Source organism: Temnothorax americanus, unplaced genomic scaffold, assembly GCF_048541705.1.
Source record: "Temnothorax americanus isolate GAGA-0224 unplaced genomic scaffold, ASM4854170v1 Scaffold15, whole genome shotgun sequence".
NCBI lineage: Eukaryota > Metazoa > Arthropoda > Insecta > Hymenoptera > Formicidae > Temnothorax > Temnothorax americanus.
This window is the reverse complement of record NW_027509286.1, coordinates 2449915-2690485: the sequence shown is the minus strand read 5'-3', so window position 1 is coordinate 2690485 and position 240571 is coordinate 2449915. Positions and strand designations below refer to the sequence as shown.

At 42.1% G+C, this 240571-nt stretch overlaps 29 protein-coding genes, 2 long non-coding RNA genes and 1 pseudogene across 68 annotated transcripts in view; 14 read left to right on the top strand and 18 right to left on the bottom strand.

Moving 5' to 3' along the window:
- Positions 1-18772: 18772 nt before the first annotated feature.
- Smu1 (Smu1 spliceosomal factor) lies at positions 18773-21479 on the bottom strand. The gene is made up of 8 exons (XM_077401688.1): positions 21192-21479; positions 21043-21109; positions 20822-20965; positions 20507-20621; positions 19770-20412; positions 19576-19677; positions 19161-19497; positions 18773-19091 (listed from the first exon to the last, which is right to left on the bottom strand). The coding sequence occupies exons 1-8, from the start codon at positions 21215-21217 to the stop codon at positions 18993-18995; spliced, it is 1533 nt and encodes a 510-aa protein (XP_077257814.1). The 5' UTR covers positions 21218-21479; the 3' UTR covers positions 18773-18992.
- A 66-nt stretch (positions 21480-21545) lies between these two features.
- On the top strand, positions 21546-28163 carry Remo (Remoulade). 2 transcript variants are annotated; one of them, XM_077401686.1, is made up of 13 exons: positions 21546-21691; positions 22011-22219; positions 22300-22443; positions 22523-22594; positions 22692-22763; positions 22890-22961; positions 23038-23121; positions 23199-23528; positions 23614-23750; positions 23808-24665; positions 24742-24988; positions 25072-25365; positions 25551-28163. In XM_077401686.1, the coding sequence occupies exons 2-13, from the start codon at positions 22035-22037 to the stop codon at positions 27904-27906; spliced, it is 4851 nt and encodes a 1616-aa protein (XP_077257812.1). In that variant the 5' UTR covers positions 21546-21691; positions 22011-22034; the 3' UTR covers positions 27907-28163. The 2 variants fall into 2 exon arrangements, with proteins under 2 accessions (XP_077257812.1, XP_077257813.1); XM_077401687.1 differs by lacking the exon at positions 22692-22763.
- Positions 28164-29190: 1027 nt separating this feature from the next.
- On the bottom strand, positions 29191-31240 carry Coprox (oxygen-dependent coproporphyrinogen-III oxidase). The gene is made up of 2 exons (XM_077401689.1): positions 31082-31240; positions 29191-30877 (listed from the first exon to the last, which is right to left on the bottom strand). The coding sequence occupies exon 2, from the start codon at positions 30866-30868 to the stop codon at positions 29690-29692; it is 1179 nt and encodes a 392-aa protein (XP_077257815.1). The 5' UTR covers positions 30869-30877; positions 31082-31240; the 3' UTR covers positions 29191-29689.
- Positions 31241-39369: 8129 nt separating this feature from the next.
- Cand1 (Cullin-associated and neddylation-dissociated 1) lies at positions 39370-46659 on the top strand. Of its 2 annotated transcripts, XM_077401722.1 has the most exons (18): positions 39370-39543; positions 39648-39802; positions 40846-41015; positions 41251-41464; positions 41554-41846; positions 41928-42090; positions 42165-42438; positions 42562-43068; positions 43154-43437; positions 43517-43648; positions 43730-43898; positions 43981-44278; positions 44358-44556; positions 44644-44901; positions 45218-45406; positions 45520-45763; positions 45867-46013; positions 46327-46659. In XM_077401722.1, exons 2-18 carry the CDS (start codon positions 39761-39763, stop codon positions 46458-46460), a joined length of 3717 nt encoding a protein of 1238 aa, XP_077257848.1. In that variant the 5' UTR covers positions 39370-39543; positions 39648-39760; the 3' UTR covers positions 46461-46659. The 2 variants fall into 2 exon arrangements, with proteins under 2 accessions (XP_077257848.1, XP_077257847.1); XM_077401721.1 differs by lacking the exon at positions 39370-39543 and having other exon boundaries at positions 39611-39802.
- Positions 46161-49249, bottom strand: LOC143895008 (uncharacterized). Its single transcript, XR_013256217.1, has 2 exons — positions 47325-49249; positions 46161-47236 (listed from the first exon to the last, which is right to left on the bottom strand). It is a non-coding gene; the product is annotated as an uncharacterized LOC143895008 (long non-coding RNA).
- A 936-nt stretch (positions 49250-50185) lies between these two features.
- Positions 50186-53044, top strand: Nac (GDP-fucose transporter nac). Of its 4 annotated transcripts, XR_013256216.1 has the most exons (6): positions 50186-50786; positions 51012-51216; positions 51523-51661; positions 51738-52333; positions 52433-52509; positions 52610-53044. XR_013256216.1 is itself a non-coding variant. In XM_077401755.1 (5 exons), the coding sequence occupies exons 1-4, from the start codon at positions 50722-50724 to the stop codon at positions 52325-52327; spliced, it is 999 nt and encodes a 332-aa protein (XP_077257881.1). In that variant the 5' UTR covers positions 50186-50721; the 3' UTR covers positions 52328-52333; positions 52433-53044. The 4 variants fall into 4 exon arrangements, 2 of the variants coding, with proteins under 2 accessions (XP_077257881.1, XP_077257879.1); XR_013256215.1 differs by having other exon boundaries at positions 51738-52509; XM_077401755.1 differs by having other exon boundaries at positions 52433-53044.
- On the bottom strand, positions 52795-55628 carry LOC143894997 (glutathione hydrolase 7). Of its 2 annotated transcripts, none has more exons than XM_077401742.1 (9): positions 55490-55628; positions 54739-54905; positions 54504-54664; positions 54363-54442; positions 54000-54275; positions 53559-53849; positions 53401-53470; positions 53087-53314; positions 52795-53005 (listed from the first exon to the last, which is right to left on the bottom strand). In XM_077401742.1, exons 1-9 carry the CDS (start codon positions 55527-55529, stop codon positions 52795-52797), a joined length of 1524 nt encoding a protein of 507 aa, XP_077257868.1. In that variant the 5' UTR covers positions 55530-55628. The 2 variants fall into 2 exon arrangements, with proteins under 2 accessions (XP_077257868.1, XP_077257869.1); XM_077401743.1 differs by lacking the exon at positions 55490-55628 and adding an exon at positions 55180-55319.
- Positions 55446-56988, bottom strand: LOC143895002 (tRNA-dihydrouridine(20a/20b) synthase [NAD(P)+]-like). The gene is made up of 3 exons (XM_077401751.1): positions 56700-56988; positions 56424-56621; positions 55446-56323 (listed from the first exon to the last, which is right to left on the bottom strand). The coding sequence occupies exons 1-3, from the start codon at positions 56774-56776 to the stop codon at positions 55546-55548; spliced, it is 1053 nt and encodes a 350-aa protein (XP_077257877.1). The 5' UTR covers positions 56777-56988; the 3' UTR covers positions 55446-55545.
- A 128-nt stretch (positions 56989-57116) lies between these two features.
- On the top strand, positions 57117-62248 carry Rpii140 (RNA polymerase II subunit RpII140). The gene is made up of 7 exons (XM_077401723.1): positions 57117-57296; positions 58057-59992; positions 60093-60315; positions 60401-60862; positions 60958-61300; positions 61377-61635; positions 61723-62248. Exons 1-7 carry the CDS (start codon positions 57269-57271, stop codon positions 62006-62008), a joined length of 3537 nt encoding a protein of 1178 aa, XP_077257849.1. The 5' UTR covers positions 57117-57268; the 3' UTR covers positions 62009-62248.
- Positions 62249-62370: 122 nt separating this feature from the next.
- On the bottom strand, positions 62371-65252 carry LOC143895000 (E3 ubiquitin-protein ligase TM129). 2 transcript variants are annotated; one of them, XM_077401749.1, is made up of 8 exons: positions 65127-65252; positions 64176-64671; positions 63827-64088; positions 63478-63727; positions 63189-63378; positions 62905-63114; positions 62673-62818; positions 62371-62570 (listed from the first exon to the last, which is right to left on the bottom strand). In XM_077401749.1, the coding sequence occupies exons 3-8, from the start codon at positions 64026-64028 to the stop codon at positions 62447-62449; spliced, it is 1122 nt and encodes a 373-aa protein (XP_077257875.1). In that variant the 5' UTR covers positions 64029-64088; positions 64176-64671; positions 65127-65252; the 3' UTR covers positions 62371-62446. The 2 variants fall into 2 exon arrangements, with proteins under 2 accessions (XP_077257875.1, XP_077257876.1); XM_077401750.1 differs by having other exon boundaries at positions 62920-63114; positions 65127-65245.
- A 647-nt stretch (positions 65253-65899) lies between these two features.
- On the top strand, positions 65900-74331 carry Spz4 (Spaetzle domain-containing protein 4). Of its 12 annotated transcripts, none has more exons than XM_077401734.1 (9): positions 65900-66289; positions 66396-66532; positions 66701-66776; positions 67128-67306; positions 68839-69032; positions 70179-70334; positions 70603-71481; positions 71847-71969; positions 72198-74331. In XM_077401734.1, the coding sequence occupies exons 4-9, from the start codon at positions 67136-67138 to the stop codon at positions 72448-72450; spliced, it is 1776 nt and encodes a 591-aa protein (XP_077257860.1). In that variant the 5' UTR covers positions 65900-66289; positions 66396-66532; positions 66701-66776; positions 67128-67135; the 3' UTR covers positions 72451-74331. The 12 variants fall into 12 exon arrangements, with proteins under 12 accessions (XP_077257860.1, XP_077257859.1, XP_077257857.1 ...); XM_077401733.1 differs by having other exon boundaries at positions 66396-66646; XM_077401731.1 differs by having other exon boundaries at positions 66701-67306.
- Positions 74317-91797, bottom strand: Dlg5 (MAGUK family member discs large 5). 3 transcript variants are annotated; one of them, XM_077401720.1, is made up of 13 exons: positions 90771-91797; positions 90199-90421; positions 89378-89395; positions 88849-88996; positions 88282-88633; positions 87747-88166; positions 86125-87186; positions 83868-85947; positions 82659-83598; positions 82297-82550; positions 81942-82171; positions 81554-81773; positions 74317-81259 (listed from the first exon to the last, which is right to left on the bottom strand). In XM_077401720.1, the coding sequence occupies exons 2-13, from the start codon at positions 90239-90241 to the stop codon at positions 81153-81155; spliced, it is 5874 nt and encodes a 1957-aa protein (XP_077257846.1). In that variant the 5' UTR covers positions 90242-90421; positions 90771-91797; the 3' UTR covers positions 74317-81152. The 3 variants fall into 3 exon arrangements, with proteins under 3 accessions (XP_077257846.1, XP_077257844.1, XP_077257845.1); XM_077401718.1 differs by lacking the exons at positions 88282-88633; positions 88849-88996; positions 89378-89395; positions 90199-90421; positions 90771-91797 and having other exon boundaries at positions 83868-85166; positions 85323-85947; positions 87747-88241; XM_077401719.1 differs by lacking the exons at positions 88282-88633; positions 88849-88996; positions 89378-89395; positions 90199-90421; positions 90771-91797 and having other exon boundaries at positions 83868-85163; positions 85323-85947; positions 87747-88241.
- Positions 91798-92175: 378 nt separating this feature from the next.
- LOC143895003 (uncharacterized) lies at positions 92176-94479 on the bottom strand. Its single transcript, XM_077401752.1, has 4 exons — positions 94135-94479; positions 93891-94043; positions 93090-93803; positions 92176-92806 (listed from the first exon to the last, which is right to left on the bottom strand). Exons 1-3 carry the CDS (start codon positions 94285-94287, stop codon positions 93108-93110), a joined length of 1002 nt encoding a protein of 333 aa, XP_077257878.1. The 5' UTR covers positions 94288-94479; the 3' UTR covers positions 92176-92806; positions 93090-93107.
- A 366-nt stretch (positions 94480-94845) lies between these two features.
- On the top strand, positions 94846-100007 carry LOC143894993 (uncharacterized). Of its 3 annotated transcripts, none has more exons than XM_077401725.1 (10): positions 94846-95204; positions 95659-96004; positions 96292-96524; positions 96676-97018; positions 97290-97502; positions 97577-97985; positions 98097-98246; positions 98806-99246; positions 99346-99536; positions 99623-100007. In XM_077401725.1, exons 2-10 carry the CDS (start codon positions 95666-95668, stop codon positions 99869-99871), a joined length of 2568 nt encoding a protein of 855 aa, XP_077257851.1. In that variant the 5' UTR covers positions 94846-95204; positions 95659-95665; the 3' UTR covers positions 99872-100007. The 3 variants fall into 3 exon arrangements, with proteins under 3 accessions (XP_077257851.1, XP_077257850.1, XP_077257852.1); XM_077401724.1 differs by having other exon boundaries at positions 94847-95204; positions 98785-99246; XM_077401726.1 differs by lacking the exon at positions 94846-95204 and having other exon boundaries at positions 95865-96004; positions 96332-96524; positions 98785-99246.
- A 139-nt stretch (positions 100008-100146) lies between these two features.
- On the top strand, positions 100147-102910 carry Dnaaf3 (Dynein axonemal assembly factor 3). Of its 4 annotated transcripts, none has more exons than XM_077401748.1 (7): positions 100147-100313; positions 100503-100652; positions 100726-100915; positions 101158-101328; positions 101478-101657; positions 101741-101975; positions 102039-102910. In XM_077401748.1, the coding sequence occupies exons 1-7, from the start codon at positions 100307-100309 to the stop codon at positions 102336-102338; spliced, it is 1233 nt and encodes a 410-aa protein (XP_077257874.1). In that variant the 5' UTR covers positions 100147-100306; the 3' UTR covers positions 102339-102910. The 4 variants fall into 4 exon arrangements, with proteins under 4 accessions (XP_077257874.1, XP_077257872.1, XP_077257873.1 ...); XM_077401746.1 differs by having other exon boundaries at positions 100391-100652; XM_077401747.1 differs by having other exon boundaries at positions 100147-100652; positions 100765-100915.
- Positions 102749-103971, bottom strand: LOC143895005 (18S rRNA aminocarboxypropyltransferase-like). Of its 2 annotated transcripts, none has more exons than XM_077401756.1 (4): positions 103835-103971; positions 103569-103744; positions 103093-103483; positions 102749-103007 (listed from the first exon to the last, which is right to left on the bottom strand). In XM_077401756.1, the coding sequence occupies exons 1-4, from the start codon at positions 103968-103970 to the stop codon at positions 102898-102900; spliced, it is 813 nt and encodes a 270-aa protein (XP_077257882.1). In that variant the 5' UTR covers position 103971; the 3' UTR covers positions 102749-102897. The 2 variants fall into 2 exon arrangements, with proteins under 2 accessions (XP_077257882.1, XP_077257883.1); XM_077401757.1 differs by having other exon boundaries at positions 102749-102989.
- Positions 103972-104417: 446 nt separating this feature from the next.
- On the top strand, positions 104418-105186 carry LOC143895007 (uncharacterized). The gene is made up of 2 exons (XM_077401759.1): positions 104418-104553; positions 104669-105186. The coding sequence occupies exons 1-2, from the start codon at positions 104428-104430 to the stop codon at positions 105035-105037; spliced, it is 495 nt and encodes a 164-aa protein (XP_077257885.1). The 5' UTR covers positions 104418-104427; the 3' UTR covers positions 105038-105186.
- Positions 105126-107513, bottom strand: Rpt2 (26S proteasome regulatory subunit Rpt2). The gene is made up of 5 exons (XM_077401744.1): positions 107371-107513; positions 106525-107086; positions 105793-106179; positions 105478-105713; positions 105126-105355 (listed from the first exon to the last, which is right to left on the bottom strand). Exons 1-5 carry the CDS (start codon positions 107371-107373, stop codon positions 105221-105223), a joined length of 1323 nt encoding a protein of 440 aa, XP_077257870.1. The 5' UTR covers positions 107374-107513; the 3' UTR covers positions 105126-105220.
- Positions 107514-108810: 1297 nt separating this feature from the next.
- LOC143894996 (dihydrolipoyllysine-residue succinyltransferase component of 2-oxoglutarate dehydrogenase complex, mitochondrial) lies at positions 108811-112385 on the bottom strand. Its single transcript, XM_077401740.1, has 9 exons — positions 112172-112385; positions 111625-111649; positions 111432-111483; positions 111151-111221; positions 110960-111087; positions 110516-110857; positions 110277-110452; positions 109680-110130; positions 108811-109492 (listed from the first exon to the last, which is right to left on the bottom strand). Exons 1-9 carry the CDS (start codon positions 112244-112246, stop codon positions 109358-109360), a joined length of 1455 nt encoding a protein of 484 aa, XP_077257866.1. The 5' UTR covers positions 112247-112385; the 3' UTR covers positions 108811-109357.
- Positions 112386-112733: 348 nt separating this feature from the next.
- LOC143895006 (uncharacterized) lies at positions 112734-114493 on the bottom strand. The gene is made up of 4 exons (XM_077401758.1): positions 114253-114493; positions 113738-113920; positions 113434-113648; positions 112734-113120 (listed from the first exon to the last, which is right to left on the bottom strand). Exons 1-4 carry the CDS (start codon positions 114359-114361, stop codon positions 112833-112835), a joined length of 795 nt encoding a protein of 264 aa, XP_077257884.1. The 5' UTR covers positions 114362-114493; the 3' UTR covers positions 112734-112832.
- Positions 114494-115387: 894 nt separating this feature from the next.
- On the bottom strand, positions 115388-130148 carry LOC143895138 (F-box only protein 32). Its single transcript, XM_077402009.1, has 7 exons — positions 129799-130148; positions 119775-119821; positions 119423-119472; positions 119023-119209; positions 118695-118870; positions 118345-118595; positions 115388-118254 (listed from the first exon to the last, which is right to left on the bottom strand). The coding sequence occupies exons 1-7, from the start codon at positions 130146-130148 to the stop codon at positions 118056-118058; spliced, it is 1260 nt and encodes a 419-aa protein (XP_077258135.1). The 3' UTR covers positions 115388-118055.
- Positions 119203-125935, top strand: LOC143895142 (uncharacterized). Its single transcript, XR_013256235.1, has 7 exons — positions 119203-119295; positions 120095-120359; positions 120607-120859; positions 120917-121108; positions 122700-123182; positions 123792-123953; positions 125127-125935. It is a non-coding gene; the product is annotated as an uncharacterized LOC143895142 (long non-coding RNA).
- Positions 130149-130307: 159 nt separating the features above from the next.
- Olf186-m (Ki-ras-induced actin-interacting protein-IP3R-interacting domain olf186-M) lies at positions 130308-136563 on the top strand. 7 transcript variants are annotated; one of them, XM_077401999.1, is made up of 7 exons: positions 130308-130448; positions 130528-131339; positions 131545-131557; positions 132325-132628; positions 132712-133010; positions 134102-134329; positions 134433-136563. In XM_077401999.1, the coding sequence occupies exons 3-7, from the start codon at positions 131548-131550 to the stop codon at positions 135494-135496; spliced, it is 1905 nt and encodes a 634-aa protein (XP_077258125.1). In that variant the 5' UTR covers positions 130308-130448; positions 130528-131339; positions 131545-131547; the 3' UTR covers positions 135497-136563. The 7 variants fall into 7 exon arrangements, with proteins under 7 accessions (XP_077258125.1, XP_077258124.1, XP_077258123.1 ...); XM_077401998.1 differs by having other exon boundaries at positions 130318-130457; XM_077401997.1 differs by lacking the exon at positions 130308-130448 and having other exon boundaries at positions 130551-130763; positions 131015-131339.
- A 659-nt stretch (positions 136564-137222) lies between these two features.
- LOC143895139 (uncharacterized) lies at positions 137223-141598 on the bottom strand. The gene is made up of 5 exons (XM_077402010.1): positions 141331-141598; positions 139629-139883; positions 139351-139545; positions 139079-139203; positions 137223-138990 (listed from the first exon to the last, which is right to left on the bottom strand). The coding sequence occupies exons 1-5, from the start codon at positions 141442-141444 to the stop codon at positions 138972-138974; spliced, it is 708 nt and encodes a 235-aa protein (XP_077258136.1). The 5' UTR covers positions 141445-141598; the 3' UTR covers positions 137223-138971.
- A 376-nt stretch (positions 141599-141974) lies between these two features.
- LOC143895136 (dipeptidase 1) lies at positions 141975-149959 on the top strand. The gene is made up of 10 exons (XM_077402006.1): positions 141975-142130; positions 142236-142329; positions 143656-143984; positions 145145-145271; positions 147000-147171; positions 147389-147826; positions 148206-148464; positions 148782-148866; positions 148975-149050; positions 149579-149959. The coding sequence occupies exons 3-10, from the start codon at positions 143898-143900 to the stop codon at positions 149811-149813; spliced, it is 1479 nt and encodes a 492-aa protein (XP_077258132.1). The 5' UTR covers positions 141975-142130; positions 142236-142329; positions 143656-143897; the 3' UTR covers positions 149814-149959.
- A 2203-nt stretch (positions 149960-152162) lies between these two features.
- Positions 152163-176849, top strand: LOC143895132 (neprilysin-11). The gene is made up of 19 exons (XM_077401995.1): positions 152163-152303; positions 153104-153668; positions 154074-154545; positions 158667-158752; positions 168453-168520; positions 169151-169329; positions 169486-169731; positions 170499-170704; positions 171129-171305; positions 171654-171752; positions 172214-172358; positions 173356-173570; positions 174279-174455; positions 174552-174714; positions 174849-174897; positions 175241-175308; positions 175441-175577; positions 175704-175868; positions 176415-176849. The coding sequence occupies exons 4-19, from the start codon at positions 158741-158743 to the stop codon at positions 176589-176591; spliced, it is 2283 nt and encodes a 760-aa protein (XP_077258121.1). The 5' UTR covers positions 152163-152303; positions 153104-153668; positions 154074-154545; positions 158667-158740; the 3' UTR covers positions 176592-176849.
- On the bottom strand, positions 176100-178854 carry LOC143895135 (p21-activated protein kinase-interacting protein 1-like). 2 transcript variants are annotated; one of them, XM_077402005.1, is made up of 4 exons: positions 178659-178854; positions 178199-178361; positions 176837-178105; positions 176100-176705 (listed from the first exon to the last, which is right to left on the bottom strand). In XM_077402005.1, the coding sequence occupies exons 1-3, from the start codon at positions 178755-178757 to the stop codon at positions 176874-176876; spliced, it is 1494 nt and encodes a 497-aa protein (XP_077258131.1). In that variant the 5' UTR covers positions 178758-178854; the 3' UTR covers positions 176100-176705; positions 176837-176873. The 2 variants fall into 2 exon arrangements, with proteins under 2 accessions (XP_077258131.1, XP_077258129.1); XM_077402003.1 differs by having other exon boundaries at positions 176100-178105.
- Positions 178855-180507: 1653 nt separating this feature from the next.
- On the top strand, positions 180508-182789 carry LOC143895137 (mitochondrial enolase superfamily member 1-like). 2 transcript variants are annotated; one of them, XM_077402008.1, is made up of 6 exons: positions 180508-180717; positions 181013-181118; positions 181189-181304; positions 181388-181542; positions 181626-182209; positions 182352-182789. In XM_077402008.1, exons 1-6 carry the CDS (start codon positions 180598-180600, stop codon positions 182645-182647), a joined length of 1377 nt encoding a protein of 458 aa, XP_077258134.1. In that variant the 5' UTR covers positions 180508-180597; the 3' UTR covers positions 182648-182789. The 2 variants fall into 2 exon arrangements, with proteins under 2 accessions (XP_077258134.1, XP_077258133.1); XM_077402007.1 differs by having other exon boundaries at positions 180509-180765.
- On the bottom strand, positions 182320-184238 carry LOC143895140 (adenosine 5'-monophosphoramidase HINT3). Of its 2 annotated transcripts, XM_077402012.1 has the most exons (5): positions 183953-184238; positions 183723-183882; positions 183479-183596; positions 183035-183228; positions 182320-182944 (listed from the first exon to the last, which is right to left on the bottom strand). In XM_077402012.1, exons 2-5 carry the CDS (start codon positions 183795-183797, stop codon positions 182903-182905), a joined length of 429 nt encoding a protein of 142 aa, XP_077258138.1. In that variant the 5' UTR covers positions 183798-183882; positions 183953-184238; the 3' UTR covers positions 182320-182902. The 2 variants fall into 2 exon arrangements, with proteins under 2 accessions (XP_077258138.1, XP_077258137.1); XM_077402011.1 differs by having other exon boundaries at positions 183723-184238.
- A 5145-nt stretch (positions 184239-189383) lies between these two features.
- Positions 189384-193218, top strand: LOC143895172 (mitochondrial enolase superfamily member 1-like). 2 transcript variants are annotated; one of them, XM_077402126.1, is made up of 6 exons: positions 189384-189996; positions 190655-190847; positions 190908-191026; positions 191108-191262; positions 191400-191989; positions 192118-193218. In XM_077402126.1, the coding sequence occupies exons 1-6, from the start codon at positions 189790-189792 to the stop codon at positions 192459-192461; spliced, it is 1608 nt and encodes a 535-aa protein (XP_077258252.1). In that variant the 5' UTR covers positions 189384-189789; the 3' UTR covers positions 192462-193218. The 2 variants fall into 2 exon arrangements, with proteins under 2 accessions (XP_077258252.1, XP_077258251.1); XM_077402125.1 differs by having other exon boundaries at positions 190655-191026.
- Positions 193219-193403: 185 nt separating this feature from the next.
- The window catches only part of Psq (pipsqueak), a 53289-nt gene continuing 6121 nt past the window's right edge, over positions 193404-240571 (bottom strand). The window contains exons 1-9 of one of the 2 annotated variants that reach the window (XM_077402123.1): positions 225644-225693; positions 225258-225402; positions 224378-224542; positions 198012-198284; positions 197290-197419; positions 196784-196936; positions 195419-195757; positions 194696-195146; positions 193404-194370 (exon numbers count right to left, since the gene is read on the bottom strand). In XM_077402123.1, coding sequence (XP_077258249.1) covers positions 194166-194370; positions 194696-195146; positions 195419-195757; positions 196784-196936; positions 197290-197419; positions 198012-198284; positions 224378-224542; positions 225258-225402; positions 225644-225678 — 1896 coding nt within the window. In that variant the 5' untranslated portion in view covers positions 225679-225693 and the 3' untranslated portion in view covers positions 193404-194165. Of the gene's footprint in view, positions 194371-194695; positions 195147-195418; positions 195758-196783; positions 196937-197289; positions 197420-198011; positions 198285-224377; positions 224543-225257; positions 225403-225643; positions 225694-240571 lie in introns of those variants that run through there. The other variant, XM_077402124.1, reaches the window with a different exon arrangement.
- On the bottom strand, positions 210039-213801 carry LOC143895177 (uncharacterized; annotated as a pseudogene).

The window sequence follows — 240571 nt, the reverse complement described above, 5'->3', positions numbered from 1 at the left end:
TATGGTCGGAAAAGCGAGATCACGGCAGGTGTCACTATGCGCGCACAATCTGGGTGGCACGCCTGTGCGCGGTGAAGGTGGCAACACGCTAGCACCGGCTTAGTTTGCTCGAAAGGTGGCACACATGCGCGCGTACAGGTGCAAATGTGAGGCGCAGAAGGAGCAGACAGGCAGGAGCGTGCGCAACGAGAAGTAGTAGAGCATGTATAGAAAGGCAGGCGCATGCGCAGCAGGGCAAACGCTCGGCACGGTAGATTCCAAGAATTCCTCGATGATTCCAGGAATGAGGTTAGGATGAACAAAGGATCTTGTCACGAAATTTCTCGGAATTGAGTGGCCAACTCCAAGTAGAAGAATATGACTCGTGACAAGCAACAAAAGATTCGCTCAATTCTGTAACAAAAACGCCCGGAGGCAGCCTGCGGCAGCGAAAGAGTTTACTAATGCAGGAGCAAAGCACAAAGACAACCGCCGATACTCACAGAGAGAGAGAGAGAGAGAGAGAGAGACAGAGAGAGAGAGAGAGAGAGAGAGAGAGAGAGAGAGAGAGAGAGAGTCGGAGAGCGCGCTGACAACACGGCCAGGATAAATGATGTAACATCCTTCGTTCTCCACAAGTGCATCGAGATAATCTCTCCCGAGGAGAGCGGATCCATACGTCACGTGCGCGCGCGGCCGCGTCCGCACATATGTAAAAATGCCTAATAGCGGGAACGGAGACGCGCCAAAGTTTGGAGCTTACCTGATTTCTTTTGGACGGTAGTTTGGCGGGCGCGGGTAGATTAAACCCTCGAAAGAGGGAAGCGGGTGCGGAGAGCCTGCTGCTCGCCGTATGCTCTCCATATGGCCCTGTCGAGGGAGGACGACAGGGCCAACCCGTGCAGGATCGCGCACGCCTCGTCCTCTCACCCCCTCTTTTATATTGTATATCTCTATATACATATATATGTTGTATATATGTTGGCCTTTACCTTAATTCTCACTACCCTCGGAGACGACGGGGTTCGGGGGCCCGAGGGCCCGAGGGCCCGCGATATATGCACCCGTGCTTTGAAGAAATCGTGCCGAATCATGACGCCGGAAATCATCTCGCGACGACAGTCGGTGCCGAGATGAACGGAAAAGGGATGCGTTTCTTTTTATTCCGAGATGCCCCCTTTTGTATACGACGTTGATTCGAGGTGAGGATGAAGAATTTCGCAGCTGACTGTTTTATATTTCCAGCGATATTACAATAGCGCGATGCTATTACAGAGAGTGTGTGTGTGTCCAGTTTCCGCTGAATTCTGTCTCAAGTAAAATTTTGTGGATTCGCGGTGAAGAACTCGTTTAACGTATTCGTGAAAATTAAAGCCCTCAAGATATCGCGTCGAGTTTCTTTCGAGTGAGGGCGGAAAGACGTCAACGTCCCGTTTCACGTTTCTCGCGCGAGAAACGCGTTAGCGGGGCGATGCTTTCGTCTTCAACACCGCCGATGAAGCAGCACCGCCGTTCTCGTTGTATTATCTGAAATTGGACGGACGGACGGGTCGTGAGATTTATGAGAGCGGTCCAATTTGGGACGGGGGGGCCCCCCGAGATCCGCGCGCGGGATAAACGTGCGAATTAACGATTTTATAAACCGGTAAAACCAACAAACGCCTTACACGAGGCGATCCGGAGGCGATGGCGCCGCCGCCGCCTCCCCCGATGCCTCCGGATGTGGGCGGCGACGGTGGGTTTTCGATAGCCCGACCGGACGTTTTATCGCGCGGCCCTCGTGAGAACCCGTTCAAATTTTCGTGAAACTTGCATGTCGGCGTTACGTAAAACCCGTCGACGCACCCTTGCATTTCATTTCGGAGCCAATATCTTTTTTCGATAAATGATTCTTTTCTTTAGGCGCTGAAGATAAATCCTGAAAAGATGTTATAAGGAGCAATCGCGTAGAAATTTTGCGCAAGTGGAAAAATAGCGAGGAAGAAACTCGGAAAATTATATTAAATAATTTAAATTAGTAATTTGTTTTTAATGTCATAGCTGACATCAGTTGCGGTGCAATCGAAAGATTACCAGAAGAAACTAAAGAAGGAACTGCAAAAATATACGGGGTGTCGAATATCAAACCCCGCACTTTGCAACTTTCCCAGGTTCGAGGAAGGTTTTTCGGAAAGCAACGCGATAACTCGATCCCGATCGTTTCGCCGTGTCTTGTGTTTCCCGAGGCGACAAATAGCTCGAGATCTGGATCGCCGAGTGTACGCCGGAGGACGAAAACAGCGAGGCTCGTGAGGTAGCAGAATTTCTCGTTTGGGAGACAAATACCCGGCTGATTCGATCCGCGATAAAGTCCGCGCGTTGAAATAGGTGCGAAGAGAGGAACCCTGGGACCCTTCCGCCGAAGATCGTGTCGTCTCTACGCCGTCCTTCGATCTTTTCGTTTCCTCTCACTTCGATCCTCTCGCGTTGCTCTCCTCTCTCTCTTTCTCTCTCGGGTTTTCGCCAGTATCATCAGAGGGTACGATCAGATTACGATATTCCCCCGCAGTAACTTCGAAACTCGGAAGGGCGGAAAGAGAAATTTACAAGGCTAGCACTTTCTTCACTTTAAATATCTAGCGAAGTTTTCCCGATCTTCCCGAAATGCATAGTTAATGAGTGGAACGAAATACGCGTTTGAAAGATCCGAAGACAGCGGGGTCCCTTTTCGCCGGTTGTCCGTCATTAACAAATGCTGGCGTCCGGCCAGGTCGCGAAAAGAAAGGTCTCGGTGAAATACGATTAGTAGATAACACCGTACAGATTACGCGTCATTCTCTTCGAAACACAACGCTTAGATCGAACCGATTGTTAAAGGCGCTCGCATCCCATGAAGGATTTACTAGGTATTGTAAGTTCTTATTTCTCGAATTATTAAAAAAACATTCGATTATAAAGGCTCTCCTGAATAAATCAAATCAAGGTTAACAAAAATGCCAATGAGAGCCATTAGTGCGATGATACATATTTTATAATTTCTATAATTTTATATTTACAATAAAATATATACGTGCCCCACACAATTACTGCTCTTATTGCCATTTTTGTTAACGGTGATTTGATTAAAACACGTGTTTACATTAGTATAATATTTAACAGAAATGCTATTACTTAACAAAATGCTTAATTAAATCTATATGTTTTTTTTTAACTTTTCGATACAAATGTTTCCTCTTTTTCAAATATAATGCAAAATTGAACTTTTATGATTTAGTTCATTTATAGGGACCAAATTGTCATTGATAATTCGTTTGATGGGTTGACGATGCGAAGAAAGCAATTTACTGTACAGGATCAACAGCAAGGAGATTTGTCCGAGATAACGACAACGGCGCAACGCGTCACGTCGCGTCGTTCTTTATTTGACGATCAAGACGATGACGATGATCGGTGATGCCACCGATTTTTCTGTGTACGAACAACCGCTTACAAGTGTCGAACATTCCCAATGGGATATCGGACACCGCGGGATCGTGTCGAACCTCTCGCCCTTCGGGCGTGTCACTCCGAATAGCCCGGGTGGTCCAGACGGGCTTGTTTCGGGCCCTATCCGTACACGATCTCTCGGTTCGACGACGATCGAAGGTTACTGGCGCTTATTTAAACGGAGTCCGTGGAAGCGGAGCGAACGACGACGGCGGTGAAATCGGCCGCGTGTAACGTCGAGAAATTACATACGCTCGTATACGCTTCGGAGCGCGCTCGTTAGTGCCGAAAAACGCGCGTTAGTCGTCTTATTTCTTAGGTAGAGTTCCTATGGGAACTCTAGTTCTTATACAGGAACTCCCATAGGATCTTAGAAAGAAATCAGCGACACACAACGCGTTCTATAGATTGTCTACGAAAATCAAAAGAAATACATTCTGTGAATAAAGCAAGGTATACTAATGTGTGTTATCATCATCTTAACGTATATATATATCGCAGGATTCTCTATTGTCTTCTCGAAAGGACTCCGGTTTCGGAGACATCAATCCCAATGGACAATGGGCATGTCGTGTCACCCACACGTATCGGGTTTCTTGTCCTCCCCCCTCCCGCAACAATCATACGCTAAATCTTTACCGAAAGCTTCGAACATATCTTTCCAGCATCAATAAAAATAAAAAATCAAACAAAACTGCATTTTGCGAATAAAGAAGAGCTACAGATACGTGTGTTCATCTGGTTCTAAACACAAACGGTTCTCTTTCTTAGTTTTAAAATTAACTTTTGCGAATAAATCAGTGATATAAAAATGCCTATTATCTTTGAAATTATTTCGATTCACGTATCGCAACGAGAATGCAGCTCACTGCTACTCGAGATCAAGTAGATCTCAAGGATCGTCCGCGCTGCTTGATCGGCGTACTCTCGTCACATTCGCTAAAGTAGATACGATTAAATACGTATTTACGGCTAGGAAATAACGGTGGAGGAAGTCCGTTAGCGTTAATAGTGGAAATATATCTTTCGGATGGGTGTCAGTTCGTTGTCTTGGCGGGGAAGAACGAGCGAGCGGCAGCATCTGTGCCGGCTCTCTTTCTGGCGATCTGAGCACGAAACGACAGGTGCCTAAAGACTTTTATCGCGCTGCGGCCTCGCGCGTTACGGCTTCGTACGGCTTCGTCCGTCTCTGCATTCGCGCTCTTTGCTCGACACTCGCGCGCGCGTGAGTCCCTTTCTTTACGATCGTATTAAAAACGACTCCGTCTCTTTAGCAGGTAGCCCGAGGAAGAAGCCTGTCCTCGCGATGATCGGCGACGGAAATGCGTCTTCTTGCAAGCAATAGATACTCCAACGACGCGCGCGCGCGGAAAGTTCTTTGACATTTTTATTGCCACCGCGCCAGCGGGATTCTTGTATGCAACATTAAATCAATAAAGCCTTTGCCAGTAAAAAATTATTAAGGTAATTAGAGAGCAGTAATTATGATATCAAAATATAAAAATGTGCTTTAAAATTGATCCGAGATATATCTTGATAGCGATGGGCGCTTTACCTACTTTGTGCAACTTTGATTTGAATATTTTTGGATTACGCGAAAATTTAAAAGTGTTCTTTACATCCCTGTTGCAAATTCATTCTCCTTGATATTGTTCACGTGTGATTTGAGCAATAATTAAGAAATTCGTTCCGGCGATAAGCAAACGATTTGTCTGCTCCCGTTCAACGGAAGCTCATTTGCGGTCTGTGCGAGAGAGATATTCTTTAGGTACAACCTGTAACGCGGCTCGCGATGCAGTTACATCCGTTGCGCGGTTTAGTGTTGCGAAGCCGCGGCTTTCGTGCGCGATCACACGCGCGCGCATTGAGCCATCAAGGCAGGATATATTGAGGAAGAGGCGGTTCGCTTATTACAGACGTACTCGGCTCTTCCTCGGCTCCTCCGGCCACAAATCAAATAACACTTTACCTTGACCGATAGCCAGAACACCTCGGCGGAAATAAAAGAGCGGCCGAGGAGGCGCAGCTTACGCGTAAATGACACGCGTAAGGTGTGTCTCGCGTATAACGCGCAACGCGCGCGAAGCTTTTACGAGACGCGCTCGCGAAACTGCTCCGCCCTTCTCGTATGGGAACGTACATTTTTTTTTAACGATCCGTGCGAGCGAAGATATACACTGCCGTGTCCGTCAAAACTTGACAAAATTAGAAATTATTATTATAGAGAATATAGAATAATTTGAATTGTCTAGTCCAGAAAATTAAAAATTGGCACATTAGAATATTTACGTGCCAAATAACACAATAAATTACCTCTCGCGATGTTTTTACATTGGGAATTGAAAGAGGAGAGATTTCGATTTGTAAGGATCTCTCCTTCGCTTATCAATATCTCAAACTGGAAATAAATCGGTACCTCTCTTTAATGCGTGATAATAATCGCGTTGAGCCACGATGAGCGGGTTTCTGGAACGTGAACGCGGGATCCGAACGCGTGTTGCTGAAAACTTACGTGATAAATAAGCCGAAAATATATCCTCTCGGCCTCACGGAACCATCATACCGAGCCGCCGTATCCCAGGGGGCGATATAAAGGCGCGCGCGAATTATACGCGGAACGAAGGGAGGAGGGATAAGCTGCGAGGGAGAAAATTATCCCGTCAAGATATAAGGCGAAACGACGGCGTCTCACGCACCGACCACGTCCGCCCACACCTCGCAACTCGTTAAGGGGATCCCCTCAAAGGGGACCCCGCGATAAGCGGGGGTGACCCTGTCAGCGTTTTACCACCTTTAGCATCTTTACATTGTAATCCGGTAATTGCCGACCCCGGGAGGAGGTTGTCATAACGTTAACCAGGTTGGATCCTAACGAGATCTCGTTTCTCACCTCATCGCGCGAAATAGCGAATGCCCCGAAAAAAAAAGCCCCGCGAGTCGGAGCGGAGTTGTCGTGTCGGCGAACACCCTACTCCGTCCCCCCCCCCTTCCTCGTCTGTCAGTCATGCTCGCACCTCTTTTGTAGTAAAAAACGTAATCGTGCATCGCACCGGCTCGGCTCAACGTTAATTGCTCGACTCTCTCGTTTCCCCATACAGTCGTATACGGTCAGTTATCGGTCGGCCTCAGCCAGAATGCATGTTACGCTTACGAGATTCGTTATTTGTTTTCTAAATAATCTCCGCTTGTGTTTCCGAAATTTTTAACGTTTGAATGGCACGTTCATTTACCCACGTTTTGCATAAGACATGACTAGAAAAAAAAAGAAGAGATATTCTGTTTCTCTTTATTATTCATCACCCTCGATCAATCATACTTCGCGGCAAGCTTTCCATGTGTTCCGGAGAGCTTTCTTCGCGATATATACGACACATGTTTTGTTCCTGTTTATCTAGCGGGTGAGCGCACAAGATCATTTATCACGAGAAGTATAGGGAACACGCGCTTGTGATAATGAAAATTGCTCGCAGCATCTGCGTATAGGTAACGGTATGCGACGCGATATTGCATATACGAGGATTACATCTCGAGTTTCTCGCGGCTAATCGCCGCCGCGATAGCGCTCTCTCTTTCTCTCTCTCTCTCTCTCTCTCTCTCTTTCTCTCTCTCGCGCGCGCGCGCGCGCGCGCGGAGCGGGCTCGCGGGGATTAAAAGCGGGCCACGTGCCATTTATCGCGTAACTACGAGCGGAGCGCGCGGGCACACGCGCGCGAAACGCGGCGGCACGTGCATTGCGGGTAAACGCAGCTGCGTGTGTGGACCGCGCGATGCCGCGCGGTCCACTTCATTTTCTCGACCGACCGTTACCCTATTCATCCTATTATGATAAGTACTTAAGAAAGAGAAAGGACGTGCCGCGTGCGCGTCATATTATTTTAATCTAATATACACGCGCGGATCGTACCTATGTGCTTATTTTAGAACGAGCTGCCTGCCAAAGTGAGCATTCTTTCTTCTGCTTTTTCCCATGTAACGAGGAAATTAAAACATCCTGTACGTATCTAAGATTGATTAATTGAAACGGCACGTACATCGATACATTCAGGAATAAACGATATACATTTCGCTAATGATCACACTTGACTCAGATTCGGCAATTAACATATAATAACAGTCAATTTGCAAAAACGTTGACATTATTCTTCTCCTCACACGGCCGTGTCTGCACGAGCTCGGTACATCCGATCGGACGTCGATCTGGCCCTAAATTCGCCGCTCGGGGCCCATCAATGTTCGAAAAACAAACAGCTCCTCCCCTTCGTTATTTATATACGCGCCCGAGCTCGATAATCAAATAACGTCGATTCGATCGAGCGCAGGATCCACATAATTAAAGAGTATACGTAATTACGGCCTTCTTTCAGGCCGGAGTGTATTAAGTTATTATTAGTTATTAGTTGCTTTATTAGATTAAATAAAAGCGTAGTGAAATAATAACTCGTGTATATATAGAGTAAACTTTCCTCGTGAACGGTCGCCTCGCAGAAACCCTGTTTTTCAGAGAAATTGATATTCGGAGGGGTTTCGCTCTATCTTACGGAATACATTTGAGCTCTTTATCGTGAACTAAAATAAAAATTTGAAATCATTCGTTCCCAATTATTCTTGTCGTACGCGTGCCCATCTTTTTTTTCCTGGCCAGCTACGTCGACTCTCGCTTTGTAAACTTCTCGCGCAAATTTCAAAGGGTCAATATTATTTCGTCCAAGCCTCACGGCTCATGTGTTTCACGAGAAAACGCAGCCGGGCGTACCGTAAAAAGATCCTAACGTCGGTAGCGCACGGCGCGGCGTTCGGAATTCTATCCGGAATCCTTGCGATGCCTTTCCCGCGCGCGGCAGGAGAAAAGACGATTGTCGGATATCGACGGCAAGGGCCCCCTTAAAAAAAGAAAGAAAAAAGGAAAATAAACGGTGCCTCCACGCCTTCCCGGCGCGTCGACCGGACCGAAAGGAGGGGGGAAGGGAGGCAGTAGAGAGCTGCGAGATCGAGACGAAGGGTGCCCGCGCTCGAATCGATCCGATCCGCGCGATCCATCCCCGAAGCGGATCGCGGTGGTGATGCCTCCTCGATTGTTACGAATTGTCTTGTGAAGGAGGGCCCCTATAACGTGTATAAAGATCGCCCTTCGCCTCCTCCTCCTCCTCCTCTTCCTCCTCCAACACCACCTCTTTTCATCCCCCTCCTTTCTTTTTCCGAGCGTGCCGTGGCTCGCCGTGACTCGAAGCACAACACTCGAGCGTCACGACGGAACGACCGAGCGGAGTTCGATCGATTCTCCTTCGGGAATCTCTAGCGTGCCTATATATTTAGCATATCCCCCATAACTGACAGCATGTTATTTCACCAACAAATAATACGCAAGAACCATTGTGGATCCGGGGCAGGAGAGCACTCGAGCACTGGAGAGCGCCCTTAAACGCTTTTAAATACGCGCGGGTTGCAGCGGGCGACCGCGCGGGTGACCGGGAGAGGAAGGGCCCGTCGAGCGAACAAGCGAGCGAGGGGGGGTCCGGGTGGGAAGGGCTCGTGAGATAGGGCGACCGGTGATCCCCGACCGCGAGAGACCACGACCTGGGGCCTTTGGCTACCTGCTAAATTACTACGACCGACTGCAACGAAGAGAGGGACGACGATCTCAAACCCGAGACGTTAGGAATACTTCTCTCCTGAGCCACCAATTATCGCGCGTCGATGGGGTCCGGTCTTGTACGCGTGGCCCGCCGCCACGGTCATGTCCTCCTCTTTCTCCTTGGTAAAAACGTCTCTATTGTATTTAACGGCAAATTATCTGGGAACGGGGTGTCGGTTCTTAAATGTAAACTCTCGCGTCGTAATAAAAACTCGCTTGCCACGGCTGCCGTTCAAGAGAAACGTGACTCCTAGAAACGCACGCGGGAAATATACCTTCTTAATTGAAATATATGTAGCAAGAATCAATACGATAATTCTTTTTATGAAAACTTGTCGAACCTTTGCGAAACTTGTACCACTCTCTCTCTCTCTCTCTCGTTTGGCGACGGTATTTAATAAATAATAAGTATATAAAGACAACAGTTCTTAATTAAAACAACATTTTATGAGAATTATTTTAATCATTTGAGTGTAAAGGAAAAACGTTGTAAAACGTTTACGAGCCATAAGCGTAAAATTAATATCGTCATATAATAATAATAATCCTAAGCTACCTCCGCGAGATCCACTCATCAGTTCCGCAAAAGATCCCGAAGAGAGTAGGTGATAAAAAAAATTTACTTTGTGTATTAACTGCGTTTATGCGGAGCGAGATTACGCCTCGCAGATCAAAAGAGTTGCAAGTTATCGATAAGCGGCGAACGGTAAGTGTTTTGGTACGTGTCGCCCCGTCGAAACCCTCTTCGTCGACGAGCGGAGAGTTTACACGGCCGGTGCAATAAGACCTCAAACAATATAACGCTTTGATCGAGCCCATAATACTGGAAGTACCATTGACGCACTTCAGCAGCACAACGGATCGTTATAGCGTCCGCGTTTCTGGTACTCTGGGCTGTAAAGAGGAAGAGGGACAGGGACAGGGACAGGGACAGGGACAGAGAGAGAGAGAGAGAGAGAGAGAGAGAGAGAGAGAGAGAGAGAAATTCGGGGCTCCACGTTTACCCCCCCCCTGTTCGTTTCCTTCTCTTCTCCATGTATCCTTCCCTCCGTCCATTTCTCCACCTCGAAATCCGTCGAGGTCCGTCCTTCCTTCCTTCCTCCTTCTACTCTTCGCAGCCTCTCGTCCTTCTCTCCCTTCACGCCGGTTCCCACGATCTCCGACGCGAGGTAAAGCACCACCGACGCACACGTGCGCGCGCTCCTATAATCGTAATTATACGAGAGTAGAGAAAACAACGGGGCCGTGCGTTTATGGTCCCGCGTATACTCGCTTCTCATCACGGTGCACGTGAACAACCGCTTTCGCGTGTCAAACATTACTTAATCCGTCAATTGCAACGTGTTTCGATCGCGATCGCGTTGTACAATCATCGGGCCATTCGACTTTTATACAAGAAAGAAAATCAGTCAAATCTCCCGTTTCTTTTTCTCTCTGTTGGAATTGATATGAAGTATATTAGATGGATTTTTATCAGCAAAAAGAAAAACCAACTTAACATTCTATATAAATAAAATTCCGTTTTCCCGAACGGAATTTATTCTATTATTTATAAGAACGTATCCTTAGCGCGGCTTGGGATCTACTTGAACGAGGGATTACAATGTCCGGACTAATGTAAAATGTTAAGTAACAGCTGGATATAGATCGAGTTGGACGTATATATGAAACGCGTATTGTGACGTCCTGCCGCGAACGGTCACACTTCCAAAATGAATCACTCAGTGTGAGATGACGGCGGGATGCGTGCGCGTTTAATCGCAAGAAGCGGCCGCGGTGGCACGAGTATAATTAATAACTAGGACGCGGGTGTGTAATAGACCGGTTTGAACCCCCATGGTTCACGACGTCTACCGGCGAAGCGAGACGAGACGAGACGAAACGAAACAAGACTGACGGGCTTTCGATGAAGTCGTCGGCATTTATTACCGAGCAGTATACTTTGACGATGTACGACAGACACTGAAGTGTCTGACTAGAGAGATAGAAATCTTTTGCTCATATTAAAATCTTACTGAAGTTCATCTTAGAACCATCTACAATTGTCAGAAATTGTTTCTAAATAATATTAGAAAATAATATATATATATTGTATATATGCATGTATATTATACATCTAATATAATGTTATATATTCTTTATTACATATATTAGATATATTATAAAATAAAATATATCTAATGTGCAATATATATTGGAGAGATCGAGAGAGCTATCCCCTTACTCGCACTGTAAATCATCCTTCTATTCGTGATATTTATTTACTAACAATAAGTAACAAATTTTTAGCTATAATTACATGAATATGAATAGACTTAAATTTTAATTTATCTCTTTCTCTCTTCCATAACTTGTCTTATACTTATATCTCGTATTACGGATAATATATATGTATAAAGCAAATATAATAGAGCTCTTATATTTCAACACCTTGTAGACTGTAGAGATATCGTCTTCCGAATCGTCCCCTTCACCTACTAGGCGAAGAAGTCGTCCTTTCTGCTCGTAATCCGTACAAGTAGGACGATACGACGCGCTTAAAGTATCGTGTCACAATGAATAGGATTACTATTAGCGCCATTTAGCAAGCGTCACTCTTTGAATATCTCGACCACGGTGTGTTTTATGTAATCCGACACGTTTCTATCTATCTATCTATCTCTCTCTCTCTCTTTCTTGGTTCGTTATACTTTGCGCGTATATTTCACGAGATTAGAATTGTCAAAGCGCGCCTAATTCGCGCCGCCGCCGCGCCGCGTTTTTCGCTTCGCACGCTCTCTTCGGCCGACGAAGGAAAGAAAGGAAGAGAGAGCCTCTCGAGATCGGCCCTTCTCGCGTGTTCGATCGCGTTAACTGCGAACACGCGTAAGCCGATTATACGCGTACTCACGGTTGAGTGTATAATCGAATGATGAAATAGAGAACTCCCGGCAAAACTTCCCGTCGAGTCACCGACACCCTCACGCCGCGCCCCGGCTCGCACATTAATCGCCGATTAAAGTTGCTCACCGGTGTCTAAATCTAAATTCGTGTGTCACAAGTGCATGTTTATAAACCTTAGTATTTTGTATATACTCGCTACCTAAAATAATAAGTATATGCAAATGAAGAGAATATCAGTCTTTTTTTCTTCACACGCATCTGTGTTGCTACACAATTCTATAATAATATTAGTTCAATATTATCCCCGCTGATAGAATAGTATCGCCGATTAGGCGGGCGAAACGCATGCGAGAGATGACGTCTAGTCCGGTGATACCTAAATATTTGTTCTCCTGTCGTTACCCATTGCCGCTCGCCTGAGAAAACCGGTGCCGAGTCACGTCCTCTCTAGAGAGATTAACACCTAGACGAATGACCCTCGAGAGAGAGACGATTGCAGTAGCCGAAAGACTCTGAAAATTGCAATGGTCGGTAGAAACGGGGAGCAACAGCGACGATTAAGGCTTCCGAAGACCGAAGTCGTCGCTCTCTTCCTTTCTCTCTCGTTCTCTCTCTTTCTCTCTTTCTCTCTCCGTCCGGACCTACGTCGAAGACGGAAAAATTCCGCTTAATTGACGCCCCGGAGGAAAAAAATTGATTTTCGGAACTTTCGAGGGGCCGCCTCGGTTGAGAAAGGACTCGGAATCGTGGTGGCCCTTCGGGGGCCATTTCGGTGATTTGTAATGCGGCTTGAGAAAACCGCTGGCCTCGTTTGTGCGCGACTATCTGCCAAAGGAAAATAAATGAGGGGAAAATCTATCCGAGAAAGAGAGAGAGAGAGAGAGAAAGATCGTAATAAAGAAGGTCAGTCTCGGTATCTGTTAGGAAAGTTACTAATTGAGGAATTGGAACTGGAATTTCCAGACAAGTCGAGACAACGCTCCTCGAAATGGACCGAAACTGTGAATGAATCTTTCCTCGGTTGTCTTCAATGTCGCGTCGGATACAGGTAACGCCGGAAGGGGAGGACGAGGATCGAGACGGGGTGCAGTTGTGCGACGCGAGAATTTTCCCAAGCACGGCATCGTAAAATGAACACGCAGCGTTCCTCGAAGCGTCGGTAGCCTAGTGATTAAGGCCGAGGGAGCGTCCTTCGAAACGAGGGGGTGGTGCCCGTGATTGAATCAGAGTTTTCCAGCCGGAGTACGAGACAGTTACGAATGCTCTCGTTCGAAAAAACTGACGAGTTTCACACGGTGCCGCGCGACACGCCTAGGAAACGCGATGAACAATGAGTCCACTTATCTAAAGCGCCGATATAAAATTTTCTCTCTGAAAAAGTAGACTTGCAATTGTACGGGGTGTTCCAGTTCTATCGTTGTTATTTATTGAATTTATAAAATTATTGTCCAAAATTTTTGGAAGCCCGTCAGTTTGAGGGATTCGTCAGAATTACGCGATTTAGTTTTACAGCCTCGGTGCCGCGGACTTTTTGAGATTCCTCTAAACTGACGCCGGTGATTTTCGTAAATCGTCGTCGGCGCCCGGTGAATGCCGGCAGATTAGCCGGCGCCGAGAAGAATAGGCTCAAAGAAGAGTGAAACAATCGCGCGCCCTATTTGGTGATTCGTGCATTGAAATCGACGGTACAATGAACAGTTGTTCGGCAGCCCGCGAGACAATGAGGTCCGCGCGAATGAGGGAGACGAAAATGAAGGTGAAAATGTGAAGGCTATAAACGTAACAATGCGGCACCCTCCTGCGCGACCGAGTGGCCCCTTCGATCGAGAGCAAAGTTTTCTCGAGTCCGCGGCTACCAATCGCTCGATCGATTTCCTCCGCTCGATCGAAACAGACAGGGCACGTTACGCAACGTCAAATTATTACCGACGTTTCACCACGAATCTTGGAAGATGAAGTTTTACGAGGAAGGATGTGCCGGCTCCACAGTCTCTTCCTTTTCTTATTCCATAACGTTCGATCTTTTTCCAAGTGGCCAAGATACGCGAAAGAATTAAATTTCAACTCGGAGACTTCAGAGTACCAAAGTAGACGTTAATTAACTTGAGTATTGAGGTCGAAAGTGGGATAAAAATTTCGACTCGGGAAAATAGATAAGGCCGATTGATATCTCCCGGATCGGAACCCATCGAAAGGAAGCGAGGTCGCCCGTTAAACTCGCCATTAGAGCAAACGGTGCGTGCGTACGTAACGTGCAAGGTAAATTACACGATGCACCGCCCTCGATCGGCCGCCCCACATTCCCTGATGCTCGACCGGCGAATTTCGGCGTTCGGCCCGGTCAGCCGGTTCCCAATGATTATCCACTTAAATCGTGAAGTCGCGAATTATGTGGGGGTGCGAGGGTTAATTCGATAATTGCGTTATATTCCGTTCCGCGAGTAATTGCCACCTTTCCGCGAATGCAAATCCCTCCCCGCCGCGGCAGTACCATCGAAACTTACCCATCGCCCGGCTCAACTACACACGACGATACCCCATTTAACCATTTTACTGTCTCGCCCGCTGAAGTCTCGCTGATTGCACGGCAATTAACGAAAAATCTGTCACTAATTTACTTTAACATGAATAATTATAATTTTTATTCGCCGATCCTCGGTCGATCTGAGATCGACTTTCGATCGAGCGACTGCGAACTGCGACTGTCACTTCAATTGAAAATAACTCTGTAAAAAAATTGAAATTTTACAAAAATAAAAAATTATTTAAAGTAATTCATGATTGAGTAAAGAACAAGATCGTCTGTTGCACGTCTGCTTTATAAAGATCTTCAGATTTTTATTAGACTATTCAATTGATTCAACTTTCTTTTCTTCCGTGTCTAATTCTTTTCACGCGTAATATTACGTTATAATCCGATTACCCTATGACTTCATATGCCATTTCTTTACATGTTTGCGAATCAATATCTGCGAATAGGAATTCCGCGCGCGCGTCAAATTTCGGCGAGAACGTTCGGAGGCGCGCTCAGAGAACCGAGAGCGAACGGAAGAGAAAAATGCGGGGCGAAAGAAGCGGAGGAAGACGACGACGATGAAGAAGAAGAAGAAGAAGAAGAAGAAGAAGAAGAGAGGAGCGAGTCGAATCGAGCGCGTTCGGCTGCAAGCGAAGGTTAAAAGAGGGGAGAAGCACGCGTCCGCCACGCTCCCCGTGCACACACCTGGGGCCAGTTGGCCAGCGAGAGGAAGGCCCTTCCACCATTGGGCCCACAACCAAAATGTCCAATTATTAACAAATTATGATCGCAAAATTGGAGAGTCTTCCGGAAATACGGAAACGAGAAACTATACGAAAAGGATCGAGCAAGATCCGCGAGGTCCGTATCGCTAATATCATCGACAGGCAACCCCCCGAATGATTCGTCTTCTCCGAAAGATTCGCTTCGAGTTATTAAGATCCGTAATACGTCTCGGCAAAGACTCTTAAGTGGCGCCTAATTGCCGATAGACACAAGAATAAAATAAATGTTATATAGCTTCTAAAAAAAGAAATTAATTCTTATGTCTTCTCCGTCGCCGCGTCGTCGCCGAGCGTCGTATTTTGGTCTCAGACCGTAAATTACTGCGGAGTGTCTCGAGAATAATGAAAAATGAAAAGAACGAAAAAAAATTAAAAATTAGTTTTGGCCGCTTTGATAAGTCTAGTGTTAATCGACTTATGTGAAAACTACGAAACCATCTGCAAAGTCTACAAAGTTGCCCAGCGGCTCAAAAAACATTGGTACCAAGATCGAAAACCTCAATAATCTATCGACTATAAGACTATTGACATTTTCGATCTTGGTACCAATGTTTTTTGAACCGCTTCCTTTCACCCCACAGGCAACAGCTATAATTAAAAGTCCAGTTGATCTGTGTCACTGGTTTGTGTCCTTTCTTGGCAAGACCTACTCTCTGTGGTTTGCCATTGCCTTCCGAGAGGAGAACAAGCGAATATAATTTTTCTAGCTCTACCGGGAATCGAACCCGTGACCTTTGGCTCAATAGGCTAGTGCGCTGTCTACTAGCCCACGCTCGTCATTATAGACGGACGGATGATCTTACTGTTAAAAGAACAGTGAGCGTAGGGGTAAAAGGAGCGCGCCGCTCTCTTTAGATTGATCCGATAACGTTTGAAGGCACTCGTACGATATCACGTCGGAAGAAGCGAAATTAGTGAAGCGAATTTCCTTCCCCGAAGACCAACCGTTCGTAGTTCCTCCCTCGCGATGGGTATTCGCCTTTTACGAAACTTTACGGGGCAGGTCTGTCTCCCCGTCGCTCCCTCGAGCTGCATTTCGTTACGCAATCGCGTCGCACCTGATTCCCCGTCCAAGGAAACGAACGCGTTAACGAGGAAAGGAAAGGCGTGATTTTTCATGGAAAAATCGTCGATAACGCTGAAGCATTCGATGTAACGCGTTCTCCGCGAGCAATAATAGACATTACACGCTCGCCTGTATCTGATCGTGCGAACCTAATCGTTATAACGTCGCCGACGTTAGTCGAGGCAGGTAGATAGGATACGGGGTGGGTGGTTGGTCGGGACTCGTTCGGGACTAAGTGCACCCCTCCTTCCCGTACCTATCCCCCTACGCGTCGTCACGTAGCGCGGGCCCCTTAGCCGGCGCGCGCTTGAACGTAATTGGGCCCGAGCAAATAAGCAATCACTATATTTCGGCTCGGCAAATATTATAATAACAGACTGGTGGGGTTAACCGGGTTATCGGTCGTACGATCGGTGGTCGGCTCAGGCGTCTTAGACAGCGCCAAAACCAGCACCGACCTGCTGCTCCTTTTTGCGCGCGTCCGCTTACGGCTTATGTGGCCGCTTACCGAAAACGACCCTTCGTTAATATCTTCATAAAACCCTATGCGCGAAAATGTATCCGGCCGAGAGAGCCGGCGATTAATCAAACCGATGCGCGCAGAACGTGGGTCTAATCGAAGAGCAATCTTACTCCAAGATCCTTGGCTTCTGGTCGATGACATAAGATCCCTCTCTTAGTCTTTGCTCCTTTTTGTCTTATCGTTGCATTCCGTTTCACGCATGACGCGCATAATGCATCGTTTATCCTTGTTGTTAAACCGAATGTTAAACAAGGATAAATGATGCATCATGCGTGAAACGGAATGCGTTCTAAGTAAACAATTCTATATAATTTCAGTTCAACTTGAAATTTTTTTTTAAATACATAAAGTCTGATGTGTGAAATTAATCGAAAGAAATAGGAGTTAATGTTGATATAAATCTCTAAAGCTTAAACTCATATAATACAAGACTTTTATTTTTTAATATCAAATATTTTCTCGAGTGAAACTTTCTTGGATATGTTTAATAGAAGAAAAATTGTCTATGTCTTAAACGCTTGTTCCTATAATTTAAAATGCGTTTCTTTATTGGAATATGCGTTTCATTGTCTTTTAACGATACAGAACCCGTCATTTATGATGACACAAGTATGCGAGATCGACGGGATTTTCTCACAAAGCGGGATTGGAAGACCGCGTGAAAGTTCACTGTCGGTCCTTTTGGCATGTAATCCACACGTGGAAACAAATGGACCGGAAAGTCGTTCCGCGCTTCCTTCCCAGTCCCGGCTAATGCGACTTTAATGTCATTGGAAGTTTTTCACTTTACTTCAGTATCCTGTCGGTGCAGTTGGACCAAGTTGGTCCAATTATCGGTTGGACTCTTGGTCTCACCGCCGATCTCTCTTCCTTGTAGTTATACCCGGCACCGCCGACAATCTTTGCGTGATTTTGGACTACTCTTTGATGCTACTTATGAGTTGCTAGACGAAGTGCAATCATTGGTAATGGGAACAAGTGCAATATAATTTTGGCAGCAATAACAATTATCGAGTTCTCGCAGTTGCGTTCTACTTACCGGTCTTTCAATCGTGAATTTAAGCTTACTAGCGGAAGGAAATTCTTGCAATATACACACATATAAATATCGCCGCGCAAACGCGTTCATAACAACTTATAATATATATCTTTTTAAAAAATGAGGATAAAGGGAAAAAGTAAATTGATTCATTAAATCATTTACACATCTCAACAAAAGTTATGGAAAATCTCAAGAAATGCATCTTTAAATTTAAAAGTAATAAAAAAAAATTAAAAATTAGTTTTCACCGCTTTGATAAGTCTAGTGTTAATTGACTTATGTGAAAACTAAATTAGCTTTGAGACGAGTAAATTAAAGGGACGAATTTGAACTAATCTACGAACCGTTTTACTTTTCTCACGCTTTTATATTTTATCCAATTGATATCCGATATACTCCCGATGTTATAAGAGCACAAAGAAAACTGTTCGAAGATCGAAAGAGGCTTTCTGTGCTGGGAGATAATAAACGATTTCGTGTATCTGTGTCTGTGACCTACCGCGGGGATGCACGCTCGAGACGATTAGGCGCAACGCGCCGTGTGCCTGCGGGACTGTTTTGTGTCCGAATGAAATGCGTGTAATCATATTCCAGCGTGCGGTAAAGGATTTTCGAGCGGTCGAATTAACTGTAATACACGGCCGTTACACGCAAAACCAGATGCCACTCTTAGCGTTACCGGTACCGTAACCGGCGCCGTCCCGCGATCGCTACCGCTGCTCGGAGAGACGGCTGAGCTTGCATTACAAGCGCACGTGACAATCGCGCCGATTACGGATTGACGATGATAATCGGTTCGAAACGTGGGCGAAAAGGAAATCGAGAAGCGGAATCGCGTGAAAAGTGTTAAAGGGAGCTGCAAAGCCTCGCCACGCGAGAAAATATAATCAGACTTATTTTATTTTTATTTAAGTGCTGAAATGATGCATATATGTATGCGTGCTTGTATTGCGATGAAAGAACAAATGAATTAATAATCGCATAACTGAGAGACAAACTTGTAATACCACAGTAAAAAATGCTGTATTGCATGCCGGTACATGAAGAAATTCTCCTTACTTTCTGCACTTAAATATACAAGGAAATGAGTTTTCTTATTTATTTACGGCTTCCACAGTTTCAGCAGACCGTCCTCGCTGTAAGAACATAATAAATTTTGATGGGGATGATGCGCCAAGCCGATCACGTCCTTCTCGTGTATCTAAAAAGGCCGGAACGCTGTAAATCAGGATAAACGGAATATCACGATGAAACGTGAAGCTATACTCACATTGAGCGTCCTTTCGAGCTTCCCCGACGACGTGGAAAAACAGTAGAGCACGAGATCCTCACCGATGCAATAGATAAATTCGCCACGCGGACTCACCACTGTAGTTACAAAATCACCACCCTCTCGTTTACCGCTGGAGAACGATCTCACTATTTGCCCTTGCATATTCATAATTACTACCGTGTTGGAACGATTGCACACAACGAAATGCTCCGGGTTTCGTGGAAGAGCATGTACGCTGTTCACCGTGAGATCAGCGGCGCCCAATGATTTGTAAGTGCCTATGCATTCGGTGGTCTTCAAACTCCAAATTTTCACGGTTCCATCCGACGACGCGCTACAAAGTAATGGCACTCATTTGCAAAAACAAAAATTATTATTTCCGGTTTACAATATAATACCTCGTAATAAATACCTGATTATATTGTGGCCATCTGGGGAGAAAATAACTTCGTTGACAAACGAAGAGTGACCGCGGAATTCCTTAAGAGTTTTCCCCGACTTAAGGCCATGTATCCTATAAAATTGATTCATGTTCTGTTAACAATGTTATATTTATTGCTGAAGTATATTTGAAGTGTAACTCTTTTTAGTCACTATACTAAGTACCTTATAGTAGTATCGAACGAAGCCGACAATATTTGACTGTTATCTCTGCTAAACTGTAGGCAAGTCACGCCTTTCAAATGTGCTTTCTCGAACCTTCTTAAGCACTGTCCGCTCTGCACCCTCCATACTTTAATTTTACCATCCTGACCACCGCCCGCCAACATCTCGCTGTCGCGACTGAACGCCATCGACAGGACCGCTTGCTCCATCATCATAAAGTTGTCCTGCGCCTGGTACTTCAAGTCCTTCCTAATTTTGCCGGTCGTGAAGTTCCACACTTCGATAAAACCATCCACCGAGCCGGTCACCAGGTATTGGCCATCGGGCGAGAAACGCGCGCACTCTACGTGTGATTTCTGGCCGAATTTGATTTGCTTCGACAATTGCGTCGGGTATTTCTCGTCCTCTTGATCGCGAACCGCCGCTTTTCCTCGGAACAAATCTATCGTGGTGCCAGGAGGCAGCAGACCCTGATGCTGCTGCCATTTTAATGCCTGTCCCAATAGAGCGAGCAATCTGCTAGATGGTACTACCGACACTTCGCCAGCGAGAGCAGTGGCTATGTACGCTCTACGTTTTTCCTTCGTGCTTCCGTCGGGGTACGCCTCGCGTGGATCGAAATATGAGCGTGCGAGTAAATTCTCTGCAAAGCAACGTACATATATCGTATAAGCACCATTGTACAATAGTTAAAAAGTAAAAAAAGAAATTTGATCAAACGAGATATAGATATATACCTAAGTGAATGTATCTCTCGGGTTCTTGTTGCTTCATCATGATCATTGGATCAGTCTGTCTCAGCAAGGAACGTGCCGCGCCTAATTCTCGCAGTTCAATTAGTTCTAAAACAACCTAAAGAATGGTAAAATATATAAATATTGTTTTATAAAAGTACAACAGCGCAATCAATTATATATCTTTGATTCAGATCTACGAAATATTTAGAAAAACATCTGTGTATTACAGAAACTAAAATACTAAGAGAACAAAATAGTATACTAAAAAGACTGTTATATTACTTTTAAGATATAATTCAAATGTAACGTATCTACCTGCTCGTACAAGTCTATGAGTTTCTTGTCAGGTAGCTTTAATGACTGTATAGCTTTCAGAACCGTGTCCCAATGGCCATTATTTATATCGGCAACAAATCCGTCCACGCTGTCCACAGTATTCAGCGACACCCCCGTCTCCTCCTGTGCACGAAAACACATTGGCAAGCGAGCAACGAAAAAAAGCCTGCGTTAAAACCAGTTAAATGAAAGTTAAATACCTGCAAGGTTTGCAGCGTCTTCACAAGATTCGACTCCTTCAGATACTGCTGTATCAACCGAATTACACTGCAAAACAATAAAGTACACGATAGCAGCTTGTCGACAATTCTGCATATTCGTCGAAACAAATCGAAATCCTTTTACTCACTCGGCAGATTCTATTTCGATCGACATCTCCGGGTATTTTGCAGTTCAGCAGGCAGGCAGAGCGAACGGTTCGACGCTCAAAGGTTATGTGTCCTAAGCAACCTCCAGTGTCCGGCGACGAGATTTACCGTACGTCCGCATCGTTCGCGGACACGGCGCAAAAACGAAAACGGTTGTGGCCGCCTGATCGTAATTACTAATTAAATATCGTCCTCTCCCGGACTCCCGGTCCTCCGACCTCCGACAGAAACAAACTCCCGCAACCCGCAAAAAGTTGGTCGGTCCTCCGCCGCGCCAGCGAACAGCCGCCAAGAGTTACCGGCCGCTCTCGTCAGATAGCGTCGCGACGGACGTCGTCGGGTCGGACAGGTTTATCTCTGACCTAGTCCACCCTGGTCCGCAGCGTCAATAACACACGGGCACGGGGGCTACACAAATAAAATGCGGCTATTTAAAATCCGCTCGTCGACAATGTGAGAGCCGCCGATCTTTAACTGGGCCGTGAGTATCTCGGGACGCCCGTCTTTCGCCCCCCCCCCCCGCGCCCCCCGTTAATTCTCGCGGCCGTGAAAAATCGGCTCCGACGACCCGCAGGGTTCTCGCGTACGTACACATCTGTCAGAAAGCGATGGCAAAGTATATATTTTTTCTTCGCTTTGTTTCTCTCTTATTCGTGCCCGTTATTTTGCTGAGAACATCCTATATTGCCTCGATTGCCTGTCGTTTCAGTTCGGAGACACTTAAGAATTGTGGAGTATCTCGAACGCGTGTGGGTTTGTGTAACGCTATAAGTAAGTGCACGTTTTTGTGTGCCTCTCAGATCAACGGCCACTTCCCTCCAATCATGAAGGCCAGCCTTCTGTTTGCTCTTCTGCTTCCAACGTGGGCCAGCGCGGTCGTGTGCCCGCAGCACTGCTCGTGCAAGTCGGTCGGTGCTCAGGCCGAATGGCTGCGTCTCAAATGTGGCGACGACTTGGCGGAGATCAAGGACGTGGATGTCAACAAAGTCAGCGTGGAACTTATACAGCTGTGAGGCAGTGTGCTTTGTACTTTCTGTATATAATTTTGGTTTGTGGGCGATGGTGCGATAATAGCCCAATCGATTGCAGGGACTTGAGCAAAAATGTCATTCGCGTCATTCAAGCGGATGCGTTTGCGAATCTGACGAATCTCAGGCGACTCGACTTATCGAAAAACAAGATTACTTCTGTGGGCGAGGACTGTTTCAATGGCTTGGAAAACTTGGAGCGATTGTAAGAACTCGTACATAAGTGAAAACTCACCGGTAAATTTGCTTCAGTCTCTATAATCTCATAAAACTCGTGATTTCAGAGATCTGAGCCAGAATCAGATATCAACAATAGACAGCTATGCGTTCAAGAAATTATCGAACCTCAAAAGGCTGTAAGTGTTAGAGTGAAAGAGCTGATAAGAGCATATAAATATTTTCTTATAAAGATATTTCCTTTTGTCTTATGCATTCTTTGCTTTGTTGCTCTAGCGATTTGTCTGGAAATAAAATTGCTACGCTGGCGCCATCCTTATTTCATGATTTGTTGGCCTTAGATCGTTTGTAAGTTAATGCAAGATTTATTTACGCTAGCAGATATTAATTTTACTAGCTTTCTATGTATGTATATTATGTATATACATAGAAATGTACTTTGTGTTACACAAATTCGGGTCTTTATGTTTTTAGGAGATTAAACGGAAACAGTTTGACTACTTTGAAAGAGGGAACGTTTCACGGGCTCAAGATGTTAAAACAACTGTGAGTAAAAACCGATTTGCATTTATTTCTCAATAATATATCTGTATAAAATTTATAACACTTGTGCGTGTTTCAGAGACTTGTCGAACAATCCTTGGAAATGTGATTGCGACCTATATTGGTTCAGTAATTGGATCTACAATTCTTCAATTAAATTAAAGTAACGTATATCGTATCTCTGATATCAATTGCGATTATGTACATTGATAATCTTTCACGTTTGATTTAATATTTCAGCCCAACGCCCAAGTGCGCGTCGCCAATAGTTGCCAAAGGGCAGTCATTGAAGAAATTGAGATTCTTGGAGGATCTTCAATGTCAATGGATATCGCCGGCAATTGAAATTCGTCCGGTTCAAAATCAAGTGGTCTTCGCTGGAGACTCGATTACCTTGAAGTGCAGAGCGCCCAGTATCACGGTAGACAAAAGCGCCAAGTTGAATTGGTTGTGGTATCCTAATGTTACCGCCGAAATCGTGGATTTAAATGCTTACAAGGATCCGCGAAAGAATTTACCCAACATTAAGGTTGACAATAGGTACCTTTCGGATAGCGGCATCGTGGACAGGTAATATATAAAAAGTTCCTCGAATTACTTGAATAATATTATATATTAAATAATCATTGTATCTTTTTTTCGTATTGTCTCTCAGTGCTCTTAGTATAGTCCCAATCAAGGAAGAGCATAACGGACAATGGAATTGTTTACTGGTTTCCGTAAACGGCAACAAGTCGAAGGCAATCAGCGTTATTGTGATATCCGAGCATACGCGTTATTGTCCTCTAGCAGGTAAGAAATCGAATCTTGCAACGTTAATGAACCGCTAATCACGTAATCTCCTTTCAGTAACAAGAAACAACAAGGGCATTTACACGTGGCCGAGAACGATAGTGGGATGGAAAGCAGAGTTGCCGTGCGAAGGCAGTCGTCTGTCGGGCTTGATGCAAGCGCCCTTGAAAGCTTTTTATCGCTGTAACACGAGCGGTCAGTGGGAACATCTAAATACGGAATCGTGTCCATACATATCTCATACAACGAAAATCTTGGAGCAATTTTCGAAAGTTAATCTATCCTTGACGAAAAGCAGTCTGCTAGAGACGGCTAAGAGATTCAAAAATTACACGGGAAATGGCTCGGTGAAGTTAACAGATCAGGTCGAAGTCCACTTCATTGTACGAACCATAGAGAATTACTTGAGCTTCTTGATAGACGAGAAGGAACTCGGAATCATGTTGGTCGACATCGTCAATTCGATGATGAGATTGCCGAAAGAGATGTTGAAGAGAGCGGAAATAAATTTTAAAGCCTGCACGAGACTGATTAAAGCGATTGAGCATATTATAGAATTTACACCGTCCATACAGTCGCATAAAAAATATATGGCGCTCGAGGAGTTTCGTGTTAAGCGCGACAGTTTTGGCGGATTGACATGTACGTGGTACACAAATATCGCTGCGAATACCGATTCGGACGCGAGATTTCTGCACTGCACAACGATTAACAGGACGACGCCGATCAATACGAAGGATAAGGCGATAGAGGCTTCCATTCAGTTACCCGCTTCTTTGCTGCATCACGGTGCGCAAGACGGTGTAAGAGCTCAACAGCTTATGATATCTATGTACAGCGACAGCAGATTTTTTCCTAAGACGATTGCAAACAATAGCATGGACATATCAACGTGTATCGTCGGCAGTAAATTAAGTAAGTCGAAAATCGTAGCACATAGAATCTACTTTCCACGATTTCTTTAAATAAGTTGCGTCATTTTCTTTTGCAGTTGGTACGTCAATGCGAAATTTGTCCGAACCGGTTTATGTCATGTTGAAGGCACCGTTGTATCATTATAACGGGAAAAGGCCGAGACCAGTGGTGTGGGACGAAACGTTGAATAACGTGGGAGGATGGACCAGTGATGGATGCCATTTAACCAATCTATTGAATAATCTGATAGTTTTTCATTGCGATAGATTAGGATATTACGGACTTCTGCAGGAAGTTTCGCATCTTGATATGGATGGAAATAGGTATGAAGCCTTCTTATACGTATATTTTCTTCGAGTTTTCCTTTCGATTGCCATTCTATTGTTATCGCGTGTGACTTTTGCAGTTTGCACGGAGCGAAATTTAGGTACTCGCATCCCGCGATATATATCGGAAGTTTTGTGACGATAACTTGCTTGATGATCATGTCCGTGACGTATATTATCTCTTATACGTCTATCACGATGCCTAAGAAGGCGAAACACTCGGTTATCAACACTTGGTTCGCCATGGCGCTGTTAGCGTTCCTATACAGCATCGGCATCCAGCAAACGGAACACATCGAGATTTGCCAGGGTGTTGGTCTTGCTTTACATTATCTGTCATTGTGTTGCCTTCTGTGGATGGCAGTATCTGCCAGGTGACTATAGGCTTGTACTTTTTTTTAGCTGAATCTCTTGCACGGTTCATCTTTCCTGTTTCTCTTTTCACGTTGGAGAGAAAAAGAAAGATGAACTGTGCAAGAATTCAGTTAAAATACAACAGATCTTTTATTGCATGCTTATCAAAGAAAATGAAGCATTAATCGAGGTCCTTCTGTTTCAGCAATATGTATAAAAAACTAACGAAACCAGGCCTCGATGTAATACCTGACGACGAGCTTCCAGATCAGCCTATACCCAAGCCCTTGTTAGGACTCTACCTAGTCGGATGGGGCGTGGCCTTGATAATCTGCGGAATATCCGGCGCGATAAATCTGCGCGAGTACGCCGGTTACTCTCATTGCTTCCTCACGTCTGGGCCGGCGCTCGCTGCGCTTTTTATACCGTCCGGAATCTTAATCGGGTACCTGCTAATCTTCCTCTTCCTCATCAGACGCGCGATTCAAAACGTCGACACGAATACGCAATTGTCCGAGGGTACTCAGGCTACGGAGAACATGGATCTGGAGTTGTTGGAGCCGAACGCGAATCCCTCCGCGGACAGGAACAGCATGCGTAGCACGCAAACGGTGTCCTCCGATATTGAGGACCCGGAACACTCGCAGTTCACGCAGTGGAAGGGTCAAGTCATAATGTTGCTGTTGTATTTGATGTCCTGGGGTGGCGCGGTCGCGGTAACGATCAAGCCGTTCGATTCCATGCCGTTCGAGGAGACCGTGTTTGCCGTGGCGTACGCCATCACCACGAGTTCGCTGGGTGTATTTGTACTGTTCTTTTACGGGATCGCTCGTAACGACGTCCGGAGCCAGTGGCTGAAGATGCGATGCTGGCTGGAGAAGCGCAAGAATCGTTGCTGCCGCACTAGGAGCGTGTGCGACGCGAACGTCGCGATTCCGACGCAGCCGCTGGTGCAAAATTTTGTCCCGCCGTTGTCGAATTCGCAGGTCACCCAAGCGATATCCGACACGAACTCTGTCGCTTCGTCGAGGAACACCAACCAGTCGCAACAAATCTACAACAGCTCGAAGCTCGCGGACTTGGCGGTCAATCGAGAGAGCATGCCCGCCGTTTCCGTGAACACGAAAGCGGCGAACCTAATAGTAATGCATCGCCATCAGTATCGCTCTAACAACTCCGTCACCACGTATACTGAGCCGTCGTCGGCCTGCGTCGAGATGTTCTACAATCCGCATCAGAGCGGCGTCGCCCGGAAGTTCTTCAAGAAACAACGTAGACACGCGACCGCGAAGAAGAACAATCTCGGCCCGAGGAAGCAGGGCGACGGCGGGGCTACTAGTGACGGGGGCAGTTGTATTTCCATACCTCGGCCTACCGCGAAGATCAACAACAGTCTGGAACGCAGCATCCTCAGCAGCAGTGCTAAAGTGAACAATACCAATATACACGTCGAGCTGAACCCCATAAACGACATCAAAAACGTGAATATATTGTCCGATAGCGGCGGTAGTATCTCCGAAGAGAGAAACATCCCGATACGCTTCGTCATCGGCCAGGAGAATCTGATGCATAGTATCAAGAAGATCAACAACAGCGCGCAACAGGACAGCCCGCACGTTAACGTCGTAATGTCCAATACAACGAGAGAAACGCCGCAGTCGAGGAGAATGGCACACGACTCGGACGCGGACGTTTCGAAGACGGACGAGGAGCGGCACTTGCGGAACGTCTCCCAGCAGTGCAGCTTAGAGTACAGCTCTGAGATGGATACCGTCACGCAGATGACTAGCGAGCGGAGCGATCACAATCTGCCGGAAATCTGCGAGAATATGGAAACGACGCAAGAGGAGCGTTTCTCGAGGTGTCCCAGCGTGGACGAGGTCGAGGTCATCGCCGAGGAGGAATGCGCGTCGAGAGACGTGGGACGGTTATATCTCTCCAATAGCATGTACTGCCTACCGTTGGAGCACGAGAAACCGCTGATGAACAGCTATTGCAATTCCCTGAACGACATCACGTCGCTGATGAGCACAAAGTATCGCGAGTACTCGAAACCGTCGCTGATAGATGTACAAAGCACAACCAGCTCGAATTTATGCGGGCAAGAAGTTCCTGAGTCCCGAGAATCGTTCGATCGTTCGGAACGTTCGCTCTTCGAGATAAATAGCTTGACTAGTGATAATCCGTGTACGTTGACGCCGCACGCGGAGACCCCCTACGCCTGTTCCCTATCGAATATCTATTGTACCTCCGACAAAAGTTTGGAGGAGAACAACTCTCGCGAGGAATCGCAACTGCCAAATGTGATTTTGGATCACAATGTGTTTAACGCACCCGAGTCGAAAGATCTTTTGCTGGAGAAGAACTTTAATTCTCTCGCTGATATTCCGTCAATTAGTAGGTCTAGTTCGCGCGATATAAATAATCTCAATTTAATCGACGAAATGAACGCGTGTGCGGAACCTGCCAAGTCGAGTGATATACAACAATTCGAGGCTAATGAGATCTATATAGATGAGCCGGTGAGCCATTTGCCAGTTAAGAAAGAAACGAGCGTTTAATATATAATTCCATATTATGTAATTTATATATAAATTATACATAATTTATATATATAAACTATGTATATGCAGCATTATATATATATGTATATGATTTATATTTATATATACATATATATATAATAATACTTTGTTCGTCAACTACAGCGATGTATTTATTTTTATGCATAATTTCATAGACTGCGCAATATGGAGACTAGCACATTTTGTAATTTGTATTTTACGATTTTTAGATTAATCTTTATTAGAATCGTGAGTTCAATGCGCCCTATATTAAATGCTCATGACTCTTTGCTATTTATGTCGCGTTTAGAGACGCGATTATTTAAAGATTTTGTACATAATGAAAATTTCTCGCCTATGAAATAAGTCTTCAACTTCAGAACTTAGTAGTTCATTTTAACTAGTATATTATATGACTAAGAAAAAAGCTTTGAAACGACTTCGATCAATTGAAGAAGTTAGATTCAACAGATTTGAATAATCTTTACAATATTGTCACAGTCCGAGTATCGGGTACTTGCTGTGGCATACATATAGACAAAACACACTGATTGCAAAAGAGGAACAATACTTAAACTAACACAACGAAACACAATCACAATCGGAAAATCTTTAAGAACATCTTTCAGTTCATTAAGACATGCCAATCCGACACGCCGATTCCAGTGGGATTTCCTTTTTAAAATTAAACGGCTTGTCATGGAGATCGGTCTTCAACGTTGAAAACTTAATATTGATATTTCTTAGCTAACTCAATTTCGCATTATTATTCATCGTATCCTGAATAAATACTCTTCAATATATGGGGACATGATTGTAAAATCATTTTGGCTGTGAAATATTTCTCCCTAATTTCATCGAGAAATTTACTTAATAATTATCACATTTTGATTTTATAGCATCGCAATATTATCGTTTATGTAATTTTGTACAAGTTTAGAAATATTTTGCCGCATGTATATGATCTCTAAAGTGAATATGGTAGTGCGTTTTATTTTAGCAAGGTGATACTTGCTTCGTATAACTGCCTAATACGAATTTAGAGATAAGAATGGGATTTCTGTAAACCGAAGACTGAATATTAATCTAAATTTATGAAACTGAATATTACCACCGACTTCCACATAAGTATATATACGTATATATCTTAATGACAAACCTCGTTTTTAGTAACGATGCCTAGTATTATATTGTAAATAATGTTCACTTAAGTTTTTAAGATGAATGTAGTTTGTATTGAGCGCGTTAAAGCAGGTTGAGAGATTTTATATACCACATTACTTTTGTCTTATTATTATGTTTACTTTTATATATTAATTTCTTCAAGAAATATAAATTTCAATGTATGTACGATTGTATACAAGATCGGTTATTAATTAATACATGTATATTGTACAAAATTTGTGCCTATTTCTTTATACAATCATTTACGACATAGTTCTATGGCTGCAGTCCATTTGATACCGCAAATGCTTTGTGAAGCGTTCTTCTTCTTCTTTCTTCATTAAGAGAAAGGAGGAGAAGAAGAATACTTCGCAGCATTTGTAGCGTTAAGTGGACCGCAGCTAATATCTGGCACTTCAAGCATTACTCCAGCTGATGTTAAATACATCATCAACGAAATACTACAAGTTTCATACATTTGTAAACCGACTCTCAAAATATCGATCTGTAGATTTCTACCATTTCCAGAGATCCCGTTTATAATCTATATTGCAATAATACCTAGCACCCTCCTGTAATTTTTCGCAATTGAAAGTCACTTGGAGATTATCACGAACTACGCTCGCGCATTGTCCGACTTCGCTTCGCCCAGCCAATCTCTCGGATTTTTCAGCACCTCCAGAAGCCGCGACTCCCTCGAACCGGCTTCAGGTTCGTGCATGTATTCCCATTTGGCGTTCAATGGCAGAGACATGAGTATGCTCTCGTATCGCGCACCGGGCGTATACAGGCCGAACTTGGTGCCGCGATCGTAGATCAAATTAAACTCGACGTATCTACCCCGTCGCAATAGTTGCCATTGCCTCTCGCGATACCCGTAGCCGTCGTTTTTATGCTTCTCCACCAAGGGAATGTATGACGGAATGACCGCTTCGGCGCAAGAGGTAACGAACTGAAACGCCTCGTTCTGACTTGGAGTGTCGAGGTCGTCGAAAAATATCCCGCCCACGCCGCGCCGTTCTCCACGGTGCACGATATTGAAGTAATTGTCGCACCATTCCTTAAACTTCGCGTAGTAGGAGGGATCGTGCTTGTCGCACGCGGTTTTCAGCGCTCTGTGAAAGTGTTTGGCATCTTCCTCGTCCAAGTAGTACGGGGTGAGATCCGTCCCGCCTCCGAACCACCACTGTGTAGTGCCATCCGGGTTGGTCACCTCGAAGTAGCGGTAATTAAAATGAATCGTCGGGATCATGGGATTGCGGGGATGAATCACGGCGCTGACTCCGGCCGCGAAGAACGGTACCGAGTCTTCCATCTTCTTGCCGCGTGCCCTCATCTGCTGGACAGCGCTCGGCGGTAACACGCCGGTTACGACGGAAACGTTGACGCCAGCTTTCTCAAATACCTCTCCATCTTGCAACACGCAGGTGACACCGCCGCCACCCTCCTTCCTGGTCCAACGATCCACCTTGAAAGACTTGTCGGTCTCCAGCGCTTTGAGGGCTCTGCAAAAATCTGCCTGGGTCTTCATCACCAGCAGTTCCATTCTCGTTTTCATGTCATTCTGGCTTTTCTGCAATTTTTCAACGGCTGTGATAGGCTCCGCCATAAAGTTTTTAATACAACTATGCAGATCATTCTGCGCCGCCAGAACTGTAACTTTAGATACACTGTACGCCGCGAGCCCTGTTAGAATTCCTGCTCCGACATGCTTCAGGTTTTTCGATCTGTTCCATGTGTAGCAGTAAACGCCAATGGAACGTAGGCCTCTCCGCACCATAAAGCTCGTAGCCATGCTTCTTTCCTAATTATTATTATTTTTTTTTTTTTTTTTTTTTGAAAAAAATTTAAAGCCTTATTTCCGAGTACGTTTGTCACAAAATAGTCTTGCAATTGTATAATCAAGAGATATTTTCTGATTAGATATCAGATTTATTAGATTAGAATGATTAAATTGATAAGTACTTAATATTTATCACTAACAAAATGTAGAGAGTTCCTTGAGTACCTTGTACAATAGCTTCTTATTGCCGTTCGTGTCCGGATCTATTCACATTGTTATTGCGAATGTTTTTGCTGCTTCAGAATTTAAATGCAAAAGAAAAAATTTTAAAGCATCTCTCGACAAGGTTAATGAATCAGCTGACGGAGCCGGGAGCACTGACAACGTTGTGCTAGAAAAACCACCATAAAAACTCGCCCACTTCCGCGAAACAGAAGCGCTTTTGATTGGTCGGCTACGCGCGACAGTTGCCCAGCTTGTTTCACTTGGAAAAAATTTACCAAGAAATAATGATATAAAATTAATTTATAAATAATTTATAAATTATATTTTTATAATAAAATATATAATAACTTAAAAATAATACCTATAAGTTTATTTTTTATTTAAAAATAATATATAAAAATATTAAATTAAATAATATATTAATTGATACTAATGTATAAATTAAATTTTATATTAGTATTAATTAATATTAATTTACAAAAATTGCCTCTTTAATCAAGAAAGAGGAATTTTCATGCGTACTCCAATGTGCGTGTGTATTTTAATATAGATATATATATATTTGAAGTTTATATAAATTTCTCTCGCAATATACGGTACACAAAATTATAAACAGAACTCTATCCCAAATTCCGCCACGAAATTCTATACATATCTGTACTAAAATTTAAGCAACTTTAACGAAAGATTTTGTACGAAATATATATCGCGGCAAAAAATGATGGTTAGAATTGTACGTTCCATTCCTCGATTCCCGCGCGAATATGCATGTATATGAAATATATATTAAAATTTATACATATATTGGAAATACGTATGTAAAATTATAGATAAAACTCTTTTATATTTGTACAATTACAATATTATATTTCTTAAATATAGATAAATCGCGCAAAAATATCTGTTCCGATTAAACAGCCACCGTCGCGTCGCACCGAGACAGAACGTAGAATACAGCCAGTTAAACCTGTGAAAGTTAACGAAAAATTCGGCATACGTTGATCTCTTATCGTTCGTTGAAAGTTTTCGGTATTTTTTAACCGGCCGCGGCCGCGCGCGTCGTGCCGCGTAGGAGGGGAGGCCGTGACGTCATACGCCGGCGCGGCGCGGCGGATCGATACGGCGTAGGCACCGCGGCACCGCGCAGTCCGTACCAACCCGTACTAGCGGCGCGACCGTTGAACTCGAAAGCTCCGTACCTCGAAGATCGGCGCGTTTTCGACGTTGTTTTTGACGACGAGCGGACTTGTCACTCGTTTCCGTCAACGCTCGGAGTAGCGTTACCTGCGCGAGTGACTCAGTTATTATCATTCTCCCGAGGACGTTCGCACAGGTAGGAAATGTTTGTGCTCCCTCCGCGCGCGCTCGTCACCGACGTCACTGTGCTTATTCGTGCTGTTTTCCGAACGCGCTCGTTTCGGTGATTGGCATTCCTGCTTCCTCGTTCCGCGGGCCGCGAGCCGCGGGAATACGCGCTACGCGAGTACGCGTTGTGCGTGTTCAACAATTTACAAGTGTGCATATCAAGTGTTCGTCGAAATGAACGCGTCGCGCGACGTGCTCGCTCGAGACGTCGAGGCGAAGGTATGTACGGCAATTGTGAACGACGCAGTTTCGCTGTGATATTCGCGGGTGATAATCGCTCGTCCCGCCATATCTGGGACTCGCGCGAATCGCGAATGTGTATCTCGTGTCGCGCTTTGAACGCTGTGCCGGAATTTGTCGCGTCGACCGTCGTGTGATTTGTCCCCGATATGATTCTCTTCGTAGGGAAAAAGAGAGCTGAGTGTAGTGAGCGATAGTGTCCGTATCGAGTGATTCGAGCAACGGAACGCCGTGATACATCGCGCCCGTTCGTGAGTGCCCTTAACGCTCGGCAGTCACGATTCTTCGTCGTCATACATATCGATAACGCAGTTTTGCTTTCGCGAGATTTTGTGCGTGCAATATTTAATTTCAATAGCGTATGTATCTTCGATTAGCCAAGTGCGTGTCTTTATTAACCGTCCGCTCGACGTAGTATCGCGTCAAGTTGCCGACACCTCGGAACATTTCGTGTCGCATTAACGTAACGCGCCGCGCGGCGATGAATACGCGGTACGACGCGGAGCACGCGGCCGCGGCGTCGCGAATCCTTCAAATTTGCACGAAAAATTGTTACCTAGCCTGCTTTCATATTACAAAGTAAAGTATACTTCCTTCCCATGGGTACGACCTTGGCGAGGTGGGAATGCTCAGTACCCAGTACGAGGATTTTACCCAAGCAAAACACTTGTTCCGCTTGGATAAAAATCTAAAGACGGGGAAGCTAACGTACCCTCGCGTCCGCCGATTTGATTGAATAAACGAACCGCAGCCGGTTCGTCGAGTTTGCTTCGGGAGTGCCGAACGGTACGCGGACTAAAGGACTTTTCTAAACGGGAGTGCCGTAAAAGTATCGCGCGAGAAAGGCTTTTATTGATACGTAGTCCGCGCGCGCGTGTAGTTTATTATCCGCGAGTGTTTCTCGCGAGTGTCCTGTGCGTTGAGAGGAGAAGGAGGAAAGGAAAGAGAAAGCCTGACGTCCTGAGAGGAGGAGGAAGCCTGAGAGAGGCATCGGGCACCGGCGGAGCAACCTTGGGGTAAGTATCATCTTTTAGCTACATAAAATTAATGTGTTTCCATTTAATCGACGTGTTTAATTTAATGTTAAAAGTATTTCAGTTAAAAGTAAAATTAAAGAAAGAGAATTTGTTATCTAAAATTTTATTCCCGTAAAGATCTGTTTCGATAAACAGATAATTGTATTGCTAAATATTTTATTGAACGACGAATTTAGAGACGCGTAAGAATTAACTTTTCAAATGTTAATAATTTTGAGCGCTTTTTTAATTTAAATCTTTCGTTTGTATGTTATAGTATTGCCGTAGCTACGTGGCTGCATAACTCCGCCCGTTGCGCATCGAATCGGTGAGTCAATGAGACATTTTTTTTATTGAGGTAACGAATCTACAAATAATTAAATATAAAGCAAAAATATATCTCGGTACGTGTCAACGTACATACAATAATTTATAGTGTGAAAATATTACATTTCGTAGATTCATTGCCTTAAAATGGACGGGCTAAAACTGATTATGGCATATATTTAATCTTGGTATCATTTTTGTTTATCGTTGTATTTACTGATTGTTATTGATTTATTGTGCCAGTGTGCTTGCGGAAATACTCGCACACTTCGCCCGCACCGAGCTCGCGAAGAGCTCGTCAAATTATGTTAACAAAACTGTCTTCTATATAAATGACTTTTAAATAAAATTGTTTAAATAAAATTTACATAATAAATTAAATTTTGGAAATTTCAGTATATTGATATCAATTTTACTTAAAACTAGAATTAGTAATATTTTAGACACAAAAGAAAAAGTAAAATAATATTCTAATAATATATAAAAGTAATGATTTTTTAAATACAAAATTTTTTTTAGATTTTTTTAAAGAATTATTTTCGTAACACTTTTTCATATAAAAGAGATAAGAATAAGTAAAATATTGTGTTAGATGTTACAAGAAAGAAATATTTGTAGATAGGAACAAATTACGAGTTATAGTTTTAGGATGTGTTTTATTTTTATATATATCCATTTATATATATTATATATATATATATATATATATATATATATATATATATATATTATATATATTCCTTTCCATACCTATATATTTAACCAAGATCAAATATTATGTAAATCGATGCAAAGAAGCAATATATATAGATATCTTTAGAATTTATTTGATACTCTCTAAATTTCTTGGAGTGGGAATACTGCCACTCCAGTGAGATTTCACTCTTTTAGAGTAAGATTTCACTCCAAAGGAGTGAAATCTCACTGGAGTGGCAGTATTTCTACTCCAAGAAATTTAGAGAGTAGAAAATGTGACAATTATTTATTACTAAAATTTACTTGAACATAACATCGATTATACCCTAATTTTTTGTAGCCTATCCATCTATTTTTTATTGAAAAATTTATGCTAGATAAAGTCAAGTAGCATGACGTGAGATTCTAAATATTCTGTCGAGAAACGTTAAAAATTTTTAAATTATTTTAGAATTGATATGATATAGTACACTTATTCAGTTTTGCAATAATATATGACTACATTATATATTATTAATATATATAATGTATCAAAATAATTTTGATAGAAAGTGAAAAATATAACGAGATACATTTATATTGATAATCGTAAAATAAAGATTTGCATATATTATTTAATTATAACAATGCGGTTATTGATTAATTATAATATTTAATTATAATAATAATTGTACGGGAAGTTTCTTTTTCTCGGATCTCACGTCATTTTATTCTGTATCTTACTTGATATATTTTCGAGATGCGTACCGCATGAACAACATGCATAATAACGCATCTTTGTGTTTTCGCGGTCGGTTTTTTGAGAAAATTGTCATTATTCATTTTTTAATTTCGTCTACATTATAAATTTTAATTTTTTGCGAGATATCATTGAGATATTTATATGTATAACGCAATATTCATAGAACGCAAAATAAAATTTTTTTACAAACTTTTTACACGCTTGTCGTATTAAATATCGCGCGGAAATTGTCTTTCCGTAGCGATGTATAATTTTCGAACGATAATTGTCTTATAACAGCGGCGCCTCATGTACGTGCATTCGGTAATCATTTCTTGATTACCGAAAAATACACGGCCTTTGCCATGATATAAAATCCTCTCCCACTGGGTACGACCTTGCCGATGGTGGAAAGGTTCAGTACCTCGAGGTGTTAAGGGTACATATTATGGAACTTTTCAAAATGAATTCTGATCGGAATTCATTCCGAAAAGTTTCATAATAAGAACTCTGCACTCTGACGACGGGGAAGCCAAAGGGAACCCATTGCACTTCGCTGCCGATCGTATAAAAACGGCTTGTCGCGTCGCGCTTTCGAAAGTGCCGTTCAAAATCGTAGTGTTTTCGAGAATACCTTCTTTTTTTTTTTAAATAAAAAAGTTAGGCGTTTAAAAAATCGCGTCGCGTTGTCTCTTCGGAACGGGACACACCGCACCGCGATAGAAAAAAAGTTAGGCGTTAAAGAAATCGCGTCGCGTTGTCCCATCGGAACGGGGCACACCGCACCGCGATAGAAAAGAAGTTAGGCGTTAAAGAAATCGCGTCTGCCTGTCATTTGTCAGACATCACGCTTGGTGGGGGCCAAGCGTGTAATAAATCTACCTGTCACTCGTCAGACATCACGCTTAGTGGGGGCTAAGCGTGTAATAAATCTACCTGTCACTCGTCAGACATCACGCTTGGTGGGGGCCAAGCGTGTAATAAATCTACCTGTCACTCGTCAGACATCACGCTTAGTGGGGGCTAAGCGTGTAATAAATCGACTTGTCATTTGTCAGACACCACGCTTGATGGGGGTCAAGCGTGTAATAAATCTGCCTGTCATTTGTCAGACATCACGCTTGGTGAGGGCCAAGCGTGTAATAAATCCGGTTACACGACAGTTTCCCGAAAAGTAAAGGGGATAATGTTGGTACCAACGAAAATCCCTAAGGGCGTCGTAATAATTTCTTCGGGTTAGCAACACTGTTGAAGTAGTATAGCTATCAGTTTGCGTAACTTTTTTGGGTTACACGACAGTTTCCCGAAAAGTAAAGGGGATAATGTTGGTACCAACGAAAATCCCTAAGAGCGTCGTAATAATTTCTACGGGTTAGCAACACTGTTGAAATAGTATAGCTGTCAGTTTGCGTAACTTTTTTGACATTTTGACATATAATGTGCACGCGTGTATAATAAATATGTTACGACTGTAATAGTTTATAAATGTAAATGTAAAATACATTGTGGCACTTAAATAAAATAAAATTAAATAAAAATAACAAAAAACAAAGTGCATAGAGGATAAACGAGGTAAAAAATTATAAATAAATTATTATTATTATTATTATTATTATTAGTAATTAATATTTTTTAATTTTTTCAATGTTTTTCGATAAATATATCACTCATATAGTTGTAGCATCGTTCTTCGCACTCTGGAATCAGTTTGCCATTATCTTCAACTGCCGAATGGCCAAGCGTGTAATAAATCTACCTGTCACTCGTCAGACATCACGCTTGGTGGGGGCCAAGCGTGTAATAAATCTACCTGTCACTCGTCAGACATCACGCTTAGTGGGGGCTAAACGTGTAATAAATCGACTTGTCATTCGTCAGACACCACGCTTGATGGGGGTCAAGCGTGTAATAAATCTACCTGTCACTCGTCAGACATCACGCTTAGTGGGGGCTAAACGTGTAATAAATCGACTTGTCATTCGTCAGACACCACGCTTGATGGGGGTCAAGCGTGTAATAAATTTGCCTGTCATTTGTCAGACATCACGCTTAGTGGGGGCTGATTCGGCAGTTGAAGATAATGGCAAACTGATTCCAGAGTGCGAAGAACGATGCTACAACTATATGAGTGATATTTATCGAAAAACATTGAAAAAATTAAAAAATATTAATTACTAATAATAATAATAATAATAATTTATTTATAATTTTTTACCTCGTTTATCCTCTATGCACTTTGTTTTTTGTTATTTTTATTTAATTTTATTTTATTTAAGTGCCACAATGTATTTTACATTTACATTTATAAACTATTACAGTCGTAACATATTTATTATACACGCGTGCACATTATATGTCAAAATGTCAAAAAAGTTACGCAAACTGACAGCTATACTACTTCAACAGTGTTGCTAACCCGTAGAAATTATTACGACGCCCTTAGGGATTTTCGTTGGTACCAACATTATCCCCTCTACTTTTCGGGAAACTGTCGTGTAACCATAAATCCTTCGGTCACTCGTTAGGCCCAGTTCAACAGTGGCCAGTTAGCTTAACTAGTAGTTAACTCTCACTTTCTGTCTCTTTTTAACTCAAAGGTTAGATAAAGACGGAGAGTGAGAGTTAACTACTAGTTAAGCTAACTGGCCACTGTTGAACTGGGCCTAGACCGTGTAGGTTTTTTAGCCGGTAGGAGTCCGGCATACCCGTCTGCACCTCTTGGGGGGCGGCGGTACTCATGATGAGTTTTTCCTACAAAAAAAAAAAAAAAAAAAAAAAAAAAGGCCACGCTTAGGCCGGTATTCATAATCAGATCTTATTTCAAGACCGTCTTAAGTAATATCTTAAGATGCTAATACGGCTCTGTGATTGGTTCATAACATCTTAAAATCGTACTTGAGACGATCTTAAATTAAGATCCGACTATGAATACCGCCCTTAGAGGGCTAAGCGTGTAAGAAATCCTGTTGTCACTCGTTAGACAACTCTTCTGTCTTTACTTAATCGAATCGTTCATTTGAAGTACGCGGGTGAAAAAAAAAACAGATTTTCAAGTCATAGTATAAGTTTCAATTTTTATCGGATATTGATAATAATTAATTGATCACTCAGGATATTTTACAAAATCACTTGGCCAAAAGTGTCGTCAGCTCTTCGACTAAATAATTAGTTTACTTCACTAAAAGTTCATTTCACTTCAATATTTATTATTCATTTATTTATTTATTTTTTATGTGGCTTGCAATGATGTATAGAACAGCGAGTGACAAATTTTTGCCGTAAGACTTTATGTACTGTCTCTGGTCAAATTTCACATTTGAGAATCTATTATAGATTCTCCGAACCCGAAAATAATTAAACATTTACTTTAACGTTTCGCGAGTGGACATTTGAAACGCATAGGTGCTACTTAAATATTTATATATTATCCTTACAAATTTTTTAAATTTTATGTTTATTAATATTTATTTAATTATATTTGCAATTTTTGTGTATATATATATATATTCATCTCTCCTCGCTCGAAGCTTGCCGAGCGCCGGGCCGGGCTGGCCGAGCGCGGCCGCGGCGGCCAGAATATCTCCTCCAGCTGGCCAGTTCGGACACGAACCATTAGCACGGACGCAAACCATGTGCGGTTAAGCGGGGAGCACACACTTTTGCATAACGCATAATACGTAAGCATAAGAAAGAAAACTGATTAGTCTATTTTCTTATGCACATGTGTATGGACCAATCAATTTTCTTATGCTTACACATTATGCGTTATGCAGAAGTGTGTGCTCCCCGCTTTACCGAGCGAAACGACGTAGTTGAGTTGCACGTTGCACTTTCTCAGGCGGCGCGTCGGAAAATGCAACACACGATAATTGACGAAAAAGGCCGGGATGGCCTCTGGCCTTTTTCAGGTTTCTCTCTGATGTATAGCTAAATTGTGGACGACTGTAGGAAGGAGTGTAGGCAGTAGGCATCGCGTTGAGATGCTGCCGACGGTGGAATCGCAGTAGAAGGGAAGAGAGAAAGAGACAGAAAGGGAGAGAGAAAGAGGAGAGAAAGAAAAAAAGAAAAGAAAACAGAAGCGCCGCTGTTACACCTCGGTTCGTGCGACATTTATTTTCACGCGGGTTTTGGCGTCCGCGTATCCCTCGTGTCGCCGGGCACTCCGGTTTGTTTTTCCTTTCTTTTTTCCGTTGCGTTACAGGACTAGCAGGTAGGCACCGCGCAACACCCGAAATCCACCTCCGGGGTCGAACACGCTCGATCGCCGTTGTCGTCGTCGTCTCGTTGAACCGGCTGCGAAGGGAATCCGCAATCATGGCTAGTGTCTCCTATCAAATAGCGAATCTGCTGGAGAAGGTAATAAACGGCGCTAATAACGTAACGATAGCGATCGGGGAAACGAACACTTGCCCCAACGAAATCTTTTTTACCACGCTTTCTTTTTTTCTCCGCAACATAACCTCTCGCATCTACCTAAGACGGTCTCGACGAGGAACGATTAGGGCCGTTAACCCTACAAATGACTCGCGTGGGGTTTAGACTACACCCCAGCCATAAAAGTCTACTAAGTTCACATCGTAGCTTTTTTTATCGATCGAACGTCGCACAATTTGTTTCGCAATTAAAGAAACATTCTTGTATTTATCTTTAGAAGATACGTAAAATATTTTCAATTTTTATTTAATGCAAATGTAATTTTATGTAAATCAAAGGGAACAATGAAAATTGATGTTACATTGGGATGTGAGATACATCCCACGTGGGTAATTAAAAAAAAAAAAGTTGTTAAAAAAGAACTACGCGAGTAACAAAGGGTCAAAATAGTTCGTAATTATCAAAAAGATAAGGAAAGCGATCATGGTAGGCACTTCTTGATTTTGGAGTATTTTCTGTTTATCTGTTTAGTTCTAATCAAAGTGGTTTGTTTTGTTTCCTTGAGCACACAAGATTTGTATTCTATTTACAGGCTGTAGGACGACAGTCCTAATATTATGTTACGATAAGGAACTGTTATGTAGTGTAGAACTGTATAAATTGGAGGCATTCTAATCTTTTACTAACCCGTGGAACATATCAGAAAAAGCTGGATGTTTTATATAGCGTTCGTGCGAATATGTGTAGAACACATGAACAGCGACAGTCATATGTATTTTTTCACATGTAGAGCATTATGTTTTTAAAGTTTGTAGTCTTTAAAGGTTCTTTAACATGTAATTATTTTATGATTAATGTGTCACATATCTTTATTATATATGTTTACATGATATATATGTTCCTTGTTTCTTTACTATATGTTACTTGTTACTTGTAATATGATTCACAAGCAAGATCTTGGTTCATAGTAAATTCCTTGTTTTTTGTTACTTATTAATATGATAGCACCTATACTCCCTTTGCAGATGACGTCCAGCGACAAGGACTTCAGATTTATGGCAACTAACGATTTGATGAGCGAGTTGCAAAAGGACAGCATCAAGCTGGACGATGATTCTGAGCGTAAAGTTGTAAAAATGCTTCTTAAGTTATTGGAGGACAAGAACGGAGAAGTACAAAATCTTGCCGTCAAATGGTACACTCCTTTATCTAGATACCATGCCATAACAATTTCTAGCAGATCCTTTATATATTATTCATATAGAGTGTCCTACATATTGATTTCTTTATGCAATAACAGCATAAAGTTATAAATTACTAAAATAAATGAAATAAGAAAGTAGATTGAAGCGCAAAGATTTACACATATTTATCTTCCTTTGAGAGATTCTTTATCGGATTTTACAACTATAAGACATATACGATTTTAGCTTGGGCCCATTAGTCAACAAAGTAAAAGACTACCAAGTCGAAACCATTGTGGATGCTTTATGTAGCAATATGGTGTCGGACAAGGAACAGCTGCGCGATATCTCTAGCATTGGCTTGAAGACTGTTATTTCCGAGCTTCCTGTGGGTTGTAGTGCGTTAGTTGCAAACGTCTGTAGACGTGTTACAAACAAGTTAAGCAGCGCTATTGAAAAGGTAAACAATCTTCATCTCATTTTTTTTGCTGTAAAATTTCATATCTCTGACTGATGATATATATACATGTATGTATAATGCATTTACAGCAAGAAGATGTATCCGTACAATTAGAAGCTCTCGACATTGTAGCCGACTTATTGTCTCGATTTGGCGCCTTGCTAGTCACATTTCACCCTACAATTCTGGCTGCGTTATTGCCGCAACTCTCCTCGCCGCGACAAGCGGTCCGTAAACGCACTATAGTAGCGCTGAGTCACCTGTTGACGTCCAGCAACAATTATTTATACAACAAATTGCTGGATCATCTTCTCGAGGGTCTTCAAACTCAAACGACGAAGAACGTTATACGTACCTATATCCAGTGCATTGCTTCTATCTGGTCGGTAGACAATTTGTATTACGTGCGAATAATTGATAAAAGGGAACAAATTACCATGTGACGTGTCTAAATTTATTGCAGCCGGCAAGCGGGCCATAGATTCGGCGAGCAAATAGAACGCGTTATGCCGTTGATCGTTCAATACAGTAACGAGGACGACGATGAATTGAGAGAATACTGTTTGCAGGCATTTGAATCTTTTGTTTATAGATGTCCGAAAGAAATTACGCCGCACATAAATAAGGTACATAAGTTGAATCCATCTTATGCCTTACACAGATATTTATGTATTGTTTACTAGAATCTTTGATCTTTTAGATTATAGAGATCTGCCTAATGTATATTACATACGATCCAAACTATAATTACGACGATGATGTCAACGAGTTCTCTGATGGAGAAGGTGCCGCAATGGACGTAGAAGAGGACGGAGATGAAGATGCGGAGGATGAATATTCCGATGACGATGATATGAGTTGGAAAGTTCGTAGAGCAGCTGCAAAGTGTCTGGAAGCGGTTGTATCCAGTAGAAGAGAGTTATTATCAGACCTTTATAAGGGGGTTTCTCCTGCATTAATTGCCAGGTTTAAAGGCAAGTATCGCGCTTATTGAATTCCGAAATTTGTTTATAAAAAGGCAAAGAAGGTATCTCCAGTTAATTAATAAATCTTGTTTATGATCCAGTAATTAATGAAAATTCACTGTAATGTTGCAGAAAGAGAAGAAAATGTTAAATCAGACATCTTTCATGCATATATCGCTTTATTGAAACAAACGAGACCGGCTACTGGCGTGGCGCTCGATCCTGACGCGATGGACGATGACGATGGGCCCACTTCGTTGTTGCAACAACAAGTACCGCTAATAGTGAAGGCAGTTCATCGTCAGATGAAGGAAAAGAGTATCAAAACGAGACAGGATTGCTTCTCTTTGCTGAAAGAACTGGTGCTCGTTCTGCCTGGAGCTTTAACTAATCATATTCCAGCACTGATCCCCGGTATACAATATTCCCTGGGAGATAAGAATTCTTCCTCGAATATGAAAATCGACACTTTAGCTTTCGTGCATACGCTATTGGTGACGCATCAACCCGAAGCGTTCCACGTTCACATGCTCGTTTTGGCGCCTCCGATTATACTAGCAGTGGGAGATTCGTTCTACAAGATCGCTGCCGAAGCGTTGCTCGTGTTACAGCAACTTGTACAAGTTATCAGACCTCACGGTAAGTCATTTTACATTTCTGATTTTTATTTGCAGTCGTGGATACAAGAGCCAATATTTATGACGGATTAATATACCACTTATAGAGAAACCATTCTATCGCGGTTTTACTTCATTGTCCAACGAAATATATCAATGCACCTTGATGAGGCTCAAAACGGCGGATATCGATCAAGAGGTGAAGGAAAGAGCTATATCTTGCATGGGACAAATTCTTGCACACTTTGGAGACACTCTGTCAGACAAGCTACACGTATGCCTACCTATTTTCCTAGATAGGTTGCGCAACGAGATAACAAGGCTTACTACTGTTAAGGCTCTAACTTGCATAGCCGCGTCTCCCCTGAGAGTCGATCTGAAACCGATTATGGTAAATTTGTAAAGTACAAATACACGATTGAGAAATTGCACAATTCTTTCTTTACAAGCTGCTTTTTCGCCTTTTGTAGGAAGAAGCAATACCCATTCTTGGGTCTTTCTTGAGAAAAAATCAACGAGCTTTGAAACTTGCTTCTCTTCCTCTTCTGGATACCTTGGTACGCAATTATAGCTCGGCTCTGCATCCAGATTTACTTGATAAGGTATGAATGTTATTTACTATATATTGTATATCAATATATTTAAAGGGTCACTGGATGATTATTTCCAATTTTTTTTCACAGGTTACTACGGAGTTACCTGCATTACTAAACGAGTCAGATCTGCACATTGCGCAATTAACGTTGAATCTTCTCACTACCATAGCGAAGCTACATCCAACTGCCCTGACCAGGGTTTCCGAACATATCTTGCCTGAAATACTCATTTTGGTAAAGTCGCCGCTTCTTCAAGGTAGGTGTACCTCGCTTTAACATTAAACAAATGAGAAATTTCAGTACGCTTATACAAATTGAACTGAATTTTTGTCAAACAGGTGTCGCATTAAATTCAATGCTTGAGTTTTTCCAAGCTTTAGTTCAAGCAAATTTGCCAGATCTGGGATATAGAGATCTTCTCGCGATGTTACTAGTTCCGGTTACTTCATCCCTACTTCATAAGCAAGCTTATCATTCGTTGGCTAAGTGTGCAGCCGCCCTGACAATCACTTGGCACGATGAAGCGCAGTGCATTGTACAACAATTGCTGAAAGACGTTCAAAATCCAACGGATATTCAGAACGTTGCGCAACACATATTCGCCTTGCTGGTCATTGGAGAGATAGGAAGACACGTGTAAGAGAATTGTGATTTATTTCTAATGAACTGTATTATAAGAAAAAAAAGATTTTTCATTGAAATAATGTTTCCACAGAGATTTAAGCGGAATTAATTCATTGAAACACACGATTCTAAATTCATTCTCATCTCACTCGGAAGAAGTTAAGTCCGCGGCCAGTTATACGTTGGGAAATATCGCAATTGGAAATCTTCCTGAGTATCTACCTTTCATACTTCAGGAGATTGAGGCGCAGCCCAAACGTCAATATCTGCTTTTGCATTCGTTGAAGGAGGTAACATTCGTGCAGTAATAATCTTTATTCCCGTTCAAGCTCATCGGAATAGGAAATCCATTTGTAAAGTACTATTTGTCTTTACAGATCATTACAAGTCAATCAGCCAGTCCATCTGGCGTGTCAAACTTGCAGAATTTCGTGCCTTCGATCTGGATGCTCTTGTACAGGCATTGCGAATGTACGGAAGAAGGTACTCGTAACGTCGTGGCCGAATGTCTCGGTAAACTGACGTTAATTGATCCCGCTACTCTGTTACCAAGACTGCAAGAATCGCTCAAGTCACCATCAGCTCTTATGAGAACAACGACAGTCACCGCAGTTAAATTTACCATTTCCGATCAGGTGCTTAGCCACAACTTATAATATCATCTATATTATACGTATGATATCACATACGTATGATATTGACGTATCATATATCTATTTCTGTTCTTTAAGGAATGAAGTACTACGATTTATTACCTAGTTTACCTCGAAATTTATTTTTCTCTTATTTCTTCTATCTCAGCGAAATAATACATTTCCGCTCAATAGCTTTTGTATTATATGCGAGTTTGCAGAATCGGGTCTTGAACCTGGTCTCTTATTTGACAAACTGTTTTATCACCTATTCAGTGCCCTAACAAATGTATCTAATTTAATATTTATATATTTACAGCCACAACCAATAGATGCCATGTTGAAGCAATGTATGGGTAATTTCTTAGTCGCTTTAGAGGATCCTGATCTTAACGTGCGTAGGGTAGCACTAGTCGCATTTAATTCTGCTGCGCACAATAAGCCTATGCTGATACGGGATCTCTTAGACGTAGTGCTGCCGCATCTTTACGCGGAGACCAAGATCAAGGTTAGCAAAATTTAAATCTAAGAAAATACTAAATCTCTCAGTCTGAACTAATTAGTTCAGATTGTCCGTTGTCACCGAGACTTTGTCGTAATGTAATAAACTTTCCGTTTCAGAAAGAACTAATCAGAGAGGTCGAGATGGGTCCTTTCAAACACACGGTAGACGACGGATTGGACCTTCGTAAAGCAGCATTCGAGTGCATGTACACCTTGCTGGATTCGTGTCTCGATAGGCTGGACGTCTTTGAGTTTCTAAATCATGTGGAGAACGGTCTTAGGGACCATTATGACATCAAGATGCTGACTTATCTCATGACCGCGCGACTCGCGCAATTATGCCCGACTGCAGTCTTGCAAAGTGAGTATATCGCGCACGATTGTTTATATTCGTTTCTACTAGAATTCTTGATATTTTAGGACATTTAATATTCTAATCCTACGCTCCAATGTTTATCATATAGGGTTGGAGCGATTAGTCGAGCCGCTGAAAAGTACTTGCACGATGAAAGTAAAAGCGAACTCAGTGAAGCAGGAATATGAGAAGCAAGACGAATTGAAACGCTCTGCGTTGAGAGCCGTCGCAGCATTGTTAACTATTCCTGATGCAGGTAAATAGAATTGTTTTACAATTAAATTAATTTAAATGAAATCCTATTTTTAAAATATTTTTCTATTTATATAAAATTTGTTAAAACTAACTCAAAAGAACTAAGTCAAGTAAAAATTATCACAATGTATATACCTACAGCATGAAATTTGATATATAGTAGTAGTAATTATTTTACGCTTCTTGCGGGGTACAGAAAGGACTCCCGCTCCTTTTACATTGCCTCTTCTTTAACCTACCTATCCTCCTCCTCCCCCTCTCTCCTCACTTACTCACTCGTAAACTTACGATATATATGCGACGTTTATTTGCAGATAAAAATCCATCGTTGAGCGAATTTGTGGGACAGATTAAGGCCACGCCGGAACTGTTGCCGCTCTTTGAGATAATACAAAAGGACTGTACCGGCAGTAACATGAACGAAGCAAACGCAATGGATCAGAGCTAAGAATAATTGACTTAATTCTTTTTTGTATTTCGTATAGATGAACGTGGGTTAAGCGCATTCGTGATCATACTCTATCCATAGTTTATTTCTATACATTATTTTTTCATTATTATATCTTCGATTTGAAGGTAGTTTCTAATGAATGTGAGTTAATGTAGCACATCATGTATAAATTTTAAAATAAATTTGCCGGCAATAATCATTTTATTATCATTTATATGTGTAATTTCCTCTTTTACGGTACAGATTAATCTCTATATAGATACGTATATAGATATAATAAACACTCCACGCAGGGCAAAATTATTAAGAAAAAAAATTCGAGAAAAGACACGCTATCGAGACAATGCAAAAAATAAAAATAGCGATTATAAATGTCTACGCAGGTTGATGTTTTCTTTTAGCGCACTTGCTATTAAAATACTATAATTAATGATATTTACTATTATTTGCGAGCGCGGGAACACAGACAAATTCGAGCTTGTTAATGTGAAATCCAAAAAATTGTCTTAAATAAAGTCTTTAATAAAGACTCCTTCTCGAAGTCCTGATTCCTTCCAGATTCCTTCGAAGTGAGGTGTAGCTTGCGGGTTGAAAAATCACTCCACAGTCCACACTCTCGTTGCGTCCGATGTGGTTGCTGGCGGACCGTCACTTCCAAGATGATCCACAGTTGCGTGTACAGGCCGATAAAGTTAGTGCAACGGTCACTTTTGACGGTGTGGCATAGACCTCGATGCGGCACGAATCTCTTAAAGACCAGAAATACCTTGGTGCTGTAATCCAAGACACTTTGATGTGGACAACATTAATGCTGAGGCAACTCAAAGGTGACCACAATTTGGTCTTGTGATCTTTACTTACTAGTCATGTTCCTTAGTGAGCCTTAAGAGGATGGGACCCGAAGAGGATAATTTTTGTGTTTCGGTGTGATCGACATGAACACAACTGAAACCGCTGATGTCCTTCGGAATCGCGTCGTAAATCATCACGTGGTGGAGTCTTTTGCACGCAACGCATCTCTTCCGCGATGAACAATCCGCCAGTTGATGCCTGCCGAAATAGTTTAGGCTTGTTGCCGTCCGCAAACCTTTCTTCTCATCAGACAGCCTTTTTTCATAAATTCCGGGCAAAAGAAAATGTGTAGTCGCTTGGCCTTCTGACAGAGGACACATCGGTTACTACTCTAACTCCGGTTTTTAGGCCTAGATGAGCTCTGGCAGAACGAGGTGAAGAACCGCTTGTTATCATCAACGATACTGAGTTAGAGTCAACTTTGGATGAAACTCCACAGACTTCGCACACAACATTCGAGGAACGCGTTCAGGACATCCAAAAAAGGTGGCTCAGAAGTATCACAATTGTAGTTTTCCATTCATGTAGTTCGAACAGTCCCACCAAGATGGATAAACAGATCGCCGCACTTCATGATAAGACGTCCGATGGCTTCAAGGGAGCTGACGATGGGAAGCATACCGTGATCTGCTTCAGATTACTGGCCAACTCCATTTTCGTTTCCGCAAGACGGGACAAAAGCAGAAAAGCACAATCGCACCGGCAGCCTTTGTTAGAGTAATGATCTGCCAGCATGGATCAGACACGCAGAAAATTCTCGTCGGTCTCGAGCGACTTACACACTAACTCCCGCGCCTCGCTTTTAAGACTCGTGTTCAAACAAAACTTCTTTACATTTGAGAACGACGGATTCTTGTTGATGATCGATGAACAGATTTCAGAATCAGGACTAATTCTTAAAATTATATTGACATAAAAATGAAATGATCGAAGAACAATTGCATAATGTTATTTAATGTGATTTCGAACAACTATTCTGACAAAGATCTTTCATATGTAAATGTCCTTCTAAAGAAATTCAGTATTACTTTGTTAAAATATATAAACAAAAGCAAATTTATATTATTTAATATACGAAAACACACCAGGTGTTAGACAGAAATAATTCTTTTCTTACTAATAATCATTAAATAAAAGTACATTTTGTTGTGTTACAAAATTATAAACACACATACACGCACAGACTTCGCTTAGTATAAAAATAAAAATAATCTTAATTTCTAATTTTTAGAGAGAGAAAAAACTAATAATATTAAACGAATAAAAATTATAATCTTAAAATTATGTGAGAAAATACTTGAACATTTTGAAAGCTTAACTTTCAGCTACGCAAATATCAGAAGCAATATCATCATAATGAATAATCAGTTTCTTTCATCTTCTGTTTTTACATCTGTTAGTAGTACAGAAAAGATTCGTTTGACTTCAGAATTTGAGAGAGGAAAAGAAAGAACTGCCTCTCTCTCTCTCTCTCTCTCTCAACTAATAAATCCAAATTTGGAAAGAATCTTTCCTTATTAGAATTTTCATATTCAGTTATTTTGCTTTACATTTCATCAATCTTTAAAGAAGCTAATTCTTGCTTCTGTCGTTCATCAAAAACTGATGGCAAAATCTTCCATTCGAAAGCTAAATCATAGCTGACTCATTAAAATTATCGCAGGATATTCGGACAAGATTTTTAATAGGAATATCTTTTTGTTCTAAAAGACTTTTGAAAGCTTGGATCCGTAGAGTTTACTCGTGGAATAATTTCTGGCGTCTGAAGATATTACTTCTAATAATTCCGTCGCGACTTTCTTATTTGAAGGAGAAAAATTATCGAATGAGAATGCATATTATTTTTGTGCCCGAATTATCTGAATTTTCATCGATGAAAATCGAAAATCTACTAGACTGTAAAGATTTTTTTCGTCTTCACGTTTGGGAATCACTTTTGGAGTGCCTTTAGGCGTAATTCTAGTACGCGATCTGATGAAAGATCTTGCGCAATTTCAGAATCTTTAACAATATTCTGCAGCAATTTTACCAAATGATCTGCGGCGCGAGCATCGATATCATCTGCATGTTCGGCACAAAATGTCGCCAATAAATTTTCAGCTCGCTTAACTTTATCTTCATGTGACAAATCCATAGATGTGTTGTTAGCGTTATCAATCGCTTTCCTCGAATTTACGTTTTCGATATGTTTGGCCATTTGCGAGTGTTCAATTAGATCCGTTTTGCAACATTTGATGATCTCATTGCATACAGTACAAATTGCGTCATTTTCCGAACGAGCCAACCATCCTTTAAAAATATTTTCCTTCAGCCATGAAGCTTTGAATTTCTGAACTTCACGCTTAATTGCTCCTTTTCCTACTTTTATATCCATTATCAAAATAAACGATATAATACGACTTGCCTTAACCTATCGACCTATCAACCTGTCGAAAGCGCGCTAAAACCTGCCAAAAAAAAACCGTCAAATCACAGAGCGTCCCCTATGGTCCCCTAGTTTGACCACGTTGCGATTGACCAATGACCATCGACATTGTCACGTGCGCCCGGTGCGCCGCATATTTCCGCTCTGCGCATGCGCCACGTAGAACATGGAATGAGAGTAGAGCGAGAGGAAATTTCGGGGTAAAGCGGATAAAGAGAATATAAAGAGATGATTTTTTAGAATAGGAGAAGCCGACCGACACAATTTTCTACAGGTTTTCGAAATGCAGAATTATTCTATTCGTATGTCGCGATTATTTTATTAATTAATGTATATGTATCGCGGCCCGCAAGCAAATCGAAAATCCAAATCATCGACATCAGCACCAAGAAAAGAGAGAGTCAGAGAGAGTACCATCTATATATTATATAATCTAAATCGTATCTGACACCACTGACTGACAGAACCGACAGAACGCCGCACGCGGCGCACGCCGCGTTTAGCCGGAGTCAATTGGAGTTTGATAACGCGTCTCAAGCAAAAAATTAATTTTATAGGATTTCTATTTGTTTATATTAGGTTTATATTGAATTTGCCTCTTTTCCGAAGATACCACTCGAAAGTACCGTGCGTTAAAACGGAAAAGAAAAAACAGATGACATCGAGCATAATTTTCTCCGATCAACGATAACGCTGTTATCAATTATCACTACGCTTTAGTGACAGACACATAGATGTGGCAGTTTAGAATACGAATTTACATTTTATTAAATTACACCAAATTGCAATCCCAAAATTATTTTATACCGCTCGGTTGAAACGTTTCAACCGTGTAGAACCAATTTCGCAAACAGCAGCAGCAACATGCGAGGGACAATAATTTGACGTATCAATGCGGATTGTCAATTACAGTAGCCGCTTGATTATTCGGCATCCAGCCGAGATTATTGTCCCAGAAATTGTACCGGAAACTTTATCGAGATGCCACTGGAAAAGGGACTGGCGTCAAAGTACATGTATATCACGTTTGTGATCGCAGCATATTGGTAAGTCACAAAATGATATCAAGTCGCTCGCATATCGTTCAACCTGCCTTAAATATATTTTTATATACATTTAAATATATTTAAATATATTATAAGTTGATTATATCTTGTCTTAGGATGCAAAGAGTATACATAATTATAATAATTTTTATAATTCAAAGTCTCCACACCAATTTCTCGGTCAAAGAGCTCTTTTCTTTAAATGCATTTTTAAATAATTTTCAGGGTAGTGTCCATCCTGACTGTATTCATGAACAAAGCGCTCCTGTCCAGTGACACTGTAAATTTGGACGCTCCTCTATTTGTAACTTGGTTTCAATGTATAGTAAGCGTAGCTATCTGTGTTACTTTACACAAAATGTCCCACTGGTTCCCAGACTACGTTGAAATTGCGGATGGTAGTCCATTTGAAAGAGACACTTTGAAAAAGGTATGTAAATCGCTTTAGGAATATTGTATACAACGTTAATGTAATATATTTTTTTTTGTTACAAACGATTGGAAACGAATTATTCCATTTGGAGGAAAATCATTGCATATAAATTTTATCTACTTTAAATTTAAAAAAAATAGATACTTAAATAACAAAAAAATATGAATTCTTGATTAGAATATATGTATAAAAGAATGTGACTTTAAATCTTGTGATTTCTCTGCAACAGCAGTTGACAATTTTTACGGCTGAAAGTATAGGGAAGATATAAAGTGTTTTTTATGTTTTCTAAATTTTTCATAGGTACTGCCATTATCAATTCTGTTCACTGCAATGATAGCGACCAACAACTTGTGCCTGAAACACGTCGGCGTCGCATTTTACTATGTGGGCCGTTCGCTAACGACAGTATTTAACGTCGTGTTTACCTACATTTTACTCGGTGAGAATCCTACGCGAACAAATCCGTCTAAACCGAGTGGAAATTATCGGAGTAACTAATCAGCGAATGTTTGCAGGGCAAACGACGTCTCTGAAATGCATAGCGTGCTGCGCGGTGATTATTGCCGGGTTCTGGTTAGGGGTAGATCAGGAACATGTAGCGGGCTCCCTGTCTGTTCTCGGGACCCTGTTCGGCGTGCTTGGATCGTTGTCGTTATCCTTGTACTCCATCCGCGTGAAACAGACGCTCCCGGTCGTAAATCAGGACATCTGGTTACTTTCCTATTACAACAATGTGTACAGCATTATCATCTTCATCCCGCTAATGATAATCAGCGGTGAACATACAACTGTGTACAATTACGAGAAGCTTGGACATCCCCTTTTCTGGACTGCCATGACGATCGGCGGTGTATTCGGCTTCGCCATCGGATACTTCACCGCGCTTCAAATTAAAGTCACATCTCCTTTGACGCATAACGTTAGCGGTACCGCGAAAGCATGCGCCCAAACGGTTTTAGCGACTTACTGGTTTAACGAAAAGAAATCGTTTCTCTGGTGGCTAAGCAATATCGTTGTTCTCACTGCCAGTGGGTTTTACGCGAGGATCAGGCAACTGGAGTTGAATAAAGAGTACAAAATCGAGACGCAACAACTTAAAGTCTAACAACTGGTAATGAGGCGTAGCAATTTTATTAAAATGTTTTTATATTTAAAGTATTTTACGCAACCCCCCCGTATATAAATATATGTATATACATGTTCTCTTAAGGAAATATTATATGGAAGAGATGCTATTCTTTACATGTACATGCAAACTGCAGAAGTTTATTCGACAGTTTTGCTAAAGTATGTATATATATGTATATAAATATGTATAAATATCTCTGCATTTAAAACAGTATTACAGTATCAAATATTTTAAATAATGAGTCCATGATGTTTCCAGTTTAGCCAGTCTAGCCTGTTTTCTACATGACGGTATAAAAAAAAAAGAACTTCTACTGCATGTCACAAATGCTTTAAAGTTTGTGTAGCTGACATTATCCCTAATATCACAGTATTATATAATCTCCAAACTTCTCGGAGATTGCTGATCTTTCGTGTATACGCACTTAACAATGCGTATATGGCTTAAAATCGTGATGCAATTCCATTTCCACGACTATCCGAGTGACTCGATAGTGAATCTTTCCTTTTGACAATTGCGTTTACGCTTCTCATGGATGAGCTATCGTCGTGAGACAACGGTGATATCATGGAATACAATCGAGCCTGCAACGCAGCCTCCATCGAGTGTCTTTGATTATCTTCAATCACCATACCGTCAGAGGCAAAATAGTACCTATAAAAAGATTGAATAAATTGATACGTTGTAAATATACCTCACGCCTATTTATTTGAGATTATTAAATCTCTTATATACCTGGGATATTCTATCGCGGCAGAAACGTTTAGTGCGCGCACGATAAGGTTGTAGAGAATTTGGCCGTTAAGAAAAATATCGTTCGAACCGAGCACTCCACGCAATCCGCATATTCCTCCATCGTAATGAAAAATAATAGGGATGAACGTGGACAAATCATTGTCATCGATATTGTCCAAAAAGAATCCAGCCATTCTGTTCCCGGAACCGAAAGGTGAACTCAGACCACTGCATCATTTATAATATGTTAGTGCAATGAGACCGTTCAGTTATCTAATAGATGTATAGAAATACAATTGATTCCTGTTACTAACGATAAGATGGTAACGTAGGTGTCTTGCCAATCCATTGCCATGACTCCAGTGTACGTTTCTTTTTTCACGTCTAAAATTATTATTATGAGATTAATTGAGAATTACGCGCAGATCTGTGATAATAATTAATTTAAAAAAATAGTACGTGTCTCTCTCACCATGTTGCAAGTTTTGAAAAAACTGTAGAAATACATTCATCAACGTTTGAGCAACAAGAACTTGAGATTCTATAGCAGATGCATTTCCCGCTAAAATTGGAAGGTTTTCCAGTGCTTCGATCACCTCTTGCATAAAAGACGCGTGCGACGGATAATAAATTGTATGGCGATGTAACGTTGCGCTCCTCGCCATCGTTACGGTAGGTTCGTAACTCGCCAATTGTTGCAGCAATCTTTCGCGGAGCGTAGTATTTTGTAGAATTTCATGGGACAAGGTGCCGTTATATAACGCTAAAAGAAAATTTTTAATATTAATAATTAATAATCCAATCGCGTAGTTTAAGAAAATCGAGACAAAAATCCAATCGCGTAGTTTAAGAAAATCGAGACAAAGTTGCATGAGAATTATTTACGATTCACAGAGTTGCAAAATACATTTACCCGTTGCACCGTAGTGCGCTATAATATCCAACGTCCTTGTAAGTTCGCGCAATTGCAGTCTATCGCCTGGACTCAAAGGGCCAGCGTAAAATATCTCGTAATCTGTATTCTTCGCCACTTCGTCCGCAAGATCCTTGGATATAACGAATCCTTCCCGAGTCAACTCAACGACGGGTTCTACGACGTCGCGCCACGACAAACTGCCATACGATCTTTGAGCAAATTCTAATCCTTTTAGTAGAGCTGGCAAACGTATTCCAGCCTCGGCAAAGAAACCTGAAGAAGAGAAATTGTGTAGGTAACATATATTTTTCTTTCTTTATACGTTATGCACGTTAAATCAATGCGCAAAATTGCATTTACCTGTGGTTGTATTACTTGCAAAATCAATAACAATCGGACGAGTGTAATTTTTGTAATTATATATCATTATGTAACCGCCTCTGGAAACAAAATCAAGATTTAGAAAGGACGACGATGAAGATCGGTTAGCCAATGTCTTACCCGCCAAGACCGGTTTTATGAGGCGCTACTACAGCCATGCAAATAGTCGCTGCTACCGCAGCATCGACGGCATTGCCCGATCTGGCTAGTATTTTGGTGCCAATTTGAGAACAATTGGAATAATCCGTGGCAACTGCTCCACGAGCACCGTGAAGGCTGCTCTGAAACGAGACAAGGATATTGTCGGAATGTTTTATTACTTCGTTGCCCTCTTTTCTATTTTTAGTATCTATACCTGCGGTATATTTTCGGTGTAAAGAATTTGCAACACCAGCATGGTGGTGATGGCAAAAGTCAACGCGATAAAGCAGAGTATGATGAATTTCAGCCCATTGCCGCAGTAGGCACAGAGTCTGTACCCGTAGCTTCTCTCCTTCGTCAAAGGACATTCCTCTGTGAGACCTGCGAATACGTTGACTCGTAATCCTTTCCTTTTGTCGTATATATATATATGACACGTACAAGTCGTGTTGATATGGATAGAATAAATAAATAAATAATTTTGTTTTAATACATGGAAAGAAATATTAAATTAAGGACTATACAAATTGAACAGTTAGAAATTTTGCGATAAACAGTTCTGCCAGTTTTGAATTAATCACGATGATCGAGAAATGCAAATGTAGTGCAAAATATTTAGGCCAATGCACAGAGCGAAAGACGTTTTTACGCTTACGTGTGTTGTAACTCATTTTCCAAAGTTCGTCGCTTCGTAATAATAATCTTGCGCGTTACCGCGATATTCGTGACTTGAGTTTCTTTCAAAATATCGAGAGAAAATTGCAAGCAATAACGTCAACAAAAACTCAATGTATACTAAAACGGAAACGAAAAAACGGGAAAGGAAAACTAGGGAGGTCTTCCGTCCTTTTTCAGACAGTTCGATACATTCCACCGCCTCCAGTAGAAATCTGAAAGGAACTAGATAATAACTAGGTAACGTGCAGCGGGCTTTTCAAGTTTATTATTCGACAAGACGTACAAACCATGTGCGAAACCGTAACTTCGAGCGAGGCTCGAGAACATCCCTGAGAGCTTCTCCTTACGAATCCGTATTAAATATACATCCTAGAAAATCGGTAGACGAGTCGTCCTCCCAACAATTAATATATTTTTCTTTACATCGTACACGCGAACCACTAAAGTTGCACCTAGTCAATTCCATCGAATCGGACGCGTTTGGTTTTATGTTGTAATAACTTTCCAGAAACTCCAGCACAGATGATTTATTTTGCAGGCTATTGAACAACATTCGTTCCGTCCTCGGCAAGATTTTTTCCAACATGAATACCAGATGATGGTGGAAACACTGAAATTCGGTCGGCACGGTCGACGTAATGTCCAACCAATCTTGAACGCAGGCGAGCGGATTAGCGGAGTGTCCCGAGAATAACGCCGGATTAGTTAAAATACCCCTGGCGGACATCACCCCCTCGCATCCGGATTCCTCGAACAAGGATTCCGCGCTTTCCAGGCTTTTCGCGTCACCGTTCGCCACGAGGGGCAGCCGTACGTGATCCCTGAGAAGCTTGAGCTTGTCCAAATCGATCGGTTCGTTACGCATCTCAGGAGTCCTCGCGTGAATCGTCAAGAACGAGGCGTCGGCCTTCTCCAGAGTTTGGCACAACGCTATCGTCTGACGTATATCTCTCGACAAACGTATCTTCGCGGAAACGGTGAACGGCCTTGGAATACGATTTCTGACCTGATACACCAGATCCTTGACGAGCTCTGGTTTTCTCAACAAATCAGCCCCGTATCCCTCTCGCATGGCCCAGCGTTGCGGACAGCCACAGTTCAGGTCTACACCGTTGCAATATCTGTTAATCGGAGGAATAAAATACACAGGAGAAACAGGAGTACACTTGTACCGTCCAAATTTATAAAACGTATACAAACTGTGATTCGTGGGCGACTTACGGCGCAACCATTTCTGAAGCATCGACAAAGTCGTTTACGGTCTTGGCCGCAAATTGAACGATCAGTGGCTGATCTTTTTCGTGCGTGGTAAATTCGTTGTCCCGAGCTTTTGAGGATTGCACGAACGAGTCCGCCAGGATCATGGGTGTGAAGCATATGTCGCATCCGTACCGTCTCACAAGTGTTCTGAACTGTAGCCTAGAAAAAAAGTGCGCGAAGTCAATTAATACAATACACGCGCAAATGCGTAAGTCAAAGAATACTGCCTTCGCTCACTTGCTATATCTGACCATCGGGGCACAGATTTTTATCATTCTTGGCTCTTTTAACATTTCCACCACGTCGGTAGTCATTATTAAAATATTTTTGGTAACCACTTAGATTTAAAAAAAAAAAAAAATGACAAGTTCCCGCCTGTTTACATTGAATGTAAAGACAAAGGGAGAGTTCAGCAACAACGAAAACTTCAATTATACTACTTTGGATCTTGGATTCGCGTTTTGTCGTTGACGCGCATGTTTAGCATCTCCCACTACGCGACTACCGCCATGTCCGCCATATTGACGTTCGGAACGTCACCCGAGTGCACACGAGTATACTCCCTTCTCTTTCCATCTTAGCGAGATAGAAGGAGAAGGAAGTATACCCGTGTGTACCCGACGTGTCGGCATTTGTCGTCGCCAGTGTCGCCACTCGCCATATCGCTTCAGCGTGCATCTTCCTTCGCCGGGTGTTTGGCGTTGATTTGTGCTCATTTGTGCTCCATCGGCAGAAATTGCAAGAAGAAATTGCGACTAACGTGGAAGCTATATCCCGAAATCGCGTATTTCGCACGCTAAGAAAAAATGAGCAACATATTCGGTCTCGAAGACAGTAAGTGAACCAAAACAATTAGAATTAAATTAAGGTTGTGATATCTCGTAAACCTTCGCAATTGCATGTGAGGCGAAATTTTGCGGTCTTCACTTTCTTTATGATATTCCCAATACTTTTGCTCGAATCTTTTCCTCCCGCTAATTTTTAAAGAAATTCTAGGACATTTGTCATCAAAGTTGCCTTTCTCACTTTTGAGTTTTGCGAACTTTTGTTAACAAACACATTGAATACCGAATCTATATATATAATTCGCTCATCTTTGATGTCAATACCAAAGTGAAATTTTCATCAAATTTGGCCAACATGTCGATGAAATCTTATATAATTGATTTATGCAAAAGTATCATGCACGGTACATTTATTATTTTAGATTTACTTTGATATTGATTGTACTTGTAAACTTATAAGTGCTATTTTTTATAGTTTCATGCACTTTTGTTCAGTTTACTCATGCTGGATTGCTACAGTCTTATTCTGTAACTCTAAACAACAGTGTGTTGGCATCGTTATGTTGTCATCGCACAGGTATAATAAACGACAAAAAAAAGCTGCGCAACAACAACGTAACGATAATGATACTCTCGTCAAGAGTTATGGAATAAGTCTGCTGGATTCGCGTGCTTGTTGCTGTATGAGCAGTGTCGCTGGCTATTTTGCTGGCTTGACTTCAAACTTTATAGGCTTTTATGCTGGCTGAGCAGTTGGAGCCTGCTTAATTAAAAAAAAATCCCTAAAATGCTACTTTTACTTATTCCAGATCAATACGACGAGGAAGACGCGGACGAAATCTCGTCCAAACTTTGGCAAGAGGCCTGCTGGATCCTCATCAATGCGTACTTCGACGAGAAAGGACTTGTACGGCAGCAGCTGGATAGCTTCGACGAATTTATCGAAATGTCCGTTCAGCGTATCGTGGAGGATTCGCCGCAGATAGAATTGCAGGCAGAGGCGCAGCACACCACGGGCGAGATAGAGAAACCTGTGAAACATTTGTTGAAATTCGAGCAGATTTACTTGTCGAAGCCGACCCATTGGGAGAAGGATGGCGCGCCGTCTCCCATGATGCCCAATGAAGCCAGATTAAGAAATCTAACGTATTCCGCGCCGTTGTACGTGGATATCACCAAGACGATCGAGAAGGACGGCGAAGACCCCGTAGAGACGCAGCATCAAAAAACATTTATCGGGAAAATACCGATTATGTTGAGATCAAAGTATTGCTTGCTCGCCGGTTTGTCCGATCGTGACTTGACGGAACTGAACGAATGCCCGCTGGATCCCGGTGGATATTTCATCATTAACGGTTCGGAGAAGGTTCTTATAGCCCAAGAGAAAATGGCTACAAACACCGTTTACGTGTTCAGCATGAAGGACGGGAAGTACGCCTACAAGGCGGAAATTCGTTCCTGCCTGGAACACAGTTCGCGTCCGACCTCGACCTTGTGGATCAACATGATGGCCAAGAGCGGCGCCAGTATTAAAAAGTCCGCTATAGGCCAACGCATTATCGCCATTATTCCTTACATCAAGCAGGAGATCCCCATAATGGTGGTTTTTCGAGCGCTCGGATTTGTGGCCGATCGCGATATCCTCGAACATATCATTTACGATTTTGACGATCCCGAGATGATGGAAATGGTGAAGCCGTCCTTGGACGAGGCTTTCGTCATACAGGAACAGAACGTCGCTTTGAATTTTATCGGTAGTAGAGGCGCCAAGCCGGGAGTGACCAAGGAGAAGCGGATTAAATACGCCCGAGAAATCCTGCAGAAGGAGATGCTGCCGCACGTCGGCATAAGCGATTTCTGCGAAACCAAAAAGGCTTATTTCCTCGGCTATATGGTCCACAGATTGCTGTCGGCGTCTCTGGGACGAAGGGAATTGGACGATCGCGATCATTACGGTAATAAGAGACTGGACTTGGCCGGGCCTCTGCTGGCGTTTTTGTTCCGAGGTCTATTCAAAAATCTGATGAAGGAGGTACGCTTGTACGCGCAGAAATTCATAGATCGGGGAAAAGACTTTAATCTCGAGCTGGCTATCAAGACGAAAATCATCACGGACGGCCTGAGATACTCGCTCGCCACGGGTAACTGGGGCGACCAGAAGAAGGCGCATCAGGCGAGGGCGGGGGTGTCGCAGGTATTGAACAGATTGACCTTCGCGTCGACGCTGTCGCATTTGAGACGAGTGAATTCGCCCATCGGAAGAGACGGCAAACTTGCCAAGCCACGTCAGCTGCACAACACATTGTGGGGTATGCTGTGCCCCGCGGAGACCCCCGAGGGTGCCGCTGTAGGACTGGTGAAGAATCTAGCGCTGATGGCGTACATAAGCGTCGGCTCGCAGCCCTCGCCTATCCTAGAATTCTTGGAGGAGTGGTCCATGGAGAACCTTGAGGAGATAGCGCCGAGCGCGATCGCCGACGCTACGAAGATATTCGTGAACGGATGCTGGGTCGGCATCCATCGCGATCCGGATCAATTGATGGCCACTTTACGCAAACTGAGAAGGCAGATGGACATCATCGTGTCGGAAGTATCGATGGTCCGCGATATTAGAGACCGCGAGATAAGGATATACACGGACGCTGGTAGGATCAGCAGACCTCTGCTCATAGTAGAAGGTCAAAATTTGCTGCTGAAGAAGAGGCATATTAACATGTTGAAAGAAAGAGATTACAATAACGACGGGTAAGCATCTAGGATATGCCCACTTTCCATTCGTCTGCTTTTACGAATGTCGCACTCGATATATGATCAATTTGTGTGTGTGTGTGTGTGTGTTTTACAGGTGGCAGGAATTAGTAGGTAGCGGAGTAGTGGAATACATAGACACCCTGGAGGAAGAAACTGTCATGATAGCTATGTCACCCGATGATCTCCGACAGGACAAAGAATACGCATATTGTACGACGTATACGCACTGCGAAATTCATCCGGCGATGATCTTGGGCGTGTGCGCTTCTATTATACCGTTCCCCGATCACAATCAGAGCCCTAGGAACACTTATCAGGTATCATGCGTAGATTTCAGTCGCTACGTTTTTCTCTCTACCGTTTAACGTCTTTACGAGATCTAATGCACGAGTTGTTTTTCAGAGTGCTATGGGTAAACAAGCTATGGGGGTGTACATTACGAATTTCCATGTGCGCATGGACACCTTGGCTCACGTACTCTATTACCCTCATAAACCGCTGGTCACAACAAGATCCATGGAGTACCTCAGGTTCCGTGAATTACCGGCCGGCATTAACAGCATCGTCGCGATCCTGTGTTACACGGGATACAATCAAGAGGACAGCGTTATTCTGAATGCGAGCGCCGTCGAGAGGGGCTTCTTCAGATCGGTGTTTTATCGCTCCTACAAGGAATCCGAGTCGAAGAAGATCGGCGACCAGGAGGAGCAGTTCGAGAAGCCCTCGCGCTTAACTTGCCAGGGAATGCGCAACGCTATATACGACAAGTTGGACGATGACGGGATCATCGCACCTGGAATTCGAGTATCGGGCGACGACGTAATCATAGGAAAAACGATTACTTTGCCGGAAACGGATGATGAGGTAAAGTGATTATATTTTAATTATCCTCGAACAAATTGACCTCTCTGATGGAAAAAGAGGACAACGTGCTTTATTCTTTGCTATTTGCCTTTTAGCTGGATAGTACAACGAAACGTTTTATGAAACGCGACGCGTCGACTTTCTTACGAAACAGCGAGACCGGTATAGTCGATCAAGTGATGCTGACGTTGAACAGCGAAGGATATAAATTCTGCAAGATCCGAGTGCGCAGTGTACGTATCCCGCAAATCGGCGATAAATTTGCGTCGCGTCACGGGCAGAAGGGTACATGCGGAATTCAGTACCGACAAGAAGACATGCCGTTCTCCTGCGAAGGTCTTACACCGGACATTATTATCAATCCTCACGCTATCCCTTCTCGTATGACTATCGGTCACTTGATCGAGTGCATCCAAGGAAAGGTTTCCGCCAATAAAGGTAATAACGGTAACACTTAGCGATACTTGGGTTTGAGATGGACAATGCTCTTACACAAATTTGATACGTTTTTTAGGAGAGATTGGCGACGCCACGCCGTTTAACGACGCTGTGAACGTGCAAAAGATTTCCACGCTTTTGCAAGAGTACGGTTACCAATTGCGAGGAAACGAAATGATGTGCAACGGGCACACGGGTCATAAGATCCTCGCGCAAGTCTTTATGGGGCCGACGTATTATCAACGTTTGAAGCATATGGTGGACGATAAGATCCATAGTAGAGCGAGAGGACCTGTGCAAATTTTAGTTAGACAACCTATGGAGGGTCGAGCGAGGTAATTATGTGTTATTATCTTTGTTACTTTAATATAATCTATCGATTCAAATGTAATACATACACATATATCTATGTATTTATCCAGGGATGGTGGACTTCGTTTTGGAGAAATGGAACGGGATTGTCAAATTTCTCATGGCGCGGCGCAGTTTCTGCGAGAACGTCTGTTTGAAGTATCAGATCCATATAGAATTCACATATGTAATTTTTGTGGTTTAATCGCTATAGCGAATTTGCGAAACAACACTTTCGAATGCAAGGGATGTAAAAACAAAACGCAAATTTCACAAATTAGGCTGCCGTACGCGGCAAAGTTGCTCTTCCAGGAACTAATGGCAATGAATATTGCACCTAGACTCATGATACAATGAGTCTTCTGTAAATAATTTATTTTACGTAAAGTATCACCGACTTATCATTGTATATACAGATTGCATACCGTATTGTCGTACAGTGACACGTGAGACAGATCGATGAAAAGCTTTTCATAAGTTTTTAATGTGAACTAGCAACTATTTCTTAATAATAAAATGATAGTAATCTTTATGTACGTCAAACTTCATAATGCTTGATGTTTATCAATTTGTGTGAATAAAATAAAAATTGGTTTATTATATTAGTAATTAATCTCGCAAAAGAGTTGACCTGCCTATTAATTTGTATATGTGTTAACATCGTGAAAACAACATGTAGTTTACGTATAAAAATGTGTCGCTTAAATAAATTTTGGATGTTCTTTTAAAAATTGTATTTAAAAAAGATTGATACAAATATATAAGGATTATTCAAAATAATACACATTATTTGACTTAATCGTTAGGATTTCTTACAAGACACACATCTAAAACGCAGAATCGTGCTCTGCAAAGAGGACAGGTACATTTGGAGGACAACCACGTTTCTGGTGCGTTCTCATCTTGTCTCGAGGCAAACCTGGTTCAAGTAACGGTAATAATAATATTAACGATACACGATATCCGAATGCATGATATAAATAGGAGTAATCAAGAATAATTATAGTAAAAATTTACCGACCATTTCGCCATACACTCTATACACCACATTGGACGGCAAAAACACGTCGTGCAGTCGTCAACGTCTCTATTTTCGGTACTGTCGCACAATCTGTTCAATTTAACATTCGACAACGCTTGCATGCATCCGATGCATTGACCTAACTCCTATATATGTATGAATCAATGTAATTGAAGTATATCGAAGACAAACAGACGAGAAGAGAAATCAAAATAATTGTGGCGATAACAACCGTGCCACTTGATACCTCGGCAGTATCGTAGAATGGATTTTTATCGACCTCTTCTTTGAAAGCGTCGATAAATCTGTCGAGCAAGGTTCTGTGAAACCTTATATTGTGCGGTACAGCAATCGGCCGTGAAACTTTGTCCTGCAGATCCTTAAAATCTAATGCGTTCAATCTTACGTCGAACTCCTGTCCCATAGCTCGCATGGGTTTCACCTGGAAAAACGACACGTAGATCAGTGGATCATGGACAATCGGTAGCGATTTGTGGGTAGCTACGAGACTGATACCTGTATATTGATAAACTGAACTTGATCTCTCGTTGTGGGCGACATGAAATGGACGTCGCTCTTATTCACGACTAAGGTCGCGTCGCTTTGATGTGCCACTTGCAATTTATAAGGTGTGATCTTAATAATCCAATTGTCCGTCGCTATGACGCGAGTTACGCTATTTGTGACAATAACGATTTTATCTATTCTATAATGAAACGGTCATTTTAGTATAAATACATGTATTTACAACATACACGCGTGTGAGATTTAAGTTCCTAAGTGCAAGCTAGGTATTTGAACGAACCTTCGATACTCTGTATTAATGTCCGAGGCGACAGATGTCCACGGAGTATTATTATTGCCGTACACAGACAGATTCTTTGCTATCGGATGAGTGGCCCAATTGTTCACAGACCACTCGAAGACCTTGTTCAGCGTGTAAAGCGGAACAATCGTCGCACAGAGAACGATTAACGGCCCAAGGTAATTTCCATCGTTTAGCAACAGCTTTTCAGCATCTATGTGATCGAACAAGAGCAATCCTAGAACGTAGCCTGTACAAAGAGAGGATTGTACATCAGTAAACGCTTGTAAAAATGATGCAGAGCAGATACAATTGGATATAATTAGAGAAAAAAAAACATATATATTACCCAGAGGTAGCGCAGAATGCAGAAGCAAAGTGGCTACGCTCCGCCTGACGTGATACTGTACGAAAAACTCATTCTCACTGCCAAGCCAATTTGCGAAGACATCTTTGACGGTCAGTCCCGCCGAGACAAATTCCGTCGGCGGATAGATTATACATCCGGACATCAGAAGATAAAACAAAGTATAGAAAAGTACAGCCGACATTTTTTCATTTAGAGAAAAGTAGAGGGGAGACTCCGTGTTTGTCAGCAGTGCGGCAACGACCTGTTTGGAATAATTTCGTACATTATTTTAGCACCATCCTCTCCTCCGCTGAATTTCTCGCAAAAGTAACAATTGGCGATGGATTACGTTCAGTGACACGCGGACTGCAGGTGTCTTTTCACGACTACTCGTGGAAACTGTCAAAGATCACGAATCATCCGAGAGCGTATGATAGTTTCGACTTTGATTTTGACGACGGATATAACTGTTCGTTTAATCGAAAACTCTGTATCCAAATCCACCAGCGATGACAGATCCAGAAAGATTTGTAGGTTAGATTTTTTAAACCCCCAATGGTAGCACGAGCATTGGTAATCCGCGGTCCACTTGACGCTACAAGTGCTTCGAAGCCATTCCTCTCCTCTTTTCTTTCAATGACGAAAGAAGGAGAAGAAGAACGCTCCGAAGTATTCAAACATTTGTACAAAAATATAAAGTAATTTTAGGACGCACTATAGTTATAATTTATTATAATTAACTGTGTTATGTACAAAATATACAATAATATGAAAAATTCATTCTTGTTTTTTGTTCCTCGTAGCTTTCCACTGCAGCTCTATTGCATCTGATCCATCCGATTTACCTATGTCAATAGCACGATCGTCAATGAAGCTTATATATTACACAAACCGTAACAAACAATATTTTCATTTAATATTTTTATTTCCGCGTTTCCGCGTTTCCGCGTTTCCGCGCTCCATGTATAATATTATAATATTATATTATAATATATTATATTATATTATATTATATTATATTATATTATATTATATTATATTATATTATATTATATTATATTATATTATATTATATTATATTATATTATATTATATTATATTATATTATATTATATTATATTATATTATTATAATATTATAATATTCTCGCGCACGATCATGCATGCTCGTGACAGTAGTGCATGATGATCGGCGAAATACACCGAGAACTTTCATCTTTTCAGTTAGCGGATTAATAAAATTGATTATATAGTACGTCGATTGCTACTGCGTACTATATCAGGTGTAATTAATATGTTACCGTTAGTCGATTTCGTCGAGAAAACCGCTCCGGCGAATTGGCATGAATTTTAAACAACGAACCGAGAACTCGAATGAATATTTCTCCCATTCGCACTGTTCGGGAATCTCATACAAATAGCGAATTATGAATCTCGAATTGCGAATCGCGCATACAGTTGATGCTAGCATTATGAGATCTTATCTGTGTGTATATATAATTTGCGTATGCATGCGAGTGTGCGCGCGCAAACAGGTTTTACGCCTATTAACATTAATTGTATATAATTATATGTTTTCGACAAATAGAAATTGTTATTACAATTGTCACGTCAAATTGTTTTACAAAATATATTATTAATTGTGGTGTACCGATTTATCATTTATTCTCACGAGGAACCTGCTCGCGAAAGTTTTCTCCTATAATTTTGATATGTTGCGCTTTTAATATATTATGTTGTGTTCTACATCAAAATGTGGGACATATGTATTTATCTCTTTAAAAAATCGGTTTTTTTTTTCAAAACGATAGAAAAATTAAATAAAAGAATGCTAATACGGCTCGGTGATTGGTTATCCGACTATCGCTACGTTTACGCGAGCGTTAATACTTCTGTAGTAACTTACGATAATTCGTTCGCGTAAACGGGATTTTGTAGTAACTTGCGATAATTTACTCCGCGTAAACGAGTAATATATCGTAATAAGTTACTACAGAAGTAACGCTCGCGCGTAAACGTAGTATATTATGAATAAACTTTAAACTGTATTACCGACCGAAATTACGCGCGCTAAAAACAATCCCACGTGATGAGGCGTTTTTAAAGACGCACTTTAAAAACACAACGTCTACGTTGTAAATCGAGAACGTAAAACGCAAGATCTCAAAAGACATTGTCTCGAAGACATCGTACGGGCGTCTTTTCGCTAAATTCACAAGGTACGTATTCGGAATTGTAAGATAACTGCAAGACGTGGTAAAGTTCCTCGGAAGAACTGAAACCTCGGCCTTCGGGGCCCACGGGACCCTCGGCCCCGTCGTCGCGTGTGTCGGCGATCGTTCGCGATCGAGAGGCATTCAAAAGCGAAACATGCAGAAGAGGCGTGAACAAGGCGCAACGCGGCGCCTTCAAAAGCGAGGAAATTCAGTGAAAGAGTCACTTGTCCAGTGACAGTGCTTTCGAGGTTAGTAGACCGCGCGGGTAATCGCGCTTGCGCTCGCGCGCGGCTGGTCTCGCCGTAAACCTTAAATCGCTATTTATGACCATCCCAAGCGTGTCTTTTTGTGTAGATGCTCGTTCAGCGGCGTAGGCTGTTCCCCCTCGCTAAGGAACAAATGTCGCCGATATCTCGTCGCCACCGCTGATGCTCAATTTTCGACAGCAACGTCGTCGACAGGACCGCGAAGCTACCTAGACGATGTCAAAAGTATTCTCCTCGAATCATCCCGGAAACCCTAAAAGGGATTTTGAAGGGTTCGCGTCTCTTCGCGCGAGATGAGCAACCTCGAGACGTCCCAGATAGTTTTCAGAATACTTGAAAGTGCGTTGCTCCGGACAACGCGAGCGTTCTCTCAAGGTTCTCTCTCCGTTTCAGGATTAACCGAGTTGGCACCCAGGCTACGTCACTGGCGGGGTCCCCGTGACACAGATCGGCGGCGGCAACTATAACGGTACCCACCGGCGTGACCTACTCTCGACGAAGTCGCGCTCTCTCGGTCCTTCCTCCTTCGTCCTCTTCATTTCGCGTCTCTCCCGCGGACTCTCCTTTCGTCCAGGGCCGAATATCCGGCAAGGCCAATACGCGCGACGCTTGTTCGATCATCGACGCTAAGATACGCGAGGTTCAAATGACAGTCCCGCACCTCGTACGTATCTCTATTTTTGACGGAGAGAAGATCCGTTATCTCTCCGTCGTAGAAAATCAAAATAAAACGGTGGTCGGTATATCTTTAGCTTTAGAGAAATTATCGCCCCATCACCGTGACAAAGTTTAAAAGCTAATCTCGCTCTTCTACTTGCAGTTGTCTAAATGAGACAGCTCTTTTTCGAGCCGCTTCCGCTTCAGGAGATCTCGTCTGAAAACGATCGCAGTCGCATTTATTCCGCGTTCGATCGGGAATCTGGAGAGCCAGGACGGGCAGGACGTGGGCGAGGCGAGACGGTCGGCCGCCACTGCCGCGCGTATAGCATCTTCTCTCCCGTAAGCTGGCGGGCTACACTTTTTCTTCCACGTGAGAAGCATCGTCACGGGTCGCCTCGTCGCGCGTCGCATGGGCGGACGGTCGACCGGGCCGCGGCTGATTACGGGCAGTAATGAAAGCGGCCTGTTTGCACGCGGTAGGTAGGCAGGTGCGCGCCGCTGTCTGTCATGTAGCCTTCGTTCCGTCGTTTCCGTCGCACACGTTTTCTGCCGCATCCGTCGCATCTTCGCGTCGAGGCCGTCAATGAGACCAACAGCCGCTGGCCGCCGTTATCGTTGTCGTTCTTCGCGCGCCCTAAACAGGGTGGATTACGCGTGGGTACGTGCGGGGAGCAGTTTTAAACGCGAGTCGGTCGGCTGTTACGGATCCCGCGGGTCCAGAGTTATGAAAGCGATCGCGCCCTTCGTTCTTCAGGTGAGCGCTTGAATGAACGGCGAATATATATATATCCTTGTTTTCTTTCGCGAACGCGAGTGAACGGAGTGTCGTACAACTTTCTTGTGAGAAACGAATTAATTGGGATAGAAGACGGCAGATATTTGTTTTAAGCATTACCCAATCTTCGAGAATTTGATTTTGGTGTCGTTTGATTATTCTCTTTCTCTGTTCCTATTTTTGGTCTCAGTTGTATACCGTTTAAATTGAAATAATCACTAAATATAGAGTACAAAAAAACCGTTTGTTAAAGATATCGATATGGGTGTTTAGTTCTAAGCTTACAAGGGACATATCACAATTGTTCGGAACTGCGATTGATTCTTCTTGAAATATATCGTTAAATACATACATAACAGATAAAAATCTATTATAAAAGACTCATAGAAGTAAGAACTTCATAAAAATAGTGATGAGAGTAAGAGTAGTTTGAAGATCAACAAAAGAATTGAATTTTCAGGAAATTTAAATATGCAGTTATAAAATACATTTAAAAAACCATTAAAACACATACATATATATATATATTTTTTTAAATCTAATCTATCATTTCGACAATAATTGTTTAAAATTAAAAATAGAAGCTTTGAAGGATTATTTTATCCATTTAAACTCCGATTTTTGTGTTTAAAAATTTCGAAGAGAATCAAATCGGTTTCAGACAGTTGTGATATGTTCCTTGTTAGTTACATGCTAAAACACACACATCAGTATCTTTTACAGACAGTTTCGTGTTTCACATGTGGCAATTATTTAGTTATTAAAGCAACATGTGTGTGTGTGTGTGTGTGTGTGTGTGTGTGTGTGTTCGGGAATAAATATTAAATAGATACATTTTCAATTACCGATAATTTTGTAAAAATAACTAAGGATAGAAAGAAATAAGATAAAAATTCCATGTTTATTTTAACGTCGACCTCTCATTCAGAAGATTAAATGTTTTTGTTATGAACTCTTGTCGATTTTTTTTCATCCTTTTCTCGTTCGTCTCGTTAATTTTTTCGGGAAGTGAAGCGAGTAATGGAAGATCCCATTATGTCCATTACGTCGTAAAATAATTTATTATTCCGACAATAATTTATTCGTGTGATTGCAGGTGATTGCATTGCAGCTGACGAGATGCCAGAGCGGCGGTGGTGGCGGCGGCGGCGGGCCGAGCACGTTCGGATACGACGCTTCCTCGGCTTGCAGCAAACCATACTCGCGCGCTGGACGCGCGCACCACGAGGATTTACCCTGTGACTTTCGCCAACAGAACTGGTGCACGATCGCCGGTAGCTCTTATCCTTGGTACTTCGTCTCATTTGCGCTTCGTCTCTTCCGCTCGTAGCGATTGATCTCTCCTCGAGAGACTTTCGCCCGCCCGACATTCGTATACGCTCACGCGCGCGCTCGATTTGTCCGCGGCGAAAGTTTTGGCGTCGCCAATCGTCCAAGTAAACGAATCAAAGTCGATCAAAGGCTCCTCGATGTTTGAAATTTTCGGGCGGTGATTAATCTTGAAATCCTTCTCCGTCTCTTCTATCTTCTTTTTTTATTTTAAACGTTTTATATTATCAACGAAATTTCGAGGACGAGCGTGGCCTAGTAGACAGCGCACTGGTCTATTGAACCAAAAGTCCCGGGTTCGATTCCCGGTAAATTTATATTAGCTCGTTCTTTTTTCGGAAGGCAATGGCAAACCACCGAGAGTATGTCTTGCCAAAAGAGAACTTCTCTAAAAAATATAGCCGTTCGAAATCGGCGTTAAACTGTAGGTTCCATATACAATGTGTATAATCCACGTGCGCAACACATGTATGTGAAGAGAAGTCACCACGCTCGGGCACGAGTAATAGGACTGAGTGTATGAGCATTTATATATATCATACTTGTAACATTGTTGCTTCCTGTCCTGTGTAATTATATGAAATGCTGTTTCAAATGCCGCCTTGGCGTCCGCTATTGTACGTATTATATTCCATCTGGCACTTGTCCTAGTTTTTTGGTCTGACTCGAGAATCTTGTGCTGCAGATCTGCAATTTGTGCGTTACGCAGTTCTATGAATTTTGGTAATAGTCATAAGCTTCTCTTCATCCAGATCCGCTATTTTTTTTTATCAACGAAATTTTGCCTTGAACCTAGGTCAGACAATCTCTTTTTTTTTTCGTTCCACTTGTCTTTGTAAAAATTAGAATAGATAGAGAAATAAAGCAACGAATTCTATATAAGAAAAATCTCACTTTAAAAATGAAAAATAACACGAGATATATTCTTGTTGATCTTTTTTAATTCGTTTATTTATTAAAAACTCTAAATGTTGTCATTGTCTCGGTTGAGACTTGAAATAAAACTTATATTAGTTTCTACACATTTTTAAAGTTCTTTAAAAGAAGATTTGCGCCGTCTTATCCACTTTGTCACCACAGAGTTATGTTTCTGCTGTTCGTTCGCAGGCATGCGGTACGCCGATTTGTGCAAGAGAATCAGGGGTTGATGAGACGCATGTATGGGGACGAGAATTACATCAGTGTTCTCCGAACGGAATTCGAAAAGAACGATATCGAGCTAAAATACGACGAGTATTATCATCATTTCGCCGACGATCTGAGGTAGCTTTCTCGCAATTCTTTTGGACGATATTTCATTGATAGTCGTTTCTCTCTTTGAATTCAAAATATGACTTTAACATATCTTAATCTTTTATCGCACAAATGTTTTTTAATTTTGCAGAATCTTAGTATAGAAGTTTTTGGATTCATTGATTACAAATTTAAAATCAAAATTTAAAAAATAAAAATGCAGACTTATCGTGGCAGACAAATTTGATTATACGTAATTAAATTTTTATACATAAGAATTGTGTGTTGCGATTTTCAGACAATTCCAATATGACGATGATTACGAATTTATCGACGACGATCGGGCAAAGGATAACGAGTATGAAGGTCGCGGATTCACCAGTCGTTCCTTCAACGATCCTATCGCCAAGCGAATGAATAAGTTCTCGAAGCTCAGCGAGTACACCAGGCCGCATTTCAGGCCCACCGAACGGACAACTAGTTCAACCACCCCTCCGAGCACGAAGACTACTTCTTCAACTTCGTCTTCGACGTCGACCAGCGCCACGACTCTCGTTACGCGTGCGTCGTCCTCAACGACGCCCGTGTCTACTTCTACCGTTACGAGCATGGAGGAGGTCAAGACTCAAACCTCCGCAACGTCAACTTCCCCAAAGTTTTCGAACATCACAATTAAGGTTGCTGATAGTGATTCTGTGGTGAATAGCACGACAACTACGACGACGATGCCGATATCGACATCGACATCGCCGAGCGTTACCGTGGCTCAGATCGTCAAGGAACAAAATTTCAGCATTAACGAGATTCCCGGGCAGAACGATAGGATCGATGAGGAGTTGGAGGAACCAGAACCAGAAGTGGTAGCGTATTCAGAGAAAACGACGATCGAAGACACAACCTTGGAACCAGCTGGGACGACGAGGAGTGTTCCTACGGAATCGCTGGTTGATCAGGAAGAGGAGGAGGAGGAAAAAGAAACGCTTGGCGCTGCTACAAAGATTACAGTACATGAAGAACTAATAATCGCAGCGAGTCATGAGCAACAGCAACAGTTCAGACCACGTCCTGAGTATCGGCCTTCGGGCATGGCTGAGACATCGGCAAATACTGGAGGACAGCTTTATCAAGATGCAGCGAAGGATCAGCAGGAGCAGCCGGTGCTGAAGCTTAGAGGAATGTGAGTATAAATAATCCGTTTCGTAGTTGTGTAATAAACTAAGTTCTTAAACTATTGAAATAAAAAATAAGAACAGAAAGAATTTTTAATTATAGCTCCTGGGACTCGCCGCGACCACGAGGAATGATGAGAAATGGCACGCAAGAATTCTCAGCGTGTCATTTCTCATCATTTCTCTGACGTCATGATCTAACAGGGCCACAGCGAGTACCCAGGAACAAAAATAAAGAATTATATAAAACTAATAACGTGAAATTTTTAGAAGAAAGGAAAGAGAAAAAACCCATATAAAATGCAATATATACAATGTATACAGAGAAGTCAAATGAGAAATATGAGAGGATTCATCGAATCATTTTGCGTAGGAACGCTTGTCCCGTCAAGGAGGAAGTGGTAGCGCCGTTTTGGGCCAATAATACTCGCGGCGAGGTCTTGGCCCTCCTCAATCTGTATCCCTTCGAGCAATATGTCCATTGGGAGAAGTGCACGTAAGTGTCGTTATTCCTGAACAAGAAATATCAATGATGGGTTCGCGATTAAAAAATTAAGAGAAAGAAGGAAACATAAATTAATACCCATAATTTAGTTCGTATCTCTCAGGTTGAGAAGTATTTAAAACAAATATCGAAACGTTTGTGTTGAATACCAGTTTTTTTCGGTGCATTATATTCTTATCTCATTATTATTTTTTTCTTGAATCTCTAATTCTGTCGCAGACACGAGAACAAGCAAATGTATTGCCGGGATGGATGCAGATGCGAGCAGCAGTATCGGCTGCATCGGCTGTTGGCTTACGACCCCAACAACGAGTGCCGCGGCATTTTCAGCGACTGGTTCAAGTTTCCCAGCTGTTGCGTCTGCCGTTGTTATGATCTGCCATTGGAATTTCGGGTGACGTCGCGTTCGCCGCGCACCTCGCACAAACGACGAATCAAGGTGCAATCGCCAACGCGGAACCGTTACCCGTGATCCAATTGTCTTCTGGCTGGCCGGCCGCCAAATAATACACGCGCGTAAGTTGAGGGCGACCCGCTAGATAAGATCCTCTACGCAAAATTCTAACGAGTGCAGTACAAATCAGTTTTTTAATTAAAGATCCTATCTCTATTTAATTCAGAGATTTTAGATTTATTGTTGATGTTTGATATCTCTTTTATACATGTTCACAAAAAACACACTTTCTATTTAATATGTTGAAATTATCTATACATATATATAAAGTTACGTAGGCACATATTTATAGTAGAATAGAAGACATGCGTATTTACAAATATTTATAAAGTATATTGTGTATATTGTTGAAATTATTTAATTTTTTCTTGATAAGTTAACAGAGTTATTCGTAAACGAAAGAATGTCCCTCCGATGTTGCTTACTTTCCAAGGAAAGTGTGATTAAATTTGATTAATAATTTGTGCTGTTCACATATGGGGGATGGCAGATAAAAAATTTTCTTTTAGAAAATTTTCTTTGCCATATCAAACAATTTGTATAGAATTTTGTCAGTCCAACATAACGTTATTTTTAATAAGTGAAATGTACGAGATAACAAACTAGGATAATTTGTTTCTAAATCCTCGTTTAGAGAAATTTATACTGCTTAATATACGTATAATGGTTTATATAAATTTAGCGATCTGTATTTAATTTTATACTTGATTATGATGGCGATATGAACTTAAACTCATTAAAACATCGTCGATTTAAGTGGTATAGGTTTTCTTGACATGGTTACTACATACTTAGAATAATAACGAATAGAGGAATGCGTAAATTAAAGGGGGACAAATACCGGTGCTGCGGCGATCCAAACGCCTATTTATTTAAAATGCTGTAACTTTTTTTTATTTTTTCAAATTTTGACTTGCAATTTTAGGAAAATATTCTTAAAATATCACACTAAGAAAAAGCAAAAATTGAAAAATCGATTCTTTAACCTGTCTGGGTGTATGCCCCCCTTTAAAAAAATTTAAGAAATAATGAAATTGTCATATTTCTGACTAGTGTTACACTAATCGATATATTTTTTTGAGAGATTTTAAGAAATTATGCATATGTATTGCGCGTACCAGCAAATATAACTTCATCATACAATATCATGCAATATATACTGTTATAATAGGTGTTACAAGCATTACGATATATGTATTTGAACAAAAAAATATATATATTATATATACTCGACATAATTTTGCAAACAGGTAAAGGCTCGTGAATAAAATATACGCCATTTTTATAACTGCTAATACTCTGTTTCTATTTCCGTACTCATTATTTGCACCAGATAATATTCTCAATAATTCAGTCAGTTAATGACTAACAGAATTCGTCGGATTCGCAACAAAAAAAAATAACGCATTTGTTTCATTATATTCGACTTTATTTTCCTCGCTCTCTTTACATGTCTCCGACAATATTGTACGTTCTTACAAGGAAGAAGATTCACAAACAGCAACGGTCCTTAAAACGTTAATACTTCTGTTATTTTTTTTTCCTGTTTTGTTTTGGGCGTTTGCGTAGCGCTGAATGTAACTCAACAATAATACCGATTATTTTGTCATACATTCATTACACGGTATTACAAACGTTATACTTTTCATATCCCGTCGTAATATGTATATATGTACATATTATATATAATACATATACAGGATGTGTGAGTGTGTATGTGTGTTTCGGATCCGATCAATACGCGACCCTCTGTATGTCTACGCATATTCGCGAATATACGCGTTTACGTATATATGCGTTTATGTAATAACGTTACATATGCAGAAATGTAAGTATATTTATTAATACCAGCTAAAACATATTTGGTATCAAAACCATTGCAGGAAGAAGAAAATAAAACGTCTCCGAAAAATGTCTGGTACTTTGCTCGTTGGAGCCTGCTCGTTAGAATTTAACGGTATCATATTAATTACTGTTACGCACTGTCGCGCATAATTAAAAGAAAGCGATTCAACCCCCTACATTCGTATGCAAATCGACGAGAAAAAAAAAATAAAACGATTGGCGATCGAATTTGCAATAAAAATCGCTCTTTTTACAATACATGTACATCATAAACTAGATTTGTAAAGATATTTGAAACTATTCCAATAAATTCTGATCTTCACAAACGAGGAGGGCAGATTCACTTTCTTTTTTTGTTCTTACAGATATGGAAGAGCGGATGAGGAGCAAAGAGGAAGACGCGATTCTACATACTCTAATAACGGAAAAGACGTTTCATTTTCGGAGCGTAAGAATTGTTCGGGACAGATTGCGATATCCCGAGCACGTCCAATTCACTGTTGCACCGGCGAAATAGTTTACTTTTAACCAGATTGTCTACCCTACTTTCGTTCCGTCGTGAGAGTCAACGCCGCTTTCCGGCCGTATGTGTATACCCAATTCGTATAAAAAATATCTCTATTTCTTGGCACAATCGCAATTTTCGCTACGCTTGTTACACATCGTGACGCATATCATTGCACTTTGTCGATGAGCTCTAAATTGCCTACTTGCCTTACCGAGCTGCCTATTATACGACGCTTTTTTTCCCTTATCCGCTAAGCTAGCGGTGAAGTATGTAACTGCATCACACATGTATATCAACCTCCGCGTATAAATAGAAATATCTCCTTGCCCGGATTTTTTCCCAAAGTCATACGTGCAGTAAAGGCTTTGAGAAATATATCGTTTGATCAGCAATGTATATTATATTATGCACTGTCAATTTTGAAAAATCTAATCATTGACCGTACAATGAGAAAATAAAATTGAAAGCAATATTGAGAGAAGTATGACCGTCGTACAAATCAATTTAGAAGAGAACATTTACAGTCCGAGCTGAATCACGGTAGCCTAATAAGAATATTTGCCAATTGCAGGCTCAAGAATCGAATGGGATACATACTAGTCGAATCTTTTCGCACTCGCGATAATGCTGAATGAAAATACCGCGCTTACACACTTGAATAAAATTTAACTTATATTGTGTGTTAGCTGCATTTTTATTGGATAGATTTTACCGTTGTTTTGTCCATCAATACTAATTTAAGTCCAGTTGCCGTATACGTATCGTGACAACTTGATAAGACACTTGAGGCACTTGTAAAATAAAACGCTCGTGCGATACGAGATGTGTAAGATGTTGCATGATGAAAATTACGAGATCGCTTACCAAGGAATTGAAAAGCGGTACAAACGGGAACGTTATTAGGCTACCAAAATCCAGCTCATTGTCAGACCGTAAATGGCGTTCTCTTCTAAATTGATTTGTAAAATTGAAAAATTTCGATATAAAAAATATATATATATAAAAGATGCCTTTAGCTGTATTGCACACTTACAGCGACAATTTTTATGAGAAAATTATAATTAATATTCGAAGATATTAATACATTTGTAAATTTTTTAAAATATTCTGGTTTTTAACTCTGGTTTGCCACTCTATTATTTATCGTTGAAAAGAATTAGTTTTTTCAAGATCAACGATATAAATGCTCGTAATTCACTTTCGGAAATATGATCTTTTAAATTTTAGCACTCATTATCATGTAAAAAAGCGAAATTCCTTACATTCTTATAATATCGAATTATAATGTATAACTTGAGTTTAAGTCGACTTGTGATATCAAGTTTTTGCAATTGCGGGTAAACCGTGCCGTTAACTATATACTATACGCCTGAGAAATACGCAGTGTATAGATCATCGAATAACAATTTGTTGTAAATATTAGCAGGAACGATGAGAGCCCGTCGTAACTCGACGATATGAGCAGTCGTTCGAAAATTTCAATACGCAAGATTTCCGTCCATATTTATATAATAAGTTGGCAAAAAATATGCGACGTCTCGTCACCGAGATCCTTCATGGCAGCGTTTCTTACTTTTATTGCTATTAGCGTGTCTCCGCAATAGAATTACCGATCACTGTGTTTGTTCAATCGCCAATAACGCGAGTCTGTAATACGACGATGTGCTTTACGTAGAGCGAACCGCGCGCTTTTCCCGTCTTATATATCAGATTAATTGGAGCGGAATACTTTTGCAAAAAAGAAGTACACTGCGCAGCTAATCGACCGTACTCCGTTCCTTTCATAACTCGCGATAACATTAAGAGATTAACGTATATGCACGTGAAGAGAAGCTAGACTTGACTTTCTTCTGTTTACAAAAGAGACAACGCGACGAAACGAACTGAAATCGTCGCAGGAAAACGTTGCAAAGATTCGGATATTTTAGACTTAAGACGTTTCCTTTACGGGATCTTCGTCGATTCTCGAGTTGTTCGCAATTTTTTTTTCTTTAACGATCTCTACCTTAAATTCGCGTCGGCGTTTCTTCTTCGCACGCAGCTAGAAAGGCATTTCAGTATCGTCTCTTATTACTTTCGCCTGCAAAAGTAATGATATATCTATATAATTACAGTATATCCTCTTCTTAACTATACGCGAGTGTCCTCGTGTTTTCGGTTCACGATTTATTTCTACGTTCAAAGACAAGCTATGTGTATGTCGACGTGAGAAATGAACGCACCCTGCATATCCGATTAATATAAATCGAGTTAGTGTAATCGCGAAACTCTTCGTATAAACGGGGAACAACTTCGTATAAGAATTACGAGGATGCTTAATACGTGTCTTCGGATTATGCATTGATTAATATCACACTTTAAACTACGGACAAGTATCTTTCGCTTAGCCTAAAAAAACCCGTTAATACCGGCAAAACGATACATCGCCTTCGTGTCAAAACGGTAACACGTATATGTATATCTCTACGTTCTCCGAATATACAAAATACTGATCGAGAAATAATACTATTGAACAACATTCCTTTGTGTCCTCAAAACAGTTTTACGCCTATCGGAACTTCATCGCAATTAAATAAGAGCATTTACTTGGGCGAATAAACTTTTAAGAAAAATATCAATTACAATAGTAGATTACGAGTAAAAGTTTTACAGTTTTAAAATATTTAAAGACGTAAAAGTCTGCGATATCCAAGAGATATCATTGAGATACTTGAATACTTTTTTTGTGTGCAGTATGTCTACACACCTCACGACACAGAGCAGAGAAAAAAGAAAGTTACGTGCATCGTTTTGCTCGGGTTCACGGTCACATGTGCATACAAAGTCAATATAAACCAACAGGATAGTTAGATTAATACGGCGAGAAGACAGTTGACGCTCCAAGAACGGCGACAGACAAGAACTGATTATTATTTTTCGTGTACCGGACGATTAGTGCGATCGAGACAGGTGGCACATGCAAGTTGTTCGTCATAGAAAACAGCGGAGAATACTAATGGGGACCAGTCGTGATCCGCGTGCTGATAATCCGCGCGATCATCGCTTTTGTTGGCGGACAGGATAAGCTCGACTTTATGAAGTAACTTGGAACACACGCAACGATTCTTACTACTTTGAACTATGGAATAATTGGTTCTGTAAGGCTCGAGATTTCATTAAGCGAGACGCGAGAGACTCATTTAACTCGATCAGTCTCGAGTCATTGCAATTTAATGGTACATCCGCTTCGATCGAGCTGGATTTGACTTGTCCCCACAAATCGCTGACCTTACATCTTCGCGCATACATTAAGTTAACTGTTGCGTCAGAACCACGTGCTTACGATGAAAAATATTGAGAGTGCGTTGTTATACACTTGTATATAACGTACATGTCTATATAAGTATTGCTCAAAATATGTATTTTATATTGTATATATTATATATATTATATGTAAAAGGATTGTTAAGTTGATATGTCATCGAAGTAATATACTATGTGTATCACAGTGCTGTGATTGAGAGAGTAATTGCAACGGCTTTAAATTTCTCCCCTTTGTTCTTTCTTTCCTCGTTCTCCGCCTTTGTTTTCGCTTTCCGAACCGTCGGGTTTACCTATTGAAATTTTGTTTTCGCCATACGACAAACATCGTTCGGAACAGTCCGTTGGAAGGAGAGCAATGAGTCCGAGGATTCGAGCCCTCAATTTAAAACAAGTTTCACTCGTGTACATACACACGTGTCTGTTACATATTTTTCTCGTACTCGTAAGAAAAAGTATCTCTTCTCTAGAAAACTATTTCGCTAGAAATCGTTCGTCAGGTTTTTCGCGTTGTCCGTTTTCCATGAAAAGCTTCCGTTTATGAACTACGATTCGTTTTCTCACATTTTTGTATCGTTTTGAAGACACCAATCAATGTTTTTGGTCCCTATGTGTTACATTTAAATACAAGCGCAAATCCTATCGCGCGCGAAATATTTGAGAAAACATTGGGTCTGTTTTCTATTGCTGAACTGACCTGCGCCAGTTCAGAGCTTATCTTTTTCCATCCAATGTGGAGTACAAAACAGACTCGTAAAAAAGAAAACAGACCCATCAATCGCGCAGGGTGAACTCTCCCCGAATATATCAAAAAGTATATCTATCGCTCTCTGCGTATTAAACGTGACGCGCTATTTACCGGAGTACGAATAAGTTTAATCACAATCCTTAGGAATTAGCGTTAGTAATCCTTTAGTTTTTGGTCTCGCTTCTAACTTAATCTAGATATTGTCTCGTTGAAAACAAAATTTCGCATGAAACCAAGCCCGTTTTTGCATTTTCTCCGTAATTTCCTTCGTTCTCACTCTTTTCTACGTGGTACGCAACGCGATACCTCTAAATCGTCGACTTGTTCGCATAGATGATTATTTATTCGTATTATCACAAGTACCGAACTGCATTTAATTGCATCGTAAGATGATTCGTGATGAAAAAGCTGATTTCTTGTAATCTCGAAGGTATTTCGAGCAAAGAAGAAAATGTTTCTTCCTCTCTTTCCTTGTCATATCATGTATAAATACGGATATTTATAAATACATTTCTGTATCCTCATTTACTGCATTGAAAAAAAAATCACGTTCAAATTATTATCCCCAAAGCGCGTCTATCAAATTACGAAGAAATCAAGATTCAGGTACAGATACAATTAACTCATATATGTACTAAACGATCGTAAAATTAATTACAACGATTTAAAAAGTATCCCTTAAATCAAATATATCTTTCGGTACTGTAGAAAAATCGTATTTACAAATAATATTATTAGAACGTACAAAGATACGTGTATCCGTTTTCAGATACTTGCGGATCTTTCGCGATCCACGATGCACTTTTAAAAATACTCGCGTGTTTAACTCGAATTCGTGTAACCGCATCGTATGAAACGCCTATATATAAGCTCGTGTAAGAATAGCTCGCTTAAAAATAGAAATGGTATAAATCCGCAAAAATGCCGATCTTTAGACGACAAGAAAGTCAATCGTATGCGTATCGTTTACGATTAAATCGCGAGTGTTAGTTTCGATCTCATCGACTACGTTTGGCTGATGGTACATACTATAGTTCGATAAAAGTATTTACAATTCGGTAAAAACGGAGTATTGCTCGCGTCAATTCCATCTTTCTCTGTCGACATTTTCTTCTCTAGTCAATTCCCTAACTTAATTCCTTAACCCCTCAAACCCGTTTAACACACAATATGTGCGCGATAAAATGTTTCGATAATTACACAGTTAAAGAGATAAAATAATACATGAAGCTTGAATCATACACACACACAAACTAGAAAAATTAGTAAATATATAAACTTGCGCAAATAAATTATATACATGTAGCCTTCTTTTTCTTTTATATATATATTACATCATATATATAATGTAATATTAATATTTTTCTATACATAATTTCGCTACTTAAAATAATCGACTTTTCATCAATGTGTACATCCATTTGGTCTGAGGGGTTAATTAACAATGTGATAGCCGCCAAAACGACCATAACTTATTTTCTAATCAACAATCCACCAAATTTATAATGGGCCATAATACGACAAGTGTGTTTCTTCTCTTTTTTTTTTATAACGATCCATTTATGGTCTCGTACGAATTATTGGTTTCATTAACTTTAACCGCATTTCCCGTTGCATTGCTTGATTGGAGATCGAAGCAAATTGACTATTGAACATGATCGTCTGCTATTCTCGTTTGCTATTCTCAGACAATTAATATGAGCAAGTAGATACTTGAAAAGGCAAGCACCAATTTCACAATATTTCATCAATATCTTACTTGTATTATTTGTCAAGATAGTCAATTCCAAAAAAGTGCTTGAGAGAGGAATAATTCTCTAAAATAAATTTAGTTTATAGCTTCCACAGGTTTAGATTTCTATAGATTAGTCAATAGATTTAGTGATCACAGAGATGAGCTATATATTGACACTGACATTGATACTGATGCGGATAAATGCGAAAAAAAACTTCATATAACTACAAGTCAGTAAAATAATTCAGTTTTCAGAATAATAACTGAAAGAAACGCGACGAAAACTGAAATACTTGTATGTACCTGTTTTACTGCGATAATTCAACGAGTTAAATGCGCTAAAACAAAATGGTTCACAAGAATTCGTCTTATCACAACCAAATTGAGCGATATTCTTCGTTAAGCAAAAACATCCGTGGAGGGTGTCGTATCCTCCTTCCGCGAAATCAAGAGACCATAAATAAATAAAAAAAAAAAACTGATTTTGCACAGCGATTTTCGCATATGCGTACACGACGTAAGGGCCCCCGTGGTGGAATTTAGATTGATTTCCACTGCGGCTTGTGGGGACCCCCCCTTTTATGTCAGGGACCCCCTCTAGGAATCCACAGCGCTTTGCTTTGTTCCTCATCTACCGAGGTTTTCACCTGCGTGCATATATATGCCACATTCACGCCCGCCGGAATCACGGCTGAAATATTGTTAATACGTACATTGCTACATTGTAACATTAGAATAAACATAATTTATTAAAGCTTTAATTAATTCACTAATTTATATCATATTTTAATTTTTCTTAATTTTTACTGTAACAAATTGACAATTTATTCGAAAATAAAATAAGAAGAACAAAAATATTAAGAATAATTGACCGTAAAATATGTCAAGCTAATTTGCTGTAGTATGCATCATTGAAATAACAGGCCGTATATAAACTATATATTTCTTACATATGCGAATGAAATTGGAAACACAGTTTGCTTACCGGAGATGTAATGCTTGTATTCCGCTTCTATCTTGAGCGCCTGTTCAAACATTTCTTTCGCAGCCTTTGTACTGATTTTGTCGCTCGGATATCTAGAATCCTTTACCTCCTTAATTTGCGTTCTATCCTTGAATTTGATTAATAGGACGATAGGGTAAATTTGATGTCTGTGAAGCCTCTCGATGGAAGCCATCGACACGTCCAAAATACAGTGCGTATTCTACAATGAATACAGCATAAATAAATATCGATATATTTCATTAAGCAATACCAGTTACTTTTTGTTATTATCATCCGATATAACAAATAGCGATATTACCAAAAGTGATTCTTGCTTGTCACATTATTGATCGTTATCCAATGATGCTATTTGTATTTGGTTATTTACCTTCTCACATATCTCTTTAACGGCCTGCACTGTCGTGCATTCGAAGTAGCTGCCTTTTTTCCTATAATCTATGTAGAGCGCGTCGCGTAATCCTTGCTCCAAAGTCGACTGCGAACAATGCATCGCCTCTGCCAGACATCTGGTGAACTGTCCCGGGTATTCCTGCAAAAGTCTCGTTACCACGCATTCGCTGAGCGGACCGATGATCAGCACGGGCCTCAAAGTGGGATCTGTTATTAAAGATAAACAAAACTATCGTTACTATATACTTACAACCAGAATATAAAAAGGCTTATTTCAAATGGCCTATTGAGCTATCGCTTTAATATTAAGAATTGTAGGTAGCAATACGTACAATCGAGTCTTTCGACGCGCTGATAACTCGCCGGAAGAGTATCTTCGTTCAACGATCCACTGTCGCTGTACCATCCCAAATTGTGTCCCGTGGAAAGATGCGATATTTCCTTGGTACTGTCTCTACTGCTGGATGACCGTGGCTGCTGTTTTTTCCGACGGAAGAAACTTCTCCTCGCTCTGGTATCGCTGCGTTTGCCAGTGTCTTGTTCCAAATCGCCTAGCGACCGTCGTAAGAGCAATTCTTCCTCAACCCTAGAGACAAGTCACGTATATCATAATTTAAATAATTTCGATATCGTTGTCAATCGTATTTTCTCCGTTTTAGATATTCCATTATCATTCATCGCAAATGTAACTTACTTAAATTTGCTGGGAATTATCCCGCAAGTCTGCCTACGACCGGTCTGATCGACTATCCAGGCGCGCCAGTGTCCCGGCGTGCCATTGAACATGGTATTGTCCACGTACAAGATGTCGTCCTTACTAAATCGCAGCTGCAGGCTATCGCCCACTTCGCCGGTACGATCAAATAGCGCCTTCACGTAAAAACTGTCGCCCGGCTTGTCCTTCACCTCGTTATATCGCTCCGGCATGTACTGAGCGACTAGCGTCACCTTGTCCGCCGGTCGAGCCAGCTCAAGCGCCGCTTGCTCGGCGGTCGCCTGCCTCAAATCCACGCCGTTGTACTCCAGGATCCTATCGCCGGCGAACAGGCCGGCCTCCTCGGCGAGACAGCCCGGCTGAACGGAATGCACGAAGATACCGACGCCGTTTCCGCCTACCAGCGATATACCGAGATTCGAGCACTTTCTGGTCTCAATCAGCAGATACCGCGGCTCACCACTCGGCGGCGGCTTCCGATTCTGGTCCTCCTGCGTGGGGCTCCTCATCGCGTTTTGCCGTTGCATCTGTGCACGATTCAACCGATCCAGGGTGGCGGCGCTGCGAAGCTCCGGTTTGCGGATGTTGAATGACGCGTTGTCCAACGACGCGGAGGGCCTCATCTCGCGTTCTCGCTCCTGCGTGCTTCTCACCTCCAACGAGGCAGACGGCCGCATGTGCTCGACGCGCAGCGTGCTCATGGTGGGCGCGGCGGTGGTGGTGACGGTGGGAGCGGTGGTGGCGATGGTGATGGTGGCATCGCGTTCCGGCTCGACAGGCTCCGACGTCTCCACGGTGCTCTTTCTCGGTGCTTCCGGACTGTTGCACGGTGTCGGCGAGCCGCTGCGACTCCCGGTTGCGGCTCCGTCGCCGGCTTCCGACGAACTCGAGGACTCCGAGCCTTCTAACTCGGTGTATTCTTGCAAAGAAAAATGTAAAGTCCTATTTAAAAACTTACCCCAACAACGTCAATGCTAAAAGAGTAAAAATATCCTGAAAAATTACAATGAAACATTTTTCAGATTTTTTGTAGTATCTACCAATGAGGAAGAATTGAGGAGAAGAGAGAGAGAGAGAGACGGAGAATGGACGCACGAGTCATGCCTTTTCAAGAGAACATGCTACAGATTCCAAAAGTGCACTTTTTGAAGGATCGCATTATTTTCTCTGTGCAAAAAAACTACTCACTGTCCGGGCTATACTGCACCAGCATTGTAATCGAGTTACCGCACTGACGTAGAACATTGGCGGCCAGCTGGTAGGTCGCGCTCCGCATATTTATACCGCAAACCTCCAACAATTGGTCACCGATCTGTAGGCCGACTTGCGACGCCAGGCTGTGCTCGTACACGGTAGAGACGAACACGCCGCCACTCTCCAGGCAAGAGATCTGGATTCCCAGCGGCTCCACGGACTTGTCTATGTGGACTCTCCGCAGTTCTCCGGGCGCCGGGCGTGGCTGCGAGTAACAGTAATCCGGCATGCTGGCGCGCTTGTTGCCGCTACCGCTTCCTCTGACGGTGCCGCCGCTGCTGCCGATCCCGCTGGTGCTGCCGGTGCCCGGGCTCAACACCTCCACGTGAAACGTCGGCATCGGGCTGCCACGCTCGGAGGTTCTCTCTATGCTGCCGGTGGACAACTTGCCAACGCTACTTTTGGACGTGACGCTGGTGTTGGACGGTATACGGATGCGCTGGTCCTCCTTTCGGCCCGGCAATGTGCCACCTTCGTATCCGTGCCCGTAGATAGACGTGTCGCAGGGTATACCGAGCGGGAGTGCACGTGGCTTGTGATAGTGCAGATCTACGGAGGGCGTGTGCAGGTGGCCGTAAGTGGTCGGGGTCGTCTGCGAAGGTCCGGGGCTGTACGGGGGCTCGAAACAGTAGGTACGCGCGTCCGGCAGGCCTATGGACTCGCCCGATTGCGCGGGCGACGGCATCGTCGGTGGCGAGGGATAGCGCGAGGGCAGGGAGTTCTGGTGCTGAGTGATGGGATGCGGATGCAAATGATGCAGGTGCGACGACGCGGCGTACGGATGATGCGAGGGAAACGGAAAGTTACCGGGTGCCAATTGCTGTCGCGACGTCGGCCCGCTGGTGGTCGACGCGGCGGACGTGGACGAGCCACCGATTCCCGACGAGTAGAGCTGCGAGTGTACGCGATTGTGCTGCAACGTGTCCGTGGTCACCTGCGTATCGCTACTGCTGCCGGTCGTGTACTTTTGCGGCCGTTTGTTCACGAAGTACGAGTCGACGTCGCGGCCGGCACCGCCGGACTTGACCGAGAAGTCGATGCTGGTCTCGGACGGCGCCAGCGCGGAGCCAAGTCGCCCGGTCTCCGACGCGCTGCTCTCGAACTCCGTCGACGGCGGCTTCTTGCCGCCGCCGTCGATCGGGATGTCCTTGAACTGCACCGCCGGCGTGAACAACGGCTTCTGGCTAAAGAGCTGCCCGGTCTTGGTGAAGCTCGGTAGCGGGGTCTCCACTGCTTTGTAAACGGTATGACGATTATTGACATTGGAAAAGTTGGTCAGAGGGATGGGGTTGGAGATACGATTGTAATTATAGTTATCGTATTTCGGTGGATGCAGGAGTACACTGAGGGGGAAACGTTCTTTCGATTTTCGCGAGTGCAATATAGTACCGGTCCCATTTTGTATGAGGGGTCCGCCGCGCGCCTTCGGCCACGTGCCGCCGTTCTTCTCGACCTTCTCGGTGCCGCGGCGCTTGCTGCGCTTCAACACGCCGTTGTTGCTGTTGCTCGCTTTCTTGTGGTAGCTGTCGATCACCGAATCCAGCTCCGCTATCGCGTCCTGCTCCTGCTCAAACGTGTTCGGACTAGAGTTGCGGTGACCCTTCTTCTTGCTCTCGTCGCGCTCCTTGCTGTGTTTGCGGCCACGCACTATGTCGATCTTCTCCCGGAAGTTGTCCCAAGCGTTGCTGATCCCGCTCGCTTTCTCGCCGCTCACCGATTTCGCAGCTTTGTAGACGTTGCGGTCGGCGTAATTCGTCGATAAATATCGTCTCTCGTAATCGTCCGACGAGGCTTTCAGCATCATTCGCTCTTGCTCGGTTTGCGAGCAGCTGTTCACCATCTTTTGTTTCTCCGCGACGAAACTTCCGTCTATCGCCACCGTTTCCGAACTGGCGGCGGATGGTACCGGAATACCTTTCAACGTTGTGATCGTCAGTACGTCTACGGTATCATCGTTCAGAATGGCCATCGCTTCATGCGCTGTAGTTATTGTATCCATGGGTTTACTATTAATCTGAAAATTGAATATAGAAAATTGAAGACATGGAAATATATTATAGTCTATTTTTTAACTTATAAATAAAAACAACTGAATTTATGGTACAATACCTTTTGTATATATTATTACAAATATTTATTAATCTAAAAATTAGAAATATAGACATGAGATGAATTGCTTCGTGTAACTTACGTTTAATACTCTGTCTCCCACGGCAAGGTTTCCATCCTTGGCAGCCAAGCTGCCGGGCGATATTTTCGAGATGTAGATTCCAAGTTCTAGAGTGATACCGTGCGGCACTGTGCCGACCGACAGCTGCGTAGTTCTCAATGATCGTCTGGTTATCCGACGCCGTTTCACGATCAGCGTCGCCGGATTCACGGTGGACGAGCGCAGAGTCTCTAAGATCACGCGGGTCGACACGGACGTACAGTCGACGTTGTTCACTCGCACAATGCAATCGTTCACCCGTAGCTTGCCGTCGAGGGCGCTACCCTGTGTCACCTGCGCGACGTAGACGCCGGTGTCGTTCGGATAGTACGGACTGTCGCGGCCGCCGACGAGAATCAGTCCCAAGTCGCCGCGATCCGAATCCAAGCAGATTCTGCCGGGTTCGACGTGAATCGGAATCATCTCCCAGTCGTTGCTCTCGTCAATCTGCGCCAGCTGACTGGTTCGCAACGCATGGTCGCCGAACTCGATCTTCTCCTTCAGATCCTTCAGTTCCTTGGACGCCTCGTTTCGTTGCTTCTTGATGTCGTCGGAGTCGCGCAGAGCGCCGGCTAACTCGGAAACTGCGCGATCACGTTCCTTCCGTAATCTGTCGCACAGAGTTCTTATGCTTTCTCGCTCCAGCACTATCTTGTCGCGCTCGCTGAAAGCCCAGTCTCGCCTCCTCTTCGACACCTCGGCCTCTTGAATGGCCTCCTCGAGCTCCCCCTGAAGCGTATCCACGGATTTCCTGAGCTTATCCAACTCCAAATTAGCCTGTTCCAAGTTATCCATGCGCTGCTTGTCTCGCGTCGCGTAATCTCTCGTGTTGGTCTCCTTCTCGGCCTCCTTGCTGACGCTGTCGCGTTCGTGACTGAGCGAGTTCAGTTCCAGACGATGCTTATGGTCTCGGCTGGAACCTTCGGAGTAATCGCCGAATTTCTGCCGTAACTCGTTACACACCTTCAGAGCCTCGTCTCTGTCTTGCAATGCGGAAGAGATCTCCCTCTTCAGTGTCTCAATTTGATAAGACAATGTTTTCTTCTGCAAATAAACGGCGTCGATGTAACAGATTGTACGTCAGCGACATATCATTCATTTCGATAAAACAGTACGAATAAACATCGGTAGTTTAAAATTTCTTTAGCAGTTCATGAAAATAAGATTCGTTAACTTTGGGAAATAAACTCGTGTGATCCTCGCGATAGTTATAACCGTTCTCTTTAATCTTGACACTTTCCTTTTAGTACTAGGTACGTTAAGCGCAACTTATATATAGGTATCGACAGCAACAGACTCGGCTGGTATACTCGACAAAAGCATACTGATAATCGCAAATCGACAGTTTCCAACTTAGTTGTACAATAATTTGTTTCAAGTCCTCGTTTCGCAACCGTCCGTGACACGATATCGATATCAACTAAACGTTTCAACATCGGAATGACATCAGAAGAGCGTGTCACCGTCAATACCATTGAAATGTCGCGGTACGAGTTTAGTTATTACGATTAAGGGCAAGATCGGAAAAACAAGAAATACAGTACCACTAAGGAAGAGTAAAAATAACACTATTATTTATCGTCCTCGATTATTCGTTTCATTACCTCGTCGAGGAGCTGCTTGTTCTGCGTTTCCAGATGCGTGTTTTTCGTGTACGCTTGCGTGAGGTCATCGCCCAGCTTTTCGATCTCCTTGTGCACCGTGTCACGTTCTCCCATGATTAAGCTGTATTCCTGCAGGGCGGCGTTTCGTTCCTCGGTGAGACGTTTCATATCCTTGCTGGCCTTCATGCGCAGCATCATCGCCTGGTTGATCTCCTTGACCGCCTCCTCGTGCTGCTGCTGCACTTTGGCGAGCGCCTCGCGATACTCGTTCCTCTCCCTCAGCGCTATGTCCCACTGACGAATTGCGGCGGTGCACTGCTGCTTGAGACCGTTGCGCTCGCGAAGGGCGCTGTTGCGTTCCTCGAGAACGGTGTCGTATTGCTTCTTCAGCCTTTTAGCTTCCTCTTGCGATAGCTCTAGCTGTATCGATCACACAGTGCGCAATTTCGTATCGTAATTTTCAATGCGCAGAAAAATATGCGCGCGACCGATATACGTCGCGTTACAAGAATAACGCTTATCGATATATACTTGCCTTATTGACGGCGGATGAATGAGACGCTATCAAATCGTCGTATCGTTTCCTGAGGGAATCGTATTCGTCCTTAACGGCTTCGTACTTTCGTAACGCGGAGAGATAGTGCTGATTCATGGCATCGTTGCCCGTGGCATCGGCGACGAGAACCTCCTGGTTCTGCATGCGCTGCAATTCCGAGAGTTCCTTCTGGAGGGCCTGGACCTCCCGGTCCAATCGTTGCTTGTCGTTCGCCAGATCGCCATATTTCGCTCGTAAAGAGGAGCTCTCTTGCGACGTGGCCTCCAGTTGATTCATGACTGCTATGTGTTGCCCCCGATAGTACTCCAATTCTTTCATAGTAATCTCACACCTGTTTTTCAGTAGAGTGTTCTTTTTACTTTGCAGATGACTTAAAATTAGCCTGAAAGTCAAGTTTTAAGCGTGACGTAGAAAAAAAATGCGCGAGGTGTGAGTATGTACACGATTGAAATAAAAGAGGAAAGAGACGAGGGACGGGAAGACGCCGAGAGGAAGGGAGGGCGGCGAATAGCAAGACCAAGGTAAAAAAACAAAATCAAAACAAACCGTCTTATGGTATCGGAGTGCTTATGCCTAAGTAGCTGAAGCTGATGCATCGCTCGATCACACTGAGCCTGCAAACCGTCGTAGTCGCTACGACATTCGGGGCCACCGACTGGGCTTCCAACACTGCCATAGCTTCCACTATCCCCCTCTGGTTTTATGCGACAAGTGTCAATTCCAACGGCAAACACATCAGAAAAATAATCGATGTAATCCAATATAAAGTGTAAACGGTAACGTGCGTGTGTGAAAATGGGGACGCGTTTGACTTTTACGTAACTTGCGATAGGTACACAAATTGAATGCGGAAAACGTTTGGTGAAAAATAAAATTGTACGTTGCGCATACTGCCCCCCGGTGCGTGTACAACCTCGATTCAATCCTTCTCAACCAGTGCCACAAACAAAAAGGTAACGATGCAACGAGAGGTATCACATAGAAAAATCTGTTGGAAATATGACGTACGACGTACATGGACGGATCTATATGTGCACGTGTATTTTTGTAACGCTCGTTTAAAAATATCTCTTACCCATGTTGAGTGCACCATCTGGAAAAATTAATTATAAACACCTGTATTACTTCAAGACGCATACGTACTAATCGTGGGTAGAGAGGAAGAGGGGGCGCGAACGAAGAGACGCAGAGAAGGCGCGAAGAGGTAAAACGAAGTTAAAAAGTACGAAAATCGTCCGAACAGCGTGTAAAAATTTCACGATAAAATTCAAAAGTCCGATACGCTTGTTACAGTAGAGGGAACAACATAATCGGAGGTCTCGCTAGCTTTCACCAGGAAAGAAACTCTAGGTCACGCATGTAGGCATAGCGTGATTCATTGTTTTCCTCGGCCAACAAACTTATCGGCGATATTTCATTTATTACAAATAATACGATACGATATCTATTGTGCCTTCTTTTAAATCCATATACGTCCGGCGTTTCGTCATCTAGCGAGAAACGAACGCCACTTTCTCGGAGGAACGCAAAAATAATTCTTTTCTTTTTTTTTTTCGCAAGTAAACAAGAATCGCGATCGCATCCCGAATACAAAATATCTAGTACCGGGCGCCGAAACTAACGTTTCGAGGGGCCTACATCTCGTCCCAAGGAGAGACTCGTCGATGAGCGCCGCGCGCCGGGGCGTTTAATTCTCCGATAAAAATATTTCTGCGGCGGCGGGCGGCGGCGGCGGCGGCGATGCCGAGGACGACGACGCGTCGTCCTGACGTCTCGCAATTAAAAATACAATGACACGCTGACGTTAGACATTGTCGAGCGAAGCCTCAGAGCGTGGCCGCCGTTCTCTCGCCGCGGAAAAAGAAGTTGAAAATAAAAACTGTCACTCTCTCTCACCGCTACTCCCAGCGCTGTCCAAGGAGGATGCACCAGAAGCCATGCTGCTCGGCGGTGGGCCCCAGGGCGCCGCGATGAGGAGAAAGAGAGAAAGAGAGAGAGACGGAGCGAGACAGAGCGGGTGTTTACGTATGCGCGCGCGCGTGGATTTGCCGTCTACCAACACAGGCGGCCGTCCTCGTACGCCAGCGTGCGCAGCGCGGTCCGAAGCGACGGGTATCGCCTGTGGAAAAACGTGCCGCAATAAATTACCCGTATACTTCACGGAAGAGCGAGCCCTTTGTAAAATTACTAAGAACCAGCCTTCGGGATGACATTATGGCCACCGTACACGAGCGCGCATGTATGTGTGTGTGCGCGACGTCACGCCGCGCCGTGTCACGCTGCACACCGGTGTGTACATCGGGGCCGCGTATATTATCGGGGAAAAAATACCACTGTACCAGAGAGAAGACAGATATTGCACCTGACGATGCGCGCGCGCGCGGACGAGCATACACACATACATACGTGCACGTGCACGTAAAAACGTTACCCCGATCTCTCGCGCGCGCGCGCGTGTGTATACGCACCTCCTCCTGCTCCTACGCCACCGCCTCGTCCTGTCGTCGCCGCCGACGTCCGCGCTCCAACACACAGACACGTGTCGCACGTACCGTCCGAAAGATTTTCTATGCATCACTTCTCTCCCGCGCGAGCGAGTGCGCGCTTAGCCAGTATATACACAGGGAGAACACGTAGGAGAAAAGGAGCGCGGAGCGAGGGGGGAAAGAGGGGGAGGGGCGGGGGAACGGGGAAGGATATCCCAGCGCGCACAACCGCGACCGACACGCACGTTGGCAGGCGATGGGGCACAGGGGGGAGGGGGGGGGCAGGCAACAACGTGTTATTTCTTTGAGCGGCGCGTAATAAATTTATCTACGCGGCCAGCATCTGCAGCGGGAATTCCCGGTCGCCGCGCGGATTTCTCGACCTCTTGGATTCGACGTCGACGTCGTCCCACGTTGCCTTCTTTCCCTCGTTCGTCAGTCCCGCCGCGACTCCGAGGCCTCGGCACTCCCGACAGCGAACTCTCGACGTTCGCGAAAGTACCAGTTCCTGGCTCGCTCGTCTCGTCACACAGTCGTCGCACTCGCGCGGAGAGAATCGATCCGACGATCGTCGACGACGACGACGACGGACGACGGACGACGGTCGCGACGGCGAATTTCGCGAGAGGCGGCTTCGGCCGCAGACAGCGAGTCCTTGAAACGTTTCCTACTTGTCGTCGACGACGACGACGACGACGACGACGTGGGGAAAAATCGCGCGAGCCTCTCTCGCTCACCTGCTCCGTCAACCAGTCTGACAATTAGCCATTTTGGTTCGCCTGGCTGTGCGCGCGCGCGCGTGCTCTCCCGACGACGCGACCACCGCTACCGCTACACTCGGTTCTTCTCGCGTCGCGGCAACACGACGACACCCTGGCGCGCAACGCGAACGACGAACGCCGACTGCGATAAATCCGCGTCCCGCGATCCGCCAGACCGCCACGGACCACGGACTACGGAGCCGCGCGCGCCGTGTTTTCGAGGACCGCCAACGGCGCCAACTCTCTCTCTCTCTGGCGCAGCGCGCAGGCCGCGCAGCTCGACGAGTTCGCCGCGTACTCGCGGAACTCGCGGCGCGGTCGTCGTTTATCGTAGAGTGTAGAGTGTGCTTTTCCATTTAGCGACACGAGCGTCATTTCTGTCTTTTTTCAATATCTACCACTACCAGAGCGAGTCTGGCCGCACTGTAGCAACTTTTGATTGGCCCGGCATTTCTTGGCACCTCCCGCCGATATTTGAATTGGCCGATGTGGAAATGGCAGTAAATTGTCGTAATAAAAATTGTATATATACGTGGCATAACAATTTTCTCTGTACGGAAAACGTGGAGAATCAACAGGTTGAACAATGAAACGAAAGGAAAGGGGAAAAAAGAAGAACAAAAAGATTACAATAATAATTTATTGTATCGACACTCGTGTATTAAAATGGAATATATAATGAACCACGTGAACATGGACATGAAAAAATAACGGCTTTCGCGAAACGTTTTCGAAAGTAAAAAGAATTCGTTAAAAAAAATGACTGAAAAAAGAAAAACGCAGGATAACTATCTTGAATCACAACATTATTACTAAAACGCGATTAATTTCTAAAACAATAATCTTTATATAAATATTAATGTGAATTCTTATTGCGTATGGAAAACATAAAATTCTTATCGGGAAATCAATTATGGCTATATTAATAATGTTAATCCCGAATTTTCTTAAATAATTAGCAGTTTATCGAAGCATTTTAGTATATTTTGTTTGTCGGTAACTTATATTTGTATGCGATATTTTTGGAAACAGTTATCACTTTATTACTAATTAAAACTTATCAGATTTTTGAGAAGATGAGGTAGGTCGGCAATAACGTGCAAATACCTATTTATATCGCAAGAATGTATGATACAACTTGACTGTATTACTATATCTTCCTGTGTTAATACCCAACGGTTTCCAAGTTCCAGCGTTTCCTGGACCCCGTGGTATAAAATTCACGCGGAGGCCCACTGCTTCTGCTTTACGCATAATCTGAAATATTATTACCTTTGCTGATTTACCATTAAAACTGTTATCTATAAAATAATATCCTACTATGTTTCTAACGATCAATAATGTCAGCAGTTTATCGAAGCATTTTAGTATATATTTTGTTTGTCGGTAACTAATATTTGTGTACGATATTTTCAGAAATAGTTATCACTTTACTAAAACTAATTAAAGCTTATCGGATTTTTGAGAAGATGAGGTAGGTCGGCAATAACGACGAAATAAGAGTGAAAAGTAACCATGCATATGTATCGCATAGCAATACCTGTTTCATTTGGAACTATTACAGTGCTTCTGTAGCGCTTGCTTCGTCATCCTCGGTATCGGTATCTTCGTGAAAGTAAGACTCCTCATGCGTTGCGAAGGCAAGCATCTTCGAAATGTCAGACTCACGTTTGAAATCTTCTAATCGTCTTCGTAATGTTCGCAAAGAGGGAAATGGGTAACCTTGACGAAGAATTTCTTCATACCCATGGTTTCCGCAGACAAGCTTCAATTTGAGAGCACGCTGTAAAGTTTCGTTGGACCAATTTCTACCTCTCTGGCTTTTCGTACACAATGCCGCTATTTGATCTTCGTTGAATATTCTACGTAGAGCCTTCGTGTATTTGTCATTTTTAATTTTATGTTGCAGCGACTGTTTCATATATTCCAGCGCTTTTATTTTCTTTCGCATTCTCATTATGTTCAGCCTTTGTTTCATTAATTCTTCATATTTTTCTTTTTCTTCCACTTTTAGTTTTTCAGATTCAGAGGTACATGCCGTACACGTATCAGAGGTAGATGCCGTCAATACCTTCGCGCATTCCTCCTTTATCGTTTTGTTATTTTCTACGGTAGAAGCGTCTACGGCATCTGCAAGGTCGCTTTCTGTATTACAATCTGAAATGACATTTACCGTAACACACTCCGCTGTGTCCTTTGTTGTATCACGTTCCAAATCTTCAATGCTCGTCTGTGACGTATTATTGATACTCGTCTGTAAGAAGTCGACGAAATATGTGTGTAAGTGTATATATATACTTCTGCATCCTTTTATAATTTTAACGCATCTATCGGTACTCACTTGCTCTTCGACGGGTTCCTTTGACGCTTCCTTATTTCTGCTTAAATCCTTATCCTTTTTTACAAAAAATCCAAACAACGTTGGGATCGCTTCCAATTTTAATTTTCGCTTCCCGTCGCGTCTGCGTTCCCACATTTCTGGGGCAAAATGCATCTGTATAAATGGAAAATACACATTACTATTGCAGTTTATAAAAAAAATTTTCTTTTTCTATTTCATACGCGCAATGGAATCGGAAACCAACCTCGCAGAGGCACGAATTATTCGTCGCCGTCCAATTTTCGCGTGGAACGTTTCGCTCCCATAGAGCCCGACGCTGCGGGTCTCTGGGAAACACTTTCATGACGTAACCCTTTCTTGAAGAATTATTGCAAAAAGGCGCGGCACAGCCACCCATTCTGCACAATTAATATTCTTCAAAATTCGAATGATAATTCGGACTTGGGATGTTGTTGTCGCGTGTACGCAGCACTGTCGTGCGCGTGCGTCGTTTAAAGATGGCTCTTTTTCCCCCGCAGAATTTGGCCAGAACTGCCAACTGCCAAGTTGACAACTCTGATTAGAGGAACGCGGTACGATCCTTTCGTGTTTTGTTTGGCGTCTTGATCGAAGGCGTTTTGACGCTATGCACATCTGCGGAAAACCACACAAAAATGTCATTAGAAATCCATACACCTTACCCGAAATTTTACAAAGCAAGCTAACGCGTTGACAAAAATTTAGGTCTGGAGTTTCGAAGCCGATTCTCTCGTGGACGAGTGCCCGACCGGGGGAAAGTACCAGGGGCGGAGCTGGAGGGTGTTCGCGCCGACTTCTGGCCATAGGGCAACTGCTGAGGGCACCAGGAAAACGCAACGGCGAATAATCGACGATAAGGTCGCGACACATCGCAACGGCCGCCGTGGCATCTTCTTTTTTCTCTTCCTCGACAATTACAAATTACTATTCGCCTCCGAAACATAACCAAGCTAACCGAATTTAATTTTGCAGCTGGCAGCTGATTGGTCGCCGTTCGGATCAGCGTCTTCGTCGGGAAGAAAATTCCTATGCGGATGTATACGCGCAATAAGTGGAACATTTTGCGCTCACGTCAAAAGTCGCCTTCCCGCACTGTATACCGTACCTACATACCTACCACATTCTACATTGGTGCACTGCGCGCCGTAAACGTAGCGATGCTCGGAGCGTTGCACAAGCACTGGTATGTGTTGTCCTTCGTTACGAGCGTCAGAGAAGCCCGAATGTGCGAGAAGTGCTGTGCGCGGGTCTGCGAGTGATTCAACGTGGTTACTCCAGGCTGGGATTTCTACGCAGGTACGCCGCGTAACTCGACGGCGACGCCATACGCGGGGGGCAGTTGACCGCTTGTGGGCCGCTCGAGACACGGGAGTCGCGGGAAGCCAGAAGGAGAACGGTCCCGGCTCTTTCCCCCTTCACCTTGGGAAGACGCGAGGTCGACGATGCGGCGGCTCCCCCAGGTCTTTTCCCGCGCAGACGTCATCGAGGCGGCGTAACCTCCAACGTTGTTTGATCACCCGGGACCGATGCGTCCTTCTGACATAAAACCACAACCTGGACCGACGTCACGCGGATGGCTCGGTCTACCTGGAGCGCAACGTGTCTCGAGCCGCTCGCTGGTCAACTCCCGCGTAAAAGACATCTCCGCCTGTCGCCAATCGACTTGGCGATTTCACGCCGATCGCTTTCTCGATCCGGTCCTACGTACGACCAGGGTGTAATTAATTCGTCGCCTGTTTTGTTTCGGCAGCGCAACCATGAACACTACGATGAGCACCGTGAGTAGCGGCGGCGACAAGCGTCTGCCGGAAACGACTGTGCAGACCGTGGCGCAGAACTTAACTACAATGCAACAGAATGTACAGAGTGTGCAGAGCACTCTGCAGAGCGTACAGAGCGTGGTGCAGAGTACTATACAAAGCATTCAGCCGACCCAGACTATTGTTGGATCGGTGGGGAGTGTGGGGACGCCCGGTGGTCTGGTGGGCAAGTCAGTGTCGCTGGACATGAATCCCAATCCCAAGCTGTCCTTAATGAAGCCTGTGGTGCCCTCGGGTGCCACCGCGTCAGCAGAAACCAGTAAAATAACGACAACGGTAATTGTAGCATCGTGCTGAAATTATAACGTTTATAATATGAATAAATGTGTTACGTTTATTACAGGAGTGCTAACTAGTGCTGCAATTGCTAGTTTATTTTAAACCTCGTAGTAGTAAAATTTTATTTCGACATTCAGTATTAAATGTGCCGAGTAAAATAACATTTTATACGATATAGGGTATCTTAATAATAAATGTGGGAAAGAGTTACTTGTCAAACGCTTTAAAACGATCGTACGTGCATTTTGTGATAGATTTATTAATACCAAATCCACCGCTTCTAGTTATGTTCTTTAGGACCTACAGTAAAAATAATATCACCAGAAATGTTAACTACCGTGGAGAGGCAAAACCCACCGCAAGCACAAATGTCGTCACATCCCGTCGGTATGCCAGCCACGTACCACGTACCGCGAGGACCTGCCGCGGTTGCCAATATTGCCGCACCCAGATCAACAGTCGCCACTCCTATTATCAGGACGAATACGGGACAGATTGTGCCTACTACTAGACCAGGGTACATATACGTGTGATAAAGTGAAACAATTTTTTAAGCGATGGTTAAAGAGACGAAACAATATAATTAAGAGAAAGAAAGAAATTAAATTAGCTAATTAGAGGTACATATGTGCAAAATTGTTTTAATGGGCAAACCTGTTACGTCGTAGCAATACACCAATCTCCAATCCCCAATGGCCACCTAAGACAACGTCCGTCGCGTTATACGCGCAGCCACAATCACAAAGGCACCCCGCGCCATCCGTCAGCAGAGTTGCCAGGCCATCGTCTACCGTGTATACGGGACAACAACCGCGACTAATTACACCAGCCAATCAGGGAAGATCTGTTCAAGCTACCATGGTCACTGGTAGTCCGTCCAGGTTAATAACGCCCATCTTACAAACTAATCTTACCAGACATCCAGTCGCACAAAACAGACCGCCGACACCGCAAGTAGTAACTGTGTCACAGACGTCGCAACCAACCAGATCGTCGGCACAAACCGTTCAAGTAAATCATATAATATATCTTTATATATAATTATAATACATGTATGTGTAATATTGTACAAGTTTTTTGTTTACTCTTTTATGCACTTTCAAAAACTTACAGTTGTCAAACACAGTTTTGAGTCATGGTACACGAATATCGACACAATGCATTCGACCCGGAGGTGAAGGCATACGTGACGGTTGAGTGTACAACTTTTCTGGATTGCACATAAATGTAAAGAGAAAAGCTGTACAATTTATGAACTTATAAATTTTATTGAAATGTTCAGCCCGCTCAGTCTAGCAGACCTCTGACTACGACGGGTACGACGAAACGTATAGCTGTGTCGACACCCATCGCGGAGACAGCGAACAGAATAAGCAGTGCGGCTTCGGTTACCATCGGTTCGGTGGAACCAACAGTAGCTCGACAGTTGTCAATTAGTGGTAACACGGTTGCCGGACCGTCGACCGTTAGCCACATCGTTATTCCCTCTCAACAGGTAGAGACTGTATTCTTTAATTTGCAATATATTGAAAATTCAAGATGATAAACAAATAATAATAATGTGAACAGGTTCAACCACAGCAAGGTGCGCCGCGTGTCGTTCAAACCGTCGCGTCCCTGTCGAGCCTCAGTACCGTGTCACAAGTAATTACAACCACCGCGAATACACAGTCGAATGCGATGCGCATATTGCAAACGGCTCCAACCACGGTTGCGAAAATCGCAACCGTGCAAGGAATGTCCTTGCACCCTTTGCCGATCGCTCTACCGGTCAGGGCTGCATCGGCGCCAATCAAGCCCGCTCCCACGCAGCCCCAAAATATCGGACAAACCGTTCAAGTCAAACCAGCGCCGCAAGCTAACTTACGTATGTCGTCCACCAACAGCGGTACACCCACAAGCTCCACTCAGCCGGTTCAAGGACAGTACATACATCCGCCGCATACGACTACTACGTATCTCTCTTTTGAGACTACAGGTAATGTCATGATTTAAAGTAGGCGAACAGATAAATTATTTATCTCCCCTACATTCTTTAGCGATAAAAATAATGCTGTGATAAACAGAAGAACTGTATCTTGCTTTTCAGGAACGTACTCGCAATTGCGTCAGGCTTCAGTGCAGCCAGTGAGATTAGTTGTTGAGCCAGGATATGAAGAACCCCACGGGGGTAAACCCAACGCATCTCCCAGACCAAGCATTCTGAGAAAGAGAGATCATGACAATTCACCAGTTAAAGGTATAGTTGTGTTAAAATTAGTAAGTACAATTGAAGCCATAACATGTACAAAAAATATTCTCGAGACAATTATACACGTATAAATGTATAAAATAAGGAATGGGATAAATTTAATTAAAACAGCATACTGATAATTTTTTCAAATACATCTTATTAATTTATAAGAAATTGGAAGATTCGATTTTGCAACGTGTTGAAACCTGCTTGTGGAAACATTGACCTTATATATAACAACAAAATATTTATATGTAATAGTCGTGCTTACATATATATATAAAAAAAAAAAATTCTTGTTTCTAGTATGTTGAAGCACTTTAAAACGAAAAGAACACTAGGATAGATATTCATTAGATATTCAATATTAGATACATTGAAGATAAATTTTTTATATGTTCTTTCGGTATGTTATCATAATTAATAATTTAGTTGTTTATTTTCTTTATCGTCTATTATGTGATAAGATCTGAAATTTTTTGCTAATAAATTATACTTTTTAATGAAGATTATAGAATTCCATTATAGAATTTCAATTTCACAGGGGAGTCGCAATTTCTTGCAGGTGCAGCTAAAAATTTAGTTCCCGTATTAGCGTCCTTGCCATCGAGTAGATCAATGTCCAGTCCGCCGTGTTCGCCGAAAGGAGATCAGGATGGTGGTGGATGCCAAAGTTCTGGATCCACAACCGTATCTGCCACGTCTTCGCCGGGTCTTGACGAGGAACTTGACCAATCCAGGATTACGATCAATCCCATCATAGAAATGTCACCGAGAAAAAAGCCTCGCAAGCAACAACTTACAGGTGTAGAATTAACTGAGCCTAGATGTACGGAGGAAGAGATGCAATTTATCACGGAGGAAAAATTGAAGAAGGAGAGCAAAGAGGAATCAAAAGAGAAGTTGTCCGACAAAAGGCAACTCTCCAATGTACAAAGTGATATTAAATCGTCTACTCAGCAAACGGAAATCACAATACGGACGCGGCCTGTACCAAGTTTGTTAGGTACATGTAATATAAATTATTACCTTCCGTTATATCGATTCGTAATTTCTATGTTGATTCGGAATACATCCCTTCTAATCACATATCACTTGTTTTTAGGTTCTTGGAAAAGCAAATGGGCAACTAGATTACACCATTATAGAAGACCTAGCGATGTTCGACCCCGTGAGGAAAGAAGACCAACGGTTGCCGAATTGGCGCAACAGAAACACGTATTACAGAAACTAAATGGGTGGAAAATCTATCATCTCACCACACAAATGGAAGATATTGCGGCCCTTGAAAAACAGGTATATTGACTCGCTACATTGTTTAGCTTTTCCTTCAATTTATTTATGCTCGGCGAATCACGTTTGTACGAATCATATATTTGTAGGTTCATGAAAAATTAAAAACGACGCTCATGCTACTGGAATCGCAGCAAACTGTAAAAAGTAAACATAGTGACGGGCTTGAGCGTGTGAATGAACTGATTAAGGGGAACATGCAACGCAGTAGTTTAATCAGCGAAGGCATGAACGAAGCACGTACACAGCTTGTCGCTATATTTCAACACAAAGGACCTATTACCGATCTTCTGCAACGCTGTGGTAACAAACGAGCACAGAAAAAGAGGGACAAATGAGCTGTCGTGCTGAATAAATACGTAGAAACTTTATAAACGAACTTCGTTGAAGGAAAGTTCAAAAGGGAGCTATTTTTTATCTGTGTCACAGATTCTATATATATAGGAATAAATAAATGGTTTTATAAGTCTAAAAGACATGACTATGTCACTATATATAATAATATGTTTATAATTTTATTATATATAAATCTATAACGTTTTTATTTTAATATAACACTTCTTACTCCTCTTAGCCATGTCTTTCTATTCATTTAATTTCTGCCTCCAATTAACTTATGCATATACTTCTGTTTAGACAGAATGCGTCTTAGAAAGGAATTTGGAATACTTGTTACAACGAAATAGGATTCAAATAAGCATTTTCTTCATTTGTAGTATATGAAGTTGTCATGGAGATAACAGATCCTTGAGTCGTGCAGCTCGTGCTGAGTCATGCTTGGTAACGGCAATAGAAATCCTGATAATTGTATATGCATAGACGAGATTCTATAAGAATATATATTTTGTATTGTAAAGTTTAGCAAATCTTGAAACATGTGGTGGGGATACAGTCAACCGCTAGATTTACAAGCTGAAGTAGCACAAAGAGAAGACCGTGTTTTAAGCAATATTGAAGTATTGATTGTAGGTTCTGGCGATGCACGGCACATTGTGAAGACTCTAGCTTCATCTTACACACATCCTGATCAAACTATCACATATCACGTTATCGAACCGACTTTGGAGCAAGTTGCTAGATCGATACTTTTATTAAGCATTTGCTTAGAGAACGATTTAGGTATGTACTAGCGGATATCAAGTCTACTGTAAGTCAAAGGAGTTAACACATATGTGTGATTGACATACTAAAGGACTGCAAGAGGCGACGCGATATTATTTGGAGATTTTAGGGAACACCCTTTTGAGACCGGCTACGGCTAAATATCTGGCAAAATGCGCCAAACAACTGATCGATATTCCAACTCGGACCGTCGACTGTCCGTGGTTATCGTTAGAAAAATTCAAGCACAAGGACAGAGATAATTTGGAATGCATTTTTAAGTAAGTTAAATTTAAGGGAACACGTCATAGGGAAACGATGGTTTCAAACAGTGGCGGATTTTAATATTCTATGACGCACAAGCGGCACAAGCAAAGCTTAATTTCTATGCATAGCTCCTAGATGTAGACCTAATGGAAAATTCGCCACTGGTTTCAAGCAAAGGTACTTGATGTCCTCCGCGAACATTTATGTGTCGCATTTCTGTGTGTACCAATTTCTATAATAATTTCTTGTATCAAAGATTTTGGACGCGTGCGACACGCGAGGGAGTTCCCATCGTGAATTATTGGGATCGCAGAATCAGGAAATTATTAAAAACAAGATACGATTACAGAGAAGGCGTTTTTGACTGGGATTATTATATGGTTTTAAAGCCCAGATGTACCACTAATCTTACTGTACAAGAATATAGGTACGTTTGTACATAGTGAGCGTACAGTTAAAGCTGTATACAAATTTTACGATCAAAGCAACGAGCTATGCTACCTGAGATGAAATAATTATTTCAATGTATGAATCAGCTGCGATAATACAGTGTATTATTATTATTATAATTATTAGGTTTTGGAGAAATAACGGAGTAGCTTTTACATGGCTTGAAGGGGAACCAGTCAGGAGCAATCCGACTCTGTTAAATAATATAATTCAACACGGACCTGGTTTTATACATTACGCGTACATGGGAGACATCGTGAACGGTCCCTTTTTTACTTGGTCCACTGTTGAAAAAAACGGAGACAAGTAATAAAATATAATCGATAGACAAATGCGCGCTTGTTTTCCATATAATAAAATAAAAATTCTTAAATTCGTACATATCAAAGGCTCAGGGCAACCGACGTTGCCGAACGTGAGGTAATGCGTGCAATTCACGAAATAAGAACGAAAGAGCCGCTGTGCGAGGATCACGTCGGTGCTCACAGGGATGCTTCAATTTTAAATGGCATTATAGTGAGCCAAATGCCGGACATTGAAATGGAAAACGAATCGTGGATAAGCACCGAGGAGAAATCTAAGAAGGGTAAAATGATTTCCTGGATGGAAGTACCAAATCACAAAGTACGTTTCGTATGCTCTGCAACGAGCCAATGAATATTTTGTACACAATAGTTTCATTTTTAGATAATCTTTCATCCTGCAACGTCGCTGGAGTCTCTCAAGTCTAAATGCGAATACGTAAATAGATTCCATCTGATTTGGGTGGCACATAACATGACAAAACAATTGGCGAATCTGGCACCGTTGATATCTACCGGTGCTCCGATAATTGTGGAATTACGTAAACATATGGCAGATCTTCGCAAAGAGGATTTGCAGAACTTTACCAAAGAACTGAAAGAAATCGCGCAGGAAAATGGACTCCGTTCACTTTACGACTTCGATTCTAATGAACATATTTTTGCTCGTTTCTGCAAGGATTAAGTAGTTGGATATATCTCTCTCTTAATGGTTTAATATTAATTATAAATATACATCACACATGTGCAATTAAACTAAAATAAAAAGTTTGATCAATAATCAAAGAAATATGGATATTTTATAAAAAATAAAATGTCCGTTTAAGCTCAAATTGAAAAACGAATCAATAATTTTCGATCCCTATTAATTAAAGGCAGTTTCTCTAAACGATAAATCTTTTTTTTATTCTTATCTTTCTTTTTTAAGTTTTATTGGATTAATGTAAAATTTTCAATATGCTTCAATATGTTTTTAGAAAATCAGGAAGTTATAGTATATAAAACTGAGATGTATTCGTCCAGTTTACCATCTTATATATTTTCTGAAAGAATATATAATATATGAAATAGATAAGAAAAAACCAATCGAAGAGATCCTTTCCCATTGCTTTAATCATATACTACATAATTTATATATATTATGAATCTATAAAATATTTCAACAAAATGTACAAAATGTTCACATATGTAAAAGTGCTTGTATCACTTGATCATCAAATAGTTGCATTGCACAATATTATACTTTATATTCTTGTACCGGCTAGTTCTTTAGCTACTTCGGACACTGCGTCCCCATCTTTTTCTTCCTCCTCTTCTTCAGATTCTGTATCACTTTCTGGAAAGTCAGGAAGCGCTAAGGAATAGATATGATATTAAGAGATACAAAATAGGTAGAGGACAGAAGCAAGAGAGAGAATCAGGGAATTAGATATTCTTACCAAGTCTATCTATCTTCTCCTGCCAGGCATCATTTATAAACTTCTCTTGTACCGCTATTACTTCTTCAGGACTTGCGCAACGAGCGTACTTTTCCAACAGTTCGCCGTTCAGCTCGAGGAACGAGTCTCCCCAGCGGAACTTTTCAAGATACAGCTTAGCCTCGTCCGGGAATCCCGTTATAATTAAAGTAGCCACGATAGCCTCGACGCAACTCAACTCGCAGGGCTTCCCGAAGTTTGCCGGATTGGCAGCGACCAAGAAGGGCAGTATGCGACGATGGCCCGTCTTCACTCTGGGAGTGTCGTCTATACGCGACCAGCTGCAATCCACAACCGCACAGCCGTACTTCTCAACAATCTCGCGATCCAGCGGAGTCACGCACCGCAACGTCTGCAACCGATATTACATCCGAGATTATCTTCTGGACGAGGTGGTCGCCGTTGCGTATACCATATTGTTTCTCCGTTTTCTATACCTTGCTGTCCACCGGAGTAAGGCACAAGCCTGGAAATCGCGCGTCCAGTCGCAGCAGCTTTGTCAAGCCATGTCTCACCAGCTTCCTGCCGGTGCTTCTCCCGGGGTCGCGGTGTTTCAGGTCAATCAGGTCCCACATAGCCACGGGAAATGGCAACGGCCACTCGTTTGCTGTCTCTGCAAATTCGAACGCAATCCCATCAGTAACCATCAGTTGCAAGACACGAATTCCCAAGGAAATTCATCCCCGAATGGCCCGAATCTAACCTGTCTCGTCATTCTCCTTGTCCGATCCCTCGGACTCTCGGTCTCTCATTTGATGGTATCTTTGCTCCTTGCCGAGAACGTGACGGGGCCTCCTCCGCAGCAATTTGTTCTTGTCCTTCCTTCTACGTCCCGACATTTCCCAGATATTCCGCGCGCTGCTTCGGTACCCTAAGTACCCTTTCTCCAACGTGTTTTTTTCCCAAATTGCGTTGACGTCTAATCGCGCTTTAACCTAACGTCCGTTCCGTCATCGTGTTGTAGGTACGGCACCGATTGTCAGCAGAAACGTCAACCTCACGCACACGTAACTATTTGGATTTCTTTGTTGTTGACTTCACGCGTAGTTATCACGAATATTTAGAGCTCTGCAATTACACAACCATTGCAACTGTACAAGTTGAATCTGCGATAAACCTTGTTTTAACCTTCTTACCTTGAATTTTAATAAAAATGTACTCGTTCGATGTTATTTTGTGGAGAAACAAAGGTTTCTGTTGAAGATTTGGCATCAAACAAATCGTCATAAAATTATTGAACCTCGTAACAATTGTTCCCCTGTTTCAGGGAAATAACCCAGGTAGGATAATCGCACAATGGAAGGATTGCACAACGCAATGCAAACGTTGCAAATGACGGAGTACGATCCACATTCGGCGGCAGACGATTCTCTGTACGTCGCCTCGAAATGCTGGGAACGCGTCGTGGACGCTGCTCTCAAGGTACGCAGAAGATCATTAGACCTTATCGCGGGACCCCAGAGTCCCTGACGCGATTATTTATGTCGCGATCGCTCGCCGCGCGCCGCTTTCTGCATTTGACAATTCATATTTTTAGACCGGCTACAGAGAAGGGGTGCAGGACGGAGCGGACTCTGTGCTGCAAGAGGGATTCGATATCGGTTACAAAGACGGTTTCGAGATCGCTTTCGCGCTGGGAAGGTACAAGGGTCTGGCTGTGGCTTCGGCGCCCATGTCGGAACATCCCGCGGACGTGGCCGTGGCTCTCGACAAAACCAGGCGCGGCGCGTGCTGGATATGCGACGTGGAGTCGCGAAACAAGACCTCCGATCCATTTGAGAACGCCTCGTTCTCCCAGGTCCTGAACGAGCAGAGAGTACGTTCCGCGGCAGTTACAAGCAGGCTACACGAGTACTTCGAACCGGTCCTGAAGAAATCGGGCATCGGAATCAATTCGACTCTTTAGACACATTTAAGTAGTATTTGTAATATAATTGGTTAAATTATTAACAGTCCATTAATATTTCTGTTGATATATCGCTGTAAAAAATTGATTTCCTATATAGAAATGTTTATTGAGACACCCGAATAAACTCCGCGACTCAATCATACAGATATTATTGACGATAAATGTTTTTTTTTTTTTTCATTATAAATATAATCCCTCGGGGGAACCTTCCTTCTTGCGATACAGCACACTTTCCTTGGACTTCTTGAAATCGTCGCTGGTAACCTTCATACGTCGTTCGCGTAGAGCCATTAAACCAGCTTCGGTACATATTGCCTGAAACGAGAGTTTCAAGAATCCATTTTAAATGAAGCAACAAAAAGAAACTTACAGTTGTGCGCGAAAGTACGAAATTTATACAAAGCAAGAATTTATACTTCTAAAGAAGATCGTCCTACCTTGATGTCCGCACCAGAAAGATCGTCCTTTGCCATAATCAGTTCCGCCAGATTCACGTCAGGCGCCAAAGTCATTCTACTTGTGTGAATGTTGAAAATTCTTCTTTTAGTTTTCTCGTCCGGTAGCGGGAATTCTATTTTCCTGTCGATACGACCCGGTCTAATTAGAGCGGGATCCAAGGTCTCTATTCTATTGGTAGCCATAACCACTTTCACATCGCCCCTACTGTCGAATCCTGATAACAATAATTTTTCAAATAATATCAAATCTGAAGAGATTTTTACGTATGAATTTTGCACAAGAAATTAGCTTACCGTCCAGTTGATTAAGCAATTCCAACATGGTTCTCTGTATCTCCCTCTCGCCGCCGCTATTGCTGTCGTATCTTTTCGTTCCTACCGCGTCTATTTCGTCTATAAAAACGATGGAAGGGGCGTGCTCCTCGGCAACTCTGAAAAGCTCTCTCACGAGCTTTGGACCGTCTCCCAAATATTTCTGTATAAGTTCCGAGCCAACGACCCTCAAGAACGTAGCCGATGTTTGATTGGCCACAGCTTTGGCGAGCAGCGTCTTCCCCGTGCCGGGTGGTCCGTAAAGTATGACACCCTTCGGAGGCTTAATACCCATCTCCTCGTAATATTCCGGATGGGTCAATGGTAATTCTACGGATTCCTTAATCTCCTGAATTTGAGTGTCGAGACCTGAAAATATTCACGAGTCGTATATTCTTTAATATTTTTACGCGACGCACTTCTTCAAAAGCAGTATTTCTTCAACAATTTACTAACATCAAATCAAACTGAACATTCTATTTTCATACGAGTCGTGTCACTTAAATTTACATATATTTCAAAACCAAATTTTATGCTTAAATCTCGACTCGAGTCCTTATCAAGACTTAATTTGAAATTTTATTTTTTGAAGCTCTCAACTGAAGATTGTAAATCTCGACGCAATTTTATAACAAAATATAATTACAGATTTACCAGAATGTATGCAGACAAACGCAAAATGTTTAAGGCAAATATAGAATATGTATGACATACCTCCAATATCGGTGTAGGTCTCCTGAGGAGCCTTTTCCAGCTTCATCACCGTAACCATAGGATCCGTATCGTCCCCTAAGACGCCAACAACAGCGTGAACTTTATGATTCAACAGCACAGAGCAACCTGGCTCCAACTGATCCTTGTCGACGAACGACAAGATGGACACGTAATGCTCGGAGCCGACCGAGGTGGACACTATCGCGTGATTATCATCGATTATCTCTTCCAACGTGCCGACGGACATCGGCGTACCACGGAGATCGTCCACCTTCGATCTCTCCTCCTCGTTCTTCTCTTCCTGCGGCTTCAGCAGCTCCTGATTCCTGATGAACTCCTCCTCCATCAGCAGGTAATCCTTTATGCGCTCCATCTTCAACAGCTTCAGTCTGCAACGCGTGTGAGGGGTCACCTGAGGCAGTTTCAGGGCCGCATCCGGCCCCTTGGTGCGCCTCTTCTTCTTGCCCACCCTCGTGGGAATCGGCGGCTCGTACTTCTTCTTCTTGTCCTTGTCATCCTTCTTGTCTCCACCGGTGCCACCGGTCCCAGATTGATTCTGACCCTGTTGCAGTTCATTATCGTTAAAGAATCTCGCTGATAAAATAAACGGTGCGTTATAAGAAACATCTTTCGCGGTCGCTCGAGAAAAAAAATCAAATGCTTCTTGCTGAAATTTAAAAGACGGGGCCCAAACATTTGAAGAATGGCTAACCTAAACGATCGACGAGCAGAACGGATTTTGGAAAATTAGTAACAACACGCAACTGCTTTTTACGCCAAATAGCAAAGCCGCTCCACGTCCTCCCGTTAAATAATACTCGCTTGGTTATTTTGACAGATACTCACCATCCTCCGTCACGACGCTCCCAACCTGGCTTGACACTGCTCTTCGAAACGGCGGAGTCATTCGCCAGCGGCTCGATTGTGCGCAGTCGATAAGAAAAAGATCGACTTCCGCCCTCCGATTACCGATCGATAGCGAGTCTCGATCGCGGGTAAAGAAATATTCAAATTCGAAGGAAACTTCTCCCAGGCGATTCATGCCTTTCCAGGTACTTTGCATATGTAAGATTATATTTATCAGCTGAACAGAATTAAAGATGAGAAACGTACTTAATTTACAGACAAGAGAAACGATCGTCCCACACAAGAAGCCCCTGTGAGAATTTCGCGCATCCTTCATTTCCTCGTTTCGCAATGAGCGAGTGTATAAAGAAAAACATTTTTTTTTTTTAAAAGTCCCTAAAAAAGAAAGACTTTAACATTCGTATAACTGTAAATAATTACTATCGAGTGTTACCGGCGAGATTAATTACGATCTGCGCCAACGGCGTCGTAAAAATAAAACGAGACTCGATGCTTATACTCAGCGTGCTTTATATGCGGTTTCTCGTTAATACACAGCATTGAATGTACATACAAATGTATCTTACAATAGGACTGAGAGAGCACTCGCACATCTTCACGCATAAAGCTGTGGTCCGACGATGCAAACACTGTGAGTGGAAACGTTGCGAGATAAACGCTCTGTTATCTCGGTACGCGAACGCGGAATTCGTATGAAATACCCGAACGGCGACTCGATACGTTCGTCGCGAGGACTTGGCAGTGTGCTACTTCTACTCTTATACGTAAACGCCCAGTCTCTTCCACGTGCCGTGCACCGTCACGGAAACACGTCTCGCCCCACGTGCTGACTTAGCTTTTTATTTAGTGAACAACCTTTTGATTTTTACAAAATCGCGAACGTTCCGCTTTCCCTTAAAGGTAAATGTACCAATGCCGGGACACTTAAGACCTATGTCTGGACACCTTTGTCATTTTAGTTTTTAAATAAGTATAATAGGTGTTTTAAGCCCGAAGCCTTTTAAGAAATTGTTCGATCACAGTTGAATTTGAGGAGAATAATTGACTGTGATTGATCAATTTTTTAGGATTTAGGGTTTAAAACACCTATTGTAGACTGGGACTAACACAAATTGAAGTTAAAGATAAAAATATAATACGAGACAAATATTTTTATCTTTGATTTTAATTCGCGTTATAACTTATTTAAGGACTAAAATGATAAAAATCTGCAGACATAGGCACGTGTCTAGGTTGGTACACCTTAAGCAATTCTCTACGTGCGACAGATCCTCCCTACCCTTCCCCGAGATGCTCGGTACAAGTGCAAACGGTAACAATATCATTTCCGCGTATTTAAATATATCTATCGAATCGCGTTACTTATCCTACCGATCCTACGACGCCGCGGTGTGACGCGCAATTCAACAAGGCTAAAGAGACTTAGATTGGTGAGATTTTATTTTAGCTTGTGGATCTACATGTTAAAGTACTTGGGATAAGTACCTTCTAGCCCTTCCTCTCGGCTTCGCTTCTCTGCGCTCCGCCCTTCGACACCGATCGACATCGGCGCGGCGCGACAGAAATACGAGTGCGCTCGCAAGAACACGATTATCGATTCGGCAATCAATTATCGGGTATGAGAAAATCCAATACAATAATAAAAGTTACGTCGTCCGGCGATGTACAGGCTGTAAAATACGAGGCTCTAAATACGCCTTAAAATACTCTCGCTGCAAAGATTCAGAACAACGGACTAGTTCACGCGCTTATCAGTTATTCGTGACTGCACTTGTCACATCGTTCCACGTGCGGGTTGGAGATTGATGGTATTTAAAACAGGATATCGCGAAATGTTCCTCAGAGGGATGATTAGAAATTCCCGGAAGACTCTCTGCCGAGTTTCCGGACTCTCGCGTCGCGCTCTTGCTTATTCCACGGTGATCGTGCGTGTCGTTAACACGCGCGATAAACGTGTTCCAAGTTATTAAAGGCCAGCCAAGATAACTCTGGGATCCTCCACGGCGTCTTTGATTTTTCTCAGGAACATCACAGCCTCGCGTCCGTCGATCAACCGATGATCGTACGTCAAAGCTACGTACATCATTGGCCGAATAACAACCTGGGGAATACAGACGAGCGACGGTGATTTTGCGATACAAGTTGCAATTATAGGCTTTAACAATTGAATTTAACAATTTATAAATTTAGGGATCTTAAATTAAAAGATTGAAAAATTAAGAAATTAAAGGTTTAAATTGTAAGATAAAAAATTCAAGGACCTCAATGTAAATTTCGGTGAACTTTACCTGTCCCTTAACGGCGATCGGTCTGTCGAAGACGCCGTGCATACCGAGAATCGCGCTCTGCGGCGGATTGATGATGGGAGTTCCCAACAGCGAACCGAAAACGCCGCCGTTACTTATCGTGAAGGTGCCGCCGTCCATATCCTCGACGGTGATCTTTCCTTTCCTAGCCTTCTCGCCCATGGCGGCCAAAGCGATCTCGATCTCGGCGAAGTTTTTGTTCTCCACGCTGCGAAGTACCGGCACGACGAGTCCCTTTGGCGTCGCGACCGCCACGCTAATATCTACGTAATCTCTATACACTATATCGGTGCCGTCTATCACGGCGTTCACCACGGGTTGGTCTTTCAGGGCGTAGGCACTGGCCGCGACGAACGGGCTCATAAACCCGAGCTTGATACCGTATTTTTTCGTGAACGATTCCTGCTTTTCCTTTCGGAATTCCATAATGCGACTGCAAATTAATAATGTATGTTAAATAAAAAAGATATAAGAATACGAACACTGTACGCACATCTCGGTACAGATAAAGTCGTTAATTGTATTATTTGAGATGCGTGCACATATTCGATATAAACAAGCGATAATGCTTGAAATTACCTCATGTCAATTTCGTTGAACGTGGTGAGCATAGCGTTCGTGTTCTGTGCGTCCTTCAAACGTTCCGCGATACGCAAACGCATCCTATTCATTTTCACTCGCTGTTCTGTCCTAGTGCCGATTATCTCGCGCGTGTAATCGACGGGCGGTAGCTGAACTTTCGCGCCTTCCAGCGACTGCAAGCGCATCGTTCTCGTAACACTTCCAAGTTAAATAACGATGCGTTATTCTATATTTACCTGGGCGTGTTTGATAGCCGCGACTGGCATGGACGCGGTAGGCGGCTGTGGGGGCGGTGGTTGAGCGGCGGGAGGCGGAATCGGCGCTGCCGCGGGTCTCGGCGGTGGAGCAGCCGCGCTTGGGGGTGGTGGCGGCGGTGGTGCCGCGGCCGGTGGAGGTGCCTTCGCCGCCGGCGCGGCCGCAGCGGGTTGCGGTTCCTTCGCCGCGGGTGCAGCTGCAGCACCGCCGGACGCGCCGATGTCGATGGTGCACAACTTCTGTCCCGGCTTCACCGTGTCGCCATCCTTAACGAAGAGCTCCTTTATGACGCCGGGCCCGGGCGACGGTACGGGAACCGAAGTCTACGGGCAAACAAGCGATTAAACGACGACGTGGGAATAATCGCGATTATTCTTAACTCATGTTACAACTGGAAGGAAAAAGAAATCGCTCGGGACGCGCACCTTGTCCGTTTCGATCTCGCAGAGGACATCGTCTTCCTTCACCTGGTCGCCGACCTTCTTCTCCCACCTCACGTCGCCCTCGCTCACGCTCTCGGCAAACGCAGGCACCACAACTTCCCTGATCTCCCCTGTTTAAATAATACAAATTACGCACGAATAAATTAATTTGGATCTTAAAACGTTGCACTTACATAGCGCCGAAGTCGAACGTATGTGTCTCGCCTGATTTATCCAGTAATGATTTGCCTTGTACTTTCTGCATCTGCAAGTAAAGGAACACTTTTTGATCTTTCTTATTCTACCTTTGTCTTGGGTTTCAAACATTGAAAGTAATTAGTGCGGTAACAAAAAATAAAGATTTCCAAACACGTAGAGTTGTTATGAAGCTCTCTATATTAACGACACGTTTAAGAATCGAAAATATATGTGTGTGCGAACACAAAATAATGCACGTACATACAGCGCTACTTACAACGGAGCCTTGGCGTTGGGCACACGTTCGGCATGGACAACTACAGTGCGCCCTATAAAAATGATTTATCACAGTTAATCGTTTCCGCTGACGAGCTGTTCCAGCTGACTTGCTGTTTCTTTATAGCTGTCGCTTTCAAAATCCTCGTTATATCTCATCAGTGTCTTAGCTCTCTCTTTCTCATTAACCTTACCTTGACTACACAACGATCTCGCAACCTGCAAAAAGAACGAACGTAGGATCTAGTTAATCTTTATTCCGGCAATGACGTGTACGGCGGACCGGTTAGAAACCGACCTGATTTTCAGTCAGAAAAACGAGCGATTGATCTTATGAAATGCGGCGACCTTGCCGGGGATAAAAATAGTCATTGTTTCCGTCGTGAAAAAGAACAAGAGAGAAAGAGTCAATGTCAATCAAAAGGACCGCGATATCCAGGTGCTCGTCGAGGACCGATTCGTCCTGACCGGGGAAATGTTTCTCGTTTGATTGACAGGCGACGGTGGATCACGAGGATATTATCGGGTCGGGAGATGCGTGCATTACGTAACCGTCGTCGCGGTGAGAAGGGCTCGGGGCGGTCCCGGCGAGTTCCTCGCGAGCAAGTGGAACCGCGTGACTCGCGGCGGCGAGCACGCCTCGAATTAATTCCGCACCCAGGATTGATCACCAGCTGCCGCGGATAGGCGGGCGAGGGTAGGAAACGAGGCGGCGCGGCGCGAAGGGGAAAGCGTACTCACCTCGGCTCGCAACACCCTGCTCCGCGTGATCACGCGGGGCGCGAACCGCGAGCAGTTGGACAACATCGCGGCCATCCTCGGGCAGGGCGAAGCGTTAACGCGCGCACTCGGACGTCGACTCGCGATTCTCGCGAACGGCAGACCGGGCAGACAGGAACGACCAGCGACGGCGCGCGCCCCACGTCTTGGCGGGGTGTCGAAGCGGAAGGCTAAACTGCTGACTGCTGCTTGAAGCCGAAAGACTAGGAATCGGATGAGCGGCGGCATCTGTTAAGAATGGTCCGCACTAGGCACTCTTTCTCGCGTTCGGTCCGTAAATTCTTGTTTAGATCGTTTAGATTTTCAGAGATTCTCGAGCCGCCTCTTGCCTCTGCCGCGCTTTCTACAATCAACGTAAAATATATGCGGATTATGTGCTTGGCTGTGCTTTAGAAAAAGGCATGGGAAAAAAAAAAGATGGTACAGGCTTGTGAATGGAGACTGAAACTGCTGCTGCAACTCCGCATGGAATTCGATATCGTGTATCAGACCTCGAGGAAGATTCTCATAACTTTGAATAAACTTGTTTTTGGCAATATAACAGTATTTAATATAATATATAAAAATCTTTAAAAATATATATCACACATGGTTTCAATATAATCCTCGCAAGCTTCACCACTTATTTCCTCGCGGTACAGCCTTTATTTTCCGTGTATCTTTGACGAACAGTGGTGCCTATCCACATTAGTAACTTCTTATTGTACATCTCCTCGGAGATGCACGCGACGGACACCGCGAACACGGTCATTCTTGCGTGCTCGATAAACTCCTCTGTAATTTGTTCCGGTATCTTTTGGAACTTCGTGTCCAGACACGGGTATCCGGTGACGTGTACGTAGTCGAACGGCTGGATTTCTTTGCCCGACAAACCACCGTTCGTTTCCAGCCACCACTCGTTCTCCAGGACCTAGCATTAAAAGCGATTGCATTTGTATATGTTGTAATAAACGAGCTTCTCAGCAATATTCTCTTCTTTTCAGTTTATATCAAGTTTAAAATAATTAAATAATTAGGCCAATTCCTTTTAGCGACACAAGTCGACACAAGTGTCGTTTTGTCTTTGTTATTCATTGAATGCCAAGAAGGATAATTGTGTCGATTTGTGTCACTAAAAGGAATTGGCCCATTATTGATATAAAAGTAAAAATGATTGAAGCACGCGATAGCCACCGTGCGGATAGAAATTACTAATTTACGCGTATGTTCTTTTAAACTCTTACAGCCACATCGTGTAGAGACACGTCACGTGGATAGCGGAATTTTGGACGTGTCTCGGGAAACTTCTTCGGACCGCTTTTGTTCACTATTGTCTCGTTGGTCCTCAAATTTCCAGCTTGGTTCCTGTACTTCTCATCGATCTCCCGCCGTTGCTTCACCTCAAACATGTATTGGTCCAATTTGTAATTAACTTGCACCACTCCCGTCCCATCCTCAACTGCGATAGAATTTAATTTAATTTAAAGTTCAAGCGTTTCTTCACGTAGCACATAAATTTGCCGTTAACAACCTCGTCTCTCGCCTTACCTGTCAGAAATAGATTATTGAGATTGCGCTTAACGTTCGTGACGATCCCGACTATCTCGATCCTACGAATTTTAATCAGAGGCATGTTGAATGGGTGAAATTGCACGTAGCGACCCTCCTTGTAGGGTACTAGACGGTACAGCTCCATGACGAGCATTGATGTGTTCAACGTCATTCGCGATTCTAAAATTAGAATTTGATATTAGATATATCGAAAAAGATTCACACAAACTTGAAATAAATCATTTTTGGCAATATAATGGTACATTAAATACAATGGGTCTGTTTTCTACTGCTTTATTCCAAATTGGAAGGAAAAAAGATAAACTCTCTGAACTAGCGCAGCCAGTTCAGTAGTAGAAAACCAGACCCAATGTATAAAAATCTTTAAAAAATATCTTACGTATCGCATAGTCTCAATGTAATCTTTGCAGACTTCATTACTTATTTATAATTAACGCTATCGCTCTTGCCTATGGATTTGAAACCTCAGCCAAGAATAAATTCGCCCTTACCAGCCCTGATGCCGGGCCATTCTTTCTTCGACGAGAGAGATCTTTGATAGTCGTCGTACTCCTCCTTGCCGAAGGTGGCAATGCCGCTCGCCGATTTTCCGCTAGACATTTGCCTCAGATTTAATCTCTTTCTCACAGGATTCCTTCTGTCATCACATTTCCGCCGGTTACCCGACCGGCTGTCTCGTGAAAGACGACTCTCTTGAGTCCCTTGCAGGTTGTTGCAGGACTAACGGAAGACAATTTGAAAGGTCTACGGTGGGAGGAGGGAGTGAGGGAGCCCCAGGGAGCCCGCGCTAATACCGCGCGCTGGAAACGCATGCTTCTGAAACTTACCATCCGCTAATCTGGAATATTAAATTTTAGCGAGTGTCGATAATATTTCGTCGATAAAAAGGGTCTCTGAGGTGTCCTTCGAGTTTTCTCGCGCGATACAAAAAGGCGAAGCCACGTTAGACCGTGGGCGAAGGCGAAGCTCTCCTCGAGCGGAGAATTTGAGTGAAGACGAAAGCAACGAAAAGTGAGTTTAATCAAAGGTTAAAGTTAAACGGCGCGAAACTGGACCTTAGAACTAGAAAATAGACATTACACAAGAGTATTATTACCTGCCCATACCTGCCTACGTACCTGTGTAAGTATTTTCAGATACCATAATAAGGGTTATGTAAAAGCATATATGTACTGGAGGATGCTTACGTTCGCTTATGAGATATTTAAGCGAGATTCAAGGATGAATATCTTTAGGATATATAATTACATAACAATGTAATCGAAATTTTCAATCCACTACATATAAAATTTATCATGAAAAAAAAAGAATAGGAATAATTTTGCTTTTCAATAAAATTCTGCCAATAAAATTAATCGTTATCGATTAATTTATCAAATATAATACTTTTGTCATTCTGCAATAAGTGTAGATAAAACTAATTTTTTGTTGTTTAACATGGAGAGAAAAGATTTGGAATAATACAATTAAACATTTGTTTTAATTCTGCCAGTTGATTTATAAAATAACACCTGTAGATACTATTTTATTGACGCATATCGAATTACTGACTTTTTTTTAATATATAGAAAATAGATCAGATTACAGGGTAATTCATTTTAAATGCCTGTCTAAAGTATATCTCGGAAAATAAAACGACTGTTGTCTTCTTAAGGCGAGGACGTGCAGTAAATTGAATTTTCAGATGGCTTCTTTTTTTCTGAACGCGCGGTGAGTCCGATCGAAGATAATCTCGAGGAGAGAACTCTGTCGATTGAAGTTGAAGTTGCAAATACTGAAGTTAAAAAATGATTGCGGGGACAACGGTTACATTAATCGACCAGCGACTTCAGCATTTATATATATTTAAATAAAGTTTCTTTTGAAGCATTTTTTGCACAACACTGTTCTACACACCTGCTTACGTAAGTAAAATAATCCCGATCGCAAGATCCGCTTCGATATAGTCATATATATTTATATGTACACACACACCACGCAGAGACCAAGTTCGTTGGATTCTTTAATGTACGCGCAGTGAGCTGCCAGGATTCTCTGATTTTTTTCCACTCGAGCTCCGGTCGTCACGTTTTTTTTTTTTTTTTTAATTCACGTCTCGACCGCGATTTTGATCGCCTTCTCTTCCAGTGACTAGGTCAGTATACAGTTTTGAGTCATGCAGCGATTTGCAAGCTTTTCGGCTACGAATAAAACGGCGAATATAAAAAAAAAACTCGTCTCGTCGCTGCGCGGAAAAGGTATGCACAAAAAACGTCGCGTTGTCGTCTCTCGTCTGTTAAATGCAATAGCATCCTTGGCTTTGGCAGTATGATTTTTTCAATCTCCGATTAGGTATACAGCGATGCAATTTTTTTTTTTCACTTATTAATACACGTTATGTATCGTAACTTAGGTCTTCTTTAGAAATCCGTCGACGGCTTATAGCCTGAATAGTACGCGTAGCGCGGTAAGTAATGCAAGTATAGGACCTATCTCGCAAACAAACATACAGAACACCGAAAGTTCAAACGCACGCTATCTCTCTGTGTATTGCTTTAACTGCGACACCCTGTATAGGCGACGACCGGGACACCGAGGTCCCCGTCCGCTCTCGTCCGTTCTCGACCGACAATAATGATAGTTCACGTTTTGTACTTTGTAAGTTAGCTAGATGTTCATCACAACGCTCGGAAGACCGTCGAAGCTGTCCTTCGGAAACTCACGATAGCAACGTCGTTACCATATGCGTCAGAGAAGCCCCTTGGAACCCCCCTTGCGATAGATTGACCGAAAATTACGCTACGACTCGTTACGTCGCCGCAAGATAGAAAAGAAAGAAGAGAGAGAAGAGATGAAAAAATATTGCACAAAATATTGCACAAAAAGACAGCAGCCTATATATTATGAATTTAAAGTCGACGCGCAATATATATATTATGTCCTTTGACGCAATGGGGATGTTTCGCCATTGGAGAAAATAAGAATAACACAAGAATTCACATTGTCAATTAATCTAAATGCAAATGCGAAAATGCGATAGAGCCGCCAAGAGCATAAAAAATATGTTCATCCAAGAAACAACATTTCTCTGTTGCACCGATGAGTACATTGCATTTTTAAAATGCTCTTATACAACGAAATAATTCTGTAATGACGGAAGATGAGGATTCCTGCGAATTCCTCGAGAATACACTCGATTGTCTTCGTCGATATCATATAGAAAAAATAATTTGATGTTTAGAGCGCTTTCCCTTTTTCTTTTATTAATTAAGATCGAGTTCGTCCCGGGTAACGAACGAAGTGGCTTGTTGCAGAAAGCCAAATCTGCTTCGAGATTTCTTGTCGGCACAACAAACGTCTAAATAAATTGATAAAGGACCTGCGCGAAGACTGATACTATATTATCAGCGAAGAGACGTACCTCGAGGGGTGCTACCGCAAAAATCGCACGCAGTCATTTGTCAACTTTGAAATACCGAAAGCATGCCGGCGTAAATCGATAAGATAATTATCCTTACGCGATCTTACGGGCGCGCGACGACTTTTTTTCTCATCGCGAACAACATTACACGACTAGTATCTACTCTCTACAACCGTAACTCGAAGGATAATGGAAATATCCTCCCTTATATCGTTCTTAGAAACGTATCCACGCCACAGGAATCTCGAAGAAGGAAACCAGATCAGGAATCTCGTATTACACGGGGGAGATTCCGTCGACGAGAAAATACCAATCGCGCTCGATCAAGATACAGGATGAGCCTGACGAAATGGAAATCAGTAGGGAATATTGTTCGAAGACGACTTTTCCTCGACAAGATCTGAGCGAGTTGTTGATTATGGAGCAATTAAAGTTGGGAACTTCAGAAGATATTGATCCGCGCATCGGGTGGCAGGCACACGTGTTTTTGTGTTTTTCCTGGGCGGCTTTTGAGCCTCTTAAACGTTCAAGCTCGTTCGTTAGATAAGTAGGCCTCCGGGTAAGGTTGGCGTCGAATTTCTCAAAGGACGTATTCCTAATACCGATATCTAAATTTCAGATTCACACGGTATATTGAGAGACAGAGAAGGAAGAATATATTTCGAGTTTAATATATTTTTCAGAAGATAACGTTTTAGAGTCTCTCTAAATGCAGCGCAACATTATTAAACGTCGTTCTATTATTTTCTCTCACATGTACAGCATTCGTTCCGTCGAGCGACAGTCGTTCGCAACAGCAGTTACGTCGCCGCTTCCGCTTTTCACACACACACACACACACACACACCGCGCATTCTTACGCGCTATTTCAATTTAGTCGCGTCGCGAAAGCTTTCACAGCGAGAAAAATTTTAAGAAGGTCTGCGGAGGGATCGGCACGTGGAGGGACGCCTGGTCGACGTCCGCCAGTTTCTCCTGAAACGCCGGATCCTGATCTGCGATGCACGGATGGCCCAACGACCGCCAGAACAGGCAACGGCAATTGCGGCATAACTGTATCATTTCGGCGTACTCCTCTCGTAATCCAAACGATCTGGACAGACGAAAATATACAGTATTGACGAACGGAAAATGTTAAATGCAGGACAATCTGATCTCACATAAAAGAGAGAACCAGCCGTACCTCCGAGCGATAGTGAATATAGTTTTCCAGTCTTTCCCAGGATTATTTTGTCTGGTGGTAGCGATTTGCTGCGACGTGAAATGATACTGGGCGAGTTCGCGCCAGATTCGCTGTTCCTGCGCCAGAACGGCAAGGTGTTCGCACGCCTCGGACGAGGCTTCGATGTCTCGAGGATCGCTCAAGCGTAGGAGGACCTCTCGACGGCACTCAGGCGGCAGATCCGACCACTGGGGCTTCTGCTCCTCATCCGGCTACAATGACTCGTTTCGTTATCGATCAATTTCAGAATAAATATTTTTTTGTAAGAGGTGAAATCGCTGCGTACTGATTTAATTTTTCAAGTACGTTACCTGGGTGATAGTGATGGACGAGGCAATTTGCAAGATTCTCTCTAGAGCCGCTTTGTGTTTTTCCCACAGGATGATGGAGCCCAAGGGTCTACCGCCCCAGCAGCAGCCAGCACTGAAAGCTCGAACTCTCTCTATCAGACGCCGCAGCCTTCCCGTCTGTTGTTGCGACAGTGACACTAAACAATGGTCAGTTCAGCACGAATAACAACCGTCCTCCTTTCTTCAGGAAAAGATGTTAACGAGCATAGGGAAATATCGCGAAATCGCTCGGTAAATTTCGCGATGGGGTTTATCTAAGGACTCTTACAAGCTGGTAAACTCCTTTTACCTTCCAGAGCAACTTCCTCGAGCATATTGAAGAGCACCCTCTGAGCGCATCCGCTAAGACCGCCCATCCTATGACTGACGAGGAGATCCAGGAGACGGACTATGTAATTGAATCGACGGCAGTCGTGTACCGCGGACAGAAAATCCAGCCTCTTCAGGGCGTCACTCAGACCATTGAAGCCGGCGATCTGTAAATTTAGGAACGGATAATGATTCCGCCTCGCTACGACGTCTAAGTATAGGAGATACAAGAGCCGTCGACAGTTTGTTACTGGTATCTTTTGCTCTTTTTTTTCTTACTCGCCGGCAACTCAACCTGTCTCTATCGGGCAAATCCGAGTCTCTTTCCTCTTGCACAAAGTTGTGTCTAAATTAAGACCGGGCCGGAAAGAGTCACTCACCTCGCGTGTACACTTCAGCGTGATGTGACAATGTGGTTGGACGGCGTTTTCTGGAAATTTAAGAAAAACACTCATCGAGAGAGATCCTCAAAAGATCTTCACGGGGATTGATTTCGCTAAAAATGTTGCTTTTATTGCTCGACAAAGAAATACAGAAAAATTACTTGATCTTGATATATTATTTGAAGGTCTCCGATAGACAGCCGACTCTGAAGTCATTAATATTGCAACGGAACGACATAAAGAAGAAAAGTTTACGATAAACTTGGATTTATAATTATAGCTAATGAAGGCCATGTCAGCTAGAATCGATAAGTCTTTCAAGTTTCAATATGCACTTTACACTACTCACCTTTCTTCTTGTCTTTCTCCTTCTTATCGCCGGCATCTTTCTCGCCGCTGTAAGAAAAGGTAGTGCTCTTTAGACGTGATACATCATAAAATTCGTCGAGATTAAAAAAATTTATTAAAACTAGAAACAAAGACGCAAACGCGTAGAATTTCCAATTCCAAAAAGAAACGCGCTCAATATTTTACTATTTACATCGTTGCACTTTGTACCGTCTTTTTTTCGAAATAATAATAAAAATTTTTGGGGGTAAAATTTGATTTATCTTGTTTATCTGCAGAATAATTTATCTTATAAACCCATGATTTATCTTGTGCCGATAGAAGTGCGAGGAAGATACTTCGTGCGATGCTGGAGGCACTAATGTGTGTGTGTGTGTGTACGGATCCCAATTATGGCACAATACACCGCGACCGGTTTCAGCGGACTCGCTGCTACGTCTCAACGAAGTTAGCTTCGGTTCGACTATGGAAAGACTATCGTGGTTAATAATATTCAGGAAATAGCTTCGCAGGGCTTATACCCCTTATTTTCTTACAGCCTTTCTCATAGTATTTTGTTTCACAATGGCAGAGGCACATATACGGTGTATGTAAGACTATTATACGTATATTGAACTATTTTTATAAAAATTCTCTAATAATAATATTAGTAATAATTATTAGTTTAAATTACTTCGAGATAATAATTGTCAATTCTTAATAATATCGATTTAAAATACCTTGACAAGTAAATCTTTCTGGCTTTTTATCTAAACAACTGTAATAACTGGATCTAACAACTGATATTGTTTTGTATCGATAGAAAACAATGAACTTTTAATTTGTATCCACAGCGCAGCTCAGAAAAACGAATATAGTCTATTACTAAAAGTGACTGTGAGTTATTAATATTATCGTCGTATGTATTCGACGTTGTGGTATTCGACGAAAAAGAAGGAAAACACGCGTGGGCGTTCGTGTCTACGGTATAATCAGTAAAACAGGCCACAACGAATCCGTCTCGAGAGTGGTACACCTTCACTCGTCGTCAATGGAGACCGTAATTGCTTTATAACACGCCGATCATAATTAACGTGGACACACCTCGTAAGTAGACATATTAACGGCCACTTTCATTCGACTACAATAACGTTCTTATTTCAGTCGCGGCGCATGAGAAGCCCGAGGAAGCGGAAAAATGCATCGGAATTGCACAGCAAATCGCATTAGACATCGCGCGTTACCGCAGAATGACTCTATAGCCTCTTAATAGACGCGACATCAGTTAATTCAACTGTCGCCAGATTACATCGCGTTCCGTTTACGAGAAAGGAGTTCGAATACAAGCGCCGGCATGTGCGTAAGACTTATTCTCATTTTTAAAATGTCCGAGAGAACTAATTCGCACGAAGTACTGTCAGGACGCAAAACGCGGCCGTCCTTGTTAATTTAGAAGTTTCAAAGCATCCGCGATCGATATTCATTAAATCTGGTCCTTTATAAGCCCGTTTAAAATACGAAGACCGCGATACGATGATAGCAATCGAACTGCGCTGCTACATATAATGCGTTCCGATTTCTTCTCCGCGATTATATTCATGCTTTCAGCTAATAAAAATACCTGCATAGAAACTCGATTCCTTTTAAGGCTTGGATATTCTCGGTCTGCAATTGCAGATATTTAAGAATCTGGCAAACGTTACGTATCCAATTTGAATATAGAATCGTGAGATATTAAATTTCTTCATAGGATACTCTGTCATTTGTATAGCAGAGTTATCTAGACAATTTTCGTTAAAGAGAAACATTATTCTGCGAATCCTAAAGAAATACAATCACAAATTCACGCCTCGATCCTTTGCGCTAGGAACTTCTAAGCAAATATTATTACTATTATTACTAAATCTTTGAATCTTTCTTATAAGTCTGCGAATTAACTGTCTTAAAATATTTAAGATATTTTTTTTTTTTTTTTTTTTTTTCCAAACGTCTATAGGTATACATTTCGTCGCACTACTCTCGTCGCGCTTATGATTTTGTCTACGCAAGTGACGGCGACGAACGTTCTATTATAGAGACGCAACGACGACCTTGTATGTTAACTCGTGTGCATATACATTCGCACATTGCAACAACCTCGTGTGCGGGACGTAGTTGTGATTTTTCCGCATGAGCGAGACTGGATGCGAGAGAGCATTTTCGATTTTAACACATCGATCGGCGATGCGTGTCCTTGTCCTTTCAAATCAGGGTTCGGCGAGGCGTTTAAGGTCATTGAATTGCCCATAGGGGACTTTACATTAATACACGATGTCCGCGGGGGGAGAGACGGAGAGATAGGGAGAGGAGAGGAGGATATCTCATGTGCCATTAGTCCACGGGATTACGTAACTACTTGTAGCGTTCATTATGAGGGCTCAACTGTAGACACGCCACATGCACGCGTGCGACGAATAAAGAACCGTAAATGCGGAAAATTCCCCGGCAGCGCACAATATCGATAACTTGCAACTGGAACGATCAATGTCACGTCAATGTTCTATGGCTTGAGGATAGAAGGACAGACATCATATATCGGAATATACGGTTTGACGTCATATTATTTACGGTGTCAAGAGATTGCTCGTTTTTATTTTAATAATAGACAAATTGGAGCAAACGTTGATTGAACGATTAAAGCAGCAGTTTATGAATAATAAATAATTAAGAACGAAAGCCTTTGCGTTTTAAAAGTATTTAATTTATTAATCTAAAAAATTTCATGGTTTCGTGAATAATAATAAACAGGTTTTTACTCCGCTAAATTTTATCTCGATAATATTTATCGCGTGGAAATTATTAGCGAGTGACACAGTTCCAAAGTTATAACTACAATACGTTGATAGAAGATAAATATGGCTTAGAAAGTTCTGCGGGGTCTCTTCATTCCCTTATTTCTCTTTTCTAGTTCCGAGCCGCAGAAGGACACCGGCTATTTTAGTTCCCTGCAGTATACGGAGCCTGATGTATACAACACAAATGCATCCTCCGCACTCGAAGTATCATTGCGCCGTTCGATGAAAACGTCTAAAAAAGCAGAGGCAAATGTTTTGAGGAATTTCCGATGTTGAAAAATAGGCTTACAGCAATGCAGAGAATGCCGTAATTTCGACGACGAAATTCGGCAACGAGATAGCTAACGAGATTCGCAAAACTATATGTTCGAATTTCGATTGAATATAGCTCCGTTGTTGACCGTCTGACAAATCCTCTGTTATTTCGGGAAATAACAAGACTGTTTTCGAGGATTATTGAGCTCCTCGTGAAACGAGATATTCACACACAGTGTGTACACAGGAGATGTGTACATGTACGATCGGCCAAGAATAGAGGAAATCACAAAAGAAGCGTAAGAAGTCGGAATGCTGAGATGAAACACAAGTTAAAGAGTGTATGTACATACATCCTTATTAGTGATTTTTTATCTATTTTTCTCTTGAGAATACACATGTAAATATATACATACATTTTTGTTATATCTACTGTATCTTTATTTCTTTTAAACGTAGGGGAGACCGGGGCTAACTCGACACAATTTTTTCAAAGGCAATTTTCAACAATTAATTAAAATTTTCAAGCAACGTTAATGGTACACATTTAAAGAGCGTTCCTTCAGGTACAAAATTGCTTCAGGAAATTTTGCTGTACGTCGCTTAGTTTTGCCCGAAAGCTCGATGAAAGAGTAGACCATTTTCGAGAGATCAGAAAAATTAATTTTCACTATCAAAAACGCTTATGTCGCGTTAAAAATTACACTATAACTCAGAATATTATACCAAATTCCGTTGATAATACTGGCACATAAAAACGCATTTACAGTAGGAAAGGCAAGTTTCTACGATAGATTTAAATTGGCAAAAAGCCTAGTGTCAAGTTCGCCCCGGTCTCCCCTATATCTTTTTAGTGCTCTATAATATTTCGTTTTAATAAGTTTCACTTAATGTTTTTATCACGTACTTAGTATTTTAATTCAAACAACGTTCGTGACAAACGTTCGCAGGTCAGGTCAGCCTGGTACACGTAAGTTGGACGATGAAGACGGATAACGGTGATTTTTTACACGAGATAATGCCGCACGGAAAGAAATACAGTGCGGAGCAGCTGTATATACCTCGCAACGCGCGAATAATTAATTCGGCGCGGATATAGAGATCGGGGGCCGGTACGAAACTTTTACTTCCACCGAGTTCACCGAACCCCTTCTGTGGTGCGCGCACCACGTCTAATCTCGTCCAGGTTGGGAAAACGCGCGTATAGGACGGCTATACGGTTGAATCGTGGAAATAATGGCGCGGGCGGGCGCATCGGCCGTGTACGTTAACTCGACGAGGGAAATAGAGAAAACAGGCCTTTAAATCCTTCCGCACGCAAACAGTCCGCGTACTTTCCAGTCATTTCGTCTAACTGTATCGGGATCATTATGTGCGCGCGACGTGATAATATCCGCAGAAAAGGTGCCCCATTAATCCACGGCAACCAGGCCGACTCCGATCCCCAGCGCAGAGGTATTTTTTATAAATGCCTTTATGCTTTTAAATTTAACAAGACATTCCTTATGGCTTTCGGAAAGAGAAGACGAGATATTATTTCTTCATTTGAAGAGATTCTTCCGAATACGTCGCACTCTTACGAGAAACGAAGGGATAAATAGAGTTGATAAATAGAGGGATAATAGAGGGATAAAAGGGATTGAAGAGAGGTCTTTTATTAAGCACTATACAAAAACAAAAAGAAGACTGCGCGAAAGCAAAATATCGTGGACCACACAGCTATCCGACGCGGATCCACATACGACGGGGCCGCGCCGTCTAACCGAATTTATCAAGGCTGCGTACGTATGCTGTGGAGAGAATTGCGAATTGGCGCAGGTCACGTTAGTAGCTGGGTCACGACCCACTTCCGCACCGGCAAGACACGCGCCAGTATTTTCCCATTTTGAGAATTCGACCTAGCCCGCTCAAGGATGCCTAATCTCATTGACGAGAACGCGAAACGGTTCCTCCGCCGGATTCAAAGAGATTCGCGGATCTGTCAATGTCGAGGAGCACGATTCGTGCTTTAATTATGTTTACTTCTTTAAAAGAACGCGTTTAAACTTTCAATATGGTCAATTTTGTTTGTGTATTAAAGTTCATAGACTTACATTGCATTGCAAGATTATTCGACGAACTTGGATGCCGCATTTTCTTCAACAATATAATGTCAAACGATCAGTTTATATCACAAATATTATCATAGACACAACACGAATGTCTTGAATTTTAATCTACTAGCGATATTTCCAACTTTAGCTTATTCCAGTAAGCTTCGTTAACTTTTAATTTTAATTCCGTAGGTCGTCTTCACTCAGCGTGAAAGGAAAGAACCGGCAAGACGATTTTTTTTTCGAGTGCGAGTGCGAGAAAGCGCAACGAAGTCGAGCGGCTCTGTCGAAACTCCCGTGCAACCACAAGTTGGTTTCACATTACATATATCGACGGTCATTCCTTTTTGAAAAATTCAAACGTCTCGAGAATATATCCGGAAACAAATGTGAGGAAATATTTCAATCTATTATAACGCACGTCAAATTTAATTCAGAATACTATACGTGAATTGTTGAATATGTTTTGTAACGAGACCTGTAATGGTGCTTTCTATTATGTAACTTACATTTCGAAATATTTCTCTTCGCTAACGCAATCTATGAAATAATCATTATGTGAAAAGTGAAAACCGTACTAATTATAAAGAAAATTTGTAACTGGGTCGTTGTGTATAATATTCCGGAACTATACTGCGCTATTAACACTCGACGATATTATATTTAGTCTAAAAATAAATGATCGTTAATACATCGTTAATAACAGGAATATTCAGTGTGCATAAATTAACATGGCTCATGGCAAGAATATTTACGATATAACGCAATGCACTAATGAAAAGGGTTGCATGTATACGCTCAAGACTCTTATGCTCGCAAAAAATCCGGATGCCCACTCGCTTGCACGCACGCACGCACGCACGCACGCACGCACGCACGCACGTGCTATTAATTAGAATCGCAAAGGACACAGCGCAGGATTGCAAAAATAAATATTTCAAACAACACGAGAAATGCCAAATGTTCGTCAGTGCCCGGCGGCGATCTGATGGTAAAATAAACGCGAGAGATACATCCGCATCGCGAACGAAAGAGTTTCGTGCATCTGTTTTGCGCGCCGTATTTATTCAACGAATAATTAATAAATGAAGATAAGTATGCGCGACACGTGAAAATAACTATAAATAGACAGATGACGTTTATGATAAGCTTATATATATATATACGAAATGCAATTAGATACGTTTTACTGTCTTTTAAATTGTAATTAAGATGTCTGAAGCAATTAGATATCGCGATTTTAACGAATTTATGAATGCAATTAATGAATATGTAACGCTTTATAATTTCCGGCAAATGAACGTTACTTGTTCCATTTATTATTCAAAATGAATGTTTACGTCGCGAAGTTATTTCTAGAGAACACGCAATTGCAAATCTGTAGCGGATTCACGACAAATTAACAAACTTCTCGCACTTCGCGTGCGTTATGTAGTAATTATCGTTATTCGGAGTTGCGTTAGGGATGAGTTACGTCGCAGTTAAGTATTAAGCGTCAAATGTCGTATCGATTGAACTTGTAGAAAATTAATTATCAGATTTCAGATGAAGAAGAAGTGAGCTCGGTTTTAGCAGAGACTATTGTTTAAAGATAATACGTAGAAGCAGCATTACGCAGCGCTTTGCTGCCTTATAGAACTTTCAATTATCACGTTCGCATCGCGAATCGATCGGCCTACCGCGCATTGCCATAAATCCGACATAAAATCGACGATTTACAGATATAAGTATATCGACGCTACTGACAATAAAGTCTGTATTGTATTTCTCCTGAGAAAGAACGTCGACCGCCTTCCACAGAAGAGAAAGCTTTTGGCCAAGCGTAATCTATAAATCAGTCAGGCTTCGGCTTTGGAAAGTTATTTAATAATGCGTTATTTAATAACGCGTTAACCGTGGAACGTATAAATTTAAATTCAAAATATATCGTAGCCTGAATTTGTGCCGCATTGTAAAATGCAGCGCCGTCTCGTCTGGTCGTGATCGTCGTGATCGTTGTTCTCGCGAACGAATCAATTGTAATTCGCGTCATTGTCTCGATTTCTCAAGTCGGATTTGCAAGCGGAATTAAAACGCGCAAGTGGCAAGAATGATCGATCACGTATATCCACTCTCAATAAGATCGCACGTGCTGGCTCGCTCGCCAGACGCGGTATTTACGAGCCGTAATATAAGTCGCGGGAAGGAGAATGTTTACGCGGGGCTACAGCTGCTTCCAGATGCGTGTGCGCGAGCGGAAACAAAGAGTCGCGGTGCGCGATTCTTTGACAGCGCGCTCGCGAGCGCGAGCTCGATGCGCCCCGGCGATTCTAATTATCTAAGTCTGTCACGGCCGCAAACACAACCGGTGCAACGAGCACAATAGGCTCAATATCCGGTCGAAGAAATCGCGACGCACGACCGGCGGTCGTCCCGAAGGACGCCCGAACCGCCGGTATATGTCTTCCGACAGATCTCGAGATAATCGCAAGCTATTAATTTAATCCGAATACTGATGAGATCGCAGGATTCGGATTGAATTAACACGCGTACAGAGATTAGTTCTAAATTTCGAATTAATGAATATATTCGTTAGATTAACTTTGAAATAAAGTTGTATTCGCAAAAAAAAAAAAATGTAGTGCATTTTTAAACGATCACGTAAATAGAACTGGAGAGTAGGTTAACTTAAATTTCTAGCAAAAAGTTTTTATAGATGCATCAGTCAATATCTTTTCTGCTTGGGAGGGATGTGTTTTTAAAAGTGGCATCATTACGGACTGTACATTTTTAGAAAATCAAAGAGATAAAATAGAAACACGTTAATTAATTTTTATTCATTAATCAACCACTCATAAATCAACGTGTTTTTCTTGCTCGAGGGAGAGAGATATAGTTTCTATATTTATACATATTCTCCAGTCTACTTGCAGTGATTTAATTCGGAAAGAACTGATCCATTTTGTAGAGATCCACTATCTATCTTTTCTTATATTTAAATTTATTATATTTTAAAAACCATGTGTACTTTCTTTTTAGAAATTAAGGCGTTAGAAGAATATGACACAGTTTAGTTCAAATAATAAACGGCTTCTATATTGTCGCGATTGCCCTCAAGTGGAATCGACGTTCTTTCCCAGGAGAAAAACAATACAGACTCCAGTAACACGCCAATGCTCTTATTAACGCCTAATTAATTCTTAGGAAACTGAATGTTTCGGAAACCCCGTGGGTGTGAACTCTTTCGCGAGATAACGTAACGCTGCCGCGTGTATGGAAGAAAAATCCGATTCTCTTTTACACGATAACAGCCGATATACCGTTCGCGTGATTTTCGAACAATCGCGGCGTAAAGCGTTCGGGTTGATCGCGCCGACAAAAATCTCGGTGCACGTGAATCGGTTTCGATACCGAGTGAGCGTGATTTTTGCGTGAAATATCACGCCGAGGTGACTGCAAGATGACTTTTATTTCCAATTCGCGCTATATTACACAGAGAAACAGGTTTCCGCATTTATTTTCTGTCGCAAATTGAAAATGTCAGAAGCATGCGGGAAATGTCTCGCTAACGCGAGATTACTTATTGAGTCCGGCTTTGAATTAAACGGAATTTTGATTCGAGGTTGAAAAAATTTGAGTCCTCGAATATTACGAATCTCGTTTTTTTTTTTTTTTCCAATTCTGGTAATACATTTATTGTAGCGCGTTGCAGAGAGACGAAACGTTACTTCCACGTCGAAGAGAGGGAGAGAGAGAGAGAAAGAGATGCTAGAAATGGCATCACTCAACGCGGGCCGCAGCGCGGAGCATAGCGGCGATCAATTCGAGCCTCAATCACGTCGACCTGGAGAACGAGGAGATGACGCGATGAAGAATGACTGGACGATATACAATGGGCCTGTTCCTCTTTACTGTCCGCGCTCCACGTTTTTCCCCCGCATTTCTCGGATTATCCCGAAAGAACAGCGGTTTTATTCGCCGGGGGTATCCTTTCACTTTTATTGACATTTCAGTTATCGAATCGGTTGATTCGAGGTGAATGAAAAATTCGGCTAATTGTAAGATTCGGGTTTTTTAGGAGTAGAGAGCCGCAGCCGCGGCACGTCCTTGTCGCTTCTAGAGAGGGAAGCGCTGTGCGCAGCTAAAAACGAACAAACTGTAACTTCGCGTCGTACGTCACACGTATTGCAGATCAATTTGAATAATATTATGCATTACTCTGGCACGCGAACGTGAAAATCATCCGTATCGCGTGAGCCCAGCCGGATATAACATGGTATCACCCGCGGGTCGGGTCGCGGCGCCGCAGGATCAGCAATCGACTCGCGCGAGGACACTCTGCTCGTCAGCCTCGTGAAAATCGGGACGTGTATACACGAGCTGACGAGTAACTGTAAACCCTGTAAAAAATATCGCCGACAAAGGTGAAAACCGAGTGGCGATCGAGTTTACGTTCCTACGTTCCACGTTCTTAATTCTACTACAACTGTTACAGGGGGTTTCGTCGTGTAAATTGTAAAGCGTGACGGGCTGCGGGACGTGGACAAACAGTTTTAGAACGTTTAAACGGAGAAATAAGAAACACGCGGCAGCCACAACGAGGATGGATGAATTCGATTTCTCGGGGGACCATTGCGGACTCGTCGTCGTCGTCGTGTCAAAATGTATCTCGCGTTCTCGCGACAACAAATGGAGTCGGCGAGTAGCCTCGCGCTCGCGCGTAAACAAACGGAGCCGTCGGTCGGATCGATGCAAACGTAGTTAACAGCTGTGTGCGCCGCGCGAAGCTGAGTCGCGAAACGGACAAAGAAACGCGTATATAGGTGAGCTGACGGGGCCAGTGGACGAGCGGAGGAGAAGAGGAGCGACGGGGACAATGACGTACCGTAGGAGAAGCGAGAGGGTTTTGTTGTTGGCGCATTCGAGGATCTTCTTCTTTTCCCAGCCCTCGACCGTCTTCACCCACTCCTCGCCCGGGCTACGCCAGTCCTTGGATATGAACGGCATCCTGGACCAGGCGGGCAAGCGACGCCGACGACGACGATGACGAGCGGCGACAAACACACCGAGACGGCGCAGGACGGCGGCACCTCGTCGTGTCCGACTCCGCGGACGCCGAACGTATGGCGGCGCGCGTCCGCTGCGCCTGTCGCGGAACAACTCGCTCTCGCTCACGCTCTCGCGCTCGCGCCTCGGCTCGGCTCGGTCTCCGCGCGCCCGAGCGCGAGCGCGCATGGCTTTGTTTCAGTGACGTCACCGCGCATCAGCTGTCGAGGGTCAGCGCGCGGCGTCCGCGACGCGACGTCTGCGTGCCGTGTGCCGTGCCTGCCTGCCGCCAAGCTGGATTCGCTTCCGGGTGAAACGCCGACTCCGGAGACTCCGCGTGTCAACAAACCCGATCCTCCGTAGATTGCGAAGCCCAAGGAAAACTTGGCTGAGACATTTGGAAGAAGGGAAGATGCGATGCGCTCGACTCGGAAGGACTTTATTTCGGTCGCACGCGAAGACCCGTGACGCTTAACGATGCCTAATGACGTCTAAACCGTTACATATTTCGATTATTGCTAATGTCTATCTACAATTATTCCAACGTTCATTCGTCTTCGTTTTGCAGAACGTACGGAAGGTAAAATACCACTACGTCACTACGTCGCGTCAATTCGAGGCTCCGCATTCTGCATTCGAATGTCATCTGGTATCAGCGGCGGAAAGTTCGTCGACGGATCTCGAGTGGCAAGCGCTCCTCTGCTCCCGCATATCCAGGGAGTCTGCTGTCTGCGAGCGAATTGGGGCGACCGGCGATACGGTTACCTCTTGGATCTGCCTGTGATCGCATGAAAATGAATTCAAGTCCGGACCTTTTCGCTTTTGAATGCACGGACGTTCGATACATCGAGCTTTTCAGAAGCCAAACCGAGATCGGAGTCCTTTTTTGTAAATTTAATTTCAGCACCTTCGACGATTTTTTTGCATTTTGCTCGCAACAAACCGGTTTTGGGCTTCTGGGAGGTTCGCGTATCGATCTTTGCATCTCGTCGAATTTGCGTCGTCAACTCTTTTCTCTTTCGACGAATTGAGGAGGAAACTTTTTTCTATGGAAGTCTCGCGTGGAATTTCCTGCCTCGCCGCGGGAAACTTTTCGTCGGGGGACCTGACCCGCGTCTAATTTATCCGCCACCGCACTGTTGGTCTCCGCGCGGGCACGCACGTGACGTGGCGGGCGTGCGAATGCGAAGTGCCACGGACGCTAACAAGTAACAAGTGGACGCGCGCTCGCGGGTCGAGCAGTCTCGATCGCTCCGCGCCGCAAGCGAATCGCTCGTCGGGCCGGGCGCGCAACATGCGCCTCGAGTCGCTCTGATAAATCTCGATTGCACCGCAGGGACATCGCCGTCAATGCCGCGCGGCTCATCCGCCTGATTGCAGGTATGTACGTAAGGACATTCCGCCCGACCGCGCGGGTCCTCCGCACCCTGCGATTTCGCAACCGCGTGCAAACGCGATCGAGCTTATTTATAACTACGTTGCGTACTGCACGGCACGTGCTCTCACGCAGCTCTTTCTCTCTTCCTCCTCTCTGTCTCTGTCTCTCTTTTACGATTGATCGATATTCTGTCCTTGTGCTGCTCAGGATATGGACCCAGGTATTTACTCGACCGGATCGTGCGTCCCATTTTCGATGAGATGTATATGTAGGATTGGAGTATCCTTCAAGTTTTTTTTTTGTCCTAGGGAACAGAGTTTCTCGCACGTGTGACGTCACTCTCGAGCTATGTGCATGTGCAGAAACACGCTTTCGTTATCGGCATTATCATTATAATGTTTACATTAAAATTGCTAGGCACAGTCTACATTGAATGTCTCTCTTTTTGGACTCTCGCGCTCCACACGCGCAATTTTATCGTGGCAAAATATCGGAGAAGGTCTACGAAAGAAAATAGAATTTACAAAGTAGTGTATATTTTAATCGTCGTATCAATATTATGATTACAAAGATAATGTACAATACAATTTTAGAGTAAAATAAAGGAGAGAAAGAAGAGATTATATTTTTTTTTATACAAGTAGAAGCAATATTGTTATGTGAATTATCTTACACAAGTCCGAATTACTTTTGTAAGTTTATATTTTTCTTAATGTTTTGAGTGTCGAGATATTTTGTCGTTATATTGTAAAACGACGGGAGAAAGATAAATATCCCATATGTCTCTCACAATAGTTTATACTTCAATATTACCTCGCGCAACAGAAATCTGATCCTTTGCATTTTGACCTTTTTATTTCACGGACAAACTTGTTGGTGCTCAAGAATATTAGTTTGGTTTAGTATTATGTGCGTGTATATATTTTATTAATCGACATATGGCTGACGTGCCGAATCGTTTTACGAACGTCTTGTATGTTTTGTCAGAGAATGTGGGCAAGGAAACTATTCTAAAAGTGACAGATTGGTTGCGTGGAATTTGGGAAATGAGGCGGCGTGCCAGCGGACCTGTTCAACAATGGATTGACTCCATACCGTCGTCCGCGAGGTCGGACATCGTCGTTGCGAGCGAATGCCAAGAAGATAGCCGGAGCCATGAGCATAAACCGTTAACGCCAACCGAGCCTAAGGACATTCCATTTTCTAAAGATTTCAAGTCCCCAAGCATGACCGTATCGGCGCCTATTAACGTTCCTAATTCTCCAGCGATGAATACACCGATATTACCATGGTACCGAAAAATATTCGTGATCGACAAGTCAGTTTCAACGATCGACGTTAAATCACGTTTGAATATCCGTTTGAATTTTTCAGTTCGCTTCCTCATCAGAGACTGGCGCGAGACGCGAGTTTTCAGTCGGACAGCAGTCACTGCAGCAGCGTCGAGAGTTTATTGGAACTGCGAAGGGCGGATCCGGCCGCGATTCTGCTCGATCTCGGCTTCGGCGGTTCCTCGGCCAGTCCGCGGGAGAACGGTACAATTTCTCGCATTCCTAGAAGGTTCCTACAGCCGTCGACGTTACCGGGCATCGCCATAGATGATTTTCTTAAGCAACAACAGGAGACCACCGAATCTTTTGATTCGGTATCTTTAGGATATAGAGGCCTAATGGGTAAAATGGATTTTTCAGTAGTAATAATTATGATAACGATTATGCCATTCAACGAGATTCAACTTCTTTTTATGAAAACAAACTTACGGACAATTTTGGAATTCGTCAATCTCAGAATCTACGTGTTAAAAACAATAAGAACGTTATACTTATATTATCACAAATAAATTAATGACAGCATTTTTATATAAAGTTGATGATTATTAAATATCTATATTTCTGGGTACAGAATATATCCGTAAACATTTTGCCATATAGCATGATAATTTTGTAGGAAGCAATAACGCGTTATGCGTGCCTACACGTGTCCGACAGCGCAGAAACTTCGGATCAAGTAATTTTGTAAGTCTCGCGTGAGAATCTGTAGTCAGGATCTGTTTTGTTATTTTTAAAAACAGTTTAATTGAATTTATCTAGAAACGCATAGCCGTTTCCTTTGGTTTTGTTTATATTATGTTTTATTCTAGTAAACATTTACAGCTTCTTTTGCTTATGTTGGTTTTGAATTTATGCGTATAGTCAATTGACATACGATGTGCTATTTTTATGTAGAAATTTATCATTTCTTTTGTATTGTGTTGCGAAAACTTATGCTTCTAAAATTTCCAAACGCTCGATAATAATTTTATACGCATAAAAATAGATTGTCCTGGTTGTAGACGTGCGATTAGTTACGTGTTATCTGAGTTTTAAAATAATTTGCATGAATAATAATGAAATATGCAAGAGTGATGCAACAATGTGTACTAATGCATTAAGAGTACGAATTTAAAGTGCGAACTTTTAGCGATAGAACCGAAATACATTCTCTTCTATAATACTGATACATACATTAACTTATATGATAAAATAGCATTTAGTTTTCTAAATTGTGTGCAATAATCTCTTTTAAAAATATTCAGTTATATACGCCGCTAATAGGTAGAATTTGTGCACGTTATGTTATACAATCGTTTCCGGGGTATATATATGTATTTTGTTATTTTCACTTTATGTATTTTATGCATCATGTGTAGTTTTATGACGATTGCTATTATAGCGATAGACCGTAATGAATATAGTAATATTCTTTTATTTTTTATTTTTGAAAGGATCGCCATATGTAGCCCCATCGGAAATTGTGCAAAAGATTATGGAACGTTTGCGGGAGCATGAAAGCCACGAAGCGGATACGACGAGCTTGTATAATTGCGACCAGCACAGTTCATTGCAGATGGATCAGAATGGAAAACTCTCTGTGCTGTCTCCTAATAACAGACAATTCCTGGAACAGCCACGTTCCAAAAGTCCCGATATGCGCAACAAGCGTATGATCATAGGTAAATGAGATATCTGGTGCAAATAATTTCAGTAAAATTAATTGACTTTTAATTAATTTTATTTCTCTATAAAATGGATGAAACGCTCTTTCCCCTCTTGCAGGGCAGAAATCATTTGCTTTCGGATACGATGGAAATTTGATCGAAATACCTACCAGTGATACAAATCTTACGTGCGATACGGTAAACGATCACAATAGCTCACTGGATACCAGCGAATCCATAGAATTAAAGCAATCGTCTCCAGAAGGAAGTATAACGTTCGAACACCAATATTTTTCCAAGTACGACAAGAAGCTAGCGAAACAATTGTCGTTTGACGATACCGTCGATTTTCCTGAAACTGACCAATTATCAAAAGATGATCAGGGGAGTCAGAATAGTTTAACTATTGCTCAAAGTGGCGCAAATCTAGACGATAGGGATCAAGAATATGATTCGTCAGATACAACTTCCAAAAGACATGAATTTTCTGATACTCGAAGGGCTAGCGATGGTTCGTGTGACATTAAACCCTTAAAAAACAAAACGTTTTATGGGAGACGATTCAGCGATGGCGCAATGCGTCAAAGCAAGGAACACACGTTAACGCAAAAGAGAAGAAGTTTCAAAAGACAGTCTAGAGTATGTGATATAACCGCAATGCATTATTGCGATCTAAGTCCTATTAGATCTAGCATTCCGAGTATAGTAATAATAGAACCTAACGTAGATAAGGAAGTGTCGAGTGATAGTACACTATTAAATATACCGAAATCATTCGAGTCAACCGAAGATAAAAGCGATCTGGAATTAAAAATAGACACGGAATCTTCGTTCAGTAAACCTAACAACATGCCTTCGCCATCAAACGTTAGCGAATCTATCGATAGATTAGAATGCTCTGAAAGTGCACAGGAAGACTCGGCGTCGAGCGATCATTCTTGTACGGAAGATAATCAAGCTTGTTGTTACAAAGGTAAAGTATGTAAAGATTGTAAGCATGGCAAAAACTGTCCGGATTGTTGTTGTTACGTTAACAAACGGAAATATCGGAAAAGGATCGAAAAGATCAAGCAGGAAAATAAGAGATTAGAGGATATGCTGGCGAGAAGTAGGAGGGAGGTGGCAGAGATTCGCGATATGCTTAGCAGCGTGTTATCGGTCAGGATGGAACCGGGATTTTAGATGGATTATTAAAACAATTGCCAATTTTGGTAATAGTAAAACTGTCATTTTGTGATATACGTGAATATGTGTATTAGATTGTAGAATTTTTGACTTTCTATTTAACATTTTGAGAGACCTGATCTATTTCTCTATTTAGAAATCAAATATTTTCGAACCTCATATGTTTTGTAAAACATTAACAAAAAATATTTCGACAATGTACATTTTTAAGAACGATCTTTTAGCATCTATTTTTATCCAAAACTATAAAAAGAAACAAGAATATGATACACTTGATTATTTCTGCATGCTGAATATTAACATAAATTCATGAAAATACTTTTGTATAATTTTTTTATATATTTTTATTTCTATTTATGACTCGTGCATACTTTTACACTTACTTAACGCGAGTTATAAACATAAAAGTCTTATTACATTTTGATTTTATTTAATATTAGGCATTGGCACACGACCAAAAAAGAAGTGCAACAGATTTATCATTACAATATTTTATTAATATTGGCGTATGATTAAGGTAAATATAAGTTTTGATTATGAAGTAAATTTATATCGATTTAAATATATGGACGGTATTTTGGGATTGAGAAAAGGTACTTTTGTAATCGATATTCGAGGTAACTGGTACTTTAGAATATGTGAGATCATTTTACTGAATTTGATGTCGTCTTGTTGAATTTTTATGATATTTGGCTACACAAAATTTACATTTTCGTGAATTTTATTTAAAATTAGTCACTCGGGACAATTGACTTGGTCTTGCACTGTTCAATTTTTCTCTTCTTTTATCCTATCTCCAATCGTACATTGTTATGTAAATCACGCATACCAGTCCCGCTACCATTACCTCTTAATATACTTGTTAAGTTTGAAATATTGAATTAACCTTTGTTATATTGTAATTAAATTTGTTGATTGACTATTTCTAGCTCGTAGTTGAAAAATAATACTATCATATGTCTTGTTCACGTTTGATAGAATTTTTCTGTATAAGTTATTCAATATTTTTATACGTATATATATATATATATATATATATATATATATATATATATATATATATATATATATGCACAAAAGAGCACGTAGATTAAGCACGTAGTGCTCACAAGTTGAGAAAGCGCAATCAGGACGATAATGAAAGTTTGATACTTTCGTCGCTCTCTTTAATAATTATATTTACAGTAATCTTGAAATGCTGGTCATTCCGTACTTTATACAGAAAAAAAAACTTGAGATCTAGTCTTCTACAACTGTACAACTTCTACAACTTCTGTCTGTACGGTGATAAGATGTTTAACTATTAATTCTTAATCCTCTGACTATTCCTCATGTTACAATCAAGCTAACGTGTTCCCAAGAAATTAAAAAGAAATAGTTTTAGTAGTTTTGGGTATCAAATTACTGATAATTAATTTATACTGCCACACATATCGAAGTACTTCTTGAATAATGGTATATTTCCACATATCACATTATAGATATAGACAGTGTACATTTATTCAGCTTTAATCTAACAACGGGATCAGTAGTTAATATACTTAAAAAAAATCTGCGATTTAATGAACCAAATAAAATGAAGGGATGATCTGATTTAAAACAAATAATGCGATATGCTCGTTCCGTTGAAATTAACCAGATGTGAATTATTTGATATTAATAACGAAACGCTATCATCTACAAAAACATTCATTTGGGAAAAAGGAGGAGAAAAGATATTAAATACATTAAATTAATATATGTATTGTTACGAAATGTGTATATAAGTCTGTCCATTTTTTACTTAATGCTTAATATGCTAACATCAATTGGAAATTGGAAGTTTTATTTGATATCGCTAAATGTGGATTCAATTTTTCTTAAGTCATAACATCGCTTATAAAGTAAAATGCATTTTATTTTGTCATGGTATATGATAAAACCATAATTAGCATAGAAATACAAGATTATGAAAAAAAGTGATTCAATACAAATCAAAAAGTTTCGAACAGTGTTAACATTTACGTAACAAATTTTCCGCAATAAACATCCACATTTTACATGATAAATCAGTCTATCTATGATATATATTTTCTGATTCCTTACACAATATCTCAAATGATGAAAGATCCTATTAAGATATATATTACTTATGTAAAGTACGCAGAAAGTAATTATACAAACAGAATAGAAGCATCGTAGGATTAAGGTACAATGTACAATTGTGGGAGAACTCAATAAATATTTACCACAATTGAATTTCGCATTTTTTTTTCGTATTTTGTGTATTAATTCGCATCTATATCAAATTTATCAGCTAAACACACCGCTAAATGTACCGTTTACAACACTTCGTAGAAACAAACTGTATATACTACAAACTATCCAAGTATATATTTCAAATGTGTTCTTACTTGTCATAAATAATCGCGAAACTATATTGGTTCTTACAGATCGACATGCGAAGTAAATATACCGCAATTTTGTAGATATACCGTGAGATCGAACTATTTTTAATAACAAGGACAAAATACGATCGTCAATAATAACACAAGTTAACTTTGTACAACTGATCCCCTTTACAAGTTCGATAAAACATATAAATGCGGGTTGTCGATTACTGGAAGTGTTTGCTAGTTTTTGTTACATCTTATGATTAAGCGACACACAAGAACTGGCCTAGCGTCGCCCGTAGCAGTTATGGGAACCGTGAGAAATGTTTCCCCTACACAGTTTCCCTTATTTTTTAAGTTTATATATTAACTAGCATTTTTTCCTAGTCCTAGAACTGATCGAAAGAAGATACATATTATAGTCATATTTATTAAATAATGTAATTCACATTTTTATATTTGTTTGCATAATCCATTTTCAATGTCATTTAATTTTTTGTACATGCATTTATATCAAATATGAAATTCTCTTTTTGCTGTAACGCGAAAGTAACGGTATCATTTGTTTCTGACTAAGAGCGCGCTTAAAATGGCCACATAGGTCACAAGACCAATGCTGCGTCTGTAAAATAGAGTTGAAATTACGAACAGACTGACAGTTACATTGTAAAAAAAAAAAAAAAAATCGAACATCAACATGCATCCTTTACGCTAGGTAACATTGAATTTTTTGTTCTGTCGAGGACATAAAACATTCGTAAATCATCGGGTGTTGCATTTACCAAACTCCGTAGATACGACGCATGCTTGCGAGTAGCTCTCTTAATTGAAGCTCACATGTATATTCTGTCAGAGATATCAATTATAGCTATAAAGCTAACCCCAGTAATAAACTCAGAGCCATGGTCCATCCAATCTTATATTTTAAGTATGAACCTGCTACAGTACCATGTCACAAACATCATCCGTGTGTATGTGTAAACTGTAAATATGTTTGTGAGTGGTGTACATGTAGATGTGGATGTTTCTTCCTTTTTTTTCCTTAAAACGTATGTTTTCTTAAGACGTATATAAACAAGTAAGGGCAAACTCGATCTAATTTAGTCTTCTTTATCATCCCTGAAATTAATAAAGAGAGAAATACGTTAATATATCAACGTCACATTATTATATTGCAACATTTATAGATCGCGATGCAACTACGTACTTTACTTCTTGTGGTTGCGATGGATCAAAATGAAGTTCAACAATTGTCTCTTGTCTACTTTGCACTTTAAAGGACACCTGGACTGCTAAGTAATTGTCTTTGTTGCTTTGTTGCCATCCAGAATACTGAAATGAAATGATTTCTACGAATTACCTACGTTCCAATTACCTAAACACAATTATCCGATATCGACTAACTTGAATTACAGGTCAGTTCGGCGAATGTTAGAACACGTTATTTGTAATTTCGGAAAAAAAACCCGCTGCACTTACCGTCGTTGTGCTTTTGTACAGTACTTTTCCATCTTCCTCGAAAGGTAGAAATTTCTGAAGCAACGCCTTTCCATCTATCCTCCACAAGGTTGGGTAAGTGCTTGATTCCACATCGGACTTACCCTTACTAGACAAGTTATCTTCCTTATTCTTATTAGATTCAAGGTCAGCTTTTGCAAGAACAAACGAGCCAGACTGCAAGGAACATCAATGTTACCGACCACGTTTTTAGAGTGTTACAACTGATTGGACGACGATCACTGGGTTCGATGACTCACCGTGTATTCTTTTGGGGTCTCTCCCGATTCATTGTAACTGTTGTCATCGGAATCATCATCTTCATCGTCCTCCTTTTCCTCGTCGTCCTTCTTAGAACGCCTTTTCCTCTTTGACTTTTTCCCTGCGTCAGAGTCAGACTCGTCGTCCTCTTCCTCTTCGTCCTCCTCGAAATCCTCCTCTTCTTCCTCGTCCTCCTCCTCAGAATGCTGCCGTTTTTTCGCCGCTCCTCTCTGTGGCCTTATTTTACTGCCAGCCTGTAGAAAAAAAAATCCACAAGCAACATATCAGAATTAGATAAGTCTATCGCTTTCTTGCCGCACGCTTTTAATCACGCTCCGTAATCGTACTCCTATCAAATTACAGACTTCGTCTTCGCGAGACGTTGAACGATACATAATCTAAGTTTGAGATACAGGCCTTCGTGGAATCCATCAACATCCCTCAGTTTATCACCATGATACGGGATTCATACATCTAACGATCAAAAGACAGCCGTCCGATATTTTCTTAGATATTTCTGATTAATTAATTTATCAAGCAATACCTTTACCATTGGACAGAATTATTAACTTAAAAAATATTGGATTGGGGAATATTATACGTATTATATTCTAAAATTCTATTTATAGAGAAATGTAGAATTGTCATTTTTAGAAACTTCGCTTTCTGGCAATTCTTGAATCAATTCCCGATTAAGCTAATCGGAGTAGAAGCCTTAATACCTGGGCTTTAACCCTTTCAAGGTATTAATATAGGTCAATCTAGGACAGTGGGAATTTTTTGCTTTTCTACACGCATTATTAGTATTATTTCTGTGGTACTTGTACGACCCATTAGAGTTATGCAAAAAAAGGATGTTCGCAAAATGACAATTAAAAAAGTTTTTGGTTCTAAACTCCAGTCTGGAACCAGAGTCTCTGAAAGGGTGAAAAAGCGCATTCGTCCAACCGTTAACCCTATTGTTTTCGTCAAAAGGGGGACGAGGGACGAGGGGAGTCGCGCGGTTGCGTGCGACGTCGCTTCCGGCGATTCGTCCGGACCGGCGCGGCGGGGCGCCACCGGGCGGCCGACCGGCCGACCGACCAACCGGCCGGCGACGATGGCCGCCACGGGGCGACGCGGGACCGTACTGGACCGAAAACGAAACCTGACTCCATCTCGAAAGATACGTCAGGACAGCGCGACCGGGCCGTCGGCGTCGTGCGGGAAGCCGCGCGGCGCACCGGGGAGCCTGTCTCTCGGGAGCGGGGCTCGTTCCCCGCGGCGAGGGGGGAGCAGACGATGCCCACCGTCGCCGCCGCCGACGCCTCGCTCCGACACGGTCGGTCGGCGTGACCCGAGGTGCCCTGTTTTTTTCCCTCTGCTCCAATTTTAGTTCGATTCGCCGGGGGGAGGAGGAGGAGGAGGAGGAAGCCAGGGAGGTCACGAGAGGCGCGATTCCGCGAGGAATTTCCTCGTCGCTCGTCGCGGCGAAATGTCCGCCGACCGTCGGCCGCGCTCTCGTCTCTCTCTTCCCTCTCGCCCTCTCACGCTCGCTCTCTTACTCTTTCCGAACAGGACAGGCGTCCTTTATCGCGCGAACGACGCGAACGTCGCAAAAGGAGAATTCGACGACAGGCGTTCGGCGGACGCGGGCGCGACGGGGGAGGGGGGAGGGCGGAAAAAGAGAATCGAGCGATTGAGCGGCGTAGTCAGATTTACCTCGGTCCCGGCCTCCGGAGTCCATTCCTCCTCGGAGGCGCCCTCGACCTCCGGATAGTCCGGATCGTCCACCTCGTAATCGTCCTCGTCCGAGTAGTCCTTGATCTTCTTCATGCTGCCCTTGCGCGAAATGTTTGCCGATTTTCCGTGACACCGTACGCGGGAAAGAGCGTCCGTTTACGCGGGCGACACGCGCTGGCGAGGACGGTGAGGAGCACGACGTGCACACACGGAGAGCAGTTGAGCAGTATATCGCAAACAATATGGCGGTCGGTAAGGGAGGAGGGAGGACCACCGAGGAGGTGCGCGCTCCCTTTATTATCAAGCTGTCGCTCAAGCGGCTGTGGCAACCGTCTCCCCGATGGCAGCACCGTTCCCATTTCCCATTCCCATTCGCGACGGCAACCCGGCGATAAATGCGAGCGTTCTCCTCGTTCCGCCATTTTGGATCCAATCATCTGTGAAAACGTGACCTTTTCGTAAACGTCGATACGCTTTTCCGAAAAAGTTGAAACCCTTTTTCGCTTCTATTATTGCAATTACTTAATTGCAACGCAGCCAGTCATTTTGGAAGCTCGGAGAATACGAGACCGAAAAGCGTGTTGACATTTACGAAAAGGTTATGTTTTCACGTATGATTGGATCCAAAATGGCGGAACGAGTGAACGAGAATACCTACTTTTTTTAGAGCTCTAGTGAGACCGGTGTGCAAATTTAACAGATAAATCAAAAAGGCGATCTGAAGAGAAAGGAGCTACTTTTTTTGCGCGAGAAAAGTTGGCCGATCAGTTGGAGACACGGTGATAAGACTAGCGTTATTTTAAATCTTTAAAGAAGAAAAAAAGTTGAACCTCGTGTACATTTTGAGAATTTAGGAATACTAATTGTAAATAAACTATTTTCAGGAATAAGCTCGGAGCCTCCTGTATGGTGCGTCTAATCTTGTATCTTGTATTGTGAGCAATTGTGCGCGAGCCTGCTACCACGTGAACTTCATCTGTATGTTTATCTTTCATATTAAGCTAATGAAGATTAAGGATCAATCAAGTTTCGATTAACATTCGATCGGCTTGAAGCGAAATTTTTTGTAAATCTTTCTTTCTACGTGTCGGACAGAAAGTGGCATTACTCGACAAGTTAATCGTCAATTGAGTTAATCGAAGTTAGATTGAAGTATCGTAAAAATGAGAGCAAAGAATGTTGAAAAAATAATTCGACTTAAAAAAATCATAATTTTTTATAATTGAGGCACACGTATATTTTGAGATTTTAAATCATTTGCAGGTGTAAAGGTATCCCCAGTAATAAAATTAGAGAGAGCCGTCCTTTATGATACATTTAATTTTATATTTTATTAACATTTGATTAGCTCTCTCTTGAAACTTCTAAATTTATTATTCATTGTCTCTGATCTTTCGTTTCACGCTTTTAAATAAGAAATGGCATTACTCAATAAATTAATCCAATTAAGTTAATTGAAATCAGATTGAGATTTTCGTAAAAATGAGAACAATAGGGGTGTTAAAAAAATGATCGATTTAAAAAAATTGTGATTTTTTATAACTTATAATTGCACCACACACATATATATGATCTGAGATTACATACATATCAATTACAAACCAAAGCTATTTCCAATCATAAACTCCAGAGCCCTTCCTAGCCCATTTAATCTTATATTTAAAAAAAATTTTTCTTTAATTTTTCATCTTTTTTTTTAATTTTAAATATGAACTTGTTACCGTGTTATAAACTTCAATTGTGCGTTAACTTTTTATTTTATTAAATAATGAACTTTAAGGATGGCCAAGTTCCAATTAATTCAACCGACAGACTTACTCGAAGCAAAATTAAATATTTTGTTATTTCTGATTTAATCTTTCTTTTCATCTATCAAACGAGAAAAAAATAATTCTATGCATGCAATGTTGATAAAATGGCATTGCTCGATAAAGTCGCCAATCTGGTGAATCGAAATTTGATTTGAAGTCATCGCAAGAATAGGAAAATTACGGATGTTGAAGAAATAAACCGATAAAAAAAATTTTTTTTTATAACAAAAATGATTGAAGCTCGTTTTATCGTGGTAAAAAATCAATTTTAGTTAAAGCTACCCCCAACAATAGAAGAGTCCTCCATGGTCCATCCTGTCATATATTTTAAACATGAATCTGCTCCCATGTCACAAGCTTTAATTCATGTATTCATCTCCCCGAATGTTTTTTGCTATAGAAAAAACAACTGTTAAACGCAGAACGATGATTAAATCATTGAGACTTAATTAAAAAAGCATAGATATTTTTTAACTAATGTGTAACTTCCAAGTCGCACAGGGTTGCAGACGGTTAACGCAGTAACATTCCTGATGCAAACGTCCCGACGATTGTTAATAATTTTTCGGACTCGCAAGGCCGGGTCGATATGGGGGTTGACGCGTGCGCCCCGACGCCCAACGCCGCGCCGCGTCGGGACGCCGTTCCTTCTGTATTTACGATAGCGGCGGTATCAGCAAAAAAACTCGAGCGCAGAGGTAAAGATCGGACGGAAGGACGTTCGGGGAGAGAAAGATGTTCGAGCTTTACGGTGTCGGTAAGGATGGCATGGTCTATCGTTCGCCGCCCCCCAGGAGAAAGGAAGTCGACATCCTTTCGGAGGTAGGTAGAACGACGAGCCCCATCAGTGTTAAAGTTTTCCTTGTTAATCGCGTCGAGGAGAGAGAGCATCCTCATAATTGACCTGTCTACGTGTTCCGCGGGACCCCTCAGAGATCATCCGCTGAAATATTATTTATCTCCTGTAATTGATGACCGAGCTGTCCACGCACACACACATACACGGATGCTGCGCGTGTCACTCTTGGTCCGACTTTTCTTCTGGAGCAACACAGATCAATTATCGAGTTTGATTATAACACATCTCCGAGATATTAATTATTTTATTTTGTCTCAACATAATGAGAAAAGTTAGAAAACAATTTCGAAGCGCTTTTATTAATATTGTATATTATACTATATATTACGTTATATTATTTTATATATTTATACTTTTAATCTCAATATTATTTCATTAATGTTTTTTTTTATTTATGGATATGCAATTTTTTTTACAAAAATCTGATTAGAACTTTGTTTTTGTCAGGTCATTTTATTGGGATTGCCAGAAGCGTTCGGTTAGAAGATACACTGAGAAAAAATTTTTCTGCATTTTAATAAAATATTAGTTTGCATACAACTGTGACTTTATTTATTAAAATGAAGAAAAGTTTTCTTTTTATTAGTATATGTGTATTTACATTTACTGAGAAAAAAATATACTAATAAAAAGAAAAAATTTTCTTCATTTTAGTAAATGGAGTCACATGTTGTATGCAAACTAATATTTACTAAAATGCAGAAAATTTTTTTTCTCAGTGTAAGATTCTGAAGTTGTTTCTAATCAACACGAAAGACGCCAGTTTCTATTTAAAAATCAGATTTTACAATAAGTCTGGTCGGGGGGGGAGACGACGTAAGGATTTATTCGCGCCAACAATTGGCGCGAAATTCGCGAAATGTTGATTCACCGGCTACGTTATATTTGCAATGGTCTGCGTAAAGTCTCCCAGGGATGTTTCATGCAAAGTGATTTTTCTATATTTATTTCTTCTCTCAAGGCAGACGTGTTTTTCCTCGCGGTATGCTGCGCGTCTTTCATAATTTACGGTAGCCGTTAATACCGGCGCGGCGTAAACTGGCGACATTCGCGCAACGCGGATAATACGCGGGGGATTATGCAATCGTTGCAATCTCAGGATTTAATCGACGCACTTTTGCAGACCTGCCTGCAGCTCTCGTCGCCAGAATTTATGAGAAAATTGCCTAACGGCGATGCACTTCACCACATCAAGGACACGGGGGTCTCGACTTCCTTCAGCAAGGCCAAAGAACCACCAAGAGAGAGCAGTGAGTCCATATAAAAGTCGTTATTACGGGGTAAGATTAAGTCACCCAGAGAGATTCGTCTTGAAGTTTCACCGTGAAGTTTTATTTTACATTCTGTCCGGCATAAAAACTGAACTCGAAGAGAATTCACGAAAGATTCACACGCAGAGCTTTATATTAGGGCCAAGCATATAAAAAGTGTACATTCTGAGTAATTAACTAATTTTATAACAAAACGAGTACTTAAGCTGGACGATTATTGTCTCAATAGACGGTTGAGATATGGATCTCCTCTAATGTCATTGGACTGAATCTCTTTTTACATGTTTCTTGTGTGTTAAATTACGTCATTTAACACGTTTAATCGTATTAAATTAAAAGTTTATATGTTAAATCATGTTAAATGATGTGATTTAAAATGGTAAGAAATATGTAAGAAGAGCTTCAACTAAAATAATACACTTGAGCTAAATAACATATTTAAAAATATACAATTTGCATTATACCTATTGTCGTCTGACAGCAATTGTAATTGCCGCTATCAGCGTAAGTAACTGGCAAAGTGTTAAATCAGATTATCACGGATTTAATTCGTCGTGTCGCGCTCGATCGCCGAGCACTTTCTCGATTATCCCATCATCCCCGATCGTTTCCGATGACCGAAACGCGACAGCCTCGACAGTTTCATTTCTTCTCTCCAATTTTGCACGTCAACGAGCTCGCTTATGTAAAAGCTAAAAGCCGCCGCGAGCGAAGGGAGGAAAAGCCGTCGCGCGACGAGAAGCGACGAGCATAGCGAGTGACAGTCTCGCGATTTGATATGATTTCTATTCACGGCTCGACGATCTCCTCGATCGCAGATCAAAGTTTCGGTCACGGCGATTTCACGTACGGATAAGTACGATCTACGCTCGGCTGGTCTTCCCTGAAAAGATTCCGCCGAAGGTTTCCGAAATAAAGGGCTTTCGAACCTGCCTATTGCGCGCAAATATTAATATGTAGATATAATCACGTTATAAATATTTAATTGTAGATATCTTATATATATATGAATTATATTTTATTTTATATAAGTATTGCTAAAATAAAAAATATATTTAATTACATAGATATTTAAAATGATACAAAACGATCAAAACACGAGGGTCTAAAAGCGAATAAAAACATTTCTCAGATATCTCTTAAACTTCGTATCTCTCTTCATTTCTTTATAGATGACATTATAGCTGATAAAATTATATTAAGACATCTACGAATTGGACGATTGCAATCTTTTAAGGAGGTTCTACAGATAGTGTATAAGAATGTTTGTATGTGTGTGTAATGTAAATTACTTTCACATGTATGATCAAAGTTAAAAATATTACTAACCTCACGTAACCTTTTATCTGCCAATGATTTTTGGGCATTTTCCATTCGAAGAACAACTTTCTTTTTAGCGAATTTTCCTCTTTTGACACCACGCAAGATTCTATCCTTATTTCTCCAAGAATTGGTCGGGCTTGGGGGAGTCATTATAAATTCATAAAAGTAAACACAGTCACTGACTGGAAAAGGACCACGGTCATATGAGCAGAACAGAGAGACTCAAGTTCGCGACGCGTTACCTGCTAACGTATATTTTATGAATACTTAGAATTGATAAATTTGAAGATTTTCTCTTCATCTCTCAACTGACTAAAGAGTACCTGTAGAACCTCCTTAATTTAATAAAAGATGCAGATTTTGATCTTGGACAATGTACCGCAGGAGGCAGTGCCGTGAGGAGATGGATGGTGATGACCGGATTCTTCTTCCTCGGATGTGCCTTGGTGGCCGGCGTGGGACTGCCTCTCGCCTTGGAACTTCGAAGTTCTCATCTTCTGGAAGCTAGGTTGCAGGTGGTCCGGAGAATGCTCTCAGAGATTCCTCTGATCGATGGGTAACAGTTGTATCTTATATATAAATTAGCAGAAGATCCACTCCACTCTGAATTAAAATAGATCGCTAAAAATAATCGGCTACGGTTATTCGGAACAGTTCGCGCTTCGGTATCAAAATCTTGAAGAAAAAAAACCTGCGATCTATCCAAATGCTTGTTTAAAAATGAAAAATGAACAGATATATCATCAAAGCTGTATTCTGTATTTATTCATCAGACACAACGACTTCGCCTGGAACCTGCGCAAGCACCGCGGCAGCACGAAGCTGGATAACTTTCCCTTCGACGAGGATCTGTCGCGCAACAGCAGCTGGGGCCCGCAGTGGCAGACCGACCTGATCCGCTTGCAGCAGGGAATCGTCGGGGCGCAATTCTGGTCGGCCTACGTGCCGTGCGAGGCGCAGTTCCTCGACGCCGTGCAGCTTACCCTCGAGCAGATCGACATCGTGCGCCGGCTCACGTCGCGCTACCCCAAGCGCGTCCGACTGGTGACGACGAGCGGCGAGCTGGAGAACGCGCACCGGGACGGGGTGATCGCCAGCCTGGTAGGGATAGAGGGTGGCCACAGCATCGGCACCTCCATGGCGGTGCTGAGGAGCTTCCACCGGTTGGGCGCGCGCTACATGACCCTGACCCACAAGTGCAACACGCCGTGGTGAGTTCGACCGCGCCGTACCGGGAAGATTAACGTCTCTTTACGCTCACGAGACGCGCACATGAGCGTTGCGCGGATATAATGACAGCGGAAAGGAACGAACCTTGGAGGAGCAAATTGGCATCTGGTATTAGCTAACGTTTTGCTTTCACATCGCGCGGTTTATATTTACATTAATCGTTCGAGGAGCCTGATAAGTCCCTAGAAGTTTATTACATCTTACACCGAGCGATTAGCTTAAATGCAAATAAATGACATCTTGGTTCTGCCGGAAAGAAAGTCGCAAATTTCGCATTTGCGCTCGAGAATCTTAACTGCATATCTTCTAGATTGGATTTTTAGTTCGGCGCGATATCCGAAGTTCGATTCTGATTTCCAGGGCGGACTCGTGCTCTGTAGATGATCCGAACTCGGACGCGCCCTCCGATTTTCACAGCGATGGCCTCTCGCCGTTTGGCAAAGCGGTTGTCCGGGAGCTGAATCGGCTCGGTATGCTCGTGGATCTCTCTCACGTCTCGGTGAGGACGATGAGGGACGCCCTTGCCGTGACAAAGGCGCCCGTTATATTCTCGCACAGCGCTGCCAAGGCTCTCTGCAACTCCTCGAGCAATGTCCCAGATGATGTGCTGCGGAATTTGGTAAGAAAGAGAAAACTTCCCCTGGAACTACCTTGCGATAAACATTACAAAGTACGAATAATGGTTCAGAAATAAATTGTTTAACTTTAACAGCAGCTTAAGCGTCGATTTTTACATTTTAATTTCGTCTGAGGAATTACTTTTCTCTAAATGTAATTTTGTTTATAATCTGCAAACCGAATGGCTTATCTGTTATCCGTTTAAATATTAAATTTTTAATTATTTCGTGGAGACAAGAAGATTATGTAGTGTTCATCGTGGTGACTTGATATTTGTTCGAGGATTAATCGCGTGGCTTTCATCTCTGCTTGCTTCAGTCCCTCAACGGCGGTCTGGTTATGGTCAGTTTCGACAGCGCGCACTTGAGCTGCAGCGATAAGGCCTCCATGTACGATATCATAGGTGCGTAAGTAGCCCGGTGTGTGAGAAACATCAAAAGATTGACAGTCGAAATCGTAAACATCAAAAACTCCGGGAACGAGATAGACACAGCGCCGTCTCTTTTTACAGCTCACATCAATCATATCAGACGAACAACTGGTGTGAACCACGTGGGCCTCGGTGCGGGCTACGACGGGATATTGAGGTAGCTGAAGATGCGTCAGCATTGCCATATCTTTATTATGCACTGGTACCGCTAATGCACGTTTGCGGAAATTACGCAACGCGATTACTTTCCAATAACTTTCCGAGCAACTGCTGACAGCCCGTTTCAATATTCATTAATTTTTATTTGCCATTAAAACCCTCAAAGTAATAATTTGCCATAATTAACAATGATCTCTAATTTGTTTCACTAATTAAAAATATAATCAAGGCGTCATATCTAATTTTATTTGTTTCGAAGAATGAGTACACATTCAGCACTTCTTTGCTATAAAAATAACTATTGCTCAATCCTCTATCTACCATCTGTGTCTATTAAACTCACATTTATTTCGCGTATGCCTGTACAACGACAGAACGATAATTTTTGCATTTGCATAATAATTTTTTCTGTCTGCTTGATGTAGATCACTATTTTATTTACTGTTTTATAACGTACGTACTTTCGGACAGAGCCCGATAGATCTAAGCGATAAAAGGATTGAGAGAAACATTTTCACTTATTCAGGCCGCCGACGGAATTGCCAGACGTATCCGGCTACCCCTTGCTGCTGGCCGAGCTGACCAGAGACCGTAGATGGTCCGCGACCGATATAAAGAAGCTTGTGGGCGGAAATTTGTTGCGCGTCCTCAAGGAGGTGGAGGATTACGCGGCGACTCTGTCGCATCAGTTTCCAGCGGAGGAGTGGATTCCTCAGGAGCTCATCGAGGACAGTGCCTACTGCAGATACCACGACACGTAGGCTCGTTTCTCTTTCTCGTCCGTTTCCGTCAGCGACATTGTCATTTGATTTCCATGAGGTATCTCTCACTTAATAAAAAACGCACCGTGTGTCATCTTTGTACCTGGAGCGCTGTTTTACATTTTTAATAAAGTAGCGGTGGACTATCTCCACGTGCTTTGTTAAAGCTCCTCGTTTTCTTCATCCTTCGTAGCCGGTATGACTATAAGCGAAAAATTACCTCCTCATCTGGACTCCTCTTTCATTGGATGCATTACGATTCATCTGACGTCAGTTGAGCTGCTCCTTTTCCAGGAGGTTGTTTTTCTCGGAAGAAGCTCGCGTGTGAAATGGTATTTTACATTAACATGTTCCGCCGGACTAATTTTACGTGATTTGTCCGCTACGCCGCGTGGGTCACCGGTGACCCACGCAGTATATGTTCATTATAGTTGTTAAATAAATTGTGTTTCATAATTATAAAACAAAAAAATTATTGTAAAGAAAAGAGCCTAATGTACAAAATGCAAAACGAAGCAAATATTTTTTATTAAATATTTATTTAATCTTAATATTTATTAAATATTTATTCAACATTTTTTTTTAATATATATATATATATGAGAAAATACTTGTTAATAATCAAAAGGCCAAAATATCAAACGGTCTGAACGGAAAGTGGGCCATCACGCGGCACGGAACATGTTAATAATGTTACAATAACGTTGCTTATAATAACGTTAATGCAACACAAGAATCTTTGATATTTATAATATCATTATAATATGATTTATTACGTAAAGACTACCCATAGAATTTAATACCTACATATTAAACATAATTCATTATATTTAATTTATGCCGTACGATTTTTCCTTTTAAAATTGTTTTTAATTTTGCTTCAGCACACAAGCGCGCAACACGGATTAACAAATTCGGCAACGTTTGGAACTGTTTTACGATCAGTTGCGTCACATTCAGTTGCGATTATGGTCAAAATGGATGTTAGCAGTTAAGTCAATTTACTTTGTCTTGTGCCCGCTCTCCCGTGTCCACCGTCCACCATAATATATGTTGGAGCAATTATTTAATCTCGCGCACACACACACGCATCCATACGCACGGACGTTGCAGCTAACAGAGGCAGACAAGTCGCAGTATGTCAATTACACCGTTTAATACTTAACTCGAGACTTATATTTCAATCGGGGACGGCGCTGTAAATGATCGGGCTTAATCCGCCATCTGAATCCCGCGCGGCTCTCTAAGGACAACAAATAGGTTTCGGAGGCTTCAACGTTGTTTAAATAATTCATATCCGACTGTGGGAGGAGATGTCTCGACGAAACTATTAATAGTATCTATTTGTCTTTGCGTGCACGTTTTTCACGCCGCTATGATTAACAATTTTAATCCCAGATCGCGAAGATAAAGTCGTCGAACCTGAGAACTGCTCGTGAATATTGGCACGTAGCAACAAATTAATAATTGAGAGAATTATATTTAATAATGCAATTTCATGGCAGGATGGGTATAATAATTTTATTTTTTTAACTCAATTTTTATTTTATTACAGAAAGATGATCGGTTCTTATTTTATTCTATTCTGCAGAGAGCAGCTGTACGAGGCGATATTTATTTATATATTAATATTTAGAAAAGTAATCAAGGAAAGGGGGAGAAGCCCAAAAAAGTCATAAATATGGATTTAGATTTCTATTTTCGGAAAAGCGCGTTAAATTATCAGAAAATAATTTATTTTCCGGAAGAAAAAATAAATTTACAAAAGTAGATAGATATTTCACAGTGTAATATGATAAAATAATGTAATAATAATCTATATGTTTAAGATGTAACATAACTAAAAGCAGCACGTATATTCTAGCCAAGTCTTTCGATCTAATTAATATAAATTATTTTCTTCACACGCCGTCCTACTAAAGTGAATGCCACTAACAGTTTTGCTGACAGAACAATAACTCTCTCGACACGATGAAATCTGTTTGATATAATTCGCTCGTATCGTAAACAACATATTCGTAAAATTAAAACGAAGCTCACTAAGCGTGACTCTATTATTCCAGAACGGAGAATCACACGCTTTATCGTTCAATCTTTTAACGACGTATTAAATTGAAATTCACGCGCATTCTTTGGGCCTTAAAAGGCTGATAGGAGATTGTTGCTACCACAACTTTCTACGACAGATAAGAACAAATTAATTCTAATGGGATACTCCGCGCTAGTTCTTACATTTTTCAGAAATCTGTGAAAGTGCTGCATTGATATACCTCGGCACGCATCGGAGCTTTCGCCTTCGTCGCTTGTTAACTTGCTCTCGTGATGTGGGTCACGTGCCACCGTAACACAGATTGCAATATTTTTGCTTTTGAAAACAACCGGAGCATCATCCGATTACTTTCCTCTCCCGAAGCGTTACTCAATAGTGTATTCGTAAGCGGTTTCGACGAAGCGCATCGAGCTGAGTTTTGGGATCTTGTTGACGGAAAGGTAAATAATTTGTCCGGTTACATTTCGTAATCGTTCTTTCTCCTCGTTTAGTCATCGTACTCAATCGATTATGTCGTAAACAAAAAAAGCGCGATTGAGTGTTGTTTCCTGACACTGACATAAGACCTTTTAAACCGCAACTTTTTTAGGTCTTTTCTCACGGCAAGTCCGCGAGTCGAGTTGCAAGTTGATCGAACGGAAAAATATAGATATTAACGTATAATATAATATTTATAACTTCACACACATGGAAGAAGTTAAGAAATGTTTGTTGAAAAAAGGATTGATTGCCGAAAAATATCGGCACGGAATAGAATATAAAATCTATCATCTCTCTGTGATAAGATAAAAATTGAGTTAAAAAAGATTCTGGAATATCTTTTAAATATACAAGGATTAATTTTTAGAACAAAATTATTATACATATTCTACACACAATGCTTGAAATATATAAATATATTCTATTCCTTCTCTATATGAAAGAAGTAAAGAAAGGATTGATTGCCGAAAAATATCAGCAACGGGATAAAAATTCTGTAAACGGTCATTATATTAATATGTATATTAAATATTTAGCAGAATTTTTTTCGGAATTTAAGTAAATTTCCGCAATCTGCTTTGCGAACTCGTTTGAACCTCACCTCGTACGTTACCTACACGTCTCTATTATTTAAATAATTCTTTTTACGCACGCGCTTTAAAGTATCGATAATCTATAACAAGATTCGAGCAGCGCGTTATTTAATTCACGTGACTGCGCGTCAACGCCTTTTTCAACGAGTTATAATTTTTTTTTTCAGCTGCAGCGTTTTTCGCGGACTCTCCTCTCGGCATGGACATTTAATTTTCGTGACTGCGCATCACGTTTACGACGGGCTGAAATCTTTTCCACGTTTCTCGCGGGCTTCTCTTTTCGGCGCGCCGCGAGCGTCCACGCGACCCACGTTCCGAGGATGCGCGTGCTGGCCCGACGCGACGCGTGGGTCGCGTTGCTCGCGAGGCCGAGGGGAGCACACGGTCGGGTCAAAGAGGCCAAGATAAATTGCAATCTAATCCGCGGGAGTAAGCCGGGGCCAATTGCGATTCGTTGCGCGTCCGCAGGAAGAGAGGAGTGGCGCCGTGGCCTGGGGCACACGGCGGGCGCGCTGCACACCTCCCGCCTTCGAGGCCTTGCGGCAAATGCTGCGGACAGCGAAATCCGCGTCTCTTTTAAAACGCCGCCGAGGAAACGCCGAGGATCTACGACGTCGACCGATCAGGATCGACGGTAACGATGTGCGCACCGTCGTCGGGCGCCCGCTCGGGCTTGGAAACGATTTCGTTTCAAATCCAGATCCAGATATTATTTTGAATGATTATTGCGAGGTCAGTGTTAGCCTGGGTATTTAAGATGGATTATTAATAGATTATTACGGTTAATCACGATTAATTGATACAATATATGTTAATATTTATGAAGAAAAAGACAAAAATTATATTATAAGGTCAGGAAGTAAGGGTAAATCGATTGAATGAATAATTCGGACGAAAATTTAGACATTTCTTTTTGATACATGCAATTTTGTCACATTAACATAGTAAAATTGCCAAATCAGTACCGTTGCCAAGTAGTACAGTATTTGAAATAATCGCAATGGAGTTCTATAATTAATTGGATTCATGCTAAAGTGTACATTTAGCTGTTAACGCGACAATGAAAATACCTAATTCGATTTTGAGCGTGTTCCAACGGGCACGAGGACAATTTTTCAAAAATAAATCTGGTTGCAGGTATAGCGATCTGTACCGGCCTCGTTAAACCGCAACGTCGCACAATTCGATCCGCTCCTGACGGAACATCGTGGCGCGGAAATAGTGGGGGATTCGAAGATTAGAGTCGCTCCTCCGCAAGCCGAAACTTCAGTCAGTTTAGTTTACTAGCGGTCCTCGAGTCGTATCCTCCTCCGCCGCGGCCGGCACACGGAAACGTACACGCGGCCGCCGAAAAGTAGAAGGAAAAAATATCAAAGAGGTAGAAAGAAAAATAACCAAGGGCCCGCGCGAGTCGCGAAGCGATGACGTGAAGCGGCTGCGGCGACACGGAGAGGAGAACAGAATCGCGAGTCGAGAGGAAGAGACGCGTTTTTCGCTCGTTTTTCCGCGCCGAGTCCTGTTCGTTCCAACTGCGGAGGATCTGACGGCACGTAGAACGACACTTTAATATGCGCTTATGAGAAGCTCCGCCGAGGGAAGCTGCGAACAGGTGAGCGCTCATCAGTACTTCACGCGAGATATCAAAAGACTGTTAACGAGTCTCTCGATTTTGCTCTGTCTGTCAAGAAAATAAAGTATTTAATTCGACAAATTTACACATATGACACATTTTGTTCTTCTACCATTACATTAAATTATACCCAGTTACATTATTTCGAGAAATATTATCATTTATTTAGCAAAATTACATATTTACGTTATTTCAATAAATATTCTAATTTAGCCAAACATTCTTTTGAGATTAGAAGAATCTCGGTTTTGGATTTATTCCTGGCAAGCATTTTTCACGAGATAAAGAAAAACGTTGAAAAATATTTGCTTTTCAAAGATAGACGATAAACATTTTTGACGTTCTCTCTCTTGGTGACTTCCTTCGCAAATATCGTTGTGCAAGTTTGTTATGCGAGATGTCAAATTTTCTGAGTACGCACGTGGTACTTTAAACATTTCCGCACGCACGCGACGCGGATAATACACGCCGAGGGGTCGAAGGTCCTTCTGCAAGATCTGAACTTCTCTAATCTTGTATATAGCTGCCTATTGATAGTGACACAGTTTAGCCGCACGCGCTAATGACGCATGCTCTAATGAGTTTTCTAAAACAATATATCACTATATATATATATATATATATATATATATATATATATATATATATATATATATATATATATAAATGTGTGAGAATACGCAAACAAATAATTTGAGCTTGAAAAGAAAACAATTAATGTGCAACTCTTTGAAAATTAAATATCAATTGAACATGTAAATATTGGAGATTAATTGGAGCCTATTAATCGAAAAAAGTAGCTTGCTAATAAACTTCTTTTCTTCTTTCAATTAGATCTGTATCTTTGTTAGATCTTCGTGTATTTTCTTCTTATTTCGTACTCAAAAATATTCGTTCGAGACTATATGAAATTATTAGTTATCGAAAGTGAAAGCATTTCTCGTAATAAAGAATGTGCAAGATGAATGTTTCGAGCATCTAACATCGCAGACCGCCAGAGTTTGTTATGCTCGCCTTGCGATTATTATTTTTCAACTCACGTTCGCTCAAGGCAATGCAATCATAATACAAGTAGCCCTTGATTTCCTCAAATTTCTGGAATTTCTTGATATATCAGTTAAAATTCCCTTCTCTTGAGAAGAAGAAGTGGAATATATTTAGCTTCTCAAGTTTCAATTTTTCTATCACGCGAGTGATCTTTCTATTTTTTATCTCGATTTCCTTATAAATTTCCGAAATTTCTTGATATACTAATTAAAATTCCCTTCTCTTTAGAAGAAAAAGTAAAATATATTTAGTTTCTAAAATTTTAATTTTCTCTATCACGCGAGTGATTTTTTTTTTATTATCCTGGATTTCCTAAAATTCCTGTAATTTCCTGATATACCAATTAAAATTCCCTTTTCTTGAGAAGAAGAAGTAAAATATATTTAGCTCTTCAAATTTTAATTTTTCTTGTCACGTGAGTGATCTTTTTATTATTACAAAACTTTTATATTATACCATAAGATGCACTAAACGATTAATCCAAGTCGGGGCGATATAAAGAAGCTGAGAAAAATATTGAAAAAAATTGAAAAAATACGCGGCTCAAGAGATTAATAGCGTGTTCTTTCAACAAAAGCGTCTCTCCGGCACTAAATTATTTCCTGGCGGGACGCCAGGAGAGCAGTCGGTGTATCATCTCGTTTTAAAGAAGTTAAATTTCGGATTCATCCTCGCGGTGGGAAATGCGTCTTAACGAACGTAGCCCCCGCTTCTTTTAACGCGCGTCTCGCGTTTATGAATAGATTTTAAAACGGATGCTGTACCTACACCGCGACTCCCTCGTGCGTTTTCCCTGGCGCGTACAAAGAGACTGTTTCTTAAAAAATTGCCCGTCTGTTTATATCTTCAACATCCTGCGGGCTTCGATAAGATTCACGCGTCTGAAGTATTTTTTCGAGAGATAGCGTCGTTCTCAAGTTCTGAAACCCACCTCTTGTCCCGGGATAGTCGCGCGCATAAAAATTTCGCATTTAAAAGAAACCAATTTTTAGCGAGGCGAAACAAGTTTAGTTATCAATAACAAACTCTGAGATAGTTGTATATACATAGTTTGCAGAATTTAAATTTATTTCAATATGTGGAGAAAACATTTTTAATTAATCAATTAATATTGTTATCTTACTAACTTTTGTAATACGTGACATATTTCTTATTATTAATTTATTTGTTTATTGTTAATTTAAATACTGATAAATTGACTCGATAACCTAATAAATTAATAATTGGACTGATCACAATATTAAAGGAATGGGCTAACTTTATTTCCACATCCAGTTATTTCGTTACACTTTGTTCGCAAATTCTCGACGTCTGCAAATGCTCCATTTCATATATCTGATGTATACGGTGAATTCTAAAGCCGCGGTATCTGCAGCTCTGTGGACATTTCGTTGCGTAAGAAATAATAACTGTATCTGTAGTCGTCCACTTCAGCATTGAGCATCTTCAAACGGCGCGGCGGCCGCGTTAAATGGATCGGAGATGAGCGCAACGCAGCCGTTGCACCAGCGATGCGTGGCGGCAGATACGATTAGTAGACGCGAAATCGAAAGCATATCGCGTAGAGCAGGGTCGGTATAGGCACGGAGACGTCGGCGTCGTCGCCGACGTTACTTATACATGAGTCGTCAAGGACGACGCGCGGAGCGGACAATAATTATGTAAACGCGATTCGACGAATCGGGAATTAACCGCGCCGTAAAGAACGGATCATGTAGCATCGCTCAAAAACGTAGGAGATCGATCCGTCGAGAATAAAACGCGACACACGTATCGTGAAAATATCGTATATGTAAAACGAATGGACGTAAAACTTGCAGAGCGAATTATTTTTCACGCATGCATGATGTTTATTTTTAATAAAAACTTTCTTCGATCTCTTTCTACAATCGCGACCGAGGAGAATCGCTGCTCGCGTAAATGTGTGTTCTCCCATTTTTTTTCCTGTGTCAGGAACATCGGCAGATTTTCCCGCTGTATTTATTATACATAATAGAGCGATATTTGCTCGTGTGCTCGGCGTGCATGCGCTTCTGCGGCGCCGATCTTGAGCGCGAGAGCTGGCCGCGTGCGCCGCGCGCTTTCATCGATCCGCCGGGATGCATCCGATTTAATAAACGATCTCGCGATTTCGCGACGCAATTTCGCGGCACAAAAGGGAGCGATTTGCCGCGCGATTACGACGGACGCGCGGCTTTTCCGCGCGGCTTAACCCGCTAATCGCGGTAGATCCTCTCTCGTTCTCGGTGACGTCGTCGGTGAACGGAGTATATGAGAGTTAACGCGAGTCCGCGCTCGCGCGAAATACTCCTGAATGCATGGTTCCGCGAGCTGGGCTTCTCTTTGGAAGTCCGAGAACGGTTGATTCCAGCAACGATCTCCTCGCAGACGTGAAAAATCGGTTTACCCGGCGAGATAATGAGATTCCAAGCGCGTAGGATCGCAACTCGCTCGCGCGTGTCCGCTCTCGTGGAAACGAAAGCGTTTTGAGAGACAATCGAGCGCCGTCGAGCGCGATTCGTTAACCGGTTAATGTACCATGCCGAGCTCAGATAAATCATTTATTATGGAAGCGGCCGCGGGCACGTCCGCGCTCTACCGAGGTCCTCCTCGTGTATCCGGTAAGGTAAAAGTTTCGACGCGCGCTCATCCGTTTCTTTTCTCTAACTCTCGGGAATTTTTGCCACGTCGAGAGGCTACGACGAGAGCTCGCACCCTCGAGCGGGGCGTGCACGCCGCGTCGAAATGAGAGACGATGAATGAAAAATCGAATAAATCTCGGCCGAGATTTAGGCGGACGACGATTTTGCTTCCTTCTTTTACTCTCGCGACGTCGTTGTCTTGCCCCCGCGGAGGGACAAGTCGCGGGCGCCCGATGACAAAGGTATACGAATGGAGAAAGGGAGGAGAGAGAGAGAGAGAAAAAAAAAGCGCTCGCGTTCTGTCATTCAATGCAAAACAGGTGATTCATCGGCCGGGCCGTGTCGCATTCGCCGCGGATGAGACACGGGGACACTTTTTTAAAACTAATAATTCATCTCGTCCTGTTGCAGACACGTCGGTTGAGAGGACTGAAGGACGGGAAGGTAGAGATCGGGAAGGACGGGACGGCGAAGGAGACGCGAGGATGAGATACAAGGTGAGACACCGCTTCCTCATCCGAGTGACGCTGAAGGGGACAAGCGTGCCGATAGGGACAGAGGGGGGGGGGATAAGCCAGATTCGTGCGTGCCATTGTGCCCGCGACTGTCTCGTCGAGTCCCCATTAAAATTCAACTTGCCCGTTCCTTAGGCCAATTTGGTATCGGCTTTTCCTCCTGCGAGAACGTAAAGCCTCGCGCGGATTTATTTATCTCGCAGATACGCGATATTCTTGTGTAATCCTGTGATTACGGGCGCGCGCGCAGATACGAGAAACTATTGTGTTACGCGCTTATATATTTTAGAAAATGAGATGCCATTTGTATTCTCGGATTATTTCTTCAGGATACACACCACGATCGTCCCTCAAACATTGATTTTTAGCGTCACGCAAACGCTCAACTTCCATCAACTTCGTTCGTGGAATTAATGTCACGAATAAAAACTGAATGTATTAATTAATTAATAATTTTATTAATAAGTAATTAATTAAAAAAAAAGTTAGTTAAACATATTAATTAAGTAAATTAAATGAATTTGAACGATTAGTTAAATAAATAATTTAATGAATTAATTAATTAAATTTAATATATTCAGTTTTCCAGCAAATTTCGGATAAAGAAAAGTTTCTTAGGAATTGCAATGCTTGAGAAGATTCCTCTTATCGCAGTATTATAAAAAAAAATTTGATGTCGCACATATTAATTATTAATAAAAGCAAAATATTTTAATATTTTCATCTCAGAACAGGTAATACCTGTATTTTTCTTTGTCTCGGGACAAGTTTATTTTAACGGACAAATTTGCTCGAGGAAATAATTATTCGGGTCATGCGCGAAGACACAGATCGGCGGTGAAACACGCGCAGTATGAAGCGGCGCCGTGAGATAAAATCGTCTCTGAAAGAACTTCGAAGAACGGCGTACTTGAAATTTCATGCAAATCCTATATACGTGTTTGTACAATGGTCTCGTTTCGCATTCGTCCCGCATCGAGGAGGAAGCCAACGCTGCCAACGCGCAATTGGAAGTGTGTGATTTATTTAAATTAAATTCTAATTGATGAATGTACGCCTCTCGAAGGATTATCCCGCATTACCGACGACGCGAATCTTTGTCGCCGAAAGACGCGCGTCTCCTCGTTTTTCGAGAACAACGGAGAGGAGATCGAGAAGCTGACTCACGGATCGGAGTCTGCCCGACGGCGGTTTACTTGATCGGACTTGAAAAAAAAAAACAAAAAAAGTTTGGTAAAAAAGCTTGACGCGTCAAATGGCATAATTACCAGGATCGCTCGTGATTTGCAAGTACGGCACCTCCGTTACACCTGTTGACAGTTTCCTTTCCGGTAATCGGATTCTTCCTTCGCCTCGCTTCGCCGTCGGCATCCGCGCGCGTACGTCTCGTTTTTCTCAGCGGCACGCGTGTGCCGAGAGATCGCTGCATAAAACATAAGGCATCTACGCATCCGCCACCTTATCACCATATGCGTGCGCGGATGCGCGAGGTGGGGCGATCTATTCCGCGTGAATAGTTATACGACCTATTCCACGCTGATCGCGAATGTAAAAACTGTGGAGAATCGGCGCGATTCGATCTTCGAGGTACAATTGTGATTTATTGTAGAAAGAAGAAATAATCTGAGAATATATAAAGGTATTAGAGAGTCTTTCGTTTCCCGATAGGGTAAATTGTACGCAAAAATGAGTAAATGTTATTTTACAGTTTCTTTAACTCAAGAACCGAAACTGTTCGATAAAAATGCATTCGTCTGATCTCTTTTTGCCAAAGTTTTCGATCAACTTGCGATTGACTGTCATTCCAGATATTTAGAACCTTACCGTTGCCATATTAAATAAATTTCGTTTCTGCGCGATCATGGATTTTCGATCCGCAATCGATCAATCGGTTTTTTTCCACGATTAAATCCAATTAAGAGGAAAAAGTAAACTGCCGCGTGTTCGATTATACTTCGTTAGAAACCGCAAGTAGTCGAACATTGCTGCAGCCAATTCTGGTTTTCTTACTCTGACGGAAAAAGAGGTCAATCGCGTGCAGGTGAAGGATAATTAAAATAAGACCAGTTACTAACATCGAATATCACATTTTATTCGTGCTCGAGGCAGATAAAGCGATGCCGTTTACGGCGATTATCTATTATCCCCTTTTGCGACATGGCTACGCAGTTCACGCATTTTTTCTTTGTTTTTTTAATCGAACAGTTTCTCCAACTGGAAATGACGATTATAAATAACGCAAGTAAAAAAAAAATGCACTAATCGAGATTAAACCACACGATTTTGAAGCTCTCGGTCTTTTCAACGTTTGGACAAATAGTTCAACAGATATAATCTTATCAAAGTTCTTTTCCATATAGAACGGTCGTTTATTCTCTATTTCTACCGCTCTTCCAATCCGTTCATCCTGTCTAATTGGCTTTCCCGGCTATCTGTGCGATACGGGGTCGCGCATTGGCCCCGTATGCCGGCGAGATCATCACAGAAGCGATTGTTCCTTCGACGTAGAAAAAAAAAAGAGGCGGGCGGAAGAAGTGGAGCGCTCGGTGCGGACACGATCCGCGAGCGCGCGACCGGGCCGGGTTGAGATTCGCTCGAGAAATTTAAGTCAATGGCAAGAAGAGCACTTGAAGCGAATTTATTCCACGAAGCCCTTCCCCGGAAGCTCGTTAAGCGGCGATTACGCCTCGCGTGTCTCAATCGCAGCGTCAGAAACGTCAAATATCAGTCGCTCAGGGTGATCGATGTATAGGAATAAAAGCGGATTGTGTCATTTAAATCAAATCGGAAACTTTTACTTCGTCAATAACTAATTAACAATACATAAATATTTTCTGTTCGACCTAACTGGCTATCCTTATTAATTATAATCGTCACGACGTTTCGACTATTTTTGGGTTTTGATCCTTCTCAATCAATGCAACTTTTGATGCTAATATATGTACAAGCATCCTTTTTTTTTTATCATTTACTCCATAGTTTTGGCTAGACCATCAGCCGAACCATCAACTATACTTGCCGCGACGCATGTAGTTTAGCCAAAACCATGAAATCGCAAATCCATCAACGCAAGATTCACGAAAGCCAACGTGTGTAATTAGAGATTCGCGGGACCAGGGATCCATGAAACTAATTGTAAGATTTTGCGAAAGTATAAAGAGATTTACAGAAAGCCGAACTTTCCTCGCTTGTCTTCTCGCTCGTCCGAGCGAACCGTATACGCTTCGAGGTCGAAAAGCGAGATCGCGGCGCGGGAATAATTTGTTGCGGAATGGATGCAACTGGCACGATGAAAGAGACGGAGGAAAAAGTGATGTGGCCACGTGGAGGTGCCGCGATCGCTGATGCACAGAAGTCACTGACCACCTTCGCTATACGCCACCGTAATTGTATTATCAAGTAATAGGGCGATAATGGGTTTCAAGCAACGGCGGCACTTACGACCTCCCCCCACGTTCGCGTCGCTGAAATAGGATCCTCTCAATAGCGCATTCAGGCGCTCCATTTGCGAAAGAGCAGGACGCGCGATGCGCTGTGTACGGACCCCGCGCGTGTCAGTCACTTTTGAAGGTAGCCTGGCGCGTCGGCCTACACCTCCCGGCATTGGTAATCGGATGAAAAATAATTTCGCCGCTTAGATTCGTCATTATCCGTTGGATAAAAACCGCGTGTACTATTGAGAATATAATGAGCTTTCCCGAGCGTCGCCGAAGGATTCCTGGGCCTTAGATTCGACTTTGGACACCGTCCATTATTTTCAGACCAACTATGGTGCTTCTCAAAAACGTTCAAGTTAGTTTAATCTCTCTCTCTCTCTCTCTCTCTCTCTCTACAGTTTATTAATAAACAACAAAAATGAATTTAATTCCATATAAGTTTATATGTTTATTGTAAATGTTATTATTACTATATAATTAAACCCGTAAAAAATAAATTTCTTCTAGTTAGCCTGAAACATAACGGCGAATCAATCAAGAAGTGCCTAAACGGTGTCCAAATTTTTAAATGAAAAATTCTAACCAGGGTGTTGTAGTCCTCTGAAGCGCTACTTCTCAACGTGATATCCAGTTTGATGTAAAATCAGATGCATCTCCTCGTGAAGAGACAAATAAATGAATGAGATGTTACGGCACGTTCATGGCGTGTCTTTTTCTGTCGTATCTTTTTGCGTAAGGAAACGATTTAAGAGAGAAATATTTCATACAGAGCATTCGTCTCTTCCTCTTACAATTGTAGAACAAACTGCGGACATAAATGAGAATAATGAAACGGTCTCGTCGAGAGACGTCGTAGGAGTATCTCGGCGAAGGGAATTTTTAAGGAGGTTGTAGAGAATCAGAATGTTAGGAATTAAAGCCTAAAGCACAAGCTCTTTTATGAATAATGTCAGAACGTGAATTTTTTTAGATTTTTTCGTTATTTTTCGATTAACGTTAAAACAAAGTCCAAGATTGTTTAGTGCCACTTTCATGTCACGGTAAAAGCTTTATCGCGTAATTCCCTATGTGTGTTTATTCAGCGAAGCATTTGAAACTTACTTAAGATGTGACGTAAAAGAAATATTTATTTTGTGCTGAGTTTTCGTTGTCCTATTTAAATAAAAAATTTAAATGATACACGTTTTCATACCGATTTATTACTGCGGCTCTATCGCGATGCCAATTTTGATATTGCAAGAAAATCAGTGTGGTATTTTTTCAAATGTTTGTGAAAGTATTTTCAGTATGATATTCTTTATATATTAAACACAAATTTTTATTCAGGTCATTTTTGCCAATAATTGATATGCAATCTTGAATCTCTCATTAGAGGCCATTAAAACTTGAACTTTAATTGTTATAAATGTTTTCAAAAACCAATTGGAAAAGATCTAAAAAAATTCACATGCTGACGTCATTTATGAATGAGCTTATGTTTTAAATTTTATGCAGTTCTTAACATTTCTGATCCTTAACAACCTCCTTCAATTTTAAATTTATATCTACGTATTTAAAATATATTTTAAACTTTTGTACATTTGTACATATGTATATTTATTAAAATATACTTACGGATGGTTTTTACCATGCCGACTTGATCGAGGTACGACAGAAACGTGCAGCGTGTGATATACAGATTGAGCGACAGAGACACTCACGTGCCGCATAACGAACGGAGTCAACGCCTCTGATAGCGTCTCACATCTCGTACGTGACGAGCTAGAAAATACCGATAAATAAATACTGTACGGTATATCGTCGTCATAGGTATGCGATGTTTGGAGCTTACTCACGCGACTCGCAGCTGGAATTAATGATCAGAATTAATATGACCAGTGAAGGAGAATGTATGCCGATAAATCAATTCTGTTTGTACCTGAAATTATCAGTGACTGCTGGTAATTAGCGTGAAAGTACGAGCCAACCGAGGAATTTTAACAGACCTGTTGGAGTTAGAAATTATTTATTATTACATTGTCATTGCCGTTGATTGAAGTCCATATTTAATGACCTCGCTCAATTTTACTAGCTATCTCATAATTTCATCGTCTTATTGAGACGATTACGTGGAAGCTATTCATGTCAAAATCGTCAAAGATGCGTTTCATTCAGAGCGGAACGCAAGCAGTCAACAACGAGAGACAAATATAGAAGATAGATTCATTATGCGAATGTCGCATTATGGTTTACGCGGAACTGCCTATATTGGACTCCGACGATTCGACCTCGTCGAGATTTTTTGTTCCTTCGCGTCTATGTGAATTCCGAATGACGTGACTCGTATTTCTTTTTTAATCACTACAAGGAAGATGCGTAGGTACCTTATTTTGCAGATGTAAAATGCCTTTTATTTAGCGGTGTAATTATAAAACATGTTTGCACAGTTAATCTTTTACGATTGAATACTTCAATATAAAGTATATCTGTCTTTTTCTTCGTTAATTTAAAAAATTGTTGCATCGCTTTGAACGGTCCGCGCGCAGCAATCTTTATCTATAAATTTAAAGATTAAAAAAGCTTAATGATAAGAATACATCGTTGATCTCGATTTCACAAGTGAACTCAGCACTCTTTGTTGGAAGAAAAATCCGCCTGTGATTAAGTCTGCGGTTAAGTTTCGATTATAAGGCTACCGCGCCTTGTGATCTTTTACTTCCCCGATTTGCAGTCGAAGCAAATATAGGAAGAGGATTGAATTATATGCGCGTCGGGTCCTGGTTGTTTATCGCCTCGCCGTCGCGGGGAGGAATCTATTAGCGCAAAAAGAATTAATTACCACGCGATATCCCGAGAAGCGAGATAAAGGCGAGGGAGATCGGCGCGTAGCTTAGCGTTTAATCCTCTCATCGGCGAGATAATATTCAACTCCCATTGTCAACGATGGCGTATATAGCGAGATCGCAGTCAGTCGCCCGATTGCATCTAAGGACGACAGGAAGAGAGGTATCTTAACGAACGTGAGTTAGTTCGGCGAGTACTTCCCCATCGTCGGGACGAATTGCGATTCCGTCGATCCATCGCGAGGCTCAATGTCAGACGCACCCGCTGATCGCCGATGGAACTCGCATGCGGCTCGACGTTCAAACGGTGAAATCTTACGGCGCGCAAGGACGACGCCTTATCAAAAGCGACGTCGATCGGATGACAATTACCGGGCGCGCAAGGACGCGCGGATCGGAAGTGGACGGTAAGGCACGATGATAATTGTTCGCGACCCGCGAGTGGCCGTCAGCGCGACAGACGTTCACCGACGAACGTTCATTTTCCTGTCACGTCCTGTTTAAATTTCCGCGATTTTCCGCGCTACTACCGCGAGGTAAATAATTTACATGAACGATCGGACGTGGGGGAATAATTGCGACGGCAGGAGCGGAATAGGCAGTCTGTGACCGTGCATTTTAAATACCGTTAAGCACAACCATTAAAAATTGGATTGTCGCATTGCGACGAGAAGAATAGGAAGAGAAAACGATATAACGCACGTCTGGCGCGATTGATGTAAAATATGCAATTGTTCTCCGTTCTTGAGATTCTTTATTATCTCATTCTTATAATATTTGTGATAAAATCTTCGCGTTAGAAAATAGTTAATAATAAAATATATTCAATAGCCACGATTTATCGCTGATATTAATTGACTGCTAAATGCGCCAAATGGCACTTTTTTTCCTCTCAGAGATTAAAGAGAAGAAGGAGAAGAGAAATAAACAGAGAGAGAATAACTAGAAATAACTTGGAATCATGGTGCCTATATGGTATCGCAAGAAATCGGTCTGTTTACTCGAACAGAGAGGAGGGAACTAGAATAAAGCAGATACACGATTGCGTAAGGCGTATGGTTCACTTGATAGACGCAAGATGAAAGAAAGTGAGAGAGAGAGAGAGAGAGAGAGAAGAAGAAGAAGAAGAAGACGAGAAAAAGGCGCCGGCGTTTCTCGCGTCAAGCCTGCCGATTCCGATAGGTCGAGGAACATATAATGGGAACGTTGTCGGACGCACGCCGATGTATCCGCGCCGCTCGCGGAAAATCGAATTCTCGCCTCTCGACTAAACGCGAAAGGGCCGATTTCAGCAAAGTCAAACAACATCAATCACGTTTGTCTAAATTCACGTTGATCTACGTTGTAATTAACGATGATCCAGAAAAGACTGAAATTGAATTACAACGGAAAGATTGATTGGTCAATGTAAAATCTATTTTGAAACTTTTCCAAATCTTACGAATTTTATTTTAGGATCGCCTCTTTAATGTGCCCTCAAAGAAGTCTCAGAGACCTTGCAACACGATTCGCATTTGAGTTAACGATATGACGTATATAATGATGGAAAACGTACACATTTTGCAAATATATTAAAGTTATATGGGGCGTGAATTAATTACAAACCTAGAAAAAAATGAGACCGTTGGAATTGTCGGCGGTGAAAGGAGTTAATAAAATAATGCGAAACGAAAGGAGACGCGTGTTAGACACGTGCCCGTTAATGCGATCAAAAGAAAGAGAAGAAAGCCTCACAGACTGACCCATATCGGAGTCGACTGTGTCAACTTTTCATTAATTTTACTTAAGCGTTTCTTTAGCTGAGCACGCGTCTGGCGGATAAAGATCCGGCAGATAAAGTACATACGCGAGGAACATTTAGTTGGCCATATAATTAATATTAATCGAAGTTGGTGAAGCGGAGAATGACTTGGAATTGGGTTGTCTTAAATCATTACTCGCTTCTGACTGAATCACCGGAATTTTTTTTCATTTCTCAAAATTATATAGCGTAATCTAGAGGTAAGCGATAAATTCTGAATTCGATTCGAAATTGATTAAATTCTTTTTGCTGTCTTATATGACGTTAACGAAGATTATTCTTAACGAGTCTTTGAAGAGCCGCGCGTGTTGAAAAAAAATATATATAGCGCTGTTGTGTCATCGCAGCTTGTTAATCCAAAATGATTTTAGTCAAGTCTATATCATTATGGCGTATAATTTACAGTTCAGATTGTAAGGCAGCGATATATAAAATATCTCCTCGATCCAATGGCATTTTTGTACGGCAAGACAATGCGTTCTATAAGATCGTTCTTTCCGACCTGTTTCACGCGCGCCGTAATTACGAAGAAAGAACGGCTGCAGCACGTAATTTAAATCGGCGTAGGTATCATCCGTCGCGGCGTTAAAACCGCATGATCGATATACTCACCTTGCCCCAGAATCGGCGGGATTAACTTTTCAGTCATAGTCATGTTATTCTCCTCGTGCCCAATATCCTGCATCGCGCATCCGCGGCAGAGATAATCCTCGTCCCATTAAACCCGAAACCGTCGAGAACGCCGCTGTGTTCGCGGCAATGAAGCGAAAAATAGATGAAAAGCGAACGCGAGTTTACGTAAGTTACGTCCAGATTAAACATCGAAACGCGCGCGGAGAACTATTGTTTGGATGCACGCTAGCGCAGATCTGTCAGCACACCACCATTTTAAGTATATTCTATTTTTAAGTGTACTCTCTCTCTCTCTCTCTCTCTCTCTCTCTCTCTCTCTCTCTCTCTCTCTCTCTCTCTCTCTCTCTCTCTCTCTCTCTGCCATTGCTTATCTAACGCCTTCGGGAAACAGGGAGAAGATATATTTTCGTCACGCTAACAAAACGGAGAATCCTGTATCTTGCGATGCCAACTATGTATTTTTATCGAAATTGAGAGTCGATTTGTTCACGCCATATTTTAATAGATGAACTTTTAATAATTTTTCCGTAATTTTTTCAGTCTTGATCTGTTTTCGCTCTGAAATTTTCTATCAGAATTTTCTAGTCAGAGATCTTTTTTTGTTCCCGATTGGAATGCAATTCAGGAAAACCGAGCTTAATCATTCTCAGTGAATCGCTCTCGTATATATGTAGAGTCGCTTCCAAGGTCCCTGTGTTACACGAGATGCATCTGTTTTAGTTGCACTTTGATCTCTCGCATTTTCATGGCACGAAGCGCAGAAGTCAAGTCATAAGATATTGCTTCTTTGTTAGATCAAAGTAGCTTTTCACGCGGTGCACTAACATTTCGTTACTTCGGAGTTGAATATAATGTTGCGGATAACGCAACGGCGCGCGGCGGGCACATTCTTCGGCCAGACACGCTCGTTAGCATTAATAGAGTAAAATGTAAAGAAGTGGACGACAGGCAATTATTGTAAAATATATATCATCATTTCTCTTTTGAAGGTGAACGACCCGGAGGATAATGAGAGAGACACGGTGGAGAACGCGAAAGGAAACTCGGACGTCCCCTGGTAATAAGCGTTTCCTTTGCTTGATAAAAAAGAATCGATAACATTTTCTTATTTCTTACTTTCAGTTTTCTTATTTCTTATTCCTCTCACTTTACATTACTAACTAATTAGTTTCTTGTATATTTATTTGAAACGTGTCTATTAAATATAAGATTATCTTTAAATACTGTGCTTTACATTTTTCTGAATCTTCTAAAGATTCTATGCTCGTTGAAACAATTGTCTATTTAGAGATTTTCCTTCTTTCCTTCCTTTCTATAATACGTGTTTGTTGTAATTTAATTTTCGTAATTGGGTAATTTTAAGTTTTAAGTAGTATAGCTCAACGAGAAAGGCGCGTGTCCGAATATCGATTTGAAAATAAAAGTCAAACAGTTTTCGAGATATCTTTTTCTTTTTGAAATATATTTGCATATTTTGCACTTGTTAATCTTTCTTATGCATTTTGATAAAAGACGATAAATGGCGGTAGAATATTTTTACGTACTGTAGTGTAGTTAAACGTGAAAAGCTGAAAGTAAGAATCTTTGTGTATACCGACTTGAAAAGCTAAACGATTTTCAAGTTATGTTGCAAGTTATGTTTTCACTCATCTTTATCGTTGGAATCTTCCCATTGTCTTTTCGACAGGGATTACAATCAACGGGATGAGAAGAAATCGAGCGGGAAGGAGTTGCGGCTCGTAATCGTCGTTGGATTGTTAGCGGTGACCGTTATCGCTCTTATCGTAGCGCTAACTTTGCAGATGGCGATTTTTCGCAAAGAAGAGTACAAGGAGATGTGCCAGAGCGAGGAGTGCATTAGGACAGGTATCTTTTATACACCCCGCTATATTTTCGGAAAATAACAATCGATCTAATTCTCAATTTAAAAGGGAGTGCCGAGACAGTTTGTTTTGCTCAGATTACGCTGAAATGTGAGGTAATTTTACAATAAATTTTTACAATTATTTTTTATCGTTATAGCGGCGCGAGTGATAGGCGCGATGAACAGGTCCGTGGATCCTTGCCAGGATTTCTACAACTTCGCCTGCGGCGGCTGGATCAACAAGCATCCGATTCCTCAAAGTCAGAGTTTCTGGGATCAGCTGAGCTTGCTCAGGGAGGAACTTCTGAAGAATTTAAGGATTTTACTTGAGGAACCGGATGAGGAAACCGATCTCAAGCCGGTGAAGATGGCGAGAGCTCTTTACAGGACCTGCATGGATGTCGGTAAGTCTTTAACAATTAAAGCATCAACTTGGTGAAATATCTTGAAAACCAAAATTTCAAGAAATTCGCAGGAAAAATTTTAATTACATAAATATTATTGAATAATTGTAAAGATTACCGAACTTATAAAATACACAAATAATAGGCTTATGAATTGCCAATTTCTTACAATAATTTAAAAAAGATAAATCGACATAGGAAGGTTGTAAATTAATCTTTAATTGAGAAGCCATATATCAAGCCACGAAGCGTTTCTCGAAGGTGAGGAAAAGGAACGATAATTATCCACGCGAACCAATTTTCTATCAAGATTCTCTATCGTTAACTCTGGTAATTTGCCTACTTCAACGATAAATTATTCATCAATTGTCGCTCTTTCGTGCAAGGATAGAATGCGCGTAACGGCATTTACATAAGCGTAAATTCGAAAAAATATAAACTTATCTAACAATACGTTGGCGGTCGCATTGCGACGTATCATTATTGCGCCAATAACGTAATCAGTAATCATGTAATAGGATAAAGTGACTACTTTATTATCGCGAAGAAGTAACCGGATCTCGTGCCTGATTTCGAACGACGATTGCGATCATGATAAGCGTGCAAATGATTTATTAAATAGAAACAACGATCGCATTAAATCTTTCCGCAGAAAATGTAAATAGAAGTAGCGTTACGTATAACTCTTAAACCAGGCTGCAAAACGTTTATCTGCAGCCTTGATGATAGAATGCATTTTAAAATAATGGGAAATCATCGGATTGCAGCGAGTGTCGAAGCTCTAGGATTGGAACCCATCTTCGAGGTGCTCAATAGTCTAGGTTTGCCAAAGGAGCCGCCGATGCAGGGTAAAATACCATCTCTCGACATATCGAGGATAGCTGGGATAGGGCAGCGAACGCTAGGCTTGAGTCTCTTCATCAATTTTTACATTAGCGAGGATGTTAAGGACACTACGAGGAATCGGATGATGGTGAGAATGCCAGCGCGTTCAAAATGCCACAAATTTTAATTTAAAAAAATTAACAGAGAAAACAAAAGATTGTTCAACGATAAAAAGACATAATTTTGCAAATGGAAAATCCAAAGAAATGGAGAACCTCCTTTTATTTAATTTAAATAAACAGATTTTTTTCTTGTATATAAATTAAAGCGATATTAATTTATAAGATATTTTAATATTCTTTAAAATTTCATTAAAATTATATTTCTGGTATCTTAGTAATATAATCCCATTTTTAATAAAAATAAAGGAAAACGTTAGTTATATGTCCCGTTTAAGTAATTTAATTTTATATTTCTTATTATAATTGAGTTGACATCAGCAACTATTCTTCGTTAGAAAATAATTCTTTAGCATGGATAGTGACGAAGTACAGAAAACGAAACTCTTTTAGATGGAGCAAGTATCCCCCGGATTTAGTGAGCGTTACTTATTAGATCCGCGGCGTTTTCAATCGGAACTGATGGAGTATAAAAAGTACATAAAATCCATGGTCGAACTGGCGGGAGCTGGCAACATGAGTGCGAATTACGCTAATGAGATTTTAGAATTCGGCACGAAACTCGCCAGGGTAAGTGGCAAATTCGTATAGTTTGTATCGAACACTCGCGACTTTAATTCTTCACATATCTATTCCAAGCTGTACCATGGTATCCTATGCGTGTTAATTTTTTATGTACATCTTTTTTTTTTATAGAAGATATATTATTATTTTAGATATCTTAAAGTGCAGCGTACTTGAGATTGCCTATTCAATATTAATTAATAATAAATTTAATTTTAGTAATTAATCTTTTGTTTTTAATTTTAATAAAGTTTTGATACTCGGTTGAATGGTTCAGCTCTTAGTCTTACTCAACTTCCAATGTGAGGATAATCGTTTTCAGGAATACGTTTAATTCTTTTGAAATCCGTCCAGATCATGGCGACAAACGAGGAACGGCGCAGTTCGGATCATCTCCTTCACGAGGTGACGATCGACGACCTGCAAAAACTCACCGATATACACGCGCAGCAGGTAACATCGACATCTCTATGTTTTTCTTTGCGTAAGCGTAAGAATATTTATGCACCGTTCAAGGTGAACGGCCGGTTAAATCAATATGAGATAGCGTCCGCGTAATTTACATTTTAGTGGAAAATTTGGAAACACATAATACATAATTCTTATCGAAATTCCAATTAAGATGAGATCCGCTCCAAGAGCTCCGCCAACGAATGAAGTAATATTTAAAAACTTGCAAAATTATTACCGGATAATACTAAAGATAAAAGTTTCATCGCGACTTAATATTTGAAGCATCAATTACAATTTTTGTATAAATTTGCTTATTCGCGTTTTGTTCACGATTGTTTTATTTAATCTTCTTACAAATTTATATCTCCCTAATTTGAGTCGAGGGTTGCCAGAAACGGGAGCGAGATATGAATCTTACTTTTAATGCGAGTAATTAAACGAGACGCTGCGCGCTGTTTCAGTGGAATTGGACGAGATACGTGGAGGCTGTGTTCGAGAATACGAACGTCACGATAAATCCGGCCGAGGATCGAGTTATCATCGTGGACCTGCAGTATTTGCAGAAATTGCCGTTGCTGCTGTCCATCACCCCGCCCGCCACGATAGGTACGTCCAATTTCGCACCCTCGTCAAAGCGAACACGATTGTCACTTGGCGTGATGCGTGCTCGCCCAACCTGCATCGCATATCGTTGCTTTTCCACTTACGTCCATTTACATAAGAGAAGAGAGAAAAGAGAGAGAGAGAGAGAGAGAGCTGCGTGATGCGAAACATTCCTCTTTGTGTTCGTATGTTCGAGTGATTTTCGCAATGTGATTTTCATTTATCTCTCTCCCATGTAATAATTATTGATAGTAGTAAATTGATAAAAGTGACAAACAATAAATTATATCAGCGCGAAAAAGAGAAGAAGCCTCGAGTCCCTGGTGAAAAAATTTCTCATATTTTCTCAGAAACTTTCTACGAATTTCTTTCTCATATTCTAGATTTATAAAAAATTCTGATTTTAGATTTATGAACAATATATAAAATTTATCAAAATACCTTCAGAAATAATTGAATGAGGAATATTTCAGTATTAGAATATATATGAAAAGTTCTGATAAATATTGCGTGGATTTTCTCATATTTATTCAGATTTCTAAGATGTTGGCAAGAAAAATCTGGAAAATTCTGAGAAAGTTTCAAAACTTTTATAGAAATTCTGATTAATAATATGAAAAATTTTAAGACATTTTTCTACCAGGAGTGCTTTCGCGTAAATCACGTTGCGATACGCAAAGCTTCCTTAAGTTTCTCCTCTGACTCGATTACAAGCATATCTTCCAAATATCGTTCCAAAATCCAAATACCAAAGATCGTTGAAGCAACGAAGATGCTTGGAAGTGTCGATAATCCATGACGGATAATATCGGGTGTTTCTACGCCCGGGGGGAGAGGAAAAGAATGGCGAGAAGGGGTCAGAAGCTATCGAAAGCTGCACCGTATCTGTAGAAATAAGTACGCGATTGTTTCGCCGCGTTTGAAACGGCCGACGGCGATTACGCGCCGATAAACAACGCGCGACGATAAATAACATGTTAACGTCGAGCCGATTTTTCAGTGCGATACGTCTGGTGGAGCGTGTACGCGACCGTTGCCCCTCTGACGCTGCAGAAGTTCCGCGATCTCGGCTTCCAGTTCTCGCAGAAGATCTTCGGCCTGAAGGAGAAGACGCCGCGCTGGAAGGGATGCACCGGGAACGTCAACGGGAATTTCGGCATGGCGTTGAGCTACATTTATGCACAAAGGCACTTCAACGAACAGGCACGAGAAAAGGTTCGCGATCGTATGTGCGGCGATTAGTAGCCCTGAAATATTCTACGGCGGCGGTCGGCAAACTGCGACCCAGCACCTGTTTTTTTACAGCTAAAATATGATAGGGTAGGGAGGGGCTTTTGGAGTCGCGGGCTTCATCTATATTCTGCATTAATTTGTTAATTTTCATTATTAAGACCGATTCAATGTTCTTACACGGTTCAATTGCCCTCCCCATCAGGGTTCTTTCAAGATTTTTAGATGTCTTGGAAATTTTTTATTTGACTTTTTCTTTAACCGACTTAAACATAGCCTCTCCCTATAACAATAAATACATATCTAGTATAATATAGTAATAAAAGAAATAAATTATTATTTATTTTATTACTATATTACGCTAATTTATTTACGCTAATAATTTGTTTCATTTTATTATATTAATAACAATATTGTTATTATTATTAACTTTAATTTCGTCGATAACAAATTTGTGGAAGTTCTTATTTTCTCTTTTGTTAAATAACTATATACGTAATATCTTTTTGGCCTACAAAGTTTGACATTTAATATCTCGCCCTTTACTATCTGGTCGGGAAATGTGATTTGCCGACCCCTAATCTACGAGATATCCTAAATTCGAGCTTTATTCGTTATTCAATATTTTCCTAACAAACGTGAGATTATCGTTATACCTATAAGTGATTGATCACTGTTCATCATTGTCGATAGGCATTGGAGATGCTGCTGGATATCAGGGCGGCGTTCGACGAGATGGTCACGGAGCTGGACTGGATGGATGCCGGCACGAGAGCTCGAGCCCATAGAAAATTGCAGGCGATGAGGCCGTTCGTAGGATTTCCCGACTGGGTCACGAATCCAGAGGAGTTAGACAAGTTTTACGAAGGGGTGAGTTCTCTCTAAATATCGCGTGTTTGCGTATGATTACGAAGTACATCTACATTCCAATCGAGCTGCGGAAACTGCAATGTCCGGTCTGTTTAGGTGGAGGTGATCGACGGGAAGCTGTTCGCGACCTTTCTGAAGCTAACTGACGTGGCGATGAAAAAAAGCTTTAACAATTTGCGCGAGAAGCCCGACAGGAGCAGATGGATATCGACAGGCACGACAGTGAACGCGTTTTACAGCGCGATATTAAACTCAGTCAGTAAGTGTCCTTTTTTTAATGCTAATTTTCTAATTAACCAAAGTAAATTTCCTAATTAACATAATCATCATTGTCGCTTTGCAATACCAATTTAATTTAATCGTTCAGAATGTAAAAAGAATGTGTGATCTTAGCTTTTCCAGCCGGCATCCTGCATCCTCCGTTTTACGGCAACGGATTGGAGTACGTATAAAAACGTTTTACAGATACGGCAAAATTTTCATGAACTCGTATTTTACTTGATCAGTTCTTTATTTGCAGCGAATAGTCCTAATTATTCTGTGCATTGCTCAATTTTGATATGGCAGTCGTATTCTATTTTTGAGAAACTTGTAGATTTTAAAATTTAATAAAATGCACAAAAATTTATTAGTTTTCTGATACATACGTATTGGCCGCAATTTACTTATCAAAGTGCTGTAGATTTTATAAAGACGCAAAGATATGAGCTCACGAAAAACAAAGTGATATCTCTACGTGCGACTCGCTATCGTAAATCGCTAAGCTCCAACATTGCGCGTTGCAGGTCCATCAATTACGGTGCTATGGGGGCGATTATGGGCCACGAACTTACCCACGGTTTCGACGACCAAGGTGCGTGATCGGCGATGCGACGTGTGTTACGTAATATCGTTAAAACGGCCACTCGTCCGTCTTTATCTCTTTAGCACTACGTTGCCCGCATATCCGCAATAATATCTGCAATTACATGATTTTCTGTGTCAGGACGCCGGTACGACGAGAACGGCAATCTACGGCAGTGGTGGAGCGATGAGACGTTGCGACACTATCACGAGAAAGTGCAATGTATAATCGAGCAGTACAGCAGTTATCATTTGCCGGAGTTGGGTGATAATTTCACGGTGAGCCTCGCACGGTAGCAACGTGCCTATTTTATTCATCGAAAGCACAGAGGAAGAGAGAGAAGCGTGCCAAGGCATATCTCTTGCTCGTATGCTCAACCATTCGACTCACCTTCTGACTTTCAGGTGAACGGTATCAACACCCAGGGTGAAAATATTGCCGACAACGGCGGCATCAGGGAAGCTTACAGAGCGTATCAGAGGCTGATTACACGCAGTCCGTACCAGCAAGCCCTCCCTGGTCTTGTCGACTACAGCAACGAGCAACTGTTCTTCTTAGGTTTTGCACAGGTAAAAAGAAGAAAAAATTAATTAAATTTTGTCCAATAAAATATTAAAATTTTAGCGTCTGGTAAAAGAATCATACGATCAGAGCTTTTCTCCTGAGAAAGTAATTTATTTAATAGTACTCTAAACTGTGTGTGTGTGAGAGAGAGAGAGAGAGAGAGAGAGAGAGAGAGAGAGAGAGAGAGAGAGAGAGATTGTGAGTATATTTAAATAGCAATAAAACTTAATGCTGCATATTTATCATATATTTAATATATATATATACAATATTATAAAAATGAAGAGAAAAAAGATCGTTTTACATATTGTTACCTAAATACGTTACAAAAACTTTGTACATATATGGGCGAGATTTATAGAATTTTAAAATCATTGAAATGGCGATTTTTCTCTTGTCAAACTAGCGAGAAATTATTTATAATAAAGATCTACGTAGGTATAAATTAAAATCGCAAAGAGCTCTAGTTCGCAAATGAGAACTTCGTAGCTCTTTTCTGCGTGCGAAGCTTTTTTTACAAGATTGAGTCTTAAACGTTAATCTTTTTTAAGGTCTGGTGCGGCAATTATACAAACGGAGCGTTGAAGTCCAAAGTGATAGAAGGTGTCCATGCGCCAAATCATTTTCGAGTTATCGGCACGCTGTCGAACAACGCGGAGTTCGCAAAGGCCTGGAAGTGCCCGCTCGGTAGTCCAATGAACCCGTCGCACAAGTGCATCTTGTGGTAGACACATCCTTCGCATTATTTCGAGCGGTATGAAACGTAACGACGCCTAAAAAACTGTTATCTCGTTCAGGTTTAATCTCTCGTGACAGAAGAAGGCGTTGGTGCGGTGATAAATCTAAGAAATTGTAAATAGACTGATTTATAATTATAGGAACCTAGTGAGTAATTTATTAAGCACCTAGGCGCTCTATTCTTACTCTTAAGCTTATCATGTAAATATCACACGATGAAAAAAAAAATAATAACTTTTGTAAAGAGACTCCTCTCGCAATTGAATCCTAATTTATCCCATTATTTTCTTCTTTTTCTTTTTTGGCACGACTCCTTTTTCCGCATTTACTTTCGTCTTTATCTTCCTAGGTGGAGCATCTTCGACATCCGTCGTTGGTAATTTTACTTTGTGTTTCTTGCGAGGGAGAGGTGGCTCTTCAACTTCATTCGACTTTTTAACCTTCTTCGCTGGCGAAGTGACCTGTGATGCAGCACTATTCTCTTTTCGTTTTTTATTAGGATTTGTCTCATTCGCTTTTAAGAGTTTCTTCTTTTTAGGTTTATCGATTTCCATTTCGGACGATCTGTCTCTCTTCTTTTTTGAAATAATAGCCTTTTTTACTTTTGCAGCTTTCTTTTTCGAATGTTGGACACTGTCTTCAGTATTTTCTATAGATCTCTTCTTTTCATTTTTCTTTTCTTGTGCTTTTTCTTTAGGATTTCTAATACTTGCGACTTCTAAATCCTCTTCGTTCTCAATAATAACTTCCTGCTTCAGTCTGAGCCTGTTCTCCTTTTTCGTTTTCTCTTCTTCCTTCGATTCAACTTCTTTCCGCACTAAATCTTTGTAAGTGTGTGCCAAAGAGAGGCAAGTAATTCTAGCGCCGCAATTAACGGTTTGCAACATATCCAAACTGTGTTTATTATATCGCCAAAGCTTGATCTCTCCGGAGCTGGAGGCGCTAACCAACAGATCGTTCATATGCGCGATACATTTCACTCTCACGCTGTGCGCCTTCGTATTCATCGTATGCAGGGAGGTTTTAAGGTCACAAAATCTTATGTCCCCGTTCTCGAAACCGACCGCGATTAAATCATCCTTCAGGAACTCGACGCAAATGACCTTCGAGTCAAACGTGAGCTCCCTATCTATTCCGGCCGATTCCACAGAATAAATGTAGATATTTCCGTTGACAGCCAACAGATACTTTTCGCCGCTCGGACTCCATTTGATAACGGTTATCCATTTGGCGTTAGACTTCAGTCTCGGTACCAAGTTAGTGGCGTAAGCCTGCCTGCCCTTGATCAGATTCCACGTCCTAAGCACGCCGTCCTTCCCGGAGGACAGCGCTAGCTTCCCGGTCGGATGAATGGCCAGAGTATTGACGGCGGTGCCTTTGTGCGCGGTCGGCCAGATCTTCTCCAGCTGCCAATTGCCGCAATGTACGGCGGTTATGCTACCGTCGGTGCTACATGCGAACAGATGGGAGCCTTCTGGAGTAAACGCGAGGCAATTGACGGTATCTGCAAAGGAAATACAAAGATTGTTATTTTAAATAAAAATTTATATAATTACATTGAATTATATGTACGAATAGAGTGCGTTCATCTGTGTACCTTTGTGATGGATTAATTTGCCGGATTCTCGTCTGTAACGCATGTCGTACAGACATACCGTTTCATCTGCGCCAGCTGACGCTAGGTGATATTTACTGCTGGCGACAGTGCGTATGCTTGCGACATGGCTGTGGGTCGCAAAGCTTTTCTCTATTTTGTATTCCTATGGACAGAAAGAAAAAGAAAAATGAATTCTTAATCTAAAAATATTCATATTTAAAGAACTAATGTAAAAGTTTCTCGTTTGAACTTTGATTGAAGATACGTCTTTTCTTCTATCTCGAATAATCATTGAATTTTCCAAAGCGACAAATATATAAATGATATGAATGAACAAACGCGTAAATATGACTAGTAGAAGCATCCTCCTTTGACGTATCTCGACACTTTTGTGTCACGCTTCACCCATACCGTATAAAAACCTAACCTGTACACGAAGCACGTGTCGAAATATACTCACATTTACGATGTTGTGCACTTTGTAGCCAAGTAAATATTGCTCGTACGTCCCTACTATGATTTCGAACGGATTCGGCAATCTCTGTGCGTCTGAGTGCATCTTCTTTCAGCGTTTCACTTGCACCGCATCAATAGAACGAGCGCACCCACACCCCACACGTGCGCGGACGCGGACGAGACTCCATCTTCCACAGACGCCGCTGTCGCCGCTTCGAGCTTCGAAGAGTTCGAAGCTTTGCCGCGTTCTATTCCTTTTTCTAATCGGTTCGAGTCTGATAATCACCGGCATGAGTAAAAGCCACGTTGCACGGGAAAGGATAATTTGTTAAACAACAGTCACGTCACGTTAATCAAATAAAATTCTCGCCGATTGCATCTCCCTCGAAAATATAATAATATATAGTATACATGTACATAATAAAACAGAACGTAAAAAAATATGGTATTAGTAATTTAAAGATAATGCATGCATAACGCACGGTATTGTAACAATTATTGAGTTTTGAGCCCTTAGCACAATTATTTGCAGATATTTTCGTAAAGTGATTGCAGTCATTGCGTATACGTCGAAATAAGTAGCCTGTCGAATTTCACCGCTCTTGCAACACATGAAAAAAACAATCACATAATTGAAATAAGTTAATTTTTTTATGTCCTACTTACTATGTGAATAAAATGTTCTACTGGCCATCTATCTATCTATCTATATCTATCTATATCTATCTATATACATATATATGAACAAAAATGTCCCGACTGAAATTCGGGGAGTATATTCCTTCCATATGACGCGTATATGTACGTAATTAAACACCCACTAAGAAGAGATTTTTAGAAATTCAACCTCTGACGGGGTGAAAAGGGGTAAAATGTACGTTTTCACGGATTCCTCGACGGGCAACGCCGGACAGCTTAAGCTAGTTTAACATGTACTTTGTACTTTGAATTCTTCCTTTTAGAAGCATAAAGGAAGTCTAGGTAGAATATGTTATTTTCTACCATTATATAAAATGTGATGACTACTAGGCTGAGAAGTTGATAAGTCATCGAATACGCAAGCCTTCAATTGAAGAATCATTACTAACGCGCTATAGCAATTGCTTTAGATATTATTCATCATATACGATGTCCGATGCAACCTTATAGTTTCATCAAAATGCTTTGAAAATAAAAATGTAACGCTATTTATTTGTATATTATGGTATATACATATAATAAAACGGAACGTAAAAAATATGGTATGATAATAACAATATGAAAATATAAGGCGTGCAAATTTGTCTTTTTATATTCCCGCGTTTGCTTTTATTTTTTAGAACTGTTATTTTAAGTTTTAAGTAATTATTTTAATTTGTAGATCAGATTAATGATGTTATATAAATCAGGATAAGAGAAAGATATTTCGCCTTTTAAACGACATTTTTGCAGGACATTCAAATAGAGAGAAGAAGCAATTTTAGTTTGGCCAAGTTTTGCACACATCTATGTACTTATTATTTATTCCTTGCCTCTAAATTGAGCTGGCAGATGTTATCAGACTAGCTTCGAATAAAATCTCTGAACTGGCAAAATGTAACATTGGAAAAGGCGATGAAAAATATAGCCTCCTTCGATATTTTCGTTGAGAAACATTCGAAAATTATATATCACACGTTAACGTTTAAATAAATTAATTAATATACGTCCGTATTTAATATTATATATTTGGAACAAAGTACAGGACAGATCTTTCCGTGAAAATAATCTTCATAATTATTTTCAGGCAGATATTGTTGATATCGCGCGATGCGCGATAAACTTGCAACACAAATATTTACGTAAGACGATAAGAAGCAAGCGATATATGTTTATATATTTGAGACGTAACGCTTCGAGAATATCGTCCAGTCAGTTTCTCGTTGTCATTGTCGTTTTAGAAGTGTTCGGTGCAATTTAAGAGAATGGAAGCCAGAAATATCGACGATGAGAAGGAAAAAAGAATGGAGGCCAGAATTACCGCTATCGACGTGAAGAATATAAGGTTTCCGACATCGTTAAATCGTGATGGAAGCGATGCAATGGTATGCGATAATTTGCATAATGACATGCTCGCTGCTAGCGTTATTCTGGTAAATCAGCATATGCATTTGTAACATGTAAATTATCTAATTTGTTAATATAATAAATTATTAAGACGAATGTTAACAGCAATTAATGAATCTAATAGTAAATAAATATTAATTAAGGTAACACTTTATATACTGCATGTTAAACTAATTATTATTAATTTTCTTAATTGACGTTAGTCAAGCTTATTTACATGTTTAATATATGTACTCTCAAGATTATATTTGATGTCTTTATTTATAACAACAGCATACCGATCCTGATTACTCTTGCGTGTATGTAACAATTAAAACAAACAATAAGAAATGTGAAGGATATGGTCTTACGTTTACCTTGGGAAGAGGAACTGAAATCGGTATTTTTTATATATTAATGATACTTCAGTTACATACGCGCTATACCAATAATAATAATAATTTTTGTAGTTGTACAAGCATGTAACGCTCTAGCCAAGATCGTGTTGAATCGGAAACTAAACGAGATTTACGAGGATTTTGCTAATTTTTGGAGACGTTTAACGAGCGACTCGCAACTGCGATGGGTAACGTATAACGAATAGCGACATAATAATTAAAATATCTCGTAAAATATGACGATTACCGGGATATAATTTCGATGTTTTAGGTCGGACCGGAGAAAGGCGTGATACACCTAGCTACAGCAGCTATTGTAAACGCATTGTGGGACTTGTGGGCACGTGTCGAGGAAAAACCTGTCTGGAAGCTTCTTTCGGACATGTCACCCGAGAAACTCGTTTCCGTCATAGACTTCAGATACGTGTAAGCCGAATTTTTTGTAAACCAAAGCGCAGAGTTATATTCTCGCTCATGACACAATTCTGTGTACGCATTTCTGTATGCAGTAAAGACATAGTGGACGAGAAGATCGCGAGAAAAATACTTGAGGAAAAAATGAAACTTAGGCAAGAACAAAAAAATAAGCTGCAAAAGAACGGATATCCCGCGTACACCACTCAAGTCGGATGGCTGGGCTACAGCGATGAGAAGCTCAAGGATCTTTGCAAGAGCTTTCTGGACTCCGGTTATACGGCGTTCAAGATCAAAGTGGGCCAGGATCTGCAGAACGACATTAAAAGGTGCGAGATTATACGCGAGGCGATAGGCTATGAGAACAAATTGATGATGGACGCGAACCAGGTGTGGGACGTAAACGAGGCGATCGAGTGGATGAAGAAGCTGAGGAAGTTTAAACCCATCTGGATAGAGGAACCGACGTCACCCGACGATGTCTTCGGACACGCTCAGATTCTCAAAGAATTAGAGCCGTACAATATCGGAGTGGCCACCGGCGAGATGTGCGCGAATCGCGTTATGTTCAAGCAGTTCCTGAAACACCGCGCGATCAACTATTGTCAGGTCGATTCGGCGAGGATCGGCGGGATTAACGAGCTCCTGGCTGTGTACTTAATGGCAGACATAACTCAAAGCAAGTTTATATTATCGATAACTTATTGTAAATCTATAGACTTGATCTTTCCATTTTCAAAGAACAGAATGACGAATCCATAATCAATTTCTATTTAAAAGAAAAGAAAATGCGAAGTGGAAATTTTTTTATTTATTTACAGTACCAGTTTGTCCGCATGCCGGTGGAGTAGGTTTGTGCGAGATGGTTCAGCACCTCCAAATGTGGGACTACGTTTGCTTAAGTCAGACCACTGAAAATCGCGTGATAGAATACGTGGACCAGCAGCACGAGCACTTCGAGGATCCCGTTCGCATTAGGAATGCGCGTTACATGCCGCCCGAGCGTCCTGGATACTCGACTAAACTTAAAAAAGAGACCATCTCAGAGTACGCCTATCCAGATGGCAATTATTGGAAAAACAATCTACGTAAAACTTTATATGGATACATCTTTTAAAAAAAGATACAACAGATATATAATAAATACCAGAACAGATATTACAACAAATGAAATATATGCACGCTTATATACATTTGATATAAAAATAAAATTGTAATGCGATCTCACTTAATTTTCAATAAACATATAATATTTGTCATATCTTGCAATAAATGTTCTTAAGCCCGTAATCGCATCAAATGCTGACATATTGTACAAGATTTTTATCGCGCTGTTAGGAAGACAATTAACAAATAAAATCACAATAATGGCCTACAGTTTACAGTTTTCCAGGCGAGATTTCACATAGTCTGTCTGTAAAAAAAAAAGGATAATAAAATGTATAATTGAGATTTATCTCTTATACAGTATTTACCGAATAAGTTCTACAATCTCTATACTTACGCTCACAAACCAAAACATATTGGGATTGAACATCATCTTTCTCACAGCATTCATTTTCTCTATTGGCGAAATAACGTGTAAATGTAAATGATCGACGGTATTAAAGGGCGGCCAATGAAACCCTGTTCGCGTAGACCCAGAATCAAGATTCATCTTTTCGGAGATAATGTCCACTGCGGCAACGATCTTGTCATCTGAAAGTATTCAGATATAATCAGGGAACAATAGAAATATCAATAATCAATTATTAGACTGGAAATTCATAAAATTTTAACAGAAACAAAGAAGACAAACTTTCAGATATATTTTCAAGGGTATGTATGTCAAATAATTTAATAAACATTTCACTACTCGATGATGTAACAAAAAAATATTGCAGATTATGCAATTATTTAATAAAATTCAACTTAAATGTGTTAATAAAGATAAGCCTGTGATACTTACAAAGTTCAGAGTCTTCAGGTTGAAGTGTTTTCGCGTTACGTATATGTTTTTTCGGTAATATCAAATAATGATGCGTGGATACTGGATTAATATCTTTAATACACGCAAGGTCTTCATCCTGACGACAAAAACATATTATGCGTGTTAGAAACATTTGCTCGCTAATATAAATTAAATTTGCATGTATACATGTGCGTACTTTATCTAGCTGTCAAAAAATTCGTTTGTAGGTTAACTGCCATACCTCGTAAATTTTCTCACCAGGTTCCTCGTCCCTAATAATTTTACAGAAGACGCAATTTGCCCGCTGCTGAGCCATTGAAATTTATGTCAATTTCGACGATATTTAATTCGATGATATCTGATGACAGCTTATCCCGGAAGTCTAAATAACTGGAGCACCACTGTGGAGAGTATGGACTGAACACCGTGCGCACTGTGTATTATACATACATAACACGTCGAATATCTTACGAGCAATTGAAAAGTCGTCGGAGCACATACTCGGACAACCGGTTACAAAGCACATCTTTCAATCATACCGATAGACAGTAACCGAAAAATTGAGAATACATAAATATAGACCTCTCTCTCTCTCTCTCTCTCTCTCTCTCTCTCTCTCTCTCTCTCTCTCTCTCTCTCTCTCTCTCTCTCTCTCTCTCTCTCTCTCTCTTCTCTCTTCTCTCTTCTCTCTCTACATGCGTCTTTCTAGACTCTCGAAAAATCGCAAATTTATCCGGAGAGCACGTTGGGCAAGGAGATTACTGAACAGCTGATAGTGCTGATACGTGGGTGCGCGGGGAGTGCCCACGTGATTTTGACTTTCTATAAGAACCGCACTGACCAATCAGAGCGCGCTATTGCAGCCAGGCATCCTGATTTCCATGGCAACCGCGTCAGTCCGTGCGGCGTTCATATTTTGTATTTGGAGCGACGGGCGAGTGTGACGAGGGATGCTTCTCTCCGACAACCTCCTCGCTGAATATGTTTTTCGCGTAACTTGGCGACTGACGAGGGTCTAGAAAGACGCGCGTATATATACATATATACAACATTCTATTCTAAAACCCTTTTTCGTCTAATTTTATTCGACAAAGCACGCTTTGTCTTAAAGAAAATATATCAATGTAAACATAACGGCGCTTTTTAACAATTGTTTAATTCCGTACGCCGATTTAGGAAACTCCGTTCTTCTCGCCGATTAACTTTATTCAGTATAACGTTTCAAAATTTTTTATTTTTAAACCTTTGATAAGCATATCACAATCATTTATTAACCCTAACATGGTAATGTTAATATTTTTTATTTATTTTGACTAAGTCCGATGATAATCATTAACAGGATATTACATATTTCAAATGAATGAAAATGCATGCAATTGTTCGTATACATTAGTATACAATATGCTAGCCAATAACGAGAGAAAGGAGCTATACGAATGCCGTTGCTGTTCGCTCGGCGAGAAAATCGGAGCTTCGAAATGTGACAAACGACACTTAAACAAATCTCGAGAAATACATTTATCTTGTCATTGTTACGTGTCCTTTAATGCGAAGCATACTGTCTGGAACAAGATTAGACGATAAAGAGTTATAGAATGCCTTTGCATAATGCTAGCCAACGAAAAAAAAAAGGACCTACGAGTTTCGTCGCGCGTGCTCGGGAAGATAGAAGCTCCGAAATGTGACGAGCAACACTGCCATGCGGGACTAATGTCAAGAAATACGTTAATTTTATCATTGTTATCTGTTCTTTAATGTGAAGCATGCTCTCTCGAACAAGATTAAACGATAAAAAGTTTTAGAATATTGTTGCATAATGCTATAGGCAACGAGAGAAAGGAGCTTGTATAGTTAGCTCAACGAGAAAGTCGGCGCGCCGAAAATGCGACAAATGATACTTAAAGAAATGTCAAGAAATACGTTAATTTTATCATTGTTATCTGTTCTTTAATGTGAAGCATGCTCTCTCGAACAAGATTAAACGATAAAAAGTTTTAGAATATTGTTGCATAATGCTATAGGCAACGAGAGAAAGGAGCTACGAATGCCGTCGCTCGATACTAAATGAGTCTCAGGAATTGTACGTATTGACACAACGCTAATTGTTTCACGAGCTTGTTAACCTCATAAATTGAAAATTTTTTTGCAAAAGTAATGTAAGTCATATCTTGCTGTTCCGAGAAAAACACACGTATATATAATAATATTTAATAATAATAATAATTACGGGTTTTCTCAATTTACTACGGTGTAGTCGTGGTCGTGATCAACGTGGAAAATAAGTTGAAGCGCCGTTTTGCCGTATGCGCGTCAATTAATTGTAATAATTTAAACAAATATAATTAATAAATATAATAATAAGAAACAAAATTTCATATTTTAGTGTTAAGTTAAAATTAAACAGAATTAAACTAGAAGAATTTGATCACGTGTCGCGTAGAGATGCACAAAAGATCATAAAAATGGTTGAAAGTAACATATTAGGATGAGCATAAAATGGCGATTCTCGGCGTCGAAAACTCCGTTTAAATCGGCAAAAGTATTAGCATAGCATGTTGAGCGAGGAGGTTGACGGAGGTATTCTAAGCGAGGGTCTCGCCTCCCCACATTGCCTCCTCGTAGTCGCGCTGCTATTGGTCAGAGCGTGGGAGCTTACCGCCTCTTCTGTGCATACCCGCCAGCGCTCTGATTGGCCGTCGTAATCGGCTGGGCGTCCGCACCGCGCGCCGGCGTTCCAATGGCGATGAGTATAGTGGGTAAGAGGGGTAGGCGTGCCGCTGCTGGAATACAGCTACTGCAACCTCTTTGCTCATCATGCTTCCCGCGTAACAGGAGCGATTTCTGAGGAATTACAAACGACTGCAAACTCGTTTTGCCGCTGCGCGCTGTTCGAATACCTCCTGCCACTTCCTCGCTCATCATGCTTCCCGCGTAACAGGAGCGATTTCTGAGGAATTACAGACGACTCCAAACCCGAGATTCTCGCCTTTCTCATAACTTAACATTATTTTCATAATTTTTATGATCTTTCAACGAATGCATAATGTATTTCTCTCTCACTATTACTTAATAATAATTAAATAATTTAATACTAATACGTATTGTTCATTAAATTAACATGTACTTATTAATAACATTTGCTTTATGCATGTAGGTATATTGTAAGATTAAAAATAAGATGATAACAAATTGAAATCAACTGTAATGAATGTTTTATCCAACGAAGTATACCTTGTGGTTTCAGGGAAAGGGTTTGTTTCATTAATTAATAAACAAATTAAATATTGCAGGTATTATTTTATAATCAGGAGAATCTTTGTATATTGCAAAATCTATTTGATCGGTACAAACAATTGCTGTCATGTTGATTTAATATACGAGTATGTAATAATATCCTATCAGTGATTACCGTAGCCGTCGGATCTTTTTTGGTTAAGATATATTAAAAATATTTAATAGTACATACATTGTTTATGCCTTTATGCCAATGAACAATATGCGATTCAAAGATTTTAAAATAAAATGTTTTAAAACGTTATTGAATAAAAATAAACCACAATAAAAACGTTTCCTAAATCAGCATACGAATTTTAAAAAATTCTTAAAAAATGACGTTACGTTAACATTGTTATGCGCTCTTTAACATAGGGCATGATCTCTCGAATAAGATTAAACGATGAAAAGTCTCAGAATATTATTGTTGCATAATGCTAGCCAATGATTAATAAATTCTTATATACGTATATCTCAGGAACCACCGCGCAGATATAAACATTATTTAAAAACGACATAAAATATTGTGATTAGCGCTAATGCGATTGCGATATCATTAGTAATACATCTCACATTAGGGAGAAAGTCTGTGACAGCGTAAACGACGCTGCTTTGAAAACAGGCCATTCTCTACTTAAAAAATAAATCTTGAAAAGTCAGTTAGCAAAAACATCGAAATAACTATGAATTTTACCGTGCATACACGCACACACGCCGCGCGCCGGCATTCCCGGACTCGGCGATCGATGATCGATCTAGGTCAAGGCCAATTTAGAAAGTAGATCAATAATGTACACAGCTGTTCGTCGAAAGTAGGTCAAGGCCATGTGTCGCTGGCTTGGCGCGAGAAAAAAAAGTCTTCCCTATCGTTTATCGCAAATATCTGGGCAACTACCCAAGATATAGAGATGATTCAAAAAGGATTGTCTAGCTCATACTCTGCGCTATTGGAATATCTCGATTTTGTTACTAACAATTACGTCCTTCCGTTTAATTAACACGATAAAGCGCGCGCGTGCCGTAAAGATCGAGCGCCAAATGATTTCTGACTTTCATAAAACGCTTATATGTCAACAACCGCAAACGATAGAAAGATGATTAAAAAGAAGACTTTGTACTTGGTACTTTGCCCTATTGGTATTACTCAATTATATTACTCGCCAATTATATACTTTCGTTTATTAAAGCAATAAAGTGCGAGCTGATCAAAAGAATCGTGCGCCTCGCCATTCATCATATTTTCATTAAACGCTTTATATCTCTGTCAATGTATTTGTATTATTCATATTTCTACCTATCCATATTATATTTACCGAACGCGTATAATATATTCCTACCTACCCGTATATTCATTAGTTTATTTATTAGTTTATTTAATTTATTGTATAATTTATTAGTATTAATTAGTCGCGACCGCGAGTACCCAAGATTAGAGAAGTATATACAGATATTAAAAATTTCAATAGTTTAAAAGATTTTAAGTTCGTGGCTAAGATTCTGAAGACATCATCACTTTTCTGTCTCCGCGATTACATGCACATACATAATTAAAGATATGAATTAGTCAGAAGCTCTTAATTTAAAAAAAACGAACATAATTTAAATTTCGATAGCTACATTTTGTACTATATTACATATATTGTTCGCAATCCTTCCAAAATTATCTTATGGTGTATTTTTAGATAATAATTATATTCCTCAAATACAAAGATTCAAAGTAATGCGAAATTGATCGAGTTTAAAAAGTAATCGCTACAAAAAATTTTTCTGTTTCACGAGATGACACTTACCTATATTGGATCTCACGTCATTATCATTTTGAACTGGTATAAATAAGACATTTGTCAATACATATGGACAGACTGTAAAAGTTTAGGCTATATAATTGGCACGTTATAAGAACAAATAATTTCAATTAATGATCGTGAACACAAACATAATTTTGTTAAACAAATTACATGGAATATGTCAAATAGATTATACTAAATGAATATAAAATATTGCAAGACATTCCCTTTATTTTCGTTCGTAGTATTTGCATCACTGAACATATATCTCTAATTGTAAACATATATGTATTGCGTTTTTGCGCCAATTTATGTAATATTTAATACTGAATGACATTTCGCGGAAGAGGAAAGGTAGGAGAATAAAACTTAGTGTTTGTTACTCAGTAACAAATTGCTAATGTTCTATTATTGCAATATCATAAATATACATATATAATTGTATTTAAGATACTTTCCGAGAATCGGTCAGTATCGTGTGTCGCTCGTCGGAACTTCGTTCTTTTCCTCGATCGCCATTTTGCAATAATATTCTATAATTTTTTTTATTTTTTACTGTTTAATTCTTTTCGAGAGAGCATATATATGCCTTTGTGTTAAGAAACGCATGGCATTGTCAACGTAAAGTTATTTCTCGTAATTCATCCCGTGTCGTCTTTCTCATTGACTGATGCCATTTATACATATTTTAAAATTATTTTATCGTTCACTTCTCTTGAAGAAATCATGTTTTATATTATCAAACGCAAAGAATTGCCAACATAAAGATATTTCTCGAGATTCGTTTACTGTCGCCTGTCAACATTTGTAGCCTTTTCTCTTTCTCCTTTGATAAAATAAACAACGGCAAAATAGACAAAGACGAGTCTGACCAAATGGCAGCGTATCGTCGCGCGGCGATTTCGAAATTCGTTAATCGGAAACTCATGTGTCAAAATCATAAATAATAAAATTATATTCTACAAATCAAATTATGTATGTCTATTTAAATAAACATCTAGTAATGATAAAAAGTATGAAAATTATATTAAAGTGCAATCTTGATAATAATGCGCAAAAATTTAAAGCAGGAATGTTTTATATATGTAAATAGTTTATAAGATACACTCAAAAATCGTGAGTACGCGAAATAAGGCTTATAAGTTATAGACTATTCTTGGTCCAAGTTCTTCTATGTATACATATATATAAACACAGATATTTACCTCATATAATATAAGATAACATGCGATATTTATTGTGGTAGGTATGTATTCTGAGAGGGGGGGTAAGGACGTTTTCTCGCGAACGTTATATTCCGAATCGCGTTATTATTATCGTCAGTTTTTCTCGTCAGTTTTGCAAGTCAAAGTTGCTGCGCGATACAGGAAAATGAGCCCGAAAATCACTAATATTGTGGTGTACGATGTAAGATTTCCGACATCAGTGCGGCATGAGGGATCAAGCGATTCAATGGTATGCACATTGTAATATATCAATTTTTATAATTTTCTAACGTTAATAAAATAGCTTAGGTATCGTTTATTCGACCCAACTGGCCAACTTTATTTAAACAACGCTATTATACGTTTCGACCGTAGATTTCGGTCCTTTTCAAGCGTCTGGATACAAATGATTAATTATTTAGGTATAATGCCCAAACTACGCCATATCTAAAAAATAATTTGTGCGTTGAGATCCAAGGAATTAAATAAAAATAAAAATGTACGTTGGAACGACATATTCTTTAGTCCTTCGACGATCGAACGACTAAAGAATGTGTCGTTTCAATGTATATTTTTATTTAATTCCTTGAATCTCAATGCACAAATTATTTTTTAGATATGGCGTAGTTTGGGCATTATACCTAAATAATTAATCATTTGTATCCAGACGCTTGAAAAGGACCGAAATCTACGGTCGGAACGTATAATAGCGTTGTTTAAATAAAGTTGGCCAGTTGGGTCGAATAAACGATACCTAAGCTGATTTTTTCATTATTCACTGGCGATTGAAATTCTCAATTTTGGCTGTTAATAAAGTAAACTTTATTCGCGCACATAATCCGCTTTTTATATCTGCAGATCGTTAAGCGCACAGTTAACGTAATCAACTTTTATTTGTAATATCATAGCTTGATCGCGTCGACCATTCTTGCACGTACGTAATACTCGACACAGTCGGTGACACTGATGACACCACGAAACATAAAGCTGATGACACCACGAAACATGAAGCTGACGACACGACGAAACATAAAGCTGATGACACCACGAAACATAAAGGATATGGCATTGCAGCCACTCTGGGAAGAGGAAATGAATTTGGTAAGTATATTATAGCTCTCTCTTTTTCTTGTTTTCCGTTATTGATAATAAATTTTACAGTGGTGCAAACGTGCAAGCTCATGTTCGAACTCCAAGTGAAGAATCGAACGACCGAGGAGATCTATTCGAATTTTGCAAAATTTTGGAGAGAGTTAACGACCGATATGGAATTACGATGGGTAACGAAACGAATGATGTGCGACTATCAATTATACTAATTAAACTGTTATGACACAGAGGGTGTAATTTCGATATTTCAGCTAGGACCGGAATGCGGTGTAGTACACCTAGCTACGGCAGCAATCGTGAACGCATTGTGGGACCTGTGGGCACGTATCGAGGGTAAACCTGTTTGGAAGCTGCTTGCGGACATGCCTCCCGAACAGCTTGTTTCCACGGTGGATTTTAGATACATGTGAGCGAAAACCTTTCGCCCGACGTTCGTGGCTTCGAATAAACTTGAAAAATATATCCAACTATATTAATATTTTACATTAATTATATTATATTAAATTTTGATGTTAAATATTCGACATTTTTTTACATGTGCAGCACAGACGTAGTGACCAAGGAGGAAGCGATACAAATGCTCAAGGAGAATCAGGATAAAGAGAAAAAGGAGAAGACCCTGCGAAGCGAAGGGTATCCGACGTATACGTCTGATGTTGGACGGTATACTTTGCGCAAACAACAAGTTAGAAGTGCCTGCAGCAAATTCAAGAAACTCGACTTTACGAATTTCAAGACTATCGTGGGTCCCAAAGTCCCCGAGAGCTTGTATAGGTGTAACGTGATACGCAGAGTGGTAGGCGGCAAAGTGAAATTGATGGTGGACGCGAGTCAAATCTGCGAAAGCGCAAACGAGGCGATAACTGTTGTGAAAGGTATCAACGAAACTCGTCCCTATTGCATAGAAGAACCGACGTCTGCCGACGATGTCCTAGGACATAAGGCGATACTAAATGAGTTAAGAAAGCTTGAGAGTGAGGTGAGAGTGACCTGCGGTGAAACGTGCGCAAACCGCGTCATGTTCAAGCAATTCTTGAAAATTGGCGATACTGATTTCTGGAGTGTTAATGTAGGGAGGCTCGGCGGGGTTAACGAAGCTCTGGCTGTATATTTTATGGCGAGGAAGCATAATAGTAAGTTTGCGATCAATGTGTGTGTGACAATTACTTCTATTACATTTTAATTATTTTAGAGAGTGATTATTTTGTGGAGTCGGTTTTCGCTGAACAAAATAAAACAATTTTTTTTGTTTTACTTATAGAACCGGTATGGGGTCATGCTGGTGGAGTGGGCTTGGGCGAGATGATTCAACATCTCCAAATATGGAACCATATTTGCTTAGGTGCACGAACGGACACGGACACTGATGGTATGATAGAATTTGTCAGTCATCAGCACGGATACTTTGTGGATCCTGTTTTCATTAGAAACGCTCATTACCTACTGCCTGAACGTCCTGGATTTTCAACTCAACTTAAGAACAAATGCATTGCACGGTGGTCTTATCCAGAAGGTACACGATGGAAATTTATAATTCAAAAAAAGAAAGAAAAAAAAATAATAAAAAAAGAAAAGCCAAAGCAAAAGAAAAAGAAACGAACTTAAATATCAACATATTGATAATAGTATGAAAATATTTGCTTTGCCGATATAGCTAGGTATGAAATTTTTTGATAAAAACGATATATGAAACGAACGCATATTTTGTGATTAAAATACTGTAAAATGCATTCATTCTGAAATATATACTTAATATTCAAAATTGTGTAGCACTATCCTATAATAAACATGTAATCTTTCATAAGCTGTGTTAGAAATGTTTTTATTTTTACACAACTGCTGCTTAAAATCTTTAGTTATATAGAGCTGATTTATCTACTTAATATAGAAAATGAAAAAAGGGAAAGACTATTAGAGATTTGTACAAATCGAACGCTTCTTTGATTGCATTACTTTTTAATTTAAAATATATATAAACTGTACATATATATATATATATATGTATATATATATATAATATTTATAAGTAGCATATATCTATATGTATATTTTTATGTAATATAGTTGATGTGAGCATGATAAATTAATAATGTGTGTAACGTATTTATACGAGTGGCAGTTAAGCTGAGAGGGAATCTTAAATTTTCCTAAGAAACTGTTAAAAGCCATATCTACCTATTCCGTAAATATTTACCGTCTCATCTTTCGCGGAAAACTTATCTCTTTTTTTTAATCCCTCTTCGTTAATATAGAACAAATAAAACAAAAAATCAATAACGCAAAAATTAATGAAGACCCTAATCATTATCAGTCCGTTATATGGAATATGTTTTAAATTATTAGCACATAAGTTCTCGTAAAACCCTTCATGTTGTAATACTAGAATAGCAAACATATTCTGCAAACAAACATGAGTTGTTTTAATTTCTGAGTATCAATTCGCACTTAATTAATTTTATCCAATATAAAGAAATCAAATGCGCTTGCTAATTTCGCGCAAAATAAAACACAGGGATAAGGCGTTAAAAGAATAAAATCGTTCGTAAATTCTTTAAATTTTGCCCTTAATATCATTTCAGCCATTCGTGTATTATAACAAATTGCTTTTCGCGTTACGTATTCCAATTTTGTCGATAGCACTAAATTATATATACGCTCTCTCCCGTCTCTCCCCTTGACACATGCTCACGAGTGTATCCTCGTTATGTGAAATTATCATGCAAGAAACACTCTTCATTTCGATAATTTACTATGTGAGTTCTAATGTATCATTTGGTAATGATGTAAAACGTAAGATTGTGTTAAAATTGTGTTAAACGTTAGACTTTGAAGATACCTTCAAGAAATTACTACAACCTCTTGTTGTTGATCGTAATAACAAATAGTATCACTTTTTTGCACGATTTCGCATAACAGGATACTACCCCTGTTGTTCGTAATATCTATCCTCACCTTCATAATGACTTACATGCTAAAAGTAGTTTTCGTTGGGGCATCCCCCTCGGTCTCTGTACAGTGTGCTTTTTTATAAATAACTCTTATAAATTAGTATAATCTACGTTTGTTGTTCCGACATAAAAATCATACAATGTACATAATGCTTGCTTACGGCGATCCACTTTTAATACTGCGGGTAAATCTTCGTCCTTCGCTACCTGCGTTTTTACAATGACATTCTCTCTCCGATCGGTATCTAATTTTTTAGAATCCCGCCCGCGCGTGTTTGCTTAAAGAGTTGTTTGAGGAGCTGCCGCGAATCAAAAAGTTCGGAGCTTAAGCTAACTTAATACTCTAGTAAAGAGGTAAGTTTCAGCTGCCCGGATAAGGCATTTGATCTGGAAGGGCGGACGAGTGATTCTGGTTGGGGCTTTGATGGAAATGCGGACTGGTGCCATCCTGCGAGAGGTCGCCGACGACGGGTTCCTCGTATTTGCCTCTCTTGAAGCGCCCGTACAGTGACGAATACGGTAGATTGTAGTGGATCGCCGCTTGATTTATGCTCATGTGCCCTAATCTGCAAACAGAAAATTCATGAGCAACGTTCATAACGTGATTATTTATTTTGTGTTGGAAACTTGCATTAAAACCAATGAAAGTTCACCCGTGCTTAATAAAATTTAAACTTTACAAAAAAAATGAAATATTTGACAATCATTTTAAGTTTCCAAAATATATGTATATACAATAAATAAAATACACAATAAAATTAATTTAATCCATATATTATGTTATTAAATTTCCTTGAATGAAATCGTTGAGAAGTATATCAATCTAACCAATGCATCAATTTTATTAAATATATATAGAAACGTGCGATAGAGGAAGAGTATTTATTGCACCTGACGGCCTCGAGAGCTTCAGTCATAGCGTCTTCGCTCCACGGCGTAGGATTGCTTCTGCTAAGCTCGATTCCTTCCCGCTTGCATCTTCCGTATAGAGTCCCCGTAGGTATACCGAATTCTGTCGACGCTCTCTGCACGGAGGTCTGACCAGATCTTATTGCTTCTAGGGCGCGGTCCAGATCGGCCGGCGTCCACGTAGTGGGACTCGCGTTGAACGGCGCGGCCAGCCTGATGCCTTCTCTCCTGGCGATCTTGTACAACGTACTGGAAGGTATGCCGTACGCCTTGGACGCCTTGTTAGCCGAAATGGAGCCGGTGCGTAACGCCTCTAAAGCGTTGTTCAAGCTCTCGTCGCTCCAGGATTTCGTGGGGCCATCTTTCTTCGGCGTGTCGATGCCCAATCGATGTGCCCGTTGCCACAGAGTCGTCGAGGGAATACCGAATGTTGCTAAGCGTTCACAAATTTGCACATTAAATTTAATTCGTACACGGTATTGTTAACGCTATAAATTATATTTTTTAAATATTGGATTTATTTCGTTCTTAGTTTTTTTATTTTACACGAATCGTTGCACGCATAATTACGCATATTAAATTACTTGGCTGATACATTAGAAATTATAACTCTATATAATGTAGAAGAAAAAAAATAAGCCTCCAACTGAGTCAAATTTCTTTGAACGAGTAACAATTGAAATAGATTCGGAATGTATTTCTTACCTGAAGCTTTCGTCAGGCTCATGTTGTGATTTCTCAGCGCCTCTAAAGCCGCGTCCATGTCCTCTTGCGTCCACGATTTTGAACCGTGATGATGCGAGCTCGACTGTCCGCTGTGCCCCCTCGAATTGTTCTCGCCCGAGTCCGACTGGCCGGAGCTTCCGGACGGCATCAGTCCCAGCAACTCCGGTGTTATCATCATCATGTTGTCGCTGTCGGCGGCGTTTTTCGAGCTCACGCTCGCCCGATCCGACATGTGGCTGTCTATGTCGATCGTGTCGGAGGAGTCCATCGTGTGCAGCGTCTCGAACTTGATCTTGACGCTGTCGCAGTTCTGAATCTCTGCGAACAGATCGCGGGAAACGGGCATGACACGCCGCTGCTGTTGGCGCTTCGTACCGGGGAAACTCGACATAACTTTCGCGACGGTATATATCTTCGCCGGGGGACTCGCGAAAGTTGCTCGGTAAGCCTCGATGGTACCTGAGGATCGATAAGCGAGTCGCTGTCGAAGGCGAAACTGGACGCGAAAGGACGCTAAATGAGGTTGCGTGGGCTGCTGCTACAGGCCGAGCAACGCAAATCTAATCGCGACCAGTTAAGCGTGATTAGGCCAATTATTTTGATTCCCTGTCCGCCTAATGACCGGCTGCACTTTCAGCCTGGTAGTGTTTCACCCCACGTTGTGCCCTCACGTACGGGGGACAAATGAAAACGTACACGACGTTGAATGGACCGAATAAACGGGAGACTTCTATCACGCGATGGCGAAAGAAGACAAGATGATCACCTATACGTTATTGGAATTGGATATATTTGGTCATCGAAGCGTAGAGTCTGCGGAAGTTCTAAACCGCGTTGAGTCAGTAGAGAACTTGCAAAGAAATATTTTTACTCGAACGTCATAGATCTATCAATGTGGTAGAATGACATAATTAAATAAATTTTTTATAATCTTTCTGCTCTTCTCCGATGAATTTTTCGATGACGTTACACGTATGCTTACTAAACTTTATCATCTCGAGTGGAAGTTGTATTTTTACTGCATTTTGCGTGCTGAAAAAGGGGCTTTTATAGTTCTTAAAATATGCATATCGCTCTCCCTTTATTGCCCTTTTGTACAAAGAAGCGAGACATATGCGTCTCTTTTACAACATCTTTTCGCAATTAAGTCCGCTGGGAAATTCTGTCTCAGTTTCATTTCGTGCTGTTTATTAGCAAAAATTGACAAAAGAGGAATTAATTCGGAAGGGATTAAAAGTGATCATCTCACTTCGTTTTACGCTCTATGTACAATCGCCACGATCGTCGTCGAGAACCGCTATTCTCGAGTAAAAAACGGTACTTAAGAAACGTAAAGTTTTATACCTGTATGATGATCCGGGTCCCTCAGGTGAGTGATGGTGGTGCCGACCAGGGTGGCGCTGGGTGGGGTGGGTTGAGTCTCGGGGGGCAAATCGACCTCTCCGGGATCCGGATGGTGGCCGTAGTGCCCTAGCCCTGTGTGACAGAACATGTCACCTTTTTATTCGACGTGAAAAAGGTCCGTCCGGATCGATCCTAAAAATGTTAAATTGCCCCACACCTGGAAGCTTCTGAATAATCGCGACGCAAGCATCTTTCATCTTTTTTTTCTTCCAAATCTGGTCATAAGTGAAACGCAAAATGCAATACACATAATGCACTATAAAAAAATATCATTTTGAAGAAATATCAATAAGTAAGTAGATATAAAAATTAATGCAGTGTGTAATTTTTATCAAAATAACTAATTAATATACAAAAATTCACGTCTCACGAGAAAGAAGATGAAAAGAAAAATAATAAAGCCTAAAGTCCAGATGTGGGGCAAAAATCTCTGTTGATCTGCTTACCGTTGTTACTCGTGCCGTTACCGTTGTTGTTGTTATTGTTATTATTATTACGCTGGCAAGTTTCCAGTGCTACTGCTGCTGTTGCTGTCTCCGTGCACTCTTCATCTTCAGCCTGCCAGTCCCGATGGTTCTGCGGAATATCCGGTACGAATTTAGCGTCGACCCTGACGAGATCGAACCGCCCGCCGACACGGGACAGCCGTTACGTTTGTACGATTTCCTCACTTCGTCTTTTTCAACGCGTTTACAAACGATCAATTCTCCGCTGCTATAGTCAATTTGAATAAACTCTACACCGCGATAACTTTCTCGTAATATAAGCGCGTTTCTTATGATAAGCATATATAACGTTATTATAATATTTTCATTAAGCTCGCTATAAGTTTCTATCCAGAAATTAAATATTAAATGATGGATCGCGCTACGTTAATAAACTGATGTAATAAATGATCTCAAGTTAGGTAATTAACTTAATAAAATTTCCTAAAAAATCTCAAAACTACATATTATATTAGAAATATATAGTTAAGTAATTAACTTGATGAAATTTTCTAAAAATCTCAGAACTACTATCATATTATAAATAATTATAAACGCTAAAATCAATCTTTCCGCTCACACAACGTTAATTGGACTTAAGTTTTCGTAATTCAGTGCTACAGTAGTTGAGGATCAAGAAGCTTATTGCTTACAGCTGTATTTCTCAGATCGGCGAAGTTTACCTCTTTGTTATCGCGGCTGTAATCGTTGTTGGCCTCCTCCTCTTTGTAGCGATCGTAGTGTCTCGGATCGGTGGCGCGCGGCTCGAACGCGGGCCGCTCGATTCTGGGTCTCTTGTACCGCTGATGGTGCTTCTTCAGCTTCGTGTAGTTCAACCTCGGGGTGCCGGACTCCCTCGGCGGCGAGCTCAGGCTCACGGGTGGCGGACCGTCCCTGTTCTCCGGCACCTCGCACAGGCCCTTGATCTTTAGCTGGTCGGCCGTCTTCAGGAGCGACTGTGGAAGAAACGGAAAACTAAATCGTCGAAAGTCCAACGTGTAACTTCAAAAGTAACGAGTCGCTCATTCGCGACGCTATATGTATACCTGCGCGACCCGTACTTTTATAAACTTATTTATGAGAACACGCAAACAATGTGTTCTTTACACACGAACAGTTTTCAGGTTTCTTATTCTCTTTAAAATATTATTAACACTGCGCGGACACCGTGCTTTTGGAGCACTCATTCGGACACCCTGGGACTTTCAAGTCTAAAAGGTTTTTGAAAGCCTTTCTGTGTTACACAAAAAAAATCAATAAAAATTCACGTATCATCTTTAAGGTTTCAAAAAGTGATTTCTATACTTATCATAAGGCCGGAATTGTGTTACACTTTTTTTTAAGTCTTAAAACGTCAGGAGAAAACTGTAAAATACGAAAAATCGATTCAGCCTTGAAAAATCCACGGTGTTAATATTTATTAATTAATTAAAATATTACTGATTAAAATAGTAACCAAAATATTTGAATATCGTAATTAATTTCTGGCATACGTTTACCGTGCATGAGTCTTTGTATCATAAATTAGCCGAGTCTCAAGGATTGACGAGTTAGTGCGTCCAGCGCGTGGAGAAAGCGCCGCAAGTTCACCGCGAGCGAGTAATTAATTCGTTAATTAACAGGATCGTATAATCGAGGCCGGCCGTGTGCGGAAACGCGTGCGGAAACGCCGCGCGTTCGAGAATCAAGGCGCGGACGCGGAATAGAAAAATACTCATTTCGGTAAACCGCTTTGCGAGAGGCGGACGAAGGACCGGCGCGGGTCCGGTCCGATTGGATTTGCATATTTCTCGCGCGAGAGCCCGTCGTCCCGGCATCTCGTTCCGCCCGGCGGCGGTGCAATTTCATCTCGGCGACGGGCGTCGACGGTGGTGGAGGCGGAGGCGGAGGCGGCGGCGACGCCGCCGCCGTCGCCGGCGTCGACGTCGAGCAACGTCCGTCCACCCACCAAACGTCACTCCTGAAAATCAGCGCGCCGGCGATCCAAGTTTCGGCGAGTGTTGCCGAACGACGACAATCCGCGTGTCATCGGTATACACGCGCCTCGTCCACTTCGATTCTGGCTTCTCAACGACGATATTCACATCTCGGAAAAACTGTTGTCGAGGAGACGCTTTTGGTCCCCTTCAGCTTTTACGAGGTCGAGGTGCGCGAACTAGTTGGATACAGCAGACAAGTAGTCGCGTAGATTCGGGAATTTAAATGGATTATATTCGTTCGAGTGTTATCAAAAAACTGTAATATATACGAAGTTTTACAAATAATATATTCTATTAATATATGAATAAACGAGCGGAAGCTTCTCAATATTCATTATTAATTTTTATATTCTAAGGACACACGACTCTTTTGACATAAGTTTTAATTGTGAATAAAGCTTTGAATAGCAATTCTTTTATTAATAAGTATAAGACAAAAACCGAATCAGATTCTAGATCACAAATTGATTCGGAAAGGCAATTTATATTTAAATTAATTAAGGGAGAAGTATGTTTAAAAATGTATGTATTTAAAATAAGTATACAACATATATATAAAAGACTGGTGAAAGCTCCGTTACAAGTCCGCGAGATATACCGCGTCCTCGCGAAGTAACCTTGAAATCTCGGTGCGAGGGAGAAAAGGAGGGAAGTTTAAGAGACGAATGAACGGCGAAACGAGGAGGAAGTGAGGTCACGAGGAGGAGGAAGATGATGGACGCTACCTCCGCGTGGCGTAACCCGTCAAGTCGCGTGGCTTCTCGAGACGTCAGAACGTCCACGTGGCCGACTTGTAAAGGACCTTGCTAGGAAGAATCCTACGGACGATGACCAAGAGAAGAAGAACGATGACGCGGACGAAGCGAGAAACCAGAGAGTGACACAGCGAGGGGAAACGAGAGAGCGGAAGAGAGAAGACCTAGCGGCAGCGACCTTCGCACGTCGGAGCCTCTCTCTGTTCTTTAATCAAACCGAGGGTGGCACGATTAGGCGGGGTCTGCGCGGTTGCCGACGGCGTGAGAGTGGCACCGCGGTGGTAGAGTAACGGGGAGGCAGAGGGGATGGGAGGAGGAAGAGGACCGGGGGACAGAGAGGCAGGTTGCACCGGGGGGGTGTCAGTGGTGGCTGGAACGCGTTGCGTGGGTGGAGAACCGGAGGGTGAGATGGCAGATCGGGCTGGATGGATAGAGAGAGTGTGACAAGGAGAGGAAAAGAGAGGGAGAGAGAGGCTGAGAGGCAGAAAGAGCGAGATAGGGAAGAGAAAGAGAAAGAGAGAGAAAGAGAGGGAGAGAAAGAGAGAGAGAGAGAGGGGAAAAGGGAAAAATTCACAGAGAAAAGGAGAGATGCAAACAGAGAATAAGAGGGAGCTGAGAGGAAGAAGGATAACGTGGGCAAGGAAGGGGGTTGCGGAAAGGGCGGAAACGTGGCGGAGGCAAAAACGCCTGCAGGAAGAATGGGGAGGCCTCCGACGCGGCTGTCGCGGCCCCAGGGCCGTATCGACCACCCTCAACCCCCGACACGCACACACACACACCCTCTCTCGCTCTCTCGCTCTCGTTTCTCTCGGTGTTCGCGACGGCATCGACACCAATGACTTCCAAGCGTTTCCACGCGCGCACACGCGTCCGCCTGTCCCTTTCTCTCACCCTGTCTCTCTCTCTCTCTCTCTCTCTCTCTCTCTCTCTCTCTCTCTCTCTCTCGTGCCTTCGCTCGTTCGCCGGCTCGTTACGGCCGGGCGTGTGCACGGCGCGGCCCCCCGAAACGTCCGCGGATCTTCGATCTCGGCGGCTCGGGAGTTTGATGGCGCTGGTCGGGTCGCGGGGCATGCGATAATCGAGCGTCTCGGTCGGGACGAACGAGGAAGCGAGCGAATGGGCCACCCCCCTCCCCGACGAGAATGACGATGACAGCGGTGGGACTTTCGGCAAAGAGGATCACGTCTTAGCTCGCGGGCCCGGAATGTGCGCGTTTAACGCCAAATGCAGCAACAATTGGTCTCGAAAACCTAACAATAAGACCGTTGAATTTTTCTAACATCATTCTTGGAGATTAAAGATGCAATGAAAAATTTTATCTCAGGGTTGCATATTTATAGCATATTTTCTCTCTCTTTAAATAAATAAATAAAATAAAAAAACTATTATGTTTAGTGCAAATGCAGCACTAATACCTTCCAATAACATTTTGCGGTTTGTCCATGCGATATTGCTGATAATGTTAATTTATAATTATTTAACATGAATTTAGGTATATATATGCGTTTAGGTTATCGAGATCCAAAACTCGAACTTATAATAGCAATATTTATCTTAACGTCGAAAAAATCATAGAATTTTAGCAATTTGTCAATATCTCCAAGTTTTCTCAACTTCTCGAGAAAGTGATAAACCTGTTGGACAAAGTCGGTTGTAGAAAAGGTCTCCGTCACTATTCTTCCAATGCTACAACCGCTTTCGCCGTGTAATTGAAGGACACTCGATAACAAATGCATGACGCGTTATAATTTCGGTACACATGGTCTGTTTTAACAGCATTCATTCTCTCTCGGGTTAATGGATCGGATCGAGCGATTCGCAATTGGGGCAAAATTGTCAAGCGCATCCAATTTTATCACGTCGGAACTGTAATGGATTTGTAATAATAAGGAATTGTTGAATTGTCGTGTCCATCTCTATACCTGTTACGGTTTATCGATACGCGGAATAGAGTTTAACGCAATGCATCTCAATTACAGAAATTTTCGCGGTAAAATGTCTGTGTGTAAACATTTGCATTGCATACTAAATGTTCGAACACCATCGCCTTCAAATTTAATGCCCATTCTTTATCGTGGAATTAAAATTTATAAGCAGCGAAAAATTAGAACGCAAGAAATACATGATGATATAGTGATAAGAAAAAGAAGAGAATAGAAAAGCTGTTTTAATATCCGTTTACGTTTGCACTGATTTGTTTGTAATCCCGTGACCAAAAATTAAAAATTATCTCACTGCTGTGCTCGAAATTTAAACTTAGATTGATCAAATGTATACAATATTTTTTATTTGTGGATAAAAAACAGTAGCTCTGAATTACTAGGTATACACCAAATTAACTATAACTAAAAATTATGCACTTGTTAGAAATTAAAAATCAAAGAGACAAATAGTTGTGCAAATTGTATACGATCTCAACTTTACTTTATTTTATTTTATAATTAACAATATATATCCAAGTATGATTAAACAGTTTCTTTAAAAAATTGACTTGTGTACAGATTAATAACGCGCCTAATTGTATCAGGAAAACTGGTAGATGTTCCACAACCGTAAACGCAGAAAGAGCGATCGATGTTCTCGCGAGACAGGCACGTTAAATCAAATTCGGCGGGGGGGGGCCACGAAACGTACAACGAGAGGTCTCGTTCGTTGCAACGAAATTACCGTGCAATGAGCCGCATCTCCGTGCGTATCCGAACGAAATGACGTTCGATTCTCGGTGGAATTCCCTCGGTGAAATTTCGCTGGCGTTGTCGCTGCTCGAGTTCGACAGCGAAGGATGCGGAAGGGAGTCGGAGAGACAGAGAGTGAGTGAGACGATGAGAGGGGCGGGGAAGGGAGGGGGCGGTGGGTAGGTAGGTTTCGGATTGCGTTCGTGGGAAATGGCGTTTCGTAGTTCAATTAAATAAATAAAGGGCAGAAAAACCTTTGCCGACACGCGGTGCTTTAACGGCGACGGCACTTGGAGAACCACGGACGGAGGGTTGCGCGCGCGGGGCGCATCAGGGGAGCGAAAGGGGGTTCAATGCGGGGGTTAGGCGGCGGCGGAGCGGGTGGTTGGCTGGTTGGTCGGTTCGGAGGTGGATGCACAGAGGTGGTGCCATCGGTTCGGAGGCAAGAGGGACATTGCCACACCGGCAGAATCCGACCTCACCAATCAATACTTAGGGTTCAAGGGCATCGGCCGACCAATTATCCCCGGACTAATTGACGCGAGACGGTGGCGAAAAAAAAACTCGATTCCCTCTCCCCCGTTTCCCCCTTCCTCTCTTCTAGTAGCCCTGCTTCCGGTTTCGCACTCGACTGCGTTTTCTTTCGGGCCGCGTCGCGATTGCGATCGATCCGCGAATTTCTGAATTTCGTTATGAAATAAATATCAAAGAATAATCCTCCGCACGAGCGAGGTAAACGATTTATAGTTAGAATGTCCAATGTGATCTGCGAGGTTTTTCCATTAAACAATTCCTCTCTGTGAGAGAAAAACTAATCGCCAGCTTCAACTGTCTTGAGATGGATGTTTTATTTGTTTGCGGTGCCATTTGAGTTTTTAAAGTTATTACAACTTGCATTATATCGTACGTGAATTGCCAAGTTAAGTTTTATCGCGTAGAGAGTTTCTTGTGGAGAAAACTTCGAGAGCGTATTTACAAAATTACAGACTACTATTATTAGTATACTCTTAAATAAGAGACATCTATAATTTTGTAAGATTACAGCGGCATGAGTTTCATGCAGTTTTGCACGTGAAACGAACAGTTGCGAAAATAGAAATTGTAAGTAAAGATTATCGGCAAACTTTCTTGTGCACTAAACATTTCCTATAACTCTGGTAGCATTTTTCCTATAGCTAAAAGCCGCCAAGATCGTTTTCCAAGGCGCCGCGTTCGTTCCAGTCTTTGCCTCGATAAATTTGCTTGTCGTTCAAACCGATCTACTCGCATCCGTTTTCGTGTCGATAAATAATTCACCGAAATGTCGGAGCGTCGTGAAGGAGACACGTGAAAAGAGAGTTCCGCCGCGCGAGTCTAAGCGCGCGAAATCCATCGGACGCTGAATCCGAAAGACTTCCCCGCGTCCGAGTGGAAACGCGATCGGCTTTTCTGTACGAGAAGAAATAAGGGAGCGCGCGGGCACAAGGTCCAACAGGTGCAAATCCGCAAAAAAGCTCGACCTTCGTGGAAGGGTTTCACGGAAACGCGGAAGAAGGACGCGGGAGGAAGAAAGAGTAAAAGAGCATCGGGGGAGAGAGAGGGAATGGTTATTCGCCAAGAGAGCGTACTGAGGGAAAGTAAGGTGCTTTATATAGAGAGAAGAAAGAAAAGAAGAAAAAAGCAAGAGATGGAAGAGAGAGTGGAAGGAAAGAGAAAAACGGGGGGTGGGACGAATGTGGCAAGAAAAGAGAAAGAGAAAAAGAGAGAGAGAGAGAGAGAGAGAGAGAGAGAGAGAAAGAGAAGGAAAAAGAGACACGAGGGGAAAGCACGTCGGTGAGAAGAGGAGGCGCGAGGGAGATCCCCGAAGACGGTCGTAGGGTCGTCTCCACTATTACGAATACGGCGCCATAACGGAATTGATAATGTAACGGGCGTCACGAGTATAACATTCTCTCTCTCCTCTCTCTCTCTCCTCTCTTTCTGTCTCTCTCTCTCTCTCTCTCTTTGTCTGTCTCTCTTTCTCTTCTCCACGTTGCTGCATAACCTCCTTTCTGAATGGGAGCGCGACCCTGGCCGCACCACGTGCTCGCCCTCGAGTAAACGTAAGAATACGACCAGCAGGTGTCTTCCCGCAGTCTTTCACGGCGGTGCATTCAAAGGGGATGGGGGTTGTATAGGATATCCAAACGGTACCGAAGTTTCAGTATTTTGTTATCAATCGATATATTAATGCTTCATCTTCAATTAATATCGATACTAAGCCGACGACTGGCATCTTGAAGTTTCTGGCATGATGTATCTATAGCGACGAGTACGCGATGCTTAGATGGCAAGGTGAAGTAATAAATAGCGAAGATACATTGATGTTTTATTGTCAATATGTTCTTGTCATACTTCATCACTGACATCGGAAAGATATCGATATTTCGAGGTACACCACTCGCGTGGTGGTGCGTATGGCGATATATGGCGTAAAATACGACGTACTAAAATAATACTTAGATACTAAAATATTGATAGCTTGCCCTCGATATCAAGTTTCTCGGCCTCGATGTAACACCCCTCGATGTCAGCTGAGTGTCTCAAGATTTCTTCGTACATTTCATGCATATTTTACTATCGATATCGAGTTCGTGGCATCGACGAGCCTCAAAATCAGCTGAGTATCGGCATCGATCTTTTATACGTAATAATTTTCTCGAATATATCACGTAATATATGTTAATTACTTCTCTTTAACTCTCATTAATTGTCACGGGAATATTCCTACAAATATTTTTAAGCGACACACGTGAATGGTATATTGGCGCGTGACAAAAAGATCGTAAACAGAAAGTATATAGCTATATCTCTATCCAGGAAAATAAATTTTCCCGATCTTGACTTCTACAAATTTTTGACATCTGACAAGTTCGATTGCGACATTAAATCTATTACACCAACGGAGTTATAATCTTTTTATACGGGTGTTCTGAATGGTTATCCCTTAACTTCCCCGATAACGAGACATGGATAAAGAAAAAATTCGGCTAGCCGTGATTCGCGCTACGACCAACGTAGGCGCAATCGGATATTTACGAACGCGTGGAGCAGAAGTCGGATAATGGGGGAACGGCCTGGCTGCGCAGACAGTTTAAAGGTCTCTCGTAAGAGCGAGTCACCCTTGACTCGCGTCTTCAGGAAAAGAGAAACGATCTCCGGATCTTTTTACAAGCGCGCCTTTTCACGGGACTTCAGTCCAGGTGCTTAAAACGTTGTAGATCACAAGACGTTGTTTTTCGTCACGCATATTCGGCATTGAATCGGTCGCTCGTCAACCATCGCCCGCATGGACTGTACTGTCAGACATGTGAATTAAAAAGTACGATGCCTTTATGTACGTTAATAAAGCACTAAGCGATAAGCGCTGATAATACCGGGGTCTCCATTTAACTTGTCAACTACGTTACATCATGAGTTAATGTTTATATATGTTATAAAATCTATGTATTCATAATTTGTTTTTCGTGAAAAAACAATTTCTTTTAGATATACCTATTATTATTATGTCTAAGAGCAACACTTTTTTTTCAATACAATAGTCAAATAATTTAGCGTAATATAATTTCAAATCTTACTTTGTATAATTATATAAAAGAGATAGCCCCCTCCACACATAATATGTATACAATTATATTTTACATTATATTACTTTTACGAGTTTGTTTCTCAAAGTAAAAAAAAAATCATTAATACCTTCGGCTAAAACGAGAAATTTTATTGGTCGTTAGAGTTTTCGATGAACTCGTTGCAATTCCGTTAGACAAATAAAAATAAACCTTGAGTCGTTCGTTGACATTAAGGAGTTAAGATAATCGCAAAATGGTCCGGTAAGCTAATTTGCTTGAGAAACTAACGAGCAATTCGCAAACACGGTGTGTACGCAGCTTAAGGTGCATCGGCGACACGTGTCGTCGTTGCTTCGCGTATCGTTTTATGCAACGACGCTATTCCACGAAACAATACGCTCGTCACAATACCTAAGAACCGTAACGCTATCGATGTCTCGCGATAAAGGCGCTCGTCGTTAGTTCGTTTATTTTAGTAATTAAAGTTTAGCAATTAAAGTTGTTAGTAATATTACACTTACTTAATTAACATTAAAGTTACTTATTAATTCGATAAAAATGTAATCAAAGACCGACTATATAGAGATTTCCAGCAAAGTCATTCCTGTCGTATTTTATTCATTCGAAAAGTACTCTTTGCGATTGCGTTGTACATTATAAACATTTGACAAGAGATTTATTTAGTCACAATTAGGAAATTGTTGATACATAGCCACATAGTTTGCAATAGTTTTAAACTTTATTGTCGCATATGAAAATCGTTCTTAACGTCTCGTCAATAATTCTCATATCGACGATTCTTCAACATTTGCTCCATCCAACGTTCCGTAATATTGTCAATATGCCGGACGTTATCAAATTTTCCGTAATACGTAATACTGTTCCAATCTCGGAGTATCGAAAATTTATCGAACAGCACGCGAATCCGCTTAATTCGTCAGCTCGCGAATAATACAAATTGCTGTCGAAGCAGAGAATTTGAAATTAATTGGGGTTATCGGATTATATAGATATTCCGTTGTGTGTGCAATGCCCTTTTCTTATTGACATAAACGCCGACTGAGAGATCTAAGAGTTCCCCAATCTCTGTAGATTGAGATTGAAGTCCCTACATAAAAACTTCCCTTCCTGACTTGCGCTTATAATACTCCCTCTTTGTCTCAAAAACACGAATACATACACCTGTTTCATTTTATGAGAATATCTATCTAAAAACCGGTTGTTCCAATGCGTTGGCAAACTAACTAATGGTTAAATAATATACATGTGTCTTTGTTTTTCCTTCAAATTAGACAAAAATAGATATATGATTTAACTATTAGTTAGTTTACCAACAGGTTGAAACAATCGATCCGAAAAGAAGTAAAACGACGATTCAAACACTCACTACCGACAGATTTTATGAATATCAATCTTAACTGCCGATTGATTCATGCCTCACCTCCTTCGTTCCATCGGTCACGAAATGTAGACAAAGAAGGAGGATTGAATCAAGCAACGTCGGTTAGCGTTAACCGACGTTGGTGAAACCGGTCCGACAGCTACGGCGCGGCGCGTCTACTCGCGACTAAAAATCGCGCGTGTCAATTGTGACAGTACAGTAGTGTGTGCAGTTGTGCGGTTTTCTCAGTGTTGGTCAGGGTGAACGTATTCGTTTTGGTCTCAATGTAAACATATTCGAGGAGTTGTTCGAGAAAAAACCATCGTGAGACACACTCGCGTGAGTGGGATTCATATCTTTAGACGTACCATTTCGCCATGCACAAACTTGTCGTTTCCTTATCAAAGTTTAAATTCCCCGAATCTTTCCTGTTCCTACTAGCCAAGCTCTTTCAAAAGATCGTCCGATTTTTTCGACAGCATTTTACGTTTAAATCGCGCAGACACACGAGATACATCGTTTCTCTTTGTTAAGATTAAATTTAGCGACGATCGAAGGAACAAAACTTTATTTTCTAGGCTTATATATATATATATATACGATTTATCTTTTCCAAAGGTAATTTAATTTCCAATATCGAATACTTTCTTAATAGCAGCTTTATAAGATTATCCCGAAGATTAAATCAACCCTTTTACTCCGAAATAATATTAATCTAAAATTGAAGCTGTTTCGCAAAATTCCAGGAACTTATTAAAGTTTGTTCGAGATGCATATTAAAAACCACACGCACTTACCCAAAAGCGCGCAACACAAAAGTGTCTTATCCATCGAAAATATAAATTCTGTTAAACAATATAGCGACCGGCGCGAGATAACCCGTCTGCATGTCACACACATACTTTCGCACGCGTGACCTTCGGCGTGCACCAAGGCGCATCGGTGCATTTACCGAATTCCCAATTAAATTCCATGATTTTCTGCGAGGGTCGAATGTTATATGAGGCGGAGTGCAACAGCTCCGAACGGCCGCGGCGCGGCGACGAGAACGTTCCACGAGCGAAACAAATCCGGATCGCGCCGAGACGGGCCGGTGTTGGGGAGGCCGACGGCCACGACCGGCGCATACTTCTGCAACGAGTGTGTTGTTCGGCACAAAAATATCTCGAAACGGTGCGGCGGGTCCGTTTGGCGTGACGACGCGCGGACTATGATCGCACGAAATTCGGCACGGCACGGCACGGCGTGACGGAACCCTGTGCCCGCATAAAGTTCGCTTGTACGCCCGCTCCCTCTTTCTCTGCTTCTCTCTCTCTCTCTCTCCCTTGTTCTCCACCACCCGCCGTCGCCCTCTTCCTCTCGCCGACGATTCATCGAGGGAGCAATGCCCATCGCCCTGCAGCGGCCGCCGAGCGATATCGCGACGCGACGCGCTGCTCCTCGCGAGAGACGACGCGACGCTCCGTTCCACCGTATCCGGGCGCGAAGGAAGTTATATCGTTTATCACTCACCTGGCTGCGGCGCTCCGTGGGCGAACGGTCCTTCGTCGAGACAGAAGAAGAGGAGGAGGCGGAGGAGGCGGCGGAAGAAGAACAAGAAGAGGAGTAGTAGTAGCGACGGTAGTAGTAGTAGTAGCAGGAGGAGGAGGAGGAGGAGGTGGTGGAGGTGGAGGAAGTGACGGCCGGGAAGCAGACAGAGGACGAGGAAAAGGAAGAGCGAAGGAAGAAGAAGAAGAGGAAGAAGAAGAGGAGACGGCGGCGACGACGGGCGAGAGGGAGGACGACGCGGAGGTGGAGGCAGAAGTAGTTGGGAAGTCACTGCGAGAAAACGTATCGCGGTGATCGTCGCCGTGGTCGCCGACGTGATCGTCCTCGTCGTTGTCGCCGTCGCCGTCGCCGTCGCCGTCGCCGTCGCCGTCGCCGTCGCCGCCGTCGTCGTCGACGTTGTCGTCGTCGTCGTTGCCGTGATCGTCGTCGTTGCGGACGACGCAGCCGCGAGAAAGCCGGCCGAAATACACGCGTACGGGGAGGTTACGAGCGCGCGGAACGAGAGGATAATTCCTGGCAGGGCCCGATCTCCTACGCGGCGAAGCCCAACGAAAGTGAAATGGCATTCGGCGCTCCGTGCTGAGGACGCACGGCATTCGGAGGAGCGAGGAGATGAGGAGGACGCGGCGAGCGGGAGGAAGCGGCGGAGGAGGAAGAGGAGGAAGAGGAGGACGACGACGAGGAAGAGGAGGAGGAAGAGGTGGCGGCGGAGGAAGAGGAGAACGCCGCGAAATTCGCCGACGGGAACAAGGACAGATTCAGCGCGCGCTCGAGGAAGCGGCTTGCGGGGGATGCGTGCCGCGTGCTCGACGAAGGACAGAGAGCGAGTGAGCCGACGACTCGCGCGGGGGACCGAGCCAGAGAGAGAGAGCGAATGGTACCTGACCAGCCGCGGGGCAGCGGGGTACCGCGGGGTATCGGCGCGAAAGAGCTAGAGAGCGCGAGAGACCGCGCGCGTGAGAGGGAGAGAGAGAGGGGGGGACAGGGGGAGAAGGGAAAGAGAGAGACGGAGGACGGGGCGACGACGTGGGACAGAGAAAGGGTGACGGGCGTGCAGGGACGGAAGGGGGATGCTGATCGAGTGGAGGGGCTCGACGAGGCACAACCGCGGTCGGTCGGGGCCAGGGGGGCGACTGGGGGCGAGCCAAGTCTGCGGCGCGCTCGACAGAAACGCGGCCGTCTCTCGCGCGGGAGCGACGAGGACGGCCGGTGCGCGCGCGATTCGCGCGCGGAAACGGGCGAGACGGACCGAGAGCAGGACGTAGACCGGAGAGACACGCGGCTCTGTGTGGCGCGCGGAGGGCGGAAAAGAGAGAGGGATACGGTACGCGTGAAACGTAGACGGAGACACGGCTCGTACACAGGCGGCCGAGACTGTGCGCGCGTAGCGCGAAGGAGTGGGCGCACGCAAACGAGAAAGAACGAGAGAGAAATTCGGCTGGAACGTACAGACCGAAAGAGAAAGAAAGAGGAGAGGGATGGGGAGGGGGGATAGAAAGAGAAAGAGAGACGCGATCCGGCACCGCCGCGACGAAGACGGATGCAGACACCCGTGAGGGTGAGGAGAGCGGTAGACAGAGAGAGAGAGAGAGAGAAAGAGGGAGACAGAGAGAAAGAGGGAGACAGAGAGAAAGAGGGAGACAGAGAGAAAGAGGGAGACAGAGAGACAGAGGGGGCGATTCATCGTAAGCGCAACGGAGACGATATTAGGCACTCGCGCCGGCCGCAGCGATGGAGATCGTCGTACGCACGCACGTGGGCGCGAAAGGGGGACGAAGGATTGGCAGTGGTGTACGCGCGACATTGCGTTCCCCGCGTCGTCATGAGGCGGCTGGTGTCGCAAGTGAGCCATGAGGGAATTCGTCCCATTAGCATTAACGGCCAAGGAGACACGTGTTGTCTAATTGTGACGGATGGATACGCGCCGCGCAATTAACCGTGATCGACCATCCCCGGTCGCGTCCATCCCCATCCTTCCTTTGGGATGACAAGAGAGAAAGAAAGAGAGAGAGAGAGAGGGGGGGAGAGACAGAGAGGAAGAGAAATAAATCGTAAAAATCGGAGTAAACAAGAAACGGTTTAAGGTGGGATGGATACCGGGTCAACGGCCGAAACTCGAGAGTCCGCAAAGTCTATCTTCAAGGTTTACAGAGGGATCCATTGCTATAGATATCGAAGCTTGTCAGCCCGCCCGATATTCAACGTATATCGCGATCCTCTTATTTGATTTTCCCTTCTTCGTGTCCCTTTCTTAAAACTCGGGACGCGATTCGGTGAAAAATGGCACGCAGGCGCCGCGGAGTTTCGTCACGATCCTGGCGACCGACGGTCCGAGCGAGTCCCCGACGAAGGGACGTCGGCGTGTGTGCATGAGCCGCGTCACGACGCGACGCGACGCGACGCGACGCGAGGCGGGACGGCTCCGAAGAGACGTTAAGTCGAGAGGTATGCGGACGACAGAGAGGATCGATCTATCGGCGGAGCTTCGGCACAGAACGACGACCCAGGATAATCTCCCCAAGAGAGCGTGTCGTTGTTTTCGCCGCCGCCGCTGCCGCCGCCGCCACCACCGTCGTCTGTGCAATCGGTATTCGTGCCGCATCGGCGGTGGTGCCGGCTGGCCGGCCTCTGGAACGTCTGTTCTAGCACGAAGACTCTTTAGACCGCGCTGATCTTCCACGAGACGTTCGAAAACTATCGTCGCTCGGTTCTCGATCTCCTCATTAAATCATCACTCCATTTCTCGATTTATGAATAAAATTTATCATGAATTATTATGAATAGAATTAGTAATAATTAAATCTGATTTTTAAACATTAAATTATCTATTACTTTATTTATTTGACAGCTTCATTATCAACCTGTTATTTTGGGAAATCAGACCTACATTTGCGTTCGATTTCTGGTATTATGCAATCACGATTTTGCTTCCTCATAGAGGAAGCTTTGTTTTCGTAAAAAAATTTTTTTGAATTGCTTTCGCCAATGTGTTCAGAATGTTCTAAAACGTCGAAAAATCGCTATTTTAAAAAATGTCGGTATGTGTGTATGTATGTGCCAAATTTACCGAAATTTCTATAACTCCAGAACTAATCAACCAAATCTTAACGAATTATATATGAAATAGGGGTAGATAAAACTGAAGAATATAATAGAATTAATAAAAATTGCTAATAATCAAGGGGTACTTTTTAACTAAAATTTTGAATTTTTGCAGAAATGTTCGTTTATGCTTTAACTTCCGCAAATTTGGAGATATCGATCTATTTCTAATTTTATTATATTTTTCAGTCTTTTTTTCCCTACCCCTATATATATTTCATATATAATTCTTTAAGATTTGGTTGATTAGACTCAGCTTTATACGCGATCAAAGGTCCCTAATTTTTAGAAAAATGTCTGTAATAACTTTAACTTCTGTAAATTTTAAGATATCGGTCTATTTTTTATTTTGTTATTATATATTCTTCAGTTTTCTCTATTTCTATTTTTTTTTAAATAGAATCGAAATTATTATTCGCAAATATTATCTATTCTGAATGAAGATGCTATTTATTGTATTTCTCAGGTTGTTTGTTGTAATGCACTTCAACGCTTTCTTTTTCTAGACGAGTCTTTGTGGCGGCGTGCGCCGTCGTCAGTCTCTCGTTACAGAGTCGAAATCCTTCCCCCTTCCTCTTTTACCGCGACTCCACCATCCTCCCCGCGCTTAATTCGCATTCACGCCAGACACGTCGGCGTGTTTCGCGTCTCAGGCCTCGCGCGAATTGCCTTTGACTCGCTTTAATAATACTCAACATCGATGGAGAATGTCTCGGCACGTTGAACGCGAGAAGTTCGACTTTTAACAAAAATCGAACTAATGATTAGCTCGATTGACAAATATCGATCCATAATTTATTTCATTCGATTCGAAAGTCCAGTTTGCATAAATTCATGAAAAATTTTGCCCTTTTAAGAGTGTTAATATTCATTAATACATATGAAGTAATTATATGCAATTATTGCGTCAACTTTCTATGTTGCGCGATATCGAGCCTCGTTCGATCGAATCGCACACCTAAAAAAAATCTACATTTATTTACATATGCGATGAAATAAAATATCGACATTTTTGGATCGCCTTCTACAACAAAATATGTATGGAAAAAGGCAATTTTCGGGGGCCAACCGAATATTACGAATGTCGCGAGACGTTTTTAAGAATTTTAATAACGCCCGATTCTCTGTTACAGTATTCAGGAAAGCTCGCAGACATAACATAATCTTACGCCTTTAACACCCCTGCAACTTGCGCAGCCGGCGCAACCCGTTCGAATATATTCGGCCGATCGGCGAATCCTATTCCCCCTGTGGCCCGTTCGTAAACAAACTTTCTCCGTCGGGGATTTTTCGAGCGCGCTCGCGAAAGTTGCCAGCGAACAGCGAACGGGGGCGTGGGGGGAGAGGGTGGAATTTTTCGCTGCACCGAACGATCGTTTACTTTTGACACGTTCGACTCGGCGTGGCGACTCGCGAATGTGTGCACGCGCGCTGCTAACGCGATCGGCGTCGGCACGGCTGCGAAGCGACAAGTTTCGCATTATTATATAATTGCGTTTAATCCCGCATAATTAAATCTTGTGTAATTAAATGCAGTCGTACGTAAATGATGCAATCGTACGCATAATCAAAATCTTATATAACAGATAACAGATCATTAGCGAGGATTATTGACGCAACAATATGTCTTCTTTAGTGAATACGTATAAGTATCCTAATGCTTCAACAACTACTGCAAACTTCGATTTACAAACGTCAAACGCAATATTAAGTCACGATATCTGGAGATGGAAAAGGTTGCAGCACGAAATATGTGCCACACGGAGAGTAGCTCGCTATATCCGTGTAATAACGATCGTTAATTTCTAATGTAGCGAGAAGCCTGAAGTCCCCCAGGCAATTTGTGGAACTTGAAAATTTATGCTTCACGGAGGAACATTTTCAAGAGTCGCGAACGCGGAGAAAATCCGGCGTTCGAGGAAACCTTATACCTTTAGCCCCTTAGGTTTCGAATTCCCGCGGAAAGTCTTGGGGGGGGAACACGTGTAAAAATACACGTTAGGAGGATTACGAGCGGATCTGCCTTTACCCCTTCCGGACAAAAACCTTTCGAGGGATCTTCAAACGCGCGTCAAACGCACACGAGTTGCAGTGGGGGCGTCGGCGGGCATCGGGGCCGTTATCCAACGTTAAATCGCGGTATCACGAGACGCACGGGGTGGCCGGGAGGCGGGCAGGGGGAGGGGCGGGGGGGGCGGGAGGGAATCGCGTAGTTTAATAATTCGAATCCCCGGAGCGGCCCGGTGGACATACGGGGACGATCGAATTACCCCTTCCGCGCGCCCTTGACGGGCCCTCGGATCATTCCTCCCTCGGGCCGTCCCTGCGTCGGGCTGACTCGACTCAGCAGCGATCGAGTGGCAGAGAGACGGCGCGGCGGGAGGAAGGAGCGGTGGAGGCGCGCGAGAGGGTACGGATTCGGCAGAGCGGCGAGCAAGAGGAAGGACCGAGGGAGAAGCCAGCGAGCGGGCGAGCGGGCGAGCGAGACGCGATCGCACCGTGGGTCCAGAAGGGAGGCAGAGGGCGGCGGGTGCCGGAGGGCGTGCGGAGAACGGTGGGTGGAAGAGCGAAGCAGCGGCGGCAGCAGCAGCAGCAGCGGCGGCGGCGGCCGCAGCGGCAGCAGGAGAAGGAGGGCGAGGGGTAGGGAAGACGTGGAGTCGTGGGCTGTTGCAGAGAGAGCTTGCGCGGACAAAGGGAATCTGCGGCTCCAGCCGCTCGCTCGCTTGCTCGCTCTCGCACGGCCCTCTCCTTCTTCTCCTCCCGCCCTCGCCACGCACACACGCGTGCAACGACACACGACGCGACGCATGCACGCGCGTACACAAACACAGGGGCCGCGCGGCGTGCAATTCCGCGCGCACGCACGCATGCACGCCGCCGCGCGCTGCAGAAACCGCGGGTACAGTCGGCCGAGGAAGCGCGCGAGTCCGCCGAATCCGCTTCTCTTTCACCGTTACTTCCGGTTACTTCTTCGCGCGCCTCGTCTTCCTTCTGCCTGTCCGCTCTTCCGCCTCTTTTACGTTTTGCTTCTTCTACCCTTCTTCTAGCCGGGTTGACCGCCGGGGGAAGGGAGATAAGGAGAGGCTACGGACATGAAATCATTCCGCGACCTACAGAGCGCCGCCCCGGTACCCTCGTGGCGAGCAGTATTATCAGTCGCGCGTATATATACGGCGAAGAGAGTAGAATGAGAAAGGGAAAGCTCGAAACGTACTCCGCTTGAAAACGAGCGAAAGAAATGGATCTATTATAAGACGTGCCGGATGCATCAGGGTCGTTTTTTGATCCCTGTACTTTCCCTGTTTTCTTGCACTTCTCCTTCCTCCATCTTTCTATACACATTCCATATTCTAGCACACAGCTGAAAACAATATTTCACGATACATAATTAATCATTTATATTTATTATTACGTGCAAAAAAATATATTGTATAAAAAAGAGAGCGTATCATATACGCAAAGGAATTAAATATCGCATAATTAAAGGGGAGGAAGATGCGTTCCGTTCTTAGATACATCGTCGATGACAACGCGTTCGCCAACGGGCCCCTTTTTCGTAGCCGAGATTTAAGCGGGGCTCATCCCCCCTTCGTTTCTCCTCTCTTCTCTCGAGACACGGCGGCTGGACCGGCGACGAGACGCAGACACCCGGTACAGTCGCGCGAGTAAGCTCAGTCGGACCTACGTGATTTCTTTCCCTCGTCTTTTATCTTTTCGCCCCCTTTTCCCTGTTTTTTTTCTCCTATCTCTCCATTTTCGGTTTCGTCGCCCCGTCTCACGCGGATAACCTGCTGCCCGGTCGCCTATAGCCGGAGGTACTTTGGGCCGAGCGCGCGTTCCACCATCCGCGATCGATGTCGCCCGCTACGAAAGCGTTCTGCAGCGGTCGCAGAATGCTCGTGGCGCCGATTAACAGCAGCCAGCAACGGTAGCGGAGCAGACGGCGGTTTCGAAAAAGGCGGCTCCGACGAAACGGTCACGACCGTTGCGCGGATATTCGCGGCCGAGCGGCCGCGTGACGCGAGACGCACGCTGCATCGCGGATGCACGTTGCACACGAGGACGCTTAAATTTAACTAAGGGCATTCAACACTTTTGCTCGCTCGCTATGAAGAAGTGACATTACCCGATACCGCTTTCCCGTACGTTTCTTCGTACGAGATATTTGAAATGACTGCGTGAAGCTTTCTCGCGACGATGAGATGATAAATATTAATGCGTGTAACTGATAAACTTTTACATATGGATATCACATGCAATATTCAATTGTTGCACAATGTATTATAAAAGACTGAGAATACATAGAAAGTGTAAAGTTTTGTGTAGAATCAATTAGGACTAATGGATTTATAATATTAATTATCTGATGCTAGTATTATTTAATGCACAAAGCAGAGATAAAACTACAGAATTATAGTTAACAATTTTTGATATATAGTGTCACATTTGATTGACTTCAATATAAATGCAAAAATACTTAATTCAACGAAACATTTTCAATTAATTACATTTGCAATGGTAATCGTTTTCTTCGCTAATTTTGTTTAACATAATGAGATAATTAAAACTAAATAAAGTAATTAGTTTGTTAAATTTTATAAAAACTAAGCTAGCATACAAAGGTACTCGTATTTTTGATAAAAAATACAGTAATTTCCTATAAGACTGCCTTGAAGTAATTAAAATTAATTTAAAGAATCGCTCAAGAAGTTTGTAGTTTATTTCCTTAAAACATATATACAGTCAATAAAAGGCAGAATAAAATAAAGATAATTTCGCGATTCGAGTTGACTTCTGTCGCGCTGTCTGCAGATATACGTAACAAAAATTGTGTTAACAGCATCGGGCAGCACGGAACGCGAGCGAAAATGACGAAAAAACAGGGTAACCGACGCTCGGCGATCGCCGCGAAGAGCGTCGCGTGAATATCAGTTAACGTTACGATTATTGATTAAATCCGGCGGAGTTAAAACATATAGCTACACCGTCTCGCAGTAGTCGCGTTGCTACCCCCTTGTATCGATTATCTCTCACGTAGCAGGTCCCGCCAATATCTGCGACACATCGTGAATTTCGGGGGTTAAACCGCGTTGCAGTTTCGACTCGGTAAATCTCTTCGTAGCCCTTCTTCTCCCTCCCGCCCCCCTCCATCACTTCAGTCACCACCCTCACGCTCGTTATTGCATTCTTTCGCGCCGTGTCTGTTATCACTTCGATGTAAATAAATTCGATAAAAGTTCGAGAATCAAGAAGTCGAATCGGTTAATAACGATTTCTCACGAGAAAGATAACGTTCCCTGCGCGACGCGACGAGCGTAGGATCATCTTTCCGGCGTCTGTAACACATCTGAGAAACTGTACTGACCGAAATAAATCGCTTCGAGCGAGAACAATGACGCGCCTCCGCTTTTACCCTCGCCCTCCATCCTCCCGCGCCGCGCGTTGCGGGAGTTTCTTTTGGTCGTAGAAAGGATACGCCGATCGAGAACGAGGCCGTCGGAATAGTTAGAGCCGACTTCGCGATGTCCTTTCCTCGATCGATGATCGCGAAACGAGTTTCTATCACCTGTTTCACGACGTAAAATCAAATGCCGTGGTCTCAATAAAAAAAATATTATTTAGCTGTATATATTGTGACCAAGTTTTACCAATCATAGACTCTTTGTATAAATATTTTCTTCTGGATTTAGATATCTTTCTCGTTAATAATACAATTCGATAATAAGGTATTTCTGTGCGAGAACCGCGCGAAAGAAACGACGACACGTGCTACTCGAGATAACCGTTGAGAAGGATCGTATAGGCGGACTTCGGAAACACCCTGTATGTACATCGGCCGTGCATACAAGTGCGCGCGGTGCGCGCGGTGCGCGCGATGCACGCACGAGATACGCGTTTTCTTCGCGTGTCGTCGTCTCACTGCCGTGTCAAGGACAGCGAGGGACGGAGTCGACGGTTTTGCGCGGACTTTCCTCCGAAAATGGAATACGGAATGCATCTCGCGTCGCGATCGCCAGCGTAATAGCGGGGCCTCTCGCATGCGGATGCACTTGCGTCGCCTCTTCTTGGATCGCGATCTCTTCGAAAACTAATTTTAGATAGTAGAAGCGAACCGTACTTACGCAATCTATTGATTTATAAAATTTGTACGACGTGAAAGTTATAATCATTCGGCACTTCTTGCTGGGCGCAAGAAAATGTACAGAAAATAATGTTAAAATAATAAGAGCTTCGAGATTGCCACCGGAAAGTGGAAGTATATACGGAGCAGAGAAGTTCAATTTAATCCGAGTGTACGGCATGAGGACTTGGGAATGTCGCGTATATAGAGTGTCCCAAGATTACATACCGTTACATATTATAATGACTCGGACATAGTTACTTTAAATTATTCAGTCCGTTTTCTCATTAATCAGACGCTGTGAGATTTAATTTGTATTTTTAATCCTCAACCCAGACGTCTCTTCATTATACAAAAATCTCGAATTAAAAGTTTGTTAAAATTCGTTTAAAGTATCTTAACTTTTTATACATCAAGGATAACATTTTAGTATTTTTATGCATAAATTTGCAGTATCGTATATACTTTCTATGAGCAGAACGTGATGGGACGTCGTCGAGTCGCCCCACGCTCTTCAGTGCCTATCGATTAAAATTCGGAATATATATCGTTGCTTTAGAGACACCCCGTAGATACGATCGGTTTGTGTCGCTGGCTGGCGGGCAGGCCGAAATTGCGCCGGGAGCGAATCCTGGGAGCAAGATACGCGGCTTCGGGTCGAGTAAGCACCTCGACGAGGGGCACCAATCACGGGCGCGAGCATCGTTGCGTGCCGGCACGTCCCGCTTGACGGAGCGGGGCGAAAAGGGAGGTAAAAACGGCGAAATGACGAGAGTCGGGGGCTATCCTTCGCGACCGCGGGGTCTCACCGGCCGGTGTTTTCGCACGCGCGCAGGTACCGAGGGAGCGCGACAGCAGGACGCAAATATTCAATCACCCGGTTCAAACAGTCTGCTGGGTCCGCGTCGAGAATGAAAAAGAGAGAGGGAGAGAAAGAGAGAAAGAGAGAGAGAAGGCGCGAGCGACAAACAATCGCGCCCGTGAAAAAGCGAAATAGGTTCCTTCCTCGATCGCGAATTCCCGTCCGCGACCGGGCTGCTCGTTTATATTATATCGGCCGAACGTAAAATTGCGCTGAGAAATCCGGCGTTTATCCTGTCAATGCGTCCCATTTTTTCTTTTTTTTTTTTTTTACGTCACACTGACGCGAGTCGGGGATGGAAAATTGAATTTCGGAGAGTTTGAAGATTTTTTACTGAGAAGACTGGATTTAAGAACCGGGTTCCAGTTGACAAATTCTGGAATTACGGTCTGCTTATTGTCACGCGCGGGGACCTCTCGGCTCTTTTCAGACACTCGAGTCCAGAACGCTTCGCTTCGTCTCTCGTTCCCGACGAAACATCGAGCAAAGATACTTTCATTTATCGGTGATAAATTAATTCAGTAGAAATAAACGTCAAGATGGAGGCACTTTATTCCTCGCGCGAGGGTTTCCTCTCGCAAAGACGCTTCGTTCTTTGATCAATCGCGACGAGGAGCGACGAACGAGTAGGTATAAGTATAATACGTCGCTTGTCGACGCGATCGTGCATTCGACGACTCGGCGCGACCCGGGGGCCGTGTTTGTCGGCTAGAAAGATTTAAATTTGGCCCGAAACACACGGTGCCGTGCAGGTTCGTCGTCCGGCCGCGTCTCGCGCGCGATCCAAATAGCCGGGCCGGCGAAGCGTCCCCTTCGTTTCGCGCGAGAAACGGCGAAAATAATCTCCCGTCCGCGAGAGAGCGGCTTTCCGATAAATCGCGCGTCGCGACTGTTTTCCGCGCCCGGCTCGCGATTCCGCGACGAGAAGAAACGATCGGGCTCGATTTGGACCAAACCGTGTTATCTGACAAAACTGCAATGCTCCATCGAAATCAACAATCGTAAATTAATGACGATTGATCCGTGAACGGGCGCCTGGGGCTGGTGTGATTTTTACGCGTTAGTATAAAAAAAATAGAAGTGTACATCACAGTAATTTTAATGCCTTTTTTGTTTTTCTAAATCTTTTGTTTTGTCTAAATCTGTATACATATTGTTCTCAAATATTAATAAATTATTAAACAATCAAAAATATGCTATACATGTAATTAATAACAATGATTTTTAATTGGGGTGTAAAAGTCTGAAAGTTTCCCAGGTGGCCATTTGTGCAAAAAAAATTCAGACGCCCGTTCCCGGATTGAGATTGGAGGCAAAAAACGTGAGAATTAAAGCGAAAACAAATTTTTTTAGGTTAAACGAATTATACGTACGCGCAAGCGGAATATTAATTTATTGTATTTCGATAATTTGTAAAAGGAACATTACAATGCAATTAATATATCGCACATATTTATTTCCTCCTTTCGTCAAATTTGAGATAAAATTTAAAAAAATTGCTGGTTGCGCGCAAAAGTCGTTTACGAGTAAATTATACCGTCCTGGAATGCGATAAATCGCCGGAAGTTCGACGAAATTCCAGTATTTCGTGCAGACATATGTTATTTCTACTTATCGAGTTAGAAACGAGCCTCGACAACGCGGAAAATTCGCAAAATAAATCCCACGCGGTGACAGTCTTGAATGGAACTATATATATATATATATATATATATATATATATATATATATATATATATATATATAACGTAATAAAATCAACGCTGGGAATTATTCTCGATAATTTAGGAACAATCTGAAACTAATTTGTTAATTGTGCAAAATAAATTATCGCGCGAAACCCGAAACGCAAGGATAATGCGCGCACGCATCCCAAAGATACGTCATTATAATTATTTTCGTAAAGTTTCCGGATCCAAATAGCATTAATTTAGTCAATATTTTCAATAACGATATATTCTCAACGCAATCAGTCCGCGATATTTGCTCGTTATTTAAACGGAATTTAATACGGACAATTTACGTCGCGATTATTGACGAATGATGAATTCTTGTCACTCCCTGCATTTCCTGCAATTTTCTCACGATAAAAGAATATATGGTTCGTGTTCTTGTGCGGCGATAAAGCCGCATTCGAGTCTCGCGTTACTCAAAACGACTTCACAGTCAACAATCACGCTGGAACAACGAGTCTATCCTACGAAGCACGTTACATTCTTGCCGCGATAAATCGCGGTCCGTCGTGTCGGCGCGAAAACGGCGTATCTTCGCGAAGAGAGAGAGAGAGAGAGAGAGTCGAGAAAGAAAAAAAAAAGAAAGAAAGAAAACCGGCGGCGGAAGGGTAGCGCAGCCGCGCGCCGTACCTCTTATCTACTGGCGAGACATCCTTGGGTAGGCCGGCAATCCGCATGGCTCTTTATCTTATCCGCCCGCGAGATATACCTGGGTTTTTCCCCTCTCGCGCGGAAAAATCTGGAGCGGCACTCGGCGGCACGAGAGAGACACACAGTCACGTGGCACACACAAACTCGTGAACGCGGGGACGCGTCGCGACCGCGGGGAAAAAAGTTTTTTCAGGCGCGCACGTCGCGACGATAAAGCCGGACGGCGCGCGATATCGTCGAGACTCCGCGAAAAAGCGACCCGCGCGCGTGCCGGCCGGCCGGCCGCGGCCGGAGCGGGCATTTCGAACGCGCACGAGAGGCGTGCGCGGAGCGCGACGCGGCGACGGCGGCCGCGCGAACGAATTCAGCGGGAATCCGGAGCGGGATATGACCGGCCAAGGAACATCCGTTTACCGACCGTGAAGTAGAGAATTTGTCGGCGGAAATCGGTAAAGCAGCGAACATCCGCCGTCGGTAGTAAGGCTGTTACTCTTCGGCCGGTATTCATAGTCGGACTGTTTTAAGTATATGTACATACATACAATCATAGGACCTGAGCAGAATAGCTGATTTATAATTTTAAGACAATGTTTTATGGTTTAAATCTTTGTTTATAGTAACGCACAATACTGTCTTGGGTCTCACGTCTCGTACGTAATATATGCACAAAGTGTTAATAATTGTAAGACTTGAACACAAAACAGTATTGTGTGTTACTAAAAACAAAAATTTTGAAGCATAAAACGTCCTAGAATTATATAAATCAGCTATTCTGCTCAGACCCCACGATGTCATAAACATAAACCAATCACAGAGCCGTATTAGCGTCAAGACATTACTTAAGACGGTCTTCAAATAAGAATAGACAATGAATACGGACCCGACATTGCAAGTTCGAAGTTAACTTATAAGCTTTGAAGACACGTTAAACTTCGAGGATAATTTATAATTTTGATTCTTCGAAGTGTCGAAGTTCGAATATCGAAGCCTTCGAAGCAATCACCACAACTCTAGGCTGCAGTCCATTTGAAGCTACGAAAACGGATCCGCGAGAAAATCGCAGAGATTCCGGCGGTCGGTAACGATACGATGGTGGTTAACCGCCGTGGAATTGAAGACTTATTTGGTCGGTAAGGGTACTGAATGTCGATAATATCTACGTCCGATAAAACGTAGTTTATCCCGAAAGAGATCGTAATGTATCAATCAAGAAGTTCCTCAACTTTTGTTATTGGTCCTGTTTAGAGTTTGAAGAATATACGTTGAAATTGATTCTTTCAGAAATATTTTTACAGACCTTAGCTAGAAATTGCCAGATGGTAACTGGACGGTTTCCGGCGAGAAAGTATCCTCGGCATCTCTCTCTCTCTCTCTTACCGCTGCGCGCTGTACGAATTCCAGAGGTGTGCTAAAAAAATCCGAACTAGGATCGAAGGCACTTAAGTCATTCGAGAAGAAAAAAAAAGGAGAAAAAGCCGGTGTACTTTCTCGCCGGTTTCGAGCACGTCGATGCACGCGAACGAGTTTCATCTCCGCGATCATCGCACGGAGAACCCGCGGAGTCACGCAGAGGAAAAAGAAATGCAGATAATTAAAACAGAGATATTCGCAATTCGAAGAGATCGATCGATTCGTAAAATGTTAATATGTCGTCAGTTTCAGTGGAAAGCGTTTCTTCGTTGAGCGTTTTCTTCTTTGTATCCGTTCCATGCAGAACCGCTATCGATTTGGCGAAAGATCTCGCGGCGTAAGACGCATAACAGTATACGATTCTCGCGGTGCGTCGTAATAACGCGATAAGATAAAACGAAGCGATCGCGCTCGTCGTTATTTAATATCGTGACGCGCACCGCGATTCGAACGTTTCGGAACCTGCGATGCACCCAGGGGCCCCCCGAAGAAACGTCAACTGCGGGCGTTTCGAGAGAGTCACGGCTGGTACCACTTTGGAATGATTACGAGCCGTGACCACCAGCATCGCGATACTTCTCTGTTAAATATTAAAAAAAAATTTAAAATAAAATTTAAATCAATACCTTGAGTTAAATAATATGTTGTTTTTAACTACCATGTGTGCGTGTCAAAATTTATTATTTTAACACTTCATTGGTTTAGTTAAATTAACGATAGGTATATTGACTAGGAACAGTGGCGACTTATAGAAATGGTTCAAAATGACTCAAATATAATTTGACACTACAAGTTTAACAGTGTTGATTCGAGCAATTCAAATATTGCGAGATGACGGTCAATTATCACCGGAGCTGTTTCCTTAAATGTTCCTGTGTATTATATACATATGCTTTATACGTTCTTAAATGGACATTTTATCTTCCTAAAAATTGCCGTACGAGAACGGGAATATAATCTCATCGTGATAATCAAGGAATCAATAAAGTAGCGACATTCTGAAACAAGAACCAGCTACGAGTCATTCTGTAACTCGGAGAAGCGGCGGAAAAAAAGAGACTTATTTTATAGCTTCGCGTCATCGATACCCTTCGAGCGGCACTGTCGCGTTTCGGTTTTTGTCGGGCGAAAATTCAAGTCGGATACGAGTCCGACTCGAGGAGAGAAATCGTCGTTCGCGACGTCGCATCGCGTCGTCGGTCGACGAACGCGGCGAAAGATCGACCTTATTCTTCGCGCACTCACCTGAAGCTCCGCTTGCGAAACGTCGATCTCGCCGCGGTAGACGAACTCGATGATGAACTTGAGGTCGTTGAAGCAGACGTCCTGCGGCATGATGATCGTCGGGTGTTTGCAGGGGTTCGACAGCAGGAGCTTCTGGAAGTAGGAGCTGCAGGCCGACAACACCACCTGGAACACGCATAGAAAAAAATAACAAAAATGTTTCAGACATGTAGACGCGTCGACGATCCCGATTAAATCTCAACACGCGGAGGTAGGTACCGAGCAATGCAAAAGAAGCGCGTTCGTGCAGGTGCGACTATTTCCACTTTGCTCCTCGAAAACGTGCTGGAACTACCGAGTGCTCCATCGTACGAGTTTTCTCCATGTTCAAAGTTAAATATCGACGTTTCAATTAGCTATCAAGATATTAAGAATCAGAAAGCGTTTACTATTCGAGAACTGCCACGCACCGATATAAATATTTTCGGTAGTGTCAAAATGTTGCGAATGATTACGGATCGATGCCGGGTCGAGGCGCAGGCGCGATTATCCGCTACACGTCTTGCTTTGCAATCTTGATGACTTTGAGTAACCGAGACATATAGGTACGATTGACGTAGGCATCGCTTCAAATCGACGCCAGATATTTATTGATATTTTTAACCAAATATTGTACTAAATGTGATTTTTTTTTTATTTAATACGGACACTTTCTGTGTGTTCACAATTTTTATCGCGTGAGACGCCGGGAATAATTTGTCATAGACGCTGCAGTTTCTCGTTCTTCTTGGATCGAGGTCTGACGTTCGATTCCGCGAGCGCCGTTGATCGTGGTCGCGCTATCTCCTTGCCTCTCTCTCTCTCTCTCTCTTCCTCTCTCCGTACACGTACACCAGCCTACCTTGTGCGCTTTTAATGAGGCCTCGTTGCACGCCAGGGTGACGTCGACGAAGGCCTCGGTCTGCAGGAGCTGGTGGAACACCGACGTCATATTCGACTGGTAGTTGTTCCAGCGCAGGCAGTAGTGCTGCCCGGCCATACCGCCGCTGCAACAGAAAAACAGAAAGATCGATTGAGTGCTTCTTTTTTTTCCTTTTCCCCCCGAGTGGCTTTTCCCTCGCGTCGACGGATTCATCGAAAAGTCATCGACGACGACGACCCGCCGTATAGGAAACGACGAGAAGAGCCCCCGTCTCCTCCCCGCCTTTTTCCCAAGCCGCGATAGTCATCCCCGTTGTACCGTTTCCTCTGCCACGAGAGATCGATCCGCAGAGAGCGGGACAGTACCTGTAGTGCACGCCCCAATAACGATCTGTCTCCATGAAATATTGGGTTTCTTTTTCCGCTACGGTCGCCGGGAGAAGATATCTCCAAGAGGTTTTATGTACCGGACGGGGGACGGTATCCACGCGAGCGCGAAAGAGAAATGAAGAGAGAGGGAGAGAGAGAAAAAGAGGAAAAAAAGAGAGAGAAAGAGAGACAGGGTAGATAGGTAGCTATATAAGGGTTCTCCACATGCCGCGGGGGCGGCGAAGCGCGGGTGGCGGAAACAAGAAGGAGACGAGAGGAATAAGACGAGCGGAGAGGGGAAAAAAGAGATATACGGGAACAGAAAGGGGGAAGAAGATCGGCGATGGGGTGCGGCGGCGACGCGCGCGAGGGGATGACGGAAGCGACGAAGGGAAGAAAGGGGAAGGAGGAAGAAGAAAGGGCGCGGGGGAAACGTTATTTCCGGAAGTTGCGGTGCGCAGCGCGGCGCGCGCGAGCGCGCGGCGGGAACACAAGAAACCAGGAATGCACTTTCGCGTACCACGAGGCGACCGCGAGGAGGTATCCCGACGATGACGGCCGATCGATCGAGAAACTTGGCCGTCGACGGATCGGGAGCGCGAGCGAAGACGCGAAAAGAGAGGTGATCGCGCGGAATCGCCAGGCGGATCGGCACGCGCCGCGAGTACGTACGGGCGTTGGTCTGCCCACGTCGCGACATTCACCTGTTCCGTGGACCGTGCTTTATCTGCCTCTATCTATGACTCTTTATACCGGGCCATTCCGCCCCGTTATCTGTCCGTAGGAACACGGTCTTTTATCAGTTGCTTAGACGTGCGCCGATAACAGGGAAACTTAAGCTCGCGCCTTCTGCCGCCTTCTCTCTCTCCCCTCATTCTCCCGGCTCTCCTCCTTCTCCTGCTGCTCGCGCTCGTTTCGACGCTCGTGCGCTGGCTTTCATCCGCTCGCTCGCGCGCGCTCTCCAAGAACGCCTGGAAAATCTTCGCGACACCTCTCGCTCCTATTATCCTTGATGGGGCACCTGATCCGACACGGGACGCCTTACCGATGTCGCTATTTATGAAGCTTATATAGAAACTGCAAAGAGATCTATTCTTCTCGAAATTAATCACCTAAACGCGATCGTCTTCAACGCGCGCTTAATATTTCTCAATTCTTAATTGTTGACTATCACTTTTATAAAATTTTAGCTATTAACTTCCGAATTCTCACTTATCTGATCCTCGTCTCTCAGTTCGCAATTTACGATTACTTAAAAACGCTACGTTGGCCACCAACGTAAATGTTGACTTTCCAATTTTTCTTTACGTATCACATTTTATTGTGCAAATAGAGCGTAAATAAATACATTTCTTCCTCTCAATCTAACTCCTTGTCTTCCAAACTCCGTTCTTCTCTACTTTCTCTCTCTCTCTCTTCGCCCTTCGTCATCCCTTTTACCTCCCATTGGCCGGCACACGTTCGTAACATCTGCCGTTTCTCCGGCTATCCTTCGAGGGCCCTCGATGTGGACGCACCTGCGAACGCTCGCAGGTAACGCGCACGATTGTGTGAGCGTACGTGAGCGCACCTGACGCACTTACTTCGTCGACCTCTATATCTATACTCGCGGAGTATGTACGCGCGCGTGCTGTTTCACCTGCGTGATCGATTATTGCGAGAAATCACCAACGGCGAATCCTCGATCCCCGCGGCATTGGTGCCGAACTTCCGAAAAATTCTAGAAACGTTTTCCAGAAACGGCGCTCATTTAATTTCAATCGGATCAACTAAAATTTGCTTTCAACCTACTCCGAATGTTTGCTATTATAGGACTAATGGAATTCTCAAAGTTCGCGTATAAGGCTCGTTACCCGACGTAACTCAATTAATCCCGGTTGAAGTAATTCCCTGTCCGTTTTCAGTCCCCCCCCCCCCGATTCTAAAAGAGATTGAATAAATTAATTGATTGAACTTCGGGATCGTAAAGCTTAAACATCTGAAATTCTTTTTCAAAGTTCTTAAGCTGTATCGATATTTCCGAAAGTGCTGGAAAAACCTTCGTCGGACATCTCTTGCGTTTTCTCGTTATTTTGGAGAGCGCAACAACGTCGTTTCGCAAGGTTTTTCAACGAGCGGGAGAAACTTGGGTACGTTTGAAATCTATTCGCGAAATCGAAACGACGCCGCCGCGGATTGCCTCGGTGCCTATACATTGCAGCGAGTTTATGCGTGCGTGTCGCGCGGCACATAGACACGCGAGTCGCGTAACAGGTACGTGCGCATATTGATATCGCGAAATTGGGTTACCTGGCGTGCCGACCGCGAAGACGCGCTGATAATTCGTGATAACGGGAAAGAATGACGATAATCAATCGTCCGGCGTTAATTTCTCGACCTCCTTTTTTCGCCTCTTTTCCCGATTTATCTAATCCGTCGTGTCGCAATTTGCGTTGTGATTTACAACTCTGCAGCAATTTTCCAAATTGGAAGGAGGGAAAAACTGGAAAGCGCCGATTGTTAAGCCGATAATAACAGAGTTCCTAACCATTTCCGATTTTAACTTTTATCGATATGCCGTAGATGGTTGATAAAAAGATATTTTTCAGAGTGAGAGAATGATAGATGGAGACGTTTAACATATTCGGCTGCAGTGTTACACTTCTCGAGTCTTCCAGCAGCTGAATCTCTTAATAAATTGCGTAATCCTCGTATTTTTTTTTTTTTTTAATAAAACGAAAATAAATATAGTCTGGGATCAGAGGTTTTCTTATAGCAAAATTTTTTAGCGAGGCAACCTTTTACATTTATTTCACCTGTAAGATTAAATATCGCAAAGCAGGAATGTTTTATGTGAATAAGGTTCCTCTTAATGGTGCATATATGGGTATTTAAAGGATTCCGAGTTTTCAGCTAAAAGGAATAACGATAATTCTGTCATTTGCCTGGAAGCTTTACGACCTCCTTTTTCTATCCCGTCTCTTTATTCGCGACAGAATAATTCGCAGAGACAAATAGATCGCGTAAAGATCCCATTGCGTTTTCATCGCGTCGCGTAAAAGTGGTTTCTACATATTCCACCATTCATCTATATCTCGTCTCACCGTACTCTGGTACTCCACCGTTTTATCCGCGACGGAATAATCCGCGCCGAGTAAACCACCGCGCCGGGAAGATCCACGGCGTTTTGATCGCGTTACACGAAAACGATCCCGCCTTCTTACATCCCGTGATTGTCGCTCGTTCTACACTCCACTCGTGTTACCCGCGACGGAATAATTTGCGCGGGCGAATAGCCGGAAAGATCGAGGCGCGATCCGATCGCGGCGCGGCGTAAAAGTGGCTCACCTAGTTTTTGAGTAACATTGTTTTAAGCCCCCTGCGACACGGCCAACCGCGCTGATTTGAGGAGGATAATTGAGTGAAAGAAGGAAGACGCGGCAATTAAAGGCGGCCGCGGAGAGAGAACCGGGAGAAAACCGGATGCAACGCAACGTGAAGAAACGGAGTGAGACGGGATAGCAGGCGAGATGAACTCGGCGCAGTAGTATAAAGTTTACGACGCTCCTGCACACTATGTGTCGCAGGCAGAACAAAGTAAATTATTATTTATGTTAATGAAATTAGCAAGCTGTTTGCATTTGCGTACGTAATAAACACATATTTATGTTAATATATTTGCCTAGATTTCCCAATGTAACGAGAAGTTGAATTTCATAATTGTAAAAGGACTTTTTTATCCACGGTAATAAATGCAAAACTATAGAAAGTATAGATTTTCGTTTTTTACGAGAGATGGAAAAAGTGAAAATTATTATAGAAGAGAGTATTAAGCGTTAAATAAAAAATTAAAATTTTTTTCTCATGTTCTCTTTCATATGTTATAAATTATATTTTACGATAAATTATAAGGAATTAATAAATAATTTATCATAAATTACATATTATTTACATATTAAAAAATGTGCATAAGTAAATACATTTTATACGCGTATTTCGAAGATGAATTATGTAGATCTTGAAACAAAAATGGTAATATTCAGTAAGAAACTATTTTTAAATTATTCAGATATTTTAATTCGGTATATTGAGCATTCGGTGGAAATTCGAGGCGACGAGCATCGCGATCGATCGCAACCATCGATACGTTTTCTCAACACTTCGCCCGCGGTTTCTCCGCGGGGAGTTACGGCCCCGGCGGCGGCGGCGGCCGTCTCGAGCGATTTTCCTGTCACTTTCACTGAAACCCGCGAGAGGAGGAACGCGAAGGAAGTCGCTGATGATGACGAAGAACCGTGGAGGACAACGGCGTGCTCGAAAAACGGTCGGGAGAGATTGCGAATTTACGACGGAACGCGAGCGCGTTTACCTCGATTCCGTGTGTGTATATAACGAAAGCGCGAGAGGGTGAAAGGAAACGGCGCATCTCTCCTCGGTGTGCGACACGACACCGAAACGACAGAGAAGGATAATAATAATAAAAAAAAAAAAAAAAAAAATACGTTCACGGAGGAGGAAGGAAGGAGGCCCGGTTAGCTCGCACGCTAATCTTTCGGGCGCGTTAGAAAGTCGCCGCTTTCCTGAGAGACGGTAAACCGAGAGTCTGAGCAGCAGAGATCAGGAAGCGCGTGTTGCGCGAGAAGAAGAGAATTCAATTTCTCAAATTACATTTTTCGCAAACAGAAAACGCAAGTGCTGTATAGTAATTATATACTGGAATAAATATATGGATAACATGACATAAAATAGCGATTATATTAAAATAGAAGTTGAAATTAAAAACGTGCAAAGGTTCGAGAGAAAAAAAGGAAAGAGCAAATGAAAGGAGAATTCAACTGTATAAGATGAGCGTTTCTGCAAGAATAATCTGAAGATGGAATCCTCGGAGACGGGATAATATTATAAGATATTTATGAAGTTAATATTCTATTTTTAGAATTTCAATATAATTAATAGAGTCTAACTTTTCTTTAAAGTTTTTTCTGAAGTTTTTAATAATTTTTTTTATTATACAAAATAGGGGTAGTCGTAATTAGTTTTAATAAAATAAATAGGCACTATTCGGGCATTATTCTCCCTAGAAAGTCAGATTTCCAAAAAGATATTTTAACTTTGTAACAAAATTATATTTCACATACGTGAGAAAATATGAGGAAAAAACTGTCGCAAGCGTAAATTTCAATTGTAAGCAGTAGAAAAAAAAGCAGCCTGTTTCTATACGATTAAGGGAAAAGAGATAGCGGCACCGTGAGAAAATCGAGAAGAGAAATCGAAAAAGCGAAGCGTTAGCGGACCGGTTCTCATCCCTTACGCTCGCATTTTCTTTCGCCAGCCTCGAAGAAGCACGGGTTTTTTCCCTCTTGCCGCGGGAAAGGAGGAGAGGGGGAGCAACCGCCATTCCATCTTTCCTCCCACGATTCATCTCAATTTTTCTTCGAGCTTTTTGTGTCCAATTTCACCTCGCCTCCCTGCCACGCCATGTCCTTTTTCTTTTTCCCCGTCTATCCCTCTGCCATTCGCGGAGTAGACGAACTCGCTCTTCGTGTTTTACCCCCCTACCTTCTCTACCACCCTCATTCTTCTCTCCGCTCTCCCCTCTCAATTCCAACCACTCTCTCTCTCTCTCTCTCTCTCTCTCTCTCTCTCTCTCTCTCTCTCTCTCTCTCTCTCTCTCTCTCTCTTTCTCTCTTCGTTTCTTCGACCTTCTCATCCATTTCACGACCCGTCCCGTCTCTCTCACCGTCCTTCGCCTTCCTTTTTCTTGTCTCTCGGTCGTTTCATCGCTTCTTCCACGACCCTCCGCTCACCTCCTTCCACCCCTCTCCCGGCCTTTTCCCTCTTTCGCCGCGCGCGTTGGTTCCATTTACTCATTCCCTCTTCCCCCCACGCCTAAGACGCTATTTTCTCGTGGCCCCTTCGCTTCCACGGTTATACGCCACCCTTCTTTCTTTCTCTCTCTCTCTCTCTCTCTTTCTTCTCACCCCAACGATAGGGAGAGACAACCTCCCCTTTTCCCTCGTTCTTTCCTATATCTCCGTCTGGCTCTATCCCTCCTGCTGTCTCTTTTTCTTCTCCTCTGGCTCTTTCTTTCCCCCTCTGTATCCATCTATCTATCTTTCCGTTTCGTTCCCTCCCCAACCGACCCAGCTACCTTTTTCCTCTCCTCCTTCTCCTCATCACGCCTCCTCGATCCGCCGGTTCTTTCTCCGCCTAGCGTCTTTTACGTTTTTCCAACGTTATCGACGCGTCGCCTCCTCGCCGCTTCTTCCCGGATTTTTCCCTTTCGCGGCCATCGTTCTCGAGACGACGACCAACCGGCTCTTTCTCTGGGAAAACGCAAACGGAAACGACCGCTCCCCCTCTTTCTCCTTCGCGTCCCCGTTTTCCCCATTCCGGTGTTATTTCGCGTTTCTAAACGAGGGGGGGGGGGAGGAGAGGACTGGAATCTTCCAAGAGACTTTCCTCCGTTGTCTTCTTTCGCAGTTTTTCTTTCGTCGTCCCTCTTCTGTCGCTAGGTTTTCCTTCCTAGCTTCGTCGAGATGCGGATGCTAAAGGGAACTAATAAAATCTGCATGACGACCGGCGGATTCTGCATAAAGTACTATATTCTCTCGCGCCGCGATCCCTCGGACCTCGCTGTTATGATAGCCCGGAATTTCTCGGCGATGTATAATATAAATGTCAATTTGATTCGGCCGCGAGGGACGGTATAGACCGAGGATTACTTTTGTAGGATTATCTCCCGAATTGAACGTAAATAAAATCCGACTCGGACATCTTTACCCCCGAACGCATATAGTCCAGCAATGATCTTAAAAAAAAAGGAAAAAAAAGAGAGAGAAAAGTCTATAGGGCCAGGTCGACTTTTTTCAGTGTCTCGCTTTTGAGAACAAGAGAACACATTCGAGATTAGAAACGCATGGCTTTCATTACCTGCCTTTTTGCGGGACCTCAGCGGCGTACAACGTGTCGCCGAAATTGACATTGCAAAAAGTATACGCTCGCATATACGGCATACTCTTATCTGCCTCCATCGCAAATATTTCTTTTGAGCTCTTTTACGATTTTCTATTAAATATTTTCATCTGAGAAAACAAGGTAGAATACTGCTTCTTTCTTTCAACCATACGAGATTTCTTGTTACGCGAAAATGTTCTATACTTTGCGAGTTAAATTACTGTGCTGTCGAAAATTCTTATGGCGTACTAACTAAAGAGTTAGTAGCAGATTTATTATCTTTGTTACGCGAACAATGAAAATCCATATTCATGTATACTTTATATTTCTATTTTGTCTCAATCTTGGTTTAGTCTTTTTTAATGCGCAATTTTTTATGCAAGTTATTTTAAGAGAAAGAGAAAAAGTCCAATTTATTAAAAATTTATATTTTCATATTTAAATGTAGTACAATATGATAAAAATTAATCATGGAGAATTTTTGAAATAATTGAAAAATATTTGAAAAACAAGCATGATCGATCCATGGACGACTTTAGAGAATGCGAAAAGAAGACCTCAGTTTTCCCGCGAGTTTTGACAAGAGTTTCGCTCGATAAAATGGCAAGGCAAGAATTTATAAAATTGCACGATCTCAATTATTTTCTGGTACTCGGTTTCTCTCTCCCCGATCGATTCCCTTGTCTCGAAAAAGCGAGAGACGTTAAGTCTACTTCTGTCGGAAGGGGAAAAACGAAGAAAAAGGGAGAGAAAGATGAAGATAGAGAGGCAGACGCAGAAGAATTGCATTAAAATGAGAAAGGGAGAGAAACGCAACGAGTTCCAATTTACGTACCATAAGATAAACTTGTTCTTTGAGATATTTCAGTACCATCTTTCTTCAACCCCAATATTTTCCGCGATACAACACTCGATGCAAACACAATACTAATGTCGCAGACTCAGAAAAAAAAATATCTGCATTGCGGATCTTGATGGTGAGAGAAACTCGGGCCGTACCTTTCTTGAAGACCTGAGTTAAAATTTGGCACACACGAGATCGAGACTCACTCCTTGCCGACTGACTGTTATCTGAGCTAGAGTATCACCGAAATCCAATTTTGCTTTGGAAAAAAAAATGAAAATTGTTAGCAGTATCTAAATTGTATCTTTGTATATCTTGGCAAACACATTTATGCGAAAGAATTAACTCATTTGAGAGTTTTGCAGTCACCAGCAAAATTTTACACGGAATCCTATGTTAAAATTTGCAATGCTATTTTAATTTAAAAAATATTAAAGATTCGAACTCTTACGCCGAAAAAAATATTATATTAAATTACAAATAATTATCATATGTATAATGCATATTATTTTAAAAAGATATTGTTTCCAACGCCACTATGTTAGTTTTAAGAAAAAAAATTTTCCTCAAGAATATATCAAACGTATCCAAGCATCTTTGTTGAAGATTTGGATTTTGTTTAAAAACTCGAATAATCGAGAGGAATCAGATTTCAATTCGAGACTCTCGCGTTTTCGTGGAAGGCGCGTTACTCTCCGAAAGAAACTCGCATCGAGGACAGGAATGGTAGGAATCGGCTATGGCAGCGCGATATGTCTTTCGGTCGATGTAAAAAGCGTTCCCATACGCGTTGCCGGGTTTGCATCAATGATCTTCCCACGTTCCCCCCGCAACGATTGCAATTGTGTGCGACCGTCCGTTCCTTTTTCACGGAACGACCGACTCGTTTTTCGGTTAACATTTCATCTCTCGAACGTCGCCGAGTAGAAATGTCGGTGGCAGGAGCTCGATAAAGAACGTGCATGATCATCGACGATTTCATGTAATTTGACATGTTTGACAAGTATAAATTTTCAATTATTTATTCCTTTTTCCCCTCGTAACTCTGAATCCTCAATTTTTCCCGAATCCTCGAATTCTTTTAAATCTCAACTCCAATTCTCCGCGCTCCGCATTTCTGCAGGTCCTAAACCTCAGGTCTAATTCTTAATCCTTATAGCTTTCAACTCTTAAGCCTCAATTCGGAACTCCCGAATTGTCAGTTGTCAACTTGCAGCATTTAGCACTCAGTTTGACCTTAAATTTGCGAAATTCTAAACCGTCTTAAATAAGAGGACAAAGCGAGAATAAGAGAATGTAACGAAAGTTCTCTGTCGGAAATAGATTATTCTATTGTACGATGATTATAACAAACGATGAACAGCGGGACTTTACGTCGTTTGGTCCTAATTTCCGTTCTGTTTGTATACCGTAAGGCATAACAGTACCGCGCACATTCCGAATGCCCTTCGTTTCTTCGTTTCTCTCCGTTCACCTTTCCGAGAGCGTCTGGCTCTCTCGGCCGCTCACCTGTTTCCCTTCGCCCTCACCGGTTTAAGTTTTCGTTACAAGGTATATATTCCAGAAAACCGAACAACAGCGGGACTTTCCATTATGTCCGTAAACACTTATTCTTCCTTCGCCAAAATCTAATTGCCGAGACTTGACTGTAGGTACTTAATATTAAAAAAAAAAATGACGTGTGGATATCTCTTCTGTCGAGTTGACATTAAAGTGGCAAAATAAACGAGAAAACATTATTTATCACTAAATTTAAAATGGAGATTTTATATTAATAATAAAATTTTCATTTTTCATAACACGTTACTGAACCGCTGATAATCCGAACGTTGAAAATTTAAAAGTTATGAATTAATTTTTGGTTTCGAAATCCGAAGACTTGGATGAATAAGAATGAAAGGAGGGATGGAAACTACTGTCTCATTACTATTTCATAGATTTTCTGCGGGCATGTTGCGAATATGGCTCCGTTCTTGCTTTGGCCACTGCCGTTTCTGCGCGCGCGTGTGTTTTTGAAGGGAAGGAAAGGAGAGGCGAGAGAAAGGAACGACGCGACGGGGACGTTCCTCGCGAGATGGAAAGAACGGACGCACCCGGAACCGTCATTTCATTTCACGGGGCGAGGAGAACGGCGAGAGAGATCCGTGACACGTGGGGAGAAGCAAGAAAGGCGAAAAGAAACTAGATATTTCTTCCATGCCGTGATATGCTGTGCAATTATATAATCTTGAGAATACCGATGCCGGGCAAGAACTATCGGTTTTCTCAGAAAAACTGATCAGTTTTTAATTGTAATCGGAAGAACGAAGATTATAAGTGTTAAATATAAAATATATATTATATTTTATAACTTTAACTTTCTTTCAAGCGCGTGTATTTGGTCGATATATCTTCAGAAGCTTTCAGAAAATATCTTGACGTTATACGTGGCAAAAGATCCTTTAGATCAGCTAAGATTCCTTTTGGCGTTATGAAAATTATGTTCGCGAGCAGAATCATTTAAAGAATCATTTAATCTAATTTTAATTATATAATTCTCCATATTTATAATATTTATATTACTTGTTTCAACTTTTAAATCAATGCGCGTCGCGAGAGAAAAAGGAGCGAGGAGAGATCTCTCTCATCTTCTTTCTCTCTCTGTGACCTCTTTTCTTCTTTCTACATTGTGGCTTAAATCTCGTATTGTACTGTGCGACTACCTGCACCTCTTGTTTCGTTGCTAGAGCTTGTCAACGCTGTGTCTTGAATAGAAGGATTTTTCTTGGAACTAACAGTCGCAAATTAAAATTGTGGCTCTGCTCGAGAGCGAGACCTCGTCCTGAATGTCGTCACTTGTGAGTCAAATGCGGTCAATCAAAGAACGGAGAGAATACAGAGAGAGAGAGAGAGAGAGAGAGAGAGAGAGAGAGAGACTGGATAGTTCTTTATCAATACGTTCTTCGTATCGATCTTTACATCGTTTTATGTGATACAGTATGGAAAAAATCTTATATTTTCATTAATTTACTTTTACTCACAGTTGTTCATTTTCTAGATAGGACTACTTGTGACAAAATCAACTTACCTAAATTGATCCAACCCTTTTCGTCATTGTTAGAAGTATACGTACAAGTAAAATTTTAAAAAAGAAAAAAATGTAAATCACTATTATATAAATCCGTATATGTATCTTTCATATAAAATTAACACTTGTATGGACTCATTACATTTACTTCATTGCCGCCCGACAAATCTCGATAATGTGCGACCTTCGGTTTCTCGTGTTCGTCGACGAGCTCTCCACGCTCTTTTCGTTCGGTCGGTAGAACGGGATAAACGGAGGACCACGGATCCACCCCCGAGCACCACGTGATCACGAGCGGGGGATTGCGCGACCCCTCGAAGCGCGGAGGGTGAACGCGGTCTCGCTCAAGGTCGCACGTGGACCGCTGCGAGCGATATCTCGGCACGACTCGACTCGCCACGGTCTGACATTTTTTTTCCCTCGCTCGTCGAACAAGCGCGGAAGCTGCGATCGCGCGAGAAAGAATCTCTCCTCCCTCCCACCCGTCCTCTTTCTCACTATCTCGCGTTTCCCGCTTTTTCTCCCGTGCGCCGCAATTTACGGCGTTGAACGTTCTCATCGCGCTCTCCTCTCGCTTGGAGAAATCGAATGCGTTATATCGCCTCTAGGAATTACCAGCGCTTCTTTGTGGATCCCCTCCGAAGGAAGAAGAAATGGAAACTTCTTGAGTTGCGGAGAAAGGAGCGGCGAGAGGATGACGACGATGATGACGACGATGTCGGCAATTCCGAAAGTAGCGCTCGAATGGAAGGAACAAAGAAGGGAGCCGGAGAAAGGGTGGAGAGAAGAGGGTAGCGAACGGGGGATAGCGGAGAGAAGAGTCAGCGCGCCTTTGTGTACACGCAGCGCTCGAAACGGGAAGGAGCGAAGGGGATGAAAGCGAAGGACGAAAAAGAACCGGAGGGGGGGGGACAGATGGCCCTTTCAGACAATGAGAAACTCCGGAGATAAGGGCGGCGCACGAGCGAGAATGCTGCGAGGGGAGAGAATGGACGGAAACAGCGTCGAGAGAGGATGAGAGCGGCGGAGAGATTGAGATAGAGCGAGAGGAAGGTCTCGAAAGGGAAGATAGGAGCTACTTTTTCGAGGAAGGGACGCGGAGGGCGTAATGAACGATGGGGAAAGACGGAGGGAGAGAGAAAGAGAGAAAGAGAGAGAGACGGGGAAAAGGAGAGAGAAGAGAAGAAAGAAGAGACGAAAAGGGAGTCACGGCTGTGTGTGTGTGTGTGTCAAGGGAAAGAGAAGAGGACGGAAAACGGGTGACTCAGGCAGAGAGTGGACCGCGCGGGCAATTTCTGGGGGGCGATTAACGACGAGCCAACTGAAAGAGGACACACGCGCATTTTTCTCCGTGTTGGGCGACGCGGTTTCGTACGTGTATCATACTTAAACCTGACATTACCGGAGAGAATTTTCTATCGCGGGAACACGTTTATATTTAGTGCGTAAAAATAAACAGCCATCGCTGCAAGCACTAAATTTATGAAACTTTGCTTTACCTAGGCAATAATTAATAATAACATGGTGCGTCTATTAGATAAATGTAAAACGCTCGTGAGATCGTTTTTTTTTCTTTTTGTTTTTTTCTCTCGAGGCGACAAATGGAAATTAATATTCCGATTTTGTAACATTGCCTCCTATACAAGTCGGATATAAGCGGTAATTTTAGCTTTTCTGACCACATGCACGAGTCTTGAAAGCGTCAATGCGAAGGCGGCGTGTGTTGCGAGTGTGCACTTCATTGAGTACTCCACCCAGTCCCTCTCTCTTTTATCCAACAACTGGAGTTTATTAGCGTATCGCCAATAAAGAAGAATGAACGAGTGAGGCTCCGAGAGTGTGACATTTACGTCGTAATCTTAAGAATAGCATACGAAGCGCGATGCATCGTTTATAACTTGGTGGAAAGTGCCGTGGGCTAGAGTTAAATATTTCGCTCCGATGAAATTACGCTAGGCAGTTATACGATTCAGTAATCAACAATAATCGTTTCTCTTTTGTATGTACGGCGTACATATGACTTTATCGCGCGAATAAAAATGACGAGTAAGACTTAAAGCTAATATGTAATTTACATATAGTACATCAAAGAGCTAAGTGAATCAAATATAAATACGAAGAAAAGAAAAGAGAAAAAAATAGAACGAATAAATATCGTTAGATTAAAAAGAATTTCTAGATCATTAAAAATTGTATTATTTACAAAGATCATACGTTGAAAAATATATTTAATATTCCACATTTTTATGTGAAATTATATATTCGTCAATTATACGTAACGTGCACTCTTATCCGCAGATTCTGAATTTGCATAAGCACAAACTTTTTGATGCGTCGCATTAAAAACAAAAGTTTTAGAAATCTAGTACTAAAGAATTAGCGTGTGTTACGGATTAATTAGTCAAACGTGGATGCCTTTCTATCAACTTTATACGGTGAGAAGAAATCGTTTCGAGATGGTTTAACGCGCAATAGCTCACGGCGCTACCACATCTAGCATCCTTGGCAATTATATGTATAAGACGGTCGATCGGCACCGCTCCTTTTTACGCAGCGACGTAGGAAACTCCTTTCTCCTTTTACCGGCGATACCTCACAACGCCCTGCGTCCCGTTCGCCTGTTTCTTCCTCTCAATCACGCGCGAGGGATATGCATAAACATAAACGCGTCAATTCTAATCACGCGCCTGTTAATTAATTTAACGCGTCCCTTCGAAAAATACAGCCACACTCATACAATCAATGTACTATAAAACATTACACATGTTTCTTCTTTTGCTTTTTTGTCAAAATAAAATACGTTAATAAGAAAACTATTGATTTTTAAGAACCCAAAAAATGACCGAAAAAAAAATTCTATAAATCAGGTTTTTCTCAATAAATTTATGTACATGCAGGCATGAATTTCGGCTTTAAATTTATTTACGATATTGACCAAACCGAGTGCAACAGGACATATGAGACATTTGACATAATCTCTGTTCTGTGCCCCGTTTTCAATTTTCTACGCGAAAAAAGCTGAAAATTTCTTTTCAGATATTTCTTTTTAGAATCTAAAATAAAATATAAGATAAAGATACGGAACCCGAGCGTAATTTAACTTAATAAACGAAAGAAATTGCGCGCGAGGGTAAAAACACCTTATATATATATTTGATTTATTTCAAGAAGCTCCGTTAATCTTTTTGTCATTCAAAAGCGTTCTCTCGTTCAAAAAAGCTTGAAAAACGATGCCTTAATTGATCCAAGAGAGCTTTTTATGTGAGCGAGTGTTAAGGACAGGATGGAGAAATCGACCGATGGTGTAGCCTTCTCTCATTTTCTCTCTCTCTCTCTCTCTCTCTCTCACTCTTTTTTCATGCTGCCGTTCTCCTGTATCGACCCATTTTTCGTACGTTCTCTTTGAAGAAGAAACAGGATGCGCGAAACGTTGAAAGAATGAGAAAGAGACATGAGCGTGAAAGACAGGAGGGTTGTCGGTGGGCGAAAGAGCGGAGGGATGATGACTGCAATATAACGGGTAGAAGGGAAAGCCAAGGAGGAGGGCGAAGGTGAGAGGCGAGAGACGTCGACGAAGAAGCACAGGCGAGAAGGTAGAGTGGTGCAGCAAAGCCGAGAGAGGGGGGGTGGGGCAAGAGGAGGGAAGGTAAAAAGAGGAAGAGCAAGAAGAGGCGCGGGCGAAGGCAGATCGAAACGCAGCAAGGGAAGAAAGGAGAGAAGGTTAGGGTGGTTAGGTTAGCTGGATGGTAGTCCGGGGGAAGTCAGAGGGTGAAGAGACAAAGCAGAAGGGAGGGCGAGGGCGGGTGGGGAGACGAAACGGTACACGGGCGCAGAGAGCGAAGAAAGAGAAGCGTTTCGTGCCCTTCTCCCTCCGTGGTTCTCCTTCTGGCACGGCTCTTTTTGTGCTTCCCTCTTTTGCTCGTCCGATATATACCGGGTGGAAGAGATGAGGAAAAGAGAGGAGAGTAAAGTGACAGAAAGAGAGAAAGAGAGAGAGAGAGAGAGAGAGAGAGGGGGGGAGAGAGAAAAGATTCTTCTTCGTTCTTCTGGATGAGTCAGGCGCAGGTCAGGCGAAGGG

Excerpts from the sequence above, each read along its gene's own strand:
- Smu1 (XM_077401688.1), bottom strand. The coding sequence starts at position 21,217 with ATGTCGATCGAAATAGAATCTGCCGA. Across the intron at positions 19,678-19,769 it reads TCGTTCGATACTACTATAAG|GATACATGGCCTTAAGTCGG; the intron begins GTACTTAGTATA and ends TCAATTTTATAG. Across the intron at positions 19,092-19,160 it reads AGCTCGAAAGGACGCTCAAT|ATACACGAGAAGGACGTGAT; the intron begins GTGAGTATAGCT and ends CGGCCTTTTTAG.
- Remo (XM_077401686.1), top strand. The coding sequence starts at position 22,035 with ATGAAGGCCAGCCTTCTGTTTGCTCTTCTGCTTCCAACGTGGGCCAGC. Across the intron at positions 23,122-23,198 it reads AATTCTTCAATTAAATTAAA|CCCAACGCCCAAGTGCGCGT; the intron begins GTAACGTATATC and ends TTAATATTTCAG. Across the intron at positions 24,989-25,071 it reads CTTGATATGGATGGAAATAG|TTTGCACGGAGCGAAATTTA; the intron begins GTATGAAGCCTT and ends TGACTTTTGCAG.
- Coprox (XM_077401689.1), bottom strand. The coding sequence starts at position 30,868 with ATGGCTACGAGCTTTATGGTGCGGAGAGGCCTACGTTCCATTGGCGTT.
- Cand1 (XM_077401722.1), top strand. The coding sequence starts at position 39,761 with ATGGCTAGTGTCTCCTATCAAATAGCGAATCTGCTGGAGAAG. Across the intron at positions 41,016-41,250 it reads CAAAATCTTGCCGTCAAATG|CTTGGGCCCATTAGTCAACA; the intron begins GTACACTCCTTT and ends ATACGATTTTAG. Across the intron at positions 43,899-43,980 it reads AAAGTCGCCGCTTCTTCAAG|GTGTCGCATTAAATTCAATG; the intron begins GTAGGTGTACCT and ends TTTGTCAAACAG.
- Nac (XM_077401755.1), top strand. The coding sequence starts at position 50,722 with ATGCCACTGGAAAAGGGACTGGCGTCAAAGTACATGTATATCACGTTT. Across the intron at positions 51,217-51,522 it reads AAAGAGACACTTTGAAAAAG|GTACTGCCATTATCAATTCT; the intron begins GTATGTAAATCG and ends AATTTTTCATAG. Across the intron at positions 51,662-51,737 it reads GTTTACCTACATTTTACTCG|GGCAAACGACGTCTCTGAAA; the intron begins GTGAGAATCCTA and ends GAATGTTTGCAG.
- LOC143894997 (XM_077401742.1), bottom strand. The coding sequence starts at position 55,529 with ATGTTCTCGAGCCTCGCTCGAAGTTACGGTTTCGCACATG. Across the intron at positions 54,276-54,362 it reads TGCAAGTAATACAACCACAG|GTTTCTTTGCCGAGGCTGGA; the intron begins GTAAATGCAATT and ends TCTCTTCTTCAG. Across the intron at positions 53,006-53,086 it reads GCCGCGATAGAATATCCCAG|GTACTATTTTGCCTCTGACG; the intron begins GTATATAAGAGA and ends ATCTTTTTATAG.
- LOC143895002 (XM_077401751.1), bottom strand. The coding sequence starts at position 56,776 with ATGACTACCGACGTGGTGGAAATGTTAAAAGAGCCAAGAATGATAAAA. Across the intron at positions 56,622-56,699 it reads CCGATGGTCAGATATAGCAA|GCTACAGTTCAGAACACTTG; the intron begins GTGAGCGAAGGC and ends CTTTTTTTCTAG. Across the intron at positions 56,324-56,423 it reads GCTTCAGAAATGGTTGCGCC|ATATTGCAACGGTGTAGACC; the intron begins GTAAGTCGCCCA and ends TCCGATTAACAG.
- Rpii140 (XM_077401723.1), top strand. The coding sequence starts at position 57,269 with ATGAGCAACATATTCGGTCTCGAAGACA. Across the intron at positions 59,993-60,092 it reads AGAGATTACAATAACGACGG|GTGGCAGGAATTAGTAGGTA; the intron begins GTAAGCATCTAG and ends TGTGTTTTACAG. Across the intron at positions 60,316-60,400 it reads GCCCTAGGAACACTTATCAG|AGTGCTATGGGTAAACAAGC; the intron begins GTATCATGCGTA and ends GTTGTTTTTCAG.
- LOC143895000 (XM_077401749.1), bottom strand. The coding sequence starts at position 64,028 with ATGTCGGCTGTACTTTTCTATACTTTGTTTTATCTTCTGATGTCCGGA. Across the intron at positions 63,728-63,826 it reads GCATTCTGCGCTACCTCTGG|GCTACGTTCTAGGATTGCTC; the intron begins GTAATATATATG and ends CTCTTTGTACAG. Across the intron at positions 63,379-63,477 it reads ATTAATACAGAGTATCGAAG|AATAGATAAAATCGTTATTG; the intron begins GTTCGTTCAAAT and ends GTTTCATTATAG.
- Spz4 (XM_077401734.1), top strand. The coding sequence starts at position 67,136 with ATGAGACAGCTCTTTTTCGAGCCGCTTCCGCTTCAGGAGATCTCGTCT. Across the intron at positions 69,033-70,178 it reads GCCGGTAGCTCTTATCCTTG|GCATGCGGTACGCCGATTTG; the intron begins GTACTTCGTCTC and ends GTTCGTTCGCAG. Across the intron at positions 70,335-70,602 it reads CATTTCGCCGACGATCTGAG|ACAATTCCAATATGACGATG; the intron begins GTAGCTTTCTCG and ends TGCGATTTTCAG.
- Dlg5 (XM_077401720.1), bottom strand. The coding sequence starts at position 90,241 with ATGGCTTCTGGTGCATCCTCCTTGGACAGCGCTGGGAGTAGCG. Across the intron at positions 88,167-88,281 it reads ATTCATCCGCCGTCAATAAG|CTAGAGCTATCGCAAGAGGA; the intron begins GCAAGTATATAT and ends TGATCGATACAG. Across the intron at positions 81,260-81,553 it reads ATACAAGCATTACATCTCCG|CCGTGATTCCGGCGGGCGTG; the intron begins GTAAGCAAACTG and ends ACAATATTTCAG.
- LOC143895003 (XM_077401752.1), bottom strand. The coding sequence starts at position 94,287 with ATGGGTGGCTGTGCCGCGCCTTTTTGCAATAATTCTTCAAGAAAGGGT. Across the intron at positions 94,044-94,134 it reads ATAATTCGTGCCTCTGCGAG|ATGCATTTTGCCCCAGAAAT; the intron begins GTTGGTTTCCGA and ends CCATTTATACAG. Across the intron at positions 93,804-93,890 it reads AGGAACCCGTCGAAGAGCAA|ACGAGTATCAATAATACGTC; the intron begins GTGAGTACCGAT and ends GACTTCTTACAG.
- LOC143894993 (XM_077401724.1), top strand. The coding sequence starts at position 95,666 with ATGAACACTACGATGAGCACCGTGAGTAGCGGCGGCGACAAGCGTCTG. Across the intron at positions 98,247-98,784 it reads TGACAATTCACCAGTTAAAG|GGGAGTCGCAATTTCTTGCA; the intron begins GTATAGTTGTGT and ends TCAATTTCACAG. Across the intron at positions 99,537-99,622 it reads TTGCGGCCCTTGAAAAACAG|GTTCATGAAAAATTAAAAAC; the intron begins GTATATTGACTC and ends ATATATTTGTAG.
- Dnaaf3 (XM_077401746.1), top strand. The coding sequence starts at position 100,409 with ATGTGGTGGGGATACAGTCAACCGCTAGATTTACAAGCTGAAGTAGCA. Across the intron at positions 100,653-100,725 it reads TTGCTTAGAGAACGATTTAG|GACTGCAAGAGGCGACGCGA; the intron begins GTATGTACTAGC and ends GACATACTAAAG. Across the intron at positions 101,976-102,038 it reads TGGAAGTACCAAATCACAAA|ATAATCTTTCATCCTGCAAC; the intron begins GTACGTTTCGTA and ends TTTCATTTTTAG.
- LOC143895005 (XM_077401756.1), bottom strand. The coding sequence starts at position 103,970 with ATGTCGGGACGTAGAAGGAAGGACAAGAACAAATTGCTGCGGAGGAGG. Across the intron at positions 103,484-103,568 it reads TTACTCCGGTGGACAGCAAG|ACGTTGCGGTGCGTGACTCC; the intron begins GTATAGAAAACG and ends TATCGGTTGCAG. Across the intron at positions 103,008-103,092 it reads GGAGAAGATAGATAGACTTG|CGCTTCCTGACTTTCCAGAA; the intron begins GTAAGAATATCT and ends TCTATTCCTTAG.
- LOC143895007 (XM_077401759.1), top strand. The coding sequence starts at position 104,428 with ATGGAAGGATTGCACAACGCAATGCAAACGTTGCAAATGACGGAGTAC. Across the intron at positions 104,554-104,668 it reads TCGTGGACGCTGCTCTCAAG|ACCGGCTACAGAGAAGGGGT; the intron begins GTACGCAGAAGA and ends TCATATTTTTAG.
- Rpt2 (XM_077401744.1), bottom strand. Across the intron at positions 106,180-106,524 it reads GACCTACACCGATATTGGAG|GTCTCGACACTCAAATTCAG; the intron begins GTATGTCATACA and ends GAATATTTTCAG. Across the intron at positions 105,714-105,792 it reads ATTGCTTAATCAACTGGACG|GATTCGACAGTAGGGGCGAT; the intron begins GTAAGCTAATTT and ends TATTGTTATCAG.
- LOC143894996 (XM_077401740.1), bottom strand. The coding sequence starts at position 112,246 with ATGGCCGCGATGTTGTCCAACTGCTCGCGGTTCGCGCCCCGCGTGATC. Across the intron at positions 111,088-111,150 it reads ACGTTCGACTTCGGCGCTAT|GGGAGATCAGGGAAGTTGTG; the intron begins GTAAGTGCAACG and ends TTATTTAAACAG. Across the intron at positions 109,493-109,679 it reads CGATCGCCGTTAAGGGACAG|GTTGTTATTCGGCCAATGAT; the intron begins GTAAAGTTCACC and ends TGTATTCCCCAG.
- LOC143895006 (XM_077401758.1), bottom strand. The coding sequence starts at position 114,361 with ATGTCTAGCGGAAAATCGGCGAGCGGCATTGCCACCTTCGGCAAGGAG. Across the intron at positions 113,649-113,737 it reads CAATAATCTATTTCTGACAG|TTGAGGATGGGACGGGAGTG; the intron begins GTAAGGCGAGAG and ends ATTCTATCGCAG. Across the intron at positions 113,121-113,433 it reads TGTCTCTACACGATGTGGCT|GTCCTGGAGAACGAGTGGTG; the intron begins GTAAGAGTTTAA and ends TTTTAATGCTAG.
- LOC143895138 (XM_077402009.1), bottom strand. The coding sequence starts at position 130,148 with ATGCGCGCTCGCGCTCGGGCGCGCGGAGACCGAGCCGAGCCGAGGCGC. Across the intron at positions 119,822-129,798 it reads ACCCTCTCGCTTCTCCTACG|CGGCGAGAAAGATGCCGGCG; the intron begins GTACGTCATTGT and ends CTTTTCTTACAG. Across the intron at positions 118,255-118,344 it reads ATATTCACTATCGCTCGGAG|ATCGTTTGGATTACGAGAGG; the intron begins GTACGGCTGGTT and ends TCGTCTGTCCAG.
- Olf186-m (XM_077401996.1), top strand. The coding sequence starts at position 132,276 with ATGGCTGACGTGCCGAATCGTTTTACGAACGTCTTGTATGTTTTGTCA. Across the intron at positions 132,629-132,711 it reads AATACACCGATATTACCATG|TTCGCTTCCTCATCAGAGAC; the intron begins GTACCGAAAAAT and ends TGAATTTTTCAG. Across the intron at positions 134,330-134,432 it reads CAACAAGCGTATGATCATAG|GGCAGAAATCATTTGCTTTC; the intron begins GTAAATGAGATA and ends CCCCTCTTGCAG.
- LOC143895139 (XM_077402010.1), bottom strand. The coding sequence starts at position 141,444 with ATGAAGAAGATCAAGGACTACTCGGACGAGGACGATTACGAGGTGGAC. Across the intron at positions 139,546-139,628 it reads AGACCCCAAAAGAATACACG|TCTGGCTCGTTTGTTCTTGC; the intron begins GTGAGTCATCGA and ends TGTTCCTTGCAG. Across the intron at positions 139,204-139,350 it reads TGTACAAAAGCACAACGACG|TATTCTGGATGGCAACAAAG; the intron begins GTAAGTGCAGCG and ends ATTTCATTTCAG.
- LOC143895136 (XM_077402006.1), top strand. The coding sequence starts at position 143,898 with ATGTTCGAGCTTTACGGTGTCGGTAAGGATGGCATGGTCTATCGTTCG. Across the intron at positions 147,827-148,205 it reads CACAAGTGCAACACGCCGTG|GGCGGACTCGTGCTCTGTAG; the intron begins GTGAGTTCGACC and ends TCTGATTTCCAG. Across the intron at positions 148,465-148,781 it reads ATGATGTGCTGCGGAATTTG|TCCCTCAACGGCGGTCTGGT; the intron begins GTAAGAAAGAGA and ends TGCTTGCTTCAG.
- LOC143895132 (XM_077401995.1), top strand. Across the intron at positions 168,521-169,150 it reads GGAAACTCGGACGTCCCCTG|GGATTACAATCAACGGGATG; the intron begins GTAATAAGCGTT and ends TCTTTTCGACAG. Across the intron at positions 169,732-170,498 it reads CAGGACCTGCATGGATGTCG|CGAGTGTCGAAGCTCTAGGA; the intron begins GTAAGTCTTTAA and ends ATCGGATTGCAG.
- LOC143895135 (XM_077402003.1), bottom strand. The coding sequence starts at position 178,757 with ATGCACTCAGACGCACAGAGATTGCCGAATCCGTTCGAAATCATAGTA. Across the intron at positions 178,362-178,658 it reads AAGTGCACAACATCGTAAAT|GAATACAAAATAGAGAAAAG; the intron begins GTGAGTATATTT and ends TTCTGTCCATAG. Across the intron at positions 178,106-178,198 it reads CAAATTAATCCATCACAAAG|ATACCGTCAATTGCCTCGCG; the intron begins GTACACAGATGA and ends TTTCCTTTGCAG.
- LOC143895137 (XM_077402007.1), top strand. The coding sequence starts at position 180,598 with ATGGAAGCCAGAAATATCGACGATGAGAAGGAAAAAAGAATGGAGGCC. Across the intron at positions 181,119-181,188 it reads GGGAAGAGGAACTGAAATCG|TTGTACAAGCATGTAACGCT; the intron begins GTATTTTTTATA and ends TAATTTTTGTAG. Across the intron at positions 181,305-181,387 it reads GCGACTCGCAACTGCGATGG|GTCGGACCGGAGAAAGGCGT; the intron begins GTAACGTATAAC and ends TCGATGTTTTAG.
- LOC143895140 (XM_077402011.1), bottom strand. The coding sequence starts at position 183,797 with ATGGCTCAGCAGCGGGCAAATTGCGTCTTCTGTAAAATTATTAGGGAC. Across the intron at positions 183,597-183,722 it reads CTGGTGAGAAAATTTACGAG|GATGAAGACCTTGCGTGTAT; the intron begins GTATGGCAGTTA and ends TTTTGTCGTCAG. Across the intron at positions 183,229-183,478 it reads ACCTGAAGACTCTGAACTTT|ATGACAAGATCGTTGCCGCA; the intron begins GTAAGTATCACA and ends GAATACTTTCAG.
- LOC143895172 (XM_077402125.1), top strand. The coding sequence starts at position 189,790 with ATGTATTCTGAGAGGGGGGGTAAGGACGTTTTCTCGCGAACGTTATAT. Across the intron at positions 189,997-190,654 it reads AGGGATCAAGCGATTCAATG|CTTGATCGCGTCGACCATTC; the intron begins GTATGCACATTG and ends GTAATATCATAG. Across the intron at positions 191,263-191,399 it reads ACGGTGGATTTTAGATACAT|CACAGACGTAGTGACCAAGG; the intron begins GTGAGCGAAAAC and ends TTACATGTGCAG.